Here is a 288,358-nt window from a genome sequence, read left to right as displayed (position 1 = left end):
TTACTTGAAAATGCCTTGTGAATTTCTTCAGAAAGATACTGAAAAATTATGGGTCTTACATCCTCTTTGTGAGAAGGCTCACTCTTATCCTTCTTTTGAACTGAGGAAGATGAAGATGAAGATGAAGATGCAGATGATGATGATGGTGATGGTGATGATGGGGACGGGGATGATAATAATGGCTGAGTCGACGAAGGTGAAACACTGGTCTCTGGCTCCTCAATCCTCTCTCTACTATCTCTGCTCTCGATGTGATACTCACGTCCACTCCTCAGGGCCATAACAGATTTGGCATGCTGCTGTGACTCAGCATGAAACAGGCCTTCGGTCATCTGGTCCTTGCCCTTCGGGTTCATGACAGCCTGGCTCGGCAATATACCCTCGGTTCTCCTACTGATACCCGCTTCTAACTGTCCCATTTGCGACTCTAGCTTCACAATGGACTGCGTATGTGAGCTCAAGATCTGGCTACACTTCTCGAAGGCATTCTAATTAGAGGTTTTCACTTCTTGGAATGCTTGGAGAAGTCTCTCCTCAAAAGATGTCTGTTGGGCATACTCCTGCGGAATCGGGGGAGTAAATGAAGGAGAAGACTGAGAATAACTCGGCCTCGGAAATGTCTGGGTAAATGATGGTGGCCGAGCTGGCTGAGAGGATGTAGGCATCTGAATGGAAGACTGTGGATTCTTCCATGAAAAATTGGGATGGTTACGCCAACCCGGATTATATGTAGATGAGAATGGGTTGTTCGGCGGTCTGACGTAACCCTGGGCTGCCTGAACTTGTTCTTGAACAAATTCAGGGTATTGAGCTGCCGAAGGGCACTCAGTGATCTCATGTGCCGGACTGGCACACAGAGTACACACCTTCTCGATGGTGGGTGGTTCTGAGAGAAGCTGGTCCAGCTTCTGAGCAATAATGTCTACCTTGCACTATAGTGCAGTAGATGGACCGATCTCAAGAACACCAGCTTTCTTCTGAATGCTGGGTGTGGCTCTATCTGAATGAGAGCTCGAAGCATGGTGGAGGGAATTCTCGACCAATGTATCAAACAACCTCCATGCTTCATCCTCGCTCTTCAACATGAATGTCCCCCCGCATGAAGAGTCGATCATCTGACGATTCCTGTCAGACAATCCATCGTAAAAACTCTGCACCAGCTGCCATCTCGGCACCTGATGATGGAGACACTTCTTGAGGAGATCCTTCATTCTCTCCCAGGTCTCATGAAAGTGCTCACCATCTAGCTCTGAGAAGCCAGTGATGGCTCTCCGATATTGGTTCGTGCGACCAATGGGGAAATACTTCCGAAGGAACTCCTGCTGTAACTGATCCCATGACCCTGTCTCTACAGAATCTAAGGACTTTAGCCAGTACTTGGCCTTGTCCTTCAATGAAAATAGGAATAAGGTCAACCTTAAAGCATCATCGTTGAAATTTTGTCTCTTCACAGTAGAACAAATCTCGAGGAATTCATCTAAGTGCCGGTAGGGATCCTCGTGACTAAGGCCATAAAAATTTGGGAGCATCTGGATAATGCTGGCCTTAATTTCATAATGATGCTCTCCTACATCGGGTCTCCGAATGCAGGATGCCTGGACATAATCTGTGGGATTGAAGTATTCCCTCAGAGGACGGGGAGGAACTGGAGGTGGAGCTGGAGGATCCATATCCGCCATTGTTGTCGAACTTCGAGGAGAATGTAAATCTCTCTCTGGGTTGTCAACAAATGGATGTAATGGGGTTCCTAGAGCTCGTCGCCCCTGCATATACTGGTACTAAGACCATATGTAAGCACACGACCTAAACCTAAAACTAAAACTAACACAGGTACTATAATGTTAATAACACAAATAAAGCAACTAATATGTAAATATGCTAAACTATCTTTGTCAGATTAATTAACTAAATAAATGAAATACCAAAGTAAAATACTAAAACCGAAAAATACAGGAAATCACAAACTAAGTTTTTCTAAAACCCACCTGTCTAATTGCTCCTTGCAGAATGAATATAAAGTGAATCCTAGAAAACAGTACGTGAATCCTATATTTACTAACTATGTTAATCCTATATTCACTTACTAATCCTACTAACTAGAAATTAAAAACAATTAACTAACTAGTTAAAACAGATTAATAAATCAAACTCTAAGAAATAAAATAAGAATTCGCCGTTCCCCAGCAACGGTGCCAAAATTTGGTTGATATTTTGGAAGTGGTATTTTTAAAACAATATTTTCAATAAAATCTTTGGAAAATCGTCAACCAAAAGTAAATAACCGACTTTCCACGAAGTAGTAAGTACGGGTCGAATCCACAAGGAACGGGAGTTACTCCAATATTTCTAAGAAATTTAATTTATTAATCAAGAAACACTAAGTACAAATACAATGCTAACACAATTACAAATTAACACTAAAAATAAAATAGAAAAGCAATTCAGTCTTCAGTTGCATGCCAAGGGTATTTCTGTCTTTTCACTGCTTCTCAATTTTCGCACTTGAACACGAATCCCTGGAAAATGGTTATGCTTTTCAACCTAAAAACACAGCAAAATACAAAGTTAGTAACTAATTTAATGAAACTAAAATAAAATATAAATTAAACCTAATGCTGAAGAATTTAAACAAATAAAACCTAATTACCAATAAAATAATAAAGAAAATATCAAATTAATTCTAAAATCAACTAACCTAAGTCTAACAATGCTGGATGATGCAGATGAAGCACTAAAAATGCAGAAACTGATGAAAACAAACCAAAATGCCTAAAAGAATGAAATTACCAATCTACCCCTAAACAATGCAAAATAGACTTCTGACAGGTCTTCGAAAATTGACTGTTTGACAAGGCAAACGAGGTCCGATTTTCCCGAAATTTGTTCTATTTTGTAACTAACAGATTCAAAAATCTGACAGTTTTTACATAATTAAAAAATTATATATGGAACTCCAGATATAAGCGTTTCAAAATTGGGAAAAATTAGGATATCGCAGTTCCCGAAATTTTAGAATCCGAAAAAGCGGTTTTCACAAAACGCTTAAAAATCAGACCAAACCAACTTAGATCAAGCTGAAATTTGGTCTGCAGTCTGTTAACATGCCAATAAAATGAATAGAAAAATAATATTTGCAAAACTCGAAATTTTTGCACATGAAATGACGACAGGGCAAAAATCGGGTTTTGATTTCAATGCACTATTCACTTTGTAAGTCTATTTTAAACACTAAAAATGCAATTTAACCCTAATGTAATCTAAATGACACTAATTGACAGTTTATATAGAGATGATGAATGCAATTATACTAAATGAATGGAGAAATAAATACAACATGCAATTTATGACTAACACTAAGTTATTCTAATTATCAAACGCAACTAATTTAATCAATGATGCAAACCTAGTTACAGAAATTAAAAGATGCAGTTAATACAAACTAACTACAACTTAAATACATGAACTACTAACCTCAAACATAATGAGAAAAGACACCTTAAATAAACACTAACTTCTAAAACCTAACTAAATCAATTAAGTGAATCACTAAACTAACTTATACTAAAGCTAATATAGATTAAAACTAAATGTAACTAAACCACTAAAGACCAAAGGGCTGCGGGTTTACGATAGAACTAGGACTATGTTCACGCCACACCTGGCTAGGTTGACTTGACTTGGCTTAGACTAGGGACACGACTCACCTAATTGGGTCAACTAGCTTGACTAAGTTAAATTGACTATCTTAGACACTGACTAATTTAGATACTTAAATTAATACCTAATTAATTAAAACTAACACTAATGACTCAACTACTTACACGCCTAATATATAAAACCCTAGTTAAGACTTTCCTAAACAATAATCCTAATTACCAACCTAAGGTTAATGCTATTACTAAAACAACTAAAGCCTAGTTTATACTAACTCACTATGGATGGTTAATGAAATAGGAAAGAGTAAATGCTCAAAGACAACTTTGGAAAGTTGATGAGTCCAAAAATCATCCAGCTCTAAATGCTTGTTTATACTTACCTTAAACCTCAATTTAAAAAGATAGAGGGTGGAAACCATCCAACTAGGGGCAGTTACACTTCTTTAATGTCTTGCACCACCTACTAAGGTAAGTAGACAATTTGAAATCATCTAATTCAAAATAGCCTCCACGGTTTTAGCTTACCAAAAATTGTTTACAAAACAAATAAGTACTTCTTTCAAAACTGTGGGCACCTTTTTAGAAACTATTGAAAGCTTACCTTTGACTTTCCCAAAACAATAGTGATTCTATCTTGAATATCCTCTCTTGAGCCCAATTTCGAAATTGCCAAAATAGAAATCAATGAATTTGGATAAATCACCTCTCTAAAAATCATTTTTTCTTTGTCTTTTTGGAGCAAGTAATCTACTATTTCAAATCAAATTTCCTAACACAACACCAAAAAACGTTTTCTATATGATAACTAATAAATGTAAACAATTAAATTAAATCACCTAAACTAAAACATTTACTAAAAATTTCACTAAAAAAAACGTCTAATACAGCCAAACTCTAATGCAATGCACCTAGACACACTAAAGACTTTCTAAATGCATGAAACACTTACTAAAAGCAGCCAAGAGCTCTAATGGAGCTCTAATGGCTGACACCCCTCCTTGGGGAAGATGACTTCTAAGATATTGAAATAAAAATATAGCAATTTAGGATAGCACAACCATGAAAATACATGAACTAAATTAAATTACAGCTACAACTAACAATCTAGACTAATGAAAATCTACACAAGTTATCTAATATGCTGGAAATCAAACTCACATAAAACAACAAATGATCTAATCGACTAGCCTAATGCATTAAACAAGGAAAATAAAAAATACTAAAGTCATATCTAACTTAACTAAACATGAATCAACAATTTAAACTATTGGAAACTAAACTATATAACAAACCTACAGCCGACTGAACAATATTATAAAACAAAAGATTAAACTCGACTTTTTCAATAGCAATCAAACAACAAAACACGAAAATATCAAAACAATATTTAGAAATATTCTAAAATGCTAAACTCGACCAAAACAACTTTACGAGACTGTTACTCGACAAAACAAACACAAACCATACGACTTACACAATGGAAGCACGCGCAGTTACTCAATTTCAATCCCAATCCCAACGACTAATTCCAAAACAAATCACATGAAATGTATAGAATCAATCTAACATATCCTTTCAACTAAGACAGATCTAAAGCATCAAAGAACAGATGAACAAACTCAGATTATACTTAGGAACCACAGAAAAATTGCAGAAACTAAATTTATTGAAACACAAAGATCGGCTAGAATTAATCAAGCAATGAATTTTTTTTTTTTAATTGAAACAATAAGCAATCAGTCCCAACGCCTAAATTAAATCAAAATGACACTTTTAAACTGGTTTTTCTGTAGAAACAACACAACAAACACGTTGGATATATAAAAAAATAAATCGGCTAGAATAACCTCTAGCCGATTTACACGTTTTGAATAAAAAATGATGGAAATCAATACCCGAACACAAAACAATGAAACAAAACCTAGATCTACCATGCTAGCCTATGCACGAATGCTATTCTAAGGTTGAAACAATAAAAATAAATAAAACACACAGAAAATAACAAAAGAAACCCAAGCACACATGATTTAGGCTTTAACTAGAAGAAAAGAGAGAAGAAGATCTACCTCAAGGGCGATCCGACGATCGTGGGGGAGAAGAGAAAGGACAATGGCCTTGGCTTGGCGTCCCGAACTGTTCGAGAATGCTGGAATATCACCAAAAGCAAGGTATCTTCAGTTGCAACACGTTGGAGATCCACCGAAGATGGAACGAGTGCCGATTCGCGATCGGAGGGCTCAAAAAACCGGATGGAGGTAGGGCCGGCTCATCTTGTTGGGGTGTTTCGCACTTCCAAGCAAGATTAATGGTCTCCACCTCTGCTACACCTGCAAAAACACAGCAAATGGTGATTAAACACAACAAGGATGCTAAAGAAACGAATAGAAATGAGAAGGGAGACGGAATAATGCTTGATTCCAAGCAAAAACCCAATCTTTGATGGAAAATGAGATGGAATGAAGGGTTGGAAGGGGGCTGGAGTTAGATTCACTGTAGGAGGCGCCAATCCTAATGCCAAAGACGTCTAGGGCTCTTCTAAAAAGTATATTTATACTTTTTGGTATTTTCAAAAACAAGGTTATAATGAAAATTTTTACCCTGCGCCACTTTTTGGGGGGTTTTCTGTAAACTTTTTCTAAATGAGTATGAATATGCATGTGGGTTGGATTTGGGATTTCTAAGGGTTGATTTAAGGTCTAAATAGCCTTATTGGGTCAGATATGGATCTGATCCACCTCGAAATTCATGCCCGAACACTGAAATAGGCATAACTCTCTCATTTTAACTCTGATTTCTCTGAAATTTGAACCACAACCCCTTACTATCAAAATGCATCTAAACATGGGTTTAAAACCTTAATCTCATTACAAAATGCATGAATAACTTGTTAACATGATGTGCATTTCATGCATCATCACTTAAAATGCCATTTTCTTTTTGAATTGGTCCTTGGGCTTGATTTTGAGAAGAGGACAATCTTTCTTGATATGTCCTGCCTTTTTGCAGTTAAAGCACTTGACTTTTTTGGGATTGGAAGAATCTGCTTTCTTTACCTTTCTTTCAAATTCTCCCTTTTTGATGAGTCTTCTGAATTGCCTAGTAATGAGGGCAATATCTTCATCTTTATCTTCTTCTGAATTTTTTGAGTCAGAAGTAGCCTTAAAAGCAAGAGATTTCTTCTTAGGCTCTTCTTCTTGTCTGTCTTGAATTTGGACCTCATATGCCATAAGGTTACCAACCAAATCTTCAAGAGTGAGAGTGTTAAGATCATTTGCTTCTTCAATAGCAATGGTTTTTCTCTCCCATTAAGCAGTTAAACAGCTTAGGATCTTTCTGACTAAATCCACTTGTGAATATTCTTTTCCAAGGGATTTCAGAGTGTTAGTTATATCGCTCATTCTTGTTACCATGTCCGATATAGATTCATTTTGCTTCATTTTAAACAATTCAAATTTATGAACCAAAGAGGCAATTTTGGATTCCTTTACCTTTGATGTACCTTCGTGAGTCACGAGAAGAGTATGCCATATTTCATTTGTTGTAGAGCATTGAGAAATGCGATTGAACTCTACCTTGTCAATGGCACAATATAATGCATTCATCGCCTTGGCATTCAGTGAAGCGATTTTCTTTTCTTCATCGGTCTATTGGCTGAAATCAGTTGATGGAGTTTGGTATTTTTCTGAAACAACTCTCCAAATATCGAGATCCATGGATTGCAAGAATATTGTCATTCTCACTTTCCAGTATCCATAGTTTGTTCCGTCGAAGAGAGGAGGACAAACAGAGGAGCTTCCTTCTTTGTGCTGAGATGTTGTAGTTGCCATGCTAGATGATAGTCAAATAAAAAATAATAGCAAACCTACTCTGATACCAATTGAAAGTGCAGTAGGATCGAGGCAACAAGCACTAGAGGGGGGGTGAATAGTGCTTTTAAAAATTGTCTGCGGAATATTAATGAATTTCGCAATTTGAAAAGCAAACACGCAAAGAACACAGATCTTATCCTGGTTCGGTCTTTCTCGACCTACATCCAGTCCCCAAGCAAAACCCGGTTGAGATTTCCACTATCAACCTTGTGTAACTACAAGATCATACAGACCAAATCCGGTCCCACTTCCAGTAACACACCTACTGAAAGCAAATAACTCCTTTAAACCAAGGAGTCCTTCCTTTTACAAAAAATAAGTAACAACTTATAATACAACCTATGAGCCTTTCTTTTGAATGCAAATGAGTTGCAATTGGCTTTTGAGGTTGTTAAAATACTCTACTCATGAATTCACTATCTCTCAAAGGAATTTGAGTGAAAAGCTGAAGTGAAAAATATCATGTGAGTGAGAAAATGAATATGAGTGAAAAGAAAAGAGTAAATGATTCAAATTGATTAAATTGAAGTTATTTTGAGTGTAAAATGCACTCATATTTATAGTTGAAAGTTTCCATATGTTGAGGGTATGAAAGGGTGTCAAAATAGTCTATTTTGAATGATCATAATGTTTGAAAAACGAAGACATGCCTTTTTTGAAGTTTCAGGAAAAATGGCAAAATTAGTCGACTGAAACAGTAGTTAGTCGAATAATAGTTAGTTATTAGTAGACTGACAGTTATCGTCGGTCGACTGATCTGTTTATCGAGCTGTTTGAAAATCTAAACTTTTAAAACTTAGTCGACTAGAGATAAAATTAGTCTACTGATAATATCATCAGTAGGCTGAAAAACCTTTCAGTCGACTGCTGCTAAAATCTTCTGAAAATTATATATTTTGTCCGGTCGACTGATAAAAGCATTAGTCGAGTGCTGCTAAATTATCAGAAAACACATGTTTTGTCCAGTCGACTGATAAAACCATTAGTCGACTGTTGCTAATTTTCTAGAAAACAGACATTCTGTCCAGTCGACTGATAAAACCTTCGGTCGACTAATTTGACAAAAATGACTTTTTAGAAAATATGGCGCGAAAGGATTAGTCGACTGGTGAGTCTATTGGTCGACTAATAAACATGAAAATTTAAGAAAAGAGTTTTCTAAAAAGATTTTCATGATGGGTTCTTTTAGAAAAGTTTTTCTAAAGACTTTTTAGGTGAAATACAACCTAAATATGCACTCTAAGTAAGGCTTTTACAAGAATCTAAGACTTTTAATGAATTTAACATTTGCACAATAGTCTTCAAAGATTCTTCATCGAATTCTTCAATGTCTTCATTGCCTTAGCTGAAATGCAGTTGATTTCACTTGCTCATCATCAAAACCTTGTACTTGAAGTATCATGTATGGCTTTATTGTCGTAACACTATTGACTACCCAGATTGGTTAGCCAATATTCTTGTCGTTCTAAAGAAAAGCGGCAAAGTGAGAAATTGCATAGACTTCAGAGACCTAAATAAAGCAACTCCGAAAGATGATTATCCACTTCCAAGCATTGATCTTCTAATCGACAGCACGACAAGACATGCCATGTTCTCTTTTATGGATGGATATTCTGGCTACAATCAGATTAAGTTGGCCACCCGTGACCAATCAAAAACTTTCTTTACTACACCTTGGGGCACTTTTTGTTATACCGTTATGCCATTTGGGCTCAAGAATGCGGGAGCAACATATCAACGGGAAATGGTTGTCATCTTTCACGACCAGATGCGCAAAATCATGGATGTGTATGTTGATGATATCCTCGTGAAATGTAAAGAGGAAGAAGATCACCTCGAAGCCCTTGATCAAGTTTTCAAGCGACTCATTCTTTATAAATTAAGGCTTAACCCCCAAAAGTGTGTTTTTGGAGTCGAATCAGACAAATTGTTGGGTTTTCTGGTTAGTAAAAAGGGAATTGAAGTTGACCTAGCCAAAGCAAAGGCTATCATTGATATGCCACCCCCGACAAATCTCAAAGAATTGTGTAGCCTTTAGGGACGCATGTAATCAATTTGACGATTTATTTCCAACTTGGCAATGAGATGTGAACCTTTTAATCACTTGCTCAGAAAAGGAGTGAAGTTCAAATGGAGACCAGAATGTCAGCAATCTTTCAATCGTATCAAGAAATATCTTCTCAATCCTCCTATCTTGAAACCGCCAAAATTGGAAAAACCTCTTTTGCTATATATCTCAGTCAATCAAGTCGCATGCAGCGGATTTTTGGCACAGTACAAAGAAGGCAACTTGATAGAACACGCCATTTATTATGTGAGTAAGACTTTCATAGACTATGAAAAGAAATACTTGAAAGTGCACTAGGATCTAGGCAACGAGCACTAGAGGGGGGGTGAATAGTGCTTTTAAAAATTTGTCTGCGGAATATATAATGATTTTGTAAATCTCAAAGCAAACACACAAAGAACACAAGATTTTATCCTGGTTCGGTCTAACCCGACCTACATCCAGTCCACAAGCAAAACCCATTTGAGATTTTCACTATCAACCTTGTAAACTACAAGATCACACAGACCATAACTGGTCCCACTTTCAGTAACAACCCTACTGAAAGCAAACAACTCCTTTACACCAAGAGTCCTTCTTTTTACAGAAAATAAGCAACAACTTACAAAACAACCTATGAGCCTTCCTTTTGAATGCAAATGAGATGCTATTGGCTTTTGAGGTTGTTGAAATACTCTACTCACGAATTCACTATCTCTCAAAGTGATTTGAGTGAAAAAGTGAAGTGAAAATATCACGTGAGTGAGAAAACAAATACTTGAATGAATAGGAGTGAAAAGCAATAAGTAAATGATTCAAATCGATTGAATTCTTGTTGTTTTTTAGTGTACAATGCACTCATATTTATAGTTAAAGTTTTCCATACGTTGAGGGTATGAAAGGGTATCAAAACTGTCCATTTCGAACGATCAAAACGTTTGAAAAATAAAGACACACCTTTTTGAAGTTTCAGGAAAATGGCAAAATTAGTCGATTGAAACATCAGTTAGTCGACTAATAGTTAATTATTAGTAGACTGACCGTTATCGTCGGTCGACTGATCTGTTAATCGAGCCATTTGAAAATCTGAACTTTTGAAACTTAGTCCACTTGAGAAAAGTTAGTCGACTGATAATATCATCAGTAGACTGAAAAACCTTTTAGTCGACTGCTGCTAAAATCTTTTGAAAAACAAACATTCTGTTCGGTCGACTGATAAAAAACATTAGTCGACTACTGCTAAATTTTCAGAAAACACATATTCTGTTCAATCGACTGATAAAACCATTAGTCGATTGCTGCTAATTTTCTAGAAAACAGACATTCTGTCCAGTCGACTGATAAAAACTTCGGTCGACTAATTTGACAAAAATGACTTTTTAGAAAATATGGCGCGAAAGGATTAGTCGACTGGTAAGTCTATTGGTCGACTAATAAACATGAAAATTTAAGAAAAAAGTTTTCTAAAAGGATTTTCATGAGGGTTCTTTTTAGAAAAGTTTTTCTAAATACTTTTAAGGTGAAATGCAACCTAAATATGCACTCTAAGTAAGGCTCTTACAAGAATCTAAGACTTTTAATGAAATAAACATTTGCACACTAGTCTTCAAAGATTCTTCATCGAATTCTTCAATTTCTTCATAGCCTTAGCTAAAATGCAGGTGATTTCACTTGCTCATCATCAAAACCTTGTACTTGAAGTATCATGTATGGCTTCATTGTCGTAACAATCTCCCCCTTTTTGATGATGACAAACTTAATCAAAGATGAAGCATTTAGATGCATAGATGGAGATTTTACTCCCCCTATCAATATGCTGTAAAACATTAAAAGTTAGCACATTTAAAGCACATATATCACATATTGATTGGTTTGTATTTCCATACATCATTTTTTCATGCATTTAGAAATACATTCATTCAAAGCTTTCTTTTTCTCTTAATTTTGCATTTCTCATACAAGATCTCCTGCTAATTGCTATCATCTTTTTCTCCCCCTTTGTCAAAATCAAAAAGAGTAAGGGCAGAAATAGCATAAGCAAAATAGAGATACAAGCTTAAAATATTACAACCCATAAAGTATGAAAGTTCAAACAACAAAAAATAGAGTTACCAAAAACGATGACGGCTTCCAAATGATTTCCGGCAGAAGTAGAGCGCTGTCCGGCGATGTGAAACAGAACTAGAGGAGGATACAATGGCTGACGGCGAGTGAGAAGTCGGCCACAAGGGGATTCCGGCAATGCACTGTCACACAAGAGGGTTCCGGCGTGTTTTGAAGATGCGCCAGTTACTGCAAGAGGATTTCGGCGTTTCAAGATCACGACCAGAAGATTTCGGCGTCTCCTTGTTACGGTAAGGAAATCCCAGCAAAAATGGGATCGAACGACACTCCGAGGGTTTTTCGGAAGAAAGAGAGAGAAAGAGGTTTTTCGTTTTTAAGGGTTTCGTTTTAAGAAAAATGAAAAGATACGAAAACGAAGTGAAACAATGCTTATTTTAAAAAGAACGGGTGTTTTAAAAATCCAAGGGGTATCGGGTCCCTTCATTTAAATTTTTTTTTTTTAAATTCTAGTCGACTAAATCTTTATCGGTCGACTAAATCTTTATCGGTCGACTAAGAATGTGCGACTCATTCTAAAAATATCATCGGTCGACTAGAAATATATCGGTCGACTAATATGGTGCGATACATTCCAAAATTTAAAACACCAGTCGACTAGAATTTTATCGGTCGACTAATATAGTGCAATTTTGAGATTTTGTTCAAAAAACAACATTTTTATAAATCCAAAAACGAGCAAATACCTAGTTCTCTTCTAATTCTCATAAAATCTTCATTTTTAAGAGGTTTAGTGAAGATATCAGCATGTTGTTCTTTAGTGGAAATAAAATTTAATGAAATATCTCATTTTAACACATGATCTCTTAAAAAATGATGTCTCACTTCAATATGCTTAGTTCTTGAGTGCTGAATAGGATTTTTCGAAAGATTTATAGCACTAGTGTTATCACAATAAATAGTTGTTGTGGAGTAATTCAAACCGAAATCTTTTAAGGTTTGTTTCATCCATAGTACTTGTGAACATGCTAAACTAGCCGCTATATATTCTGCTTCAGTAGTTGAGAGTGATACTGAATTTTGCTTTTTACTAAACCAAGAGACTAACGAATTTCCTAAGAAATGACAAGTTCCACTAGTACTCTTGCGATCAGATTTACTTCCTGCAAAATCTGCATCACTATATGAAACCAAATCAAAGGAAGATGATTTTGGGTAAAACAAACCGAAATCTGAAGTATCTTTCAAATAACGAAGAATTTGTTTTACTACAGTTAAATGAGATTCCTTTGGATTAGCTTGAAATCTTGCACACATACAAACACTAAACATAATATCAGGTCGACTAGCAGTTAAGTATAATAGTGATCCGATCATACCTCTGTAGAGCTTAGTATCTACACTTTTACCATTTTCCTCTTTATCAAGATAAGTAGTTGTACTCATTGTTGAGAAACTCGGTTTTGATGTCACATAATATGATACACTGTCTTATTTAATTTTGTATGATATGATAATATGTTCTTTTGAAATAATGTTATATTATGACTAAATATGTTTTGCCTTAAATCTAACGAGTATTTGATGCAAGGATATCTCACCCAATAAGGTTGGAGACTTCCTGTTCAAGTACAACTATGGTGCAATCATACTCCTTGAAGAAAAAGCTTGATGAGCCATGCCTTCCTAAAGTTCAAATGAAGAAATCGGCTACCTCAAGTTGAAGATTTTTTTCTTCTTTAGAGTCATATGTAACAGAACCTTCAGGAACTTGCATATTGCATATTACATACTCATTCATACATACTATATCACAAAAGTATACGATAGTTTCAAAAAGGTTCTTTTTTTTTGAAAACCAATAATTGTACCTTCTTACAACCTTTTATGAAAAAGATATTTTGTCATATAATAATTGTACCTTCTTACAACCTTTTATGAAAAAGACATTTTGTCATTATACCTTACACTATATACAAGACAACATAAAATCGGCTACAAAAGAAAAACAAATAAAATATGTTTTTGAAAAGACTTAAGATATCTTCTTTAAAATATTTCTTAATACAAGAAGAAGACAAAAACATAAATCGGCTACACAAAAGAAAAACAAATAAAATATGTTTTTGAAAAGACTTAAGATATCTTCTTTAAAATATTTCTTAATACAAGAAGAAGACAAAAACATAAATCGGCTACACAAAAGAAAAACAAATAAAATATGTTTTTGAAAAGACTTAAGATATCTTCTTTAAAATATTTCTTAATACAAGAAGAAGACAAAAACATAAATCGGCTACACAAAAGAAAAACAAATAAAATATGTTTTTAAAGGACTCTAGTTACTTTTTCTCATAACTATAGAATGTCGACTTACTTGAAGTCATCATTCTCTTTACAAAGCATTAAATACCTTCTGTAACAAATCCCTTCTAAATATCCTTCCCAAAGAATGTCGACCTTCTTTTTGGATCCTCATTCTCTCTGGAGACTTTAAAATACACTACATAAAGAACATACTTGACATGACTATGTACAAATAAATATCTCAAAGCACTCATAGTACTTACACTCATTTAAAGTAAAGAAGTACTAATGTACCTCAAATCATTAATTAGAATAAAAACAAAACTACAACCCAACGTTCAAATGTACTATTGTAAGAAATATACTTTTTACATAAAATATGTATTACCTAAAACACTACAACGACTAGTGTACCCTCTATCTTACTCTTCTGAAAAAAGGCATTCTCGATCTTCTCTAAAAGACATTTTTGAAAAGACATAACATTTCATATTTCAAAAAGTTACAATTCCAAAATGTAACGACTACTTTTTATAAGCTATATAAACACACACACATAAACTATTCAAACAAGAGGAATGAAATAGACGTGTGAGCTTACAAAGAGAAAATTTTTCTATTCGTGATTTGAAAAGAGAGCCTTGAAAAAGAAAGAGAAAAAGAAAAAGAAAGAAAAGAGAAAAAGTCAAGTCCAGCTCTTTTGACAAAGAGTATCCTCTGAGTGACAAACAGAACATTCTTAGAATCCTTCATTCGTGCATTCATATCATTCTGAAGGTTCTATAGGAAGTATTGTAACTCTGTTTATTCACTGTACTCCTTTGTTCAAAGAAGTAGACCTCTGTGAAAGAGGGTGTTGCCCTTCTCTGTTGAGAGAAGAAGACCTCTTGGGAAGAGGGTGTTGCCCTTCTCTGTTGAGAGAAGAAGACCTCTTGGGAAGAGGGTGTTGTACTATTTATCCGGTAACTCGGATGTTATAGTGAAATCTCAAGTGGTTTGCTTGGGGACTGGATGTAGGTCTGGATATTGACCGAACCAGTATAACTTCTGTGTTTTATGTGTTGTGCCTTATTGCTTAATTATTTTATTTTATCGATCATTATCATATTTCACTATTCACCCCCCCTCTAGTGGAATTTCACTCATAGGATTCCTTATTGATTTCGATGAGTCCATCCCAAATCTCTTGAGAAGTTCTTTTGTATAGTTAGCCTGATTGATGAAGATTCCTTCTTCAGTTTGCTTTATTTGAAGTCCAAGGAAGTAGTTTAATTCGCCCATCAAGCTCATTTCAAACTCTTCCTGCATAGCTTTAGCAAATTCTTTACAGAGAGAATCATTAGTAGAACCAAATATTATGTCATCAACATAAATTTGCACAATAAGAATATCTGAATTAAGATTTTTAATAAATAAAGTGGAGTCTACCCGACCAATGGAAAAACCAGATTGTTCTAGAAAATTTTGTAGTCTTTCATACCACGCTCTTGGTGCTTGTTTGAGTCCATACAAAGCTCTTTTCAATTTGTAGACTTTTTCTGGATATTTCTCATTTTCAAAGCCTGGAGGTTGCTCTACATAAACTTCTTCATTGATGTGTCCATTTAAGAATGCACTCTTAACATCAATTTGATATAACTTGAAGTTCATGTAACTAGCAAAAGCAAGCATCATTCGAATTGACTCTAATCGAGCCACTGGTGCATAGGTTTCATCAAAATCTATGTCTTCTTCTTGATTATAGCCTTGTGCCACTAGCCTTGCTTTGTTACGAATGACTTCACCATTTTCATCCAGCTTATTTCGGAAGACCCATCTTGTTCTAATTACCGGATGATCCTTTGGTCTATCAACTAGATCCCAAACATCATTCCTAGTAAATTGGTTAAGTTCTTCAGACATGGCCAAAAGCCAAAATTCATCAACACAAGCCTCATTGATATTCTTTGGTTCTAATTTAGATATGAAAGCAACATTTGCAATATATTTTTCTAACTGCCTTCTAGTTTGGACACCACTCTTTATTTCACCAATAACTTGTTCATGTGGATGATTAGGAACTTCTTTCCAAACCGGTTGAAGAGGAATATTTCCTTGAGAAGTACTCTCTATCAAGGGTTCTTCATGAAGTATTACTTCTTCTTCTTCGCTTAGAGGTATAACCTTCTCACAATTCTCATCAAATGCAACATGTAAAGATTCTTCAATACAAGATGTTCTTTTATTGAAAATACGATATGCTTTACTTCTAGAAGAATATCCAAGAAATATTGATTCATCTGATTTTGAATCAAACTTATCAAGATTATCTTTGGTATTTAACAAGAAACATTTACTACCAAAAATTTTGAAATATGAGATCTTTGGTATACGATCATAATACAATTCAAAACATGTTTTATGTAAAATTGGTCGAATAAGAACATGATTTAAGACAAAACATGATGTATTAATTGCTTCAGCCCAAAAGTATTTTTGTAATTTTTTATCTTGAAGCATGGTTCTAGCACATTCTTGCAAAGTTCTATTCTTTCTTTCAACAACTCCATTTTGTGGAGCCGCTCTAGGAAAAGCAAAGTTGTGAGATATACCATGTAAATCACAAAACTTTAGAAAAGATTCATTTTCAAATTCACCACCATGATCACTACGAATTTTAATAATAGATGTAGATTTTTCATTTGTAATTTTTCTACAAAGTTTAGAAAATTCTGAAAAAGCATCATTTTTGCTTTTTAGAAAAATCACCCATGTAAACCGAGAATAATCATCTACTATAACAAAAGCATACTTGCTACCATTTAAACTTTGAATTCTAGATGGTCCAAATAGATCTAAATGTAAAATTTCAAGAGGGCGTTTTGTTGAAACTATATCTTTTGCTTTAAAAGAACTCTTGATTTGTTTACCCCTTTGACAAGCATCACATAAGTGATCCTTTTTATATGGTATTCTAGGTAGGCCTCTTACAAGATCATTCTTGGATAACTTTGAAATAATTTTAAAGTTAACATGTCCAAGTCTCTTGTGCCATAACCATTGAATTTCATTTGAAACAATAAGACATTTTTCATTAAAAGAGGGTAATTCATCTAGATATAGTTCATACACATTGTTTCTTCTTTTACCTATAAAATGATCTTTTTAGATTGAAAATCAGAAATTAAGCATAAATCATTTTCAAAAGACACATGAAAACCTTTATCACATAATTGACTAATAGATATTAAATTATGCATTAAACATCTACTAAAAGAACATTTTCTATCAAGGAAAATTTTGGATTACCAATATTACCAATACCTATCACTTTTCCCTTGTTATTGTCACCAAAGGTGACGGTTCCTCCATTCTTATTTTGGAGGGTAGAAAATAACTCTGGCCTTCCAGTCATATGTTTGGAACAGCCGCTGTCCAATATCCATTTGCTCCTTATGTTGTGTACTGAATCTTCTTGTGCTACAAAACACATGTTGGCGACTTCTTCATTTGATTCTTCATCGGAAGAGGAGTCACTATCATCCCAACATGCTTGAAATGCCTTTTTCTTCTTGAATTTGTCCTTCGGCTTGATTTTGAGAAGAGGATAATCTTTCTTGATATGTCCTACCTTTTTGCAGTTAAAGCACTTTACTTCATTTGGAATGGAAGAATCTACTTTCTTTACCTTTCTTTGAAATCTTCCCATTTTGATGAATCTTCTGAATTGCCTTGTGATGAGGGCAATATCTTCATCTTCATATTCTTCTGAATTTTCTGAGTCAGAAGTAGCCTTAAAAGCAAGAGATTTCTTCTTAGGCTCTTCTTCTTGTCTGTCTTGAAGTTGGACCTCATACGCCATTAGGTTACCAACTAAGTCTTCAAGAATGAGAGTATTGAGATCATTTGCTTCTTCAATAGCAGTGGTTTTTCTCTCCCATTTAGCAGTTAAACACCTTAGAATCTTTCTGACTAAATCCACTTGTGAATATTCTTTTCCAAGGGATTTCAAGGTGTTAGTTATATCGGTCATTCTAGTTACCATGTCCGATATAGATTCATTTTGCTTCATTTTGAACAATTCAAATTTATGAACTAAAGAAGCAATTTTAGATACCTTTACCTTTGACGTACCTTCGTGAGTTACTAGAAGAGTATGTCAAATTTCATTTGCTGTAGAGCATTGAGAGATGCGATTGAATTCTACCTTGTCAACGCCATAATATAATGCATTCATGGCTTTGGCATTCAGTGAAGCAGTCTTCTTTTCATCATCGGTCCATCGACTGAAATCAGTTGATGGAGTTTGTTACTTTTCTGAAACCACACTCCAAATATCTAGATCCATGGATTGTAAGAATATTATCATTCTTACTTTCCAGTAACCATAGTTTGTTCCGTCAAAGAGAGGAGGACGAACAGAGGAGCTTCCTTCTTTGTGCTGAGAAGTTGTAGTTGCCATGCTAGATGATGGTCAAATCAAAGTAATAGCAAATCTGTACTCTGATACCAAATGAAAGTGCACTAGGATCTAGGGAACGAGCACTAGAGGGGGGGTGAATAGTGCTTTTAAAAATTTGTCTGCGGAATATATAAAGATTTTGCAAATCTCAAAGCAAACACACAAAGAACATAAGATTTTATCCCGCTTGAGATTTTCACTATCAACCTTGTAAACTACAAGATCACACAGACCATAACTGGTCCCACTTTCAGTAACAACCCTACTGAAAGCAAACAACTCCTTTACACCAAGGCGTCCTTCTTTTTACAGAAAATAAGTAACAACTTACAAAACAACCTATGAGCCTTCCTTTTGAATGCAAATGAGATGCTATTGGCTTTTAAGGTTGTTGAAATACTCTACTCACGAATTCACTATCTCTTAAAGTGACTTGAGTGAAAAACTGAAGTGAAAATATCACATGAGTGAGAAAACAAATACTTGAATGAATAGGAGTGAAAAGCAAGAAGTAAATGATTCAAATCGATTGAATTCTTGTTGTTTTTTAGTGTACAATGAACTCATATTTATAGTTAAAGTTTTCCATACATTGAGGGTATGAAAGGGTATCAAAACTGTCCATTTTGAATGATCAAAACGTTTAAAAAATGAAAAGACACGCCTTTTTGAAGTTTCAGGAAAACGACAAAATTAGTCGACTGAAACATCAGTTAGTCGACTAATAGTTACTTATTAGTAGACTGACCGTTATCGTCGGTCGACTGATCTGTTAATCGAGCCGTTTGAAAATCTGAACTTTTGAAACTTAGTCGACTTGAGAAAAGTTAGTCGACTGATAATATCATCAGTAGACTGAAAAACCTTTTAGTCGACTGCTGCTAAAATCTTCTGAAAAACAAACATTCTGTTCGGTCGACTGATAAAAAGCATTAGTCGACTGCTGCTACATTTTCAGAAAACACATGTTCTGTTCAGTCGACTGATAAAACCATTAGTCGACTGCTGCTAATTTTCCAGAAAACAGACATTCTGTCCAGTCGACTGATAAAAACTTCGGTCGACTAATTTGATAAAATTGACTTTTTAGAAAATATGGCACAAAAGGATTAGTCGACTGGTAAGTCTATTGGTCGACTAATAAACATGAAAATTTAAGAAAAGAGTTTTCTAAAAAGATTTTCATGAGAGTTCTTTTTAGAAAAGTTTTTCTAAAGACTTTTAAGGTGAAATGCAACCTAAATATGCACTCTAAGTAAGGCTCTTACAAGAATCTAAGACTTTTAATGAAATAAACATTTGCACACTAGTCTTCAAAGATTCTTCATCGAATTCTTCAATTTCTTCATAGCCCTAGCTGAAATGCAGTTGATTCCACTTGTTCATCATCAAAACCTTGTACTTGAAGTATCATGTATGGCTTCATTGTCGTAACAATACTCTCAAATAGAGAAGACCTGCTTAGCCCTGGTATGGATGTGTCAGAAGCTAAAACACTACTTGCTGGCATCTGAAGTCAAAATCCTGTCTAAACTCAATCCTCTCAAGTACATTTTGGAGCAATCTTTTCTCAATGGACGAGTCGCCAAATGGCAAGTCTTACTGATGCAATATGACTTAGAATATGTCTCCCATCAATTAATTAAAGGGCACGCAATCGCAGATCAATTGGCAGATTTTCCTCTAGCAGAAGAGGTGAAAGTTGAAGATGAATTCCCGGATGAGCAAATTTGCAATATCCAGCAATCTCCAATCTAGAATTTATTTTTCGATGGTTCCAAGAATATGGCTGGAATAGGCATTGGAATCTTATTAATCACTCCTGAGAAGGAGATGATTCCATTTTCTCTCAAGTTAGATTTTCAATGCACCCACAATATGGCTGAGTATGAAGCCCTGATTCAAGGTCTAAAGATTCTACTAGACTTCAATGCTAAGAGAGTGCATGCCTATGGCGACTCATTACTCGTTGTCAATCACGTCCGAGCCGAATGGCAAGTGAAAGATCAGAAGCTATTTCCTTATCAGAAAATTGTTTTAGCTCTTGTTAGCTAGTTCGAAGAATTTCAGCTCTTCTATATCAAGAGATATTTCAATCAAGTGGTTGATATCCTAGCCAGTTTAGGCTCCATTAGGGCATTCAAGAATGGAGAATCTTGTCGCTCTTTTGAAATTGGCAGACTTGACCAACCTGCCTTCCTTCCAACAGAACAAATACACCAAGCTCAGCAAAAGAAGAAGCCTTGGTATTACAATATCAAGAACTTCATAGAAACCAGTGAATTTCCTCCAGAACTCTCAAAGAAAGAGCAGCGAGCAATCCAGCGTATGTCTACTTGATATTTCATTCTGGCCAATGTCCTCTATCGTCGTGGATTCAGTTCAGAATATTCCAGATGCTTAGATGAAGACGAAGCCAAAGAAGTTGTGCGAGAAGCACACGAAGGCATTTGTGGTGGCCACGTCGGCTACCAAACTCTTGTCAAGCAAATCATCAGAGCAGGCTATTATTGGAAAACTATGCAGCAAGACTGCTATCATTTTGTGAATAAGTGTGTTCAATGTCAGATACACCCATTCATGCTCCAGCAACATATTTGTAATCTGTTGTCTCTCCATGGTCGTTCTCTATGTGGGCATTCGATGTCGTTGGTCCCATCACTCCTTCTTCAAATGGCCATAAATACATTCTTGCCGCAACAAAATATTTCACCAAGTGGGTAGAAGCTATCACTCTTTGCACTGTAGAAGGACGACACACGGTCTCTTTTATTCACAAGAGCATCCTTTGCCATTTCGGAATCCCGCATGACATCGTGTCAGATAATGACAGTCATTTTAAGAATGAAAAGATGAAGACATTATGCTCAAAGTTCAAAATCTATCATCATTTCTCTGCTCCCTACTATCCTCAAAGAAATGGTCAGGCAGAAGCTACCAACAAGATCTTAATCTGTATCTTGGAGCAAACAGTGGAAACATGCCGTGATTGACATGAGAAGATACACGACGCACTATGGGCCTACCGGACCACCATTCACACTCCAACAAATGCTACTCCATCAGAATTGGTCTATGGAACAGAAGTAGTATTGCCTCTACATGTTCAGAAGCCCACTTTGAAATTTGCATAACTTCTAGAGCTACCTCTCGATCAATACCAGCAGCAACGACTGGTACAACTAGACTTGCTTGATGAGAGAAGACTAAAAGCAACAGAACACGCTCAATCCTATCGCCAGAGAATAGCCAGGCAGTACGCGAAGTCTGTCATCGAAAGGAGATTCAAAGTCAATGATCTAGTACTTCGATCCACATCTTATCTCAAGCATCATTCTGGCGGCAAATGGTTGCCAAATTGGGAAGATCCCTATGTTGTCAAAGAAGCATTACCCCGCAACTCATATCGGATCATCAATGCCGATGGGGTAGAATTACCAGATCCCATTAATGCTCGACACTTGAAAAAGTTCTATACTTGAAGCATCTATTCTTCCCTTGTAATCTTCTTATTCTCTTCAATAAGGATCAAACTTTCTTTTCCCAGTTACATTGGGGCATTTTAAAATTTTTGTTCTGTGTGTAGGCAGGATAAACAAATCTCTTATTTTACACACTTGTGTATTCATGAGCATCAATTTGTATTCATCTGCATTCAACTGCATTAATAACAGTCTGGTCAGTATTGAGATTTCAACAAACAGTCCCATCACAATTCCTAAATTGTTATTCAAAATTGAAAAACAACCATTAATACTGAACCAAAATCCAGTGCTCGAACTACTATTATTTCAAAATCCAGTGCTCGAATTGGTATTATTTCAAAATCCAGTGCTCAAACTGGTACTATTTTTAAAATCCAACTTTTAAGTCGGTCTTTGAAAAACCGAGTTCCGACTCTGGTTTTCATTCAAATTATTTTTCCTTTGAAAATCTGAGTTTCGACTCGGGTTTGTTGATCCGAGTTACGACTCGTGATCTCTTTACCTTATTCAAGCTCTGACTCGAGCCATTTTCTCCTATGTTGATCCAAGTTATTTCGACCCTCAAGGTCAGTCAATTTCTCAAATTTGATATTTTGCCCACCAATTCCCAATTTAAATCTTTGGATCATTTAATTCTTCAATTTCGACCCTCGGGTCATTCAATTCTTCAATTTCGACCCACGGGTCATTCAATGCTTCAATTTCGACCCTCGGGTCAGTCAATTCTCCAATTTTGACCTCTAGGTCACCCAATTTCCAATTTTCCAAATTCAATTTCTAATTTTGACCTTTGGGTCACTCAATTCTCAATTTAGACCTTCGGATCACACAATTTCGACCTTTTGGTCAACCAATTCTCAATTTCGACCATCAGGTCATCCAATTTCGACCTCCGGGTCACCCAATTTCCAACAATTAATTTCTCAATTTCCAATTTTGACCATTAGGTCAATCAATCCCAATATCCAATTTCAATCATTTTCTCTCGCGAGAGACCCTTTTTATAGGGAGAGTTCGAGGGAGCTCGCTCTTTTCGCATTCTATCCAATTCGTTCACTTAGCCCGTTTTTAGGGAGAGTTTGAAGGGAGTCGTGTCTTCGTGAACCGTTTGCAAAACAATTTCCAATTTCACACAAGGAACCCTTTTATAGGGAGAGGCTCGATGAAGACTCGCTTTTCTTGAGGACCCCCCAATTTTCCTACTAGGCCATTTTCGTCATGGAGAACCCTCTTTTTAGGGAGAGTGTGATGGACTCGTTCCTTTCATAACCCAATTTTCCGACCTCACTATTATCAGCCCTCTTTCCATAAGAGATGCCTAATATTAGGGAGCTTTGACGAAAGCTTAATTTCTCTTCGAAAGTTCATTTTGCAAACAACTTCTCTTCAGGGAAGAGAGGAGTATTTTCAATTTTCCATTCAGGTAAGGGCTAAGCCCGAGTCTCTCTTTTTGGAAAAAAAGAGAGGAGAATTTTCGTCACGGATGTGTTGAGCCGGACCTCAAATGCTCTCTTTCACCAAGGATTTCGAGAACATTTTGTCAATTTATCAATTAATTAACTATAGATTTCAAAATTTTATTGCACAAATTTTTACCTAAGTTTACCTTTAGCATTACTTCCAAAAGAGTGAAGCTTTTGCGAAAAGAGATTCAAAATTCAAATTCTTCCTATCGGCCAACCAAAAAGATGAAGGATAAATCCTCGATATGGCCAAAAAAGAAGATTCAACGTTATTGCAAAGCCATAGATGATTGATATTGATCGCAGTTATGACACATCTCTAAAGATTATTCTTGTAAAATGAGGCAGTGGAAATATCTTGAGCGTTAGAAAAAGAGAGCATTCACCCAAGCCCTGTCTCCTAAAAATCACCCAAGCTACAATTAAATATCCACAAAAGGGATCTCTCAATTGTCGTCAAGATGAAGGCGAATTAAGCGAGTAGACCCTGGGGCAAAAGAAGATTTGAAACATCTCCAAGATGACAGAGTTTGTGACGGATCCTTCCAGGGAAAGTCCAAAGCACTGTCGAGATGAAGGCAGATGCGATGAATTTCCCGACAATCCCTAAAAGATATTTAATTTTAGCTACTATCCAAAGATCTCCAACCAATAAGCCAATATCATCAACATGACCCTTGAGACAAAGAAGGATCGAAACATCTCCAAGTTGAAGGAGTTTGTGACGTACCCTTCCAAAAGAGAGAAAGAGAGGAAAAAGAAAGAAAGAAAAGTCAGGACATCTCCAAAATAAAGGAGAAGGTAACTGAAACCCAAGAAAGCCAAAAGAGTGCAAAAAGATTATCATGAGAAAAGCTCCCAGGATATCAAATTGCCCAATTTATCAAGAATCTTCTTTAAATTTGTGAAATTATGTTATCAATACTCTTTCATCAATTGCTTTCATAAATATTAAATTCTCTTTCTTGTTCATATCAAGGAAATTGATAGCTTCCTTGAAGAAGGTCAATCACAAGCAATTTGGATGCTAAATCTTGATTCTACGAAGTGAATCTTGTTTGGAGGTAATACTTCAGGTAGAAAAGGAGAAATATCTTTGCAACAATATGCGTCATCTTCAAATATTTTGGATCAACAACAAAATTCTCAACATTTTGACAATATGTTATCGTCGCAAAATTTTTTCCGTCTTCCCTTCCTTGCGGAAGAGAGAGGGAAATGGTTTTGCGATTCAAACTTGACTGGATTTTGGAAAACGGTTTTGAAATACTCGCCTCTATTTTGAAAATTGCAGGAAAATCCATGGGATGGGGCTCGACCTGTCGGTACGAGGTTCGATCGTTCCTGCCGCCTTTAACAGGGGTAATCAACCAAGGACCAAAACTATGCTTGACTTAGCTAAATCATCGAAGTTATGTTCTATCCTAAATACACAGAGAATTCAGGCATGTGCTATGAGATTTGGTAAAATATAAGTTGGAAAACTATGATGTATGCTTAGAAAATATTTGGAGTTTGAAAAGCATTTCTCAGGAAAAGATGGAAATCAGTCTCTCAGGAAAACTCAGACGAAGAAGGTTTGAAATCTCGAGAAAGTTTATAAAGCATGGGAAAATCTTGAAGAAGAGAGAATCTCGAGAAAAGTTTGAGAAAGTTTATAAAGACTTAGAAAACTGAGAATCTCAGGACAATTTTGAGAAAAATTAGAAAGATTTGGAAAACCATGAGGAAATAAGAATCTTAGGAAAACTGTAGGAATTCTTGAGAAAATATGAACATTTGAAAAAAAGGAAAACACTTGTTGGGAAAACTCAGACTTTGAGAATTTTCTTAAGAAAAGGATAGAAAATTTATAGGAAAGGTTCATTGGAGAATGAAACTTAGAACTTGGGAAATTGAAATCCTGAAAACATTGTCCTTGAAATCTCTGAAAATCGATTTCTGATTCTTGAGAAATATGAAAATTCCTTTTGAAAATGGATCTTAAGAAAATAACTTTTTAAGGAAAATCATAGAAAAACTTTGATTTGGAAAATCCAACTTCGAATATCATCATAGTTTCTTGAGAAAATCGATTCCATGAAGTGAAAATCTTTTGAGAAAATCATGAGAAAAACAAATGATGCAGATGATGTGAATGAATGAATGCACTTTTGAAAAGATTTCTGAAAATTTTATTAGAAAAATGTGGATTAAGCCAAAGTAAATCCTTCATATATTCTGACTGTGGCCATGAATATATTCAGGGTTTATTTGAATTAATTCACAATATTTTGAAAACGTTGGAAATATGAGGTGCATTTTCAAGATAGCCTAAGAGTGTAGGCTCAATGTGACTGGTAGAGAGATGATGGATCTGGGTCTCGTCCATATTCCGACTAGGGCCGTAAATATGGACTCCACCAAGTTCATCAACTCTCCAATAGTTGGTGCGCGTGCCATTCGTGTTCATCCACGGTGAATTTTGAAAATTTGAGATATATGCATCATAGAATCAGGATATTACTGAAATCAAACTAATCTAAGTAGTAAAAGTAAATATTATTCCAAATTGAATTATTACATCTCTGACATAAAGCAAAATGAATAAAAGAAGCACATAATTAAAATGGTCAGCATAATCCGGGTTTTTCCTGCAAAAATGAGTCAGCACAAAGAATGGATATACAAAATACACAAGGAAATAGATATATACACGAACAGTGGAGATATATACATATATATGTATGTATCTGTATATATGGATATATATATATATATATATATATATATATATATATATATATATATATATATATATATATATAAACACTTTCCTATAATCGAAAATATATGTGATGAGCAAATTGGCATCAACAAGGCTAGTAATAATAATCACAAAATCTAATGCCAGCCCATTCAGTTACCACGATGATGTGATCATAGTAACAGTCTAAACGGCCAAAAAAAAAAGTGGGTTAGAGAGAAACGAGAACCCAATTGTAGCTCATCTGGTTGTAGTGATTTTAAATTTTTATCAAGGATTGGGTTTGCTTCTCATCTAGCATCATCACATTGGTTCACAGCAAGGGCTATGGATGTTGAAACAGAGCTGAAGTTAAGAGATGTGTGAAACCATGGTTTTCTCAACAACATATGAGAACATATTAAAATTTGTCAAATACTTTACAGATACGTATCAACAAAGATCCGACATAGGTGCAGAAACAGTCCGAACATGCTATTAAAACCCAATTTTGGTTTTACCAAAAATGTCTGTTATTCAAACAAACACACCATTGATGGTCTTTTAGCACCAGGTGGCTGGGGACCTATAATTTCCAGACTTGACGTTTCATAGAATAAGCATCCTAATTTTGAAGTCTGGCTGGACTATTGACCAACAGCCTGCGATAATATGGACAATTTGTGTGTCCTCGGGTTAATACCCCACCATAAAAAGGGTAATAACCGAATACATGTCACCTCGACGGAGGAATTCCCTTCAGAAATTACATATTCAGCCGATCAAAGTTTAAGCATAAAATCATGTCAAAATACCCTGTGCAATTAGGTGAGAGAAGAGAACTGGGACTAATGATATCAAAATAAGATGCAGAAGAAAATTTTACTCAGGCTCACCTGCATAACTATCACTGCCTAAGTTTTAAGATAACAGGTGCTTAAAGGAATAGTTGTGGGGAAAGGGATTGACAGGAAGGCAAGACGCCTACCATGGAGCAGCCCAGGCTGCAGCTGTGAGTAAATCTAGCTAACAGAAATAATTCAGGTAGCATGCTACCAATGTTCAGTGATAAGACCTACTATCAATTACAAAGTACACAGATAGTCGATGGAATAAGAAAGTGAGATGGAGAGTAGAGGGACAATCTATGACTGGAGAATACAAAATGCAATGCAGCCATTGGGAGGCTTATTACCTGCAGCCATTTGGGGTGGATGGGAATTTTTCTGCGATACATGACAATGGATTGATAGTATACATTTCAAACAGAAATAGAGGAATAGCATGAACACTGCTTTTCTACAACTAACTAGATACCCATTCAAGAATGAATTTCTGATAACGGCTTAAACAATGCTAACATATATAGAAATCAACAATGATCATGGTAAAAACTAAATAAAAAAAACATGCTGCTGAATTAGGCAATATCGTCATTGATTGCAAAAGCAGGGAGGAAAACAAAGACAGTCTTTCTGAAGTATGCTATGCAATGTGAGATGATATGGAGGATAGTTTTGAAAAACGTTGGATCGAAGCAGTACAGGAGACTCATGGTGTTGGAGCAACCCAATAAAGACGATATGGAAAGGATGGTGATTGGGTTAAAAAAAAAAAATCCGTTCTTCATAAGGATCGAAGGTGCCATTGTGAAGCACGGTCAATCTTTGACAGGTGAAGCAACCATGAACATGAATCACATTACCCTAGAGAAGATGGATTCATTAATGCATACGATGAACATGCTAATTGATTCATAAACATGAAAGAGGAGCAGAGGTTTCTCACCTAATCACCGGATTGAACACTTTCTTTGTAAGCTGGGGTGGGTCCCTATCTTCCACAAGATCGGGAGAGGCCCGGGAGTGGAGAAAAGGGGGAATGCCCTCCTCGACTGTCTCTGATGGCTGGACTGAAGGTGGGTGATCTTCACGCCAGAGGGAGGAGTCGCCGACTGGATCCCTTGCTGACTTTGCAACGGGAGGCCTTTCAGATGTTACTTCTTGAAGCCTCACAGGTTTTTGCTGAAGTTCTTTGGCCCTTGGCCAGTCTCTTTCGCTGGATGTTGGGCTGAAGGAGGTGAGAGCAACAACCGTTGTGAACAGGAGAGAGAGCCGAGGTTGGGGGAAATTCTCGATGATCTTCCTGGGCCTTCCCCCTTTCTTTTAATAGCCGATCCTCCAGAACTCCACCTTTTTCTCCCCTTTTGCCGATATCGATCACTTTTGAAACTGACTTTTAAGAGTTTGAAATCCTTTTGAGAAAGGGGTTCGCCGTTTTAAAAAGGGGGCGACTCCTATTCTTCAGCCGATATTTGAAGCTTAGGTGAAAGTGGGGTCTTGGGGTAGGGTTTCACGGTGGCTCTATCTTTGGGGCTGAAAAGTAATAAAAATAAAGTAAAAAAAATGAACTTTGTTTTGGTGGTGCCACCTCAGCTGAATTTGAAAACTTTTTGAGAAAACAAAAATTTTGCTTTTCTTGGCAAGAAGCCTTGTCAATTGGGTGCAGAGGATCCCTTTCTTGTTGGTTGTTGTTTCGTTTGGCATAGGGGATCTACAAGGTAATGTAAAGCTATGATTCTATTATACTTACGTTCAATCTTATTAAATCAAAATCCTGTTTCCAGTTTGTTAGCTGGAGTACCCGTAAGATGAATGTCCATTTAATGTTTTATTTTCAGCATAATAGAAGTTTTTTTTTTTTTTTTTTTTGTCGAGCATCATATCTGCAGCCCATCTACTGTTACATTGCCTCTTTCCTCTTTGACATTTCATTTTTCTTTTTTCTGGTTTTTCTGCATCTCATGTCAGCTTCATCATTTCACGTTTTTCCATTTTTTTTTTCTCTGCATCTTATGTTAGCATAATTTAGTTTTCTGCATCCAATCCACGGGTTTTCAGCACTACAAAGATTGTTGAGATGGCGCATTACAATATGAATCATATCAAGCTTGTTTGGTCAAACATTTGGTATGTGTTTGGTGATTTCTTTGTGAATATTTGTTGTTCAGAAAATCTTTCTATTGTAATTTTGCTATGGATGCCTTGCGGCAACTGGCAATGGAAAGCCTTTGGTTATAACCCAGAATGGTGCAAGTGGAGTCTTTGCTGGAAGCACAAATCTTGGCTATCAGCAAGCTGTAAATGCTGTTGCTGATATAATTGATTGCTCTGTTCAAATGACAAAAGATGGTGTGCTCATTTGCTTGAGCAATGTGGATCTTATGGTTGGTACAAAAGCAGTGAGTTCATTCATGTCGCATGCCAAAAAAGGTTCCAGAGATTCAAGAGAACAATGGCATTTTCTCTTTTGATCTCACATGGGATGAGATTCAAAGCTTGTTACCTGAGTTGACTAGCCCAATTGAATCACAGACAGGGTTAAAGAGAAACCCAGTGTATAAGAACCAAGGGAAGTTTATGACACTAGCGGATTTTCTTGCTTTTGCAAAGACGAAGTCAGTTTTTGGTGCCTTGATTGACATTCAGAATGCCTTTTACCTTGCATCCAAGGGATTTAGCATAACAAATGCAGTTATCAGTGCCTTACACAATGCGAGTTATGACAAACAAACTACTCAAAAAGTCTTCATACAATCAGATGATAGCGCAGTCCTTTACAAATTTAAGAGGGAAACAAGTTATAGCAAAGTATACAAAATTGATAGGGCAATTAACGATGCTAGTGCACATGTCATAGATGATATCAAGCAATTTGCAGATGTAGTTAATGTTGTTAGGTCCTCTACAATGACAACCTCAGGGTTCTTCCTCACAAGTTTTACCGATGTTGTAAAAAAAATGCACTCAAAGAACATCTTTGTTTTTGTCTCTGTGCATATTTCATTTCCCTGCATGGTCAATTTGCTGTTTTTTTTTTTTCTTAAACACAGTGTATATGTTCTACTGTTATACATCTATTGTCTTTTTGACTCTTCCCCATCAATCCCCTTTATAGGTGTGTCATCCATGTGTTCCTCACCCCCTGTCATTACTCCCTTTTGTAATTGCTTTAGTTAAGAAACAATGTATAGAGGGAAAGTTTTGTTTATAAAATAAATGGGCAAGGATTCGTCCAGCAATGCGTGCACGAGTTTGAAGATTTGTATTTTTGAAAGGAGGGCAGTGAGGTGCTTCTGGAAGAAGAATTTGTTCAAAACTCTTTCATCATTCATTTCAATAGTGTTGAAAAGAGTGTCTGAAGATGGAATTTCAAGAATTTCTCCAAGCAATTTCGAATCAAACTCGATTTCAACATCACGAACAAGAGAAGACAAAACTCCAGTTTCATGATTCATTTGTAAATTCGTGTAAAACAAGTGAATAAGAAAAGGATAGTGAAGGGTATTTGCACAAGCATCAAAAAGATGTGAAATACCAGGAAATAATTCTCTTATTTTGTAACGAGAAAACAAGTGAAATAGAACATTTCGGCCTGGTAAAATAGGTAGTGCAAAAATTGATCCAAAAGTGTCATAGAGAAGAGGGTTGCGAAGTAATCTTAGTGAAAAACCATGTCTTGAAGTAGGTGTAGGAGGAGGAGTACCTAAACCTTTTGCAGATACAGACTTCGTGCGAGGCATGGTTACCAAAATGTCGGCTTCCAAACAACGTCCGGCAAAGGGAAAAAGCTTTCCGGCGTTCAAAAACAAAGGACGATGCAGTGGCTGACGGTGAGGAGAGGTCGGCCAAAAGGGGATTCCGGTAATGCACTGTCCGGAGTGTTTTGAAGATGCGCCAGTCGCTGCAAGAGGATTCCGGCGTTTGAAGATCACGGCCAGAAGATTCCGGCGTCTCCCTGTTACGGTAAGAAACTCCCAGCGATGATGGAGTCGAACGGTACTCCGAGGGTTTTTCGGAATAGAGAGAGAGAGAGAGAGGCAAAAGAGAAAGAGGGGTTTTCGGTTTAAGGGTTTCGTTAAAAAAAAAATGAAAAGGTGCGAGAATGAAACGATGCCTTCTTTTAAAAAAAAACGGGTTTTTAAAAACAAATCCAAGGGGTGTCGGGTCCCTTCATTTAAGATTTAAAAATTTTAGTCGACTAAAACTTTATTGGTCGACTAATAATGCGACTAATTCTAAAACTATCATCAGTCGACTAGAAATATATCGGTCGACTAATATGATGCGATACATTCCAAAATATAAAACATCAGTCGACTAGAATTTTATCGGTCGACTAATATAGTGCGATTTTGAGATTTTGTTCAAAAAATCAACATTTTTATAAATCCAAAAACGAGCAAATACCTAGTTCTCTCCTAATTCTCATAAAATCTTCATTTTTAAGAGGTTTAGTGAAGATATCGGCATGTTGTTCTTTAGTGGAAATAAAATTTAACGAAATATCTCCTTTTAACACATGATCTCTTAAAAAATGATGTCTAACTTCAATATGCTTAGTTCTTGAGTGCTGAATAGGATTTTTCGAAAGATTTATAGCACTAGTGTTGTCACAATAAATAGTTGTGGAGTAGTTTAAACCAAAATCTTTTAAGGTCTGTTTCATCCAAAGTACTCGTGAACATGCTAAACTAGCCGCTATATATTCAGCTTCAGTTGTTGAGAGTGATACTGAATTTTGCTTTTTACTAAACCAAGAGACTAAGGAATTTCCCAAGAAATGACAAGTTCCACTAGTACTCTTGCGATCAGATTTACTTCCTGCAAAATCTGTATCACTATATGAAACTAAATCAAAGGAAGATGATTTTGGGTAAAACAAACCGAAATCTGAAGTATCTTTCAAATATCGAAGAATTTGTTTTACTGCAGTTAAATGAGATTCCTTTGGATTAGCTTGAAATCTTGCACACATACAAACACTAAACATAATATCAGGTCGGCTAGCAGTTAAGTATAATAGAGATCCGATCATACCTCTGTAGAGCTTAGTATCTACACTTTTACCATTTTCATCTTTATCAAGAGAAGTAGTTGTACTCATAGGATTCCTTCTTGATTTCGATGAGTCCATCCCAAATCTCTTGAGAAGTTCTTTTGTATACTTACCCTGATTGATGAAGATTCCTTCTTCAGTTTGCTTTATTTGAAGTCCAAGGAAGTAGTTTAATTCGCCCATCAAGCTCATTTCAAACTCTTCCTGCATAGCTTTAGCAAATTCTATCACTTTTCCCTTGTTATTGTCACCAAAGGTGACGGTTCCTCCATCCTTATTTTGGAGGGTGGAAAATAACTCCGGCCTTCCAGTCATATGTTTGGAACAGCCGTTGTCCAATATCCATTTGCTCCTTATGTTGTGTACCTACAACAAAATCAGAAAACAGAGCATTTGACCCCTTTCTATTTTTGGGTCCATGAGAGTTAGTCTTAGGAACCCATATCCATTTGGATTTTGGTTTCCTTTGATAGTAAATATTCTTTCTATAATCATTTCTAGAATAATCATTTCTAGATGCATTTCTATTAGAACTAGAAAATTTAGTTTTATGAACAAAAGGTTGAGAATAATGTCTTTGATTTTTCACCACATAGTTTGGTATATTTTGAGTATCAAAGAAGCTATTTCCCAATCTGGTTTTATTAACCGAGCATCTTTGAGAACCAAGAAGCTTTTCTAGATTCTCTTGACCATTTGTGAATTTGGTCACTATAGAAAGAAGATCATTTGACTTTTCTTTAAGACTAGATATTTCCTTTTGTAAGAGATTGGTTCTAACCCCAATTTCTTTTATCTCAAGTGCTTGGCAAGAATTTTCCTTCTTGAGATCTTCTATTTTTTGAAGTAACACTTTATTTTGAGAGTCAAGAGTTAAGTTTTCAGTTTTTAACTCTTTATTTTTAGAACTAAGACTCTTAAATTTACCATATAAATCATTAAATGCTTCAAATAACTCATCATAGTCAAATTGACTTACCGAATTCTCTTGTGCTACAAAACACATGTTGGCGACTTCTTCTTTTGATTCTTCATCGGAGGAGGAGTCACTATCATCCCAACAGGCTTGAAATGCCTTTTTCTTCTTGAATTGGTCCTTGGGCTTGAATTTGAGAAGAGGACAATCTTTCTTGATATGTCCTGCCTTTTTGTAGTTAAAGCACTTTACTTCATTGGGAATGGAAGAATCTACTTTCTTTGTCTTTCTTTGAAATCTTCCCTTTTTGATGAATCTTCTGAATTGCCTTGTGATGAGGGCAATATCTTCATCTTCTTCAGAATCTTCTGAGTCAGAAGTAGCCTTAAAAGCAAGAGATTTCTTTTTAGGCTCTTCTTCTTGTCTGTCTTGAAGTTGGACCTCATATGCCATTAGGTTACCAACTAAGTCTTCAAGAGTGAGAGTATTGAGATCATTTGCTTCTTCAATAGCAGTGGTTTTTCTCTCACATTCAGGAGTTAAACACCTTAGAATCTTTCTGACTAAATCCACTTGTGAATATTCTTTTCCAAGAGATTTCAAAGTGTTAGTTATATCGGTCATTCTAGTTACCATGTCCGATATAGATTCCTTTACCTTTGACGTAACTTCGTGTGTTACGAGAAGAGTATGCCAGATTTCATTAGCTGTAGAGCATTGAGAGATGCGATTGAACTCTACCTTATCAACGCCACAATATAATGCATTCATGGCTTTGGCATTCAGTGAAGCAGTCTTCTTTTCTTCATCGGTCCATCGGCTGAAATCAGTTGATGGAGTTTGGTACTTTTCTGAAACAACTCTCCAGATATCGAGATCCATGGATTGCAGGAATATTGTCATTCTTACTTTCCAGTATCCATAGTTTGTTCCATCGAAGAGAGGAGGACGAACATAGGAGCTTCCTTCTTTGTGCTGAGATGTTGTAGTTGCCATGCTAGATGATGGTCAAATCAAAGTAATAGCAAACCTTGCTTTGATACCAAATGAAAGTGCACTAGGATCGAGGCAATGAGCACTAGAGGGTGGGTGAATAGTGCTTTTAAAACTTTTCTGTGGAATATTGAATGATTTTGCAAATCTCAAAGTAAACACACAAAGAACACAAGATTTTATCCTGGTTCGGTCAAACCCGACCTACATCCAGTCCCCAAGCAAAACCCGCTTGAGATTTTCCACTATCAACCTTGTAAACTACAAGATCACACAGACGATAACCGGTCCCACTTTCAGTAACAATCCCACTGAAAGCAAACAACTCCTTTACACCAAGGAGTCCTTCTTTTTACACAAAAGAAATAACAACTTACAATACAGCCTATGAGCCTTCCTTTTGAATGCAAATGAGATGCAATTGACTTTTGAGGTTGTTGAAACACTCTACTCACGAATTCACTATCTCTCAAAGTGATTTGAGTGAAAAACTGAAGTGAAAATATCACGTGAGTGAGAAAATCAATACTTGACTGAATAAGAGTGAAAAGCAAGATTCAAATCGATTGAATTGTTCTTTTTGAGTGTAAAATACACTCATATTTATAGTTAAAAGATTCCATACGTTGAGAGTATGAAAGGGTGTCAAAACGGTCCATTTCGAACGATCAAAACGTTTGAAAAATGAGAAGACACGCCTTTTTGAAGTTTCAGGAAAATGGCAAAATTAGTCGACTGAAACATCAGTTAGTTGACTAATAGTTAGTTATTAGTAGACTGACAGTTATCGTCGGTCGACTGATCTGTTAATCGAGCCATTTGAAAATCTAAACTTTTGAAACTTAGTCGACTTGAGAAAAGTTAGTCGACTGATAATATCATCAGTAGACTGAAAAACCTTTTAGTCGACTGCTGCTAAAAACTTCTGAAAAACAAACATTCTGTTCGGTCGACTGATAAAAAGCATTAGTCGACTGCTGCTAATTTTTTTCAGAAAACACATGTTCTGTTCAGTCGATTGAAAAACCATTAGTCGACTGCTGCTAATTTTCCAGAAAACAGACATTCTGTCCAGTCGACTGATAAAACCTTCGGTCGACTAATTTGACAAGAATGACTTTTTAGAAAATATGGCGCGAAAGGATTAGTCGACTGATAAGTCTATTGGTCGACTAATAAACATGAAAATTTAATAAAATAGTTTTCTAAAAAGATTTTCAAAAGAGTTTCTTTTAGAAAAGTTTTTCTAAAGACTTTTAAGATGAAATGCAACCTAAATATGCACTCTAAGTAAGGCTCTTACAAGAATCTAAGACTTTTAATGAATTAAACATTTGCACACTAGTCTTCAAGGATTCTTCACTGAATTCTTCAATTTCTTCATAGCCTTAGCTGAAATGCAGTTGATTCCACTTGCTCATCATCAAAACCTTGTACTTGAAGTATCATGTATGGCTTCATTGTCGTAACACCACCTACAATTTGCTGCTCGGAAGGACATGGATTCATAATGCAAATGTAGTACCTTCCACCTTGCATCAATGCGTAAAATGGTCCAAAGGTGGAATGATTACAACAGTGCTCGGAGAGGACCCAGAAGAAAGACTCCCACAGCCTATGATTCCTCGACCATCATTCACTGCAGATATTCCTAGCATCAGAGAGAATGAAGAAATCAGTCGCGGAGAAAGTCAGGAAATACTCCAGGCAACATCAGAATTATCCCTGCACACTGTAGCCATGATCCGATGGAGAGGTCCCAAGTTCTTCAAGATTGGAGGTAGTGTCAGCTACGACACTGTCAAAGATCATCCATTGTTTCTGCAATTCATGAAAGCAAGAAAGGGATTTGATTTACTTCTGAAGCATGGTTATCAACCCTTTAAAGGACTGGGCAAAAATGAAGATGGTCGTGTCGAGCCAACGATCCAAAAGCATCGTCCCCACAGGGCAGGATTAGGGTTTTCCGGTGGGAGCTCACCAAAGAAGACTGTTTTTGTTAAAGGGGCACATTGAGAATCATTGTTGCATTTCCTTTCTATTCCTTTCAAAATAAATGTCTCAATGTCTTTTATCAAAGTCAAATCAATAAAATGTCAAGTTTCTTTGTCTATCTGGATGCCATCTGTCTTTTTTATCTCTATATCCTCATTTTATAACTCAATGTCATTTTATGCATAGTTCTTTTTAAATGATTGTTTGTCGTATGATGGACGATTTTTCCTGAATCCCATTTCTTATCCAAAATTTCAGAAATGTCTTCCCGAGCAATCAAGAAACTCGTTCTCAATCCAAAAATTTTCCAGAAGTCAGCAGCAATTCACCGAGTCAAAGCAAGAACAGGAGATAGCAAGGTTGCAAAGCAGTTAGATGATTATGCAGAATTTGATCCGTCTCTTCAGGAATTACCAGAGTTCACCTCAGTTCAGAAGCAAGATGAACCATCTGCTCTAGTACAAGATCCTACTGAAGATGTCAATATCGGCTCAGAGGAAGATCCCAAGATTCTCAAGATCGGTACCAGTCTAAGTCCAGAAGAGAAAGAAAGGCTTACAAATTTTCTCAAGCAACATGAAGAAGTGTTCGCATGGACATATGAAGATATGCCGGGTTTAGACCCAAAATTGGTCGAACATCGCCTCATTTTGAAGCCAGATGTAAAGCCAGTTAAGCAAAAGCTGAGAAAAATTGATCCCAGAATAGAACAACAAGTCAAAGAAGGACTTAAAGACTTGCTCAAAGCAGGATTTTTCCGACCTATTGACTATCCAAATTGGTTAGCCAATATCGTCGTTGTCCCAAAAAAAGTGGCAAAGTCAGGATTTGCATAGACTTCAGAGACCTCAACAAGGCAACTCCGAAGGATGACTATCCACTGCCAAGCATTGATCTTCTGATTGACAGCACAGCAGGACATGCCATGTTGTCCTTCATGGATGGATATTTCGGTTACAACCAGATTAAGTTGGCCGCCCGCGATCAGTCAAAAACTTTCTTCACTACGCCTTGGGGCACTTTCTGCTATACAGTTATGCCTTTTGGGCTCAAGAATGCTGGAGCAACATATCAACGGGCAATGGCCGTTATCTTTCATGATCAGATGCGCAAAATCATGGATGCGTATGTTGACGATATCCTCGTGAAATCTAAAGAAGAAGAAGATCACCTCGAAGCTCTGGACCAAGTGTTTAAGCGACTCATTCTTTACAAGTTAAGGTTTAACCTGCAAAAATGTGTCTTTGGAGTCGAATTAGGCAAACTGTTGGGTTTTCTGGTTAGCAAAAAGGGAATTGAAGTTGACCCAACCAAAGCAAAGGCTGTCATTGATATGCCACCCCCGAAAAATCTCAAAAAATTACATAGCCATCAGGGACGCATGCAATCAATTCGGCGGTTTATTTCGACCTTGGCAATGAGATGTGAGCCCTTCAACCACTTACTCAGAAAAGGAGTAAAGTTCAAATGGGGACCAGAATGTCAGCAATCGTTCGATTGAATCAAAAAGTATCTTCTCAATCCTTCTATCTTGAAGCCACCAGAATTAGGAAAACCTCTTCTATTATACATCTCAGTCAATCAAGTTGCATGCGGCGGATTCTTGGCGCAGTACAAAGAAGGCAGCTTGATAGAGCACGCCATTTATTATGTGAGTAAGACTTTTATAGACTATGAAAAAAAATACTCTCAAATAGAGAAGACCTGCCTAGCTCTGGTATGGATGTGTCAGAAGCTAAGACACTACCTGCTGGCATCTGAAGTCAAAATTTTGTCCAAACTCAATCCTCTAAAGTACATTTTAGAGCAACCTTTCCTCAACGGACGAGTCACAAAATGGCAAGTCTTACTGATGCAGTATGACTTAGAATATGTCTCGCAGCAATCAATAAAAGGCCAAGCAATTGCAGATCAATTGGCGGATTTTCCTCTGGCAGAAGAAGTGAAAGCTGAAGATGACTTCCCTGATGAGCAAATTTGCAATATCCAACAATCTCCAGTCTGGAATTTATTTTTCGATGGTTCTAAGAACATGGCCGAAATAGGCATCAGAATCCTATTAATCACTTCAGAGAAAGAAATGATTCCATTTTCTCTCAAGTTAGACTTTCAATGTACTCATAATATGGCTGAGTATGAAGCCCTGATTCAAGGTCTAAAGATTCTACTAGACTTCGAGGTTAAGAGAGTGCATGCCTATGGTGACTCATTACTCGTTGTCAATCAAGTCCGAGCCGAATGGCAAGTGAAAGATCAGAAGTTATTCCCCTATCAGAAAATTGTTTCAGCTCTTGTCAGCAAGTTTGAAGAATTTTAGTTATTCCATATCAAGAGAGATTTTAATCAAGTGGCTGATAGTCTAGCCAGTTTAGGCTCCATTATGGCATTCAGAAATGAAGAATCTTGTCGCTCTTTTGAAATTGGCAGACTTGACCAACCTGCTTTCATTCCAGCGGAACAAGTAAACCAGGCTAAGCAAAGGAAAAAGCCTTGGTATTACAACATCAAAACTTTCATAGAAACCGGCGAATTTCCCCCAGAACTCTCGAAGAAAGAGCAACAAGCAATCCAGCGTATGTCTACTTGATACTTCATTTTGGCCAATGTCCAGTATCGTCAAGGATTCAGTTCAGAGTATTCCAGATGCTTAGACGAAGACGAAGCCAAAGAAGTTGTGCGAGAAGCACATGAAGGCATTTGTGGTGGCCATGTCGGCTACCAAACCCTTGTCAAGCAGATCATTAGAGCAGGTTACTATTGGAAGACTATGCAACAAGATTGCTATCATTATGTGAAGAAATGTGTGCAATGCCAAATACATGCACCTTCTATTCATGCTCTCGCAACATATCTGCAATCTGTTGTCTCTCCATGGCCGTTCTCTATGTGGGCCTTCGATGTCGTAGGTCCCATCACTCCTTCAGCTTCAAATGGCCATAAATACTTCCTTACCGCAACAGAATATTTCACCAAGTGGGTAGAAGCTATCACTCTTCGCACAGTAGAAGGCCGACACGTGGTCTCTTTTATTCACAAGAGCATCCTTTGCCGTTTCGGCATTCCGCATGACATTGTATCAGATAATGGCAGTCATTTCAAGAATTAAAGAATGAAGACATTCTGCTCAAAGTTCAAGATTTATCATCATTTCTCTGCCCCATATTATCCTCAAGAGAATGGTCAGGCAGAGGCCACCAACAAAATCTTAATTCGTATCTTAGAGCGAACTGTGGAAACAGGTCGTGATTGGCATGAGAAGATCCATGATGCACTATGGGCCTATCGGACCAGTACTCGCACTTCAACGAATGCTACTCCATCAGAACTGGTCTATGGAACAAAAGTAATATTGTCACTACATGTTCAGAAGCCCGCTTTGAAATTTGCGTCACTCCTGCATTTACCTCTTGATCAATATCAGCAGCAGCGACTGGTACAGTTAGACTTGCTCGATGAGAGAAGGCTGAAAGCAGCAGAACATGCTCAATCCTATCGCCAGAGAGTAGCCAGGCAGTATGTGAAGTTTGTCATCGAAAGAAGATTCAAAGTCAATGAGTTAGTGCTTCGATCCACAACCTATCTCAAGCATCATCCTGGCGGTAAATGGTCGCCAAATTGGGAAGGCCCATATGTCGTCAAAGAAGCATTACCCCGCAACTCATATCGGCTCATCAATGCCGATGGGGTAGAATTACTAGATCCTATTAATGCTCGACATTTGAAAAAGTTTTATACTTGAAAAATTTATTCTCCTCTTGTAATCCTCCCATTTTCTTCAAATAATAATCAGACTTTCTTTTCCCAGTTACACTGAGGCATTTTTAAAAATTTTTCCTGTATGCAGGCAGGATAAACAAATTCCTCATTTTACGCACTTGTGCATTCATGTGCATCAATTTGCATTCATTTACATCCAATTGCATTAACATTAATTTGGTCAGTATTGGTATTTCAACAAACCGTCCTATCACAATTCCTAATGATCCAAAATTGAAAGGTGATCACCAATACTGAACCAAAACCCAGCACTCGAACTGGTATTATTTCAAAATCCAAGGTTCAAACTGGTACATTTTCAAAATCCCAACTTTTTGGAAAACCGAGTTCCGACTCGGGTTTTTATTCAAATCATTTCCTTTGTTGATCCGGGTTCCGACTCGAGATCTCTCTATTCATTCAAGCTCAGATTCGAGCTTGTCATTTTCTTTTGTTGATTCGAGTTCCGACTCGAGATCTCTTTATTCATTCAAGTTCAGATTCGAGCTCTTTATTGTCATTTGTTGATCCGGGTTCCGACTCGAGATCTCTTTATCTTATTCGAGCTCTGATTTGAGCTCTTCATTCTCCTTTGTTGATCCGAGTTCCGACTCGTGATCTCTTTATCTTATCCAAGCTCTAATTCAAGCACTTCAGTTTTCTTTTGTTGATCCGAGTTCCTACTCATGATCTCATTACCTGACTCGAGCTCTTCATTTTCTTCTGTTGATCCGGGTTCCGACTCGTGATCTCTATATTTTATTTGAGCTCTGACTCAAACTCGTCATTCTCCTTTGATTGATCCAAGTCATTTCAATCATCAGGGTCTGTCAATTGCTCAAGTTTGATATTTTGCCCTCCAAATTTCAATTTAAATCTTTGAATTAGGCAATTCTTCAATGCCGACCTCTGGATCACCCAATTCCCAATTCTCAATTTCAATTACCAATTTTCAAATTTTCGACCTTCGGGTCAATCAATTTTTAAATTTTCGACCTTCGGGTCAATCAATTTTCAAATTTTCGACCTTCGGGTCAATCAATTTTCAAATTTTCAACCTTCGGGTCAATCAATTTCCAATTTTGACCTTCGGGTCACTCAATTTCCAATTTTCAACCTTCGGGTCACTCAATTTCCAAAGTTTCGACCTTCGGGTCACCCAATTTCCAAATTTCGACCTTCAGGTCACTCAATTCACAATTTTGACCTTTTGATCAACCAATTCTCATTTTCGACAGTCAGGTCATCCAATTTCGACCTTAGGGTCATTCAATTTCCCAACAACCAATTTTTCAATTTTCAATTTTCAATTTCGACCTTTGGGGTCAATCAATCTCAATATCCAATTTCAATCAGTTTCTCTTGTGAGAGACCCTTTTTAGGGAGAGTTCGAGAGAGCTAGTTCTTTTCGCATGCTATCCAATTTGTTCACTTAGCCCCTTTTCAGGGAGAGTTTGAAGGGACTCGCGTCTGCGTGAATCGTTTGCAAAACAATTTCCAATTTCACACAAGGAACTCTTTTAAAGGGAGGGGCTCGACGGAGACTCGCTTTTCTTGTAACCCTCCAATTTCATACTAGGCCATTTCCGTCATGAAGGACCCTCTTGTCAGGGAGAGTGTGATGGACTTCTTTCATGACCCAAATTTTCTGACCTCACTATTATGGGCCCCCTTTCCATAAGAGAAGCCTAATATTAGGGAGCATTGACGAAAGCTCAATTTCTCTTCGAAAGTTCATTTTGCAAACACCTCCTCTTCAGGGAAGAGAGGAGTATTTCCCATTTCCCATTCAGGTAAGGGCTAAGCCTGAGTCTCTCTTTTTGGGGAAAAATGAAATTCCACTAGAGGGGGGGTGAATAGTGAAATACGATGAATATTGACATAATAAAAAATAAGGCAATAAGGCACAACACAATAAACACAGGATTTATACTGGTTCGGTCAAAACCCTGACCTACATCCAGTCCCCAAGCAAACCACTTGAGCTTTCCACTATAACATCCGAGTCACCGGATAAATAGTACAACACCCTCTTCCTCAGAGGTCTTCTTCTCTCAACAGAGAAGGGGCACACCCTCTTCCACAGAGGTCTTCTTCTCTCAACAGAGAAGGACAACACCCTCTTACACAGAGGTCTTCTTCTCTCAACAGAGAAGGGCAACACCCTCTTTCTCAGAGGTCTACTTCTTTCAACAAAGAAGGAATACAGTGAATAACAGAAAGTTACAATATTCCCTATAGAACCTTCAGAATGATATGAATGCACGAATGAAGGATTCTTAGAATGTTCTGTTCTTTTCACTCAGATGATACTCTTTGTCAAAGAGTTATTCTTGACTTTTTCTCTTTCTTTTCTCTTTCTTTTTCTAGGCTCTCTTTCAAATATCGAATAGGAATTTTTCTCATTGTAAGCTCACATATCCATTCTCTGTCTTGAATAGTTCATTTGAGTGTGTTTATATAGCTTTAAAAAAGTAGTCGTTACTTTTTGAAATCGTAGCCTTTTTGAGATGTAAATGTCATGTCATTTCAAAAAACATCTTTAGAGAAATTCGAGAAAGTCTTCTTTCCATAAAAGTAAAATATAGGGTACACTAGTCGTTGTAATATTTTAGGTAATATATATTTTATGTAAAAGGTCCATTTCTTACAATAGTACATTGAACGTTGGATTGTAGGCTGTCATGTAGTTTTGTCTTTATCCTAATTAATGATTTGTGGTACATAAGTACTTCTTTACTTAAAATGAGTGTAAGTACAATAAATGCTTTGAAATATTTATTTGTACATAGTCATATCAAGAGTTTTCTTTATGATGTGTTTTTCAAAGTCTACAGAGAGAATGAAGACTACAAGTAAGTCGACATTCTTGAGAAGGATATTAGCAAGGATTTCTTACAGGAGGTATTTAATGCTATACAAAGAGAATGATGACTTCAAGTAAGTCGACATTCTATGGGTTTGTAAAAAGGTAACTAGAGTCTTTTCAAAACATATTATATTTGTTTTCTTTATGTAGCCGATTTAATGTTTTGTCTTTTTCCTATATTTGAAATCATTTCTTTAAAGAAGGTAACTAGAGTCTTTTCAAAACATATTATATTTGTTTTCTTTGTGTAGCCGATTTCATGTTTTGTCTTTTTCCTATATTTGAAATTATTTCTTTAAAGAAGGTAACTAGAGTCTTTTCAAAACATATTATATTTGTTTTCTTTGTGTAGCCGATTTCATGTTTTGTCTTTTTCCTACTTTTAAAATCATTACTTTTTAAGTTGTCTTGTAAATGATATAAGGTACAATTATTACATTTTGAAATCATGTCAAAATACCTTTTTCATAAAGGGTTGTAAGAAGGTACAATTATTTTTTTTAAAAAGGAGCTTTTTGAAACTATCGTATACTTTTATGAAATAACTTTTATGAATGAGTATGTAGTATGCAATATGCATGCTTCTGAACGTTCTGTTACATATGACTCTAAAGAAGAAAAAAACTTCAACTTGAGGTAGTCGATCTCTTTAGATGGTCTTTAGGAGTGCATGGCTCAACAAGCTTTTTCTTCAAGGAGTATGATTGCACCATAGTTGTACTTGAACAGAAGGTCTCCATCCTTTTTGAGTGAGATATCTTTGCATCAAATACTCGTTAGATATATGGCAAAGCATATCCAGTCATAATATAACATTTTTCAAGGAGACATATTATCATATTATATGAAATCAAATAAGACAGTGTATCATATTATGTGACATCAAAACAGAGTTTTTCAACATTCTCCCCCTTTTTGATGATGACAAAATATGCTCCCCCTGTCAAAAAGACATTATGCATAGAAAGAATACTTATCATAAAAATATTGAAAAATGTTAAATACGAGTATTTTTCTCCAATAATGGAGACAAGTTTTCTCCCCCTTTGTCATAGACAAAAAGGAAGGGATCAAAGTAAGAGAGTTATTACAGACCAAAATTAATTAAAGTTATTACAGTAAAAAAGATAAATTATTACAGTCCAAAAACAAATGAGTTTATTCCGAAGGTGGAGAGGATTGAAGTGAAGAGTTGGCTTGATCCGGCTGGAGGGTCTGTAGAGTCTGCTGCAACGAGGCTTGATTGCAAAGTATGTGATCCTGAGAACGCTGGACATCCATCAGTGCAGAAAAGTAATCAAAGTTGGATGTTGGATCTTCTTCATCAGAGCTGGGAGGGTGGAGGGACCTTAGATTGAAGGAAGTAGCATTGAGGACCTGAGAGGGATAGAGGATAGCTTCATTTTGAAGGGGTACTTTGAAGTATTTTAAAATGGGAGTTATAAAACACTTGAAAAGAAGAGGCTTGAATTTTTGATAGCGAATAAAAAGTGCGAAAAGAATGTCGGACCAATTTATCTGAGTAGAACAAAAAATTGCATAGATGAGGAGAGAGATTTTTCTTGGCACTAATCCCTTGCGTGGAGGCTTGGGATAGATATTGTGGAGAAGAATCTGGGCAAGTAGTTGAGCATGAGGTTGGAGATTCCTCATGTGTAATACCCAAAATTTTCAATGATTTATAAATTCTGAAGAAAATTCAAGTTTTAATTTTTATTTATTCTGAATGTGAATTATAGTATTAAAACCCTTATTTTTATGGTTAGTATTGTTCAAAGTAAAGATCTGAATATATATTTAAAATCCTGACAAAATTTTGTTGAGGCTTGTTCGAAAATCAGAATTTAGGGACATTCTAGTCATTAATCAAATTGTAAAAGGGTAGCTTAGTAATTTGCCAATTCAGTGGCATTTTTCGGTAAAATACCCAACTATATAAGGTCAAAATAGTAATTTTTCTTTTAAGGATATTTTCAGGGAATTAATAAAATTGTCAGGGACGAAAATGGTAATTTACCATTTTCAATGGCAGGCTATGTAAATTATTGAACTACTGAAGGACAATCAAGTAATTCTAAATTCCCTTATGGCAGTTCTAAAAGATGGGATTTGAATTAGGGTATGAAAGGTATAAAAAAAATAGCAATCAAATAAAATATAATATTTTATATTAAAATATTCAAGAGACCATGGTTTTGGAAAACCACTGGCCCAAAACCAAGGGCAACCATGGTTTTTCCAAAACCATGAGCTGACAAGTGTCACCTCACAATGAGGAGGTGACACCCATCCCTTTTCTCTCTCTGACACATGTCAAAAAAATGAATAAAATATTAAAAAAATGACAAGTGTCAAAATAAATTAATATTTTAATTAAATTAGGTGACAAATGTCACCAAAATGGGCCCCACAAGGGGGGGCGACCTCCCTTCTCTCTCCTATAAATACCCCTCACCCCCTCTCTCTCTACCCAAGTCCAAGACTCCTTCTCTCTCTAAGATCTCTCTCTCTCTCCTACTTTCTCTCTCTACCTTTGAATTTCTCTCTCTAGATTTTAGTTTAAAAACTCTGTAGAATCTCAGATTTTTTCTGAGAAACCTATTCTATCCCTTTTCCTCTTCCCTTAAGCGAAGTTCGTTCTTCTGCAAGAAGCTTTGTCAGATCAGAAACAGCCTCGGAAGCGCTGCCTACAGGAGTTCTGCTAAACTTAGCAGAAAGGTCGGATTTGGATAGCGGAAGCGCTGCTCAAATCAACTAAACAAGGTTAGTATTTAGAAACCCTCTTCTAAATTTGAATTTATACTTTCTGAGCTTCCCTATTCTCTTTCTGAACCCCAACTCTATTTCTTTTGGATTTAAATTTTGGCAATTTTGCCAAAATTTAATCCAACCCAGCCTTTACATAGAGGAAGCTCTGTTCAAATTTTTCTAAATATTTTTAAGTATTCCGAACTACTTTAGCAGTAGTTCTGGCAAAATTTTAAAAAAGACTTTTGAAAAATTGAGTTTTTATAACCGAAGTTCTGTCAAAATGATTTAAAGATTTTTGAAAAAAGTAGAATTAGTATAGCAGTAATTCTGACTAAATTTTTAAATAATTTCTGAAAAAGATTAATTATTTTAATTAGAATTCTGGCAAAAGTTTTTCAGATAGTTTAGAAATTTTCAGTTTATTTAGTAGAAGTTATATCAAAATTTTTATAACTATTTCAGAAAAAAATCGATTTTTATAAAGGAAATTCTGTTAAAATTTTCAAAAATCCTTTTAAATATTTAAATCAATTTTTTTGAAAAACCTTTATAAAAATATTTGTGACGCAAAGTCATGTTCGAATTCTTACAACTCGAATTCAAGTTCAAACCCTTTTTCGAACATTTGAGTTATTACAGAGGAAACTCTGTGAAAATTCTTATAAAAGTTTTAAAGTCAATTACAAATAAATTTTTAGATTTTTAATAATTTCTTCAAAAGATACTTCTTTAAAATATAGGGCAAATACTACTCAAAATTTGATATAAAAATATTAACTAATATAATGAATTCTATCAGATTAAATCAAAGCACGAGCGCTTTATCCTGTTCTCCTTAAGTTCTATCAAAATCCAAGTAAGTTATTCTATCAAAATCTTATAATTTTTTATTAGACATGCTTTTGATTCATGTTTTTAATTCATGCATGATTATCTAAATTTGATTCTTGATCAAATGCATATTTTAATATCCGCATGAATAAATATTTGTTTTGAATGACAAGATTTTCAATCTTATGATTTGAATAAAATTTGGATGGATACTATGATCAAAACTTTGATTTTGATAAAAGAATTTTGTATAGCATGTTGATTTTTGAAAGATTTTATTGTTGCGGGAGTCATGTCTATACAAACTTAATTCTCGCATTCATAGGCGAATGCTCGTTGTGATAGAGCAAAATTCTGGATGGGCTGGATACATATGAACCGTGTTTATTTGAAAGGAATGATTTGGCTATTGAGCCTAGTTTTTGAAAAGATGAAAAGTCCTATAAAAGAATCCTTCAAGCCCATCTAGGTTTAGCCTACCCTGGAAGGGGTAGTGGTACAACCAGGAGTGACATTGTGAAGATGATGATTGTTGGGAGCGATAGATTCCCTGGACCTCCTGTCACTCGGGTTGAGGAGGTCGAGACAACGGGTCTCAAGGCTGCCGCATGCCAGTGGATGCATCCAACTCTCCTTGTTTGCTCGCCATTGCTGAGAATCTTCCCGGTCGTTGACCCGGCATGGGAGCCCGTTTCACTCAGGTATCCGGGTAATCCACAATAGAATAATATACCCCCAGAATACTTAGTTTGAGATCGGAGTACTCTCCACCGTACCAGGAGGGCGTTAATATCGAACAATGACCTTTTTCTTTCACAGAATTTGATCTGAGATTATGCATTGTTGATATAACAGATAATCATGTTTTAAATTGTTTTAAATTGTTTTTAATTGCATAATTATTCTTAAATGAATGCATTTCGATTTATAAATTATTGAAATCATGCTTAATATTTGAATTGTATGGTTTTGATTAATGACTTACTTGGCTATCATAAGTCTAACCCCGTTTTATGGGAATTTCAGGTTCAGATATGGAATAGGAAATCTTACAATGGATGTTGGACAAGTGTGGCATTGAAGAATCCAGATTCCCATGATCCTGAGATTAATTTAGGATTTATTTTAAATTTAATCCTAAATGTTTTCATTTTTGAACCTTGTGAAAAGACTATGTATATAATGTTGATATAAATTATTGTTGTTTTTGTTGTTAATTGGAATGTGACGTGCCTGAGGTTTAGGAAACCGAAAATCAAAAGTTATTTCTGCTGTTTAAAAAAAAAAAACTGCATTTTTAAAGGTTTTAAAACCCCGGGGCGTTACAGTTGGTATCAGAGCAGAGTTTTGGGAAATCTGGTTCGAGATCCACCTTGTTCATACATTACACTGTAAGTATGTACTTTAGATTTTTATTTTATTATTATTGTTAAATCATTATTCTTCTTATAGATGACTCCTCAAGATCTGGTCAATATCATTAAAGAACTTGTCAAGGATGTTCAAAAGCTAAAAGAATCACAGACAGTACAAAAATGGGTGGTGGATAATTTAGAAAATCAAGTTCGAAGTCTCACAAAAGAAAAAGAAAACTTAGAAAAATGTCATAGGTGTTTACAGACCCATTTATCACAACCTTGCCCACTGGAATTGGAAGAATGTTTATTTTGTGGAGAAGTTGGGCATATAGAAAAAGAATGCCAAGTGAAGATGGGTTGCATTAAAAGACAACAAGCCGCTGAAAACCTACCAGATCAACAATCCCGTGTGGTTATTCTTGCTCCTCCTCCTCCATTGGAACCTATTGTCATTTCATCCGACTCACCCATAGTACCTGCTCCTGCACCCACTTTAAGTCCTTTGGACTTTGTATTTTCAGTCCAACCCCCTGATCCTATATATACCCCAAGAGAACCTATGAATGATCTTAGCTTATATTTAGGAAATCCAGATAAACAAGTTTATAATATAGATCCAAATGTTGCAGGACCTTCTCATCCACCAGGGCAGATTAGGAACAAGAGGAATTATTTGGGAAAATTCCTCAAGCTTTCATAGGATATCTTTTGTTAACTTTTGTTAAATATGTAAATTCTTGTAAATATGGGTTTTGATGTATATATATGTTCATATGAATAAATGTTCTTTCTACTTTAATCTAAGTCTGATTATTATTTATCAAGGATGCCTCGTCAAGCATCAAAGAAGCAATCCAAGGAGCATAATGGCCAACAAGAATTCATTATGGAAACATTAAATAATTTGGCAGCTGTTATAAGAGATCAGAATCAGAATAGGCAAGACCCAGCTACCTCTTCAAAATCCTGTCAAAGCCATAATGAAGTTTCTTATGAGAAGTTTCTCAAATTAGATCCACCTAAATTCTCAGGAAAGATGGATCCAGAAGCTGCAGAGGTTTGGATCCAAGAAATAGAAAAGATTTTTCGTGTTCTAACCGTACCTAAAGATCGTAAGGTCAATTATGCAGCATACAAATTAAAGGGAGATGCAGAAAGATGGTGGGCATCCACCTTAGAAATTAAATTTAGCAATGGATCCGTTACTTGGGAGCAATTTGTTGAAGTTTTCTATGCTGCATATTTCCCCAAGCATGAAAGAAGCCGTAAGATGAGGGAATTCCTTGAATTACTACAAGGAGGACTCTCTTTATCTGAATACATTACTAAATTCAGAAATTTAGAGAAGTATTGCCCAAATGTCTATAATACGGAAGACGAGAGGGCAATGAAATTTACTAGAGGATTGAAACCAGTTCTACGAACCAAAGTCCTCAGTAGTAGGCCAGAAACTTTAGACAAGGCGGTGGAAATAGCTACATTGATACAAGAAGATTGGGAAGAAATACAGAAGAATCAATCTGGCAGAACGGTTTCTCAATTCAGAGGCCAAAGGAGTTGGCCTAAAAGAAATTTTGAAGGAAGAAGGTTCATCCCTCCAGCAAAAAGGCCACGACAGCAGTTTCAAGTCAATCAACCACAACTACCAGCTACACAACTACCAGCTAGATCGTGTCAGAATTGCTATCGATCCCATCCAGGACAACCCTGCCCCCGAACAACTGGTGGTTGTTTATATTGTGGTAAGTCTGGCCATTTCATTAAAGACTGCTATAAAAAGGAAATGGATGATCATGCTCGAGGCCTTATTAGACCTCACGCTCAGCAACAACCCCAGTATCCGTACCAGCAACAACAACAACATCAGCAACAACAACAACCACAACAACAACAACGACCGCAGAATAAAAAAGTACCAGGTCACGTTTATGCCACCAATGTTGATCAACTACCTAAGGGTGACCTGATTCAAGGTACTTTATCTATAGCTGGACATGCTGCTTTTACTCTATTTGATTGCGGTTCAACTCATTCTTTTATTTCCAAGAAGTTTACTACTTTACTTAATATGCCTATCAAGTCTTTGAACTGTGCTCTGGAAATAGTCAACCCAGTAGGATGTAAATCTTTTTGTGGGTTATACTTGTCAAATCTAGAAGTATATATTGAAGGACAAAATTTACCTGCTGACCCAATTCTATTAGACATGTCAGATTTTGATATTATATTGGGTATGGATTGGCTACATCAACATCATGCAAGAATATTTTGTCAGGAAGGAAAAATTATTTTTTCTCAACCAGGTATTCCTAAGGTAGAATTTAGATTATCCAATTCTACTCCTAAAAATCGAGTTATTTCTTCTTTAAAGGCCCAGAAATATTTGAGGAATGGATGTACGGCCTTTCTAGTCAGCATTACTCTTGCCAGGCCAGCAGAAACTTCTCTTGAAAGTCTGGATATTGTTCGTGAATTTTTAAATGTTTTTCCTGATGAATTACCAGGACCTCCTCCACATAGAGAGATAGAATTCGGTATTGAGTTAATGCCAGGAACTGCACCAATTTCTAAAGCTCCTTATAGGATGGCTCCAGCAGAACTCACTGAATTAAAAAAACAATTATTGGAATTAATGGAGCTGGGATTTATTAGACCAAGTATGTCTCCCTGGGGTGCACCAGTATTATTTGTAAAGAAGAAAGATGGGTCATTAAGATTATGTATAGATTACAGACTTCTTAATCAAGTTACCATAAAGAATAAATATCCGTTGCCACGAATTGAAGATTTATTTGATCAATTACAGAAGGCTAAGGTATTTTCAAAGATTGATCTTAGGTCTGGATATCATCAACCTAGAATCAAGGAAGAAGACATTTCTAAGACAGCCTTTCAGACAAGGTATGGACACTATGAATTCACTGTCATGTCTTTCGGACTTACAAATGCACCAGCAGCCTTTATGGATCTTATGAACCGTGTGTTCAAACCATTTGTAGATACATTTATGATTATTTTTATTGATGATATTCTAATTTATTCTGAAAATAAGGAACAACACCAGGAACATTTAAGGATTATTTTGGATACTTTGAGGAAAAATTAGTTATATGCCAAATTTTCTAAGTGCAAATTTTGGCTGAAAAAAGTTATGTTTTTGGGTCATGTAATTTCTAAAGATGGAATCTCAGTAGATCCTGCTAAAGTGGAAGCAGTATTAGAATGGAAACAACCTAAGAATATTACAGATATTCGAAGTTTTCTTGGACTTGCTGGATACTACCGAAGATTCATTCAAGATTTCTCCCGTATAGCATCACCAATGACTAGACTTCTGAAGAAGGGTGTTAAATTTGATTGGGACATTAAATGTGAAGAAAGTTTCCAAATTTTGAAAGAAAAGCTCACTACATCTCCAGTGCTTACTTTACCCTCGGGACATGGTGGATTTGAGGTATATGCAGATGCTTCTGGTACTGGTCTAGGTTGTGTATTGATGCAACACAGAAAAGTTATTGCTTATGCATCAAGACAGTTGAAAAATCATGAGAAGAATTATCCAACCCATGACTTAGAACTTGCGGCAGTTGTTTTTGCACTAAAGATCTGGAGACATTATTTATATGAAGAACAATTTGAAGTATTCAGTGATCACAAGAGCCTCAAATATTTGTTCTCGCAGAAAGAATTGAATATGAGACAGCAACGTTGGCTAGAATTTATTAAAGACTATGAGTTCACACTTTCTTATCATCCTGGAAAGGCGAATATTGTAGCTGATGCTCTTAGTCGCAAAACTAGAGACACTTTGGCAAGTCTCATAGACAAAGAATGAAAACTTATTGAAGATTTCATTAATTGGAAACCCTTTGCAACTGATACAGGAAGGATTTTATTATCAAACTTAATTGTTCGACCAGAAATCCTCATCCGAATTATTTCTGAACAAAGTAAGGATTCTCAACATGAAGAATTTTTAGCTCGAGCCCAACAGAAAGATGATGTTTCTTTTCGACTTAAAGAAGATGGGAGTATTTTGATGAATGATCGAATATGGGTACCAAATAACCCTGAATTGAGAAATGAAATCCTTGAAGAAGCCCATAAAAGCAAGTATACTATCCACCCAGGAAGTACAAAGATGTTCAAAGATTTGCAAAGAAAGTACTAGTGGACTGGTATGAAGAGAGATGTGGCAAATTATGTTTCAAAGTGTTTGATTTGCCAACAAGTTAAGGCAGAACATCAGAAGCCAGGTAGAATGATGCAACAAATTGAAATTCCACAATGGAAATGGGAAGAAATTACTATGGATTTCATAGTGGGTTTACCAAAAACTCGAAAACAGCATGATGCAATTTGGGTTATTATTGACCGATTAACTAAATCAGCTCACTTTCTACCTATTCGTATAAGTCAATCTTTGGAAAGTCTGGCAGATTTATACATTCAAGAGATTGTAAGACTACATGGAATACCATTTTCAATTATCTCTGATCGTGATCCCAGGTTTACTTCTCGATTCTGGAATCAACTTCAGCAGGCTTTGGGAACAAAATTAAAGTTCAGTTCTGCATTTCATCCCCAAACTGATGGACAATCAGAGCGTACTATTCAAACTCTGGAAGATATGTTACGCGCCTGTATGCTAGAATGGAAAGGAGATTGGGATATTCATATTATGCTAGCTGAGTTTGCTTATAATAATAGTTATCATGCCAGTATTGGAATGGCGCCATACGAAGCTTTATATGGAAGACCTTGTCGATCGCCACTCTATTGAAATGAAATTGGTGAACAAAAGTTAGATTCACCAATGATACTACAACATTACACTCAGCAAGTAAATTTGATCCGAGACAGACTACGCGCTGCCCAGAGTCGACAAAAAGGATATGCTGATCAAAGACGGAAAGAACTCGCTTTTGAAGTTGATGATATGGTCTTCGTCAAAGTATCTCCAACCAAAAGTGTGTTCAGATTTGGAAAGAAGGGAAAGTTAAGTCCTAGATTTGTAGGACCTTTTAAGATTCTAGAACGAATCGGTGAAACTGCTTATAGAATCAAATTGCCTCCTCAGTATGCACAGATTCATAATGTATTTCATGTTTCAATGCTGCGAAAATACGTTTATGATCCATCTCATATTATCCAGCATCAAGATATAGCAATTCGAGAAGACATGACTGTTGAGGAAAAGCCTATAGAAATTATGGATAGAAGGGATCAAATTTTGAGATCAAAGACTATTCCTCTAGTTAAAGTCAGATGGCAGCATCACGGAATTGAAGAATGTACTTGGGAACCTGAAAATAGCATCAGAGAGAAGTATCCAGAATTGTTTGTTTAAATTGTACATAAATTTCGAGGACGAAATTTTTTCTTTTAGGGGGGTAGAATGTAATACCCAAAATTTTTAATGATTTATAAATTCTGAAGAAAATTCAAGTTTTAATTTTTATTCATTCTGAATGTGAATTATAGTATTAAAACCCTTATTTTTATGGTTATTATTGTTCAAAGTAAAGATCTGAATATATATTTAAAATCCTGACAAAATTTTGTTGAGGCTTGTTCGAAAATCAGAATTCAGGGACATTCTAGTCATTAATCAAATTGTAAAAGGGTAGCTTAGTAATTTGCCAATTCAGTGGCATTTTTCGGTAAAATACCCAACTATATAAGGTCAAAATAGTAAATTTTCTTTTAGGGATATTTTCAGGGAATTAATAAAATTGTCAGGGACGAAAATGGTAATTTACCATTTTCAATGGCAGGCTATGTAAATTATTGAACTACTGAAGGACAATCAAGTAATTCTAAATTCCCTTATGGCAGTTCTGAAAGATGGGATTTGAATTAGGGTATAAAAGGTATAAAAAAAATAGCAATCAAATAAAATATAATATTTTATATTAAAATATTCAAGAGACCATGGTTTTGGAAAACCACTAGCCCAAAACCAAGGGCAGCCATGGTTTTTCCAAAACCATGAGCTGACAAGTGTCACCTCACAATGAGGAGGTGACACCCATCCCTTTTCTCTCTCTGACACATGTCAAAAAAATGAATAAAATATTAAAAAAATGACAAGTGTCAAAATAAATTAATATTTTAATTAAATTAGGTGACAAATGTCACCAAAATGGGCCCCACAGGGGGGGGCGACCTCCCTTCTCTCTCCTATAAATACCCCTCACCCCCTCTCTCTCTACCCAAGTCCAAGACTCCTTCTCTCTCTAAGATCTCTCTCTCTCCTACTTTCTCTCTCTACCTTTGAATTTCTCTCTCTAGATTTTAGTTTAAAAACTTCGTAGAATCTCAGATTTTTTTCTGAGAAACCTATTCTATCCCTTTTCCTCTTCCCTTAAGCGAAGTTCGTTCTTCTGCAAGAAGCTTCGTCAGATCAGAAACAGCCTCGGAAGCGCTGCCTGCAGGAGTTCTACTAAACTTAGCAGAAAGGTCGGATTTGGATAGCGGAAGCGCTGCTCAAATCAACTAAACAAGGTTAGTATTTAGAAACCCTCTTCTAAATTTGAATTTATACTTTCTGAGCTTCCCTATTCTCTTTCTGAACCCCAACTCTATTTCTTTTGGATTTAAATTTTGGCAATTTTGCCAAAATTTAATCCAACCCAGCCTTTACATAGAGGAAGCTCTGTTCAAATTTTTCTAAATATTTTTAAGTATTCCGAACTACTTTAGCAGTAGTTCTGGCAAAATTTTAAAAAAGACTTTTGAAAAATTGAGTTTTTATAACCGAAGTTCTGTCAAAATGATTTAAAGATTTTTGAAAAAAGTAGAATTAGTATAGCAGTAATTCTGACTAAATTTTTAAATAATTTCTGAAAAAGATTAATTATTTTAATTAGAATTCTGGCAAAAGTTTTTCAGATAGTTTAGAAATTTTCAGTTTATTTAGTAGAAGTTATATCAAAATTTTTATAACTATTTCAGAAAAAAATCGATTTTTATAAAGGAAATTCTGTTAAAATTTTCAAAAATCCTTTTAAATATTTAAATCAATTTTTTTGAAAAACCTTTATAAAAATATTTGTGACGCAAAGTCATGTTCGAATTCTTACAACTCGAATTCAAGTTCAAACCCTTTTTCGAACATTTGAGTTATTACAGAGGAAACTCTGTGAAAATTCTTATAAAAGTTTTAAAGTCAATTACAAATAAATTTTTAGATTTTTAATAATTTCTTCAAAAGATACTTCTTTAAAATATAGGGCAAATACTACTCAAAATTTGATATAAAAATATTAACTAATATAATGAATTCTATCAGATTAAATCAAAGCACGAGCGCTTTATCCTGTTCTCCTTAAGTTCTATCAAAATCCAAGTAAGTTATTCTATCAAAATCTTATAATTTTATATTAGACATGCTTTTGATTCATGTTTTTAATTCATGCATGATTATCTAAATTTGATTCTTGATCAAATGCATATTTTAATATCCGCATGAATAAATATTTGTTTTGAATGACAAGATTTTCAATCTTATGATTTGAATAAAATTTGGATGGACACTATGATCAAAACTTTGATTTTGATAAAAGAATTTTGTATAGCATGTTGATTTTCGAAAGATTTTATTGTTGCGAGAGTCATGTCTATACAAACTTAATTCTCGCCTTCATAGGCGAATGCTCGTTGTGATAGAGCAAAATTCTGGATGGGCTGGATACAAATGAACCATGTTTATTTGAAAGGAATGATTTGGCTATTGAGCCTAGTTTTTGAAAAGATGAAAAGTCCTATAAAAGAATCCTTCAAGCCCATCTAGGTTTAGCCTACCCTGGAAGGGGTAGTGGTACAACCAGGAGTGACATTGTGAAGATGATGATTGTTGGGAGCGATAGATTCCCTGGACCTCCTGTCACTCGGGTTGAGGAGGTCGAGACAATGGGTCTCAAGGCTGCCGCATGCCAGTGGATGCATCCAACTCTCCTTGTTTGCTCGCCATTGCTGAGAATCTTCCCGGTCGTTGACCGCTCGCATGGGAGCCCGTTTCACTCAGGTATCCGGGTAATCCACAATAGAATAATATACCCCCGGAATACTTAGTTTGAGATCGGAGTACTCTCCACCGTACCAGGAGGGCGTTAATATCGAAACAATGACCTTTTTCTTTCACAGAATTTGATATGAGATTATGCATTGTTGATATAACACATAATCATGTTTTAAATTGTTTTTAATTGCTTTATTTTTAATTGCATAATTATTCTTAAATGAATGCATTTCGATTTATAAATTATTGAAATCATGCTTAATATTTGAATTGTATGGTTTTGATTAATGACTTACTTGGCTATCATAAGTCTAACCTCGTTTTATGGGAATTTCAGGTTCAGATATGGAATAGGAAATCTTACAATGGATGTTGGACAAGTGTGGCATCGAAGAATCCAGATTCCCAAGATTCTGAGATTAATTTAAGATTTATTTTAAATTTAATCCTAAATGTTTTCATTTTTGAACCTTGTGAAAAGACTATGTATATAATGTTGATATAAATTATTGTTGTTTTTGTTGTTAATTGGAATGTGACGTGCCTGAGGTTTAGGAAACCGAAAATCAAAAGTTATTTCCGCTGTTTATAAAAAAAAAATCTGCATTTTTAAAGGTTTTAAAACCCTGGGGCGTTACATCATGTGCCAGGGAAGGTGTTTGCAGTTGGTACAGAGAAGAATTTTTCGAAGTACCGACCGGTCGAGTGGTACTATGTTGTCTAGGTTTATGCCGGTGGAAGGAAGGTTTAGAATTCTGCCTAATGAGGAAGCATTAAAGAACATCAAGCGTCTGCGTACTTTGGTGGTGATGGTAGTTTGCTCATGATCAGAGGAAAAATTTGTGTAGAAGAGTCTGACGAGTTCGGGATAGTAGGCAACTTGGGATGAAGATCCTAGTAAGTGTTTAAGTTCGGGAAGAGATCTTTCTAGGCCAAATAATGCGAAGTCGTCGTAGTGAACCAATTTCCCTGCATGAATTGGTCGTGAGCAAAGTGAGTTGTAGTGATGAAATAGATCGGGATACCTTAGATCGGCGGCAGTGATTACATTGTTTGAGGAGGAAGCCATGGCAAGAGCTTAGGAAGAACGAGCAAGAGAGAAATAAAACTTGGAAAGAGTTTGTAAGAAAATAGAGATATTCGTAGGGAATGAGATATGAATCAATCTAATAAATAGAAGAAGAAAAATAATGGTGATAAGAAATGAATGACATTGGAAGTGAAGGATTTTTAGATTTTAGCTAAAAGAGGAAATGTGTGAGTTGTAAAATAAGAAGCTTGTGAATGATAAATCAAATCAATTTTGGAAGATAGTGTATTATATTAGTATATATGTTTAGAAGGACATAGTTTCAAAATGATTTTTCTATATATCTATCAAATTTACTATGGACGAGTTTATTGAATAGTGAGAAGTGTCATGAATTGAGTATGGAGTGACATATTAAACTTAATGATTCAAGAGTTTTTAAAGATTTTCGTGAAGATCATGTAAGAAAAGTTATAAAGTGAATAATGGCCTAATAAGAACAAACAACTTTTCAAAGAATTTACTTTATGTGAAAGCTTTCCAAATGCGTGAAGGATGAATTTGGAATAGGACAAACAGGAATGTATGAGGGAATGCAATAATTTCTTATTTAAGAAGTGTATATTTTGGTATACGTAAAAAGAGTGTGAATAGATATAAAGAATGGTGATACAGATATGTAGAGAAATGAGAGTTGTCATAAAGGCCAACAATCACTTGATGTTAAATAGGAGATGACATAAAGTGGAGTCATGATAGATAAGAAATTAAGTTTTGCTTAAGGACAAGTTTTTGATGATTCTCGATTGAAGAGAGATATAAAATATATGAGAGAGTCATGATCACGGATGGAAAGGTACTACGTATAATGTAGAGAGACAGAGAGAGAGATAAAAAGGTGATGCAAATCGTACTTATGAGTGGAGTACAAGTTTTTGAAAAGAGAATTTTACAACACTTTTTCGTAAAAGATGTAAAGCATGAAGAGATGATAATAGATTGTTCTTAAGCTATGATATAATAGATGATATAGTAAAAATTATACGTAAAACATAACAACTAGATCTTTAGAAGAAGGTAAAAAGAACTAAAAAGATAATCATTCGATTTTGACTAAAATTTGAAAAGCAAGATTTCTCATAAAATAATATGTTATCATGTTGAAGGTGAACCAACTTATCGTAAGAGAAGTTTTCACAAGAGGATAAAAATAATAAAGGAGTTATGAGATGAGTGATGTGAACAATGTCATGATAACTTTTACTTTAATATAATTAGTTCTTATGGATATGAGTGAAAGGAGTCATTATGGATGTGTACTTGAAAGATGACAAGTTGAAAGACATAAAGAATGTGTCTTATAAGAGTTTAGAGTATACGTGAATATGGAAACCTAGTTTGACTAACAAAAAATCGATAAGAAGAAAAACCTTTTAAAATAAGATTTTAACATAACTTATAAGAAGTATTAATTTTAATAACTGTGATTAATTCATAAGTCACTTAGTTTGCATATTCCTAGTTCTCTTCTAATTCGTGTAAAGTCTTCATGTTTCAATGGTTTAGTGAATATGTCTGCTAACTGTTGATTAGTGGGGATGAATTCGAGTTTAATTATGTTGTTTAAGACTTGTTCTCTTAAGAAGTGGTGTCTTATTTGAATGTGCTTAGTTCGTGAGTGTAAAATAGGATTCTTAGATAAGTTTATAGCACTAGTATTATCACAGAAAAATAGTTGTATTTTCAAAATTTAAACCAAAATCTTTTAAGGTTTGTTTCATCCAGATAACTTGTGTACAAGCTAGGCTAGCAGCAATGTATTCAGCTTCAGTAGTTGATAAGGATACACAGTTTTGTTTCTTACTGAACCATGATACTAGTGAGTGCCCTAGCATATGACATGTTCCACTTGTGCTTTTTCTGTCAGATTTACTTCCAGCAAAGTCAGCATAGCTGTAAGAGATTAGATCAAATGTAGAGGATTTTGAATAGAATAATCCAAAATCAACTGTGTTTTTTAAATATCTCGTTATTCTTTTTACAGCTTTAAGATGTGATTCTTTTGGATTTGACTGAAATCTAGCACACAAGCAAACACTGAACATAATATCTGGATGGCTAGCAGTTAAATATAGTAGTGATCCTATCATACCTCGATATACCTTTGTATCCACAAACTTACCATCTTCATCTTTGTCCAAAACAGTAGTAGTGCTCATAGGAGTGGTTTTTGAAGCAGTTGAGTTCATGTTGAACCTCTTCAGAAGTTCACGAGCATACTTAGATAGATTGATGAAAACTCCATCCTTGTATTGCTTAATATGCAGTCCAAGAAAGTAGTTGAGTTCTCCCATCATACTCATTTCGAATTCCTTCTGCATGGACTTAGAAAATTCTTCACAGAAAGTGTTGTTAGTAGATCCAAAGATGATATCGTCTACATATATTTGAACAATTAGGGTATGATTATTCACTATTTTCACAAATAATGTCGAGTCTGCTTTGCCTACAGAAAAACTAGTTTTTAATAGAAAGGTTTTGAGTCTGTCATACCAAGCACGAGGTGCTTGTTTTAAGCCATATAAAGCACGTTTTAGTTTGAAAACATGATCTGGATATTGTTCATTTTCAAATCCTGGAGGTTGTTTTACATAAACTTTTTCATTTATAAAACCATTTAAAAAGGCACTTTTAACATCCATTTGATATAATTTGAAATCCATATAGCTTGCATATGCTAAAAACATTCTAATAGATTCAAGTCTAGCAACAGGAGCAAATGTTTCATCAAAATCAATACCTTCCTCCTGGTTGTATCCTTGAGCTACTAGTCTGGCCTTGTTTCTTATAACATTACCTGTTTCATCTAGCTTGTTTCTGAAGATACATCTTGTCCCAATGATCGGATGATCCTTTGGTCTTGGTACAAGATCCCAAACTTCATTCCTTTGGAATTGATTCAGTTCTTCAGTCATGGCTAGCATCCAGAACTCATCAATGATGGCTTCATCAATCTTCTTTGGTTCAAGTTGAGAAATGAATGTCATATTTGCAATCCGTTCTAGCTGAGCTCTAGTCTGAACCCCCTTTGTCAGGTCTCCCAAAATCTGCTTTTGAGGATGATCTTTGATATCGAAAAATGTTCTTTGATGATCATCTTCATTAGACTTAGCTGTGTTATCTAAAAATAAATCTGTACTTTCAACATCATCATCGTTAGTTTGCTTATGAACAGATTGATCAATAGATTCACAGAAACTAACATGCATAGATTCTTCAATAGAATTAGAACTCTTATTGAAAACCCTGTATGCTTTACTATGACTTGAATATCCTAAAAATATGCCTTCAATAGATTTAGCATCAAATTTATCTAGGCTATCTTTTGTGTTTAGGATAAAGCATTTACATCCAAAGACTTTGAAATAGTCTACTCTTGGAGTCCTGTCATAGAATAATTCATAGGGAGTTTTATTTAATTAGGGTCTAATGAGAACTCTATTTGTTATGTAGCATGCAGTATTAACAGCTTCTGCCCAAAAAGATTTAGCAAGATTATTGTGTTGGAGCATAGTTCTAGCAGATTCCTGAAGGGTTCTATTCTTTCTTTCTACTACACCATTTTGAGGTGCAGCTCTAGGAAAGGCAAAGTTATGAGAAATACCATGCAAGTTAAAAAAATTTACAAAAAGTTCATTTTCAAATTCTCCTCCATGGTCACTACAGATTTTAACAATAGAACAAGATTTTTCATTTTGTAATTTTTTACATAAAATTTCAAATTGACAAAACGTATCACTTTTGTTTTTCAAAAATATTACCCAAGTAAATCTTGAGTAGTCATCTACAATGACAAAAGCGTATTTATTGTGATTATGACTAGTTACTCTAGAAGGACCAAAGAGATCCAGGTGGAGAAGCTCTAGAGGTCTTTTGCTTGAAATGATAATTTTTTATTTAAAAGATGATTTAGACAGTTTTCCTAATTGACATGCATCACAAAAATAATCTTTTTTAAAAGATATTTTGGGTAACCCACGTACTAACTTATCTTTAGCTAATTTAGACATGTATTTAGAATTGACATGACCCATTCTCATGTGCCATAGATGTTGAGAGTCATTATTAGCTATGAGGCAATGTTCTGTGATGTTTTCTAGGTATAGTTCATATATATTATTTTTTCTTATACCTTTTAAGATAATATTTTTGTTGGTGTCTGCTATAAGACAAGCATTATGATTAAAGCTAATATTATAACCTGTATCACACATTTGACTAATACTTAGAAGGTTATGTTTTAAGCCTTTAACCAGGAGAACGTCTTTGATAAGAGGTTTATCTATATTTCCAATATTACCAATACCTATTATCAAACCTTTGTTGTTATCACCAAAGGTGACGGTTCCTCCTTCTTTTTTATAAAGAACAACAAAGAGGTCTGAATGTCCAGTCATGTGTTTTGAACATCCACTGTCTAGAATCCATCTGTTCTTCTTGTTTGGAGCCTGCAAATCATTAAGTAAAATTTCTTTTTGGTACCCAATCGGGTCCCTTTTTGTTAGACCTTGGAACCCATATCCATTTGGATTTGGGTTTGTCTACAACCTTAGAGGAGTTCAAGAAGTTAAAATTATAATACTCCTTTTTAGGTTTAGAAGAACTTTTCACAAACTTGGTCTTTTGATTCATACAAGAAGGCTTGTTGAAATGAGAGTAGCCAATACCATTTTTGTAAAAAGACACTTTTGGAGAAGATAGGAGTTTATCCAAGTTTTCTTTTCCTTTAGTAAACTTGAAAACCGTTTTCATAAGGTTCTCAGTTTTACTTTTTAATTCTGAAATTTTTACTTGCAGATTTTTAGTCTTGGAGCTGGTAGAAGAGATTTCAGAAGTAATAAGAAGATTTTTCTTTTGTAACTCAGAATTTTCAATACTGAGTTTTTCATTTTTCAAAATGAGCTCTAGATTCTCAGATTTCAAATGTTTATTTTTGAGAATCGTTCTCCTTGATTCTTCAAAAAGTTCCTGAAAAGCATTTTGAAGTTCTTCAAAGGAGAAATCAAGAGATTCACTTACAGAGCTTTCTGCCATGAAGCACATGTTGGCGGTTTCTGCTTCATCATCATTTGACTCTTTACTGGTGGATGGTTCTAAATCATCCCATTGAGCATGCAGAGCCTTTTTCTTGAAGAACCTTTTCTTTGGTTCCTTAGTCTTGAATTTTTTTTTGAGAAGAGGACAGTCACATCTCAGGTGACCTGGCTTATTACACTGGTAGCACATAGAATCTTCTTTTGGGTCTTTTCTTTCTTTGTGCTTATTTGGAAGCCGGTTCCTTCTCATAAAGCGCTAGAATTTCTGGTGAGTAGCGCAATCGCAGTTTTTTTTTCTGAGTCCTCATCCTCAGAAAGGGCTGGGAAGGCTAGAGTTTTCTTCAAAGGTTGTTCCTCTTCCCTTCTTTCCTTCATATGGACTTCATAGGCCATAAGATTGCCTATTAAATCATCCAGGGTAAGTTTGGACAAATCTTGAGCTTCTTCAATAGCAGTAGTCTTTTTCTCCCAATCGGTTGTGAGAGATCTCAATATTTTCTTCACCTTTTCTGTCTGAGAGTGGGTTACACCCAGAGATTTCAGATCGTTGGTGATGTTGGTGAATCTGGTGAACATCACTGTGATGGGTTCATCTTTGTTCATTTTGAACAACTCATATTTTCTGACAAGAGATGAGATTTTGGCTTCTTTCACTTTGTTGGTTCCTTCATGAATAACCTCCAAAGAATGCCAAATATCATATGCAGATTCACATATAGATATTCTATTGAATTCATTCTGATCGATGGCACAATATAAGGCATTCATAGCCTTTGCATATAGGTTTGCCATTCTTTTTTCTTCATCAGACCATAAGTTATAGTCTGCGGAAGGAGATGTGTATGAATGCTCAACAATTTTCCATACAACAAAATCTATGGATTTGAGAAATATAGCCATTCTGCACTTCCACTATCCATAGTTGGAGCCGTTGAAGAAAGGAGGACGAGATGCGTGTTGACGTTCAATATCATGAGCATAAGAGGTAGATGCCATATGTGCTAGAAGACTTGTTATGTCGAAACCAGCAAACCTGCTCTGATACCAAATGAAATTCCACTAGAGGGGGGGTGAATAGTGAAATACGATGAATATTGATATAATAAAAAATAAGGCAATAAGGCACAACACAATAAACACAGGATTTATACTGGTTCGGTCAAAACCCTGACCTACATCCAGTCCCCAAGCAAACCACTTGAGCTTTCCACTATAACATCCGAGTCACCGGATAAATAGTACAACACCCTCTTCCTCAGAGGTCTTCTTCTCTCAACAGAGAAGAGGCACACCCTCTTCCACAGAGGTCTTCTTCTCTCAACAGAGAAGGACAACACCCTCTTACACAGAGGTCTTCTTCTCTCAACAGAGAAGGGCAACACCTTCTTTCTCAGAGGTCTACTTCTTTCAACAAAGAAGGAATACAGTGAATAACAGAAAGTTACAATACTCCCTATAGAACCTTCAGAATGATATGAATGCACGAATGAAGGATTCTTAGAATGTTCTGTTCTTTTCACTCAGATGATACTCTTTGTCAAAGAGTTATTCTTGACTTTTTCTCTTTCTTTTCTCTTTCTTTTCTCTTTCTTTTTCTAGGCTCTCTTTCAAATATCGAATAGGAATTTTTCTCGTTGTAAGCTCACATATCCATTCTCTGTCTTGAATAGTTCATTTGAGTGTGTTTATATAGCTTTAAAAAAGTAGTCGTTACTTTTTGAAATCGTAGCCTTTTTGAGATGTAAATGTCATGTCATTTCAAAAAACATCTTTAGAGAAATTCGAGAAAGTCTTCTTTCCATAAAAGTAAAATATAGGGTACACTAGTCATTGTAATATTTTAGGTAATATATATTTTATATAAAAAGTCCATTTCTTACAATAGTACATTGAACGTTGGATTGTAGGCTGTCATGTAGTTTTGTCTTTATCCTAATTAATGATTTGTGGTACATAAGTACTTCTTTACTTAAAATGAGTGTAAGTACAATAAATGCTTTGAAATATTTATTTGTACATAGTCATATCAAGAGTTTTCTTTATGATGTGTTTTTCAAAGTCTACAAAGAGAATGAAGACTACAAGTAAGTCGACATTCTTGAGAAGGATATTAACAAGGATTTCTTACAGGAGGTATTTAATGCTATACAAAGAGAATGATGACTTCAAGTAAGTCGACATTCTATGGGTTTGTAAAAAGGTAACTAGAGTCTTTTCAAAACATATTATATTTGTTTTCTTTGTGTAGCCAATTTCATGTTTTGTCTTTTTCCTATATTTGAAATCATTTCTTTAAAGAAGGTAACTAGAGTCTTTTCAAAACATATTATATTTGTTTTCTTTGTGTAGCCGATTTCATGTTTTGTCTTTTTCCTACTTTTAAAATCATTACTTTTCAAGTTGTCTTGTAAATGATATAAGGTACAATTATTACATTTTGAAATCATGTCAAAATACCTTTTTCATAAAGGGTTGTAAGAAGGTACAATTATTTTTTTCAAAAAGGAGCTTTTTGAAACTATCGTATACTTTTATGAAATTGTTTTTATGAATGAGTATGTAGTATGCAATATGCATGCTTCTGAACGTTCTGTTACATATGACTCTAAAGAAGAAAAAAACTTCAACTTGAGGTAGTCGATCTCTTTAGATGGTCTTTAGGAGTGCATGGCTCAACAAGCTTTTTCTTCAAGGAGTATGATTGCACCATAGTTGTACTTGAACAGGAGGTCTCCATCCTTTTTGAGTGAGATATCCTTGCATCAAATACTCGTTAGATATATGGCAAAGCATATCCAGTCATAATATAACATTTTTCAAGAAGACATATTATCATATTATATGAAATCAAATAAGACAGTGTATCATATTATGTGACATCAAAACAGAGTTTCTCAACAAAAAAGAGAGGAGAATTTTTGTCATGGATGTGTTGAGCCGGACCTCAAATGCTCACTTTTACCAAAGATTTCAAGAAAATTTTGTCGATTTGTCAATCAATTATTTGTTGATTTCAAAAACTTTATTATACAAATCTTTACCTCAATCTACCTTCAGCATTACTCCCAAGAGAGTGAAGTTTTTGCGAGAAGAGATTCAAACTTCAAATTCTTTCTATTGGCCAACCAAAAGGATAAAGGATAAATCCTCGATATGGCTAGAAAAGAAGATTCAATGTTATTGAAAAGCCATAGATGATTGATATTGATCGCAGTCAATGGAATATTTTAAAGATTATTCTTGTAAAACAAGGCAGTGGAAATATCCTGAGCGCTAGAAAAATAGAGCATTTACCCAAGCCCTGTCTCCTCAAGCTGCAATTAAATATTCGCAAAAGGGATCGCTCACCTGTCGTCAAGATGAAGGCGAATTATGCGAGTAGACCCCCGGGGCCAAAGAAGATTTGAAACATCTCCAAGATGACGGAGTTTGTGACGGATCCTGCCAAGGAAAGTCCAAAGCACTGTCGAGATAAAGACAAATGCAATGAACCTCCCGACAATCCCCAAAAGATATTTAATTTCAGCTATCATCCAAAGATCTCCCAGCCCATGAGCCAATATCGTCAAAGAAGGATCGAAACATCTCCAAGTTGAAGGAGTTTGTGACGTACCCTTCCCAAAAGAGAGCAAGAGAGGAAAAAGAGAGAGAAAAAGTCAGAACATCTCCAAAATAAAGGAGAATGTAGCAAAAACCCAAAGAGAGCCAAAAGAGTGCAGCAAGATTATCATGAGAGAAGCTCCCAGGATATCAAACTGCCAAATTTATCAAGAATCCTCTTTAAATTTGTGAAATTCTATTATCAATATTCTTTCATCAACTGCTTTCATAATATCAAATTCTCTTTCTTATTCATATCAAGGAAATTGATAACCTCCTGGAAGAAGGTCAATCGCAAGCAATTTGGACGCCAAATCTTGATTCTACGAAGTGAATCTCGTTTGGAGATAATGCTTCAGATAGAAAGGAAGGAATATCTTTGCAACAATGAGCATCATTTTCAAATACTTTGAATCAACAACAAAATTCTCAACATTTTGATAATATTTTCTAGCTATCCTGACGTGAAGTGAGAGCTTGATATCCATCTTTGATACATCCTGACGCCAATTTTAAATCCCTCTTAAGGACTTGATTCTTTCCCTTCTTTGAGAGCATGAGCTCTCAGATTTGCACACTTCCCTGTGTCCCCACTGTCCAACCATAGACAGTCCCATTTCGGTTCGAGGTCGAACCACCAATCATTTCTCGCAAAAGGCCAATTTCAAACGCTATTTTAGTCTCAGCAATGAGACGCCCAAGATCAACCCCTTTTCAAGCTTTAGGGACCCCATTTTCCTTTCTTTTGCAAAACCCCTGTCGGATTTACTGTGCAAAATCCGAAGGTTCCATCATACCATCCATTGTCCGCCCGATCAGGTTAAGGATATAATCCTGAGCCTCATTCAAAGAGGTATTTCATTGTCCGCCCGATCAGGATAAGGGTACAAAACCTGAGCCTCATCCAAAGAGGTATTCCATTTTCTGCCCGATCAGGTTAAGGGTACAAACCTGGGTCTCATTTTGATGAGATATTCCATCCCCCAATCAGGCCGAAGGTTAAACCTGAGCCTCTTCCCAAGCAAAGCATCTCCTGTCCCATCCAGGTTAAGGGCATAAAACCTGAATTTCATTCTCACAGAGCGAATCATTTCTCTTCATTCTCCATTTCATATCTATCATGTTCACCGGGCTAATTTCCTCATACCCAGTTAGATCCTTCTAACTGGGGCATTTTTTTTATATATAGCCCAAATTTGGTGTGTTTTCTTTGCCACTAAGCTCGACCATAAGCCGGCTTAGTAGCAAAGAGGGGCATCTATAAACACCCCAATTTTTCACTCACCTTCTTGACATCGCCCTCAATCGGCACATTTCAGTTCTCCGGAATCAATGAAGGGCAAAATGGTCATTTTCTGAGATTGAACCTTGCAGAAAGTCCTAAATTTCATTCTTGAGCCTCAAAATTTATATATTTAGGTTCAGAGACATCTTTAAATTGCAAAATTTCAAAATCCTTTTTCTGGACAAAAAGCTAGAATTTCCAAGTTCGAACTCAGAGTGACATTTCATAGAATATGTCTTTATATAGCATTGCATCATTTCACTGCACAGCATGTCATTTTGAGTTCCAGAACTCGTAATTTTCAAAATTGTCAATCCAGATTTGATTTTTAAACTTTTCAAAATCGATTTTTAAAACCCTGGGTTTTCAAAATTGCCAATCTTTTCCATTTTACCCCCACGACTTTGAATTACAAAAATTTTCTAAAAAAAAAAACAATCTGGATATTTGGATATTGATTTTAAAGATTTTATCTCAAAGCTTTTTGCAAAAAGGATTTTAAATCTCTTTACAAAGTTTTTTTACATTTTTCCATATTTTGCTCTAAAAAAAAAAAACAATTTTTCCAAATTCTTGAAAATAAACAAAGTTTTGTCTCGTGTTATAAAAATTTCCAAAAAAAAGAAAAAAAGAAGAAGTTTATTTCTTCTGTCGTTATTTTCAAATAAATGGAGCGGGATTCACCCGGAGATCGCACCAATTTGCAAAATTTTCTTTTTAATTCCTCAATATTTATTTATCTTAGTTAGTGGGCCCACACACACGTGGCACCCCAATTGAAAATAAAAGACTTGCAAAAACAAAACAAAACTTTATTTTCAAAAGGATTTTAAAAGTGGATTGAGGTGGCATTTCCATAAAAGCCTCTCATTTATTTCATTATTCATTTTTTATTTTATTACTTTATTTATTTTATTTCTTTTATTTCTTCTATTGATTTGCTTACTTAAAATTGTAAAAGAAAACGGCCCAAACGGCGCCACAGCCATATTTTAAAAAAAAAAATCATTTTACCCAAAACTTAGGTAAATGAAACATATTTTTTTGAAAAAAAAGGACGGAGGCGCCCTTTTGAAAGCGGCTACCTTTAAAGCTACAATTTAAAAAAAAAAATTCAAGGAAGGTAACAGATTTCCAAAGGGGAAAGGAAGCTGGATCTTTGGAAAGAGAAGGAAAATCTTTAAAAAGGGGGGGTCTGGGCCGATTGAAAAAAAAATCGTGATTTTCTTGTCTTCTTGGGTTTTCGCAGGAGGTTTCTTTCCAGCAGCAGAGGAAGCAACAGGTTTTGGTGGTTTTTCCTTCAGCCCATCTTCAGCCGCAGCCCAGCCAAGTCTTCATCTTCTTCAGCCCACCTGCAAAAGGAGACATCATTCAGCAAGACGTCCATTCCTGCACCTTCTTTCAGCCCACCAACAGGCTGCCATCATCCTTCAGCCGCAGGGCATCTCCAGCAGCTCCCGCACATTCCCCACCCACTTCAGCCCAGCCACAAATCACACAGCAGCAGGAGATCCGACGGATTCATCTTTCCCTTCAGCCCCTCAGCAGAAGCCACACGGTTGCTGCTTCTGCTTTGAGTCTAGCAGTAGAGGGCCCAACACAAAAGGGGTCTGCGTTTTCTCTGAGAAGGCTGTGATTTCCTTGGAGAAGGCCCATCTTTGACGGTTGTTTCCCTCTCCATTAGCAACCTCTATTGAACCAAGGTAAAGATCAATACTCTCTCTCTCTCTTCAATCTTGCTAACGGTTTTCTTGCTTGTATTCCTCGTCCTCTGTTTTTTTTTATCTCCACTCAATTACTTCCAACATTGATTGCTACCCACTTTGGATTTTGATGGAAATAGCAATGTGTGGTATTTCATTCTTGGTGCCCCATCTGTAGTTTGTATCTCTCTAGTCATTATCTGTGGTGGTGGCCTTTGTTTTTTTTTTTTTTATTCACAGAGTGTTGACGTGTGGGTAAAGCCTTAGGTGGTCCAATGTAAGGGTGGTAGTTCCAGTTTGGTCAAGAGAGCACTGATTTTTCTTTTATCTTGGGTGAGTGATCATTTTTGGTATCTTTACTTCAAGTAAATGGATCATCTCCCCTTGTTTCTGTGCTGCATGATCTGCACAATAGATTATGATACTGCTAAGCACTGGCCAGGGTCATGTCCTTCCTGTTGCATTTCATAGAGGTATTCCATAATTTGCCATCTCATACACTCGAATGATCTGTGATCATTGCTGTCCAGATTGTATCTTTTTCCTCAATCCCAATGAAAATTTTGCAAGCAGAAACTGGCTCACCATTCTTGAAATATATGTCGATCAGAGTACTTCCCACAAATACTCGATTTAAATCCTTTCTTCACTATATGGACATATAGTGGCTTTCCAAAATTCAATGTCGTCGAACTCTCAGTTGCAGCAACAACAACAGCAAATGTATACTCATCTGGATCTTCTGCAGGCTTGTGCTAAAAATTGACAAAACAAGCACATTGCTTTCTCTGTATCAGGTCTCTGGGCATATGCTTCTAACATGAAATTCCATGTAACCAGATCCGATTCTGCAATGATGGTGAAAATACAATAAGCAGCTTCAGGGTCCTCAATGTTGTAGTACATGTCAAGCAAGGAATTCTGCAGTAAAATGTCTGGGAATGAGATGGTTTTAATTATTTGGGCTTGTACAGTTTCACCCATTAGCCTATCCTCCAATCTGCTGCAGGCATTCAAAACAACGACGAATCGTGAATTGGTTTATCCTAAAATCAGTCAGTAGCATGTTGCAGGTTGATCCGAGTCATGAATAGATTATATACCATGGTGGATTATCCTTTTAACCTGTATATCACTCAACCTGATCATGAATAGATTATATACCTTACCATTGATTGCATTTTCATCCACAACCTAGATGTGCTCATTTAGAATTGTGGAAGACTGCAGCTTTATACTCATCACCACAGTCCATCAAAGTGCTATGGCTTTTATACCATTTCATGTTTTTCTTAGGTGTCATAATCTATCTCCGCTCTATTGTTTGTATGTTTACCTCATACTTCTCTATACACCTATCTAATGCTGTTAGCATTTGAGCATTTGCCCTTTAAAACCCAGCTGCAGTAATGATAGATATGAGGCTCCAACTTGTGGAAATAAAGCTTAGCAAATAAATCATTTTCTGTTCGTTTGGTTTGCTGTGACTTGTGGTCACAATATGATATTCAAATTTCTTTTATTCGAGCATTGTAATGTCTTTAAGATCTAGATGTTATTTATTGCCATTCATCTAATTCCTTGGATTAGTTTAGATCATTTCTGTATATACATCAAAATTTGATCATGTATATTGCTAGTGTAGCAATACATGCATTTAACCCATCCTCTTCTTCTGCAAATGTGCAGTCTTGACAATCGGCTATGTTCATGAACGAATATATCCATATCCGTTCATGATCTATATGCCATCTTTGGCATGCTTTGTTATTGGTATATGGGGAAGCTCCATACCCATTTTTATTGAAAAATACATTATAATTTGGGAAAAACGGCTGTGTGAAATCACCTACAGAAACTGTATATACCTGTATTTTCTGATTTTACCCATTATATGGAATTTTCTTTTTTTTTGTATATTTTCTTATTATAGGTATATATATATCGATATGTATGTATATTTACCTATATGTATACGTATACATGTATATATATATATATATATATATATGTATATATGTATATATATACATATATATATACTTATATATATATATCCCTTCATGTGCACCTGTTATCATATATATTTTTTTTTCTTTTACTTTTTTGTGAATATATCTTCATTACCATATATCATTTATCATAAATTCAAATATTTCTATGTCTACATATATATCTTCGTTGTATATAGTATATATACCCATTTTCTTGGTTATCTTGTACTAATTCTCATTTTGCAGGAAAAGCTGGAGGATGCTGATTCTTTTTCATTATGTATTTTTATTTCATTTATTTTGACTCACGTCAGAGATGTAATAATCAAATTTGGAATAATATTTACTTTTACTGCTTAGATTAGGCTGCATCTCATATAGTTTGATTTCAGTAATATCCTGATTCTATGATGCATATATCTCAATTTTCCAAATTCACCATGGATGAACACGAATGGCACGTGCACAAACTCTTAGAGAGTTGATGAAATCGGTGGAGTCCATATTTACGGCCCTAGTCGGAATATGGACGAGACCCAGATCCATCATCTCTCTACCAGTCACATTGAGCCTACACTCTTAGGCTATCTTGAAAATGCACCTCATATTTCCAATGTTTTCAAAATATTGTGAATTAACTCAAATAAACCCTGAATATATTCATGGCCACAGTCAGAATATGTGAAGGATTTACTTTGACTTAATCCACATTTTTCCAACAATTTTTTCAAAAATCTTTGCAAACTGCATTCATTCATTCAAATCATCTGCATCATTTGTTTTCTCATGATTTTCTCAAGAAATTTTCACTTCATGGAATCGATTTCTCAAGAAACCATGATGATATTCGAAGTTGGATTTTTCAAATCAAAGTTTTTCCTGTGATTTTCCCTGAAAATATCATTTTCTTAAGATTCATTTTCAAAGGAATTTCTCATTTTCTCAAGAATCCAAGTTGATTTTCAGATATTTCAAAAAACCAGATTCTCAGGATTTCAATTTCCTAAGTTTTGAATTTCTTTCTCCAAAGAGTTTTCCTACAAAATTTTCTATCATTTTCCTAAGAAAATTCTCAAAATCTGAGTTTTCCTGATAAGTGTTTTTCTTTTCAAATGATCATCTTTTCTCAAGAATTCCTTCAGTTTTCCTGAGATTCTCATTTCTTCATGGTTTTCCAAGTCTTTCTAAACTTTCTCAAAAAATTTCTGAGATTCTCATTTCTTCATGGTTTTCTAAGTCTTTATAAACTTTCTCAAGATTTTCTCGAGATTCTCACTTCTTCAAGATTTTCCAACTCTTTATAAACTTTCTCGAGATTTCAAACCTTCTTCGTCTGAGTTTTCCTGAGAGATTGATTTCCATCTTTTCCTGAGAAATGCTTTTCAACTCCAAATGTTTTCTAATCATACATCATATTTTCCAATTTACATTTTCCAAAATTCTCATAGCACATGCCTGAATTCTCTGTGCATTTAGGATAGAATACAATTTCAATGATTTTATTAAGTTAAGCACAATTTTGGTCCTTGGTTCGATTACCCTTGTTAAAGGCGGCAGGAACGGTCGAGCCCCATCCCATGGATTTTCCCGCAATTTTCAAAACGGAGGCGAGTATTTCAAAAACCATTTCCAAAATCCGGTCAAGTTTGAATTGCGAAAGCATTTCCTCTCTCTTCTGCAAGGAAGGGAAGACGGGAAAATTTTTTGCGACGATAATAAAAGGTACTGCATTCGCATTATGGATCCATGTCCTTCTGAGCTAGTAGATTATAGGTGGGTGGCATATTGACCACATGGAAAAGCACTGAATGTGCCAAATAGTTGATGAATACTTCCAAGAATACCTTGCCCTTAGCCGCTTGACCATGATTGTCAAATCCATATATGGTGATAGGATCTGGAATCTATTCTTCTTCCTTAATGCCTAATGCCTTCACTGTCATTTCAGGACATATATTGAGGCTGCTGCTTCCATCAACTAGCACATGGGGTACTGTCATTCCTCTTACTCGAACGACAATGTACAAGGCATTGTTATGAAAGGAGTGAGGCTTTGGAAGGTCCTCATCCGAGAAAGTGATCGGTGCGTTCGTCATGACTGCATTCACAATTTGTGCAATGTCTTCAGGTGTGGTACTGGGTTTGACTTTAATTTTTCTTAGCAAATCATCCAGTATTTGTTGATGCTTGCAAGAACTCTTGGCTAAGTCCAAAATTAAAACATTGGACAAAGCAGTCAAAGGCTTTTGACTTTCCGTTTCCGGCATAGGCTTGATGAACTGATTAAGGAAATCAGGAATTCCTATTAATTTGGGGGATGATTTTGTGGGTTCTTCAGACACTTTCATCCTGCCAAATATTGATATTAGGTCTATCTTCTTGGTGGCTGGTGCTGCTTGTCGTAACACCAAAACCTGATGCTGAACTTGGAGATCTTGAATGAAACATGGTTTGATGTGCTCATGAGTTAGGAATAGTTGTTCAGGTATCATTGTTGTGGTGTGTGGAGGTGTGATCATCGCAAAAATTTTCCTCTCTAGTGGTTTCTCTCTCTTCCTTCTCTTTTTCTTTTCTAACCTAAATTTCCTCCTTTTTGAAGGGAGAGAAATAAAAGAGAGAAAAGAAAGAGAGAAGAGAAGAGAAAAGAAGGGAAAAGAGAGAAGATGAACTCTTTTGCGGGGTCTCACTTGACCTTGATTTGAAAATATTTAGCAAATAACTTACCTCCGTTTTGAAAATTTTGCGGGAAAATGGAGAGACGAGATTCGCTCGTCGGTACGAGGTTCGACCGTTCCTGACGCCTTTACCAGAAGTAATCGAACCAAGGATCGAATTTATGCCTTTTGCTTTGCCTAAATATTATCTAAGAATTTATCCTAAATCTAAATGCACAAAGAATCATGCTTGTGCAATGCAAGGATGTATGCTCTTTTTGAAAAGGTATTTTGAAAATTTCCAAGTATTCTGAGATGATCTTGATAATGGAGTGAAGAAAAATGATTGCATCTAACTTAGAACTTGAGATAGATCAGAGAAGCTCTAAGTCTTTTAAAGTAATTTAGAATTGGGAAAATAAATCTTTGAATTTTGAAAAGAATGATTGAAAGATGAGTGAAAAGGAAAAAGGAAAGAAATTCCAAAGTCAGGAAATAGACTTTGAACTTAGATTTAGGAGAAGAGATAAAACTTGTAATGAAATTTGAATCTAAATGATGACTTTGAATGATATTTAGAAATAAAGTGAATTTAGGGAGTTCAGATGAGATCTGAAAATGGAATTGAATTTGAAATTTAGAATTGGGAATGAAATTGGATCTTAAGATGGATTTGGATCTGAAATCTGATATCCAAAGTAGAATTGGGTTCTGGATCCTAGAATGAATTTGGATCTGAAGTCTGAGATCCAAAGTAGAATTGGGTTCTGGATCCTAGAATGAATTTGGATCTGAAGTCTGAGATCCAAAGTAGAATTTGATTCTGGACCCTAAAATGGATTTGGATCTGAAGTCTGAGATCCAAGATGGAAGTTTGAGTTCTAGATTCTAAAGTGGAATTTGGATCTGAAGTCTAAGATCCAATGTGAAGTTGGATGAAGTTTGAGATCCAAAGTAGAATTGAGTTCTGGATCCTAGGATGGGATTGGATCTGAAGTTTGAGATCCGATATGAATGTTGAATCTTGGATCCTAAAGGAGAATTGGAGTTGTTAAATTTAGAAGATGAATTAAGAACTTTCAAGTTTAAATTGAACTTGGAAAATGAAATTTAGAATTTTGAATATACAAATGAATTTCAAAGTCAAATTGGACTTTGAATTTGGGGCTTGAATTTTTAGAAAATGAATCAAGAATCTCAAAGTTAAATTGAACTTTGAGTTTGATTGGAGTTTTGAATAAAAGAAATGAATTTGGAATTTCAGAGTCAAATTGAACTTTGAAATCTGATTTGAATTTGAATATAAAATGAATTTGAAATCTCAAAGTTTAAATTGAACTTTGAGATTGAAAAATGAAATAGAATTTGAAAAATGAAAGGATGAATTGAATTTCACAAGAATTGAAGATTGATTGAAGAAGATATTTACATCACTTGGAATTTTTTTGAAAAAGGGAATATGATGCAGTTCTATCCTAAATGATGAATGAATTTAAAGAATTTTGAAATTTGATTTTGAAAATCATATTTCATTCTTTACATGAATTGAAATAAGATTGAAATTATAATACATCCTTAACTATGGTCATTGAATGTATTATATAATAATTTATATTTAAATTCAGGTGAAGAATAGAACATATTTTGTGTTTTTATAGAGTTTAAAATGAAATTAACTCTCAATATACCCTGACTATTGCCATTGGTATATATATTGAATTAATTTTAAGTTAAACCCTGATAAAAGATGAAACATTTGAAAATATGATGATTTTTGAAAAGGATCCAGTGTTATTTCATAAAAGATAAAAATACTAAGTCTTGTTTACATCCTGACCATGGCCATCGATGTAAATCATCAACTTAGGATTAATTACCTCTTACGAAATGGTGCATGTGTCATTCGTGTTTCACCATTGTGAGAATTTGAGAAATAAAGGCCAAAATGCATGAAAACAAGCAATTTATGATGTTTACAATGCTCATTCATTCTATCAAAGACAGAAAATGTAAATTCTCATTTAAGATCTAACTATTACAATATGTAAAATTGAATTTACAACTCCAAATAATGAAATTTTCCACATATTTCCTGCAAAACATTTAGTTAGCACAATGTAAAAGAAGTTTTATGGACAGAAATTTTACAGAATATCATGGTGAATGTAAATGATGAAAGGATTTATACATATACCCATGTGTTATGCACGTGAGGACGCCTGTATGAGTTAATACATGTGTTCAAAGAACACACATAATCAAACCTATGTGAGACTAATCACAAGTGAACAATAAGGATGCTGATGCACCATGTGGGCATCGGGGGAAGGACCATCATGACTGGAGAACTATGTTATGTATGAGACAGATGGAGGATGGAATGAGGGTTGTACAATAGGTGATGTATAGAGGTGGACAGCCACCGCAGTGCTGGCACCTGCTGTAGATGCCAAGATAAAGCCACAACAGTATTTTGTTGAGGATATGTGAGAGCTACAACAACATTGGGCCATTGCTGTAGATACCAAAAGAAGAAGCACACCAGTGCATTGGTACCGGTGTAGGCACATGATAGTTACAGTATATCTACAAGTGTTGGAGGTAAAAAAAAACCGGGAATTCACCATTAAATCATCTATTGTTAACTCAGATCTATTAATCACACACACACTACTAGGATGCTAACGCGCATTATCTATCAGTGCATACATTAATTGCTCACACACTAACACAACCTATACTAATTCACATATTAACTAACTCTTTACATGGACTAACTGACCCTCTGATCCCAACAAGCAAAATATATCAATTCACGCACCGATGCTGACTTGCCCGATGCCAACACACTGCTAACACAAAGTTACAGACACATTTATGTTAACAAAAACTGACCTACACGCTCTACCAACAAAATCTTAATGCTATATTTCAAGCCCTGCTAATTCTAGATATGTACCCAATGGACTTTCACACAGCAGTGATTTACAGTAGAGTTTTACTGTAAGATCGTGACAAATTCACAGTTTACAGTGAGATTACACTATGAGCATTTAAATGTGAAAGGGCCTTAACTAAAATGGGAAAATTACATAGTAAGCATATGTAACTACAACCTGGAATCCAATTTAGGATGGTTTGAATCAAACGACAATGCAATGACATATTATGAGTGTTGAAACCTAATATTAAGTGAATATGAAAATTCCAGTCAATCAATACTATTTAGTTGGAGAGTAACTATTTGCTGGAAATCAGTGATGAAAATTTCAGTTTGATCAATAACACTCAGTTCTTATTTTCTAAGATTCTCAATAGTATTTAATTAATAAAAAAAAGGAAGAAAACTACAGTAATGAAATTCAAAAGAGCATAACGAAATTTGGTTAAAGGAAAACAATAAGGCTTAAATACAAAGCTTAGATGTAAAATACAGTAAATAGCCACTGCAATACTTAGCATAAATGTGAAGATATTCAATAATAGCTGTAAAATATACCTTACTGGAGAATGGTAACACCGATTATAAAATTTACTTCCCTAATTAATGCGAGGTATGAACAGGTACAGGGGAGGAGCATGCGCTGGGTGAGTACAAGAGTTTTGCACAGTGTTTGAAGAGAGATCTATGAATGCTAGACCCCTGACATTGGATAAAGGTCTTGGACGAGGTACTGATAGGGTGTTGTTATTCAATCATAGATAGTTTAGGCTCCTTAGTTCTACTAAACCAAATTCTTAAGAGATCTGGAGTTTTACAGCTTTTGTAATTTTCCAACATGGGCTGGAATGGGTCCTGAAACCGTATTACTTTGCAGCAACATAGATTGTAGTTTAGCAAGGTGACCTTTAGTTCTGGATCTCTGTGATCCGAAGCCTTGCTAACTAAATTTTTCATTGGGCTAACAAGCATAACAAGGAATTTTATTGACGGAAACTAAGGTTGAAAGAAATTGCCCTGACTCATTAGGATGGACGATTCAGCATAAGGTCACGACAAGGCCCAAGTTGCGATCCAATGCAATAGTTTGGGGAAGAGAGAACAAAAGAAGGTTCAAGAAGTATGTAATTATGGGTTTTTGAACTCTGACAAAGAAGAGAACTATGTATACTCTTCGATTGGAAGCTTCAAATGTAACCATTTAACCACTCCACCAACAGAATAACATCTGAAAAGATGGTATGCTCATAGAATCCAAACAAATGTTTAATAAATGAAACACCTTAACAGCAACATTGCAGCACGAGATCAATCTGCTATACTAACCATTCTTGATGGGCATAATGTAATGGCCTATCATCAAATCCTTTAAACTGGTTCCAATTAAGATGAAATTTCAAAGGGTGTGAATATCACCAAACAGACTCAAGTGGAGGTGTTCCAGACCTGCGCCCTGAACCAAACTATGCTGAAGAGCATAAATGAGCTTTCGAGGGGTTCAATTTTCTTATTATACGACCTTACTAATAAGGTCATACCATCTTCTTCAATCCTCAAAAAGGGAAGCATCAATCAGAATCTTCCCATCGAACCTGCTAGTCATTCTATTGTCAAGATCCATTAAGCACAGAACATATGCTCTTCCCAAATACGCACAAAAAAGCCCCCATGTGTTTATGATCAATCACAGGGAAACCAAGGATACTAATTTGACTATGAGCACACAGAGAAAACCAGAGTAGTTGTAAATCTGATGCGATGATAATATGATAAATGAAAGTGCACTAGGATCGAGGCAACGAGCACTAGAGGGGGGGTGAATAGTGCTTTTAAAACTTTCTACGGAATATTGAATGATTTTGCAAATCTCAAAGCAAACACACAAAGAACACAAGATTTTATCCTGGTTCGGTCAAACCCGACCTACATCCAGTCCCCAAGCAAAACCCGCTTGAGATTTTCCACTATCAACCTTGTAAACTACAAGATCACACAGACCATAACCGGTCCCACTTTCAGTAACAACCCAACTGAAAGCAAACAACTCCTTTACACCAAGGAGTCCTTCTTTTTACAGAAAAGAAATAAGAACTTATAATACAACCTATGAGCCTTCCTTTTGAATGCAAATGAGATGCAATTGGCTTTTGAGGTTGTTGAAACACTATACTCACGAATTCACTATCTCTCAAAGTGATTTCAGTGAAAAAGTGAAGTGAAAATATCACGTGAGTGAGAAAACAAATACTTGAATGGATAGGAGTGAAAAGCAAGATTCAAATCGATTGAATTGTTGTTTTTCAGTGTAAAATGCACTCATATTTATAGTTAAAAGATTCCATACGTTGAGAGTATGAAAGGGTGTCAAAACGGTCCATTTTGAACGATCAAAATGTTTGAAAAATGAAAAGACACGCCTTTTTTGAAGTTTCAGGAAAACGGCAAAATTAGTTGACTGAAACATCAGTTAGTCGACTAATAGTTAGTTATTAGTAGACTGATAGTTATCGTCGGTCGACTGATCTGTTAATCGAGCCGTTTGAAAATCTGAACTTTTGAAACTTAGTCGACTTAAGAAAAGTTAGTCGACTGATAATATCATCAGTAGACTGAAAAACCTTTTAGTCGACTGCTGCTAAAAACTTCTGAAAAACAAACATTCTGTTCGGTCGACTGATAAAAAGCATTAGTCGACTGCTGCTAAATTTTCAGAAAACACATGTTCTGTTCAGTCGACTGAAAAATCATTAGTCGACTGCTGCTAATTTTCCAAAAAACAGACATTCTGTCCAGTCGACTGATAAAACCTTCGGTCGACTAATTTGACAAGAATGACTTTTTAGAAAATATGGCACGAAAGGATTAGTCGACTGATAAGTCTATTGGTCGACTAATAAACATGAAAAATTAAGAAAAGAGTTTTCTAAAAAGATTTTCAAAAGAGTTTCTTTTAGAAAAGTTTTTCTAAAGACTTTTAAGGTGAAATGCAACCTAAATATGCACTCTAAGTAAGGCTCTTACAAGAATCTAAGACTTTTAATGAATTAAACATTTGCACACTAGTCTTCAAGGATTCTTCACTAAATTCTTCAATTTCTTCATAGCCTTAGCTGAAATGCAGTAGATTCTACTTGCTCATCATCAAAACCTTGTACTTGAAGTATCATGTATGGCTTCATTGTCGTAACAATCTCCCCCTTTTTTATGATGACAAACTTAATCAAAGATGAAGCATTTAGATGCATAGATGGAGATTTTACTCCCCCTATCAATATGCTGCAAAACATTAAAAGTTAGCACATTTAAAGCACATATATAACATATTGATTGGTTTGCATTTCCATTCATCATTTCTTCATGCATTTAGAAATACATTCATTCAAAGCTTTCTTTTTCTCTTAATTTTGCATTTCTCATGCAAGATCTCCTGTAATGTAATTGCTATCATATTTTTCTCAAGATCTCCTTGCAATTTAAAAGTAATGCTATCTTTATCTTTTTCTCCCCCTTTGTCAGAATAAAAAAGAGTAAGGGCAAAAATAGCATAAGCAGAAATAGAGATAAGTTTAAAATATTACAACCCATAAAGTATGTTTTTCAAAGATCAAAGATCAGAAAAGAGAGTTTAGCAAATCCTTACTGGCAGTTACATCCTTCTGAATTGAAGCAAGTTGTTGAGTCAGTTGTTGAAGATGTGACTCATTCTAAAAAATCATTAGTCAAGTAGAAATATATCGGTCGACTAATATGGTGCAATATATTCCAAAATTTAAAACATCAGTCGACTAGAATTTTATTGGCCGACTAATATAGTGCGATTTTGAGATTTTATTCAAAAATCAGCATTTTTATAAATCCAAAAACGAGCAAATACCTAGTTCTCTCCTAATTCTCATAAAATCTTCATTTTTAAGAGGTTTAGTGAAGATATCGGCATGTTGTTCTTTAGTGGAAATAAAATTTAACGAAATATCTCCTTTTAACACATGATCTCTTAAAAAATGATGTCTAACTTCAATATGCTTAGTTCTTGAGTGCTGAATAGGATTTTTCGAAAGATTTATAGCGCTAGTGTTATCACAATAAATAGTTGTTGTGGAGTAGTTCAAACCAAAATCATTTAAGGTCTGTTTCATCAAAAGTACTTGTGAACATGCTAAACTAGCCGCTATATATTCAGCTTCAGTTGTTGAGAGTGATACTGAATTTTGCTTTTTACTAAACCAAGAGACTAAGGAATTTCCCAAGAAATGACAAGTTCCACTAGTACTCTTGCGATCAGATTTACTTCCTGCAAAATCTGCATCACTATATGAAACTAAATCAAAGGAAGATGATTTTGGGTAAAACAAACTGAAATCTAAAGTATCTTTCAAATAACGAAGAATTTGTTTTACTGCAGTTAAATGAGATTCCTTTGGATTAGCTTGAAATCTTGCACACATACAAACACTAAACATAATATCAGGTCGACTAGCAGTTAAGTATAATAGAGATCCGATCATACCTCTGTAGAGCTTAGTATCTACACTTTTACCATTTTCATCTTTATGAAGAGAAGTAGTTGTACTCATAGGATTCCTTCTTGATTTCGATGAGTCCATCCCAAATCTCTTGAGAAGTTCTTTTGTATACTTAGCCTAATTGATGAAGATTCCTTCTTCAGTTTGCTTTATTTGAAGTCCAAGGAAGTAGTTTAATTCGCCCATCAAGCTCATTTCAAACTCTTCCTGCATAACCTTAGCAAATTCTTTACAAAGAGAATCATTAGTAGAACCAAATATTATGTCATCAACATAAATTTGCACAATAAGAATATCTGAATTAAGATTTTTAATAAATAAAGTGGAGTCTACCCGACCAATGGAAAAACCAGATTGTTCTAGAAAATTCCGTAGTCTTTCATACCACGCTCTTGGTGCTTGTTTGAGTCCATACAGAGCTCTTTTCAATTTGTAGACCTTTTCTGGATATTTCTCATTTTCAAAGCCTGGAGGTTGCTCTTACATAAACTTCTTCATTGATGTGTCCATTTAAAAATGCACTCTTAACATCAATTTGATATAACTTGAAGTTCATGTAACTAGCAAAAGCAAGCATCATACGAATTGACTCTAATCGAGCCACTGGTGCATAGGTTTCATCAAAATCTATGCCTTCTTGATTATAGCCTTGTGCCACAAGCCTTGCTTTGTTACGAATGACTTCACCATTTTCATCCAGCTTATTTCGGAAGACCCATCTTGTTCCAATTACTGGATGATCCTTTGGTCTATCAACTAGATCCCAAACATCATTCCTAGTAAATTGGTTAAGTTCTTCAGACATGGCTAAAAGCCAAAATTCATCATCACATGCCTCATTGATATTCTTTGGTTCTAATTTAGATATGAAAGCAACATTTGCAATATATTTTTCTAACTGCCTTCTAGTTTGGACACCACTCTTTATTTCACCAATAACTTGTTCATGTGGATGATTAGGAACTTCTTTCCAAACCGGTTGAAGAGGAATATTTTCTTGAGAAGTACTCTCTATCAAGGGTTCTTCTTGAAGTGTTGCTTCTTCTTCTTCGCTTAGAGGAATAACCTGCTCACAATTCTCATCAAATGCAACATGTAAAAATTCTTCAATACAAGATGTTCTTTTATTGAAAATACGATATGCTTTACTTCTAGAAGAATATCCAAGAAATATTTATTCATCTGATTTTGAATCAAACTTATCAAGATTATCTTTGGTATTTAACAAGAAACATTTACTACCAAAAATTTTGAAATATGAGATCTTTGGTATACGATCATAATACAATTCAAAACATGTTTTATGTAAAATTGGTCGAATAAGAACACGATTTAAGACATAACATGTTGTATTAATTGCTTCAGCCCAAAAATATTTTGGTAAATTTTTATCTTGAAGCATGGTTCTAGCACATTCTTGCAAAGTTCTATTCTTTCTTTCAACAACTCCATTTTGTGGAGCCGCTCTAGGAAAAGCAAAGTTGTGAGATATACCATGTAAATCACAAAACTTTAGAAAAGATTCATTTTCAAATTCACCACCATGATCACTACGAATTTTAATAATAGATGTAGATTTTTCATTCGTAATTCTTCTACAAAGTTTAGAAAATTCTGAAAAAGCATCATTTTTGCTTTTTAGAAAAATCACCCATGTAAATCGAGATTAATCATCTACTATAACAAAAGCATACTTGCTACCATTCAAACTTTGAATTCTAGATGGTCCAAATAGATCTAAATGCAAAAGTTCAAGAGGACGTTTTGTTGAAACTATATCTTTTGCTTTAAAAGAACTCTTGATTTGTTTACCCCTTTGACAAGCATCACATAAGTGATCCTTTTTATATGGTATTCTAGGTAGGCCTCTTACAAGATCATTCTTGGATAATTTTGAAATAATTTTAAAATTAACATGTCCAAGTCTCTTGTGCCATAACCATTGAATTTCATTTGAAACAATAAGACATTTTTCATTAAAAGAGGGTAATTCATCTAGATATAGTTCATACACATTGTTTCTTCTTTTACCTTTAAAAATGATCTTTTTAGATTGAAAATCAGAAATTAAGCATAAATTATTTTCAAAAGAAACATGAAAACCTTTATCACATAATTGACTAATAGATATTAAATTATGCTTTAAACCATCCACTAAAAGAACATTTTCTATCAAGGGAAATTTTGGATTACCAATATTACCAATACCTATCACTTTTCCCTTGTTATTGTCACCAAAGGTGACGGTTCCTCCATCCTTATTTTGGAGGGTGGAAAATAACTCCGGCCTTCTAGTCATATGTTTGGAACAGCCGCTGTCCAATATCCATTTGCTCCTTATGTTGTGTACCTACATCAAAATCAGAAAACAAAGCATTTGACCCCTTTCTATTTTCGGGTCCATGAGAGTTAGTCTTAGGAACCCATATCCATTTGGATTTTGGTTTCCTTTGATAATAAGTATTCTTTCTATAAAAGGATTTAGAATAAACATGTCTAGAACAATCATATCTAGATGCATTTCTATTAGAACTAGAAAGTTTAGTTCTATGAACAAAAGATTGAGAATAATGTCTTTGATTTTTCACCACAAGGTTTGGTCTATTTTGAGTATCAATGAAGCTATATCCCAATCCGGTTTTATTTACCGAGCATCTTTGAGAACCAAGAAGTTTTTCTAGATTCTCTTGACCATTTGTAAATTTGGTCACTATGGAAAGAAGATCATTTGACTTTTCTTTAAGACTAAATATTTCTTTTTGTAAGAGATTGGTACTAACTCCAATTTCTTTTATCTCAATTGCCTGGCAAGAATTTTCCTTCTTGAGATCTTCTATTTCTTGAAGTAACACTTTATTTTGAGAGTCAAGAGTTAAATTTTCAGTTTTTAACTCTTTATTTTTAGAACTAAGACTCTTAAATTTAGCAAACAAATCATTAAATGCTTCAAATAAATCATCATAGTCAATTTGACTTACCGATTCTTCTTGTGCTACAAAACACATGTTGGCGACTTCTTCATTTGATTCTTCATCGGAAGAGGAGTCACTATCATCCCAACAGGCTTGAAATGCCTTTTTCTTCTTGAATTGGTCCTTGGGCTTGAATTTTAGAAGAAGATAATCTTTCTTGATATATCCTGCCTTTTTGCAGTTAAAGCACTTTACTTCATTGGGAATGGAAGAATCTGCTTTCTTTGCCTTTCTTTGAAATTTTCCCTTTTTGATGAATCTTTTGAATTGCCTTGTGATGAGGGCAATATCTTCATCTTCATCTTCTTCAGAATCTTCTGAGTCAGAAGTAGCCTTAAAAGCAAGAGATTTCTTTTTAGGCTCTTCTTCTTGTCTGTCTTGAAGTTGGACCTCATATGCCATTAGGTTACCAACTAAGTCTTCAAGAGAGAGAGTATTGAGATCATTTGCTTCTTCAATAGCAGTGGTTTTTCTCTCCCATTCAGGAGTTAAACACCTTAGAATTTTTCTGACTAAATCCACTTGTGAATATTCTTTTCCAAGGGATTTCAAAGTGTTAGTTATATCGGTCATTCTAGTTACCATGTCCGATATAGATTCATTTTGCTTCATTTTGAACAATTCAAATTTATGAACTAAAGAAGCAATTTTAGATTCCTTTACCTTTGACGTACCTTCGTGTGTTACGAGAAGAGTATGCCAGATTTCATTAGCTGTAGAGCATTGAGATATGCGATTGAATTCTACCTTATCAACGCCACAATATAATGCATTCATGGCTTTGGCATTCAGTGAAGCAGTCTTCTTTTCTTCATCGGTCCATCGGCTGAAATCAGTTGATGGAGTTTGGTACTTTTCTTAAACAACTCTCCAGATATCGAGATCCATGGATTGTAGGAATATTGTCATTCTTACTTTCCAGTATCCATAGTTTGTTCCATCGAAGAGAGGAGGACGAACAGAGGAGCTACCTTCTTTGTGCTGAGATGTTGTAGTTGCCATGCTAGATGATGGTCAAATCAAAGTAATAGCAAACTTGTGCTCTGATACCAAATGAAAGTGCACTAGGATCGAGGCAACGAGCACTAGAGAGGGGGTGAATAGTGCTTTTAAAACTTTCTGCGGAATATTGAATGATTTTGCAAATCTCAAAGCAAACACACAAAGAACACAAGATTTTATCCTGGTTCGGTCAAACCCGACCTACATCCAGTCCCCAAGCAAAACCCGCTTGAGATTTTCCACTATCAACCTTGTAAACTACAAGATCACACAGACCATAACCGGTCCCACTTTCAGTAACAACCCAACTGAAAGCAAACAACTCCTTTACACCAAGGAGTCCTTCTTTTTACAGAAAAGAAATAAGAACTTACAATACAACCTATGAGCCTTCCTTTTGAATGAAAATGAGATGCAATTGGCTTTTGAGGTTGTTGAAACACTCTACTCACGAATTCACTATCTCTCAAAGTGATTTGAGTGAAAAACTGAAGTGAAAATATCACGTGAGTGAGAAAACAAATACTTGAATGGATAGGAGTGAAAAGCAAGATTCAAATCGATTCAATTGTTGTTTTTGAGTGTAAAATGCACTCATATTTATAGTTAAAAGATTCCATACGTTGAGAGTATGAAAGGGTGTCAAAACGGTCCATTTCGAACGATCAAAATGTTTGAAAAATGAAAAGACACGCCTTTTTTGAAGTTTAAGGAAAACGGCAAAATTAGTTGACTGAAACATCAGTTAGTCAACTAATAGTTAGTTATTAGTAGACTGACAGTTATCGTCGGTCGACTGATCTGTTAATCGAGCCGTTTGAAAATCTGAACTTTTGAAACTTAGTCGACTTAAGAAAAGTTAGTCGACTGATAATATCATCAGTAGACTGAAAAACCTTTTAGTCGACTGCTGCTAAAAACTTCTGAAAAACAAACATTCTGTTCGGTCGACTGATAAAAAGCATTAGTCGACTGCTGCTAAATTTTCAGAAAACACATGTTCTGTTCAGTCGACTGAAAAATCATTAGTCGACTGCTGCTAATTTTCCAGAAAACAGACATTCTGTCCAGTCGACTGATAAAACCTTCGGTCGACTAATTTGACAAGAATGACTTTTTAGAAAATATGGCGCGAAAGGATTAGTCGACTGATAAGTCTATTGGTCGACTAACAAACATGAAAAATTAAGAAAAGAGTTTTCTAAAAAGATTTTCAAAAGAGTTTCTTTTAGAAAAGTTTTTCTAAAGACTTTTAAGGTGAAATGCAACCTAAATATGCACTCTAAGTAAGGCTCTTACAAGAATCTAAGACTTTTAATGAATTAAACATTTGCACACTAGTCTTCAAGGATTCTTCACTGAATTCTTCAATTTCTTCATAGCCTTAGCTGAAATGCAGTTGATTCTACTTGCTCATCATCAAAACCTTGTACTTGAAGTATCATGTATGGCTTCATTGTCGTAACAATAAAGACAGACTAAATTCTTTCCACCATGAAGAAGTATGATGATCTAAAGCATGGAGCAAATAAAAGAAGCAAGATATTGTAGATGATCATGATACTGTTAAACAAAGAAATTAGTGAGTGGGATCAATCGATGAAACAAAAGATTGGTAATGCCAGGCAAGAGTGAATAATTCTAATAACATAACATAAATGACTAAATCCATTAGTAAACATGAAACCAAATGAATAGAATGCAATAATGAACAAGAGTTCATACTGACCTCTTCTCCTTTTGCAGGAAATTTGAGACTTGATGATCACTTTAAAATCAATATACGTTGAGGTAGAACCATCAAATGATCAAACTCTTTTTTTTTTTCGATATGCCTTTTGTTATGATATATCTCAGCGCGATGCTGACCCACTCATCAAGGCTCTCCTAGCGTAGGGGATTTACAGGAATAAACAACAAATTTAGAGATTCTAGGAATGGAAAGACACAGGCTCATGCTACAGCAAGGTCGCGTGCTATGATGACGATTCAAGGGATAAAAAGATGAACAGATGTAGGGGATGATATAACATTGTATAAATGTAATGGATGATCAGAGAAAAAAATATAATGCCGATGAAAATGCGAATTTAATAAGAAGGAGGTGGAAATGAAAGGTTAATAAAAGTAACTACAATGAACAAAAGGGAGAAACGGGAGATCTAATAAAACAAGAACTCAAATAAAAAAAATAGAATGAAAGAAGATACTGATCAGAACCGCCATATGTAGATTGATGATGGCACAAATCAATGCCCAGAATGAGATGTCGTTGGGTATTATCGAAGCAAAATACAACAGAAATAAAAATAATAATAATAAAAAAACAACAACAAACTCAACAGTATTAAGGTAAGGATTCGAATGTATATAGCTAATCACGACTAATAGGAAAGCAAAACATAGAATCAAAAATCGAAATCCAAGTCGTTTCAAACAACAAAATACCCAAAAAGTGAAAATATGTTCGAATATGAAATTCCATTACTGTAGCACAAAGCAGTATTAGGATTGCTATAGGCAAGCGAATACTATCCATGGTGCATTAATGGGGGCCAAAACATGAAGAACTAAAAGAAAAACAAAGGAGAGGAATGCTTACTGGATTGTTAATCGAAGCAGGACAGGATTTCCGCTACTGTGATGGAAGCTTCTTTAATCGGCCAGAAGGGGAGAAAGGAGAAAGCAAATATTTAGGAGAAGAAGAAGGAGAAGGGGAATCGAGAGGGATGGACTCGGGTGGTGCTGGATGAAAAAAAAAAAGGATCCTGAAGACCGATGGAGTGCCTGTTTATATAGGGAAAGGAGGAAGGATCGAGAGGGTGGAGGTTAGGGATCGATGGTTGAGGCGAGAGAGAGGATGATCGAAGGGTGGTGATGGGCGATCCTCTGATAGGGAAGAGGCACATGGAGGGATCCTCCCCTCCCTTTCCTGCGGTTCTTCTCGCAACGAGAAACCGTTGGGGAATTTTTCCACAAGAGATTCACGAGGCTTTTAAAATTTTTAAAAGCGTGGTTCTTTTCAAAAAGGTTTTTTCAAAAGGAGGTTCTCAGCAAAATATTTTCAAAAACAAAGATTTTCTAAACTACTTTCTTTTGTATTTTCCTTTTTTCATTTCTATATATATATATTGTTCTTTTCTTGGTATTTTATGTATTTTTGAAATAAATTACTAAAACTATAAAAAAAATGAAGGATTTTAAACTATTTTTGCAAAATTTAAAATATTTATAAAAGAAGTGTTTTCTGATAATTTGGGTTTGATCTTTTGAACATTTCTTCAGAAAATTGATTTTTGATCCAGTTTTGAGAAAATATTCGAGTTTTAAACCTCGAATCGAGGAATATAACATGATGGATCCAAACTGATACCAGATGAACTTGTCTGAGCTTTTCAAAAGTTATTTTGGTAATTTTGAGAATTTGGTTTAAAACTTGGACAACGAAGCTCAGATTTGGATGTTTTATTTAGATTCGGATCTAAAATTGGGTCAGATGTATAAAAATGAACATAAATTATGAGAAATAACTGGAATTTAAAATTTAAAATTGTCTTGATTACTCAAAAAATGGGGTCAGGGGCAGAAAGGGAATATTTACAATATTTTGAAAAATTTGGAGTGTTCACAGATGCCCCTCTTTGCTACTAAGCCGGTTGAAAGCCGAGCTTAGTGGCAAAGAAACACTCCAAATTTTGAAAAATGCCGCAGTTAGCCAACCTGAACCGGGTGTGGAAGAATTACTTCAAAAACATGGCTTTTCAGGCTTAAAGCCTTATCTTGAATGGTCCTGGGGGGATGAAATCCTCAAAAATGATATGACTGACCAATAGAAATAAGGAAATCGTGGTGGGACTTTGGGTAAAGATCCCCAAATGGCGGAAGGTAAGAATTTTGATCAAGTCTCATGGGTGAGACAAGATCAGCCTTCCAGAATGACTAAGGTTTAGCCCTTAACCTGGATGGGACGAAGATGTATCAAGACAATTTGGATGGGGAAAGGAATATAAGCGGACCTCGATGGGACATTTTTGAGGGAAATGCCTCATGAGATGAAATTCAAGCATGATCCTTTCCTGGATGGACATACAAAGCATGGATTCCTTTGTGGGGAAAGCCATGATGGGACGGGAGGATTGCCTCGTCGAAACGAGGCTCAGGTTTAACCCAAACCTGAACGGAAGGTACCTCGTGGAACGAGGTTCAGGCTTAACCCTTATCCTGAAAGGGGCAACCATACAGAATCCTCGAATGAGGAAGCCGTGATGGGACAACAAATGCATTGCAAACGCGAGATTCAGGTTTAACCCTCGACCTGAGTGGGGGGAAATCGCACGAAATTCTCAAATGAAGAAACCGTGAAAGGACTACAAAGGATATCTAGTCGAAAATGAGACTCAGGTTTAACCCTAACCTCAACGGAAAGATACCTCATGGAACGAAGCTCAGGCTTAACCCTTAACCTGAAAGGGTTAACTATACGGAATCCTTGGATGAAGAAACCATGATGAGACCTTCAGAATTTGGACGAACAAATCCAGAAGGGGTTTGCTAGAAGAGAAAAATAAGAGATTCTCTAAAGCTTGAAAAGGAGATGATCTGGGGCGTCTCATTGCTGAAACTAAATCAGCTTTCTAAAAATAGACGACCGCTCGCATAAGGTTTTTGGGCTATACCTCAAGGAGCGAGGTAACAGGTTTAATCCTTAGCCTGAATGGATACAGGATCCTCGAAGAGCGGGGAAACTGTGATGGGACCTCTAGACTTTGCACAACAAGTCCGAGAGGGGTTTTGCAAAAGGATGAAAAATGGGGGTCCCTAAAGCTTGAAAAGGGGTTGATCTTGGGTGCCTCATTGCTGAGACTGGAAATAGCTTTTGACAATAACAGACCTTTTGCAAAAAGTTCAGGTTTAACCCTTATTCTGAGCGAGAACTGTCCATGGTGGGACAATGGGGAACACAGGGAAGTATGCGAATCTGAGAGCGCTCAGATTAGACGGAAGGAAAGGACTTTTTCATCCTAAGGAGGGATGACGTCAGGATACTTGGCAATTTTGGGCATCAATCAGAATCTTCCCATCGAACCTGCTAGTCATTCTATTGTCAAGATCCATTACGCACAGAACATATGCCCTTCCCAAATACGCACACAAAAGCCCCCATGTGTTTATGATCAATCACAGGGAAACCAAGGATACTAATTTGACTATGAGCACACAGAGAAAACCAGAGTAGTTGTAAATCTGATGCGATGATAATATGATAAAGACAGACTAAATTCTTTCCACCATTAAGAAGTATGATGATCTAAAGCATGGAGCAAATAAAAGAAGCAAGATATTGCAGATGATCATGATACTATTAAACAAAGAAATTAGTGAGTGGGATCAATCAATGAAACAAAAGATTGGTAATGCCAGGCAAGAGTGAATAATTCTAATAACATAACATAAATGACTAAATCCATTAGTAAACATGAAACCAAATGAATAGAATGCAGTAATGAACAAGAGTTCATACTGACCTCTTCTCCTTTTGCAGGAAATTTGAGACTTGATGATCACTTTAAAATCAATATACGTTGAGGTAGAACCATCAAATGATCAAACTCTTTTTTTTTTTTCGATATGCCTTTTGTTATGATATATCTCAGCGCGATGCTGACCCACTCATCAAGGCTCTCCTAGCGTAAGGGATTTACAGGAATAAACAACAAATTTAGAGATTCTAGGAATGGAAAGACACAAGCTCATGCTACAGCAAGGTCGCGTGCTATGATGACGATTCAAGGGAAAAAAAGATGAACAGATGTAGGGGATGATATAACATTGTATAAATGTAATGGATGATCAGAGAAAAAAATATAATGCCGATGAAAATGCGAATTTAAAAAGGAGGTGGAAATGAAAGGTTAATAAAAGTAACTACAATGAACAAAAGGGAGAAACGGGAGATCTAATAAAACAAGAACTCAAATAAAAAAAAATAGAATGAAAGAAGATACTGATCAGAACCGCCATATGTAGATTGATGATGGCACAAATCAATGCCCAGAATGAGATGTCGTTGGGTATTATCGAAGCAAAATACAGCAGAAATAAAAATAATAATAATAATAAAAAAAAAACAAACTCAACACTATCAAGGTAAGGATTCGAATGTATATAGCTAATCATGACTAATAGGAAAGCAAAACATAGAATCAAAAATCGAAATCCAAGTCGTTTCAAACAGCAAAATACCCAAAAAGTGAAAATATGTTGGAATATGAAATTCCATTACTGTAGCACAAAGCAGTATTAGGATTGCTATAGGCAAGCGAATACTATCCATGGTGCGTTAATGGGGGCCAAAACATGAAGAACTAAAAGAAAAACAAAGGAGAGGAATGCTTACTGGATTGTTAATCGAAGCAGGACAGGATTTCCGCTACTGTGATGGAAGCTTCTTTAATCGGCCAGAAGGGGAGAAAGGAGAAAGCAAATATTTAGGAGAAGAAGAAGGAGAAGGGGAATCGAGAGGGATGGACTCGGGTGGTGCTGGATGAAAAAAAAAATGGATCCTGAAGACCGATGGAGTGCCTGTTTATAAAGGAAAAGGAGGAAGGATCGAGAGGGTGGAGGTTAGGGATCGATGGTTGAGGCGAGAGAGAGGATGATCGAAGGGTGGTGATGGGCGATCCTCTGATAGGGAAGAGGCACATGGAGGGATCCTCCCCTCCCTTTCCTGCGGTTCTTCTCGCAACGAGAAACCGTTGGGGAATTTTTCCACAAGAGATTCACGAGGCTTTTAAAATTTTTAAAAGCGTGGCTCTTTTCAAAAAGGTTTTTTCAAAAGGAGGTTCTTAGCAAAATATTTTCAAAAACAAAGATTTTCTAAACTACTTTCTTTTGTATTTTCCTTTTTTCATTTCTATATATATATATATTTTGTTCTTTTCTTTGTATTTTATGTATTTTTTTGTATTTTTGAAATAAATTACTAAAACTATAAAAAAAATGAAGGATTTTAAACTATTTTTGCAAAATTTAAAATATTTATAAAAGAAGGGTTTTCTGATAATTTGGGTTTGATCTTTTGAACATTTCTTCAGAAAATTGATTTTTGATCCAGTTTTGAGAAAATATTCGAGTTTTAAACCTCGAATCGAGGAATATAACATGATGGATCAAAACGGATACCAGATGAACTTGTCTGAGCTTTTCAAAAGTTATTTTGGTAATTTTGAGAATTTGGTTCAAAACTTGGACAACGAAGCTCAGATTTGGATGTTTTATTTAGATTCGGATCTAAAATTGGGTCAGATGTATAAAAATGAACATAAATTTTGAGAAATAACTGGAATTTAAAATTTAAAACTGTCTTGATTACTCAAAAAATGGGGTCAGGGGTAGAAAGGGAATATTTACAATATTTTGAAAAATTTGGAGTGTTCACAGATGCCCCTCTTTGCTACTAAGCCGGTTGAAAGCCGAGCTTAGTGGCAAAGAAACACTCCAAATTTTGAAAAATGCCCCAGTTAGCCAACCTGAACCGGGTGTGGAAGAATTACTTCAAAAACATGGCTTTTCAGGCTTAAAGCCTTATCTTGAATGGTCCTGGGGGATGAAATTCTCAAAAATGATATGACTGACCAATAGAAATAAGGAAATCGTGGTGGGACTTTGGGTAAAGATCCCCAAATGGCGGAAGGTAAGAATTTTGATCAAGTCTCATGGGTGAGACAAGATCAGCCTTCCAGAATGACTAAGGTTTAGCCCTTAACCTGGATGGGACGAAGATGTATCAAGACAATTTGGATGGGGAAAGGAATATAAGCGGACCTCGATGGGACATTTTTGAGGGAAATGCCTCATGAGATGAAATTCAAGCATGATCCTTTCCTGGATGGACATACAAAGCATGGATTCCTTTGTGGGGAAAGCCATGATGAGACGAGAGGATTGCCTCGTCGAAACGAGGCATAGGTTTAACCCAAACCTGAACGGAAGGTACCTCGTGGAACGAGGTTCAGGCTTAACCCTTATCCTGAAAGGGGCAACCATACAGAATCCTCGAATGAGGAAGCCATGATGGGACAACAAATGCATTGCAAACGCGAGATTCAGGTTTAACCCTCGACCTGAGTGGGGGGAAATCACACGAAATTCTCAAATGAAGAAACCGTGAAAGGACTACAAAGGATATCTAGTCGAAAATGAGACTCAGGTTTAACCCTAACCTGAACGAAAAGATACCTCATGGAACGAGGCTCAGGCTTAACCCTTAACCTGAAAGGGTTAACCATACAGAATCCTTGGATGAAGAAACCATGATGGGACCTTCAGAATTTGGACGAACAAATCCAGAAGGGGTTTGCGAGAAGAGAAAAATAAGAGATTCCCTAAAGCTTGAAAAGGGGATGATCTGGGGCGTCTCATTGCTGAAACTAAATCATCTTTCTAAAAACAGACGACCTCTCGCAGAAGGTTTTTGGGCTATACCTCGAGGAGCGAGGTAACAGGTTTAATCCTTAGCCTGATTGGATACAGGATCCTCGAAGAGCGAGGAAACTGTGATGGGACCTCTAGACTTTGCACAACAAGTCCGAGAGGGGTTTTGCAAAAGGATGAAAAATGGGGGTCCCTAAAGCTTGAAAAGGGGTTGATCTTAGGCGCCTCATTGCTGAGACTGAAAATAGCTTTTGACAATAACAGACCTTTTGCAAAAAGTTCAGGTTTAACCCTTATTCTGAGCGAGAACTGTCCATGGTGGGACAGTGGGGAACACAGGGAAGTGTGCGAATCTGAGAGCGCTCAGATTAGACGGAAGGAAAGGACTTTTTAGTCCTAAGGAGGGATGACGTTAGGATACGTCAAAACGAACATCAAGTTCACACTTCATTTTGGAACAATGAGAAAATATTGCCAATAAGATGTCAAAATTGTAGTTGATTCAGCATGATTGAATTGTGTATGAAAAATATCACCTCTTTCTACCTAGAGTATTAGCTTCAATTGAGCTAACTCTATAGAATCAAGAGTCAAATTCAAAGTTTGTTGCTGTTGAGCTTCTTTAAGGAAGATATCAATTTTCTTGATATGAAAAGAGAGGGAATATTCTTAGCTTCATAAAAGCAATTGAGTGAATCTGATATCCTGGGCATTTCCCATGATGATCTTTTTGCACTCTCTTGAGTTGTGGAGCTTTCTTGGGTTTTTACATCATCCTTCATTTTGGAGATGTCCTGACTTTTCTCTCTTTTTCGAAAAAGGGTACGTCACAAACTCCTTCATCTTGGAGATGTTCCGATCCTTCTTTTTCTTTCTCAGGAATGGATGATGATTCATGCATATTTTTACAAATTCACCATGGTTTACACAAATGGCACATGCACCAGCTTCTATGAAGTTTATAAAATTGGTGGAATTTGTATTTATGGCCATAGTCAAAATACGAATGATACTTAGATTTATGATCTTCACATTAGCCACATTCAGCCTACACTCTTAGGCTAACTTCAAAAATGCACTGCATTTCTCAAAAATACAAAAAATTATTTCTCAATTCTTCAAATCCATATTCATCCATTTCATGCATTTGCCAATTCAAAGAATTTCATTTTCTCAAAATTTTCTAAGTCATAGGGAGAAATCGATTTTCTCAGAATATGAAAATCTTAAAGTATGTTTCAAGTGTTTCTCAAAATTCAAAATTTCAAGTTATATTTTCAAGTTCAAAGTTGGAATTCAGAAAAACCAAGTTCTCTCAGAATTGATTTTCATAAAATCTCAAGATTTCCCTAGAAATCGATTTTTACTTTTCTCAGAAATATTTTCCAAGTCCTAATTCACGATTTCCCATGTGATATCATTTCCAAGATTTACATTTTCTTAGTATTTCTAAGTATTTCAAAGCAAACATCATGTTTTTCAAAATGTGCATTTTCTGAAAATTCATAGCACATGCCTGATTCTATGTGCATTTAGAAATTAGAATATGATTTAGACAAGTTGAATAGAGTAGAGCGTAAGATTGATCCTTGGTTCAATTACCCCTGTTAAAGGTGGCAGGAACGGTTGAACCTCGTACCGACAGGCGAGTCCCATTCTACGGAATTTTCCCGCATTTTAAAAACGGAGGCTAGTTATTTTCAAAAACTATTTCAAAGGTCAGTTTGATTTGCAAAAGTAAAATTTTGCGATGAAAACAGGTTTGGCGACCGTGATGGGAACTGTCTTTGCCTGATCAATTTAATGCTCTACTTAGTTCAAATTGTCAAAATCGATTTCCATGGAATGTCAGCTTTGCTTTATGATATCATGTGAACCTAGGAGCCTAGACTTGAACCCAGCTGACATGGAATGCATATAGACTAGGTATGGTTTGGTAGGACCATATTGAGGAGAATTATTCATGCTCACATAGACTTAGGCCTAATACAACACTCCTCAATTTAGGAATTGTATGAAAACAATGTTTGCTTCTTCAAATATTTCAAAATTCTATCTCTTTAGGACTTAGAGCCTTCTGTTTGATTACATGTGCTCATGTTTTTCAAAAACCACCCCACCTATATTGTCCCGGTCTTCACGTTGCTGGGCTCTCTTCCAGAACCATAGTTCAGGACAGAGCCTCACAACTGGGCCACCTATTTGGGTGAAAACCCCCCTGCCACGTACCAAGGGCCATAGTCCAACGTATATCGGCAGGTGCTCAAGGATGTTGGAAAACTTGAACCTAAAACCGGAGAAATTGATTTTATGCCACGTACATCGAGCCTTGGCTTGAGTATATAGGCATAACTGGATTGGATACAGTTGATCTGAACCTTAGAGTTAGGATTAAGGTCCTACAACCATTTCAAAATTTGTGCATCTAGAGTCAGCTTTTAGGGAATGCTGTATGTGCATACTTGTTTGTGCAGAATGTGATTGAATATGTTATAGTCATATTTTCTAAAAATACTGGACGATTTTTCAAAATTCCCCAGTCCATGTCCATGTACTGTCCATGTTTTAAATCCTGGACGATTTTAAAAACACTTCATTTTATAAAGTACTTCCGTATATTTCATTAAACCCTGGACGATTTTCATAAAATTCCTCCATTTTCTTCAAAACTCCAGGTGATTTCCCATCTTTCCTGTCTTTTGGATCTCGAATTTCCTGCTTTATTTTTATCCTGCCTGCATTTTTCTCAAAATTCCTGTATTTTTCTCAAATCTTATTCCAATTTCCATGTCTTCCAGTCCGATAGCATCCAGTCAACTTGATTCAGTCTTCCCTGAGGGTCACATCTCCTACGAGGTGCGACAACGTCTTCCCGAACATCGAGTCCTCAGCACCGGATCCTTCTTTCCCCGGTGGTATTATTCATGGTTCAAGAACTTCTCTCGTATGTTTCCGGACCATCTAGACGAGTGTGGATTGGAACTGGCATCCGCAGTGGGAAAGCAGACAGTCAACGGCAACTTGATCCATGCACTAGCAGAGCGGTGGAATCCGAGCACTTCTACCTTCTGGTTCCCATGGGGCGAGATGACAGTGCTGATGGATGAATTTTCAGAGATCATGGGATTGCCCGAGCCAGCCGGTCAGCCTGGAGATCCATTGGAGAAACAGTTTCTGATTAATGTTAAGGGTCTGGACCCTAAGGATTCCTTAGCTCGCATGACAGGATGCAAGTCTTGGCCATTGATAGAGGAGGATGGGAACGAATATATGGATCTGCTCGAAATCTACAGACAGTATGGGACATTTGTGGAAGTCAGCTCATTGTCCAGGACAGCTCGAGAGAGAATTCAGCATGCGATGGTTCTGTGCACGGTGGGATTGGCTTTCTTTCCCGACGGACGAAATTACATGGATATCAGAATAGTTCAGCTTCTAAGGAGATGGGGAAGTCGACAGACCAGCCGCCTCTCAATAGCCATGGCCGCACTCGCCTTTCTATACCGAGGGTTGACTCGTTTCGCACTCGGAGAGTCGATCCTAGTCGAAGGATGCACCTATGCCTTGCAGTCTTGGTTCCTCCGGCATGTGCCAGTCCGAGCCAGTTCCTTCAGATACAATGGTGAAAAGCTTCTTCCAGTTGTGCGATACCGGTTCTTGATCGACAACCTACAGGAGGAAGAGGTCGTATGGGACTACTTTGATCGCCAGGAATCACCTCCCAGATATACTTATGCATACGGCAAGTGATTCAGGCTACTGGGCTCGTTTTTCTGCGCATACTATCATCCAGAGCGGTGTGTCAGGCAGTTCTCTCAGAGGCAGAAGCGCGTAGAGATTCGTCCACTAGCCGGGGTTCTGCCAGAATTCGATCTCACATCAGATCAGTGGTCCGGAGCATACCATTCTGCCAGACATGGCTGGGATTCTTTTGTCAGTCTTACTATTTTTCCTGGTCCTCGTGTATCTTCTGATTATCTGGAGTGGTGGAAAATTGTCTGTCCCCCTCCCCTTTGTCAAGTGTATTATTGATAAAATCATGTTTTTCCTCTCAATAAAAATTCCTTTATTTTACATTGGTTTGACGACCTCGCCTAGGTAACAAGGCATATTTTCAGTTCTTTATCTTGCAAAGAATAGCAACGCAATTGTCGTAATCCCAGCGACGACTCAATCCCTAGTAATGGGATATTATTTCAATTGTCTACCAAAATTCTCAACAAATATTTTCCTCCAAACCAAATTTCCTTCAGAAGCCTAACCATCAATTTTGCCCTGCAGAGAGCATCAGTAATATCCAAGAGAACATTTGTGATACCCGATGGTTGATACAAGATCCAGAAAGAAAGCCGCATCAGTTGATGGCGTCGCGTACTCAGTAGCTTCAGAAGAAGAGATGGAATCACCTCGATCAATCCAGAGTCAGGGTCAGCAGGCGGATGATGGTATCGATCCCCAAATGTACGTCATGTTCAAAAAGATGATGACCAAGATGCTGGCAGAGCAAGCTGAGGCCAGTACTGAGCAAATTCAGACCAAACAGAAAGATAAGGGTCATGCCGTCAAGAATGTGAAGATCAGTAAAAAGCAGAATCGTCATGAGAAAATGTCTCATGAGTCAGAATCAGCAGATGATACTGACAAAGAGTATGAAAACAAGCAAGAATTCAAAAGGTTGACTCAAGGGCAGGGGTCGGCCTACAAATCCAAGAATCAGTCTGTTGACGACCCTACGTAGTCACAACTCAAAGATGTGATTAAAATAGTTAAGGATCTTCAAACTCGTGACAAGGGCAAAAGAGTCTTTACAAGTGAAGACTTCTATGATGGACTGGATGGGGATGATGATCTTGATAATCTCCCCAAGAAATTTATCAAGTTTGATGGTTCGGGTGACCCAAAAGCACATCTCGCCCTATTCTTCGCAGAATGTTCCAGGTTCAAGAGGAACAATCGTGCCTTATTTCTCAGCTTCCCTCGCAGTTTGGAAGGTGTCGCAGCAAAGTGGTACTCAGAGCACATTAATCCGATAGAACTGAAAGAATTCGACAAAGTGGTCAATTTATTTATTAAGCGCTTTCTATTCAATGCTAAAGCACTCCCGACTCTCAGTCATCTCTGCAGTCTGAGGCAGAAGGAAAACGAGAAGGCCAGGGATTTCATTCATAGATGGAGATCCGCTTGCAATAAGATGTGCGAGCCAATAGCAGAAAGACACGCACTATCTTTGATCCTGAGCAACTTCTCGCAACCCCTGAGGGGACTAATTTCTACATCTCCATCGAAGAGCTTCATAGAACTAACAGAATGAGCCGAATGGCTCGAGTTGAGTATGGAGAACGGGTCTTATGAAGGTTTTATGTTTACAAAGAATAACAGTCAACAAGAATCAAAGAAGAAAGCCCATTTTACCTACTCTGCCAGTAACAGCAAGAATCAGAACAAAGGAAATGGAAAAAATCATAGTTATGCTTCAGGAGGGTCAAATCCCAACAAAAGTGATCAGAAAGGCAAGTCGATTATTCAATATGATAAGCAGCCACAGCAAACCCTCGAACAAAGATCAAGACCACAAGAAAAGCCGAAGCGGGAAGGATGGAGTTATAACCGCAAGTTTACCCCTCTAGACCAGTCCCTCGAGACAGTATTAGAATATATGCTCGGCAGTGATATGATTAAGCTTCCAAGGGTAGCTGACCCGCCAGTGGTTATGGGAAAAATGAAGGACAAATTCTGCAAGTTCCACCGAACTGTGGGACATGATACCGAGAACTGTTTCGTTCTCAAAAACATCATACAAGATTATATTGACAAAAATCTGTTAGTAGAAGGGGCTGAAGATGAGAAAATGGAGATTCTAAAACAGCCTTTCTTGCAGCACTCAACAGCAATGATATTTGATCATCCCTTTCAGCCACAAGATCATATCCGACCATGCCCTAGCAGTGATATCAAGGTGCAGCATCAGGTATTAGTGTTATATAAGGCCCAGTCCGGTTCTCAAAAGATGGACCTCGTTTCAGCATTCAGTAAGCTGAAAGTTTCGAGAGAACCCGCTGGAGTATCTCCACAGGTAGCCAAAAGAATGCCATGGTTACCCAAGAGCCTTGTCAAATCTACTTCGGAAAAAGGGAGAAAACCGGAAGAAAAGGTCGACACGGTGCAAAGACCAATCATTGCCCTCTCTAATATCCCTATCCTTGAGTTGGCACGTGCCTCTCCTAAGCATCAGCAAGTCCTGGACGATTTACTGCGAAAGATCAAGGTCAAGCCAGACACCACACCTGAAGACATGACTCAGATCGTTAATCCGGCCATGACCAATGCTCCCATAACCTTCTCAGATGAGGATCTGCCAAAACCTCACGCATTTCATAACAATGCCTTATACATTGTGGTGCGAACCCGGGGAATGACTGTACCCCACGTGCTTGTAGATGGAGGCAGTAGCCTTAACATTTGTCCTGAAATGACTGCCAAGGCTCTGGGTATAAAAGAAGAAGAGTATACACCGGATCCGATCACCATTTATGGGTTTGATAATCATGGACAGACAGCAAAGGGAAAGATCTTCTTGGAAATATTTATCAACTACTCTGTTCATACAGTGCTTTTCCATGTCGTTAACGTGCGCCAACGTATAATCTTCTACTGGGAAGAACATGGATTCATAATGCCAACGCCGTGCCATCCACTCTGCATTAGTGCATCAAGTGGTCTAAAGGTGGCATGATAACTACTGTTTTGGGGGAAGATCCTGAAGAGAGGCTACCTCAACCTATGATCCCTAGGCCAACTTATACTGCTGATATCCCTAGCATTAGGGAAAGTGAAGAAATTGTTCTCAGTGAAAGCCTTGAAATGCTAAAGTTAGGAGCAACATCAGAGACAAATCACACAGCAGCGATGGTCCAATGGCAAGGACCACATTTCTTTAAGATTGGGGGTCGTCTCGATTATAGTACTTTCAAGGACCATCCTCTTTTCCCGCAGTTTGTTAGGACCAAGAAAGGATTTGACCTGTTACTGAAGCATGGTTATCAGCCTTTCAAAGGATTGGGCAAGAACGGAGATGGTCGGCTAGAGCCAGTGATCCCTGACCATCATCTGCGCAGGGCAGGACTAGGATTCATGGGCAAAAGATCCCACAAAAATACTGTCTTCATTAAAGGGATCCATTAAAAATTTTCTACCATCTGTCTTTTCTATTTCATTCATTTGATTTTTGCAGTTTGTAGGGACAATGTCCCATTTCAGTTCATTTTAAATGTCCTTATTTCATTTCAAGTCTTCAATAAAGTTATCAATTTTCTCGTCTATCTGGATGTCATCTTTCTCTTATTCCTCTGTAATTTGTCTTCAAAATTCATTTGTTTTTATCTTTTTTATTCCCATGCAATTTATGTCATAGTAAAGGAGCTTTCTCTAAAAGCTATTCCTTTTCAAAATTTCAGAATGTCTTCTCAACCGATAAAAAGGTTAGTCATTAATCCTTCAATCCTATCGAAACCGGCAAAGATATATCGGGTCCGAGCAAGAGCAGGGCACAGTAAGGTCACAAAGCAGTCAGAAGAAATGGCAGAATTCGATTCGTCGCTTCTAGAGTTGTCAGAATTTGCAGCGATTCACAAACAAGATGAACCATCGACCCTAGTCCAGGATCCGACTGAGGACATCAATATTGGTTCAGAAGATAGTCCGAAAATTCTCAAGATCGGCACCAGCCTAAGTACAAATGAGAAGGAAAGGCTCATTGACTTTCTCAAGCAGCACCAAGAAGTATTCGCATGGACTTATGAAGATATGCCCGGTTTAGATCCTAAATGGGTGGAACATCGACTCGTTCTGAAGCCTGATGTGAAACCTATTAAACAGAAGTTAAGGAAAATGGATCCTCGAATCGAGCAACAGGTCAAGGAAGGACTTGAGGACTTGCTTAAAGCAGGATTCATTCGAGCAATAGATTATCCGGACTGGTTGGCGAATATCGTTGCAGTTCCCAAGAAAAATGGCAAAGTGCGAATTTGTATCGACTTTCGCGATCTCAATAAAGCTACTCTGAAGGATGACTATCCCCTACCAAATATTGACCTCCTAGTTGATAGCACGGCTGGGCATGCCATGTTTTCCTTCATGGACGGATACTACGGATATAATCAGATCAAGTTAGCCGCTCGTGACCAATCCAAAACATCCTTCACTACGCCATGGGGCACTTTCTGTTATACAATCATGCCGTTTGGGCTCAAAAATGCTGGGGCAACCTATCAGCGTGCAATGGCTGCCATTTTCCATGATCAGATGCACAAGACCATGGATGCATATGTTGATGACATCTTGGTCAAATCCAAGGAGGAAGAAGACCATATCGATGCCTTAAGTCAAGTCTTCAAGCGGCTTATTCTTTATAAGCTAAGACTCAACCCTCAGAAGTGTGTCTTCGAAGTTGAATCAGGCAAATTGCTAGGCTTCTTGGTCAGCAAAAAGGGGATAGAAATGGATCCCGCTAAAGCAAAGGCCATCATTAACATGCCACCTCCAACTACTCTTAAGGAATTGCGTAGTCTTCAGGGACATATGCAATCAATTCGGAGATTCATATCCAACCTTGCCATGAGATGTGAACCTTTCAATCATCTACTCAGAAAAGGAGTGAAATTTGAATGGGGACCAGAGTGTCAGCAATCGTTTGAGCGTATCAAGAAATATCTTCTTAATCCGCCCGTTCTAAAGCCACCAGAATTGGGAAAGCCTCTCTTGCTATACGTTTCAGTTAACCAAGCCGCTTGTGGCAGATTCTTGGCATAATATGAAGAAGGCAGTTTGGTTGAACATGCCATTTACTATGTATGCAAGACTTTCATTGACTACGAGAAGAAATATTCTCAAATAGAGAAGACATGCCTAGCACTGGTATGGATGTGTCAGAAGCTGAGACATTACTTGTTAGCATCAGAAGTCAAGATTCTCTCAAAACTTAATCCTCTCAAGTATATTCTCGAACAACCATTTCTTAGTGGACGGATTGCTAAGTGGCAAGTCCTGTTAATGCAGTATGATCTGGGGTATGTTTCTCAGCAATCTATCAAAGGTCAAGCAATTGCAGACCAATTGGCAGATTTTCCTTTAGCAGAAGATGTTAGAATCGAGGATAGCTTTCCCGATGAGCAGATCTGTAATGTTCAACAATCCCCAGTTTGGAATCTGTTTTTCGACGGATCCAAGAACATGGCCGGCATAGGAGTCGGAATCTTGCTGATCACACCAGAGAAAGAGATGATCCCCTTTTCTCTGAAACTGGATTTTCAATGTACCCATAATATGGCTGAGTATGAAGCTTTAATACAAGGTATGAGAATTTTGCAAGACTTCAATGTTCAGAGGGTACACGCTTTCGGCGATTCATTGCTGGTCGTCAGCCAAGTCAAAGCTGAATGGCAGGTAAAAGATCAGAAGTTGCTCCCTTACCAAAAGATAGTTTTATCCCTTATCAACAATTTCGATGAATTTCAGCTTTTCCATATCAAAAGAGAGTTTAATCAAATAGTTGATGGTTTGGCCAGCCTGGGCTCCATTATGTCTTTCAGAAATGGAGAATCCTGTCGCTCCTTTGAAATTGGTAGACTTGACCAACCTGCCTTCGTTCCGGTAATGCAAGTCAACCAGGCGGAACAGAAAAAGAAGCCTTGGTATCAAGATATCAAAAACTTTATTGAAACTAGTGAGCTTCCACCAGAACTATCAAAGAAGGAGCAAAAAGCAATTCAGCATATGTCCGCCCGCTATTTTATCCTTGCCAATGTTCTTTATCGTCGTGGGTTCAGTTCTGAGTATTCCAAGTGCTTAGACGAAGAAGAAGCTAAAGAAATCATACGAGAAGCGCATGAAGGTATTTGCGGTGGTCATGTCGGCTACCAAACCCTTCTTAAACAAATCATTCGGGCAGGATACTATTGGAGAATCATGCAGCAAGACTGCTATCATTTTGTGAAGAAGTGCGTTCAGTGTCAGATACACGCACCTTCCATTCATGCGCCAGCCACGTACTTGCAATCAGTCGTGTCTCCATGGCCATTTTCTATGTGGGCCTTCGACGTCGTAGGACCCATCTCTCCTTCAGCTTCTAATGGTCATAAATATTTCCTTGCCGCAACAGAGTATTTCACCAAATGGGTTGAAGTCATCACTCTGCGTACAGTGGAAGGTCGAGTTCATTCATAAGAACATTCTTTGTCGTTTCGGTATACCACACGACATCGTGTCAGATAATGGTACTCATTTCAAGAATGAGAGAATGAAGATCTTTTGTTTAAAATTCAGAATTCATCATCATTTTTCAGCTCCTTATTATCCACAAGGAAATGGTCAGGCAGAAGCAACCAACAAAAGTTTGATTCGCATCTTGGAAAGAACCATTGAGACGGGTCGTGATTGGCACGAGAAAATTCATGATGCACTTTGGGCATAGCGAACTACCATTTGAACCCCAACCAATGCGACTCCTTCAGAACTTGTTTATGGGACTGAGGTGGTGTTACCTCTTCATGTTCAGAAACCCGCCCTTAAGTTCGCATCTCTTTTAGAGCTACCACTCGATCAGTATCAGCAACAGAGATTGGTACAGTTAGATTTACTCGATGAAAAAAGACTTAAAGCAGCAGAACACGCTCAGTCTTATCGTCAGAGGATAGCAAGGCAATATGCCAAGTCAGTCATCGAAAGGAGATTCCAAGTTAATGACTTGGTCCTTAGATCAACGGCTCATCTCAAGCATCGTCCACGTGGCAAATGGTCACCAAACTGGGAAGGTCCCTACGTGGTGAAAGAAGCGTTGCCCCGTAATTCATATCGTCTGATTAATGCAGACGGGGTAGAACTATCCGACCCCATTAATGCTTGACATCTGAAGAAATTCTATACCTAGAAAATCTCTATTCTATCTTTTGTATTCTTCAAAAATTCTCCTCAATAAATGATCAATTATTCTTTGGACAAAATACCCCTCTTCCCCAGAATATACTGGGGCATTCTTGGTAAAGTTGCCTTTTATCCAAAACAATTTGTGTGCAGGCAGGATCTAATAAATCTCTCATTTTGCACGCATGTGCACTCAGTTGCATCCATTTGCATTTGCACGCATTCATCTGCGTCAATTTACATTGAATTTCCCATTCAGGATAAGGGATAAATCCTGAGACCCCGGCAAGTCGTCCAAGTCATCGCCAATTGATGACCCTTCAAAACCCAGTGCTTATACTGGTAATCTTTTAAAAACCAGTGCTCGTACTAGTAATCTTTTGAAAACCCAGTGCTCGTATCGGTAATCTTCTAAAATTCAGTGCTCATACTGATAACCTTTTAAAATCCAGTGCTCGTACTGGTAACCTTTTAAAGTCCAGTGCTCGTACTGGTATCCTTTGAAAACCCAGTGCTCGTACCGGTAATCTTTTAAAATTCAGTGCTCATACTGATAACCTTTTAAAATCCAGTGCTCGTACTGGTAACCTTTTAAAGTTCAGTGCTCGTACTGGTATCCTTTAAAAATCCAGTGCTCGTACTGGTAATCTTTTAAAATACAGTGCTCATAATGGTAGTCTTTTAAAATTCAGTGCTCGTACTGATAACTTTTTAATATCCAGTGCTCGTACTGGTAGCCTTTTAAAGTCCAATGCTCGTACTGGTATCCTTTAAAAATCCAGTGCTCGTACTGGTAATCTTTTAAAATACAGTGCTCGTATTGGTACTTTGTCAAAGTTCGGTCTTCATACTGGTCGCAACATAACTCTCACATTGAGGTTCAGGCTCAATCTTTAGACCTGCGAACCAAACAATTTGTATCAGACTCTTGGGTCGTTCCATTCTGTTAATCTGACATTCGGGTTGCCGATTTTGTCAAGACCTCTAGTCATTCGTGTTATCAAGCAGTTCTTTGAGTTATCAAAAGCTATCAAAATCAATCACCAAGTATCTCTCTTGCGAGGGACCCTTTTTCCAGGGAGAGTTCGAGGGAGCTCGTTTCTTTTCGCATGTCTTTATTGTTCGTTCGTTGAACCCCTTTTTCTAGGGAGAGTTTGAAGGGACTCGTGATTCACGAACAGTTTACAAAATAATCTTTGTTGTAACACAAGGAACCCTTTTTCTAGGGAGAGTTTCGACGGAAGCTCGTCCTCCTTGTAACCTTAAATGTCTTTTATTAGGCCACTCCCGTCGTCGAGGACCCTTTTTCCAGGGAGAGTGTGATGGACTCGTTCCTCTATGATATCCTTTCAATCTCTGTTAGCGGCCCCTTTCCATAAGAGAAGCCTAGAAATAGGGAGTTTTGACGAAAACTCTATTTCTCTTCGAAAGTTCGTTTTGCAAACACCTCCTCTTCAGGGAAGAGAGGAGTATCTTTTGTTACCCGTTCAGGTAAGGCTCAAGCCTGAGTCTCTCCTTTGGGGAAAGGAGAGGAGAATCTAGCCACAGATGTGTCATATAGATCTCAAATGATTTCCTTCACCAAGGATTCCAAGAATATTTTGCCAATTTGCCATAAAAAAAAATAGTTGTTGATTTCAAAATCTTTATCGCATAAAATTGTACCTCAGAATACCTTCAGTATTACTTCCAAAGTGACAAAACTTTTGCGAAAAAGGATTCAAAATTCAAAATCTTTCTATTGGCCAACCAAAAGGATGAAGAATAAATCCGCGATATGGCCAGCAAAGAAAATTCAATGTTGTTACAAAGCCATGAATGATTGATATTGATCGCAGTCAATGGCGCATTTTTAAAGACCATTCTTAGAAAATAAAAGCAATTGAAATATCCTAGGTGACACAAACAAAAAAATCCATACCATCTCTACATCTCCTCCATCACCTAAGCTGCAATTAAATATCTGCAAAAGGGATCTCTCAACTGTCGTCAAGATGAAGGCGAATTAGACGAGTCGACCCCCGGGGCCAAAGAAGATTTGGATCATCTCCAAGATGACGGAGTTTGTGACGGATCCTTCAAGGGAAAGTCCAGATCACCGTCGAGATGAAGGCGAGTGTGATGGATCTACCGACAAACCCTAAAAGATATTTAATTTCCGCTATCATCAAGAGACTTCCAACCAAAGAGTTAATAACCGTCAATATAATCCCTGAGAGAAGAAGGATCAGAACATCTCTGAGATGAAGGAGTTTGTGACGTACCCTTCCAAAAAAAAAGAAGAAGAGAGAGACAAGTCAGGACATCTCCAAAATGAAGGATGATGTAATTCCCGAAAAATCCAAGAGAGCTCCAATTCTGTCAAAAAGAGAGTGCAGAAAGATCATCATGAGAAGAGAATCCCAGGATATCAGACTGCCGAATCTATCAAGAATCTTCTTTAATTTTGCGAAATTCTTTTATCAATATTCTTTCACCAATAGCTCTTGTAATATCAAGAATGTATTCTTTTCTGCCCATATCAAGGAAATTAATAGCTTCCTTGAGAGAAAGTCAATGGCAATGATATTCGAATTCGAATCTTGATTCTACGAAGTTAAGTCCAGTCAGAGGTAATACTTCAAGTAGACAAGAGGGAATATTATTCATATATATATGTGCTTATCATTCTTGAATCAATTATAATATATATATATTTTTATCTTATTAGCAATCTTTTAAGTTATCCTGACATGAAGTGAGAACTTGACGTTTATTTTGATGTATCCAGGCGTTGTTGTTATCCCTTTTAGGATCGGATGATGGGAGTTATCCAAGATCCTTCCCTTCTTGTTTTGATCTGAGTGCCTGGGCTCTCAGATTCGCACACTTCCCTGTGCTCCCCACTGTCCCACCATAGACAGTTCCCGTTCAGGTTAAGGGTTAAACCTGAATTTTCTGCAAAAGGTCATCTGTCTTAAAAGCCATTCAGTCTTAGCAATGAGACGTCCAAGATCAATCCCTTTTCAAGCTTTAGGGAACCCCCTTTCTTCCTTTTGCAAACCCCTCTCGGATTTATTGTGCAGAATTCGAAGGTCCCATCATGGTTTCCTCATTCGAGGATTCCATATATCGTCCCCTTTCAGGTTAAGGGTTAAGCCTGAGTCTCGTTTTTCCATGAGGTATCGTCCCCTTTCAGGTCAAGGGGTTAAACCTGAGCCTCATTCTGATGAGGTATTTCATTTATCATCCCCTTTCAGGTTAAGGGTTAAGCCTGAGCTTCGTTCCATACGAGGTAATTCCTGTCCCATCCAGGTTAAGGGCAAAACCTGAATCTCACTTCTTTTTGAAATAAAATTTTCTCATTATTCTTCATTTCATATCTATCATCATCATTTGAACTAATTCTTTCATACCCAGTCAGATTCATCTAACTGGGGCATTTTTATAGTCCAAATTTGGTGTGTTTTCTTTGCCACTAAGCTCGGCTTTCAACCGGCTTAGCAGCAAAGAGGGGCATCTGTAAACACCCCAAATTTTTACCTTCATCCAGTGTTTGTCCATTTCATAAGTCATTACAGATCATTGCATGTCATTGCACGTATTCTGCATAGCATTGTATGACATCCCATCTCATTTTCGAGATCCAACACTCCTGTTTTCAAAACATTCAATCCAGATTTGAATTTTAAAGCTTTATTTCAAAATCAATTTCAAAACCTGGGTTTTTATTCAATACTTTGTCATTTTTCAACCCCAGGACTTTATATTTCGAAATATTTTCTCAAGGAAACAATCTGGATTCATTTCAAATTCAAATTTTAATCGATTTCAATTCACAGATGAGACCCATTGAGGTGGTATCGCTTCTGAATTCCTCTATTCATCAATTTTTTGAAATTTTCAGTCCGATCAGGACTCTGTCTCAGAGTCCTAATCCAGTCAAGAGTCTGTTTTTAAGTCTGTTTTACTTCCATTTTCAGTCTTTTTCGATTATTTTCAAAATTTAGGTCATTTTACATAGTCCAGTTAGTTCAGGATTCTATTTTAGAGTTCGGTTGAGTTAGGAGTCTAACCCTGACTGTGTTTTCTAACTTATTTCATCATTTCTTGATAAAATCTTTTGAAAATTCTTTCATTTGGCTTTTAAAATCTAAAATCTCAGAGTCCTAAGAGTTCAGGACTCTAACCCGGAGTTCTAGTTCGCTTGAGACCCTATTTTCAAAGATCTTGAATTTCAAATGTCAATGTTAACCCTTTTTCAAAGCCATTTTCAATGTTTATTTCAAAAATGTTCAAAATTCGATGTGGGCCCGCTCAGTTGGCACCATATCCAGAGGAATTCTAACTCAGTTAGAACCTTATGCCATTTCAAAAATCCTAACTTTAAGATTACTTTTGAAGATCCTTTTGAAAACTCCTTCAATTTCAAGTTTTAAAATCGTTTTTTTTGAAAAACTCAAGTAGGGCCCACTCGGGGTGGTGCCATATTCGAGTCAGTCAGGGCTAGACTAGGGTTAGTTGATGTCTTGGTTAGTGTTAGAGGTTTAGAAGAGTCAAAACCATTTTGAAAAACTCATTTTTGAAAGTTAGTTTTTAAAACTAGTATTTTTATAGGTTTTTAAAGGAGTTTTAAAAACCCAATGTGAGAAAATGCCAAGTGGCACCACATTTGGGGATTTTTTAGGATTAGCTAGGGGTTAATTAGGCATTATTTATGATAATTTAGACTAGGGGTAGTTAGGTAACTCCACTCCAAAATCGCCCCCCCCCTTTAGAAGTCCAAAAATTTCAAAATTGCTAATTTTTAAAACCTAAAAAATGGTTATAAAAGGCCCCCATAGGGGGGACGATTTTTCCAGCCACCTTGGGAGCAAATCTTGGAGCTTCTCTCTCCTCTCCATCCCTTCCTCCATTGCTGCAACTCCAAGGTATGAACTTCTTCACTTTTCTTATTTTATTTAATGCTTTTTTAATGCTTTAAACCTAGATTTAGGCTTGGACACCCCTCCTTATGGAAGATCAACCATGGCTTGGACACCCCTCCTTCTGTAAAATTTCATAAATTTCCATGGAGATTTGACCCCTGGTTCAGGTCTTCGACTGAGACTGGTTGGTGAATTAGGTCAAAAATAGTATATTTTTAGGGTTTAATGCAATTTTCGGATTAATTTAATGTCAAAAAATTATTTTTATAATTCCAATTCGACATTAGGGCTATAACAAGTGCAGGTACTAATTTTTATGGATTTTGGAATCCATTTGATGGCTGAATCAAGCAAATTGCAAAACCGGGTTCCTGAAAGATCCAAAAACACTGCAAAAATCACAAAATTTGTGATATTATTGGATTTTTGTGTATAAGCAGATGGTTTTAGGGTTTTATTATGTTCATAAGCATCTTAGGATACTTTAGGTTTAATTTTGTGCTCATTTGATTTCATTTAGTGCATAAAACCTAAGTTTTTACCAAAATCTCTTTCTAAAAACCCTGATTTCAAGGCCATAGTCTTGCTATCGGGGGCAATTTGGTCATTTGACCTAAATTTCGAAATCCCTAACCCTAATTTTCATATTTTTAAGCATGTCATATCATATTTAGCTTAGTTTATTCCATTCAAATTTCAAAACTTGCATTTTATCAAAATATCTTTCTAAAAACCCTAATTTCAAGGCCATAGTCTTGTTATTAGGGGTATTTTGGTTATTTTGACCCCAATTTCGAAATTTCATATTTTACCTTTATTATTTCTTCATACTTTATCATTTTGATTTAAGGGAATCATGGCAAAAAGGCTTATATCTAGTAAAATCCAACAATTTCCTGATATTGTTGGATAAATCTAGAAAAGCCAACATATATTCATTAACCAAGTTTTCTAGTTTTGCAGGTACATTGAAGACTTTATTTTTCATGTATTTAAATTTCAATAGTGATGTAAACTAAATTAAACTTTGGAATAAGAATTTACATTTCCTGCTTAGCTTAGGTTGCATTGCATATAGTTATTTTTTTTATAATTTTAATGTGTGATGGATGATGATTCATGCATATTTTTACAAATTCACCATGGTCTACACGAATGGTACATGCACCAGCTTCTATGAAGTTTATAAACTTGGTGGAATTTGTATTTATGGCCATAGTCAGAATACGAATGATACTTAGATTTATGATCTTCACATTAGCTACATTCAGCCTACACTCTTAGGCTAACTTCAGAAATGCACTGCATTTCTCAAAAATACAAAAAAGTATTTCTCAATTCTTCAAATCCATATTCATCCATTTCATGCATTTGCCAATTCAAATTTCAATTCAAAGAATTTTATTTTCTCAAAATTTTCTAAGTCATAGGGAGAAATCGATTTTCTCAGAATATGAAAATCTTAAAGTATGTTTCAAGTGTTTCTCAAAATTCAAAATTCAAAATTTCAAGTTATATTTTCAAGTTCAAAGTTAGAATTCAGAAAAACCAAGTTCTCTCAGAATTGATTTTCATAAAATCTCAAGATTTCCCTAGAAATCGATTTTTACTTTTCTCAGAAATATTTTCCAAGTCCTAATTCACGATTTTCCATGTGATATCATTTCCAAGATTTACATTTTCTTAGTATTTCTAAGTATTTCAAAGCAAACATCATGTTTTTCAAAATGTGCATTTTCTGAAAATTCATAGCACATGCCTGATTCTATGTGCATTTAGAAATTAGAATATGATTTAGACAAGTTGAATAGAGTAGAGCGTAAGATTGATCCTTGGTTCAATTACCCCTGTTAAAGGTGGCAGGAACGGTTGAACCTCGTACCGACAGGCGAGTCCCATTCTACAGAATTTTCCCGCATTTTAAAAACGGAGGCGAGTTATTTTGAAAAACTATTTCAAAGGTCAGTTTGATTTGCAAAAGTAAAATTTTGCGATGAAAACAAATACTAAAGGTAGTTTGAGGTAATTCCTTATATGATGAAAATTTTAAGATCAACTCCCTATCTCTAGGCTTCTCTTACGGAAAGGCGGCCGAAAAATCAAAGTTGAGAAAGTATCGCAGAGGAACGAGTCCATTATACTCTCCCTAGAAGAGGGTCCTCTGCGAAGGGGTTGGCCAAAGATGAGAAAAATGGGGGCCACAACAAGAAACGAGCTTCCGTCGAAGCTCTCCTTAGTAAAAAGGGGTTCTTTTGTGTAAAGTTGGGTTGTTGTTTTGCAAACTGTTCGCGAAGAAAACGAGTCCCTTCAAACTCTCCCTGGAAAAGGGTTCTTGCGAACGAAAGATGGTTGCATGCGAAAGGAACGAGCTCCCTCGAACTCTCCCTGAAGAGGGTCCTTCACAAGAGAAAAATGATTGATTTTTTATAACATGATGACCCGAAGGTCAAAATTGAGAATTTAGAGCTTGAATGATGATGATTGGTTAGTACGAAGACTAAACCTGGAGAGCTAACTGATCAGTCACCCAAACAACTAGCACGAGCGCTAGATGTACCAGCACAATCACTGGATTTCGAAAAGTGCCCCAGTACGAGCGCTGGGTTTTTAGAAAGGAGAGTTGAAAATGAGACCGACATTCGAAGATACCTGAGATTTAAGCGAGAATGATTGCCAGTGTTTTCAGGATTATCCCTTATCCTGAAAAGGAAAGTTCAAGGAGAACTTCGATCCAAATGCGAGCATTAGATTGACAGGGAGATTCAAGTCGGAACTTTTGAGAAAATAAGGATATACAAAAGCGAAAATCCAAGTCGGAACTCGGTTTTTCAAATATAAGAAATGAGTGAGAATTGAGTTTGAAAACTCGAATTCTTGACACCACGATTTGTCCAATACGAGCATTGGATTCAAAAAGGAAGTTCAAGTCGGAACTTAAAGCTTCAAAAAAAAAATAAGAATATACAAAAAGAAAAATCCGAGTCGGAACCCGGTTTTCAAATATAAGAAATGAGTGAGAATCGAGTTTGGAAACTTGAATTCTCGACACAACGATTCATCCAATACGAGCATTGGAAAAAAGGAAGTTCAAGTCGGAACTTGAGACTTCAGAAAAAAAATAAGAATATACAAAAAGGAAAATCCGAGTCGGAACTCGGTTTTCAAATATAAGAAATGAGTGAGAATCGAGTTTGGAAACTCGAATTCTCGACACAACGATTCGTCCAATACGAGCATTGGATTCAAAAGGAAGTTCAAGTCGGAACTTGAGACTTCAGAAAAAAATAAGAATATACAAAAAGGAAAATCCGAGTCGGAACCCGGTTTTCAAATATAAGAAATGAGTGAGAATCAAGTTTGGAAACTCGAATTCTCGACACAACGATTTGTCCAATATGAGCATTGGATTCAAAAAGAAGTTCAAGTCGGAAATTGAGACTTCAGAAAAAAATAAGAATATACAAAAAGGAAAATCCGAGTCAGAACCCGGTTTTCAAATATAAGAAATGAGTGAGAATCGAGTTTGGAAACTAGAATTCTCGACACAACGATTTGTCCAACACGAGCATTGGATTCAAAAGGAAGTTCAAATCGGAACTTGAGATTTCAGAAAAAAATAAGAATATACAAAAAGGAAAATCCGAGTCGGAACCCGGTTTTCAAATATAAGAAAAATGTGAGAATCGAGTTTGGAAACTCGAATTCTCGACACAACGATTTGTCCAACACGAGCATTGGATTCAAAAGGAAGTTCAAGTCGGAACTTGAGACTTCAGAAGAAAATAAGAATATACAAAAAGGAAAATCCGAGTCGGAACCCGATTTTCAAATATAAGAAATGAGTGAGAATCGAGTTTGGAAACTCGAATTCTCGACACAAGGATTTGTCCAACACGAGCATTGGATTCAAAAGGAAGTTCAAGTCGGAACTTGAGACTTCAGAAAAAAATGAAGAATATACAAAAAGGAAAATCCGAGTCGGAACCCGGTTTTCAAATATAAGAAATGAGTGAGAATCGAGTTTGGAAACTCGAATTCTCAACACAATGATTTGTGCAACACGAGCATTGGATTCAAAAGGAAGTTCAAGTCGGAACTTGAGACTTAAAAAAAAAATAAAAATACACAAAGAAAATCTGAGTCGGAACCCGGTTTTAAGAAAATAATGATAGAATGGAAAACGAAATCCTGAGTCAGAACTCAGATGGGAAGGAAATGATTCCAACCCGGGAGTCAGAACTTGAAGGATTGACAAAAGCATGTATAGATTTCGACGATGAAGATGAGAGATTCATTCAAGATCCTTGACCCAAGGTGGCCTAAGATCCCAATCTATTTATGACAGCTTCAGGATTTTCCCTTATCCTGAAGGAGTATAGAATAAAATTTGATGTGAATTAAGGAATTTATGACAAATAATTCAGGTTTATCCCTTAACCTGAGAGGGAAAAAAATAAAATTTTTAAACATGGGGAAGAATTTAAAGAAATTTATTGAAAATTTACTTTGAAAAGAATTCTCACGGGTAGCACCGGTGTTCCTACGAGGGGCATCAGGATTATCCCTTGTCTTGAATGGGAAAAATGGAAATTGATATAAATTTAGAAAATAAAAATTAATAAAATTGGTATTTGCAAAAGAATTCTCATAGGTAGCATTATTGCTCCTACGAGGGGTCTCAGAATTATCCCTTATCCTGAATGAAAATACCTCAGACAACGAGGGTCAGGTTCTTCTTTTTTTTTTTTCCTTAACCTGAGGGGAAAATGAATAAAAGAATACCTCATGGGAAAGAGGCATCAGGTTTATCCCTTAACCTGAAAGGGTTAAAAAGAAAAAGATCAATAAAATAAAACTGATAAAACTTGATAAAATTCGACAAAATTGATAAGCTTAATAATAAATTGATAAAAACTTTATTAAATTAGAAAATGAAATGAATGCAATTAATAAAGATAACAAGATTAATCGAAAAATTGATAAAATTTTTAGAAAAAGATTCGTCTGATCCTGTCTGCATTATGATGAAGGAAAATAAGTATAGATCAAAAATAAAATGCCCCAGTATTAGGGGGGAGGATGTGAGAATTTAACAAAAGATTATTGCTTTATTGAAAGACTTTTGAAGAGTACAAAAAGGCTATGATGAACCATTAAGTGTAAAATCTTTTCAAATGTAAAGCATTAATAGGATCCGGTAGTTCCACTCCATCTGCGTTGATCAGGCGATAGGAATTGTGAGGCATCGCTTCCTTAACCACATAAGGGCCTTCCCAATTGGGTGACCACTTGCCCTTCGGTCGATGCTTGAGATGAGCTGTCGATCTGAGCACAAGATCATTGACTCGAAATCTTCTCTCAATAACTAACTTGGCGTAATGTCGAGCTATCCTTTGTCGATAGGCCTGAGCGTGCTCTGCTGCCTTGAGCCTTTTCTCATCTAATAGATCAAGCTGTACCAACCTCTGCTGCTGATACTGATTAAGCAGAAATTCGATGAGCGACGCGAACTTGAGAGCGGGCTTCTAAACATGGAGAGGTAATACTACCTCGGTTCCGTAGACAAGCTCTGAAGGAGTAGCATTGGTTGGGGTCCGAATGGTGGTTCGGTATACCCAAAGTGCATCATGCATCTTCTCGTGCCAATCGTGGCCCGTTTCCACAGTTCTTTCTAGAATGCGGATCAAAATCTTGTTGGTGGCCTCTGCCTGGCCATTTCCTTGAGGATAATAAGGAGCTGAGAAGTGGTGGTGAATCCTGAACTTTAAGCAGAAAGTTTTCATCTTCTCATTCTTGAAATGGCTGCCATTGTCTGACACAATATCATGTGGGACGTCGAAGCGACAAAGAAGATTCTTATGGATAAACGAAACCACATGTCGGCCTTCTACCGTTCGCAGAGTTACGACTTCGACCCATTTGGTGAAGTATTCTGTAGCCGCGAGGAAGTATCGGTGGCCATTAGAAGCCGAAGGAGAGATTGGGCCAACCACGTCGAAGGCCCACATCGAAAAGGGCCAAGGAGAGACCACGGATTGCAAGTAAGCGGCTGGCGCATGAATGGAAGGTGCGTGCATCTGACATTTGACGCACTTCCTTACAAATTGATGGCAATCCTGCTGCATGGTTTTCCAGTAATACCCTGCCCGAATGATTTGCTTGACTAGTGTTTGGTAGCCGACGTGACCACCACAAATTCTTCTTGTGCCTCTCGAACAACCTCCATGGCTTCATCTTTATCTAAGCATCTGGCATACTCAGAACTGAATCCACGACAATAAAGATTATTGGCGAGAATGAAATAACGGGCCCACATGCGTTGGATCGCACGTTGCTCCCTTTTTGGCATTTCTAGTGGAAATTCACCGGTTTTGATGAAGTTCTTGATGTCTTGGTACCAAGGCTTCTCTTTCTGAGCGGCTTGGTTCACTTGCTCAACTGGAATGTAGGCAGGTTGATCAAGTCTGCCGATCTCAAAGGAGCGACATGATTCACTGTCCTTAAACGACAGGATCGAGCCTAAGCAGGCTAGGCCATATGCTATGTGATTGTATTCCCTCTTGACATGATTGAGCTGAAATTTTTCAAAGTTGCCTATGAGAGCTAAGGCGATCTTTTGATAGGAAATTAATTTTGAATCCTTGTCTTGCCATTCAGCGTTAACTTGGCTTATAACAAGCAATGAGTTGCCAAAGGCATGTACTCTCTTGACACCAAAGTCTTGCAAAATATTGAGGCCTTGTATTAGAGCTTCATACTTAGCCATATTATGAGTACATTGGAAGTCGAGCTTGAGAGAGTAAGGGAGCATCTCCTTTTTAGGAGTGATTAGCAAAATCCCAACCCCTATACCGGACATGTTCTAGGCTCCATCAAAGAATAGAGTCCAGATTAGGGATTCCTGGACACTGCAAATGCGATCATCAGGGAAATCATCTTCCGCTTTGATCTCTTTTGTCAATGGAAAATCTGCCAACTGATCTGCGATGGACTGTCCCTTGACTGACTTCTGAGAAACATATTCTAAATCGTACTGCATCAGGAGGACTTGCCATTTTGCAATCCGTCCAGTAAGGAAAGGCTGCTCAAGGATGTACTTGAGAGGGTTAAGTCTTGATAGAATTTTAATTTCTGATGCCAACAGATAATGTCTAAGCTTTTGACACATCCATACTAAGGCTAGACATGTCTTCTCCATCTGAGAGTATCTTTTCTCATAATCGATGAAGGTCTTGATGATGTAGTAGATGGCATGTTCTATCCGGCTGCCTTCCTTGTACTGTGCAAGAAATCCGCCACAAGCATTGTGGTTGACGGAAATATATAAAAGAAGTGGCTTTCCAAGTTTTGGTGGCTTCAGAACTGGTGGATTGTGAAGATACTGTTTGATGCGCTCAAATCAGAGCTGACATTCTGATCCCCACTCAAATTTCACTTCTTTTCTCAACAAGTGATTGAAGGGTTCGCATCTCATGGACAAATTGGAGATAAAACGCCGAATAGACTGAATGCGACCCTAAGGGCTTCGCAGCTCTTTGAGATTGGTGGGAGGCGACATATCAATGATCGCATTTGCCTTGGCAGGATCTACCTCTATGCCTTTCTTGCTGATTATATAGCCAAGTAGTTTGCCTGACTCCACTCCAAAGACGCATTTCTGTGGATTGAGTCTCAGTTTGTAGAGAATAAGTCTTTCAAAGACTTGGCAGAGAGCATCAAGAATTTGTGTACCCCAGGATGAGATATAGGAATCAAAATTTCATTGATTTAAGTAACTTTGATATTTACAGATGATTAAAGGAAAGAAAGAAACTAGGGCGGATCTTTTGCCCCTACAAGAAAGAAAAAGAAAGCAGAAAACACTGGCATTGTCTTCATTGTGCTCCTTTGATGAAAGTGGTCTTCCTGCCGGACGATTGACCCGCGAAACCCAAGCTTGTACCTTCAATATGTCGAGCGGGGACGATTGGCTCTAGAATGCCGTCCTCATTGCTGCCCAGGCCCCTGAAGGGCTGATAACCGTGCTTGATCAGGAGATCAAATCCTCTCTTTGTTTTTTAGAACTGAGGAAAAAGAGGGTGATCCCGAAAGGAAGTGCAGTCGAGGCCCCCACCTAGCTTGAAGAAGTGAGGTCCCTGCCACTGGGTTATTGTCGTTACGCTTTCTGTTGGCTGAACTTCTTTCAATTTTAACATATCCAGACTTTCACTTAGATTGATTTCATTGACTTCCCTGATGCTCGGGATGTCGGCAGTGAAAGTAGAATAGGGAATCATCGGCTGCGGGAGTCGCTCTTCCGGATCCTCTCCTAGGACCGTAGTGATCATGCCTCCCTTCGACCATTTGATACACTGGTGAAGGGTTGAAGGAACAACATTGGTATTGTGGATCCAAGTGCGTCCAAGCAATAGATTGTATGTGGGCGGCACATTGACCACATGAAAGAGGACTGTGTGCATTGAATAATTGATGAAAATTTCGAGAAATATCTTCCACTTGGCCATTTGCCCGTGGTTGTCAAAATCGTAGATCCTTATGGGATCTGGGGTATACTCCTCTTCTTTTAGTCCCAAAGCCTTGGCTGTCATCTCAGGACAGATATTGAGGTTGCTACCTCCATCGACGACCACATGAGGGACTATCATGCCCCTGGTTCGCACCACTATGTAGAGAGCGTTATTGTGAAATGAAAGAGGCTTTGGCAGATCCTTATCAGAAAATGTGATAGGTGCGTTCGTCATGGCCTGATTGACGATCTGAGCCATATCTTGCGGAGTGGTGCTAGGCTTGACTTTGATTTTTCTGAGAAGATCTTCTAGCACTTGGTGATGCTCGGGCGAGGCATGGGTCAGGTCAAGGATGGAAATATTGGATAGAGCGGTGATTGGCTTCTGAATTGACCTTGAAGCCTCTTCTTTCTTTGGAGCCGCCTTGATAAAGCGCTTCAGGATCCTGGGAATTATCTTGGCAAATTCTGCCGCTGCTTTCGCTGGTTTATTGTTGCTGGAGAATGCAGTAATATCCACCCTCTTGGCGGAAGACTGCGCTTGGCGAAGGACCAGGACCTAATGTTGATCCTGAATGTCCTGACTAGAACACAGCTGGATACTGCCCTAAAAAGAAAATGCTTGTTCTGTGATGACCGAAACTGAATGCTTTGGAAATGGCTTGGACAAAATTTCCGGCAGTTCTTCCTCATCCTCGATCAATAAATTTTTGTCAATGCAGTCTTGGATGATGTTCTTAAGAACAAAGCAATGCTCGGTATCATGTCCAACAGTCTGGTGGAACTTGCAAAACTTGTGAGTCCATTTTCCCATAGCAACGGGAGGATCTGCCACCTTGGGGAGTTTGATCATTCTCTTAGACATCATATATTCCAAGATGTCTTCGCGGGATTGTTCCAGAGCTGTGAACTCTCGGTCATAACTCCAACCCTCGTGTTTCGGCTTTTCTGACTGTTTTGCTTCTAGCTGCGGTGCTGACTGAACAGGCTGTGTTTTAACAAATTTTTCCTTCTGGGCTACTGAATTCGTCCTTTCGGTCCTGGAATATCTGACATTCTTGTTACGATTTTTCTTGTTCTTCTTGCTGTTAGAACTACCGCTGCCCTGATCTAAAAATTCTGTAGCATAGGCGACGTGCACCTTTTTCTTCTGATCAGGATTCCCTCTGACAAAAGGATATCCTTCGTACAGACCATTGTCCAAACCAGTCTCGAGCCATTCGGCTCTCTCAATTTGCTTGATGAATGATTTAGCGGGTGATGTTGAAATGAGGTTCCTCAGGGGCTGGGAAAAGTTGTTTAAAATAATCTGTAGGGCGTGCTCCTCTGGGATGGGAACTTTCATTCTGTTACAGGTGCTTCTCCACCTGTGGATGAATTCACTGGCTTTCTCATTTTCATTCTGCTTCAGATTGTACAAATGATTGAGGGTTGGTGAGGCTTCAATATTGAACATGAAGCACTCAATGAACAAGTTAACAACTTTATCGAACTCTCGTAGTTCGATAGGATTAATGTGGTCTGCATACCACATGGCTGCTACACCCTCTAGGCTACGAGGAAAGCAAATGAATAATGCCCGATTATCTTTTCTGAAACGGCCGCACTCAGCGTAGAAAGTGGCCAAATGAGCCTCAGGGTTGCTTGTTTCGTCAAACTTAAGGAACTTGCGAGGGAGATTTTCCAGATTGTCATCCCCATCTAGTCCATGGTAAAAATATTCACCAGCGTAGGTCTGCTTGCCCTTGCTTTTGGCCTGGATATCTTTGATGGCCCGATTTATTTCTTTCATCTGCTCTTGCATAGGATCATTAGCCGAAATGGGCTTGTTTATTGATTCGGGCTCTGCAGCAGTCTTTACAGGCAGAGGATTCTGATGATGAACAAACTGTTCTTCCTCTTCTGATTCCTTTTCAACTGACCTTGTTTCTTCAGAAGTGGTGTCAGGCTGAACTTTTATTCTGATTGACTTCTTTACAACCTTCTTCTTTGGCTTGCTTTTTGGAGCAACCTCCTTCTGACTGGCCTCAGCCTGTTCTGACATCATTCTGGTCATCATTCTTTTGAATAGGTTGTACATGGCACGGTCTATGTCATCGGTTTGATTCTGATTCTGCCCCCTGATTGACTTAGGAGAGCTGACTGCTTCGACTTCGCTGTCGCTGTGTTGAGGGGCAGTTTCCTTTCCAGCTCTGGTTTGCACCATCTTGCCAATGCCAGTGATTTCTGTAGAGGTAAAGGAAGGGTTAGAGCTCGGAGGAATTTTTTTGAAAAATGCGACTCTTTGAGAAAAATGATAGGAAAGAAGGATTTGATAGACAATTTAGACCAGTTATCCCATCACCAGGGATCGGGTCATCACAAATTTTACGATAATTGTGTTACCATTTTGCAGCAACAAAAATGCGCCTTATGATCTATGCGAGGTCGTCCATCATGATGAGAGATAATCGAAGAAAGAATATAAGAAAGAGGTCTCATCACTGGGGATGAGGTCGTCACGAGGATCGTGACCATATAAAACGAATTAAAATTTTGGCCATAAAGAGCTTTTTATCAGAACAAAAAGTTACATTTTTATTAATGACAAAATTTAAATACAAAGAGAAGGTGCGCAGACAGTTTGCCACCATTCTCGATATTCCAATGATACATTAGGACCAAGAAACATAGACAAAGGAATGAAGGAGTCCCAAGTGTATTTGGTGACGTGGTATGCCCCAGACCACTGATCCGACTGCAGATCGAACTCTGGCATGTGGCCCATTGGGAAGCGAGTGTTGACACGAACCTGCCGCTGCGAAAACTGTCTAAGACACCTCTCTGGCTGTTAGTCGACACAGAAGAAAGGGCCAAGCAATTTGTATCGCTTGCTACGAGCATAAGTGTAGCGAGGAACTGATTCTCATCTGTCAAAATAGTCCCAGAGGATCTCTTCTTGGTGCAGACTCTCGATTAATGCTCGACACTGAATGACGGACTTCGGCTTCTTTCCATTGAACCTGAAGGTACTGGCTTTTGACGACACATGTCGCAGGAACCACGATTGTAAGGCATATGTGCATCCTTCCACCAAGATGGTCTCTCCGAGGGCGAAACGAGCTAAGCCTCTGTAGAGAAAGGCTAGAGCTGCCATAGATACTGAAAGCTGACGGGTCTGCTTGCTTCCCCATCTTCAAAAGAGTTGGGCGACTTTGACATCGATGAAATTATGACCATCCTGAAAGAACGCTAGTCGCACTGTGCATAGGACCATGGCATGCTGGATTCTTTCTTTCGCTGCTCGAGACAAGGTATCAACTTCTTCGTAGGCCCCATACTTGCGATAGAGTCCAAACAGGTCGATGAACTGACTCCCGTTGATCTCTGTGAGAGGCCAGGATCTGCTCCCTGTAGCTCTGGCCAATGCTTCTCGAACATCTATCCCGTTGACATTGGTCAAGAACTGTTGCTCGACCGGATCGTCTGGCTGACCCGCTGGTTCTGGCAATCCCATGATGTCGCTGAACTCATCCATTAGCAGAGTCATCTCTACCCATGGAAACCAGAATGTGCAGGTACGTGGATTCCAACGTTCTGCCATAGCTTAAATCAGATTGTCATTGATGGTTTGCTTGCCAACTGCCGATGCCATCTCCAATCCACAATCATCCAAGTGGTCCGGGAACATACGCGAGAAGGTGGCGAACCAGGAATAATACCACCGAGGGAAGAAAAAATGAGATTGGATAACTCGATGATCCGGGGTTCCATCCCTTATTTGATAGAAGACATGATCCCTGGGAAAGATAGCATCGGGAGATTCAGACGCCATTGGAATGATACTGAGGCAAAAGAGGAAGACGAAAGAAGAGGATAGACACAAATCCTAGAAATTTTGGAAAGAACAAGGGACATGGAAAAAGACTTTCCAGGGCTTTTAAGAAAAATTTTGACACAAAAAGAGAAAAGAATGTAGGTAAAGGAAAAATATGCACCTGGGGTTTTTGAAAAATAGAGGGAAATTTTGAATAGTACACCCAGGGTTTTGAAGAAGGTTTGATATATACAGGAGAATACAAGAAAATATTACACAATCATAACTGCACAAACAGGGATGCACACACAGCACTCCCTAAAGGCTCACTCTAAATGCAATATTTTGAAATAGCTTGTAGGACCTTAACCCTAACTCTATGGTTCAGATCATCTGATTCCAATCAAGGTATGCCGATATACTCAAGTCGAGGCTCGAAGTACGTGGCATATAAGATATCTCTCCGGTTCTAAGGTAAAGGCTTCCCAACATCCTTGAGCACCTACCGATATACCTCGGACTATGGCCCTTAAGTACGTGGTAGGGGGGCGCGAACCCAAATAAGTGGTTCAGTTGTGAGGCTCTCTCCCGAACTATGGTTCAGTGAAACAGCCCAGCAACGTGAAGACCAGGACAATATAGGTAGGAATGTTTTCAAAATATGATCAACATGCAATAAAATCAGAAGATTCTAATGCAAGTCCTAAAGAGATAGAATTTAAATGAAAAGAAGCAGACACTTGCATACATTGTTTGCATTCAACCCCTAAAATTGAGGAGAGTTGTATTTAAGACCTAAGTCTAATGTGAATATGGAATAATCTCCTCAATATGGTCCTATCAAACCATACTTAGATCCTATATGCAAAATAATGTCAGCTTAGGACAAAATCTAGGCTCCTAAAGTTTGCATGGAAATTAAGCTGACATATAAGAATAAAGACTTAGAAAATATTAAGGCAAAGCAAAAGGAACAAATTCGACTGGGCGAAGACGATGTCCCATCTCGATCGTCAAAACTGTGATCATCGCAAAAATTTTCCTCTTTGGTGGTTTCTCTCTCTTCCTTCTCTTTTTCTTTTCTAACCTCTATTTCCTCCTTTTTGAAGGGAGAGAAATAAAAGAGAGAAAAGAAAGAGAGAAGAGAAGAGAAAAGAAGGGAAAAGAGAGAAGAGGAACTCTTTTGCGGGGTCTCACTTGACCTTGATTTGAAAATATTTAGCAAATAACTCGCCTCCGTTTTGAAAATTTTGCGGGAAAATGGAGAGACGAGATTCTCTCGTCGGTACGAGGTTCGACCGTTCCTGGCGCCTTTACCAGGGGTAATCGAACCAAGGATCGAATCTATGCCTTTTGCTTTGCCTAAATATTATCTAAGAGTTTATCCTAAATCTAAATGCACAAAGAATCATGCTTGTGCAATGCAAAGATGTATGTTCTTTTTGAAAAGGTATTTTGAAAATTTCCAAGTATTCTGAGACGATCTTGATAATGGAGTGAAGAAATGATTGCATCTAACTTAGAACTTGAGATAGATCAGAGAAGCTCTAAGTCTTTTAAAGTAATTTAGAATTGGGAAAATAAATCTTTGAATTTTGAAAAGAATGATTGGAATATGAGTGAAAAGAAAAAAGGAAAGAAATTCCAAAGTCAGGAAATAGACTTTGAACTTAGATTTAGGAGAAGAGATAAAACTTATAATAAATTTGAATCTAAATGATGACTTTGAATGGTATTTAGAAATAAAGTGAATTTAGGGAGTTCAGATGAGATCTGAAAATGGAATTGAATTTGAAATTTAGAATTGGGAATTGAATTGGATCTTAAGATGGATTTGGATCTGAAATCTGAGATCCAAAGTAGAATTGGGTTCTGGATCCTAGGATGAATTTGGATCTGAAGTCTGAGATCCAAAGTAGAATTTGATTCTGGACCCTAAAATGGATTTGGATCTGAAGTCTGAGATCCAAGATGAAAGTTTGAGTTCTGGATCCTAAAGTGGAATTTGGATCTGAAGTCTAAGATCCAATGTGAAGTTGGATGAAGTCTGAGATCCAAAGTAGAATTGAGTTCTGGATCCTAGGATGGGATTGGATCTGAAGTCTGAGATCCGATATGAATGTTGAATCTTGGATCCTAAAGGAGAATTGGAGTTGTTAAATTTAGAAGATGAATTAAGAACTTCCAAGTTTAAATTGAACTTGGAAAATGAAATTTAGAATTTTGAATATACAAATGAATTTCAAAGTCAAATTGGACTTTGAATTTGGGGCTAGAATTTTTAGAAAATGAATCAAGAATCTCAAAGTTAAATTGAACTTTGAGTTTCATTGGAGTTTTGAATAAAAAAAATGAATTTGGAATTTCAGAGTCAAATTGAACTTTGAAATCTGATTTGAATTTGAATATAAAATGAATTTGAAATCTCAAAGTTTAAATTGAACTTTGAGATTGAAATATGAAATAGAATTTGAAAAATGAAAAGATGAATTGAATTTCACAAGAATTGAAGATTGATTGAAGAAGATATTTACATCACTTGGAATTTTTTTGAAAAAGGGAATATGATGCAGTTCTATCCTAAATGATGAATGAATTTAAAGAATTTTGAAATTTGATTTTGAAAATCATATTTCATTCTTTACATGAATTGAAATAAGATTGAAAATATAATACATCCTTGACTATGTTCATTGAATGTATTATATAATAATCTATATTTAAATTCAGGTGAAGAATAGAACATATTTTGTGTTTTTATAGAGTTTAAAATGAAATTAACTCTCAATATACCCTGAATATGGCCATTGGTATATATATTGAATTAATTTTAAGTTAAACCCTGATAAAAGATGAAACATTTGAAAATATGATGATTTTTGAAAAGGATCCAGTGGGGATCTAGTGTTATTTCATAAAAGATAAAAATACTAAGTCTTGTTTATATCCTGACTATGACCATTGATGTAAATCATCAACTTAGGATTAATTACCTCTTACGAAATGGTGCATGTGTCATTCGTGTTTCACCATTGTGAGAATTTGAGAAATAAAGGCAAAAATGCATGAAAACAAGCAATTTATGATGTTTATAATGCTCATTCATTCTATCTAAGACAGGAAATGTAAATTCTCATTTAAGATCTAACTATTACAATATGTAAAATTGAATTTACAACTCCAAATAATGAAATTTTCCACATATTTCCTACAAAACATTTAGTTAGCACAATGTAAAAGAAGTTTTATGGACGGAAATTTTACAGAATATCATGGTGAATGTAAATGATGAAAGGATTTATACATATACCCATGTGTTTTGCACGTGAGGACGCCTGTATGAGTTAATACATGTGTTCAAAGAACACACATAATCAAACCTATGTGAGACTAATCACAAGTGAACAATAAGGATGCTGATGCACCATGTGGGCATCGGGGGAAGGACCATCATGACTGGGGAACTATGTTATTTATGAGACAGATGGAGGATGGAATGAGGGTTGTACAATAGGTGATGTATAGAGAAGGTGGACAGCCACCGCAGTGCTGGCACCTGCTGTAGATGCCAAGATAAAGCCACAACAGTATTTTGTTGAGGATATGTGAGAGCTACAGCAACATTGGGCCATTGCTGTAGATACCAAAAGAAGAAGCACACCAGTGCATTGGTACCGGTGTAGGCACATGATAGTTACAGTATATCTACAAGTGTTGGAGGTAAAAAAAAAACGGGAATTCACCATTAAATCATCTATTGTTAACTCAGATCTATTAATCACACACACTACTAGGATGCTAACGCGCATTATCTATCAGTGCATACATTAATTGCTCACACACTAACACAACCTATACTAATTCACATATTAACTAACTCTTTACATGGACTAACTGACCCTCTGATCCCAACAAGCAAAATATATCAATTCACGCACCGATGCTGACTTGCCCGATGCCAACACACTGCTAACACAAAGTTACAGACACATTTATGTTAACAAAAACTAACCTACACGCTCTACCAACAAAATCTTAATGCTATATTTCAAGCCCTGCTAATTCTAGATATGTACCCAATGGACTTTCACACAGCAGTGATTTACAGTAGAGTTTTAATGTAAAATCGTGACAAATTCACAGTTTACAGTGAGATTACACTATGAGCATTTAAATGTGAAAGGGCCTTAACTAAAATGGGAAAATTACATAGTAAGCATATGTAACTATGTAACGCCCCAAATTTCAAACTTGCGAACTTTTTCAGAAAAATAGGCAAGAGACTACAAATATCTCTTTCCTTCAGAGTTGTTTTATGAAATCAGCGGAAGATTTTGCTTTTGATAAATCATAAGGCAAGCTGACAACTTTGGGCACGTTAGCTATAAGAACTAAAACTCACAAGATTCAGATATCCCAAGGAAAATCCGATACAAACCCATAGCGTCCAGGACGCGAGCTAAGAGCAGGAAGAAGAAGTCTTGAAGCCATCTTGCAATCGCGCCATCGCCCGTAGTGTACCTAATCATCACATGTACCCATAGAATGGGTTAGTTTCGCGAAAAACTAATAGGTGCACAAGAGAGACTACAAGGAACTGAATTAAGTACATTCAATTCATTAGGCTACGCAGTTTAAAGAAGATATGCAGTTAAACAGGTAAGCAATACAAGCAGGTGAATACTGCAAACACGTAAGTAGTACAAGCAAATAAGGCGTGTGAGCGAGTAAGTAGTGCAAATGCGTAAGTAGTGCAAACAGTAAGCAGTGCAACTGACCAACGCAGCATACGATCCATTTGATCGTAAGCTGTGAACTACTACGCAACAAGCTTGTCCTCGTTCCTAGAACGAGGTCTCTGCATCTAATCACCATCAGGACATTGTTTGTCGCTCACTACTTCTAATAAACGCATTGTCCTGAACGACCTTAATCTATCCTCATCTCTCAAAGTCTTACGCGGCTAACCGTCACCGGTTATGATGCACTAAGGTGTCATACCTTCTCAGAGAAGCTCACCCTTCCGTAGAAAGTCCAAAACATGATCACTAACTCAAATCACTAACGATCTGATTCTCACATCTGAGTCATGCACGTAATTATGATAAAACAGAAAGCCGAAACTATGAATTCATAGTTGGCAATCACAAACAATCTCAGAAGGTCGTCACAACTCACCATAACTTTTTATGGTAAGCAAAAACACAAGATCCACATCGGATCATTTGGTTCGAGAGATATACGACCGGACAAGGAATTACCGCCCTAGAGGGTATACCTGATCTTGGACCCTACACTTCCTCACAGGAGTTCACCGTCTTTGCGGCTACCCGTTCGTGGACAGTGTACATCCTCACAGAGATCTCCCACTCTAGCCGGGTCACCTGATCTGGGAAAAGTGTAACCTCACAGCGAAACCTTTGGGAGATCAGTCCCTAACAAATGTCATATCCAATGAAAATCATTGCGATACACGCATCCACACAAATGACCACTCTCAGGGTCGATAGCCACTAATACAAACAACAAGATCAACGCCCGGATCACCTGGTCTGGGAAAAGTGTAACCTCATAAGGAATTCCGCCCTAGATGGTATACCTGGTCTTGGACCATACACTTCCTCACAGGAGTTCACCGTCTTTGCGGCTACCCGTTCGTGGACAGTGTACATCCTCACAGAGAATCTACCACTCTAGTCGGGTACCTGGTCTTGATCATACACACCCTCGCAGATAATCCTTTGGAGATCAGGTCCTCGAGAGACGCCCTACTAAGTGATACATGCATCATTAATCGACTGCTCTGAACCATTGACCGCCTCGGGGTCAGTAGCCACAATATGGGCACAAGTATGCATATCAGCAATATGCATCGTATCACTTCACATAGAAGCATATAATCCTACGCATTGCGTTATTGCCACAAGGAATATTGCAATCCTCAAATAGGACCTCAAAGCATGTGTAAACGACACATGAGAACGCGCAGATATGGCAATTCAGTTGATTGTATGGGCGAAGGGTAACTAACTTTACCCGTCAGCCGAACAAAACAACTGAATAAGACAAGCACTTATAACAATGCTCGTAAAACATATAATTACCATAAAATGGCTCAGTCCATGAACAAGTAATTAAATTAATCGTAAGGCATAAACCATTACATCCCAAGCCATTCATAAGCAATCATACGACAACAATTATATCACAATATGTAAGCAGCTTATAAGACAAGCGGCCACATCAATCTTAGTTGCCACCAGTTCGTAGATTACGAGCTGTATGCAATCACATCAATCATAAGAGATGCAAGCCAACAAGTGTTACGCTACAATAAGCACCAAACAGTTCGACCAAGGGATAAAGCAAGTCACATGCTAATATGTAGCAACTGGTATAATGCTATTATTATAAGCATTTAACTAGTATGAGAAACTCCTTATTACTCCGCAAAGAACTGCATAAGCAGTTTAACCAACTAGAGTAACGCTTTGACAGGCGTGCACAGTTCAACGAGTAGCATACTGAACTATCGAGCAAGCAAGCAAATTAGTAGTGCAAGCGAAGCAGTAGTGCAAGTGAATCAGTAGTGCAAGCGAATCAGTAGTGCAAGTGAATCTCACGACCCATGACCAGTGTGAACAGACCTTATGTTTTGATAATTACTGGCCTGCGGGTACGTGCAAGCAAAACATAGAAACAACTGAGACTAATTCGGACGTCTGTTATTCTATGTATTTTCGATAACCCGAATAGCTAGTTGAGTTCGCTCCAAAGGGGACGGCATTAGCCGAGAGAGGATTCTCCAGAGGCTGAAAAGCAGTGCCACGGATGCATCCAACTTTTGCAGAAGTGTTGAGCTAACTTGTGTAGCCCCTATCCCCTAACTCCAATGACTGTGGAGGCCGGATCTTTGCCCGTGGGGTGGTTGTTAACAACCTATCCATTGGAGTTTTTGTACTGATCTGTCCTCTCCCTTGACAGACAACCAGAAGTGAATAAGTGCATTAGGGGTTGCTTAACTAACGACCCATTCTATGTTGTGGTATTTAAACCACTCGAGCATCTTGCCTGTGAAGGGGAATGTGAGGCCATTTATGTGATTACAACATTTTGCATTTAGCGTTGTTCGAGGTCGCACGACCGTCTCATCCGATCATCGCAGTACTAGACGTGTCGTGCACGACTACAAGTACTCTAGGATGAAGGGGGTATAGCTCCTCAATAGAAGCCTCAACAGGAGTGTTTCACAAAGATGTACAGTTTATCAACTTTACTCTATCTTTTGAAACAGCAGTACCTTGTGCCAACATGATGCATGCGATTATCTCGAATCACATCCGCTATCGGGGTATCTACATGTCTCGCATGACTCGATACCGGCCTCGATAGACGGGATACGGGTCTCTCAACAGAATACCCGCTAAGAAGTTCGCTTGAACCACCAATTCGGGATCACCCGAGATATGCCAAAAAGGCGAGCAGAACCAGCCAGTCACATCCATCCAAATGCTTCGATTTGGAGCAGTCTTTGATGTTTTTGCGCAGCTCCCTGAAACCTCAAGTTGACTCTGCAGAACTGCGCACACGAAGAGCCAGGATCCTTGCGAGGTATCCCTCTCCTTAAACGGAGGTGTATCGCCAGCTCCCAACTGGACTCTTGTCGCAAGAGTGAGTGACAGATGTCTCTTGCATCCTCCACGAGGATGCCTTTAAGGCATACGCAAAGAGCAAGAACCTGCACGTCATCTGCAAAAGCAATGCAATACCAATGCATATGCAAAAGCAAGAGCCTAGGCGCAACGGCAAAGTAAAGGCGGTAAGCAGAAGTGCAACGTAAACCCTCGCACAACGCGCGACGGCAAGTAAAGACTGTAAGCAGGAGTGCATCGCAGAACCTTTGCATGATGCGAAATGACAAAGTAAAGGAACTGTAAACAGGAGTGCAACACAAAACCTGTGCGCGATGCGCAACGGCAAAGTAAAGGACAAGGATCGCGAAACCGCGTCCTTGAGTTAAATGTGTACTCGTATAAATATATATGCATATATATTTATTTAATTGTCCTTTTTAATTAATTGAACTCAATTCAATTTTCCAAGTCTTCTGTGCAATCTTCCCCTACCTTTGGGAGTTGCAAGCTTGCTGTCGTCCGCGGATGTACGTGATTGGCGGCTCAGGTCGCGGAGCGTGAGCAGGATCCGTCGTACGAGCTGCAAAAGTAACGATCTTAGCAAGCTAATAGTAAAATAGAAAGTCAAGGGCACAATCACCGTCCTGACGTAAAGGAAACAGAGGCAAGGCATCGTGCACATGCGTACCTGCTATAATCGCAAGAAGCAGGGGCAGGGCCACGAGCCTCTGCTGACATGCTGTCAGCAACCAACGGGGAGGCAGGGGGTCGCACCCTTGCCCGAAGAAGACAACGAGGGAGGCTTCGCCCTGCCAGCCAAGAGAGCAAGGAAGCGAGGCCCCTCCCTGCAAGCGACTAAGAGGGAAGCAGGAGGCCGCACCTTGCCTTTCAACAACAAACGGAGGCCCGCCCGATGCCAATGAAAAGCGAGGCGAGGGGGTTTTCCCTGGCCTGCCGAAAAACAGCGAAGGCAGGGGCGATGCCCCTGCCTAACGAGAAAAGAGGCACAGGGAGGGCTCGACCCCTCCCTTGCTGTAACAACGAGCTGGGAGGGGGTCGAGCCCCTCCCCTGTCAAAATAAAGAGCAGGGAGGGGGCTCAGCCCCTCTCCTGCCGAAACAAAAAGCACGGAGGGGGCTCAGCCTCTCCCCTACCGTATCACGAAGTAGGGAGGGGGCTCAGCCCCTCCCCTGCCTAAAAGGGAGGGGAGAGGAGGGGCTCGGCCCCTCCCCTGCCATGACAGAGGGGACAGAGAGGAGGGGGCCGAGCCCCTCCCTTGCCTTGACAGAGGGCATATAGAGGAGGGGGCCGAGCCCCTCCTCTACCGTAACAGGAGGCAGGGAGAAGGGGCTCGGTCCCTCCCCTGCCGTGACAGAGGGAGCAGAGAGGAGGGGGCCGAGCCCCTCCTCTGCCGTAACAGGAGGTAGGGAGGAGGGGCTTGACCCCTCCCCTGCCGTGACAGGGAGCAAGGAGGGGGCTCAGCCCCTCCCCTGCCTAAAGGAAATGTAGGGAGGGGCTCGACCCCACCCATGCAACAAAAGAGCATCGGGAGGGGAACCGGCCCCTCCCTTACCAAGCACGACACAGGGAGGGGCTCCGCCCCTCCCTCGCTAAAAAAAGCCGCAGGGCGGGCTTTGCCCCTCCCCTGCGATCTAGGGCAGCAGGGAGGCAGCTCGGCCACCCTCCCTGCGCAACGGAGAGGTGAGGGAGAAAGAGAAGGGAGAAGAGGCGGAAAGAAGGCGAGGGTACATACCTGGAGGACGCCGGAGGGAGTCGCCAGGGGTGGTGGCCGACGACGGATGGAGAGAGATAGCGAGAGAGGAAGAAGGGGGGCAGGGGTTATCTTTGAAACCCCTGCCTCACTGTGTTAAAAACACGGGAGGCGGTGCCTCCATTCGGGTCCGGGTCGGGTCCGAGTCCGGATCCGACCCAAATCCAAACTTAAATTTTTTTTTTCAATTTATTACAAACTACAACCTGGAATCCAATTTAGGATGGTTTGAATCAAACGACAATGCAATGACACATTATGAGTGCTGAAACCTAATATTAAGTGAATATGAAAATTCCAGTCAATCAATAATATTTAGTTGGAGAGTCACTATTTGCTGGAAATCAATGATGAAAATTTCAGTTTGATCAATAACACTCAGTTCTTATTTTCTAAGATTCTCAATAGTATTTAATTAATAAAAAAAAGGAAGAAAACTACAGTAATGAAATTCAAAAGAGCATAACGAAATTTGGTTAAAGGAAAACAATAAGGCTTAAATACAAAGCTTAGATGTAAAATACAGTAAATAGCCACTGCAATACTTAGCATAAATGTGAAGATATTCAATGATAGCTGTAAAATATACCTTATTGGAGAATGGTAACACTGATTATCAAATTTACTTCCCTAATTAATGCGAGATATGAACAGGTACAGGGGAGGAGCATGCGCTGGGTGAGTACAAGAGTTTTGCACAGTGTTTGAAGAGAGATCTATGAATGCTAGACCCCTGACATTGGATAAAGGTCCTGGATGAGGTACTGATAGACTGTTTTTATTCAATCACAGATAGTTTAGGCTCCTTAGTTCTACTAAACCAAATTCTTAAGAGATTTGGAGTTTTACAGCTTTTGTATATTTCCAACATGGGCTGGCATGGGTCCTGAAACCGTATTACTTTGTAGCAACATAGATTGTAGTTTAGCAAGGTGACCTTTAGTTCTGGATCTCTGTGATCCGAAGCCTTGCTAACTAAATTTTTCATTGGGCTAACAAGCATAACAAGGAATTTTACTGACGGAAACTAAGGTTGAAAGAAATTGCCCTGACTCATTAGGATGGCCGATTCAGCACAAGGTCACGATAAGGCCCAAGTTGCGATCCAATGCAATAGTTTGGGGAAGAGAGAACAGAAGAAGGTTCAAGAAGTATGTAATTATGGGTTTTTGAACTCTGACAAAGAAGAGAACTACGTATACTCTTCGATTGGAAGCTTCAAATGTAACCATTTAACCACTCCACCAACAGAATAACATCTGAAAAGATGGTTTGCTCATAGAATCCAAACAGATGTTTAATAAATGAAACACCTTAACAGCAACATTGCAGCACGAGATCAATCTGCTATACTAACCATTCTTAATGGGCATAATGTAATGGCCTATCATCATATCCTTTAAACTGGTTCCAATTAAGATGAAATTTCAAAGGGTGTGAATAACACCAAACAGACTCAAGTGGAGGTGTTCCAGACATGCGCCCTGAACCAAACTATGCTGAAGAGCATAAATGAGCTTTCAAGGGGTTCAATTTTTTTATTATACGACCTTACTAATAAGGTCATACCATCTTCTTCAATCCTCAAAAAGGGAAGCATAAATCAAAATCTTCCCATCGAACCTGCTAGTCATTCTATTGTCAAGATTGTAAACACCCCAAATTTTCCACATCCATTCTCAAACAACCCTCCTCGTGTAGTGCCAACCCTGTTAGATCAGTGTAGGAGTCAAACCGTGAGTTAGTTTCAAAAAATTACCATTTTACCCATTTTCATTAAGAAAATTACCATTTTACCCTTAGGTCATCCCGAACCCCAGTCAGTCGAAGTCAATTAAGCTCATTGGTTAGTTCAGAACATTTAGAATATCAGTCATTTCAAATTCATTTGAGCTCACAGTGATCATTCCTGCCAAAATGGGATCATTTCTTCAGAAATGAGCTCATTTCTTGCTCAAATCCAAACCAATTGTCTCTAAGTCAGTCATTCATAGTCAGTCATACTCCCCAGAGTCTAACTTGAGCTCATCAGAAGTTAAAGCACTCCAGTTTCAGTTCAAAACCATTTTCAAGTGTCCAGGAGCCCATTTTAGTCCATTTCAGCTCTTTCAGCTGAAATTGAGCTGAGTTCAACCAATTGAGCTAGTGTTTGAGCTTCGATTTTAGTTCATGTCAGTATTATTGACCTTTTTTTAGCTCAAAGCCAGCTCAAGTTCGTAATTCACTTCACTTCAGTGACCATTCTGAACCATTTCTCTAAAAATGGCAGCTTTTCTTGAAATTTAGCCGAAAAGGTCAGTTGTGTCAGTGTCTGGTCAGCTCACTTGAGTTATGAAATTCTAAAACCCAGCTCAATCCAGCTCATTTCAGTTTGATTCAGCTCAAACCCTAATTTTCAGTGTCACTCTAACCAAGTAGAGTTCAAAAACCATTTCTTCAATCATTTTGCAAATTTTATCAGTTTTTATACTTTTTAAACTGGTACAACTGTCAATCGGGGTTTAAAATCCAAAATTCTGCATTCAGGGTCTGCATTTCGCATGTCATTTCTCATCATTTCATATCACTTCTCAGCATTTCATGACATTTCATGACATTTCATCACATTTCATTTCATTTTCGAAGTCCAGAACTCCAATTTTATAAATTTCAATCCAGATTGAGTTTTAAAAGTGTTCAGAAATCAATTTCAAACCTCGGGTTTCCAAAATTGACATTTTTACCCCCAAAAGTCTAAATTTGGAAATATTTTCTCGAGAGAAATAATCTGAAGTTATTTCAAACTCAAATTTTTACATTCTACATTAGATTTGCTTCGCAACGGGGTATTGAACTTCAAAATCTGAGCTCGTTTCAAAAACTGCTAAAAATAGCTTGTTTCGTCTAGAAATAAATTGGGAAGCATTTTCTCGAGAAAAACAATCTGGATTTCTTTCAAAATTATATTTTTAAATTCTACATTGGATTTGCTTCGCAACGAGGTATTGAACTTTAAAATCCGAGCTCATTTCAAAAACTGCCAAAAATAGCTCGTTTCATCTGGAAACTTTCTAAAAAGACTATTTTACCCCTCTAATCGTCAAAATGAATTTCAAAATCAAAATTTGGACCCGCTCTGAGATGGCCCATCCATTTGCATTCTCTTGTCTTAATTTATAAGAAAAGAAAAAAAAATTATCTTTTTCTTTATTTTTTGTTGTTTGTTTTATTTTATTTTATTTATTTATTTTTATTATTTTATTCTTCCTAATGTGGGACCCACAAGGTGGTCACCCAAACCTCCATCCCCCTCTCCTTTCCTTCCTTTCCTTTTTCTTTTTTTCTTTCTCTTTCCCTTTCTTCTTCCTTTCTTTCCTTTTCTTTTTCTTCTTTCTTTCCTTCTTCCCTTTCTTCCTTCCTTCCTTTCCCTCTTGCCCAGCCATTCACGTAGAGGTTTCTTGCCCTCTCATTCTCTCCTCATTAAACCCTAAGTATTGAATTAATTAGAGCCTAAGTTGGGAAAAACCAAAAAGAAAAAGAAGGAAAGAAAAGAGGCTACACGGCTGCCTCTTTTCTCACTCACCTCTTCCCATCTCTCTCTCTCTCTCTCTCTCTTTTGGCCCCCATTGCTGCAGCATTTCTCCAACTCCCCTTGTAGCATCAACTGTTTGCACCAGCCTCATCATCATCTCCAGCTTCAAATGCAACAGCCACCTCCTCCCTTGGCCACAACTTCCTCCAAGCAAGGTATATACAAACTGCAGCCTCTTCATCAACATCGAAGCAACTTCGGCCAACCCTCCATTGGTGCAGCATCCCTACCCAAGCCAAGGTAAGATCCCTCATATGAAAATTCTTCTTTATATGCTATATATTTGTTTTCATTTTTTTTTTAATATATGTATTTCATAGGTTTGCTATTGAAAGAGAAGAATCCGTCCAATCAATGGACCGGATCTTCCCTTCTCGTAGCCACAAAAATAAGAATGAATATGATTCATGCCCCCTGAGTTTTTCATGTTTTCTTCCAGGTTTAAATGCATTTTACGTTCTGTGTATTGGAGTTAATTTCATTTTTTGTTTATTTCTTGTTATTTAATTCAGTTCATAATGGTAGTTTACCATGTTTTGTCTTAGGCATCTAGTTTAATCATAATTTCATGCAGAAATTATCTTTTATAAATTCCAAAAATTTTACTGTAGTTATGTTATTTTGTCTTCGACATTATGCCAAAACTTTGATTCGATTCGGGTTTTGGAACCCATCCAAATTTGTAAAACCCTAAATCGAGTTTTCTGTCTTTTTGAACTTCCAGTTTGCGCTTTAGCAGACAAGAACCTCCGGTACCACCCTTGTGGGAGATTCGAATTGCTCTACAAAAATCACAGTGGATTCATGATTGAATCTACTAATTATCTGGAAATTTTTAGGTCTTTACAGTTAGTTTTGCTTTCTATAAAAAATCAGATTTCTGAGACCTCTGGGAAATTATCGATTTTCTTTCGTTAGGGTATAGACAGACCCTAATGCACCGAGTCCATCCAATCTGTAACCCGTCTGCAAAAACTTTCAACATGAAAGTTGTTCCTAACATAATTTCCTGTCATTTTCCAAAATATGGGAATTTTTGAATCTGTTTCATTATTTTTTCGGATTTTCCTCTTTTGTCTAACAGATTCCAATGTCCAGAAATCTCAGAGATTTAGGTCTCTAATAACAGTATGGACATTTCCAAACCATAACCCAAATCCCAATGGTGTCAAAATATCAAATCTTTATCTGTTTGTCAGGAACATTTTTCCCATAATTTCAGTCTTTTTTCCATCTGTCTTCCATTTTTCACATGTTTTCTACCGAAACCTGTCTGTTTCCCCTAAATCCTAGAGTCGCCGGATTCCGATCCGACTTGCCGGAGTGACACAACTCCGACCATAGGTCAAAACCAAAAAGTGTAAAATAAACAAATCCTTGCCTTACTTTCCTCTATCACCTCATAAAATTTGGGAAATTTTTATGGAAGTTTGATATCCTAAATTCCCTTTAGAATCAACATTTTAGGCAAAAATCACAAAATTTAGGGTTTTTACTTGAATTTTCCATATTTAAAATTACAAAAAAAATAGATTTTCGAGCTCCATTCTATTTTTAGGGATATTTTAGGTATCCATGCCAAATTTGGCTTAATTCCAAGTTCATTTGCTCCATGTGTTAGTTTATCTTTAAGTTCAAAAGCGAAAATCAAGTTAAATTCGATATTTTATGATATTTTCGCCATTTTAAGGTTTTTATCATGTACATGATCATGTATAATCATATTAGGATTAATTTCAATGTCATTTTCATTTCATATTTTTCAATTTTACAAAATTTATTTCAGAAAACCCTAGTTTCAAGGCCATAGTCTTGTTATCGGTGGTATTTTGGTCATTTTGACCTAAATTTCGAAATTTCAATTTCTAATTCTCCAAAATTTCATGCATATCATCATATTTTATCATATTATGTTTGATTTATTTCATTTTATTTTCAAAATTCCAAAATTTATAAAAATTCTTTTAGAAAACCCTGATTTCAAGGTCATTAGGGGTATTTTTGTCATTTTGACCCCAATTTCGAATTTTCAAGTTTATTTTCGAAATTTATTCATTATTTACCATGTTTATATCAAAAGGGGTATGATTTTGGGTTTATATCTGAATAATATCCGATAATTTCCCATATTTTCGGATAAATGCAGAAAAACCTACATTTTTGTGCTAACCTTGTTTTCTAGTTTTGCAGGAACATTCAAGAAGAAGATTTAGCTTTTATTTCTTTTATTTCAATTCAATGTAAAAATTAATTTAATATTTGGAATAAGAGTTACTTTTCTGCTTAGAATAGGGCTGCATTGCATATAGTTTAATTTCTGCAAAATTCCAATATCTGATGTATGATCTATGTGCATTTTTCCAAATTCACTATGGTTGACACGAATGGCACATGCACAAGCTCTTATGGAGTTTATAAACTCGATGAAATTTGTATTTATGGCCATAATTAGAATACGAAGAAAACCAAGATTTATGATCTTCGTATTAGCCACATTCAGCCTACACTCTTAGGCTAACTTAAAAAATGCACTACATTTCTCAAAGTTTTAAAAGGATTTCCCAATTCCTCAATGAAATTCCCTTTTCAATATCATATTCATTCATTCATATCATTCAAATTGCATTATTTTCAAATTCATTTTCCAATTTAAATTTCAAAAAATTCAGTTTTCTCAAAAATTTCCAAGTCTTTCTCAGGATCTGATTTTCTCAAAATCCTAAGTTTTCAAATTACATTTCAAAGCATTTCCCAAGTTCAAATCAAGATTTTCCTATGCTTTAAAATTCTCAAATTTCAAAATCCCAAGTTTTTAGAAATCGATTTTCTCAAATTTTCTAGTTTTCCTGAGAATTCATTTTTCATTTTAAAAGTCATTTTCTAATAAATTTCTTAGATTTTCTCAGAATTCTCAAATCCATTTCCTCAGAAAAGCAATTCCAAATTTCAAAATCAATTTTCTAAAGTTCAAATTTTCTTGAGAAATCACTTTCCAATGCAAATTTCTGATTTCCAATGAAATTCAATGATTTTCTCAAGAATTCAATTTTCAAGTACTTTTCCAATCAATTTTCAAGCATATTTCAATTTTCCAAAGCAAACATCATATTTTCTCAAACTTGCATTATTTTCAAAATTTCATAGCACAAGCCTGATTCTTTGTGCATTCTAGGAAAAATAAAGTATAATTTAGCTATTTGAGTCGAGTTAAAGCACATAATTGGTCCTTGGTTCAATTACCCCTGGTAAAAGCGCCAGGAACGGTTAAACCTCGTACCGACAGGCGGATCCCATTCCACGGAATTTTCCCGCAAATTTTCAAAACGGAGGCGAGTTAATTTTCAAAAACCATTTTCAAAACTTTGGTCGAGTTTGACTCGCAAAATTTATTTCTCTCTCGCAAGGGAGGGGAAAAATTTTGCGATGATAACAGGTTTGGCGACCGTGATGGGACCTGTCTTCGCCTGATCAATTATGTGCTTTAACTTAGCTCATTTATCAAAATAATTTTCTATGGAATGTCAACTTTAATTCCAAATATCATGTGAACCTAGGAGCCTAGACTTGAACCCAGCTGACATGGATTGCATGTAGACTAGGCATGGTTTGGTAGGACCATATTGAGGAGAATTATGCATGCTCACTTAGACTTAGGTCTGAAATACAATACTCCTCAATCTAGGACTTGTATGAAAACAATGTTTGCTTCTTCAAAAGTTTTCAAAATTCTATCTCTTTAGGACTTAGAGCCCTCTGTTTGCCTGCATGTGATCATATTTCAAAAACCACCCCACCTATGTCTACCCGGTCTTCACATTGCTGGGCTCTCTTCCAGAACCATAGTTCGGGACAGAGCCTCACAACTGGGTCACTTATTTGGGCTAACCCCCCCCCCCCCCCTGCCACGTACCAAGGGCCATAGTCCAACGTATATCGGCAGGCGCTCAAGGATGTTGGGAAAACACAAGCTTAGACCCGAAGATGAAATTTTATGCCACGTACATCGAACCTCGGCTCAAGTATATCGGCATAGCATGATTGGACACAGTTGATCTGAGCCTAGAGTCAGGAATAGGGTCCTAAAGCTGTTTCAAAATCAATGCATTTAGAGTCAGCTTCTTAGGGATTGTTGTATCTGCATAATTGTTTGTAATTGAATGTATGATATTCATTTTCGCCTTATTTTCTCATATTTTTCCAAAATACCAAACAATTTTCCAAAATACCTCATTTTTCATCTTTTATAAAATATCTTCTTTTTCTCAAAAACCCTGGCCGATTTTTTTAAATTATCCACCTTTTCTTCAAAACTCCAAGTTATTTTCCATTCTTTCGTTCCTCTGGACTTCGAATTTTCAGCATTTCACTTTATCCTGCCTGCAATTTTCAAAATTCTTGTATTTTTTTCAAAGTCTAATTCCAATCTTTCTATCTTTCAGTCTAATGGCATTCAGTCAGTTCGACTCTGTCTTTCCTGAGGGTCACATCTCCTACAAGGTGCAACAAAGTCTTCCCGAGCATCAAGCTCTTAGCACCGGACCCTTCTTCCCCCGGTGGTACTATATTTGGTTCAAAAACTTCTTCTGTATGTTTCTGGACCATTTCAGTGACTGTGGGTTAGAACTGGCATCTGTAGTGGGAAAATTGACAGTCAACGACAATCTGATCCATGCACTGGCATAGCGGTGGAATCCGCGCACTTGCACATTTTGGTTCCCATGGGGCGAGATGACCCTGTTGATAGACAAATTTTTAGAGATCATGGGACTGCCCAAGCCAGCAGGTCAGCCTGGAGATCCATTAGAGCAACATTTTTTTATCAATGTAAAGGGTCTTGACCACAAAGATGCCGTAGCTCGCATGACAGAGCGCAAGTCTTGGCCACTGATTGAAGAAAATGGGAATGAGTACGTGAGTCTGATCGAGATCTACCGGCAGTATGGAAAATTTGCAGAAGTCAGCTCGTTGTCCAGGACAGCTCGAAAGAGAATTCAGCATGCGATGGTTTTGTGTACTGTGAGACTTGCTTTCTTTCCAAGATGGACAGAATTATGTGTATGTCAGAATAGTTCAGCTTTTGAGAAGATGGGGAAGTCGACAGACCAGCCGTCTCTCGATAGCCATGGTCGCGCTTGCTTTTCTATATAGAGGATTGACCCGGTTACACTTGGAGAGTCCATCTTAGTCAAGGGATGTACCTATGCTCTTCAGTCTTGGTTCCTTCAGCATGTGCCGACCAGAGCCAGTTCGTTCAGATACAATGGCAAGGAACTTCTTCCAGTTGCGCGGTACCGATTCATGATCGACTATCTACAGGAAGAAGAAGTGGTGTGGGACTATTTTGATCGAGAATTATCGCCTCCCAGATACACCTATGCATATGGCAAGAGATTCAAGTTGCTTGGTCCATTCTTTTGTGCTTACTATCATCCGGAGCGGTGTGTTCGACAGTTTTCTCAGAGACAGAAGCACATAGAGATGCGGTTGCTATCAGGAGTCGTGCCAGAGTTCGACTTTACATCAGCACAGTGGTCCGGAACATACCATTCTGCCAGATATGACTGGGATTCTTTCATCATTCTCACTCTTTTCCCCAGTCCTCGTGTCTCTACTGATCATTAAGAGTGGTGGCAGACTATCTATATGCTCCCTCTTTCTCAAGTCCACTATTGATGCAATCATATTTTTTCTTTAATAAAAAAAAAAATCCTTCAACTTTCATTCTACCATGGTTTGATGACCTCGCCTAGGTGACAAGGCATATTTGCAGTTGTTTGTTCTCCTCTCAAAAAATGGCAACATAATTGTCGTGACTCCAGCGGCGACCCAATCCCTAGTAATGGGATGTTCTTTCAATTATCTACCAAATTCTCATCAAATATTCTTCTTATATTCATTTCTATCCTGAATCTTCATCATCAAAATTTAATTATCCATCTCATTCTGTAGAGAGCATCAGTATTCCCAAGTGGTTCAGATCAGATCAAGCAAGAAGACACCACTATATCAGAGCATCAGTGATTTTAGAAGCAAGCAAGAAGAAATGGATTCTCCAAGAACTGTTGGAAGACAGAGTCTAAATGATAGGGATGACATTGATCCTGCTGCATATCAGATGTTCAAGAAAATGATGATTAGGATGATGTCTGAGCAAGCTGAAGACAGTCTCAGAAAAGCTCCCATTAAAGAGAAGACATCTGTCTCCTTCTCTCAGAATATCACTGGCAAGGGCAACAAGTGATTCGGCACGTGCCTGCCCAATATTTTATTCTCGCTGATGTCCTCTATCATCGTGGATTCAGTTCTGAATATGCCAGATGCCTAGATGAAGATGAAGCCAAAGAAGTCGTGCGGGAGGTACACGAAGACATTTGCGGTGATCACATCGGCTACCAAACTCTTATCAAGCAAATCATCCGAGCAGGATATTACTGGAGAACTATGCAACAAGATTGCTATCGTTTTGTGAAGAAGTGTGTTCAATGTCAAATGCATGCACCTTCTATTCATGCGTCAGCGACATACTTGTAATCCGTCGTCTCACCATGGCCATTTTCCATGTGGGCTTTTGATGTCGTAGGCCATATTACTCCTTCTGCTTCAAATGGCCACAAATATTTTCTTGCCGCAACAGAATATTTTACTAAATTGGTAGAAGCAGTCACTCTACGCACAGTAGAAGGTCGACATGTGGTCTTATTCATCCACAAGAATATCCTATGTCGTTTTGGCATACCACATGATATTGTGTCAGATAATGGCAGTCATTTTAAGAATGAAAGAATGAGGACTTTCTGTTTGAAGTTCAAAATCCATCATCATTTCTCTGCTCCTTATTATCCTCAAGGAAATGACCAAGCAGAGGCCACCAATAAGATTTTGATTCGAATCCTGGAGCGAACTTTGGAAACAGGTCGTGACTGACATTCATGAAGATTCATGATGCATTGTGGGCGTATCGAACCACCATTCGAACTCCAACTAATGCTACTCCGTCAGAAATTGTCTACGGAACCGAAGTAGTATTGCCTCTACATGTTCAGAAACCTGCTCTGAAATTTGCATCACTTCTCGAATTACCTCTTGATCAGTATCAGCAACAGCGGCTAGTACCGCTTGATTTGCTAGATGAAAGAAGACTCAGAGCAGCAGAGCACGCTCAATCATATCGTCAGAGGATAGCCAGACAATATGCAAAATCCATCATTGAAAGAAAATTTCGAGTCAATGATCTAGTGCTCAGATCAACGACTTATATCAAGCACCGCCCAGGTGGCAAGTGGTCACCAAATTGGGAAGGTCCCTATGTTGTCAAAGAGGCATTACCTCGTAATTCGTATCGGCTCATCAATGCCGACGGAGTGGAATTACCAGATCCCATCAATGCTCGACATTTGAAAAAATTCTATACTTAAATTATTCTTTGTAATTCCTCAAATTTTCTTCAAATAATGATCAGATTCTCTTTTCTCAGTTATACTGGGGCATTTTTAAAATTTTGTTTTTTTTATCTACAAATATCCTATATGCAGGCAGGATAAACAAATCTCTCACTTTGCACGCATGTGCACTCATTTATATCATTTTCATATTTGCATACATCTGCATTCATTGGCATGCATTTGCATCAAGTTTGTTACCCATTCAGGATAAGGGATAATCCTGAGACCCCGACAATCATTCTCGTTACAATTCCCAAATATTTTAATAGCATAGGTCTCTTTCAAAAATTCAAATTTCAATTTAAAAACAAGGTAGGTTTTCAAAATCCAGTGCTCGAACTGGTACATTTTCAAAATCCAGTGCTCGAACTGGTACATTTTCAAAATCCAATGTCTATGTTGACATATTTTCAAAACCCGGTATTCATGCTGGTGTTCTTTCAAAGTTGAGCACTCGTGGTTAGTGTCTCCCTGGTTGGTCGTATCACTCAACCTCTCGGGTTCAGTCTTTGTGTTGATCATTCATCAAAGTTCAAATTTCAATTACCAGTTTCGGCCCTTGGGCCATCCAATTTCCAATTTCCAATTTCGGCCTTCGGGCCATCCAATTACCGATTTCGTCCCTCAGGCCACCCAATTTCCAAGATTCCAATTTCGACCTTCAGGTGAATCAATTTCCAAATTTCCAATTTTGATCTTCGGGTCAATCAATTTCCCAATTTCCAATTTTCAAATTCCAAATTTCTAATTTCGACCTTTGAGTCAACCAATTTCAATTTCGACCTTTGGGTCAATCAATTCCAATTTCGACCTTCGGGTCAATCAATTTTCAATTTCCAAATTCCAAATTCCAAATTCCAAATTTCAAATTTCCAATTTCCAATTTCCAATTTCCAATTTCCAATTTCCAATTTCCAATTTCCAATTTCCAATTTCCAATTTCCAATTTCAAATTTCAAATATCAAATTTCAAATTTCAAAGTTTCAAAATTTCAAATTTCCAATTTTGACCTTTTGGTCATCCAATACAAATTTCAATCATTTCCTCTTGCGAGAGACCCATTTTACAAGGAGAGTTTGAGGGAGTTCAATCTTTTCGCATGCTATCCTTTGTTCACTTAGCCCCTTTTCAGGGAGAGTTTGAAGGGACTCGTGTCTTTGTGAACCGTTTGCAAAACAAAATTCCAATTTCATACAAGGAACCCTTAGTTCAGGGAGAGCTTCGACGGAAGTTTGCTTTCCTTGTGATCACAATTTCATACTAGGCCATTTCATCATGAAGGACCCTCTTTTCAGGGAGAGTGTGATGGACTCGTTCCTTCATAACCAATTCATCGACCTCACCATTACCGGCCCCCTTTTCATAAGAGAAGCCTAATGTTAGGAAGTTTTGACGAAAGCTTAATTTCTCTTCGAAAGTTCATTTTGCAAACACCTCGTCTTCAGGGAAGAGAGGAGTAATTCCTATTTCCAATTTCTGAATCTTCTCCTTTGGGGAAAGGAGAAGAAAATTTATGTCATGGATGCGTTGCGTTGTGCTTCAAATGCTCACTCTCACCAAGGATTTCAAGAAAATTTTGCCAATTTGTCATTAAATATTTGTTGATTTCAAAATCTTTATTGCACAAAAACATTACCTCAGAATACCTTCAGTATTACTTCCAAAAGGACAAAGCTTTCGTGAAAAAGGATTCAAAATTCAGAGTCTTTCTATTGGCCAACCAAAAGGATGAAGAATAAACCCTCGATATGGCCAGCAAAGGAAATTCAATATTGTTGCAAAGCCATAAGTGATCGGTATTGATCGCAGTCAATGGCACATTTTTAAAGATCATTCTTGGAAAATAAAGCAGTCGAAATATCCTGGGTGATACAGAAAAATCCATTCAATCCCTGTATCTCCTCAATCACCTAAAGCTGCAATTAAATATCTGCAAAAGGGATCTCTCAACTGTAGTCAAGATAAAGGCGAATTAGGCGAGTAGACCCCCGGGGCCAAAGAAGATTTAGATCATCTCCAAGATGAAGAAGTTTGTGATGGATCCTTCTAGGGAAAGTTCAGAGCACCGTCAAGATGAAGGCGACTGCGATGAGCCTCCCGACAAACCCTAAAGGATATTTAATTTCCGCTATCATCAAGAGATTTCCAACCAATGAGCCAATAACCATCGATATAATCCTTGAGAGAAAAAGAAGGATCGGAACATCTCTGAGATAAAGGAGTTTGTGACGTACCCTTCCAAAAAAAAGAGAGAGAGAAAAGTTAGGACATCTCCAAAATGAAGGATGATGTAATAAAATCCCCCAAAACCTAAGAGAGCTCTAATTCTGCCAAAAAAGAAAAAAAAAGTGGGCAGAAAGATCATTATGAGAAAAGAATCCCAGGATATCAGACTGCCGAATCTGTCAAGAATATTCTTTAAAATTTGTGAAATTCTATTATCAATATTCCTTCACCAATTGCTTTCACAATATCAAGAATACTCTCTTTTCTATTCATATCAAGGAAATTGATAGCCTCCTTGAAAGAAAGTCAATTGCAAGAAATTTGAATTCGAATCTTGATTTTACGAACTTAAGCCCAGTCAAAGGAAATACATCAGGTAGAAAAGAGAGAATATTTTCAAAACAATGTGCATCATTTTAAATTATTTTGAATCAACAATTATCCCTTTTGTTGGTATAATTTGAGCGCATGGGCTCTCAGATTCGCACACTTCCCTGTGTCCCCACTGTCCCACCATAGACAGTCCAATTTCGGCTTGAGGTTAAGCCACCAATCATTTTCTCGCAAAAGGTCACCAATTTCAAAAGTTATTTAGTCTCAGCAATGAGGCGCCCAAAATCAAACCCCTTTTCAAGCTTTAGGGACCCGAATTTCATCCTTTTGCAACACCCCTATCGGATTCATTGTGCAGAAATCCGAAGGTTCCATCATGGTTTCTTCCTTCGAGGATTCCATTCATTTTTTGCCCAATCAGAATAAGGGTACAAACCTGAGCCTCCTTTGATGAGGTATTTCATTTTTCGCCCAATCAGGATAAGGGTACAAACCTGAGCCTCCTTTGATGAGATATTTCATTTTCCGCCCAATCAGGATAAGGGTACAAACCTGAGCCTCCTTTGATGAGGTATTTCATTTTCCGCCCAATCAGGATAAGGGTACAAACCTGAGCCTCCTTTGATGAGGTATTTCATTTTCCGCCCAATCAAGATAAGGGTACAAACCTGAGCCTCCTTTGATAAGGTATTTCATTTTCTTCCCACAGGATAAGGGTACAAACCTGAGCCTCCTTTGATGAGGTATTTCATTTTTTTTTCCGGTCAGGTTAAGGGTCAAACCTGAGCTTCGTTTCTACACGAGGTATTTTCCGTCCCATCCAAGTTAAGGGCAAAACCTGAATCTTACTTCTTTTGAAGTAAATTTTTCCACTCTATTCTCCATTTCATATCTACCATTTTCATCAGGGCAAATCTCTTCATACCCAGTCAGATCCTTCTAACTGGGGCATTTTTATAGCCAAAATTTGGTGTGTTTTTCTTTGCCACTAAGCTCGTCTTCAAGCCGGCTTAGTAGCAAAGAGGGGCATCTGTAAACACCCCAAATTTTCCACATCCCTTCTCAAACAACCCTCCTCGTGCAGTGCCAACCCTGTTAGGTCAGTGTAGGAGTCAAACCCTGAGTTAGTTTTAAAAAATTACCATTTTACCCATTTTCATTAGGAAAATTACCATTTTACCCCTAGGTCATCCCGAACCCCAGTCAGTCGGAGTCAATTAAGCTCATTAGTTAGTTCAGAACATTTAGAATATCAGTCATTTCAAATTCATTTGAGCTCATAGTGAGAAAGTCATTTTCATTTCTGATCATTCCTACCAAAATGGGATCATTTCTTCAGAAATGAGCTCATTTCTTGCTCAAATCCAAACCAATTGTCTCTAAGTCAGTCATTCATAGTCAGTCATACTCCCCAGAGTCTAACTTGAGCTCATCAGAAGTTCAAGCACTCTAGTTTCAGTTCAAAACCATTTCCAAGTGTCTAGGTGCCCATTTTAGTCCATTTCAGCTCTTTCAGCTGAAATTGAGCTGAGTTCAGCCAATTGAGCTAGTGTTTGAGCTTTGATTTTAGTTTATGTCAGTATTATTGACCTTTTTTTAGATCAAAGCCATCTCAATTTCGTAATTCACTTCACTTCAGTGACCATTCCGAACCATTTCTCTAAAAATGGCAGCTTTTCTTGAAAATTTAGCCGGAAAGGTCACTTGTGTCAGTGTCTGGTCAGTTCACTTGAGTTCTGAAACTCTAAAACCCAGCTCATTTCAGTTTGATTCAGCTTAAACCCTAATTTTCAGTGTCACTCTAACCCAGTAGAGTTCAAAAACCATTTCTTCAATCATTTTGCAAATTTTATCAGTTTTTATACTTTTTAAACTGGTACAACTGTCAATCGGGGTTTAAAATCCAAAATTCTGCATTCAGGGTCTGCATTTCGCATGTCATTTCTCATCATTTCATATCGTTTCTCGGCATTTCATGACATTTCATCACATTTCATTTCATTTTCGAATTCCAGAACTCCAGTTTTATAAATTTCAATCCAGATTGAGTTTTAAAAGTGTTCAGAAATCAATTTCAAACCTCGGGTTTCCAAAATTGACATTTTTACCCTCAAAAGTCTAAATTTGGAAATATTTTCTCAAGAGAAATAATCTGGATTTATTTCAAACTCAAATTTTTACATTCTACATTGGATTTGCTTCGCAACGGGGTATTGAACTTCAAAATCCAAGCTCGTTTCAAAAACTGCCAAAAATAACTCATTTCGTCTGGAAATAAATTGGGAAGCATTTTCTCGAGAAAAACAATCTAGATTTCTTTCAAAATTATATTTTTAAATTCTACATTGGATTTGCTTCGCAACGAGGTATTGAACTTTAAAATCCGAGCTTGTTTCAAAAACTGCCAAAAATAGCTCGTTTCATCTGGAAACTTTTTGAAAAGACTAATTTACCCCTCTAATCGTCAAAATGAATTTCAAAATCAAAATTTGGACCCGCTCTGAGATGGCCCATCCATTTGCATTCTCTTGTTTTAATTTATAAGAAAAAAAAATTATCTTTTTCTTTATTTTTTGTTGTTTGTTTTATTTTATTTTATTTATTTTATTTATTATTTTATTCTTCCTAAGGTGGGACCCACAAGGTGGTCACCCAAACCTCCAGCCTCCTCTCCTTTCCTTCCTTTCCTTTTTCTTTTTTTCTTTCTCTTTCCCTTTCTTCTTCCTTTCTTTCCTTTTCTTTTTCTTCTTTCTTTCCTTCTTCCCTATCTTCCTTCCTTCCTTTCCCTCTTGCCCAGCCATTCACGTAGAGGTTTTTTGCCCTCTCATTCTCTCCTCATTAAACCCTAAGTATTGAATTAATTAGAGGCTAAGTTGGGAAAAAACAAAAAGAAAAAGAAGGAAAGAAAAGAGGCTACACGGCTGCCTCTTTTCTCACTCACCTCTTCCCATCTCTCTCTCTCTCTCTTGGCCCCCATTGCTGTAACGCCCCGGGGTTTTAAAACCTTTAAAAATGCAGATTTTTTTTTTTTTAAACAGCGGAAATAATTTTTGATTTTCGGTTTCCTAAACCTCAGGCACGTCACATTCCAATTAACAACAAAAACAACAATAATTTATATCAACATTATATACATAGTCTTTTCACAAGGTTCAAAAATGAAAACATTTAGGATTAAATTTAAAATAAATCCTAAATTAATCTCAGGATCTTGGGAATCTGGATTCTTCGATGCCACACTTGTCCAACATCCATTGTAAGATTTCCTATTCCATATTTGAACCTGAAATCCCCATAAAACGGGGTTAGACTTATGATAGCCAAGTAAGTCATTAATCAAAACCATACAATTCAAATATTAAGCATGATTTCAGTAATTTACAAATCAAAATGCATTCATTCAAGAATAATTATGCAATTAAAAATAAGGCAATTAAAAACAATTTAAAACATGATTATGTATTATATCAACAATGCATAATTTCAGATCAAATTCTATGAAAGAAAAAGGTCATTGTTTCGATATTAACGCCCTCCTGGTACGGTAGAGAGTACTCCGATCTCAAACTAAGTATTCCGGGGGTATATTATTCTATTGTGGATTACCCGGATACCTGAGTGAAACGGGCTCCCATGCGAGCGGTCAACGACCGGGAAGATTCTCAGCAATGGCGAGCAAACAAGGAGAGTTGGATGCATCCACTGGCATGCGGCAGCCTTGAGACCCGTTGTCTCGACCTCCTCAACCCGAGTGACAGGAGGTCCAGGGAATCTATCGCTCCCAACAATCATCATCTTTACAAATGTCACTCCTGGTTGTACCACTACCCCTTCCAGGGTAGGCTAAACCTAGATGGGCTTGAAGGATTCTTTTATAGGACTTTTCATCTTTTCAAAAACTAGGCTCAATAACCAAATCATTCCTTTCAAATAAACACGGTTCATATGTATCCAACCCATCCAGAATTTTGCTCTATCACAACGAGCATTCGCCTATGAAGGCGAGAATTAAGTTTGTATAGACATGACTCCCGCAACAATAAAATCTTTCGAAAATCAACATGCTATACAAAATTCTTTTATCAAAATCAAAGTTTTGATCATAGTATCCATCCAAATTTTATTCAAATCATAAGATTGAAAATCTTGTCATTCAAAACAAATATTTATTCATGCGAATATTAAAATATACATTTGATTAAGAATCAAATTTAGATAATCATGCATGAATTAAAAACATGAATCAAAAGCATGTCTAATATAAAATTATAAGATTTTGATAGAATAACTTACTTGGATTTTGATAGAACTTAAGGAGAACAGGATAAAGCGCTCGTGCTTTGATTTAATCTGATAGAATTAATTATATTAGTTAATATTTTTATATCGAATTTCGAGTAGTATTTGCCCTATATTTTAAAGAAGTATCTTTTGAAGAAATTATTAAAAATCTAAAAATTTATTTGTAATTGACTTTAAAACTTTTATAAGAATTTTCACAGAGTTTCCTCTGTAATAACTCAAATGTTCGAAAAAGGGTTTGAACTTGAATTCGAGTTGTAAGAATTCGAACATGACTTTGCGTCACAAATATTTTTATAAAGGTTTTTCAAAAAAATTGATTTAAATATTTAAAAGGATTTTTGAAAATTTTAACAGAATTTCCTTTATAAAAATCAGTTTTTTTTCTGAAATAGTTATAAAAATTTTAATATAACTTCTACTAAATAAACTGAAAATTTCTAAACTATCTGAAAAACTTTTGCCAGAATTCTAATTAAAATAATTAATCCTTTTCAGAAATTATTTAAAAATTTGGTCAGAATTACTGCTATACTAACTACTTTTTTCAAAAATCTTTAAATCATTTTGACAGAACTTCGGTTATAAAAACTCAAATTTTCAAAAGTCTTTTATAAAATTTTGCCAGAACTACTGCTAAAGTAGTTCGGAATACTTAAAAATATTTAGAAAAATTTGAACAGAGCTTCCCCTATGTAAAGGCTGGGTTGGATTAAATTTTGGCAAAATTGCCAAAATTTAAATCCAAAAGAAATAGAGTTGGGGTTCAGAAAGAGAATAGGGAAGCTCAGAAAGTATAAATTCAAATTTAGAAGAGGGTTTCTAAATACTAACCTTGTTTAGTTGATTTGAGCAGCGCTTCCGCTATCCAAATCCGACCTTTCTGCTAAGTTTAGTAGAACTCCTGCAGGCAGCGCTTCCGAGGCTGTTTCTGATCTGACGAAGCTTCTTGCAGAAGAACGAACTTCGCTTAAGGGAAGAGGAAAAGGGATAGAATAGGTTTCTCAGAAAAAAATCTGAGATTCTACGGAGTTTTTAAACTAAAATCTAGAGAGAGAAATTCAAAGGTAGAGAGAGAAAGTAGGAGAGAGAGAGATCTTAGAGAGAGAAGGAGTCTTGGACTTGGGTAGAGAGAGAGGGGGTGAGGGGTATTTATAGGAGAGAGAAGGGAGGTCGCCCCCCCCTTGTGGGGCCCACTTTGGTGACATTTGTCACCAAAGTAATTAAAAAATTAATTTTTTTAATGACACTTGTCATTCTTCTGACAAGTGTCAAAGAGAGAGAGGGGCTTAGTGTCACCTCCTCACTGAGGAGTGACACTTGTCCTCCCATGGTTTTGGAAAATCATGGCCTGTCCATGGTTTTGGGCCAGTGGTTTTTCTAAAACCATGGTCTGAGATTAAAATATTATAAATTAATATATTTTATTCAATTTGCTACTTTTTAATACCCAAGTTAACCTTGGCTCAATTCCATCTTTCAGAAATGCCATAAGGGAATTTAGAATTACTTGAGTGTCCTTCTGTAGTTCAATAAATTACATAGCCTGCCATTGAGAATGGTAAATTACCATTTTCGTCCCTGACAATTTTATTAATTCCCTGAAAATATCCTAAAAGAAAGATTACTATTTTGACCTTATATAGTTGGGTATTTTACCGAAAAATGCCACTGAATTGGCAAATTACTAAGCTACCCTTTGACAATTTGATTAATGACTAGAATGTCCCTGAATTCTGATTTTTGAACAAGCCTCAACAAATTTTATCAGGATTTTAAATATATATTCAGATCTTTACTTTGAACAATACTAACCATAAAAATAAGGTTTTTAACACTATAATTCACATTCAGAATAAATAAAAATTAAAACTTGAATTTTCTTCAGAATTTATAAATCATTAAAAATTTTGGGTATTACATTCTACCCCCTTAAAAGAAAAAATTTCGTCCTCAAAATTTATGTACAATTTAAACAAACAATTCTGGATACTTCTCTCTGGTGCTGTTTTCAGGTTCCCAAGTACATTCTTCAATTCCGTGATGCTGCCATCTGACTTTAACTAGAGGAATAGTCTTTGTTCTCAAAATTTGATCTCTTCTATCCATAATTTCTATAGGCTTTTCCTCAACAGTCATGTCTTCTCGAATTGCTATATCTTGATGCTGGATAATATGAGATGGATCATAAACATATTTTCGCAGCATTGAAACATGAAATACATTATGAATCTGTGCATACTGAGGAGGCAATTCGATTCTATAAGCAGTTTCACCGATTCGTTCTAGAATCTTAAAAGGTCCTACAAATCTAGGACTTAACTTTCCCTTCTTTCCAAATCTGAACACACTTTTGGTTGGAGATACTTTGACGAAGACCATATCATCAACTTCAAAAGCGAGTTCTTTCCGTCTTTGATCAGCATATCCTTTTTGTCGACTCTGGGCAGCGCGTAGTCTGTCTCGGATCAAATTTACTTGCTGAGTATAATGTTGTAGTATCATTGGTGACTCTAACTTTCGTTCACCAATTTCATTCCAATAGAGTGGCGATCGACAAGGTCTTCCATATAAAGCTTCGTATGGCGCCATTCCAATACTGGTATGATAACTATTATTATAAGCGAATTCAGCTAGCATAATATGAATATCCCAATCTCCTTTCCATTCTAGCATACAGGCGCGTAACATATCTTCCAAAGTTTGAATAGTACGCTCTGATTGTCCATCAGTTTGGGGATGAAATGCAGAACTGAACTTTAACTTTGTTCCCAAAGCCTGCTGAAGTTGGTTCCAGAATCGAGAAGTAAACCTGGGATCACGATCAGAGATAATTGAAAATGGTATTCCATGTAATCTTACAATCTCTTGAATGTATAAATCTGCCAGACTTTCCAAAGATTGACTTATACGAATAGGTAGAAAGTGAGCTGATTTAGTTAATCGGTCAATAATAACCCAAATTGCATTATGCTGTTTTCGAGTTTTTGGTAAACCCACTATGAAATCCATAGTAATTTCTTCCCATTTCCATTGTGGAATTTCAATTTGTTGCATCATTCCACCTGGCTTCTGATGTTCTGCCTTAACTTGTTGGCAAATCAAACACTTTGAAACATAATTTGCCACATCTCTCTTCATACCAGTCCACCAGTACTTTCTTTGCAAATCTTTGAACATCTTTGTACTTCCTGGGTGGATAGTATACTTGCTTTTATGGGCTTCTTCAAGGATTTCATTTCTCAATTCAGGGTTATTTGGTACCCATATTCGATCATTCATCAAAATACTCCCATCTTCTTTAAGTCGAAAAGAAACATCATCTTCCTGTTGGGCTCTGGCTAAAAATTCTTCTTGTTGAGAATCCTTACTTTGTTCAGAAATAATTCGGATGAGGATTTCTGGTCAAACAATTAAGTTTGATAATAAAATTCTTCCTGTATCAGTTGTAAAGGGTTTCCAATTAATGAAATCTTCAATAAGTTTTCATTCTTTGTCTATGAGACTTGTCAAAGTGTCTCTACTTTTGCGACTAAGAGCATCAGCTACAATATTCGCCTTTCCAGGATGATAAGAAAGTGTGAACTCATAGTCTTTAATAAATTCTAGCCAACGCCGCTGTCTCATATTCAATTCTTTCTACGAGAACAAATATTTGAGGCTCTTGTGATCACTGAATACTTCAAATTGTTCTCCATATAAATAATGTCTCCAGATCTTTAGTGCAAAAATAACTGCCGCAAGTTCTAAGTCATGGGTTGGATAATTCTTCTCATGATTTTTCAACTGTCTTGATGCATAAGCAATAACTTTTCCGTGTTGCATCAATACACAACCTAGACCAGTATCAGAAGCATCTGCATGTACCTCAAATCCACCATGTCCCGAGGGTAAAGTAAGCACTGGAGATGTAGTGAGCTTTTCTTTCAAAATTTGGAAACTTTCTTCACATTTAATGTCCCAATCAAATTTAACACCCTTCTTCAGAAGTCTAGTCATTGGTGATGCTATACGGGAAAAATCTTGAATGAATCTTCGGTAGTATCCAGCAAGTCCAAGAAAACTTCGAATATCTGTAATATTCTTAGGTTGTTTCTATTCTAATATTGCTTCCACTTTAGCAGGATCCACTGAGATTCCATCTTTCGAAATTACATGACCCAAAAACATAACTTTTTCCAGCCAAAATTCGCACTTAGAAAATTTGGCATATAACTGATTTTTCGTCAAAGTATCCAAAATAATCCTTAAATGTTCCTGGTGTTGTTCCTTATTTTCAGAATAAATTAAAATATCATCAATAAAAATAATCACAAATGTATCTACAAACGGTCTGAACACACGGTTCATAAGATCCATAAAGGCTGCTGGTGCATTTGTAAGTCCAAAAGGCATGACAGTGAATTCATAGTGTCCATACCTTGTCCGAAAGGCTGTCTTAGAAATGTCTTCTTCCTTGATTCTAAGTTGATGATATCCAGACCTAAGATCAATCTTTGAAAATACCTTAGCCTTCTGTAATTGATCAAATAAATCTTCAATTCGTGGCAACGGATATTTATTCTTTATGGTAACTTGATTAAGAAGTCTGTAATCTATACATAATCTTAATGACCCATCTTTCTTCTTTACAAATAATACTGGGAGACATACTTGGTCTAATAAATCCCAGCTCCATTAATTCCAATAATTGCTTTTTTAATTCTGTGAGTTCTGCTGGAGCCATCCTATAAGGAGCTTTAGAAATTGGTGCAGTTCCTGGCATTAACTCAATACCGAATTCTATCTCTCTATGTGGAGGAGGTCCTGGTAATTCATCAGGAAAAACATCTGAAAATTCACGAACAATATCCAGACTTTCAAGAGAAATTTCTGCTGGCCTGGCAAGAGTAATGCTGACTAGAAAGGCCGTACATCCATTCCTCAAATATTTCTGGGCCTTTAAAGAAGAAATAACTCGATTTTTAGGAGTAGAATTGGATAATCTAAATTCTACCTTAGGAATACCTGGTTGAGAAAAAGTAACTTTTCCTTCCTGACAAAATATTCTTGCATGATGTTGATGTAGCCAATCCATACCCAATATAATATCAAAATCTGACATGTCTAATAGAATTGGGTCAGCAGGTAAATTCTGTCCTTCAATATATACTTCTAGATTTGGCAAGTATAACCCACAAAAAGATTTACATCCTACTGGGTTGACCACTTCCAGAGCACAGTTCAAAGACTTGATAGGCATATTAAGTAAAGTAGTAAACTTCTTGGAAATAAAAGAATGAGTTGAACCGCAATCAAATAGAGTAAAAGCAGCATGTCCAGCTATAGATAAAGTACCTTGAATCAGGTCACCCTTAGGTAGTTGATCAATATTGGCGGCATAAACGCGACCTGGTACTTTTTTATTCTGCGGTCGTTGTTGTTGTTGCTGTTGTTGTTGATGTTGCTGGTACGAATACTGGGGTTGTTGTTGAGGGCGAGGTCTAATAAGGCCTCGAGCATGTTCATCCATTTCCTTTTTATAGCAGTCTTTAATAAAATGGCCTGACTTACCACAATATAAACAACCACCAGTTGTTCGGGGGTAGGGTTGTCCTGGATGGGATCGATAGCAATTCTGACACGATCTAGCTGGTAGTTGTGTAGCTGGTAGTTGTGGTTGATTGACTTGAAACTGCTGTCGTGGCCTCTTTGCTGGAGGGATGAACCTTCTTCCTTCAAAATTTCTTTTAGGCCAACTCTTTTGGCCTCTGAATTGAGAAACCGTTCTGCCAGATTGATTCTTCTGTATTTCTTCCTAATCTTCTTGTATCAATGTAGCTATTTCCACCGCCTTGTCTAAAGTTTTTGGCCTACTAGTGAGGACTTTGGTTCGTAGAACTGGTTTCAATCCTCTAGTAAATTTCATTGCCCTCTCGTCTTCCGTATTATAGACATTTGGGCAATACTTCTCTAAATTTCTGAATTTAGTAATGTATTCAGATAAAGAGAGTCCTCCTTGTAGTAATTCAAGAAATTCCCTCATCTTACGGCTTCTTTCATGCTTGGAGAAATATGCAGCATAGAAAACTTCAACAAATTGCTCCCAAGTAACGGATCCATTGCTAAATTTAATTTCTAAGGTGGATGCCCACCATCTTTTTGCATCTCCCTTTAATCTGTATGCTACATAGTTGGCCTTACGATCTTCAGGTACGGTCAGAACACGAAAAATCTTTTCTATTTCTCGGATCCAAACTTCTGCAGCTTCTGGATCCATCTTTCCTGAGAATGTTGGTGGATCTAATTTGAGAAACTTCTCATAAGATACTTCATTATGGTTTTGATAGGATTTTGAAGATGTAGCTGAGTCTTGCCTATTCTGATTCTGATCTCTTATAACAGCTGCCAAATTATTTAATGTTTCCATAATGAATTCTTGTTGACCATTCTGCTCCTTGGGTTGCTTCTTTGATGCTTGACGAGGCATCCTTGATAAATAATGATCAGACTTAGATTAAAGTAGAAAGAACATTTATTCATATGAACATATATATACATCAAAACCCATATTTACAAGAATTTACATATTTAACAAAAGTTAACAAAAGATATCCTATGAAAGCTTGAGGAATTTTCCCAAATAATTCCTCTTGTTCCTAATCTGCCCTGGTGGATGAGAAGGTCCTGCAACATTTGGATCTATATTATAAATTTGTTTATCTGGATTTCCTAAATATAAGCTAAGATCATCCGTAGGTTCTCTTGGGGTATATATAGGATCAGGAGGTTGGAGTGAAAATACAAAGTCCAAAGGAGTTAAAGTGGGTGCAGAAGCAGGTACTATGGGTGAGTCAGATGAAATGACAATAGGTTCCATTGGAGGAGGAGGAGCAAGAATAACCACACGAGATTGTTGATCTGGTAGGTTTTCAGCGGCTTGCTGTCTTTTAATGCAACCCGTCTTCACTTGGCATTCTTTTTCTATATGCCCAACTTCTCCACAAAATAAACATTCTTCCAATTCCAGTGGGCAAGGTTGTGATAAATGGGTCTGTAAACACCTATGACATTTTTCTAAGTTTTCTTTTTCTTTTGTGAGACTTAGAACTTGATTTTCTAAATTATCCACCACCCGTTTTTGTACTGTCTGTGATTCTTCTAGCTTTTGAACATCCTTGACAAGTTCTTTAATGATATTGACCAGATCTTGAGGAGTCATCTATAAGAAGAATAATGATTTAACAATAATAATAAAATAAAAATCTAAAGTACATACTTACAGTGTAATGTATGAACAAGGTGGATCTCGAACCAGATTTCCCAAAACTCTGCTCTGATACCAACTGTAAAGCCCCGGGGTTTTAAAACCTTTAAAAATGCAGATTTTTTTTTTTTTTTTTAAACAGCGGAAATAATTTTTGATTTTCGGTTTCCTAAACCTCAGGCACGTCATATTCCAATTAACAACAAAAACAACAATAATTTATATCAACATTATATACATAGTCTTTTCACAAGGTTCAAAAATGAAAACATTTAGGATTAAATTTAAAATAAATCCTAAATTAATCTCAGGATCTTGGGAATCTGGATTCTTCGATGCCACACTTGTCCAACATCCATTGTAAGATTTTCTATTCCATATTTGAACCTGAAATCCCCATAAAACGGGGTTAGACTTATGATAGCCAAGTAAGTCATTAATCAAAACCATACAATTCAAATATTAAGCATGATTTCAGTAATTTACAAATCAAAATGCATTCATTCAAGAATAATTATGCAATTAAAAACAAGGCAATTAAAAACAATTTAAAACATGATTATGTATTATATCAACAATGCATAATTTCAGATCAAATTCTGTGAAAGAAAAAGGTCATTGTTTCGATATTAACGCCCTCCTGGTACGGTAGAGAGTACTCCGATCTCAAACTAAGTATTCCGGGGGTATATTATTCTATTGTGGATTACCCGGATACCTGAGTGAAACGGGCTCCCATGCGAGCGGTCAACGACCGGGAAGATTCTCAGCAATGGCGAGCAAACAAGGAGAGTTGGATGCATCCACTGGCATGCGGCAGCCTTGAGACCCGTTGTCTCGACCTCCTCAACCCGAGTGACAGGAGGTCCAGGGAATCTATCGCTCCCAACATTCATCATCTTCACAAATGTCACTCCTGGTTGTACCACTACCCCTTCCAGGGTAGGCTAAACCTAGATGGGCTTGAAGGATTCTTTTATAGGACTTTTCATCTTTTCAAAAACTAGGCTCAATAGCCAAATCATTCCTTTCAAATAAACACGGTTCATATGTATCCAACCCATCCAGAATTTTGCTCTATCACAACGAGCATTCGCCTATGAAGGCGAGAATTAAGTTTGTATAGACATGACTCCTGCAACAATAAAATCTTTCGAAAATCAACATGCTATACAAAATTCTTTTATCAAAATCAAAGTTTTGATCATAGTATCCATCCAAATTTTATTCAAATCATAAGATTGAAAATCTTGTTATTCAAAACAAATATTTATTCATGCAAATATTAAAATATGCATTTGATCAAGAATCAAATTTAGATAATCATGCATGAATTAAAAACATGAATCAAAAGCATGTCTAATATAAAATTATAAGATTTTGATAGAATAACTTACTTGGATTTTGATAGAACTTAAGGAGAACAGGATAAAGCGCTCGTGCTTTGATTTAATCTGATAGAATTCATTATATTAGTTAATATTTTTATATCGAATTTCGAGTAGTATTTGCCCTATATTTTAAAGAAGTATCTTTTGAAGAAATTATTAAAAATCTAAAAATTTATTTGTAATTGACTTTAAAACTTTTATAAGAATTTTCACAAAGTTTCCACTGTAATAACTCAAATGTTCGAAAAAGGGTTTGAACTTGAATTCGAGTTGTAAGAATTCGAACATGACTTTGCGTCACAAATATTTTTATAAAGGTTTTTCAAAAAAATTGATTTAAATATTTAAAAGGATTTTTGAAAATTTTAACAGAATTTCCTTTATAAAAATCGTTTTTTTTTTTCTGAAATAGTTATAAAAATTTTAATATAACTTCTACTAAATAAACTGAAAATTTCTAAACTATCTGAAAAACTTTTGCCAGAATTCTAAATAAAATAATTAATCTTTTTCAGAAATTATATAAAAATTTGGTCAGAATTACTGCTATACTAACTCTACTTTTTTCAAAAATCTTTAAATCATTTTGACAGAACTTCGGTTATAAAAACTCAAATTTTCAAAAGTCTTTTATAAAATTTTGCCAGAACTACTGCTAAAGTAGTTCGGAATACTTAAAAATATTTAGAAAAATTTGAACAGAGCTTCCCCTATGTAAAGGCTGGGTTGGATTAAATTTTGGCAAAATCGCCAAAATTTAAATCCAAAAGAAATAGAGTTGGGGTTCAGAAAGAGAATAGGGAAGCTCAGAAAGTATAAATTCAAATTTAGAAGAGGGTTTCTAAATACTAACCTTGTTTAGTTGATTTGAGCAGCGCTTCCGCTATCCAAATCCGACCTTTCTGCTAAGTTTAGCAGAACTCCTGCAGGCAGCGCTTCTGAGGATGTTTCTGATCTGACGAAGCTTCTTGCAGAAGAACGAACTTCGCTTAAGGCAAGAGGAAAAGGGATAGAATAGGTTTCTCAGAAAAAAATCTGAGATTCTACGGAGTTTTTAAACTAAAATCTAGAGAGAGAAATTCAAAGGTAGAGAGAGAAAGTAGGAGAGAGAGAGATCTTAGAGAGAGAAGGAGTCTTGGACTTGGGTAGAGAGAGAGGGGGTGAGGGGTATTTATAGGAGAGAGAAGGGAGGTCGCCCCCCCCCTTGTGGGGCCCACTTTGGTGACATTTGTCACCAAAGTAATTAAAAAATTAATTTTTTTAATGACACTTGTCATTCTTCTGACAAGTGTCAAAGAGAGAGAGGGGCTTAGTGTCACCTCCTCACTGAGGAGTGACACTTGTCCTCCCATGGTTTTGGAAAACCATGGCCTGTCCATGGTTTTGGGCCAGTGGTTTTTCTAAAACCATGGTCTGAGATTAAAATATTATAAATTAATATATTTTATTCAATTTGCTACTTTTTAATACCCAAGTTAACCTTGGCTCAATTCCATCTTTCAGAAATGCCATAAGGGAATTTAGAATTACTTGAGTGTCCTTCTGTAGTTCAATAAATTACATAGCCTGCCATTGAGAATGGTAAATTACCATTTTCGTCCCTGACAATTTTATTAATTCCCTGAAAATATCCTAAAAGAAAGATTACTATTTTGACCTTATATAGTTGGGTATTTTACCGAAAAATGCCACTGAATTGGCAAATTACTAAGCTACCCTTTGACAATTTGATTAATGACTAGAATGTCCCTGAATTCTTATTTTTGAACAAGCCTCAACAAAATTTTATCAGGATTTTAAATACATATTCAGATCTTTACTTTGAACAATACTAACCATAAAAATAAGGTTTTTAACACTATAATTCACATTCAGAATAAATAAAAATTAAAACTTGAATTTTCTTCAGAATTTATAAATCATTAAAAATTTTGGGTATTACAATTGCTGCAGCATTTCTGCAGCTCCCCTTGTAGCATCAACTGTTTGCACCAGCCTCATCATCATCTCCAGCTTCAAATGCAATAGCCACCTCCTCCCTTGGCCACGACTTCCTCCAAGCAAGGTATATACAAACTGCAGCCTCTTCATCAACATCGAAGCAACTCCAGCCAACCCTCCATTGGTGCAGCATCCCTACCCAAGCCAAGGTAAGATCCCTCATATGAAAATTCTTCATTATATGCTATATATTTGTTTTCGTTTTTTTTTAATATATGTATTTCATAGGTTTGCTATTGAAATAGAAGAATCCGTCCAATCAATGGACCGGATCTTCCCTTCTCGTAGCCACAAAAATAAGAATAAATATGATTCATGCCCCCTGAGTTTTTCATGTTTTCTTCCAGGTTTAAATGCATTTTACGTTCTGTATATTGCAGTTAATTTCATTTTTCGTTTATTTCTTGTTATTTAATTCAGTTCATAATGGTAGTTTACCATGTTTCGTCTTAGGCATCTAGTTTAATCATAATTTCATGCAGAAATTATCTTTTATAAATTCTAAAAATTTTACTGTAGTTATGTTATTTTGTCTTTGACATTATGCCAAAAATTTGATTCGATTCGGGTTTTGGAACCCATCCAAATTTGTAAAACCCTAAATCAAGTTTTTTGTCTTTTGAACTTCCAGTTTGCGCTGTAGCAGACAAGAACCTCCGGTACCACCCTTGTGGGAGATTCGGATTGATCTACAAAAATCACAGTGGATTCATGATTGAATCTACTAATGATCTGGAAATTTTTAAGTTTTTCCAGTTAGTTTTGCTTTCTGTAAAAAATCGAATTTCTCAGACCTTTGGGAAAATATCGATTTTCTTTCGTTAGGGTATGGACAGACCCTAATGCACTGAGTCCATCCAATCTGTAACCCGTCTGCAAAAACTTTGAACATGAAAGTTGTTCCTAACAGAATTTCCTGTCATTTACCAAAATTTGGAAATTTTTTAATCTGTTTCATTATTTTGCCTGGATTTTCTTTTTCTGTCTAACAGATTCCAATGTCCAAAAATCTCAGAGATTTAGGTCTCTGATAACAGTATGAACTTTTCCAAACCATAACTCGAATCCCAATGGTGTCAAAAGATCAAATCTTTCTCTGTTTGTCAGAAACATTTTTCCACAATTTCAGCCTTTTTCCCATCTATCTTCCATTTTTCCCATGTTTTCTACCGAAACCTGTCTGTTTTCCCTAAATCCTAGAGTCGCCGGATTCCGATCCGACTTGCCGGAGTGACACAACTCCGAACATAGGTCAAAACCAGAAAGTGTAAAATGTAAAAATCATTGCCCTACTGTCCTTTGTCACCTCATAAAATTTGGGAAATTTTTATGGAAGTTTGATATCCTAAATCCCCTTTAGAATCAACATTTTAGGCAAAAATCACAAAATTTAGGTTTTTTACTTGAATTTCCATATTTAAAAATACAAAAAAATTAGATTATCGAGCTCCATTCTGTTTTTAGGGATATTTTAGGTATCCATGCCAAATTTGGCTTAATTCCAAGTTCATTTGCTCCATGTGTTAGTTTATCTTTAAATTCAAAAGCGAAAATCAAGCGAAAATCAAGTTAAATTCGATATTTTATGATATTTTCGCCATTTTAGGGTTTTTATCATGTACATGAGCATGTATATTAGGATTAATTTCAATGTCATTTTCATTTCATATTTTTCAATTTTACAAAATTTAATTCAGAAAACCCTGGTTTCAAGGCCATAGTTTTGTTATCGGGGGTATTTTGGTCATTTTGACCTAAATTTCGAAATTTCAATTTCTAATTCTCCAAAATTCCATGCATATCATCATATTTTATCATATTATGTTTGATTTATTTCATTTGATTTTCAAAATTCCAAAATTTACAAAAATTCTTACAGAAAACCCTGATTTTAAGGCCATTAGGGGTATTTTTGTCATTTTGACCTCAATTTTGAATTTTCAAGTTTATTTTCGAAATTTATTCATTATTTACCATGTTTATATCAAAGGGGGTATGATTTTGGGTTTATATCTGAATAATATCCGATAATTTCCCATATTTTTGGATAAATGCAGAAAAACCTACATTTTTGTGCTAACCTTGTTTTCTAGTTTTGCAGGAACATTTAAGAAGAAGATTTAGCTTTTATTTCTTTTATTTCAATTCAATGTAAAAATCAATGTAATATTTTAAATAAGAGTTACTTTTCTGCTTAGAATAGGGCTGCATTGCATATAGTTTAATTTCTGCAAAATTCCAATATCTGATGTGTGATCTATGTGCATTTTTCCAAATTCACTATGGTTGACACGAATGGCACGTGCACAAGCTCTTATGGAGTTTATAAACTCGGTGGGATTCGTATTTATGTCCATAGTCAGAATACGAAGAAAACCAAGATTTATGATCTTCGTATTAGCCACATTCAGCCTACACTCTTAGGCTAACTTAAAAAATGCACTACATTTCTCAAAGTTTTAAAAGGATTTCCCAATTCATCAATGAAATTCCCTTTTCAATATCATATTCATTCATTCATATCATTCAAATTGCATTATTTTCAAATTCATTTTCCAATTTCAATTTCAAAAAATTCAGTTTTCTCAAAAATTTCCAAGTCTTTCTCAGGATCTGATTTTCTCAAAATCCTAAGTTTTCAAATGACATTTCAAAGCATTTCCCAAGTTCAAATCAAGATTTTCCTATGCTTTAAAATTCTTAAATTTCAAAATCCCAAGTTTTTAGAAATCAATTTTCTCAAATTTTCTAGTTTTCCTCAGAATTCATTTTTCATTTTAAAAGTCATTTCCAATGAATTTCTTAGATTTTCTCAGAATTCTCAAATCCATTTCCTCAGAAAAGCAATTCCAAATTTCAAAATCAATTTTCTAAAGTTCAAAGTTTCTTGAGAAATCACTTTCCAATGCAAATTTCTGATTTCCAATGAAATTCAATGATTTTCTCAAGAATTCAATTTTCAAGTACTTTTCCAATCAATTTTCAAGCATATTTCAATTTTCCAAAGCAAACATCATATTTTCTCAAACTTGCATTATTTTCAAAATTTCATAGCACAAGCCTGATTCTTTCTGCATTCTAGGAAAAATAGAGCATAATTTAGCTATTTGAGTCGAGTTAAAGCACATAATTGGTCCTTGGTTCAATTACCCCTGGTAAAGGTGCCAGAAACGATTGAACCTCGTACCGACAAGTGGATCCCATTCCACGGAATTTTTCTCGCAAATTTTCAAAACGGAGGCGAGTTAATTTTCAAAAACCATTTTCAAAACTTTGGTCGAGTTTGACTCGCGAAATTCGTTTCTCTCTCGCAAGGGAGGGGAAAAAATTTGCGATGATAACAAAGATTCATTAAGCATAGAACATATGCTCTTCCCAAATACGCACACAAAAGCCCCCATGTGTTTATGATCAATCACAGGGAAACCAAGGATACTAATTTGACTATGAGCACACAGAGAAAACCAGAGTAGTTGTAAATCTGATGCGATGATAATATGATAAAGACAGACTAAATTCTTTCCACCATGAAGAAGTATGATGATCTAAAGCATGGAGCAAATAAAAGAAGCAAGATATTGCAGATGATCATGATAATGTTAAACAAAGAAATTAGTGAGTGGGATCAATCGATGAAACAAAAGATTGGTAATGCCAGGCAAGAGTGAATAATTCTAATAACATAAATGACTAAATCCATTAGTAAACATGAAACCAAATTTATAGAATGCAGTAATGAACAAGAGTTCATACTGACCTCTTCTCCTTTTGCAGGAAATTTGAGACTTGATGATCACTTTAAAATCAATATACGTTGAGGTAGAACCATCAAATGATCAAACTCTTTTTTTTTTTTTCGATATGCCTTTTGTTATGATATATCTCAGCGCGATGCTGACCCACTCATCAAGGCTCTCCTAGCGTAAGGGATTTACAGGAATAAACAACAAATTTAGAGATTCTAGAAATGGAAAGACACAGGCTCATGCTACAGCAAGGTCACGTGCTATGATGACGATTCAAGGGATAAAAAGATGAACAGATGTAGGGGATGATATAACATTGTATAAATGTAATGGATGATCAGAGAAAAAAATATAATGCCGATGAAAATGCGAATTTAATAAGAAGGAGGTGGAAATGAAAGGTTAATAAAAGTAACTACAATGAACAAAAGGGAGAAACGAGAGATCTAATAAAACAAGAACTCAAATAAAAAAAAATAGAATGAAAGAAGATACTGATCAGAACCGCCATATGTAGATTGATGATGGCACAAATCAATGCCCAGAATGAGATGTCGTTGGGTATTATCGAAGCAAAATACAATAGAAATAAAAATAATAATAATAAAAAAAAAAAACAAACTCAACACTATCAAGGTAAGGATTCGAATGTATATAGCTAATCACGACTAATAGGAAAGCAAAACATAGAATCAAAAATCGAAATCCAAGTCGTTTCAAACAGCAAAATACCCAAAAACTGAAAATATGTTGGAATATGAAATTCCATTACTGTAGCACAAAGCAGTATTAGGATTGTTATAGGCAACCGAATACTATCCATGGTGCGTTAATGGGGGCCAAAACATGAAGAACTAAAAGAAAAACAAAGGAAAGGAATGCTTACTGGATTGTTAATCGAAGCAGGAGAGGATTTCCGCTACTGTGATGGAAGCTTCTTTAATCGGCCAAAAGGGGAGAAAGGAGAAAGCAAATAGGAAGGAGAAGAAGAAGGAGAAGGGGAATCGAGAGGGATGGACTCGGGTGGTGCTGGATGAAAAAAAAATGGATCCTGAAGACCGATGGAGTGCCTGTTTATATAGGGAAAGGAGGAAGGATCGAGAGGGTGGAGGTTAGGGATCGATGGTTGAGGCGAGAGAGAGGATGATCGAAGGGTGGTGATGGGCGATCCTCTGATATGGAAGAGGCACATGGAGGGATCCTCCCCTCCCTTTCCTGTGGTTCTTCTCGCAACGAGAAACCGTTGGAGAATTTTTCCACAACAGATTCAGGAGGCTTTTAAAATTTTCAAAAGCGTGGCTCTTTTCAAAAAGGTTTTTTCAAAAGGAGGTTCTTAGCAAAATATTTTCAAAAACAAAGATTTTCTAAACTACTTTCTTTTGTATTTCCCTTTTTCCATTTCTATATATATATATTTTTTGTTCTTTTATTGGTATTTTATGTATTTTTTCGTATTTTTGAAAAAAACTACTAAAACTATAAAAAAATGAAGGATTTTAAACTATTTTTGCAAAATTTAAAATATTTATAAAAGAAGGGTTTTCTGATAATTTGGGTTTGATCTTTTGAACATTTCTTCAGAAAATGGATTTTTGATCCAAGTTTTGAGAAAATATTCGAGTTTTAAACCTCGAATCGAGGAATATAACACGATGTATCCAAACGGATACCGGATGAACTTGTCTGAGCTTTTCAAAAGTTATTTTGGTAATTTTGAGAATTTGGTTCAAAAATTGGACAACGAAGCTCAGATTTGGATGTTTTATTTGGATCCGGATCTGAAATTGGGTCAGATGTATAAAAATGAACATAAATTCTGAGAAATAACTGGAATTTAAAATTTAAAACTGTCTTGATTACTCAAAAAATGGGGTCAGGGGCAGAAAGGGAATATTTACAATATTTTGAAAATTTTGGGGTGTTCACAAGAGGAAAGGGTTGATTTAGAATGTCCATTTTCTATTCTTCTTCTCCTTCCACCAACAGATTTTTGTCAATAAGATCCTGCACAATGTTCTTGAGAACGAAACAGTTCTCAGTGTTGTGTCCCACTGTCTTGTGGAAGTTGCAAAATTGGTCTTTCCATTTTCCCATAGGCCCAGGGGGATCGGCCAGTCTAGGCAACTTGACCATTTCCTTCGTCAGCATGTACTCGAGCACATCTTCGAGTGATTGATCGAGGGGAGTGAATTTTCTGTCGTAGCTCCATCCTTCATGTTTAACCTTTTCACGCAGTTTCGGCCCTTGATCTTGCTGAGGAGGCTTGCTGTATTGAGAAGTAGGCTTTCCTTTCTGATCACCTTTATTGTTAGAATTTTCTGCACCGTAGCAGTAATCTTTCTTCTGCCATTTGTAATGATTGTTGTTACTATTGTTGTTGGCAGAGTAGGTGAAGTGAGTTTTCTTCTTCTATTCACCTTGAGGGTTATTCTTGAAAAATGTGAAGCCTTCGTAGACTCTATTCTCCACACTCAGCTCGAGCAATTCAGCTCTTTTAGTCAGCTCAATGAAGGTGCGGGATGGTGCGGTGGAGATCAATCCTCTCAGCGGTTGAGAAAAGTTGTTGAGGTTTAGGGATAAAGCATGTCTTTCTGATATAGGATCCCTCATTTTGTTGCATGCTGAACTCCATCTATGAATAAAGTCCCTTGCTTTTTCATTTTCGTTCTGCCTTAGATTGCAGAGATGGCTTAATGTCGGGAGTGCCTCCATGTTGAACAGAAAGCGTTCAATAAACAAATTCACCACTTAATCGAACTCCTTGAGCTCGATGGGATTGATATGCTCAGCATACCATTTGGCTGCAACTCCTTCCAAGTTGCGGGGGAAACATAGAAACAATGCTCTGTTGTCTCTCTTGAATCTTGAGCACTCTGCGAAGAATGTGGCGAGATGAGCTTTCGGGTCGCCAAAACCATCGAACTTGATGAATTTTTGGGGAAGGTTTTCGAGATCATCATCCCCTTCTAGGCCATCATAGAAGTCTTCGCTAGTGAAGACTTTCTTGCCCTTATCGCGGGCTTGCAGATCTTTAACAACTCTGGCCATTTCCCTGAACTGTGTCTGCAGGGGCTCTTCTGCGACCTGACTCTTTGGTTTGCGGTTCCTCCTTTGTTCTCGGCCATGTTTTTGAACTGTCGGAGGCACCTCATATTCTTCATTGGTGTCTTCCGCTGATTCGGATTCATCTGAATTTCCTCTGGCTGAACCTGCTTCTTGGAAGTCTTCTTATCCATGTGACCATGGAACTTCTGTCTAAACTGATTCTTCCTTGCACTGGTCCCGGCCTGTTCGCTCATCATCTTGTTCATCATTTTCTGGAACATGGCGTACATCTGTGGATCTATGCCATTGTCCTCTTGTTGCTGATCTTGACTTCTGGGGGGATCCATTTCTCTTTCTGAGGCTGAGGAGTGCTGGAGTGATGTGATTCTTCTTCCTGATCTTGTTCGAACCATCAAATACTGCGGATGCTCTCTGCAGAGCAAAGACTTGATTAGATTCTGAAGGAATTGGCTTTTGGAAGAAATATTTGCTGGGAATATGGTAGACAATTTGAAAGAGGATATCCCATTACTAGGGATTGAGTCGTCGCGGGGATCGCGACAATTGCGTTGTCCTTCTTTGGAAGAGAAGTAAACAAGGAAAATGTGCCTTGTTACCTATGCGAGGTCATCAAACCATAGTAGAAAGATAGAAAATTTTATTGAAATGAGAAAAATATGATTTTATTGATCTTGACAAAGAGGTGGAAGACAAACAATTTGCCACCATTCATGATAGTTGATAGACACTTTAGGACCAGGAAAGAATTTAAGAGAAATAAAGGAATCCCAGCCGTAGCGGGCAGAATGATATGCCCCGGACCATTGTGCGGAAGTGAGATCGAATTCTGCCATAGCTCCTTATAGCAATTGAGCTTCAACGTACTATTGTCTCTGGGAGAACTGCCTAACACACCGCTCCGGTTTGTTAGTAAGTGCAGAAGAATGGTCCAAACAATTTGAACCGCTTGCCATAAGCATATGAGTATCTGGGAGGAGACAGTTGTCGATCAAAGTAGTCCCAGACGATATCATCTTCTTGAATGCTGTCAATCATGGACCGGTCCTGTGCTACTGGAAGGAGTTCTTGACCATTGTATCTGAAAGAGTTTGCTCGGGTTGGAATATGTTGGAAGAACCAAGATTGAAGTGCGTAAATGCATCCTTAAACTAAGATGGATTCTCCATGTGAGAAACGAGTCAGACCTCGATACAGGAAAGCGAGTGCTGCCATGGCTATGGAGAGACGGTTGGTCTGTCCACTTCCCCATCTTTGCATAAGCTAGATTATTCTGATGTCTATGTAGTTTTGTCTATCTGCGAAGAGGGCTAATCCTACAATGCATAAAACCATTTCATTTTGAATCCTTTCTCTAGCTGTCCTTGATAGTGAGCTTTCTTCGATGAAGGTCCCGTATTGATGATATAACTCAAGCAGGTTGACATATTCATTTCCATCCATTTGAATCAGGGGCCAAGATCGGCGACCTGTCATACGAGCTAAAGAATCTCATGGATCCAAACCCTTGACATTAATCAGAAATTGATGCTCTAACGGATCTCCTGGTTGACCGGCTGGTTCTGGTAACCCCATAATTTCTGAAAATTCATCCATTAAAATGGTCATCTCTCCCCACGGGAACCAGAAAGTGCATGTTCATGGATTCCATTGGATCAGGTTGTCATTGATGGTCTACTTTCCTACTGCTGATGCCACTTCTAATCCGCACTCGCTCAAATGGTCCGGGAACATGTGAGAAAAGCTTTTGAGCCAAGAATAATACCATCGGGGAATGAAAGTTCTGGTGCTAAGGGATCGATGTTCAGGACGACCTTGTCGCACCTCGTAGGAGATGTGACCTTCAGGAAAGATAGGATCGACTTGACTGGATGCCATCGGACTGAAAACAAAGAAAGACTCAGAATGATATTTGCAGATAGGAAAATATAGGAAATTTTTGAAAAATTTGCAGGCAGGATATAAAATGCAGCTGGAAATTCGAGATCCAGTAGAACGGTAGAATGGAAAATCACCTGGAGTTTTGAAAGAAATAGGATATTTTGAAAAGTCATCCAGGGTTTGAAAAATAAAGGAAAAGGTAAGAAATATGGATATTTGAAAAAAAATATTTTGGGAAAAAGGTGAGAGGAATAAAGGTAACATACAAACAATCACATCCTGCACAAACATTTATGCACATTCAGCACTCCCTAAAAGGCTGACTCTAGATGTATAATTTTGAAAACAACTGTAGGACTCTAATCCTAACTCTAGGTTCAGATCATCTTTGTCCAATCCAGTTATGCCGATATACCCAAACCGAAATCCGAGGTACGTGGCATATAATTTCAACTACGGTTATAAGGTAAAATTTTCCAACATCCTTGAGCGCCTACCGATATACTTCGGATTGTGGCCCGCGGTACGTGGTAGGGGGGTGTTAACCCAAATAAGTGGCCCAGTTGTGAGGCTCTGTCCCGAACTAGGGTTCTAGAAGAGAGCCCAGCAACGTGAAGACCGGGTAATGATAGGTAAGGGCGGTTTAAAAAATGTTCACATGCAAGAAATAGAGGGCTCTAAATCCTACAGAGATAGATTTTGAAAATCTTTGAAGAAGCATACATTGTTTGCATTCAGATCCTAAATTGAGGAGAGTTGTATTTAGACCTAAGTCTATGTGAGCATGAAAATATCTCCTCAATATAGTCCTACCAAACCATGCCTAAGTTATATGCAGTCAATGTCAGCTAGGTCAGAATCTAGGCTCCTAGGTTCGCATGATATCAGAAAGCAAAAGAGCTGACATTTTGAGAACACAGTTTTGATAATTGAACTAAGTTAAGCACACTTTTGATCAGACAAGGACAGGTCCCATCTCGGTCGCCAAACCTGTTATCATCGCAAAATTTTCCCCTTCCCTTCCCTTGCGGGAGAGAGAGGAAAATGCTTTCGTGATTCAAACTTGACCAGAGTTTTGGAAAATTGTTTTGAAATACTCGCCTCTGTTTTTTAAAATAGCGGGAAAATCCATGGGATGGGGCTCGACCTGTCGGTACGAGGTTTGACCGTTCCTGCCGCCTTTAACAGGGGTAATCGAACCAAGGACCAAAAATGTGCTTGACTTAGTTAAATCATCGAAATTGTGTTCTATCCTAAATGCATAGAGATTTCAGGCATGTGCTATGAGATTTTGTAAAATGTAAGTTGGAAAAATATGATGTATGCTTCGAAAACATTTGGAGTTGGAAAAGTCTTTCTCAGTCAAAAGATGAAAATCAATCTCTCAGGAAACTCAGATGAAAATATTTGGAAATCACTAGAAAGTTTATGAGGATGTGAGAAAATCCTGAGAAAATGGAGAGAATTCTCGAGAAAAGAGGAACGTTTGAAAAGGAAAATCTTTGGCAAGAAAACTCTAACTTTGAAAATTTTCTTTGGAAAACGATTGAAATTCATTGGAAAATTCTTTGAAGAAGGAAAATCAAAACTTAGGAAATTGAAATCCTGAGAGTATTGTCTTTGAAATATTTGAAAATCGATTTTTGATTCTTGAGAAAGATGAGAAATTCCTTTTGAAAATGAACCTTAAAAAAATAACATTTTCAGGGAAAATCATGGGAAAACTTGATTTGGAAAATCCAACTTTGAAAATTTTTAGAGTTTCTTGAGGAATCGATTTCCATGGAGTGAATTTTTCTCGAGAAAATCATGAGAAAAGCAGATGATGCCATGATGTAGATGATTTGAATATATGAATGCACTTTGGAAAAGATATTCGGAAAGATTTTCTGAGAAATTTGTTGGAAAATTGTGTATTAAGCCAAAGTAAATTCTTCACATATTCTAACTATGGCCATGAATATGTTCAGAGTTTAATTGAGTTAATTCACAATATTTTGAAAAATTGGAAATATGATGTGCAATTTTGAAGATAGCCTAAGAGTGTAGGCTCTATGTGATTAGTAGAAAGATGCTGAATCTGGGTTTCATCCGTATTCAGACTAGGGTAATAAATATGGACTCCACCAAGTTCATCAACTCTCTAAGAGTTGGTGCACGTGTCATTCGTGTTCATCCACAATGATTTTGAAATAAAATGCATGATTCATAGAATCAGGATATTGTAGAAACTCAAACTATATGAGATGCATCTTAATCTAAGCAGAAAAATAAATATTATTCCAAAGTTTACATTTGATTGTTACATTGCTGACAAAAAGTAAAAAAATATAACTAAATGTTTGATAGTTCCAAAAGAAGCCATATCTCTCAGATTTTTGTGCAAAATGAGAATTAGTACAAGGAATGGATATACAAGATACCCAAGGAAATGGGTATATATAGAACATGTACAACGAAGATATATATATGTATATATCTAAATGCTCAAATCTGTGCTAAGTGACATGTGATAATGGAGGTGTATTTACAGGAGAAAATATCTACATAAATGCTCATATATGAAAGCAAGTGTACATGAAGTGATCCACATATATATATATATATATGTGTATATATATATATATATATAATGAGAAAATATACATAGTAATTGAAATTCCATATATATATATATATAGGTATGTGTACATATAATGATAAAATATACATAGTAATTGAAATTCCATATGTAATGGGTAAATGCATAGATCAGAAAATACAGGGTATATATAGTTTCTGTACATGATTTCGCAAAGCCATAATTCTCAAATTATAAACTATTTCTCAGTAAAATTTGGTATGAAGATTCCCTGTATATCAATAAAAAAGCATGCCAAAGATGGTTCAGAAATCATGAAGGGATATTGACATATCCATCCATGAATATGGCTCATTATCAAGACTGCACACCTGCAGAAAAGGGAATGGGTATGGATACAAAGGTGCTACTGTAAGTGGTGGCTGTGGAATAGGGCTAAATGAATTTCCAACTGTAAAATGAATCTCTGTAAACTGTGTTGAGATGACTAACAAACTAGAGTCATTTTATCCTATTGAAAGCTCCAGCACATATGTGCCTTGCTGTAAAAGAAATAACAGGTTTATTTTATAAACAGGACTTTCCCTTTATACATTGTTTCTTAACTAAAGCAATTACAAAAGGGAGTAATGACAGGGGGTGAGGAACACATGAATGACACACCTATAGAGGGGAATGATGGGGAAGAGTAAAAAAGACAATAGATGTATAACAGTAGAACATATACACTGTGTTTAAGAAAAAAAAAAACAGCTAATTGAACATGCAGAGAAATGAAATATGCACAGAGACAAAAACATAGATGTTCTTTGAGTGCATTTTTTTTTACAACATCGGTAAAACTTGTGAGGAAGAACCCTGAGGTTGTCATTGTAGAGGACCTAACAACATTAACTGCATCTGCAAACTGCTTGATATCATCTATGACAGATGCACTAGCATCGTTAATTGCCCTATCAATTTTGTATACTTTGCTATAACTTGTTTCCCTCTTAAATTTGTAAAGGACAGCACTATCATCTAATTGTATGAAGACTTTTTGAGTAGTTTGTTTGTCATAACTCGCATTGTGTAAGGCACTGATAACTGCATTTGTTATGCTAAATCCCTTGGATGCAAGGTAAAAGGCATTCTGAATGTCAATCAAGATAACAGAATCTGACTTTGTCTTTGCAAAAGCAAGAAAATCAGCTAAGTGTCATAAACTTTCCTTGGTTCTTATAGGCTGGGTTTTTCTTTAACCCTGTTTGTGATTCAATTGGGCTAGTCAACTCAGGTGACAAGCTTTGAATCTCATCCCATGTGAGATCAAAAGAGAAAATGTCATTGTTCTCTTGAATCTCTGGGACCTTTTTTGGCACGCGACATGAATGAACTCACTGCTTCTGTACCAACCATAAGATCCACATTGCTCAAGCAAATGAGCACACCATCTTTTGTCATTTGAACAGAGCAATCAATTATATCAGCAACAACATCTATAACTTGCTGATAGGCAAGATCTGTGCTTCCAGCAAAGACTCCACTTGCACCATTATGCGTTATAACCAAAGGCTTTCCATTGCCAGCTGCCGCAAGGCATCCATAGCAAAATTACAATAGAAAGATTTTCAGAACAACCAATATTCACAAAGAAAACACCAAACACATGCCAAATGTTTGACCAAACAAGCTTGATATGATTCATATTGTAATGCGCCATCTCAACAATCTTTGTAATGCTGAAAACCCGTGGATTGGATGCAGAAAACTAAATTATGCTAACATAAGATGCAGAAAATGGGAAATGTCAAAAGATGACATAAGATGCAGAGAAAAAAAAAACAGAAAAACATGAAATGATGAAGCTGACATGAGATGCAGAAAAACCAGAAAAAAGAAAAATGAAATGTCAAAGAGGAAAGAGGCAATGTAACAGTAGATGGGCTGCAGATATGATGCTCGACAAAAAAAAAAACTTCTATTATGCTGAAAATAAAACATTAAATGGATATTCATCTTATGGGTACTCCAGCTAACAAACTGCAAACAGGATTTTGATTTAATAAAATTGAACGTAAGTATGATAGAATCATAGCTTTACATTACCTTATAGATCCCCTATGCCAAACAAAACAGCAACTAGCAAGAAAGGGATCCTCTGCACCCAAATGACCTGTAGACAGCAGAAAAGGAGTCGCTTCTCTGCTGCTGGGCTGAAGGAAATGGGCAACAGCTTTGCAGATCTTCTGCCTCAAATGAACCTTGTATACAATAGGAGTCGTTCTCTGCTGCTGGGCTGAAGGAAGATGGGCAGCAACCTACCAGATTTTTGCGATCTGGACGGAAGACATGAAGTCCCAAAGGTGAAAGGCTCCACGGCAGAGCAACTTCTGCAATAAGAAAAAAAATCTAGAAAATAATCGGTCCTCCTTTTCTTTCCATCTAACCTCTTTTTAAAGGTTTCGAGACCCTTTTCAAAATCGCAGCTTTCCTTCTGCGGGTCCGTTATCGTTTTTGAAAATTTTGAAACTGAAAATTTATTTGGTTTTAAAAATCCATCATTTTTAAAAGGGGACGAATCTTGTGATTTTTAAAATTTTGGTTCATTTACCTAAAGTTTAGGTAAAATGAGCATTTTAGGCAGGTTTGGTCGTGGCGCCGTTTACGGTTGCTTTTTAAAAACAAAAAAAAAGAATAGTGAACGAAAAATATAAATGGGAGTTTTTTTTTTAGGGAAACGCCACCTCAGTCAACTTTTAAAATCCTTTTGGAAATAAAGTTTTATTTTGTTTGGCAAATGTTTTATTTTCAAGTGGGGCGCCACATGTGTGTGGGCCCAGTAACTATTATATAACATTAAAAAAAAATTACGAAGAGAAATTTACAAAATTGATGCCATCTCCGGGTGGACCCCGCTTGAAATTAAGAGACATACCTGAGAGTCTGAGTGTGATGCTATTTCAAGGCGGGTCCCACACATTTCTTTGAAAATAAAAAGCAAAAGCAGAAGAAATAACTTGTTTTTGGAATTTTTATAATACGAGATAAAACTTTGTTTGTTTTTCAAGAATTTGGAAAAAAAAGAATGGTTTTTCAAGGAAAAAATATGGATAAAGGAAATACAGAAATTTTGTAAAGAGATTTAAAGTCTTTTTGCAAAAAAAGTTTTTTGAGATAAAATCTTCTAAATATAAAATCAATATCCAAATATCCAGATTGTTTTCCTGAGAAAAACTTTTGAAATTCAGAATCCTGGGGGTAAAATGGGAAGAATTGGCAATTTTGAAGACCTAGGGTTTTGAAATCAATTTTGAAAAATTTAAAACTCAAATCTGGATTGACAATTTTGAAAATCAGGAGTTCTGGATCTCAAAATGACATGTTGTGCAATGAAATGCTCATGCAATGCTATGCAAAGACATGTTTCAAGAAATACTACTCTGAATCAGAAATGGGAAATTCTAGCTTTTTGCCAAGAGTAAAATTTTAAAAGTTTGCAGTTTGAAGGTATTTCTGAGCCTAAATATAGAAATTTTGAGACTTAGGACTAAAATTTTGGATTTTCTACAAGGTCTAAACTCAAAAAATGACCATTTTGCCCTTTATTGATTCCGGAGAACTGATATGTGATGATTAAGGGCGATGTCAGGGAGGTGAGTGAAAATTTGGGGTGTTTATAGTAACTAAGTAATAATTGAACCCAGTAAGGTAACTGAAGTAAGGTCCACAAGTCAGCTGTTTGGTTAGACTTTAAGTGTTTCTGATTACTCCTTCGGGTATGCGAAGGAAACCTCGCATTCTATGAGACAGGCACTCAACGTCCGTTATTCAATTATAGTGTGGTAACCGGGGAAGCTACAAACCGAGTCAACCACATGCGAGCAGCACACGGCTAGGAGAAAACACTCGCATAGGTAAGGATTGCAATCCATATTACTGTAGTAGTGGGGTCCTAAGAAGGCAACCTCGACCTCCCTGACTCTGAGTGACTAGAGTCCAAAGGACGCTACAGCTTCTGTCAAAACACGTGTCGTAGTAACGACAAGTCACTCAGGGTTGTACCATCCACCATCTCCCAAGGTGAACCATTTTGTGAATGGGGCGAAGTAGGTTTATCTTTCTTAGGCTCATGTTCATTCATATCTCACAACGAGGAATTTGCCTCATGGTCCCCGCAGGGTACGCAAAATGAGGACTTGGCCTGCCCATTCACGTGCTCAGCCTCATGCGGCCAACGGAGCACACTGCTCGTGAAAGCAGTCTCAACACCATATTATTTATTTCTGTTTAGTGTATATCACACAAGACTCCATTACAACACAAGGGCCATCACCCAAGGACTCCAACTGAGCCCACAACAAGTCATTTTTTGTTATTCATACCTTATGTTGTTCGATCTTTTTATTCTTTATATTTCTTGAAGTAAGCGCACGTGGTGATCTTACCAATGCCTCAAGCGATGTACCTCCTCAGGGTACGCACTACTCAGTAACAGTGTCAGGATGTGCTAAGTGCAAAGTGTAAGAGTAATATAAGCTTTCTATCATTTTGCATAATAAAATAATCAGAGGCATTATACAATTCTATCTCTGGAAGACAATTAAGTATGTAAGCAGGTAGGCAGTTTCATGTACGTGGTATTTCATCAATTCGCATTCTCAAAGGTTTAAAATAGAATTTATCTAAAGTCCCATCTTATGGGAATAACATTTGCATTCTCGAGGGTTTGAAATTGAACTTAACCAATCCTCTCATCTAATGGGAATAACATTGGTTTTCCCAAGGTGGATCGTCGCTCTTGCAGGGAAGGTGCAATTGCGACCCAAAAGATCATTATACGAGATTCAACACACTTATGTGTTTATAGCGAAATCTGGGATATTTCGTCTTATCGGAATAGCATTATCTATTTTCACGGTATGGGTGCCGCGCCGTTGGACCCGAAACCAAGATATTTAAACACACTTGTGATATACAATGACGTAGTCTCTAAGTACATGAATTAACAATAACAATCAATGCATACCTTTCTGGTATGCCAAAAAGTAGACTAAAGCATAAGGGTTTTCCTTACGAACACGACACACACATACGTGTCGAAGGCGATTCTGAAGTAACCCATCTGATGGGGATTACATTAGCATTACCACAGTTCGGGGTGCCGCGCCTGCGGAGCCTAAACAACCGTAAGGCCACAATACTATAAAACTTAATATTGGTCAGGAGTGAAAAGGTCATTAAAAGAAATACTTGGACAGGACACCGGAGTGTCGCATGTTTACTCGGTCACACTGAGACGATCATTATGTGTTTTCAATATATATGTATATATATATTTATATTCACACTTATTAACACACTCAAGGTTCCATATACCTATACTTAGGTACACGTATACACTTACACATTTATACTTAAAAGTGTATATATATGTAAATATATATGTGTATGAAACAATGCAAACCAAGGCATGCACTCATGCCAAAACCCTAACCGAAATGCACGGGGGATGCGGGGCAAGGCAAAAGCTATCTTGAACCTACTATGGTTTGGTTCTAAGTAGGTGCGGACTGGTTCTTATGGGGTAGAGTGTTAACAGCCACACTAATGGCATAACGGCTGCAAGTGTGCCAATACGAAGTTCCACACGCTTGCTGCCAACAGGCTCTAACTAATATGATAGTCTGGTCCTATGGACCAAACTGTCGTTCCTACCATCAAGGTCTGGTCCAACTCATGGGTTGGACCATACCTGTTAAGAGGTTCGGTTGGGGCTGATTCAAGCCCCGACAAGGGCAACCGGTTAACATAGTGCAAGGGTACTAAGGTCGACCGAAGTGTTTGGTCCATAGGACCAGACCGCTATCACGACATGCTAAGGTTTGAACCCTTCGGTTCAGACCAAAGCTCAAAGGGGCTTCTGCTGAAAGAGGGGCCTCGACGGCGTCCAGCACTAAGCGGCTGGCACCCAGCTCCAGCTAAGTGGAGTCACGGCTAGCACTGGGTGCTAGCAGGGCTGCCAAGGGTTCAGGTCTGAACCTCGGTTCAGACCTGCACCCACAAGCTAAAACAAAAAGCGAAGGGTGCACAGCACCCGTGCAGTGTGCACCCAACTCCAGCCAATGGGAATGGCTGGACTAGTTCACGCCGCACAGCCGGTCCGGACCAGACTATGGTGCTGGTCTGAACCTCTGGTTCAAACCGGCACCTAGTCAGGTCTAAACCCAAAAAAAAAAACGAAACAAGATACATAAAGAAAAAAACATATTGCATGAAACATAGGCTGGGCTCACGGGCCAACCGAAAAGCGCCAACCCCTAACTCGGTTCAGCGTGAATGGCTGATGGGTCTGGTCCATAGGACCAGACTGCGCCAACCCCAAAACCGAGGGCATGAGCCTATTGCTCGCATTCGAACAGAAGGAAGGAGCTGGGCGCCTGCCATGGGCCGGCCCCAACTCGCAACATAACCCAACAAAAAAAAAGAAACAACAAGGTAATGAAAGGTACATTTTTCTATCTATATCTTTTTTTAATTATTATTATATTTCAGAAACCACAGTTTTCCCCTAGCAGAAAGGGGGCTGGCGCACCTTATGTTTCAGACCACCCGCGGATGTAGCACCAGTCCCATTATTTGGGACTGGGTTGCACCCATAGCACCGAACGAACCCATTTGGGTGTTGCCGGCTGAATTGCTCCCACGGTACTGGCAGGTACCCAATGCATGAACCACAAAGCTGGGTGCATGGTGGACGAGCCTAGCTCGGTCCAACACACCCCAAAAACTCAAACTCATCCAGCACAAGGAAGTAAAAGCCATTACAAGATCGAAGTTTCAGCAAAAACAAAGAACAAAAGAAGAACAAAAAAAGGATATATTGTGCATCGAAAATCAAAACATGGAATCATGCAACCAAGTGAGAAGAACATGGAGAAATGGTGAAAGTCTTTATACATGAACCAATATGAACAATAATCCAAATAAAAACCTTGGAAAGAAATTTATCACTCTAATCCGCCGAAGGGGCACACACGCATAGGTACATTGCAACCTTGGCTTCATGCTAGACAATAAGAGCATTAGGAAGTGTATCTTCACCTTAGTTGCTAGAAAGAGATGCAAAAGAAATGAGTTGCAGCTACTCCACGCCAAGGAGGTTCCCACGGTTTGAAGGAACGAGACAAGAGGAGAAGAAAGAGGTTTGGGAGAGAGAAGAGAAGAGAGAAAGTAGGTTAGGAAAAATTGCCCACTAGAGAGGGGGCCCATTTTTTCTAAAGTTTTTATAGAGGCTTGAAAAAGGGTTGGACGGCTGGGATTTAATCCACCCAAGATGGAGGGCTGGGGAGCTCCACGCCCCCCCAACCACCAATGCTTGTTGATCTTTCAAAAAGGTTTTAGAAAACTTTCAAAAATGCCACTTTTAAAAAGCCATAACACTTAAACAATTTACAAAGAGGCGCCCTTGGCTGCCACCCAACGTGTTGAATAGGTTTTATGAGTTTTAAACTTTTTAAAAACCTTTCAAATTTGCCATGTGGCGCCAGCCCCATGGCTTCCTTTTTGAAATGATGCCCCTCATGATGCAGCCTAGGCTTCATCATGAGGGTGTTGGAAAAGATACATGGCCAATGAAGGCCTTCTTTAAAACCCATGCAAAAATTATTTCAAAGAAACCATCCAGCTGGTCAATCCTTGACCAGATGGTCAACCATGGCCATGGACGTCCACTATAGGGGTCGTCCATGGGTTTTGGATCCACTAAATGCTCCGGATCCAAATCCAAAAACCGCATATTGTATATATCTTAAAATCATGCTTATTTAATACATTAAAATGCGAATTTAATTCCAACAAATTGTTTTGTTCTCTACATAACCTTAATTGAAGTAGAATGGTCAATGCCTCTTAAGGAAATTACCTCTCGTTGGCTAGAATTAAGCGTTTTAAGATTTAGGTCCAATCGTAAATCAAAACTCGTAATTCACATGCACTGACAAGGTTTCTTTGTCGTTCGGATCTCAAATTCGGGGTGAAATATCACAACCCTATTCCAAACGTACCCTAGAAGTTTTGGAAGTTAATTCGCTCTAGATTTCCCGACATTACTCTTTTTACCTAAAATTACGCGATTTTACAAAATAAGCAAATTTTCAAAAATTGCCAAAACATCAGAATTCATCGATTTTCACAATATTATGCAATATACATCAAAAATTAAAATCGTGGATCTTACATCCTCCCCTCCTTAAAAAGGATTTTGTCTGCGAAATCACTCTTAGGAGGTTACAAAAAGTTCTGGATATGTCTCTCTCATACTCGCTTCTGGTTCCCATGTGCATTCTTCAATGCCATGGTGCTGCCAACGTACCTTCACTAACGGAATAGTCTTGGTACGCAAAACTTGATCTCGTCGATCGACAATCTCGATAGGCTGTTCTGACAAAATCAGATCTTTCTGCACGTCCACATCCTCATAACGAATGACATGCGATGGGTCAGGAATATACTTCGTGAGCATCGACACATGAAAAACATTGTGAATGTGAGCATATTGTGGAAGCAACTCGACACAATATGCCACTTCACCAATCCTCGCCACGATCTCACACGGTCCAACACACCTCGGACTCAACTTTCCTTTCTTTCCAAAACGAAACACGCTCTTCGTCGGCGAAACTCTGATAAAAATCATGTCACCAACTTCAAAAGACAATTCGTAATGTCTCTTATTGGCATAACTCTTCTGTCTATCTTGCGCTACCTTCAAACACTCATGTATCTTCTGCACTTGCTGCGTGTAGTGCTGAAGAACAATCGGCGATTCGTTTGATCTATCGCTGATATCCTCCCAATAAGATGGTGACCGACAAGGTCTCCCATACAATGCTTCATACGGGGTCATCCCGATACTAGCGTGGTAACTATTATTATACGCAAACTCAACCAAACATAGGTGTGAATCCCATTCACCCATCCAGTCAAGCATACAAGCTCGCAACATATCTTCCAACGTTTGAATCATTTACTTGGACTGTCCATCTATCTGAGGATGAAAGGCTATGCTAAACTTCAACTTCATCCCCAAAGCAGATTGCAACTGACCCCAGAGTCGCAAAGTAAATCAGGGATCACGATCGGAGATGATAGATCTCGGCACACCATGAAGTCGAACGATCTCTCTGATGTACAAATTAGCTAAACTCTCAAGCGACTGACTGATCCTGATCGACAAGAAATGGGCAGACTTGGTGAGTCTGTCCATGACTACCCATATCGTATCGTGTTTACGCCTAGTCAGTGGCAAACCTACCACAAAATCCATCGTGACATTCTCCCACTTCCATTGAGGAATCTCAATCCTCTGCAAGGTACCACCAGGACGCTGGTGTTCTGCTTTGACTTGCTGGCAAATCAAACACCTTGCAACATAAGCCGCTATCTCGCGCTTCATGCCATGCCACCAATACTTCTGCTGCAAATCCTTAAACATCTTCATTCCGCCAGGATGAATCGTGTATCTCGACATGTGAGCTTCGTCAAGAATTTCTCTCTTCAGCTCAGGGTTACTCGGTACCCAAAGGCGATCTCTTATACGAATACTGCCATCTTCAGACACCCTAAAAGAAGAATCTGCTTGCTCAGCCAAGACTAGAAACTTGTCATACTGGTCCTCAAGCTTCTGAGCCTCTATGATCTTCGGCAAAAACTTGGATCGAATGGTCAGACCAGACAATCTGATCGAACCACCACCAACAGAAAAAGGTTTCCAGGCTACGAAATCCTTAATAAGCTTCTGGCTCCACATATGACTAGCCAGAACACCATTCGCTTTGCGGCTAAGCGCATCCGCCACAACATTCGCCTTACCATGATGATAAGACAACATGAAATCGTAGTCCTTGATGAACTCAAGCCAATGTCATTGCCTCATGTTCAGCTCCTTCTGAGAGAACAAATACTTGAGGCTCTGTGATCATCGCAAAATTTTTCCTCCCTCTTGTGGTTTCTCTCTCTTCCTTCTCTTTTTTCTTTTTTAACCTCTATTTCCTCCTTTTTTTGAAGGGAGAGAAATAAAAGAAAGAAAAGAAGAAGAGAAAAGAAAGAAAGAAAGAAAGAAGAGGAACTCTTTTGCGGGGTTTTACTTGACCTTGATTTGAAAATATTTAGCAAATAACTCACCTCCGTTTTGAAATATATTGCGGGAAAACGGAGAGACGAGATTCGCTCATCGGTACGAGGTTTGACCGTTCCTGGCGCCTTTACCAGGGGTAATCGAACCAAGGATCGAATTTTATGCCTTTTGCTTTGCCTAAATATCATCTAAGAACTTTATCCTAAAGATCTAAATGCACAAAGAATCATGCTTGTGCAATGCAGGGATGTATGCTCTTTTTGAAAGATGTTTTGAAAATTTCCAAGTATTCTGAGATGAACTTGATAATGGAGTGAAGAAATGGTTTTCTTTGAATGATAAGATCTAACTTAGAACTTGAGATAGATCAGAGAAGTTCTAGATCTTTGAAGTAATTTAGAGTTGGGAGAATAAATCTTGATTTTGAGAAAGAATGAATTGAAGCTTTGAAATGAGAGGAAATAAAGTTTCAAAGTCAGAAATGGACTTTGAACTTAGATTTAGGAGAAGAGATAAAATTGAAAATGGAATTGAATTCAGGATTTGTAATCAGGATGGATTTGAGAAATCCAAATGGTATTTGAAAATAGAAATGGAATTGGTTTTGAGATCTGGAAATGAAATAGATTTGGATTTGAAAGTTGGATTTGAGAATAGAATTTGATTTGAAATCTGAAATTCAAATCCGAAATTTGGATCTTAAGATGGATTTAGATCTGAAATCTAAGATCCAAAGTAGAATTGGATTGTGGATCCTAAAAATGGATTTGGATCTGAAGTCTGAGATCCAAGAGGAAATTGAGTTCTGGATCCCAAGATGGGTCTTGGATCTTAAAATGGGTTTAGGATCTGAAATTTGAGATCCTAGATAGAGTTGGACTCTGGATCCTAAGAGGGATTTTGGATCTGAAGTCTAAGATCCAAAGTAGAATTGGGTTTTGGATCTTAAAGTGGAGTTGGATCTGAAGTCTGAGATCCAAAATAGAGTTGGATTCTGGATCCTAAAGTGGAATTGGATCTGAAGTCTGAGATCCAAGGTGAAATTGGATTCTGGATCCTAAAGGAAATTTTGGATCTAAAGTCTGAGATCCAAGGTGAAATTGGATTCTATATCCTAGAATGGAGTGGATCTGAATTTGAATTTGGATTTTTAGAAAAATGAATCAAGAATTTCAAAATTGAACTTTGAATTTTGATTTTCGAATATAAAACGAATCTGGAATTTTTAAAGTCAACTTGGACTTTGAAATCTGATTTAAAATGAATTTGGAATTTCAAAGTCAAATTGAACTTTGAAATCTGTTTGAATTGAATATAAAAATAAATTTGGAATTTCAAAGTCAAATTGAACTTTGAAATCTGATTTGAATTGGAGTTTTTTTAATATAAAATGAATTTGAAATCTCAAAGTTAAATTGAACTTTTGAGATTGAAAAATGAAATAGAATTGAAAATAAAAAGATGAATTGGATTTTACAAGAATTGAAGATTGATTGAAGAAGATATTTACATCACTTGGAGTTTTGAAAAAGGAATTTTTGAAAATATGATGCAGTTCTATCCTAATTGATGAATGAATTTTAAATTTTGAAATTGGATTTTGAAAATCGTATTTCATTCTTTACATGAATTGAAATAAGATTGAAAATATAATACATTCTTGACTATGGTCATTGAATGTATTATATAATAATGCATATTTAAATTCAGGTGAAGAATAAAACATATTTTTGTGCTTTTATAGAGTTTAAAATGAAATTAACTCTCAATATACCCTGACTATGGCCATTGGTATATATATTGAGTTAATTTTTAAGTTAAACCCTAATAAAAGAAAAAATATTTGAAAATATGATGATTTTTGAAAAGGATCCAGTGTGGATCCAATGTTATTTTATAAAAGATAAAAATCCTAAGTTTTGTTTACATCCTGACTATGGCCATTGATGTAAATCATCAACTTAAGATTAATTTACCTCTTACGAAATGGTGCACGTGTCATTCGTATTTCACCATTGTGAGACTTTGGGGAATAAAGGCAAAAGTATGAAAATAAGCAACTTATGATATTTACAATGCTCATTCATTCTATCTAAAAGCTGGAAATGTAGATTTCTCATTCATACTTAATTTATTATAACTTTGAATTGTAAATATCAGAAATTTCTAGTCCAAGAGAAACTTTTTATATCCTCTTGAAAAAGAGAGTTAGCACAAGATATTGAATACTTAATAAACATATGTTATATTTAAGAATTTGACATATATCTATGTAGGCAATGTACATATATGAAAAATACATATATATATATATATATATATATATATATAGAGAGAGAGAGAGAGAGAGATGCGTACATATATATATATATATATATATATATATCCAAGCATGATATTTATATGTATATATATATATGCTCACATTCAATATGTGTGACATAAATGAATGATATTTACTATGTTGAATGTGAAGGGATTGTGTAAGTGCAGTTTGCAGGTGGAAGATGACAGTGAGTAGATGAGGTGGTGGTGAAGATATGAATGTTGGATAAAAATGGAGTGCCTTGGAATGCTTGTGGAAGGGGTCAATGTCAGAATAGTGTTTGTGACTATAATGGATATGGTGGGAGTTGAGTAAAAAGGGAAATGGGTATAATATACAGTGGCAGAGAAGATATAGAAAAGTAGTGCTGCAAGTAGGACTATAACAGACGAAGTGAGGCAGATGGTGACAAATGGGTATGAAAATGAGAGTGGGATGGGTAATACGGAAGCTGAAATGTGCTGACAGCAAGTATATAAGAAGCTGAAAAGGTGGGTTGGACAATGAAGTAGTGTTGTGATGGGCTGAAAGTAAGTGACAAGGTGTTGCTGGTTGCAAAGAGGCAGGTGGATGTCAACAGGAAAATACAGCGAATGCAGGTTTTGAAAGGGTGCTGTGGATGACAAAATAACATATGGCTGTGATGAGTTGCAGAAGAAGGGCGCAACAAGATGCTGCTGTAGGGTCGGATGATAGCGGTAATGTGAGGATGCTATACCGGAGCTGTGAGATAATAATGCTTGTGGGTGCAACTGGTGGCCATGAAGAGGGGTGGGCGATAGGTTAGTGGTTGCATCATATGATGCACATAACACAGATGACACAAAAGAGGAATATGCTGGAAGTGGAGAAGTGTGATGGTGTTATAAGGTGCACAGGTGATTTTGTGTTGTGGATAGTGATGGAAGAATTGCAAGGTTGATGGTGGTGTTATAAAAGTGCAAGGTGGTGCAGCGAAGTGAAGTGCATGAAGATAGTGAGTGTGCAACAGTGAAATGGGTTGTAAATTACAGCAAAACTGTTGCTGTGTGAAGGGTTTTGTGCAGATTATGTGTGACGGTGGATGCAACAGTATGATTTGTAGGTGGTGGTGTGGCTGCAGAGGGCTGAATGGGTGATGGCTGGAGATAAATGCAGTAGTGGTGAAACTGCAGCTGCCTTCACAATGTTAAGAAAGCCATGATAGGACGTGATGGTGATGTGTTACAGGCTTACAGCAATCTCAAACTGTTGTGGATGCTTGTGAAAAGTGTAGTGGCTATGGTGGAATTGAGGCTGGAAGTACAGGTGAAAAGGGTATAGCAAGTTGGAGGTTGGGCTGTTACACAGAGCTGTGAGGATGTAGTATGGACTGTGGGAATGCAGCAAATGAAAAAAAAAAAAAAAAGGTTGAATGACCATGGTATGGGATAAAGGCACCACACGTGATGTGCTTAAGTGCGCGGGAAGGTAATATTGAAGATTCCAATGTGGCGGAATATCATGCTACAGTGAGTAGAGGATGGTGGAATGAAGTGCAACTAAGTATATATTATCGTAGGTATGGGATATATGTAGCTGAAGTAGAGTAAAAAAAAAAAATCAAGTGGGGAAGGGCGCATTGCTTCAAAAATTTATGTCAGTTGACCTCTTCTAGGCCATGCCCAAAGGATATAGAAGGTGCCAAAGATGTCAAAAAATACTTTCTCTTTCTTCTTATCAGATCCTCTCATTACATCTAGAGTGAAGCTGCTTCTTGACAACCTTGGTCCCTCATTAGAGGCCACAGATGGAGGAACAAATGCCTTGGATAGATTTTCTAGCATGGTGAGGCTCTCCCTTGTCGATACTGCAGCAGATAAAGTGATCTTCATGCATTTAGACTCTTGCAAAGACTTGCAGTCAAATGCTTCTTGGATAAAAGAATGCATCCTATCCTTATCTGTCAGCGGAACTCTTTTGCAGAGCTTTCAAAATCCATTTTCAATTTCCTAACCAACAGCCTATATGCTTCCAAATTTGATTTCTTCTCTATTGCCAAGGAAATAAAACGATCCTCACACATCCTGCGCTCCTTCAAATGCTTCTTGTGAATTTGACAATACGCCAATGAGGAGGTTTCTAACTTATGGGCATGGCATATCAATTCTCTGTAGAAACTGGATGCCTTATTCTCAGAGATATGATTAAGCCTTGAGCACAACAAACATGGAATTTGCAAACAAAAAATAGATGAACTCGCAATTTTTGTTATCACATAGGAGAGCAAGACATTGACAAATAACAGAAGCATCAACAACCACCCCTTTATTGCATATGCTAACACAAAATGAACCTATGGAAATCTTCTTACAATCTTACAGGTGTCTCTTTGGTTGCCATGGTTACAGGAATTTAAAGAGCCTATCAGAGTCAACTATCTACTCGAGTATAGGAAAAATAAAAAAAAATAAAAAAAAAGAGAAAAGGATAAAATCCTGAATATCCAACGCAAAGAAGTGAAAAGATTGTAGACCCCTTTTGCAAAACTGAAAGGGCTTCAGCATATAAGCTCTAGAATTGCCTCAATTATTGTCAAGGGAGTCTCCATCATTTTGTATGGGCATGAAATCCTCTACTCCCTGCAGAAGTTTTGCAAGTCACCTACCAAGATCGTAGTAGGGCCTTGGATTGTGGTAGGGCTCTGGATTGTTCACCATGAGCTCTCAATTGAGATTCACTGTGAATAAAGCCCTGTTCATAGTGAATCTAGCAGGACTTATGCATGAGGGATGTTGATATACATATTTCTTTGCAACAACAAGCCTTTTCATCAGCTTTTATCAGGAATTTGAATAGATTAGCGATGACACTGAGGCAATCCAACGTGATATGATATACAGTAAAAATACGATGCTGCTATAATGAAATTAAACTATGAGGTTATGTGAAACAGAGAAGGGAAATAGAAATAAAAACAATAAAAAAAAATTTAAAAATTAAAATGAACAGGAGATAATCGTGATACTCTCATCAAATTATCGATTGATCACACAACATGGGATACGATCAACCCAAGACGAGAGGGATGATGCAGGGAATGAACAACGCCACCCGATGAAAGATAAAATTTCAGAAAAAAAAAGGAGGAAAGAAACGAAATCCATTACGAACTAAAGATGATATATCATGAAAAATGTAAATCGCAATAGAGAATGAACAGAAATGCATTAAACAAATGCATGTGAATAGTATATCAGAGATTGAATAGGAAATCAGCAGAAAGATAAAAGAAATCATCACTAAAATTTAATTGATAACTGCATATAAAAGAAAATGTAGGAATATATTTATTCCTGTGATTTTTTTTTTACATTATGCAGGTCGATTCTGCTATATACAGATCGACACTGCAAATTATGTACTTAATGAATAGAGATAGAAAAACAAAAGAAATAAGTAATACAAAAATTTGAAATGAATATATTTCAGAGATGAAGTTTTTTATAAAGAATCAAAGAAAAAGGGGATAACACTTACCTTGACTTCTGAGGTCGACCTTCTTCAATCAATGGGGGATAAATCCAGAGAAATACAGAAAAGAAGGAGGAGAGGGGAAGAAAAGAGGATATGAGGGAACTCAGATGGGAGGGAAAGAGGAAGGCAGAGCGCAATAAAGAAGGAGAGAAAAAGGGTGTTGGGGTGAGGACGGATGAGGCCTGAGCCAGGAGGGGTGAAGACGGATCCCCCTTGCCCCTTTGTTCTTCTTCTTTACAGATGAGGTAGAAGGTTCGTGAACGAGAATCATTGGAGATGGAGGGTCCTTGAACGGGAGAGATGGTGATAGAGGATGCGCGGGAGGATGACCGTGTAAACATCCCAAATTTTCACTCACCTTCTTGACATCGCCCTCAATCATCATATTTCAGTTCTTCAGAAGCAATGAAGGGCAAAATGGTCATTTTTCTGAGATTGAACCTTACAGAAAGTCCGAAATTTCATTCTTGAGCCTCAAAATTTCCATATTTAGGTTCAGAGACATCTTCAATTGGCAAAATTTCAAAATCCTTTTTCTGGACAAAAAGCTAAAATTTCCAAGTCCGAGCTCAGAGTGACATTTCATAGAACATGTCTTTGCATAGCATTGCGTCATTTCACTGCACAACATGTCATTTTGAGAACCAGAACTCCTGATTTTCAAAATTTTCAATCCAGATTTGATTTTTAAACTTTTTCAAATTGATTTTTAAAACCCTGGGTATTTAAAATTACCAATTTTTCCCATTTTAGCCCCAGGACTTTGAATTACAAAAGTTTTCTCAAGAAAAACAATCTGGATATTTGGATATTGATTTTAAATATTTTATCTCAAAACTTTTTGCAAAAAGATTTTAAATCTCTTTACAAAATTTTTTACATTTATTTTATCCATATTTTTGCCCTGAAACACCAAATTTTCTAAATTCTTGAAAACCAATAATGTTTTATCTCGTATTTTCAAATAAATGGAGCGAGACTTGCCTTTGAACTAGCATCATACTCAGACTCCCAGGTAAGTTTCTTATTCTCAAGCGGGACCCACCCGGAGATCGCACCAATTTGCAATTTTTTCTTTTTAATTTCTCAGTATTATTTATTTATTTATTTATTTTAGTTAGTCGGCCCACACACATGTGGAATCCCAATTGAAAATAAAAGACTTGAAAAAAACAAAATAAAACTTTATTTTCAAAAGGGTTTTAAAAGTGGATTGAGGTGGCATTTCCATAAAAGCCTCTCATTTATTTCAACATTCATTTTTTTTATTGAATTGTTTAAATAAATTTTCTTTTTAAGAAGGATGCAGCCTTAAATGGCACAGCCGAATTTCCTTAAAGAAATAAATGTAATTTTACCTAAAACCTAGGTAAATGAAACAAAAAATTTGAAAATCATAAGGTGCGTCCCCCTTAAAACAGTTATTTCAAAAAATTTCAAAAAGGAGGTAACAAACCTCATGAATGGGGGTTGCGTTTTCTTTTTTTGAAAGGGTATTCAATTTCTTTAAAGGGGGGGGGGGGGCATGGATCGATGAAAGGGGAGGAAGAATTTTGATTTGTGGTTTTCTATTTTATTTTGCAGAAGAGGATATTCAACGTGGAGCTCTCCTCCACTTCCAACAACAACGTTTTCACCTTCTTCATTCCAGTCACAGCAGGAAGCCCAGCCAGCCAGCGCCTACCTTCTTCATTCCAGCCACAATAGGACCTCCATCAACGTTTTCCCCTTCTTCAATCCAGCCACAGCAGGAAGCCTAGCAAGCCAGCGCCTACCTTCCTCATTCCAGCCACAACATGACCTCCATCAACGTTTTCCCCTTCTTCATTCCAGCCACAGCAGGAAGCCCAGCCAGCCAGTGCCTACCTTCCCATTTTCAGTCCACAAGCTGTAGGGGATCCCCAATCCAGCAGAGAACCCAACGTGTTCTCCATTTCATTCAGCCCAACTACATCATCATTTGATTTAGGTGATCATGTTTTGTTTAAGCTTAATGCTACAATTTCTGTTTTATGAAGCTATGGGCTGGAATATCACCATTTGATTTAGGTGATCATGTTTTGTTTAAGCTTAATGCTAAATTTCTATTTTATGAAGCTATGGATGGATATCACCATCTGAGTTACAATATCAAGATCATACTTTGTTGTTAAAATTTCTGTTTGATGAGACTGTGTCTGAAACATCATTTGAAATCAGTGGTTTTCCTTCAAAAACCGTGACAAATAGGTTAGAAATCATTGATAATCAGTCCTTTTGACTGTGTGATCTTGGTGTTCATTTTCAATGAAAATGAACATTTGATTTTCAACCTATTCCTGTTTGCCAACTATTTCTGAATGTCTTGGCAATTGGCTGTGTGAATGGTTTATGAAAATCATTTCCTGTAATTGGTTTTGTGAATGTCTCCTTATTCTAAATCCGTTTGCGGATTGTTTTTCCAAGAGATATCTCTTTCCTTCAAAATGGTGTTTTTCCTCGTGGTTGACAACCTCACCTAGGTAACAAGGCACATTTTCCGTTGTGATTTCTCTTACAAAGAATGACAACACAATTGTCGTGATTTCAGCGTTGACTCCATCCCTAGTAATGGGATATTCTTCCAATTGTTTACCATATTGTCAATAATCATTTTCCTCCCAATCGAAAATTCCCTCAGAGTCTAATTAAGACTTTATCCTGCAGAGAGCATCCACAACATTTGATGGTTCGAACAAGGTCAGGAAGAAGAACCACATCACCACAGTACTCCTCAGCCTCAGAAGAAGAGATGGGCTCCCCACGACCCGTCAGAAGTCAAGAACAGCATCAAGATGATGATGGCATAGATCCTCAGATGTACGTGATGTTTCAGAAAATGATGAAGAGGATGATGAGTGAGCAGGCTGGAACCAACTCAGACAAAAATCCATTCAGTCAGAAAATTAGAGATCGTGTGGCCAAGAAATCAACCAAGGAGCATGTTCAAGATACTTCGGACGAAGAAGAATCAGCAGATGATACCGAGGAAGAATGCAAGATCATTCATGGAGCAACTCGCAAACCAAAGGGCCAAGCAATAGAAAAACCGCTTCAAGCACAGTTAAAAAAAATGGCCAAGATAGTCAAAGATCTACAGGTTCGGGATAAAGGCAAGAAAGTCTTCACTAGCGAGGACTTCTATGATGGCCTAGAAGGAGACGAAGATCTGGAAAATCTGCCTCGTAAATTTATCAAATTCGATGGTTCTGGCAACCCAAAAGCCCATCTCGCCACATTTTTTGTTGAGTGCTCAAGGTTCAAGAGAGATAACAGAGCACTATTTCTATGTTTTCCCCGTAGCCTGGAAGGAGTCGCGGCCAAATGGTACGCGGAACATATCAATCCTATAGAGCTGAAAGAGTTCAACAAAGTTGTGAATTTGTTCGTTGAACGATTCTTGTTCAATACTGAAGCGCTACCAACGCTAAATCACCTCTGTAATCTGAAGCAGGGAGATAGTGAAAAAGCCAGGGACTTCATTCGCAGCTGGAGAGAGACCTGCAATAAAATGAGGGATCCTATATCAGAAAGGCATGCTTTATCGCTGATCCTTAATAATTTTTTGCAACCTCTGAGAGGATTAATATCTACCTCACCCTCTAAGTCTTTCATTGAACGAGCAGAATGACTCGAGATGGGAATAGAGAACGGGGTCTATGAAGGCATTACCATTGCAAGAAACAGTCAAGATGCCAAAAAGAAGGCTCACTTCACTTTTGCGGCTAAGTCTTTCAATAATAGCAAAGACAACAAGAATGATCATGGCAACAGTTTGGAGAGAATCAAAAGGCAAAAAGGGAAGGACATCAACAGTGATAAACATCAACAGTCAAGATGCGTTAAGCAGGACTTCAAATACTCTCTTTCACCAAAGATTTCAAGAACATGTTGTCAATTTGTCAATCAAATTATTTGTTGATTTCAGAATTTTTATTGCATAAATATTTACCTCATTTCACCTTCAGCATTACTCCTAAGAGAGTGAAGCTTTTGCGAAAAAAAGATTCAAACTTCAAATTTTTTTTGTTGGCCAACCAAAAGGATGAAGGATAAATTCTCAATATGGCCAGAAAAGAAAATTCAATGTTATTGAAAAGCCATAGATGATTGATATTGATCGCAGTCAATGGCATAATTTTAAAGACCATTCTTATGAAAATGAGGCAGTGGAAATATCTTGAGCGTTAGAAAAGAAAGAATTCATCCAAGCCCTGTCTTCTCAAAATCATCTAAGTTGCAATTAAATATTCGCAAAAGGGATCTCTCACTTGTCGTCAAGATGAAGGCGAATTAAGCGAGTAGACCTTCAAGGCCAAAGAAGATTTGAAACATCTTCAAGATGACGGAGTTTGTGACAGATCCTTCCAGGGAAAGTTCAAAGCACTGTCGAGATGAAGGCAGATGCGATGAACCTCCCGACAATCCCCAAAAGATATTTAATTTCCGCTATCATCCAAAGATCTCTAACCCAAGAAGCCAATATCGTCAAAGAAGGATCGAAACATCTCCAAGTTGAAGGAGTTTGTGACGTACCCTTCCCAAAAGAGAGCAAGAGAGGAAAAAGAAAGAGAGAAAAAGTCAAAACATCTCCAAAATGAAGGAGAATGTTACCAAAACCCAAAAGAGCCCAAAAGAGTGCAGAAAGATTATCATGAGAGAAGCTCCCAGGATATCAAACTGCCAAAATTCGCCAAGAATTTCTTTAAATTTGCGCAATTCTATTATCAATATCCTTTCGTCAATTGCTTTCATAATATCAAATTCTCTTTCTTGTTCATATCAAGGAAATTGATAACCTCCTGGAAGAAGGTCAATCGCAAGCAATTTGGATGCTAAATCTTGATTCTACGAAGTGAATATCGTTTGGAGGTAATGCTTTAGGTAAAAAAAAAAAAGAATATCTTTGCAACAATGTGCATCATTTTTTAAATACTTTGAATCAACAACAAAATTCTCAACATTTTGACAATATTTTCTAGCTATCCTGTCATGAAGTGAGAGCTTGATGTTCGTTTTTTATACATCCTGACACCAATTTTAAATCCCTCTTAAGGACTCGATTCCTTCCCTTCTTTGAGAGCGAGCTCTCAAATTTGCACACTTCCCTATGTCCCCACTATCCAATCATAGACAGTCCCATTTTGGTTCGAGGACGAACCACCAATCATTTCTCGCAAAAGGCAATTTCAAAGGCTGATTTTAGTCTTAAGCAATGAGACACCCCAAATCAACCCCTTTTTCAAGCTTTAGGGACCCCTGTTGGATTTATTGTGCAAAATCCGAAGGTTCCATCATACCAATTCATTTTCCACCCGATTAGGATAAGGGTACAAACCTGAGCCTCCTCTGATGAGGTATTTCATTTTCCACCCGATCAGGATAAGGGTACAAACCTGAGCCTCATTCAAAGAGGTATTTCATTTTCCACCCGATCAGGATAAGGGTATAAATCTGAGCCTCATTCAAAGAGGTATTCCATTTTCCACCCGATCAGTTTAAGGGTACAAACCTAAATCTCATTTTAATGAGATATTTTCATTCCCCAATCAGGTCGAAGATTAAAAACTAAGCTTCGTTCCATACGAGGTATTTCTGTCCCATCCAGGTTAAGGGCATAAACCTGAATTTCATTCTCACAGAGTGAGTCTTTCCTTTTTATTCTTCATTTCATATCTATCATCTTCACCGGGCTAATTTCTTCATACCTATTCAGATCCTTCTAACTGGGGCATTTTTTTATATATAGCCCAAATTTGGAGTGTTTTTCTTTGCCACTAAGATCGACCATAAGCCAGCTTAGTAGCAAAGAGGGGCATCTGTAAACACCCCAATTTTTCACTCACCTTCTTGACATCGCCCTCAATCATCATATTTCAGTTCTTCAGAAGCAATGAAGGGCAAAATGGTCATTTTTCGAGATTGAACCTTGCAGAAAGTCCAAAATTTCATTCTTGAGCCTCAAAATTTCCATATTTAGGTTCAGAGACATCTTTAAATGGCAAAATTTCAAAATCCTTTTTCTGGACAAAAAGCTAAAATTTCCAAGTCCGAGCTTAGAGTGACATTTCATAGAACATGTCTTTGCATAGCATTGCGTCATTTCACTGCACAGCATGTCATTTTGAGATCCAGAACTCCTGATTTTCAAAATTGTCAATCTAGATTTGATTTTTAAACTTTTTCAAATTGATTTTTAAAACCCTGGGTATTTAAAATTACCAATTTTTCCCATTTTACCCCGAGAACTTTGAATTACAAAAGTTTTTCTCAAGAAAAACAATCTGGATATTTGGATATTGATTTTAAAGATTTTATCTCAAAACTGTTTGCAAAAAGTTTTTAAATCTCTTTACAAAATTTTTTACATTTATTTTATCCATATTTTTGCCCTGAAAAACCAATTTTTCTAAATTCTTGAAAACAAATAATGTTTTATCTCGTATTTTAAAATAAATGGAGCGGGACTTGCCTTTGAACTAGCATCATACTCAGACTCCCAGGTAAGTTTCTTATTCTCAAGCGGGACCCACCCGGAGATCGCACCAATTTGCAAATTTTTCTTTTTAATTTCTCAGTATTATTTATTTATTTATTTATTTTAGTTAGTGGGCCCACACACATGTGGCACCCCAATTGAAAATAAAAGACTTGAAAAAAAAACAAACTAAAACTTTATTTTCAAAAGGGTTTTAAAAGTGGATTGAGGTGGCATTTCCATAAAAGCCTCTCATTTATTTCAACATTCATTTTTTTTATTGAATTGTTTAAATAAATTTTCTTTTTAAGAAGGATGCAGCCTTAAATGGCACTGCCGAATTTCCTTAAAGAAATAAATGTAATTTTATCTAAAACCTAGGTAAATGAAACAAAAAATTTGAAAATCATAAGGTGCGCCCCCCTTAAAATGGTTATTTCAAAAATTTTCAAAAAGGAGGTAACGAACCTCATGAATGGGGGCTGTGATTTCTTTTTTTGAAAGGGTATTCAATTTCTTTAAAGAGCGGAGGGCATGGATTGATGAAAGGGGAGGAGGAATTTTGATTTGTGGTTTTCTTTTTTATTTTGCAGAAGAGGATATTCAACGTGGAGCTCTCCTCCACTTCCAACAACAACGTTTTCCCCTTCTTCATTCCAGTCACAGCAGGAAGCCCAGCCATCCAGTGCCTACCTTCTTCATTCCAGCCACAACAGGACCTCCATCAACGTTTTCCCCTTCTTCATTCCAGCCACAGCAAGAAGCCCAGCCAACCAGCGCCTACCTTCTTCATTCCAGCCACAACAGGACCTCCATCAACGTTTTCCCCTTCTTCATTCCAGCCACAGCAGGAAGCCCAGCCAGCCAGTGCCTACCTTCCCATTTTCAGTCCACAAGCTGCAGGGGATCCCCAATCCAGCAGAGAACCCAACGTGTTCTCCATTTCATTCAGCCCAACTACATCACCATTTGATTTAGGTGATCATGTTTTGTTTAAGCTTAATGCTACAATTTCTGTTTTATGAAGCTATGGGCTGGAATATCACCATTTGATTTAGGTGATCATGTTTTGTTTATGCTTAATGCTAAATTTCTGTTTTATGAAGCTATGGCTGGATATCACCATCTGAGTTACAATATCATGCTTTTTTTTAGCTTAATTGCTAAATTCCTGTTTGATGAAGCTGTCTGAATTATAAGATCATACTTTGTTGTTAAAAATTCTGTTTGATGAGACTGTGTCTGAAACATCATTTGAAATCAGTGGTTTTCCTTCAAAAACCTTGAGAAATAGGTTAGAAATCATTGATAATCAGTACTTTTGACTGTGTGATCTTGGTGTTCATTTTCAATGAAAATGAACATTTGATTTTCAACATATTCCTGTTTGCCAACTATTTCTGAATGTCTTGGGAATTGGCTATGTGAATGGTTTATGAAAATCATTTCCTGTAATTGGTTTTGTGAATGGCTGGGTGAAAACTAACTATTTTGGGCTGTGTGAATGGCTCATGAAGATCATTTCCTGCAATTGGCTGTGTGAATGGTTTATGAAAATCATTTCCTGCAATTGGTTTTGTGAATGGCTGTGTGAAAATCAACTATTTTGGCTGTGCGAATGGCTTATGAAAATCATTTCGTGCAATTGGTTGTGTGAATGGCTTATGAAAATCATTTCCTGCAATTAGATGTGTGAATGGCTCATGAAAATCATTTCCAGCAATTGGCTGTGTGAATGGGCTGTGTGAAAATAAATTATTTTAGCTGACAAGGTTGTAAGGATCACTAAATACTTTGAAAAAGTCATTCGCCATGAAGGGCCTTCAACTGGTTACTATGGCTACATAGATGGTTCTGCATTTGCTGTCAAGGTAATGAAGGATGCATTGTCAAAAGTTAAAATGTTCATTGCAGAGATTGAGATTCTATTAAGGATCCATCACAAGAACTTGATTTCTTTAACCAGGTATTGTGAAGAAGGTAACAACCTGATCCTTGTATATGGCCAATGGAGATTTCTCTATGTTACTGTCAAACAAATCAAACATGAGCAGAGTCTTGACCTGGAATCGATGATTTCAAATAGCACTATGTGTAGCAATAGGTTTGGAATATCTACCTGGTTGCAAACCAATAGTCATTCACAAGGATGTTAAGTTCACACCATCTTCACCTCTCCACTAAGTTTTTCACAGTCTTATCATAATATTCTTGAAAACAACTCATTGCTCCCACAGTGCATTTCCTGCATATATCCATTTTCTGCTGCAAGTGTAAAGTCTTGATAATTAACCATATTCATGAACGGATATATCCATATCTGTTCATGATCCCTATGCCAACTTTTGTATGCTTTGTCACTGATATATAGGGAAGCTCCATACCCAGTTTCACTGAGAAATATGCTATAATTTGAGAATTACAGCTTTGTGAAATCCCCTACAGAAAATGTATATACCTGTATTTTCTGATTTTACCCATTATATGGATTTTCCATTAATATGTATATTTTCTCATTACATGTATATATATATCTATATATATGTATATCTATTGTATATATTCCTATATGTATACATATATATGTATATATATATATATGTTATATACATATATATATATATATATACATATATATATACTTGTATATATATATATATATCCCTTCATGTGCACTTATTTTCATATATGAGCATCCATGTATCTAATTTCTCATATAAATACACCTCCATTGTTACATATCATTTAGCACCAATTTTAGCAATTTTGATATATATATACATATCTTCTTTGTATATATTATATATAAATATGTCCATTTCCTTGGTTATCTTGTACTAATTCCCATTTTGCAGGAAAATCTAGAAGATGCTGATTCCTTGGCTCCATTTTATTTTTTTTTTACTTTATGTTAGCAATGTAACAATCAAATGTAAACCTTGGAATAATATTTACTTTTACTACTTAGATTAGCCAGCATCTCATATAATTTGATTTCAGTAATATCCTGATTCTATGATGCATATATCTCAATTTTTCAAAATTCACCGTGGATGAACACGAATGGCATGTGCACCAACTCTTAGAGAGTTGATGAACTCGGTGGAATCCATATTTATGGCCCTAGTCGGAATATGGACGAGACCTAGATCCTTCATCTTTCTACCAGTCACATTGAGCCTACAGTCTTAGGCTATTTTAAAATTGCACATCATATTTCCAATTTTTCAAAATATGGTGAATTAACTCAAGTAAACTCTAAACATATTCATGGCCACAGTCAAAATATGTGAAGGATTTACTTTGGCTTAATCCACATTTTTCCAACAAATTTTTCAGAAATCTTTTCAAACTGCATTCATTCATTCATTCAAATCATCTGCATTATTTGTTTTTCTTATGATTTTCTCAAGAAACTCACTTCATGGAATCGATTTCTCAAGAAATTATGATGATATTCGGAGTTGGATTTTCCAAATCAAAGTTTTCCTGTGATTTTCCTTGAAAATATTATTTTCTTAAGATACTTTCAAAAGGAATTTCTCATCTTTCTCAAGAATCAAAGTTGATTTTCAGACATTTCAAAGACAAGATTCTCAAGAATTCAATTTCCTAAGTTTTGAATTTCCTTCTCCAATGAGTTTTCCTACAAAAATTTTTATCATTTTTCTAAGAAAATTCTCAAAATCCGAGTTTTCCTGATAAGTGTTCTTCTTTTCAAATGTTCATCTTTTCTCAAGAATTCCTTCCATTTTTCCCGAAATTCTCATCTCTTCATGGTTTTCCAAGTCTTTATAAACTTTCTCAAAATTTTCCTAAGATTCTCATTTCTTCATGGTTTTCCAAGTCTTTATAAACTTTCTCAAAATTTTCCTAAGATTCTCATTTCTTCAAGACTTTCCAAATCTTTATAAACTTTCTCGAGATTTCAAACCTTCTTCGTCTAAGTTTCCTGAGAGATTGATTTTCATCTTTTTCCTGAGAAATAATTTTTAACTCCAAATGTTTTCTAAGCATACATCATACTTTCCAATTTACATTTTCCAAAAATCTCATAGCACATGCCTGAATTCTATGTGCATTTAGGATAAAACACAATTTCGATGATTTTACTGAGTCAAGCACAATTTTGGTCCTTGGTTCGATTACCTCTGTTAAAGGCGGCAGGAACGGTAGAACCTCGTACCGAAAGGTCGAGCCCCATCCCATGGATTTTCCCGCTATTTTCAAAACGGAGGTGAGTATTTCAAAACATTTTCCAAAATCCGGTCAAGTTTGAATCGTGAAAGCATTTCTCTCTCTCTTCCGCAAGGAAGGGAAGACGTGAAAAATTTTGCGACGATAACAAGCCGTTGCTACTTTCCTCAATTTGCAAAGAAGGGGCTTCTTTTCAGAAATTTTCTAAAAAATGGTTTTTGGATTTTCAAAAAGTGGTCTTAAGAGAGGGTTTTTAACAAGACGTTTAAAAAGGAGGGTAGATTGCTTAGTTTCTGAAATTTTTGGATTTTTTTATTTTCTTATTTTTTTGTTCTTTTCTTAAATATATATATATATATTATATATATATATTTTTTTGTACTTTTTGAAGACAAAATTCTAAAAACTAAGGATTTTGACTACTGTTTTACAAGATTTCAAAAATATTTACAAAAGCAGAGCTTTTTTGAAAAGTCAGGTTTATTTTGGGGAAATTTCTGCAGAAGAATGGGTTTGGACCCAAGTTTTGAGAAAATCTTCAAGTTTTTGAAACTCGAATCAAGAAATACAACGTGATGTATCCAAACGGAGGTCGGATGGACTGTCCGAGCTATTTAAAACTATTTTTGGTATTTTATGTAATTTTAATTTAAAATTTGGACAATGAGACTCAGGTTTGGATCTGGACAATGAATCCAGATCCGAAATCAATTTAAACATATAAAATGAATTTAATTTCAGTAAAGCCTGAGAAAATGAACTGGAATTTAGATTTAAAATGACTCATTTGTTCAAAGATGAATTTAGGGTCAAAAAGGGAATATTTAAAAGATTTTGAAAATTTTGGGGTGTTCACAGATGGCCCTCTTTGCTACTAAGCCGGTCGAAAGCCGAGCTTAGTGGCAAAGATAACACTCCAAATTTAGAAAATGCCCCAGTCAGCAGATCTGAACTGGGTGTGGAAGAATTTATTTTGAAAGACATGGTTTCAGGCTTAATACCTTATTCTGAATGGCTTGAGGGGAGACGAAATCCTCGAAAATGATATGACTGAATAGATAGAAAAGAGGAAATCGTGATGGGAATTTGAGTGAAGATCCCGAAATGATGAAAGATAAGAATTTTGATCAAGTCTCATGGGTGAGACAAGATCAACTTTTCAGAATGACCCAGGTTTAGCCCTTAACCTAGATGGGACGAATATATCTCAAAAATAACCTGAATGGGGAAAGGAATATGTGAGAACCTTGATGGGACATTTTTGGAAAATGCCTCGTGAGATGAAGCTCAAGTAGGATCCTATCCTGGATGGATATACAAAGCACGGATTCCTCGATGGGAAGAACCAAGATGGCACTGGAGGAAAACACCTCGTCGAAAATGAGGGAAAACTCGTTGGAACGAGATTCAGGTTTAACCGAAACTTGAAAAAGGAAGATACCTCGATGGGCGAGGTTCAAGCTTGACCCTTAACCTAAAGGGAACAACCATACAGAATCCTCGAGTGAAGAGACCATGATGGGACATTCGGAGTTTGGACGAACAAATCCGAAAGAGGTTTGCTAAAGGAGGAAGAAAATGGGTTTCCTAAAGCTTTGAAAGAGGAATGGTCTTGGGCGTCTCATTGCTGAGACTGAAAATAGCTTTTGAATTTAATGACCTCTTGCAGAAAATACAGGTTTTGACCTTTAACCTGAGTGGGAAAAACCATACGGATTTCTCGAAACCGTGATGGGACAGGAGAGATACTTCAACTGAATGGGGTAACTCTTCTGGAAGATATAAACAACGCTAGGTTGCACCAAAATGGATATTGAATATTTATTTCATTCTTGGAATATCTAAAAAATTTTGCCAATAAGATAAATTTATAGTTGACTTCAATGCTTGAAAATGTGCACATGTGTGCAAAGATATTCCCTCTTTTACCCAGAGTATTTTCTCCAATGAGGTTAACTCCTCGGTTTTTAAGAGTCAAATTCAAAATTTCAGCGCTGATGATTTTCTTCAAGGAAGCTATCCATTTCCTTGATATAAGAAGAGAAGAAATATTCTCAATTTCAAAAAAAACAAGTAGTGAAGAGATATTGATAAAAGACATTTTGCATAAGAAAAGATGACTTCTGGCAATTTCGGCAGTTTGATATCTGGGTGTTTTCTCATGATGATCTTTTTGCACTCTTTTTGAGTCATTGAATTTTCTCGGGCTTTTACATCATCCTTCATTTTGGAGATGTCCTGACTTTTCTCTCTTTTTTCAGGGAAGGGTATGTCACAAACTCCTTCATCTTGGAGATGTTCTGATCCTTCATTTATCTCAGAGATTACATTGAGGATATTGGCTCAAAAAGGTCTTTAGAGGATAACAGAAATCAAATATTATTTAGGGTTTGTCGGTAGGTTCATCACACTCGCCTTCATCTCGACGGTGATCTGAACTTTCCCTGGAAGGATCCTTCACAAACTCCTTCATCTCGGTAGATGATCTAAATCTTCTTTGGCCCCGGGGATCTACTCGCCTATTCGCCTTCATCTTAACGACAATTGAGAGATTCCTTTTGCAGATATTTGATTGCAACTTTAAAATGGATAAGGAGATATGTATTGAGTGGATTCTTTTTTATCGCTCAGGATATTTCCACTGCCTAATTGCCAGAAAGTCATTTTAAAACATGCGTCATAACTATGATCAATATCAATTCACTTTCGGCTTTTCAATGTCATCGAATATTTATTTCACTAATCATACCAAGGATATTTCTTTCATCCTTTTAGTTGATCAATAGGAAAAAGATTTGAATTTTACCTCTTTTTCGCAAAAAGTTTCACCTTTTATGAAGAAAATACTAGAGGTAAATCTGAGGTAATTCTTTTGTGCAGTAAGAAAATTGGAATCAACAAATACTTTTAGCAAATTGGCAAATTTTTCATGAATTCTTTGTGAAATAATCACTCAATATAGATTTTGGTATGACCTTTAGTTGCAATCTATGATTTTGGACATTCCGACCAGTAAAACTGGAACCTTTCATTTAACGACCAACGAAGGAGTTGGAACATTTCATTTAACGACCAGCGAAGTAGCTGGGACCTTTCATTTAACGACCAACGAAGTAGCTGGAACCTTTCATTTAACGACCAGCGAAGTAGCTGGGACATTTCATTTAACGACCAGCGAAGTAGCTGGGACCTTTCATTTAGCGACCAATGAAGGAGTTGGAACCTTTCATTTAGCGACCAACGAAGGAGTTGGAACATTTCGTTTAACGACCAGCGAAGTATCTGGGACCTTTCATTTAACGACCAACGAAGTAGCTGGAACCTTTCATTTAACGACAAGCGAAGTAGCTGAGACATTTCATTTAACGACCAGCGAAGTAGCTGGGACCTTTCATTTAACGACCAGCGAAGTAGCTGGGACATTTCATTTAACGACCAGCGAAGTAGCTGGGACCTTTCATTTAACGACCAACGAAGGAGTTGGAACATTTCGTTTAACGACCAGCGAAGTAGCTGGGACCTTTCATTTAACGACCAACGAAGTAGCTGGAACCTTTTATTTAACGACCAGCGAAGTAGCTGGGACATTTCATTTAACGACCAGCGAAGTAGCTGGGACCTTTCATTTAACGACCAACGAAGGAGTTGGAACATTTCATTTAACGACCAGCGAAGTAGCTGGGACATTTCATTTAATGACCAACGAAGTATGCTGGGACATTTCACTTAATCATTTAACGACCAACGAAGTAGTTGGGACTTTTCATTTAATGACCTGGTTTAAGATTGAGACTTTTAAAAGACAACCAGTACGAGGACTGAGTTTTGTGACTGAACTTGATCTTTAGATTTGAAAATTTAGCAAAATAAACAGTGCGAACACTAGGTTTTCCAAGTGAGAGTCGGGAAGGAGACCAGCATTTTTAAGATATTTAGAGATCGAAGCAGGAATGATTGCCGTGGTTTCAGGATTATCCCTTATCCTGAAGGGGAAATAGAAGATTTTATGAAGAGATAACCTGAGACTTGAATTTAGAAGGGATATGACAATTTTTAGAATTTGTGATCTATGATTTAGATGGACCAAGTATGCGGTCCAATTTTCAGGATTAAACGCTTATCCTGAACGGGGAAAAGAAAGAATAAAAATTTGAGAAGACAGAAGGAGATAGAACTTTGGTAAAAGATTTGACAAAAATGGAGGAAATTTGAGGAAATTGATTTATTTTGTAAAAGAATTCTCACAGGTAGCATTGTTGCTCCTATGAGTGTTTTCAGGATTATCTTTTATCCTGAATGGGAAAAAGAATAGAATTTAAAGAGAAATTGATATAAATTTAGAAATCAATAAAGATCGATAAAACTTGTATTTGCAAAAAGAATTCTCATAGGTAGCATTGTTGCCCCTACAAGAGGTCTCAGGATTATCCCTTATCCTGAATGGGAAAAAGAATTTTAAGGAATTTAAATAAAGAGAAATTGATATAAATTTAGAAAATCAATGAAGATTTACGAAACTTGTATTTACAAAAGAATCCTCATAGGTACCGTTATTGCTCCTATGAGGGGTCTCAGGATTTTCCCTTATCCTGAATGGGAACACCTCGAACAACGAGGGTCAGGTTTATCCCTTAACCTGAGGGGGTACACCTCGGACAACGAGGGTCAGGTTTTTCCCTTAACCTGAAAGGGTACAAAGAATTCATAAAATTTAATTGAATCTGAGGAAATATTGATAAACTTGATAAAACTTGATAAAATTGATATAAACTTGATAAAATAAAAATGAATGAAACAGATAAAGATACCAAAATTAACTGAAGATTTATAAGATTTGAGAAAAAGGGAGTTTTTCTGATCTTGCCTGCATATGGGATTTTGAAAGAAAAATGTTTATTTAAAAGATAAATGAGAAATCATTTTGGGGGAAGAAAATCCACCATAAGAAGAATGATCAGCGCGAGATCTGACCCTTTAAATCAAACATGAGGGATCATCATGAGGGTCAATTTTTGAAGGCAATGGTTTGAAAACCTATTTTGAAGAAGAAGATCAACAATAAATCTCATTTCTAAAAATAATAGTTTAAAACTGATAATAAGATCAATACTGTAAGACCCGCAATTTTTCAGATAACTCTGAATAAATTCCTGAGGCATTCTTCAGTGAAAAATAGCATTTTTACCGTAAAGCGAATCGAACCGATTCCTGCGACCCAGATATACTTAAGATATTCGTATCTTCACGAATATATGCTCAAACGCTCTGGAGGTCATAACTTCCTATCTGAACAAAATCAAAGGATTCCTGCGAGCCAACTTTCTTAGTGGCATCAATACGAAGATAATGGCGTACTTAGAATTTTTCGGAAAAAAATCGCCGAAAACCCGAAATTCTTGCGGGACCCACGAAAATATTGGTGGGACCCACTGAAATATTTCTCAGAAAATATTCTAGAATATTCTAGAATGTTCCAGCACCTTCCAGCATCTTCCAGAGCCTTCCAGCATGTTCCAGCACCTTCCATGGAAGGGATTCTCAGAAAGCCCAAGGGCAAAATGGAAATTCTGAAACTTGGGGCTCAAGTTTCAGAATCTATAAATAGAGGAGCCCCTCTCCTCTGAAAAATCGTCTAGCCCTCTCTCTCTCCTCCTTTTCCAAACCTCCCCTACCTAGCCTAGCCCACCTGAGCCCACCTGACCTGGTCTGAGCCTGCCTGACTTAGCGTGAGCCTGCCTGACCTAGTCCTAACCCACCTGACCTAGGTCTGAACCCACCTGACCTAGCTCAAACCCAGTTGACTTGACTTGAACCTAGTTGGGTTTGAAGTCAAAGTCAAAGTCCTTTTTGGTCCAGTTTTTGGTTTGGATTTCTGAACCCAGACTTAGCCTACTTGAGCTGAGTTCGAACCTGCCGAACCCAGTTGACTTGGATCGAACCCTGTTTGGTTCAAACCACTTAGGTTGAGTAGCTTGACCTGCTCTACCTCTTTCTCAACTAAGTCAGCTTCATCTGACTTAGTCTGACCTCTCGAAGGAAGGCTCGAAGCCAAAGAAGCAACCCGGAGCCGTTTCTTCCACGATTTGAAGTAAGTTCGCTTCATTAAACCATCTCTCTCAAGTATTTGATTGTTTGTATATAGCATATACTTTCTGAAGTAGTATCTTGCTTTAGTTCTTGGTTGAGCCCTCTAGGACACTTCGGTGTTCACGCGCTCGCCTCGTAACTATCGTCGGATATATATGTTCGAATACGCAGTATATGCGTTCTTCAAAATAGTATCTCACCCTAGTTCTTGGTTGAGCCCTCTAGGACACTTCGGTGTTCACTCGCTCGCCTCGTAACTATCGTTGGATACAGATCTAGGTGTATATCTGCTGATACTGCCGACGCGTCTTATATCGCACAGGCCATGTAATTTACCTTTGCCGTCGCGTCGTATGATGCCAAGGCTCCCTGCTTTCTGTACTTCCGATTACTGCACTTCCGATTACGCATTTACTTACACCGTCGCGTCGAACGATGCCAAGGCTCCTGCTTTCTGCAATGTATTTACTTACTCCGTCGCGTCGAACGATGCCAAGGCTTCTGCTTTGTTATATATGTAGAATATTTCGTTCAGTTACACACCCTGAACAATAGTATATGCATTTCCTTTACGCCGCCGCTGTATAAAGCACAGGCTTCTGCTTATATTACATATATGGCGCGTAAGTGAGCGTTCAAACGGAGATCAACTCCAGAATCGCCCATGCGATTCCCTTACCGCTCCTCGTACAAGATTCTGCTTGACGAATGAAGCCCCTATTCGAAAGGCTTCGCCTTTTTGGCAAAATGCTCTTTACGTAAAGACTAAATCAATTACGTATGGCCTAGCTATGGCCCAAGGTTCCTGCAACCTTGATGGATGCAAAGTACGCACAACGGTGCGCATCCATTTCCCGAGTTAAGCGTAGCGATTTCCCACCAAAGAGGGGAGATGCCGCTGAAATGGATAAAAGAAACGCACGCTTTCTCCGTAAAAGAGAGGAAGTGCTGCTGAAATTCCTGAAGGAGCTAAGAATGGCTCAGAAAGAATGTAGCAGAAGTGCTACCCAGTTATGGAACGCCTTCTACGATGTAGAAAGGTTCGTCGCACCACTGCCGGTAGAGCAGAGAAGGTGTTGACAGAATGGTTGGCAGAAGAGCTGCCAGAACCAGTTAAGTGGCACAATGATGTCCTTTGTTGGAACGATGTCAGAATGACTCGTCTCCCTGACACCTGTAAGGGCATCATACTTGTAAGAGCCTTTGCGCCAAAGTAGTGGTAGTGCCTTGACAAGGTCCTGAGCTCGTTGCGTAAAGATACGCCGAGTAGCCGATCCGTAGAGATCGAGTCATGTGCATGCTCATTAAGAATTATCAGACAACCAGACTCGTAAGGGCCGCTGAGCCGGAGTGTGTTGTTTCCACCGAAAGAGGTGAAGTGCTCGTCAAGGCCGAAGTGCCGAGAGCAGAGTTAAGCATGCATATGAATAAAACCTTTGTTCCACGGTGAAAACCGTGTGGTTGATTGGGGTCGGGTACATACTTCTCAAAGGCTGCCCTATAGGCATGCAATGTTCGTCAAGTAATTGTAAGACCGGCAGGCCCCTTTCAGAATTTCTCACCGAGGAAGACGGTGATGGCGCAGCCTTGAGTGACATATATTTCACCCGAACCTGATAGAGTTCATTGATGGCCTTCGTCACTCAGAGGTATGGAGGTCGTGGTTATCCTTAAATATCTAAGGATTGAACCCAACTACTGCAGTAGCAGAATGCATTCGGATACCTAGTAAGGATCTCTTCCGGTATGTTGTACCGTCCTACTAGGGGGATGGGGTCAACAGGCCTCTGGGGTATCTAAAATACATAGAATAATCAACCCCCAGATCGTCGCGTTGTCGCCCAGATATGAGTCCCCTAAGCCCAGGGGGAGGTGCAATTATCGAAACAAAGCATTAGCTTAGGTACAGCGCTACTTTGAATGTATGAGTGGATGATGTTGTTGAGTCAGTCCTGCATAACCTTTGTGAAGGTGTCATGGTCGGTATACTACTGGACCGATTGGGAAAGAACCCCATTGATATCCGTACGACTAAGTGAAGCTCGGAGAGCTGTCCTTAGATTCGTAGGATACGGATGTGCCAAGCATAAAGGCTTGAGCTAGACATCCATTCGTGACTCTGAGGTAGTCAAGGCTAAGTCGTAGAGACTTGAGAGGTTATTCTAACTCACAGCCCTGAAGAGGCTTATGCGAAGTCATGACGACTTGCGTGGATGTTCAACTCATAGCCCTAATGAGGCTTGTGCGATATACGCTAAGTCATGGAGGCTTGAGCGTCGTATTACGAACTGCGACCCTGAGTGGTCTATGCATTTACTTGAGTTGAATAGATAGGTATTTGCCTACTTACCAGACCATCAGTGGTTCTGACCCCGTTTAATGGGGATTTCAGGTGTTGAACCTGCGTGGCGATATGCGGAGCAAGGCGGCATCAAGTTCCAGGGTTTCTCTAGACAGAGTTGTACTGCTTCCTTTTTATTGAACCTTCACTGCTTTTCTAAGCAGTAGTGTTGTAATAAACATGTGCTTTCGATAAAATGGAACACTTTGGTGGTCAATGAGTTGCTTGGCCACATACCTACAACGTGCTCGGAGTTTTCTAAAACCGACGACTCATTATCGTCTTATTCCGCTGCTAAAAACTTTTCTAAGTTCCGCTGCAAAGAAAAAAAAAAAAGAAATCCATGAAAATTTTAACTTAGCTTTATTTTGGAAATCCGGGGCGTTACAAATACAAGGGTTTATCTTTGAATATAATGTTTTTAAAACCAATCTTGGAAAATAAGACCAACACAGGGGTTGATCTTTTGAATATAATGATTTGAAATTAACACAAAGGTTGATCTTTGAATATTTCAAAACCCATTTTGAAAGATTAGACCAACACAAAAGATTTGAAATCCATTTTGGAAGATAAGACCAACACAAGGGTTGATCTTTGAATATAAAGATTTGAAATCCATTTTGGAAGATAAAACCAACCCAAGGGTTGATCTATAAAGATTTGAAATTCATTTTGGAAGATAAGACCAACACAGGGGTTGATCTTTGAATGATTCAAAACCCATTTTGAAGGATTAAGACCAACACAAGGGTTGATCTTTGGATATAAAGATTTGAAATCCATTTTGGAAGATAAGACCAACACAAGGGTTGATATTTGGATATAAAGATTTGAAATCCATTTTGGAAGATAAGACCAACACAGGGGTTGATCTTTGAATATAATGTTTTGAAACCGATCTTGGAAGATAGGATCAACATGAGTTCTGAATTTTCAATGCAATGGTTCAAAAACTTATTTTTGAAGATATGATCAACACGAGGGTTGATCTTTGACAAAGATTGGACCAAAGAATATTTGAACTCTTTGGTCATAACGAAGACTTTCAAAATTTCATGATTTTTGAAAAGCCCTCATAGGTAATATCATTTCTCTCACGAATGATGTCAGGATTGTCTCGCATTCTGAAAAGAACAGGAATTTAAATGCCCCCAGTATGGCAAAGGGAAAATAAGCATTGAATATAAAAGATATAAAGGAAATTGACATTTCATTTGATAAGCAAAGGTTTGATAACAACAGAATATTTACAAGAACTTAAAAAGGAAAAGACTCATAGAAGATTGGGCCGACTAGCCCCTACAAGACAACTGACAAAAAGAGACGAAAGCAAACAAAAAAACTTTGGCTTTATTAATTCTTCGAGTGGTCCGGGAATGGTTCTGTCAGGACTGCTGGCTGCTTTTCTTCCTCGTCCTCTATCAGCTCACTTCTGTCGATGCAATCTTGTATCATGTGCTTGAGGACGAAACAATGCTCTGTGTTCTGCCCCATTGCCCTATGGTATTTGCAAAATTGGTCCCTGAATTTTCCCAACATTACGGGAGGATCCGCGATTTTTATGGAGTTTGATCATCCCGTGCTTCAAAAGGTAATTGATAATTACTTCTAAACTCTCAGATAACAGAGTGAAGACTCAATCTTTCTCCCATTTGATGTATTTGGGCTTCTCTTGGAGATCACCCTTTTGCTGAAGGCCAATTGGAAGCGGTTTATCATTGTTTTTAAAGGATTTCTCCTTCTGCCCCTTGTTCTGATCTATTCTTGGGCCGCTGCCACTGTTGTTCTTGTTTCCTTTGTTGTTGCTGCCAAGATTATTGCAGGAGGCATCAACTGAATGAGTGAACTACGCCTTCTTTTTCTGGTCTTGGACATTCTTGACCAGAGGCATGCCTTCGTAAAGTCCGTTTTATATTCCTGCTTCGAGCCATTCAGCTTGCTCAATCAACTTGATGAAGGATTTCGCCGAGGAAGTGGCGATGAGGCTTCTTATGGGCTGAGAGAAATTGTTGAGGATCACCTGCAATGCGTGCTCCTCTGGAATGGGTACATTCATCTTATTACAGGTGCTTCTCCACCTGTGAATGAAATCACCTGCTCTTTCAGTCTCTCCTTGCTTCAGGTTGTAAAGATGATTTAATGTAGGTGAGGCTTCAGTGTTGAATAAGAAGCGCTCGATGAACATATTTACTACCTTATCGAACTCTCGTAGTTCGATAGGATTTACGTGGTCAGCATACCATCTGGCTGCTACACCCTCCAGACTGCGGGGAAAGCAAATGAATAGAGCCTTGTTGTCTTTCCTAAAACGGCTGCACTCTACATAAAATGTGGCTAGATGGGCTTTAGGTCGCCAGTTATATCAAACTTGAGAAATTTATGAGGAAGGTTCTCCAGGTTATCGTCCCCATCTAGACCATCGTAAAAATCTTCGCCAGTGTAAGTCTGCTTGCCTTTACCCTTGGCTTGAATGTCCTTAATTGCTCGGTTCATCTCCCTCATCTGCTTGCTCATCAGGTCCTCTGCTGGAGCCCCAGACTTGGGCTTGTTGACGGATTTGGGCTCTTCCGCAGCTATCTTTACGGACTGTCTTGGAGGATTCTGTTTGTAGACAATCTGCTCTTCCTCTTCCGACTCTTCCTCGACTGACTCTGATTCTTCAGAAGTCGTGTGGGGCTGTACCTTCTTTCTGATGATTCTGACCTGCTTCTAAACAGGCTTCTTCCTCAGCTTGCTTTTAGGAACTGTCTCTTTCAGTTTGGCCTCGGCTTGCTCCGACATCATCCTCGCCATCATCTTTTCGAACATATTGATGTCTTCTTTTAAATCGTTGTAATTTTGAAAAGATTTTTATATGAAAAACATGTGAAAACCAGACATTGAATAATAAAAACCGGGTCGAACTCATAGAACGAGAATATTTCGTATTCAAGCACACATTTCTAAACTATTCTTTATTGCCAAATTATTGAAATGTAAAATTGTTTAAGAAAAGTAAAAACAACTAACTATTACAACAAATGAATACCCTTCGCAGAGGGCGTAAAGTGCAATATTTACAAACCCAATTAAATTCCTAATTCTAAACTAAAAAGTAAAAAGAAGCTTCATTCTTCGTACTTCGTGTCACGTAATCGCTTCTGCTCCAGTCCTGTGCTATCCTGCACAATTCAAATGAACACGAGCAGTACAAGAGATCGAAATAGAAATTGTACTAAACAGCTTATTTAAATGCTAAAAATATTATGACTAAGCACTTTTACAAACTAAATTTAAAATCAAAACTAACTAACAACTAACTCAATTAACTAACAAGACAGTAAACTAACTATGAAAACAAAACAAGAAATCAATGAAGGAAACATGAATTAACTGTGATAAAAGAACAAGAATTCAAGAATTTGAAAAACAACATTAACTCCAAGAATTAAAGAAAACAGGAAATTTAATGCATAAAAAAAAACTAACTGTAATGTAAAAACATGAATTTAAAGAATGAAACAAACAGAAAATTAGAATGAAAACAAGTGGAAAATTCAGTATTACAAAAACAGAATTGAAAATCACATTGAAAAAGAAAATGAACATCACATTGAAACAGAAAATGAAAACAGGAATTATGGAACACTGTAAAACCAGAAATTTAAAAACTGCAAAAACAGGAAATAGAAATGAACATCTACTGTATTTACGATATTATGATGAAAATGTAAAACAAAACACACAATTACTGAATTAAAACAAACTGAAAATCGAATCAACGGGAAAATTCAGTAAACTACAAACAGGAAAACGGATTGAAAAGGTAATCAGCATCCGACTTATCGATTCTTTTCTTTTTCGTTTTTAGTTTTTCTGTTTTTTTCTTTTTTTCATTTTAGTTTTACAGAAATAGCAATAACATGAATTAGAAACTGAAGAAGAAGAAGAAGCTGAAGAAGAGGAAAAATCGGAATAAGAAAAAGAATAAGAAGAAGAAAATCTGAAGATGCAAATTGGAATCGGAAGAAAAATAGGAGGAAGATCTGAAGAAGAAGAAGAAGAAGATTTGAAAAAAAAAAAAGAAGAAGAATTGGAAGAAGAAGATGCTGAAGATTGGAGGAAGAACAAAGAAGAAGAAGAAGAAGAAATTTACTTACCGTAAATCACACCTGGAGTATTCCCGCCTGTCACACGGTATTCACCTGGAGGAAATCGGGAAGATGTTGGCGGCCTCCACCTTGTGCGTTGCTGCCGACTGAAGAAGCACCACCAAACTGAAGAAGAAGATAAGGAGGAAGAAGGGAAAGGCAATGGAAAAGAAAGAAAAAAGAGAGGGAAGGAGAAATCTGGTGGAAAAAGGGGAAAAGAGAGTAAACAAAAGGGAAAGAGGAATTGGGTTTGGCGCACAGTGTGAAGACGCCTCCTTTTTCGTTTTTCTGGGTTTTAAAAACAAGCAAACCGGTTTTGAACCGGTTTGCTGTTTGTTTGTTTTTATTTTAACAGAATCCAAACCGGCTGGAACCAGTTTAATTATTATTTTTTCAATTTTTAGAAATGCAAACCGGTTCAAGCCGGTTTGTGTTATTATTATTTTTTTTTTCAGTTTTTTCAACAATTGCAAACTGGTTTGAACCGGTTTGATTTATTATTTTTTTTCTTTTTAAAAAAAAAATCTAAAAAAAACTATTTAAAAGTTTTTATTTGCTAAAAACTCAAAACCTCATTTGATTATTATTATTATTATTTTTTTTTCTAAAAAATATAACTATTCTAATATTTTTTTTTTCTTTTCCATAAAGAAAACCAAAATGATTTAACTAACTTGCAAAAATGAAACTATGTTTCTCTATTTTCTTTATTTTTTTAATTTTTTATTAACAACTAAAACTACTACGTAAATACAAACATTAAAATATGTACTAAAATGCAAAATAAAGCTACTTTTTCAAGCATTTTCTAATTTTCAATCATTTTAGCTCATTTACTCAAAAACTAACATAAAATTGGGTTTTTGAAACATTATTTTATAAAATCATGCATATTTTAATGTTAATTAACCCTGAATTATATGCATGATCAAATACCCCCATGCTTATGTTTTGCTAGTCCTCGAGCAAACTAGAAAAATGCAAGAAATCAAACTATCACCTAACTCACTTTCGTAGGAATCATGGTTGCATTTAGCTCATGCAACAAGCCATTTCAACCTCTGGGTTACCCCAGTGGACGAGTAAGGTCTCGTGAGGGTTTGCAGTGATGCTACCTACAAACATCTCTATCATGTATGCATAATATTACACATCCTCATAAGCAATAGGTAATTAAAGACTTTATTTTCACAAATATTTCCTGTTATTTCAAAATCAAAATATAATTAGAATCCTTTATATACCACCATAGAAAAGAATTTCTTTCACTTTTCTAAATATCACAATTATTTATGTTTTATTCTTGGAAAATCCAATAAAAACATATTATTATTTACTTATCCTCACTCATATGTTTTCTACACAGGTTTTCTCAATCACACTTCTAAGCACTGAACTTTTCTCTCTTTTTTAGCTCTTTTCTCTCTCTTTTTTTTTTCTTTTCACGCTTTTTCTTTTTGTGCACTTATTTTTCTCTTATAGCTTGCGTGTGGTCTGCTTTTATGCCTTGTGCAATGTCAATATCTTCTATACTTTTTCAATACATACCAAAAGATATCAACTAAGACATAAAAGTGACTTCATTCACCTTTATAACATGAGAGTCAAACATTTCAACTTGTATCTGTTCTCAGTTACTTAGGATCACAAAGTTTTCCACTCTCCTTTTCGAAAATAGAATTAAAAGTTTCAACTTACATCTAAGTTCCATCTACCAAGGATTGTGGAATTATCCAAACAACCTAACACATGGTATTTTTTTCTTTTGAGCTCATTTTTTTACGCTTTTGTTCATTTGCTTAGTTTTTCAAAAATAGAACTGTGCATATTCATATTTATGATTTAAAATAAATTCTAACATGTATCTATCATCATTTCTTCGAAATCCGCATAAACAACCATAATTTTTAGATCTATGTCAGAAAAAAAATTTGTGGGGCTTAAAAATCCTCTAAAAACATTAGATTTGAAATAGCATTCATATAAGTTCAAACTCTTTCTTTAAAAATCTACTTTTCATGAGAGATGTGTAAACATGTGCAAGAACGTAAACAGAAATATCAAGGTGTGCAAACTACACCCTCCCCCATGCTTGAATGACACTGTCCCAGTGGCACTCCCCCATGCTTATATGAAACTACGTGAATGCACATGAGAGAAAATAAATGAGGGAAAAGAGTAGAATGACCTGACATGAATTAAAAATATACGTTCTATGAATGTAATGAATGCAATGTATACATGACAAAACACAAAACTCATGAATGAAACAAAAAGAACATGAAAAACTCATGAAGAAGTAAAAACAAAATAAAATCTATAAATTCTAAGCAAATCTAATAATATACAAGATATGGGTTGCCTCCCATAAAGCGCTAAGTTTCACGTCCCCAGCCAGACGGATCCCTGGAAAAACCTTCATCATCCATGAGATCAATGGACATGAAGTCAGACTCAATCGGGCTCTATAAAGAAAAGAGTGTCATCTGTGACACTACGCACTGTGTTTCCATCCCGTCTACCTCTAACTGTAGTATCAAAACTCTCTCGACGTGAAGAACAGAGATTAGTCTCATCTGAGAGACTGGTCAAGAAATGAGAGTCTAGGACCGACCGACTATCAATGAATGCAACTTCAGACAAGTGATGAATATGATCTGGCTTGACTTGGTCAAGCACCTTCTGCATTTGCACCTCTTGTTTACTAAAAACAATCGGTGATCCTACAGGCTGAGAAAATGGGGCTTTATATGATGATAATGCATGCTGTGGGTCAGACCCCTTCTGTTGAGGTATCATGGAGATCGACTCGTCAGTAGAAATGATATGAGGTTCATGAATCGATTCCTGAGTGGAGTGACATGCCTTCCCATACTGAAGGGATGTAACAGATTTGACTTGCTCATGATGTGAATCGGTGGGTTGCAAGTCAAATGACATGGAATCCTCTCCCTTTGAGACAACAGACTGACTATGAAGGTTCCCCTGGCTTTGCCTAGTGAAAGTCTCAACCAACTATCCCATTTGAGTCTCTAGCTTGGCTATTGACTGCGTATGGGAGCTCAAAAGTTGTAATATCCTATCTTGGAAGGATTGACTAGGTGAATGCTCATGAGAATGGGGTTGAGTATAAAGAGGTTGGGCTGGGGGATGAACCTGTGGAAAAATGGGATGAGAGTAACCTTGTGAAGGGTTACTGTGTCTGGGAGGGCTGATGGGATGGGGAAATAAACTGGTTTCGCCAACCTGGGTTATATGAGGATGTAAATGAATAGGGCATGGTTTTAGCGAAACCTTGGGCAGCATTCACCTGCTCTTGAACGAATTCAGGATATAATGGCGCTGCCAGACAATCTGAAACACAAGGTGCAGGGCTAGCACATAGCTCGCACACTCTTTCTACTCGACTTCTCAAAGAATTGGCGAGGAATTGATCTAACTTCCTAGTCAACTGGTCAACCTTGGTACGCAATTCTAATTCGGACCCTACTTCAGAAATCCCTATTTTCCTAGGACCACTATGTAGTCCTATCGAGCCGTGAAGACAAAGCATGATGCATCGTGTTTTCACTCAAGGTCTCGAATAGAGACCATGCCTCGTCCTCACTCTTGAGCATAAAAGTGCCCCCACAAGACGAATCAACCATTTGACGATGCTTCTCAGTAAGTCCGTCATAAAAATACTGCACCAACTGCCAACGAGGCACCTGGTGATGGGGACACTTGCGGAGAAGATCTTTCAATCTCTCCCAAGACTCGTGAAACTGTTCTCCCTCAATTTGAGAAAAACTGGTTATAGCTTTACGAAACTGGTTCGTCTTACCAATTGGGAAATATTTTTTTAAAAATTCTCTTTGTATTCCTTCCCAAGTAGTAATACGAACCGTCTCAAGAGATTTTAGCCAGTGCTTGGCTTTATCTTTGAGAGAGAACGAAAACAAAGTCAACCGCATAGCATCATCTCCAAAGTTATTGATTCGCACAGTCCAGCAAATCTCAAGAAATTCGTCGAGATGACGATATGGGTCTTTATTGCTAATGCCATAAAACGAGGGTAACATTTGAATCACACTGGCCTTAATCTCAAAATGGCTCGCTCCTACATCAGGTCTCGTGATGCAGGAGGTGGGAGTATACGTATTTGGCATGAAGTACTCCCTCAAAGGACGGATCAATTAATGATCGTCAGCCATTGCGTACACCTTTGAGTAGACCGGTGTAGCACACGTCCTAACTTTGGGTTTTCTACCTAACTAACGCACTAAGCGGCCAAACCACGCAAACCACAAAGCGAGTAAACTAAAAACAACAAAAACTAAACAAACACCACGCAATTACACAAAACAGAGATTATGCATTAAAAATATGAAATCTATGTGTACGGTACCAATCGTACACAGTCACCTCTAAGGGGGTCCTAGTAGGTGGGCTGTGTAGAAAAGTAAGCTTGTCTCTAAGATATGCACATACGTGGTTCTAAACCTAAATGCAATACAAACACTAGGCAATAAAATGAATACTAATATTACGCCGTTCCCCGGCAATGGCACCAAAAATTTGATGTCTTCTTTTAAATCGTTGTAATTTTGAAAAGATTTTTATATGAAAAACATGTGAAAACCAGACATCAAATAATAAAAACCGGTTCTCACTAGTGGATGAGACCGGGTCGAACTCAGGGAACGAGAATATTTCATATTCAAGCACACATTTCTAAACTATTCTTTATTGCCGAATTATTGAAATGTAAAAATGTTTAAGAAAAGTAAAAACAACTAACTATTACAACAAATGAATACCCTTCGCAGAGGGCGTAAAGTGCAATATTTACAAACCCAATTAAATTCCTAATTCTAAACTAAAATGTAAAAAGAAGCTTCATTCTTCGTACTTCGTGTCACGTAATCGCTTCTGCTCCAGTCCTGTGCTATCCTGCACAATTCAAATGAACATGAGCAGTACAAGAGATCGAAATAGAAATTGTACTAAACAGCTTATTTAAATGCTAAAAATATTATGACTAAGCACTTTTACAAACTAAATTTAAAATCAAAACTAACTAACAACTGACTCAATTAACTAACAAGACAGTAAACTAACTATGAAAACAAAACAAGAAATCAATGAAGGAAACATGAATTAACTGTGATAAAAGAACAAGAATTCAAGAATTTGAAAAACAACATTAACTCCAAGAATTAAAGAAAACAGGAAATTTAATGCATAAAAAAAACTAACTGTAATGTAAAAACATGAATTTAAAGAATGAAACAAACAGAAAATTAGAATGAAAACAAGTGGAAAATTCAGTATTACAAAAACAGAATTGAAAATCACATTGAAAAAGAAAATGAACATCACATTGAAACAGAAAATGAAAACAGGAATTATGGAACACTGTAAAACCAGAAATTTAAAAACTGCAAAAACAGGAAATAGAAATGAACATCAACTGTATTTACGATATTATGATGAAAATGTAAAACAAAACACACAAATACTGAATTAAAACAAACTGAAAATCGAATCAACGGGAAAATTCAGTAAACTACAAACAGAAAAACGAATTGAAAAGGTAATCAGCATCCGACCTATCGATTCTTTTCTTTTTCGTTTTTAGTTTTTCTGTTTTTTTCTTTTTTTCATTTTAGTTTTACAGAAATAGCAATAACATGAATTAGAAACTGAAGAAGAAGAAGAAGCTGAAGAAGAGGAAAAATCAGAATAAGAAAAAGAATAAGAAGAAGAAAATCTGAAGATGCAAATTGGAATCGGAAGAAGAATAGGAGGAAGATCTGAAAAAGAAGAAGAAGATTTGAAAAAAAAAAAAAGAAGAATTGGAAGAAGAAGATGCTGAAGATCGGAGGAAGAACAAAGAAGAAGAAGAAGAAGAAATTTACTTACCGTAAATCACACCTGGAGTATTCCCGCCTGTCACACGGTATTCACCTGGAGGAAATCGGAAGATGTTGGCGGCCTCCACCTTGTGCGCTGCTGCCGACTGAAGAAGCACCACCAGACTGAAGAAGAGGATAAGGAGGAAGAAGGGAAAGGCAAGGGAAAAGAAAGAAAAAAGAGAGGGAAGGAGAAATCTGGTGGAAAAAGGGGAAAAGAGAGTAAACAGAGGGGAAAGAGGAATTGGGTTTGGCGCACAGTGTGAAGACGCCCCCTTTTTCATTTTTCTGGGTTTTAAAAACAAGCAAACCGGTTTTGAACCGGTTTGCTGTTTGTTTGTTTTTATTTTAACAGAATCCAAACCGGCTGGAACCAGTTTAATTATTATTTTTTCAATTTTTAGAAATGCAAACCGGTTCAAGCCGGTTTGTGTTATTATTATTTTTTTTTTCAGTTTTTTCAACAATTGCAAACAGGTTTGAACCAGTTTGATTTATTATTTTTTTTCTTTTTAAAAAAAAATCTAAAAAAAACTATTTAAATGGGAACACCTCATAGGTACCGTTATTGCTCCTATGAGGGGTCTCAGGATTTTCCCTTATCCTGAATGGGAACACCTCGAACAACGAGGGTCAGGTTTATCCCTTAACCTGAGGGGGTACACCTCGGACAACGAGGGTCAGGTTTTTCCGTTAACCTGAAAGGGTACAAAGAATTCATAAAATTTAATTGAATCTGAGGAAATATTGATAAACTTGATAAAACTTGATAAAATTGATATAAACTTGATAAAATAAAAATGAATGAAACAGATAAAGATACCAAAATTAACTAAAGATTTATAAGATTTGAGAAAAAGGGAGTTTTTCTGATCTTGCCTGCATATGGGATTTTGAAAGAAAAATGTTTATTTAAAAGATAAATGAGAAATCATTTTGGGGGAAGAAAATCCACCATAAGAAGAATGATCAGCGCGAGATCTGACCCTTTAAATCAAACATGAGGGATCATCATGAGGGTCAATTTTTGAAGGCAATGGTTTGAAAACCTATTTTGAAGAAGAAGATCAACAATAAATCTCATTTCTAAAAATAACAGTTTAAAACTGATAATAAGATCAATACAAGGGTTGATCTTTGAATATAATGTTTTTAAAACCAATCTTGGAAAATAAGACCAACACAGGGGTTGATCTTTTGAATATAATGATTTGAAATTAACACAAAGGTTGATCTTTGAATATTTCAAAACCCATTTTGAAAGATTAGACCAACACAAAAGATTTGAAATCCATTTTGGAAGATAAGACCAACACAAGGGTTGATCTTTGAATATAAAGATTTGAAATCCATTTTGGAAGATAAAACCAACCCAAGGGTTGATCTATAAAGATTTGAAATTCATTTTGGAAGATAAGACCAACACAGGGGTTGATCTTTGAATGATTCAAAACCCATTTTGAAGGATTAAGACCAACACAAGGGTTGATCTTTGGATATAAAGATTTGAAATCCATTTTGGAAGATAAGACCAACACAAGGGTTGATATTTGGATATAAAGATTTGAAATCCATTTTGGAAGATAAGACCAACACAGGGGTTGATCTTTGAATATAATGTTTTGAAACCGATCTTGGAAGATAGGATCAACATGAGTTCTGAATTTTCAATGCAATGGTTCAAAAACTTATTTTTGAAGATATGATCAACACGAGGGTTGATCTTTGACAAAGATTGGACCAAAGAATATTTGAACTCTTTGGTCATAACGAAGACTTTCAAAATTTCATGATTTTTGAAAAGCCCTCATAGGTAATATCATTTCTCTCACGAATGATGTCAGGATTGTCTCGCATTCTGAAAAGAACAGGAATTTAAATGCCCCAGTATGGCAAAGGGAAAATAAGCATTGAATATAAAAGATATAAAGGAAATTGACATTTCATTTGATAAGCAAAGGTTTGATAACAACAGAATATTTACAAGAACTTAAAAAGGAAAAGACTCATAGAAGATTGGGCCGACTAGCCCCTACAAGACAACTGACAAAAAGAGACGAAAGCAAACAAAAAAACTTTGGCTTTATTAATTCTTCGAGTGGTCCGGGAATGGTTCTGTCAGGACTGCTGGCTGCTTTTCTTCCTCGTCCTCTATCAGCTCACTTCTGTCGATGCAATCTTGTATCATGTGCTTGAGGACGAAACAATGCTCTGTGTTCTGCCCCATTGCCCTATGGTATTTGCAAAATTGGTCCCTGAATTTTCCCAACATTACGGGAGGATCCGCGATTTTTATGGAGTTTGATCATCCCGTGCTTCAAAAGGTAATTGATAATTACTTCTAAACTCTCAGATAACAGAGTGAAGACTCAATCTTTCTCCCATTTGATGTATTTGGGCTTCTCTTGGAGATCACCCTTTTGCTGAAGGCCAATTGGAAGCGGTTTATCATTGTTTTTAAAGGATTTCTCCTTCTGCCCCTTGTTCTGATCTATTCTTGGGCCGCTGCCACTGTTGTTCTTGTTTCCTTTGTTGTTGCTGCCAAGATTATTGCAGGAGGCATCAACTGAATGAGTGAACTACGCCTTCTTTTTCTGGTCTTGGACATTCTTGACCAGAGGCATGCCTTCGTAAAGTCCGTTTTATATTCCTGCTTCGAGCCATTCAGCTTGCTCAATCAACTTGATGAAGGATTTCGCCGAGGAAGTGGCGATGAGGCTTCTTATGGGCTGAGAGAAATTGTTGAGGATCACCTGCAATGCGTGCTCCTCTGGAATGGGTACATTCATCTTATTACAGGTGCTTCTCCACCTGTGAATGAAATCACCTGCTCTTTCAGTCTCTCCTTGCTTCAGGTTGTAAAGATGATTTAATGTAGGTGAGGCTTCAGTGTTGAATAAGAAGCGCTCGATGAACATATTTACTACCTTATCGAACTCTCGTAGTTCGATAGGATTTACGTGGTCAGCATACCATCTGGCTGCTACACCCTCCAGACTGCGGGGAAAGCAAATGAATAGAGCCTTGTTGTCTTTCCTAAAACGGCTGCACTCTACATAAAATGTGGCTAGATGGGCTTTAGGTCGCCAGTTATATCAAACTTGAGAAATTTACGAGGAAGGTTCTCCAGGTTATCGTCCCCATCTAGACCATCGTAAAAATCTTCGCCAGTGTAAGTCTGCTTGCCTTTACCCTTGGCTTGAATGTCCTTAATTGCTCGGTTCATCTCCCTCATCTGCTTGCTCATCAGGTCCTCTGCTGGAGCCCCAGACTTGGGCTTGTTGACGGATTTGGGCTCTTCCGCAGCTATCTTTACGGACTGTCTTGGAGGATTCTGTTTGTAGACAATCTGCTCTTCCTCTTCCGACTCTTCCTCGACTGACTCTGATTCTTCAGAAGTCGTGTGGGGCTGTACCTTCTTTCTGATGATTCTGACCTGCTTCTAAACAGGCTTCTTCCTCAGCTTGCTTTTAGGAACTGTCTCTTTCAGTTTGGCCTCGGCTTGCTCCGACATCATCCTCGCCATCATCTTTTCGAACATATTGATGTCTTCTTTTAAATCGTTGTAATTTTGAAAAGATTTTTATATGAAAAACATGTGAAAACCAGACATTGAATAATAAAAACCGGGTCGAACTCATAGAACGAGAATATTTCGTATTCAAGCACACATTTCTAAACTATTCTTTATTGCCAAATTATTGAAATGTAAAATTGTTTAAGAAAAGTAAAAACAACTAACTATTACAACAAATGAATACCCTTCGCAGAGGGCGTAAAGTGCAATATTTACAAACCCAATTAAATTCCTAATTCTAAACTAAAAAGTAAAAAGAAGCTTCATTCTTCGTACTTCGTGTCACGTAATCGCTTCTGCTCCAGTCCTGTGCTATCCTGCACAATTCAAATGAACACGAGCAGTACAAGAGATCGAAATAGAAATTGTACTAAACAGCTTATTTAAATGCTAAAAATATTATGACTAAGCACTTTTACAAACTAAATTTAAAATCAAAACTAACTAACAACTAACTCAATTAACTAACAAGACAGTAAACTAACTATGAAAACAAAACAAGAAATCAATGAAGGAAACATGAATTAACTGTGATAAAAGAACAAGAATTCAAGAATTTGAAAAACAACATTAACTCCAAGAATTAAAGAAAACAGGAAATTTAATGCATAAAAAAAAACTAACTGTAATGTAAAAACATGAATTTAAAGAATGAAACAAACAGAAAATTAGAATGAAAACAAGTGGAAAATTCAGTATTACAAAAACAGAATTGAAAATCACATTGAAAAAGAAAATGAACATCACATTGAAACAGAAAATGAAAACAGGAATTATGGAACACTGTAAAACCAGAAATTTAAAAACTGCAAAAACAGGAAATAGAAATGAACATCTACTGTATTTACGATATTATGATGAAAATGTAAAACAAAACACACAATTACTGAATTAAAACAAACTGAAAATCGAATCAACGGGAAAATTCAGTAAACTACAAACAGGAAAACGGATTGAAAAGGTAATCAGCATCCGACTTATCGATTCTTTTCTTTTTCGTTTTTAGTTTTTCTGTTTTTTTCTTTTTTTCATTTTAGTTTTACAGAAATAGCAATAACATGAATTAGAAACTGAAGAAGAAGAAGAAGCTGAAGAAGAGGAAAAATCGGAATAAGAAAAAGAATAAGAAGAAGAAAATCTGAAGATGCAAATTGGAATCGGAAGAAAAATAGGAGGAAGATCTGAAGAAGAAGAAGAAGAAGATTTGAAAAAAAAAAAAGAAGAAGAATTGGAAGAAGAAGATGCTGAAGATTGGAGGAAGAACAAAGAAGAAGAAGAAGAAGAAATTTACTTACCGTAAATCACACCTGGAGTATTCCCGCCTGTCACACGGTATTCACCTGGAGGAAATCGGGAAGATGTTGGCGGCCTCCACCTTGTGCGTTGCTGCCGACTGAAGAAGCACCACCAAACTGAAGAAGAAGATAAGGAGGAAGAAGGGAAAGGCAATGGAAAAGAAAGAAAAAAGAGAGGGAAGGAGAAATCTGGTGGAAAAAGGGGAAAAGAGAGTAAACAAAAGGGAAAGAGGAATTGGGTTTGGCGCACAGTGTGAAGACGCCTCCTTTTTCGTTTTTCTGGGTTTTAAAAACAAGCAAACCGGTTTTGAACCGGTTTGCTGTTTGTTTGTTTTTATTTTAACAGAATCCAAACCGGCTGGAACCAGTTTAATTATTATTTTTTCAATTTTTAGAAATGCAAACCGGTTCAAGCCGGTTTGTGTTATTATTATTTTTTTTTTCAGTTTTTTCAACAATTGCAAACTGGTTTGAACCGGTTTGATTTATTATTTTTTTTCTTTTTAAAAAAAAAATCTAAAAAAAACTATTTAAAAGTTTTTATTTGCTAAAAACTCAAAACCTCATTTGATTATTATTATTATTATTTTTTTTTCTAAAAAATATAACTATTCTAATATTTTTTTTTTCTTTTCCATAAAGAAAACCAAAATGATTTAACTAACTTGCAAAAATGAAACTATGTTTCTCTATTTTCTTTATTTTTTTAATTTTTTATTAACAACTAAAACTACTACGTAAATACAAACATTAAAATATGTACTAAAATGCAAAATAAAGCTACTTTTTCAAGCATTTTCTAATTTTCAATCATTTTAGCTCATTTACTCAAAAACTAACATAAAATTGGGTTTTTGAAACATTATTTTATAAAATCATGCATATTTTAATGTTAATTAACCCTGAATTATATGCATGATCAAATACCCCCATGCTTATGTTTTGCTAGTCCTCGAGCAAACTAGAAAAATGCAAGAAATCAAACTATCACCTAACTCACTTTCGTAGGAATCATGGTTGCATTTAGCTCATGCAACAAGCCATTTCAACCTCTGGGTTACCCCAGTGGACGAGTAAGGTCTCGTGAGGGTTTGCAGTGATGCTACCTACAAACATCTCTATCATGTATGCATAATATTACACATCCTCATAAGCAATAGGTAATTAAAGACTTTATTTTCACAAATATTTCCTGTTATTTCAAAATCAAAATATAATTAGAATCCTTTATATACCACCATAGAAAAGAATTTCTTTCACTTTTCTAAATATCACAATTATTTATGTTTTATTCTTGGAAAATCCAATAAAAACATATTATTATTTACTTATCCTCACTCATATGTTTTCTACACAGGTTTTCTCAATCACACTTCTAAGCACTGAACTTTTCTCTCTTTTTTAGCTCTTTTCTCTCTCTTTTTTTTTTCTTTTCACGCTTTTTCTTTTTGTGCACTTATTTTTCTCTTATAGCTTGCGTGTGGTCTGCTTTTATGCCTTGTGCAATGTCAATATCTTCTATACTTTTTCAATACATACCAAAAGATATCAACTAAGACATAAAAGTGACTTCATTCACCTTTATAACATGAGAGTCAAACATTTCAACTTGTATCTGTTCTCAGTTACTTAGGATCACAAAGTTTTCCACTCTCCTTTTCGAAAATAGAATTAAAAGTTTCAACTTACATCTAAGTTCCATCTACCAAGGATTGTGGAATTATCCAAACAACCTAACACATGGTATTTTTTTCTTTTGAGCTCATTTTTTTACGCTTTTGTTCATTTGCTTAGTTTTTCAAAAATAGAACTGTGCATATTCATATTTATGATTTAAAATAAATTCTAACATGTATCTATCATCATTTCTTCGAAATCCGCATAAACAACCATAATTTTTAGATCTATGTCAGAAAAAAAATTTGTGGGGCTTAAAAATCCTCTAAAAACATTAGATTTGAAATAGCATTCATATAAGTTCAAACTCTTTCTTTAAAAATCTACTTTTCATGAGAGATGTGTAAACATGTGCAAGAACGTAAACAGAAATATCAAGGTGTGCAAACTACACCCTCCCCCATGCTTGAATGACACTGTCCCAGTGGCACTCCCCCATGCTTATATGAAACTACGTGAATGCACATGAGAGAAAATAAATGAGGGAAAAGAGTAGAATGACCTGACATGAATTAAAAATATACGTTCTATGAATGTAATGAATGCAATGTATACATGACAAAACACAAAACTCATGAATGAAACAAAAAGAACATGAAAAACTCATGAAGAAGTAAAAACAAAATAAAATCTATAAATTCTAAGCAAATCTAATAATATACAAGATATGGGTTGCCTCCCATAAAGCGCTAAGTTTCACGTCCCCAGCCAGACGGATCCCTGGAAAAACCTTCATCATCCATGAGATCAATGGACATGAAGTCAGACTCAATCGGGCTCTATAAAGAAAAGAGTGTCATCTGTGACACTACGCACTGTGTTTCCATCCCGTCTACCTCTAACTGTAGTATCAAAACTCTCTCGACGTGAAGAACAGAGATTAGTCTCATCTGAGAGACTGGTCAAGAAATGAGAGTCTAGGACCGACCGACTATCAATGAATGCAACTTCAGACAAGTGATGAATATGATCTGGCTTGACTTGGTCAAGCACCTTCTGCATTTGCACCTCTTGTTTACTAAAAACAATCGGTGATCCTACAGGCTGAGAAAATGGGGCTTTATATGATGATAATGCATGCTGTGGGTCAGACCCCTTCTGTTGAGGTATCATGGAGATCGACTCGTCAGTAGAAATGATATGAGGTTCATGAATCGATTCCTGAGTGGAGTGACATGCCTTCCCATACTGAAGGGATGTAACAGATTTGACTTGCTCATGATGTGAATCGGTGGGTTGCAAGTCAAATGACATGGAATCCTCTCCCTTTGAGACAACAGACTGACTATGAAGGTTCCCCTGGCTTTGCCTAGTGAAAGTCTCAACCAACTATCCCATTTGAGTCTCTAGCTTGGCTATTGACTGCGTATGGGAGCTCAAAAGTTGTAATATCCTATCTTGGAAGGATTGACTAGGTGAATGCTCATGAGAATGGGGTTGAGTATAAAGAGGTTGGGCTGGGGGATGAACCTGTGGAAAAATGGGATGAGAGTAACCTTGTGAAGGGTTACTGTGTCTGGGAGGGCTGATGGGATGGGGAAATAAACTGGTTTCGCCAACCTGGGTTATATGAGGATGTAAATGAATAGGGCATGGTTTTAGCGAAACCTTGGGCAGCATTCACCTGCTCTTGAACGAATTCAGGATATAATGGCGCTGCCAGACAATCTGAAACACAAGGTGCAGGGCTAGCACATAGCTCGCACACTCTTTCTACTCGACTTCTCAAAGAATTGGCGAGGAATTGATCTAACTTCCTAGTCAACTGGTCAACCTTGGTACGCAATTCTAATTCGGACCCTACTTCAGAAATCCCTATTTTCCTAGGACCACTATGTAGTCCTATCGAGCCGTGAAGACAAAGCATGATGCATCGTGTTTTCACTCAAGGTCTCGAATAGAGACCATGCCTCGTCCTCACTCTTGAGCATAAAAGTGCCCCCACAAGACGAATCAACCATTTGACGATGCTTCTCAGTAAGTCCGTCATAAAAATACTGCACCAACTGCCAACGAGGCACCTGGTGATGGGGACACTTGCGGAGAAGATCTTTCAATCTCTCCCAAGACTCGTGAAACTGTTCTCCCTCAATTTGAGAAAAACTGGTTATAGCTTTACGAAACTGGTTCGTCTTACCAATTGGGAAATATTTTTTTAAAAATTCTCTTTGTATTCCTTCCCAAGTAGTAATACGAACCGTCTCAAGAGATTTTAGCCAGTGCTTGGCTTTATCTTTGAGAGAGAACGAAAACAAAGTCAACCGCATAGCATCATCTCCAAAGTTATTGATTCGCACAGTCCAGCAAATCTCAAGAAATTCGTCGAGATGACGATATGGGTCTTTATTGCTAATGCCATAAAACGAGGGTAACATTTGAATCACACTGGCCTTAATCTCAAAATGGCTCGCTCCTACATCAGGTCTCGTGATGCAGGAGGTGGGAGTATACGTATTTGGCATGAAGTACTCCCTCAAAGGACGGATCAATTAATGATCGTCAGCCATTGCGTACACCTTTGAGTAGACCGGTGTAGCACACGTCCTAACTTTGGGTTTTCTACCTAACTAACGCACTAAGCGGCCAAACCACGCAAACCACAAAGCGAGTAAACTAAAAACAACAAAAACTAAACAAACACCACGCAATTACACAAAACAGAGATTATGCATTAAAAATATGAAATCTATGTGTACGGTACCAATCGTACACAGTCACCTCTAAGGGGGTCCTAGTAGGTGGGCTGTGTAGAAAAGTAAGCTTGTCTCTAAGATATGCACATACGTGGTTCTAAACCTAAATGCAATACAAACACTAGGCAATAAAATGAATACTAATATTACGCCGTTCCCCGGCAATGGCACCAAAAATTTGATGTCTTCTTTTAAATCGTTGTAATTTTGAAAAGATTTTTATATGAAAAACATGTGAAAACCAGACATCAAATAATAAAAACCGGTTCTCACTAGTGGATGAGACCGGGTCGAACTCAGGGAACGAGAATATTTCATATTCAAGCACACATTTCTAAACTATTCTTTATTGCCGAATTATTGAAATGTAAAAATGTTTAAGAAAAGTAAAAACAACTAACTATTACAACAAATGAATACCCTTCGCAGAGGGCGTAAAGTGCAATATTTACAAACCCAATTAAATTCCTAATTCTAAACTAAAATGTAAAAAGAAGCTTCATTCTTCGTACTTCGTGTCACGTAATCGCTTCTGCTCCAGTCCTGTGCTATCCTGCACAATTCAAATGAACATGAGCAGTACAAGAGATCGAAATAGAAATTGTACTAAACAGCTTATTTAAATGCTAAAAATATTATGACTAAGCACTTTTACAAACTAAATTTAAAATCAAAACTAACTAACAACTGACTCAATTAACTAACAAGACAGTAAACTAACTATGAAAACAAAACAAGAAATCAATGAAGGAAACATGAATTAACTGTGATAAAAGAACAAGAATTCAAGAATTTGAAAAACAACATTAACTCCAAGAATTAAAGAAAACAGGAAATTTAATGCATAAAAAAAACTAACTGTAATGTAAAAACATGAATTTAAAGAATGAAACAAACAGAAAATTAGAATGAAAACAAGTGGAAAATTCAGTATTACAAAAACAGAATTGAAAATCACATTGAAAAAGAAAATGAACATCACATTGAAACAGAAAATGAAAACAGGAATTATGGAACACTGTAAAACCAGAAATTTAAAAACTGCAAAAACAGGAAATAGAAATGAACATCAACTGTATTTACGATATTATGATGAAAATGTAAAACAAAACACACAAATACTGAATTAAAACAAACTGAAAATCGAATCAACGGGAAAATTCAGTAAACTACAAACAGAAAAACGAATTGAAAAGGTAATCAGCATCCGACCTATCGATTCTTTTCTTTTTCGTTTTTAGTTTTTCTGTTTTTTTCTTTTTTTCATTTTAGTTTTACAGAAATAGCAATAACATGAATTAGAAACTGAAGAAGAAGAAGAAGCTGAAGAAGAGGAAAAATCAGAATAAGAAAAAGAATAAGAAGAAGAAAATCTGAAGATGCAAATTGGAATCGGAAGAAGAATAGGAGGAAGATCTGAAAAAGAAGAAGAAGATTTGAAAAAAAAAAAAAGAAGAATTGGAAGAAGAAGATGCTGAAGATTGGAGGAAGAACAAAGAAGAAGAAGAAGAAGAAATTTACTTACCGTAAATCACACCTGGAGTATTCCCGCCTGTCACACGGTATTCACCTGGAGGAAATCGGAAGATGTTGGCGGCCTCCACCTTGTGCGCTGCTGCCGACTGAAGAAGCACCACCAGACTGAAGAAGAGGATAAGGAGGAAGAAGGGAAAGGCAAGGGAAAAGAAAGAAAAAAGAGAGGGAAGGAGAAATCTGGTGGAAAAAGGGGAAAAGAGAGTAAACAGAGGGGAAAGAGGAATTGGGTTTGGCGCACAGTGTGAAGACGCCCCCTTTTTCATTTTTCTGGGTTTTAAAAACAAGCAAACCGGTTTTGAACCGGTTTGCTGTTTGTTTGTTTTTATTTTAACAGAATCCAAACCGGCTGGAACCAGTTTAATTATTATTTTTTCAATTTTTAGAAATGCAAACCGGTTCAAGCCGGTTTGTGTTATTATTATTTTTTTTTTCAGTTTTTTCAACAATTGCAAACAGGTTTGAACCAGTTTGATTTATTATTTTTTTTCTTTTTAAAAAAAAATCTAAAAAAAACTATTTAAATGGGAACACCTCATAGGTACCGTTATTGCTCCTATGAGGGGTCTCAGGATTTTCCCTTATCCTGAATGGGAACACCTCGAACAACGAGGGTCAGGTTTATCCCTTAACCTGAGGGGGTACACCTCGGACAACGAGGGTCAGGTTTTTCCGTTAACCTGAAAGGGTACAAAGAATTCATAAAATTTAATTGAATCTGAGGAAATATTGATAAACTTGATAAAACTTGATAAAATTGATATAAACTTGATAAAATAAAAATGAATGAAACAGATAAAGATACCAAAATTAACTAAAGATTTATAAGATTTGAGAAAAAGGGAGTTTTTCTGATCTTGCCTGCATATGGGATTTTGAAAGAAAAATGTTTATTTAAAAGATAAATGAGAAATCATTTTGGGGGAAGAAAATCCACCATAAGAAGAATGATCAGCGCGAGATCTGACCCTTTAAATCAAACATGAGGGATCATCATGAGGGTCAATTTTTGAAGGCAATGGTTTGAAAACCTATTTTGAAGAAGAAGATCAACAATAAATCTCATTTCTAAAAATAACAGTTTAAAACTGATAATAAGATCAATACAAGGGTTGATCTTTGAATATAATGTTTTTAAAACCAATCTTGGAAAATAAGACCAACACAGGGGTTGATCTTTTGAATATAATGATTTGAAATTAACACAAAGGTTGATCTTTGAATATTTCAAAACCCATTTTGAAAGATTAGACCAACACAAAAGATTTGAAATCCATTTTGGAAGATAAGACCAACACAAGGGTTGATCTTTGAATATAAAGATTTGAAATCCATTTTGGAAGATAAAACCAACCCAAGGGTTGATCTATAAAGATTTGAAATTCATTTTGGAAGATAAGACCAACACAGGGGTTGATCTTTGAATGATTCAAAACCCATTTTGAAGGATTAAGACCAACACAAGGGTTGATCTTTGGATATAAAGATTTGAAATCCATTTTGGAAGATAAGACCAACACAAGGGTTGATATTTGGATATAAAGATTTGAAATCCATTTTGGAAGATAAGACCAACACAGGGGTTGATCTTTGAATATAATGTTTTGAAACCGATCTTGGAAGATAGGATCAACATGAGTTCTGAATTTTCAATGCAATGGTTCAAAAACTTATTTTTGAAGATATGATCAACACGAGGGTTGATCTTTGACAAAGATTGGACCAAAGAATATTTGAACTCTTTGGTCATAACGAAGACTTTCAAAATTTCATGATTTTTGAAAAGCCCTCATAGGTAATATCATTTCTCTCACGAATGATGTCAGGATTGTCTCGCATTCTGAAAAGAACAGGAATTTAAATGCCCCAGTATGGCAAAGGGAAAATAAGCATTGAATATAAAAGATATAAAGGAAATTGACATTTCATTTGATAAGCAAAGGTTTGATAACAACAGAATATTTACAAGAACTTAAAAAGGAAAAGACTCATAGAAGATTGGGCCGACTAGCCCCTACAAGACAACTGACAAAAAGAGACGAAAGCAAACAAAAAAACTTTGGCTTTATTAATTCTTCGAGTGGTCCGGGAATGGTTCTGTCAGGACTGCTGGCTGCTTTTCTTCCTCGTCCTCTATCAGCTCACTTCTGTCGATGCAATCTTGTATCATGTGCTTGAGGACGAAACAGTGCTCTGTGTTCTGCCCCATTGCCCTATGGTATTTGCAAAATTGGTCCCTGAATTTTCCCAACATTACGGGAGGATCCGCGATTTTTATGGAGTTTGATCATCCCGTGCTTCAAAAGGTAATTGATAATTACTTCTAAACTCTCAGATAACAGAGTGAAGACTCAATCTTTCTCCCATTTGATGTATTTGGGCTTCTCTTGGAGATCACCCTTTTGCTGAAGGCCAATTGGAAGCGGTTTATCATTGTTTTTAAAGGATTTCTCCTTCTGCCCCTTGTTCTGATCTATTCTTGGGCCGCTGCCACTGTTGTTCTTGTTTCCTTTGTTGTTGCTGCCAAGATTATTGCAGGAGGCATCAACTGAATGAGTGAACTACGCCTTCTTCTTCTGGTCTTGGACATTCTTGACCAGAGGCATGCCTTCGTAAAGTCTGTTTTATATTCCTGCTTCGAGCCATTCAGCTTGCTCAATCAACTTGATGAAGGATTTCGCCGAGGAAGTGGTGATGAGGCTTCTTATGGGCTGAGAGAAATTGTTGAGGATCACCTGCAATGCGTGCTCCTCTGGAATGGGTACATTCATCTTATTACAGGTGCTTCTCAACCTGTGAATGAAATCACCTGCTCTTTCAGTCTCTCCTTGCTTCAGGTTGTAAAGATGATTTAATGTAGGTGAGGCTTCAGTGTTGAATAAGAAGCGCTCGATGAACATATTTACTACCTTATCGAACTCTCGTAGTTCGATAGGATTTACGTGGTCAGCATACCATCTGGCTGCTACACCCTCCAGACTGCGGGGAAAGCAAATGAATAGAGCCTTGTTGTCTTTCCTAAAACGGCTGCACTCTACATAAAATGTGGCTAGATGGGCTTTAGGTCGCCAGTTATATCAAACTTGAGAAATTTACGAGGAAGGTTCTCCAGGTTATCGTCCCCATCTAGACCATCGTAAAAATCTTCGCCAGTGTAAGTCTGCTTGCCTTTACCCTTGGCTTGAATGTCCTTAATTGCTCGGTTCATCTCCCTCATCTGCTTGCTCATCAGGTCCTCTGCTGGAGCCCCAGACTTGGGCTTGTTGACGGATTTGGGCTCTTCCGCAGCTATCTTTACGGACTGTCTTGGAGGATTCTGTTTGTAGACAATCTGCTCTTCCTCTTCCGACTCTTCCTCGACTGACTCTGATTCTTCAGAAGTCGTGTCGGGCTGTACCTTCTTTCTGATGATTCTGACCTGCTTCTAAACAGGCTTCTTCCTCAGCTTGCTTTTAGGAACTGTCTCTTTCAGTTTGGCCTCGGCTTGCTCCGACATCATCCTCGCCATCATCTTTTCGAACATATTGATGTCTTCTTTTAAATCGTTGTAATTTTGAAAAGATTTTTATATGAAAAACATGTGAAAACCAGACATTGAATAATAAAAACCGGGTCGAACTCATAGAACGAGAATATTTCGTATTCAAGCACACATTTCTAAACTATTCTTTATTGCCAAATTATTGAAATGTAAAATTGTTTAAGAAAAGTAAAAACAACTAACTATTACAACAAATGAATACCCTTCGCAGAGGGCGTAAAGTGCAATATTTACAAACCCAATTAAATTCCTAATTCTAAACTAAAAAGTAAAAAGAAGCTTCATTCTTCGTACTTCGTGTCACGTAATCGCTTCTGCTCCAGTCCTGTGCTATCCTGCACAATTCAAATGAACACGAGCAGTACAAGAGATCGAAATAGAAATTGTACTAAACAGCTTATTTAAATGCTAAAAATATTATGACTAAGCACTTTTACAAACTAAATTTAAAATCAAAACTAACTAACAACTAACTCAATTAACTAACAAGACAGTAAACTAACTATGAAAACAAAACAAGAAATCAATGAAGGAAACATGAATTAACTGTGATAAAAGAACAAGAATTCAAGAATTTGAAAAACAACATTAACTCCAAGAATTAAAGAAAACAGGAAATTTAATGCATAAAAAAAAACTAACTGTAATGTAAAAACATGAATTTAAAGAATGAAACAAACAGAAAATTAGAATGAAAACAAGTGGAAAATTCAGTATTACAAAAACAGAATTGAAAATCACATTGAAAAAGAAAATGAACATCACATTGAAACAGAAAATGAAAACAGGAATTATGGAACACTGTAAAACCAGAAATTTAAAAACTGCAAAAACAGGAAATAGAAATGAACATCTACTGTATTTACGATATTATGATGAAAATGTAAAACAAAACACACAATTACTGAATTAAAACAAACTGAAAATTGAATCAACGGGAAAATTCAGTAAACTACAAACAGGAAAACGGATTGAAAAGGTAATCAGCATCCGACTTATCGATTCTTTTCTTTTTCGTTTTTAGTTTTTCTGTTTTTTTCTTTTTTTCATTTTAGTTTTACAGAAATAGCAATAACATGAATTAGAAACTGAAGAAGAAGAAGAGGCTGAAGAAGAGGAAAAATCGGAATAAGAAAAAGAATAAGAAGAAGAAAATCTGAAGATGCAAATTGGAATCGGAAGAAAAATAGGAGGAAGATCTGAAGAAGAAGAAGAAGAAGATTTGAAAAGAAAAAAAGAAGAATTGGAAGAAGAAGATGCTGAAGATTGGAGGAAGAACAAAGAAGAAGAAGAAGAAGAAATTTACTTACCGTAAATCACACCTGGAGTATTCCCGCCTGTCACACGGTATTCACCTGGAGGAAATCGGGAAGATGTTTGCGGCCTCCACCTTGTGCGTTGCTGCCGACTGAAGAAGCACCACCAAACTGAAGAAGAAGATAAGGAGGAAGAAGGGAAAGGCAAGGGAAAAGAAAGAAAAAAGAGAGGGAAGGAGAAATCTGGTGGAAAAAGGGGAAAAGAGAGTAAACAAAAGGGAAAGAGGAATTGGGTTTGGCGCACAGTGTGAAGACGCCTCCTTTTTCGTTTTTCTGGGTTTTAAAAACAAGCAAACCGGTTTTGAACCGGTTTGCTGTTTGTTTGTTTTTATTTTAACAGAATCCAAACCGGCTGGAACCAGTTTAATTATTATTTTTTCAATTTTTAGAAATGCAAACCGGTTCAAGCCGGTTTGTGTTATTATTATTTTTTTTTTCAGTTTTTTCAACAATTGCAAACCGGTTTGAACCGGTTTGATTTATTATTTTTTTTCTTTTTAAAAAAAAATCTAAAAAAAACTATTTAAAAGTTTTTATTTGCTAAAAACTCAAAACCTCATTTGATTATTATTATTATTTTTTTTCTAAAAAATATAACTATTCTAATATTTTTTTTTCTTTTCTATAAAGAAAACCAAAATGATTTAACTAACTTGCAAAAATGAAACTATGTTTCTCTATTTTCTTTATTTTTTAAATTTTTTATTAACAACTAAAACTACTACGTAAATACAAACATTAAAATATGTACTAAAATGCAAAATAAAGCTACTTTTTCAAGCATTTTCTAATTTTCAATCATTTTAGCTCATTTACTCGAAAACTAACATAAAATTGGGTGTTTGAAACATTATTTTATAAAATCATGCATATTTTAATGTTAATTAACCCTGATTTATATGCATGATCACATATCATACATAGCAAGGTCGATGTCATCTTTCTTGTTCTGACCCTGTGCCCTGACTGATTTAGGAGAGCTCATCCCTTCCGCCTCACTGTCGCTGAGTTGAGGAACTGTTTCTTTTCCTGCTCTTGTCTCAACCATTTTCGAATATCAGCGCTTTCTGTAGAAGAAAGTGGAGGTTTTTAGACCAAAGAAACTTTTTGGGGAAGTTTTGACAAGAGGAAGGATTTAGGTTGAAATCTAAAAATTGTATCCCATTATTAGGGATCGAGTTGCCACAAAAATTGTGAAAATTGTGTTGTTTACTCAACGAGGGAAAGTAACCAACTAAAATATGAAAGAAAATACCATTTTGAAAGGGATATCTCTTGACAGAAAGAGATTTTTATGAAAATATAAACGAGAAAAATCAGAAGAAAATAAGAGAGAAAAAAATAATAAAAAAATTTGAGAATAAATGGTAAAGATTTTAAAATTTGAAGAACTTGCAGGCAGGATCAGAAGAATTTTTTAAGAAATTTAGAAGAAGAAAAGGGAAAATACACCTGGGTTTCAAAAACAAAAAGGAAAATTTAAATAATAATATATACCTAGGGTTTTGGAAAATATAAGGAAGATATAAAATATCACACAATCACAAATATATAAGCAAGGATGCACAAACAACATTCCCTAAGGCCGACTCTATATGCAATATTTGCAATGGCTGATAGGACCTTAATCCTAACTCTAAGATTTAGATCATCTGATTCCAATCAAGGTACGCCGATATACTCAAGCTGAAGCTCGAAGTACGTGGCATATTAAGATATCTTTTCGGTTCTAAGGTAATGGCTTCCCAACATCCTTGAGCACCTACCGATATACCTCGGACTATGGCCCTTAGGTACGTGGTAGGGGGCGCGAACCCAAATAAGTGGTCCAGTTGTGAGGCTCTCTCCCGAACTATGGTTCAGTGAGACAGCCCAACAACGTGAAGATCGGGACAATATAGGTAGGGATGTTTTCAAAATATGATCAACATGCAATAAAATCAGAAGGTTCTAATGCAAGTCCTAAAGAGATAGATTTAAATAAAGAGAAACATACACTTGCATACATTGTTTATATTCAATTCCTAAAATTGAGGAGAGTTGTATTTAAGACCTAAATCTAATTTGAACATGGAATAATCTCCTCAATATGGTCCTATCAAACCATACTTAGATCCTATATGCAATGATAATGTCAGCTTAGGACAGAGTCTAGGCTCCTAAGGTTTGCATGGAAATGTAGCTGACATATGTTAGAATAAAGACTTAGATTATATAAAAGCAAAGCAAAGGCATAATTCGACCAGACGGAGACGAGTCCCATCACGGTCGCCAAAACTGTGATCATCACAAAATTTTCCCTCCCTCTTGTGGTTTCTCTCTCTTCCTTCTCTTTTTCTTTTCTAACCTCTATTTCCTCCTTTTTTTGAAGGGAGAGAAATAAAAGAAAGAAAAGAAGAAGAGAAAAGAAAGAAAGAAAGAAAGAAGAGGAACTCTTTTGCGGGGTTTCACTTGACCTTGATTTGAAAATATTTAGCAAATAACTCGCCTCCGTTTTGAAATATATTGCGGGAAAAATGGAGAGACGAGATTCGCTCGTCGGAACGAGGTTCGACCGTTCCTGGCGCCTTTATCAGGGGTAATCGAACCAAGGATCGAATTCTATGCCTTTTGCTTTGCCTAAATATCATCTAAGAACTTTATCCTAAAGATCTAAATGCACAAAGAATCATGCTTGTGCAATGCAGGGATGTATGCTCTTTTTGAAAGATGTTTTGAAAATTTCCAAGTATTCTGAGATGAACTTGATAATGGAGTGAAGAAATGGTTTTCTTTGAATGATAAGATCTAACTTAGAACTTGAGATAGATCAGAGAAGTTCTAGATCTTTGAAGTAATTTAGAGTTGGGAGAATAAATCTGGATTTTGAGAAAGAATGATTTGAAGCTTTGAAATAAGAGGAAATGAAGTTTCAAAGTCAGAAATGGACTTTGAACTTAGATTTAGGATAAGAGATAAAATTGAAAATGGAATTGAATTCAGGATTTGTAATCAGGATGGATTTAAGAAATCCAAATGGTATTTGAAAATAGAAATGAAATTGGTTTTGAGATCTGGAAATGAAATAGATCTAGATTTGAAAGTTGGATTTGAGAATAGAATTTGATTTGAAATCTGGAATTCGAATCCGAAATTTGGATCTTAAGATGGATTTAGATCTGAAATCTAAGATCCAAAGTAGAATTGGATTGTGGATCCTAAAAATGGATTTGGATCTGAAGTCTGAGATCTAAGAGGGAATTGAGTTCTGGATCCTAAGATGGGTCTTGGATCTTAAAATGGGTTTAGGATCTGAAATCTAAGATCCTAGATAGAGTTGGTCTCTGAATCCTAAGAGGGATTTTGGATCTGAAGTCTAAGATCCAAAGTAGAATTGGGTTTTGGATCTTAAAGTGGAGTTGGATCTGAAGTCTGAGATCCAAAATAGAGTTGGATTATGGATCCTAAAGTGGAATTGGATCTGAAGTCTGAGATCCAAGGTGAAATTGGATTCTGGATCCTAAAGGAAATTTTGGATCTGAAGTCTGAGATCCAAGGTGAAATTGGATTCTGGATCCTAGAATGGAGTGGATCTGAATTTGAATTTGGATTTTTAGAAAAATGAATCAAGAATTTCAAAATTGAACTTTGAATTTTGATTTTCGAATATAAAACGAATCTGGAATTTTTAAAGTCAACTTGGACTTTGAAATCTGATTAAAATGAATTTGGAATTTCAAAGTCGAATTGAACTTTGAAATATGTTCTGAATTGAATATAAAAATAAATTTGGAATTTCAAAGTCAAATTGAACTTTGAAATCTGATTTGAATTGGAGTTTTTTGAATATAAAATGAATTTGAAATCTCAAAGTTAAATTGAACTTTTGAGATTGAAAAATGAATTAGAATTGAAAATGAAAAGATGAATTGGATTTTGCAAGAATTGAAGATTGATTAAAGAAGATATTTACATCACTTGGAGTTTTGAAAAAGGAATTTTTGAAAATATGGTGCAGTTCTATCCTAAATGATGAATGAATTTTAATTTTTGAAATTGGATTTTGAAAATCGTATTTCATTCTTTACATGAATTGAAATAAGATTGAAAATATAACACATTCTTGACTATGGTCATTGAATGTATTATATAATAATCCATATTTAAATTCAGGTGAAGAATAAAACATATTTTTGTGCTTTTATAGAGTTTAAAATAAAATTAACTCTCAATATACCCTGACTATGGCCATTGGTATATATATTGAGTTAATTTTTAAGTTAAACCCTAATAAAAGAAGAAATATTTGAAAATATGATGATTTTTTAATAAGGATCCAGTGTGGATCCAATGTTATTTTATAAAAGATAAAAATCCTAAGTTTTGTTTACATCCTGACTATGGCCATTGATGTAAATCATCAACTTAGGATTAATTTACCTCTTACGAAATGGTGCACATGTCATTCGTGTTTCACCATTGTGAGACTTTGAGGAATAAAGGCAAAAGTATGAAAATAAGCAATTTATGATATTTACAATGCTCATTCATTCTATCTAAAAGCTGGAAATGTAGATTTCTCATTCATACCTAATTTATTACAACTTTGAATTGTAAATATCAGAAATTTCTAGTCCAAGAGAAACTTTTTATATCCTCCTGAAAAAGAGAGTTAGCACAGAATATTGAATACTTAATAAACATATGTTATATTTAAGAATTTGACATATATCTATGTAGGCAATGTACATATATGAAAAATACATATATATATATATATATATATAGAGAGAGAGAGAGAGAGAGAGAGAGAGATATAGAGAGAGAGAGAGATACGTACATATATATATCCAAGCATGATATTTATATGTATATATATATGCTCACATTCAATATGTGTGACATAAATGAATGATATTTACTATGTTGAATGTGAATGGACTGTGTAAGTGCAGTTCGCAGGTGGAAGATGACAGTGAGTGGATGAGGTGGTGGTGAAGATATGAATGTTGGATAAAAATGGAGTGCCTTGGAATGCTTATGGAAGGGGTCAATGTCAAAACAGTGTTTGTGACTATAATGGATATGGTGGGAGTTGAGTAAAAAGGGAAATGGGTATAATATAAAGTGGCAGAGAAGATATAGGAAAGTAGTGTTGCAAGTAGGACTATAACAGACGAAGTGAGGCAGATGGTGACAGATAGGTATAAAAATGAGAGTGGGATGGGTAATAAGGAAGCTAAAATGTGCTGACAGCAAGTATATAAGAAGCTGAAAAGGTGGGTTGGACAATGAAGTAGCGCTGTGATGGGCTGAAAGTAAGTGACAGGGTGTTGCTGGTTGCAAAGAGGCAGGTGGATGTCAACAGGAAAATACAGCGAATGCAGGTTTTGAAAGGGTGTTGTGGATGACAAAATAGCATATGGCTGTGATGAGTTGCAGAAGAAGGGCGCAACAAGATGTTGTTGTAGGGTCGAATGATAGCGGTAATGTGAGGATGCTATACAGGAGCTGTGAGATAATAATGCTTGTGGGTGCAACTGGTGGCCATGAAGAGGGGTGGGCGATAGGTTAGTGGTTGCATCATATGATGCACATAACACAGATGACACAAAAGAGGAATATGCTGGAAGTGGAGAAGTGTGATGGTGTTATAAGGTGCACAGGTGATTTTGTGTTGTGGATAGTGATGGAAGAATTGCAAGGTTGATGGTGGTGTTATAAAAGTGCAAGGTGGTGCAGCAAAGTGAAGTGCATGAAGATAGTGAGTGTGCAACAGTGAAATGGGGTGTAAATTATAGCAAAACTACTACTGTGTGAAGGGATTTGTGCAGATTAGGTGTGACGGTGGATGCAGCAGTATGATTTGTAGGTGGTGGTGTGGCTGCAGAGGGCTGAATGGGTGATGGCTGGAGATAAATGCAGTAGTGGTGAAATTGCAGCTGCCTTCACAATGTTAAGAAAGCCATGATAGGACATGATGGTGATGTGTTACAGGCTTACAGCAATCTCAAACTGTTGTGGATGACTGTGAAAAGTGTAGTGGCTATAGTGGAATTGAGGCTGGAAGCACAGGTGAAAAGGGTATAGCAAGTTGGAGGTTGGGCTGTTACACAGGGCTGTGAGGATGTAGTGTGGACTGTGGGAATGCAGCAAATGAAAAAAAAAAAAGGGTTGAATGACCATGGTATGGGATAAAGGCACCACACGTGATGTGCTTAAGTGCGCAGGAAGGTAATATTGAAGATGCCAATGTGGCGGAATATCATGCTACAGTGAGTAGAGGATGGTGGAATGAAGTGCAACTAAGTATATATTGTCGTAGGTATGGGATATATGCAGCTGAAGTAGAGTAAAAAAAAAAAAATAAAGTGGGGAAGGGCGCATTGCTTCAGAAAATTTCTATCAGTTAACCTCTTCTAGGCCATGCCCAAAGGATATAGAAGGTGCCGAAGATGTCAGAAAATACTTTCTCTTGCTTCTTATCAGATCCTCTGGTTACATCTAGAGTGAAGCTGCTTCTTGACAACCCTGGTCCCTCATTAGAGGCCACAGATGGAGGAACAGACGTCTTGGATAGATTTTCTAGCATGGTGAGGCTCTCCCTTGTCGATACTGCAGCAGATAAAGTGATCTTCATGCATTCAGACTCTTGCAAAGACTTGCAGTCAAATGCTTCTTGGATAAAAGAATGCATCCTATCCTTATCTGACAGCGGAACTCTTTTGCAGAGCATTCAAAATCCATTTTCAATTTCCTAACCAACAGCCTATATGCTTCCAAATTTGATTTCTTCTCTGTTGCCAAGGAAATAAAACGATCCTCACACATCCTGCGCTCCTTCGAATGATTCTTGTGAATTTGACAATACGCCAATGAGGAGGTTTCTAACTTATGGGCATGGCATATCAATTCTCTGTAGAAACTGGATGCCTCATTCTCAGAGATATGATTAAGCCTTGAGCACAACAAACATGGAATTTGCAAACAAAAAATAGATGAACTCGCAATTTTTGTTATCACATAGGAGAGCCAGACATTGACAAATAAGAGAAGCATTAACAACCACCCCTTTATTGCATATGCTAACACAAAATGAACCTATGGAAATCTTCTTACAATCTTACAGGTGTCTCTTTGGTTGCCATGGTTACAGGAATTTAAAGAGCCTATCAGAGTCAACTATCTACTCGAGTATAGGAAAAAAAAAAAAGAAGAGAAAAGGATAAAATCCTGAATATCCAACGCAAAGAAGTGAAAAGATTGTAGACCCCTTTTGCAAAACTGAAAGGGCTTCAACATATAAGCTCTAGAATTGCCTCAATTATTGTCAAGGGAGTCTCCATGATTTTGTATGGGCATGAAATCCTCTACTCCCTGTGGAAGTTTTGCAAGTCACCTACCAAGATCGTAGTAGGGCCTTGGATTGTGGTAGGGCTCTAGATTGTTCACCATGACCTCTCAATTGAGATTCACTATGAACAAAGCCCTGTTCATAGTGAATCTGGCAGGACTTATACATGAGGGATGTTGATATACATATTTCTTTGCAACAACAAGCCTTTTCATCAGGTTTTATCAGGAATTTGAACAGATTAGCGATGACACTGAGGCAATCCAACGTGATATGATATACAGTAAAAATATGATGCTGCTATAATGAAATTAAACTATGAGGTTATGTGAAACAGAGAAGGGAAATAGAAATAAAAACAATAAAAAAAATTAAAAATTAAAATGAATAGGAGATAATCGTGATACTCTCATCAAATTATCGATTGATCACACAGCATGGGATACGATCAACCCAAGACGAGAGGGATGATGCAGGGAATGAACAACGCCACCCGATGAAAGATAAAATTTCAGAAAAAAAAGGAGGAAAGAAACGAAATCCATTATGAACTAAAGATGATATATCATGAAAAATGTAAATCGCAATAGAGAATGAACATAAATGCATTAAACAAATGCATGTGAATAGTATATCAGAGATTGAATAGGAAATCAACAGAAAGATAAAAGAAATCATCACTAAAATTGAATTGATAACTGCATATAAAAGAAAATGTAGGAATATATTTATTCCTGTGATTTTTTTTTTACATTATGCAGGTCAATTCTGCTATATACAGATCGACACTGCAAATTATGTACTTAATGAATAGAGATAGAAAAACAAAAGAAATAAGTAATACAAAAATTTGAAATGAATATATTTCAGAAATGAAGTTTTTTATAGAGAATCAAAGAAAAAGGGGATAACACTTACCTTGACTTCTGAGGTCGACCTTCTTCAATCAATGGGGGATAAATCCAAAGAAATGCAGAAAAGAAGGAGGAGAGGGGAAGAAAAGAGGATCTGAGGGAACTCAGATGGGAGGGAAAGAGGAAGGCAGAGCACAATAGGGAAGGAGAGAAAAAGGGTGTTGGGGTGAGGACGGATGAGGCCTGAGCCAGGAGGGGTGAAGATGGATCCCCCTTGCCCCTTTGTTCTTCTTCTTTATAGATGAAGGAGAAGGTTCGTGAACGAGAATCGTTGGAGATGGAGGGTCCTTGAACGGGAGAGATGGTGATGGAGGATGCGCGGGAGGATGGCCGTTGCTACTTTCCTCAATTTGCAAAGAAGGGGCTTCTTTTCAGAAATTTTCTAAAAAATGGTTTTTGGATTTTCAAAAAGTGGTCTTAAGAGAGGGTTTTTAACAAGAAGTTTAAAAAGGAGGGTAGATTGCCTAGTTTCAGAAATTTTTGGATTTTTATTTTTTTTTATTTTTTGTTCTTTTATTAAATATATATATATATTTTATATATATATATATATTATACTTTTTGAAGACAAAATTCTAAAAACTAAGGATTTTGACTACTTTTTTACAAAATTTCAAAAATATTTACAAAAGCAGAGCTTTTCTGAAAAGTCAGGTTTATTTTGGGGAAATTTCTTCAGAAGAATGGGTTTGGACCCAAGTTTTGAGAAAATATTTGAGTTTTTGAAACTCGAATCGAGAAATACAACATGATGGATCCAAACGGATGTCGGATGGACTGTTCAAGCTATTTAAAACTATTTTTGGTATTTTATGTAATTTTAATTTAAAATTTGGACAATGAGACTCAGGTTTGGATCTGGACAATGAATCCAGATCCGAAATCAATTTAAACATATAAAATGAATTTAATTTCAGTAAATCTTGAGAAAATGAACTGGAATTTAGATTTAAAATGACTCATTTGCTCAAAGATGAATTTAGGGTCAAAAGGGAATATTTAAAAGATTTTGAAAAATTTGGGGTGTTCACAGGCTCTTGTTGTCGGAAAAGACCTAGAACGATTCCCCATATAGGTAATGTTGTCACGATTTCAGAGCAAACACAACTGCTGCTAACTCCAAGTCGTGCGTCGGATAATTCCGCTCATGCGTCTTTAATTGTCTAGAGGCATAGGCAATCACTCAGCCATGCTGCATAAGCATGCAACCCAAACTGGTACCAGAGGCGTCTGTGTACACCACAAACCCACCTCTACCAGAGGGTAAAGCCAACACCGGCGAGGTCATCAGCTTCGACTTCAGCATCTGAAAACTCTCTTCACAAGCACTGTTCCACTTGAACCTGATACCTTTACGTAACAGCTTCATCAAAGGTAATGCGATCCTCGAAAAGTCTTGGATGAAACGTCGATAATAACCGGCCAATCCAAGAAAACTACGAATCTCAAACACATTCTAAGGTTGCTTCCAGCCCAGAACTGCTTCGGCTTTTGCTGGATCGACCGACACTCCGTCCTTCGATATCACATGCCCAAGAAACATGACGCGCTCGAGCCAAAACTCACACTTAGAGAACTTGGTGAACAACTGATGCTCACGAAGAGTACTCAAAACAATCTGCAGATGCTCTCGATGCTGCTTCAGGCTCTTCGAGTAGACCAAGATATCATCAATGAATACTATCACAAACGAGTTCACAAATAGATGAAAGATCCGGTTCATCAGATCCATGAACGCTGCTGGAGCATTTGTGAGGCCAAAAGGCATCACCACGAACTCGTATAACCCATATCTCGTCCTGAAAGTTGTCTTCGCAATGTCATCTTCTCAGATACAAAGCTGATGGTAACCCGATCTGATCATGCATATATTTCAGGGTTAATTAACATTAAAATATGCATGATTTTATAAAAAAATGTTTCAAAAACCCAATTTTATGTTAGTTTTCAGTAAATGAGCTAAAATGATTGCAAATTAGAAAATGCTTGAAAAAGTAGCTTTCTTTTGCATTTTAGTACATATTTTAATGTTTGTATTTACGTAGTAGTTTTAGTTGTTAATAAAAAATTTAAAAAAAAGAGAAACATAGCTTTATTTTGCAATTTAGTTAATAAAATCATTTTGGTTTTCTTTATAGAAAAGAAGAATTTTTTTTATTAAATATACATATTAGAATAGTTATATTTTTTAGAAAAAAAAGTCAAATGAGGTTTTTAGCAAATAAGTCTTTTTAAAACAGTTTTTTTAATTTTTGAAAATAAATAACAAACCGGTTCAAAACCGGTTTACATTTCTTTAAAAACCAAAAAAATGAAAAACAATGGGTCTTCACCCTGTACGCCTGAATCTCCCCTTTCCCCTCTTTTCCCTCTCTTCTCACTATTTTCCACCATCGCCGACCACTTCTTGACCTTCCTTCCCCTTCTCCCTCTTTCTCTATTGATATTCCAGCTGGTGGTGGTGGAAATCCTTCAGTGCGGCGATGGCGTGGGCGGTGGAGACCGCTTCTCTTCTAACCCCTCTGGTTCGGTAAGTTCAGTTTCTTCTTCTTCTTCTTCTTCTTTTTCAATCGTTCCTGTTTTTCTCTGGTTACGAAAAAAATATATATATAAATCGAGTTTGATTTCAGAATCATTTCCTCATTCCCGATCTTCTGCATCATTCATCGCATCTGCATCTTTAGATTTTTTATTTCATCTAATTTTTGTTTAGATCTAGAACCGGTATATGTTCTGATTTCTGTTTTGTTTCATCTGCATAGTAGCATTTGCATCATTTCATTTTCTGTATTGTCGATTTTTGCTAATTCTTTGTTTTTTTTTATTTCTATTTTTCTTTTCCTGCGTTGTTCATGTTCAGATTTACTTAATGTTTCTTGTTTCATATTATCAGAATTTCCTGTAATTTCTTGTTTGCTTTACTGTTTACGTTAGGTATAGTTTTTCATTTTTTTTTCTATTGCTAATTGTTCCTGTTTTTAATTTTTGTTTCTAATTTCTTGTTTCAATTTTTTTTTCCTATTTTCTTTTCTTTCATTCAAAATTTTGTTCGTTCATTTTTATATTTCCTGCTTTTGTTTGTTTAATTGATTTTCTGCTTTTTTTTTAGTTGTTTCCCTGTTTTGCTGTTCTGAATTTCTAGTTTTGCATTTTCTGATTTCCGTAATGTTTCTTTTGTTTGTTTTATAGTATTGCATTTCCTGCTTTCATTTGATTGCATTTCATGTTTTTATTTGATTGTATTTCCTGTTTGTTCAATACCGAAATCCTGTCTGTTTCATTCCTTGTAATTTCCTGTTTTGTACTTTCCTATTTTCAGCATAATTAGTTGCCTTGCTTCTGTAATTTTTTTGTTTGTTTTTCTTCTTTCTGAGATTCCTGTTTGATTCATTTCTGTAATAAATTCTTTGTAATTTCCTATTTTTCATCAATTCTTATTATCTTGGTTGTTTTCTTCTAAGTCATTTCATGTTTTGTTTTTATTCTTGTAACACTCATTTTCTAATTCCTTGTTTAGCATACATGTTATTTCTTCTATCTCTGGTACTGCTCGTGTTCATTTGATTTGTGCAGAATAGCAACCAGACATCAAATAATAAAAATCGGTTCTCACTAGTGGATGAGACCGGGTCAAACTCAGGGAACGAGAATATTTCGTATTCAAACACACAAATCTAAACTATTCTTTATTGTCGAATTATCAAATAGAAAATATACAAGAAAAGTAAAACAACTAACTAATACAACAAATGAATACCCTTCGCAGAGGGCATAAAATGCAATATTTACAAACCCACAGCCCCTGCCCTTGTTTCTTGCGCTTATAGCAGGTGTGCAAGGGCACGATGCCCCTGCCTTTGCTTTCTTTAGGTCAGGATGACGGCAGTGTCCCTGACCTTCTATTTTTGGTGGTAGCTTGCTAAGATAGTTACTTTTGCAGCTCGTGCGATGGATCCTGCTCGCGCTTCGCGACCCAAGCCGTCTACCGCTTACACTCGCAGACGCTAGCAAGCTTGCAACTCCCAAAGGTAGGGGAAGATTGCACAGAAGACTTGGACAATTGAATTAAGTTCAATTAACTAAAAAGGGACCATTAAATAAATAAATATATATATATAGAAATATATATATATATATATTTATACGAGTACACATTTAACTCAAGGACGCAGTTTCACAATCCTTGTCCTTTACTTTACCGTCGCACATCGCGCGAAGGTTCTGCGTTGCACTCCTGTTTACAGCCTTTACTTTGCCGTTGCGCATCGTGCACAGGTTTTGCGTTGCACTCCTGCTTACAGTTTTTACCTTGCCGTCGCACTTTGCGCTAGGCTCTTGCTTTTGCATATGTGTTGGTATTGCCTTGCTATTGCAGACGTGCAGGTCCTTGCTCTTTGCGTATGCCTTAAGGGCATCCTCGTGGAGGATGCAAGGGGCAATTACCACTCTCCCTCATGCAACAAGAGTTCAGTCAGGAGCGAGCAACACATCCTCGTCTAAGGAGAAGGATACCTTGCAAGGATCCTGGCTCTTCATGTGCGCAGTCCTGTAGAGTCGACTTGAGATTTTAGGGAGCTGCGCAAAAGCATCAAAGGCTGCTCCAAATCGAAGCATTGGAAAGATGTGACCGGCTGGTTCTTCTCGCCTTTTTGGCTTATCTCGAGTGATCCCGAATTGGGGGTTCGAGGAAACTTCTTAGCGGGTGTTCTGTTGAGAAACTTGTATCCCGTCTATCGAGGCCGGTATCGAGTCATGCGAGACATGTAGATACCCTGATAGCGAAGGTGATTCGAGATAATCACATGCATAATGTTGGCACAAGGTACTGATGTTTCAAAAGATAAAGTAAAGTTGATAAACTTTACATCTTTATGAAACACTCTTGTTGAGGCTTCTATTGAGGAGTTATACCCCCTTCATCCTAGAGTACTTGTAGTCGTGCACGACACGTCTAGTACTGCGATGATCGGATGAGACGGTCGTGCGACCTCGAACAGCGCTAAATGCAAAATGTTGTAATCACATAAATGGCCTCATATTCGCCTTCACAGACAAGATGCTCGAGTGGTTTAAAGACCACAGCATAAAATGGGTCGTTAGTTATGCAACCCCTAACGTACCTATTCACTTTTGTGTCTGTCAAGGGAGAGGACAGAGCGATACAAACTCCAATAGACAGGTTGTTAACAACCACCCTACGAGCAACGATCCGGCCTCCCCAGTCATTGGAGTTAGGGGAAAGGGGCTACATTAGTTAGCTCAACACTTCTGCAGAAGTTGGATGCGTCTGTGGCACAACCTCATTTGGGGAATCCTCTCTCGGCTAAAGCCGTCCCTTTGGAGCGAACTCAACTAGCTATTCGGGTTATTGAAATTACATAGAATAATAGACGCCCGAACTAGTCTCAGTTGGTTCTACGTTTTGCCTGCGCGTACCCGCAGGTTCGTAATTATCGAAACATAAAGTCTGCTCACACTGGTTGTTGAGTCGTGAGATTCGCTTGCACTACTGCTTCGCTTGTACTGCTGCTTCGCTTGTACTGCTGCTTCGCTTGCACTACTGATTCACTTGCACTACTGCTTCGCTTGCACTGTTGCTCCGCTTGCACTACTGATTCACTTGCACTACTGCTTCGCTTGCACTGTTGTTCCGCTTGCACTACTGCTTCACTTGCACTACTAATTCGCTTGCTTGCTTGATAGTTCAGTATGCTACTCGTTGAGTTGTGCACACCTGTCAAGGCGTTACTCTAGTTGGTTAAACTGCTTACGCAGTTCTTTGCGGAGTAATAAGAAGTTTCTCATACTAGTTAAATGCTTATAATAATAGCATTATGCCAGTTGCTACATATTAGCATGTGACTTACTTTATCCCTTAGTCGAACTGTTTGGTGCTTATGGTAGCGTAGCACTTGTTCACTTGCATCTCTTATGATTTATGTGATTGCATGTAACTCATAATCTACAAACTGGTGGCAATTAGGATTGATGTGGCCGCTTGTCTTATAAGCTGCTTGCATATTGTGATATAACTGTTGCCGTATGATTGCTTATGAATGGCTTGTGATGTAATGGTTTATGCTTTATGATTAGTTTAATTACTTGTTGATGGACTGAGCCATTTTATGGTAATTACATATTTTATGAGCAGTGTTATGAGTGCTTGTCTTATTCAGTTGTTTTGTTTGGCTGACGGGTAGAGTTAGTTACCCCTCGCCCATAGAATCAACTTGATTGTCATATCTGTGCGTTCTCATATGTTGTTTACACATGCTTTGAGGGCATGACAATATTCCTTGCGGCAACAATACAATATGTAGGATTATGTGCTTCTATGTGAAGTGATACAATGCATATTGCTGATATGCATGCTTGTGCCCATATTGTGGCTACCGACCCCGAGGCGGTCAATGGTTTAGAGCAGTCGATTAATGATGCATGTATCACTGAGTTGGGCGTCTATCGAGGACCTGATCTCCAAAGGATTATCTGCGAGGGCGTGTATGATCAAGATCAGGTGACCCGGCTAGAGTGGGAGATCTCTGTGAGGATGTACACTGTCCACGAACGGGTAGCCGCAAAGACGGTGAACTCTTGTGAGGAAGTGTAGGGTCCAAGATCAGGTATACCCTCTAGGGCGATAATTCCTTGTCCAGTCGTATATCTCTCGGATCGAACGATCTGACGTGGATCTTGTGTTTTTGCTTACCATAAAAAGTTATGGTGAGCTGTGATGATCTTCTGAGATTGTTTGTGATAGCCAACTATGAATTCATAGTTTTGGCTTTCTGTTTTAGCATGATTACATGCATGACTCAGGTGTGAGAATCAGATCGTTACCGATTTGAGTTAGTGTTTATGTTTTGGAACTTCTACGGAAGGGTGAGCTTTTCTCAGAAAGTATGATGCCTTAGTGAGTAATAACCGGTGATAGTTAGCCGCGTAAGACTTTGAGAGATGAGAATAAATTAAGGTTGTTCAGGACAAAAAGTTTGTTAGAAGTAGCGAGCGACAAACGATGTCCTGATGGTTATTAGATGCAGAGACCTCGTTCTTCGAACGAGAACAAGCTAGTTGCGTGGTGGTTCACAGCCTACGATCAATTGAATCGTATGCTGCATTTGTCACTTGCACTGCTTACTTGCTTTGAACTGCTTACTGTTTGCACTACTCACGCATTTGCACTGCTTACGCGCTTGCATTGCTGACTCGCTTGCACTACTTACTCGCTCGCACTACTTATTCGCTTGTACTACTTACGCGTTTGCACTATTCACCTGCTTGCATTGCTTACCTGTTTAACTGCATATCTGCTTTAAACTGATTAACCTACTGAATTAAATGTACTTAATTGAGTTTCTTGTAGTCTCTCCTGTGCACCTACTAGTTTTTCGCGAAACTAACCCATTCTATGGGTACAGGTGATGATTAGGTACTCTATGGGCGATGGCGCGATTGCAAGATGACTTCAAGACTTCTTCTTCCTGCTCTTAGTTTGTGTCCTGGATGCTATGGGTTTGTATCGGATTTTCCTTGGGATATCTGAATCTTGTGAGTTTTGGTTCTTTTAGCTAACGTGCCCAAAGTTGTCAGCTTGCCTTATGATTTATTAAAAGAAGAATCTTCCGCTGATTTCATAATCAAACTCTGAAGGAAAGATATATTTCTAGTCTCTTGCCTGTTTTTCTGAAAAGGTTCGCAAGTTTATAAGTTGTGAAATGTGACGTGCCGATGTTTAAAAACCGGAAGTCAAAACCATTTCCGCTGTTTTTAAAATATATATATATATATATATATATATATATATATATATATATTGCATTTTTAAAGGTTTTAAAACCACGGGGCGTTACAGTTGGTATCAGAGCGAAGTTTTGGGAAATCTGGTTCGAGATCCACCTTGTCCATACATTACACTGTAAGTATGTACTTTAGATTTTTATTTTATTATTATTGTTAAATCATTGTTTTTCTTATAGATGACTCCTCAAGATTTGGTCAATATCATTAAAGAACTTGTAAAGGATGTTCAATAGCTAGAAGAATCGCATACAGTACAAAAAAGGGTGGTGGATAATTTAGAAAATCAAGTTCGAAGTCTCACAAAAGAAAAAGAAAACTTAGAAAATTGTCATAGGTGTTTACAGACCCATTTATCACAACCTTGCCCACTGAAATTGGAAGAATGTTTATTCTGTGGAGAAGTTGGGCATACAACAACAACAACAACTACGCCTTCATCCCAAAACAATTGGGGTCGGCGATATGAACCAACAAAGAAAATCATTCTGGGTCTTCCACATGAATCCTTCTCCTCCATTCATTTCTATCCAATGCCATGTCCTCGGTGAGGTTCAAAGCATTCATATCCTTTCCTATCACCTCCATCCATGTCTTCCTAGGCCTACCCCGACCTCTTTTAACTAATATATTTCCCCATTTCTCCATCCTTCTAACTGGAGCATCATTAGGCCTTCGTCGAATATGTCCAAACCACCGTAATCAATTCTCTCTCATCTTATTTTCAATGGGTGCAACGCCTACCTTCTTACGTATCTCCTCATTCCAAATCTTATCTTTTATTGTATTTCCACACATCCATCTCAGCATACGCATCTCAGCTACACTCATTTTTTGAATATGATGTCTCTTGGCAGCCCAATATTTCGTACCATATAGTAAAGCGGGTCTAGTAGTCATCCTATAAAACTTTCTTTTCAACCGCAATGTCATTCTACGCTCGCACAACACTCCAGTTGCACTCTTCCATTTCATCCACCCAACCTTTATCCTATGATTTACATCTCCATCAATTTCTCCATACTTTTGAATGATAGATCCCAAATATTTGAAAAAATCATCCACCGATATTTCTTGCTCACCAAGCTTCACTACACTCCCATCTCTATTTCGTTGCTTACTAAATCGACATTCCATGTATTCTGTCTTACTCTTACTCAACTTAAAACCTCTTGCTTCCAATGTCTGTCTCCTTAATTCTAACTTAGCATTAACCCCAACTCTAGACTCATCAATCAAAACAATATCATCAGCAAACAACATACACCACGAAAAGGAAGTTGGGCATATAGAAAAAGAATGCCAAGTGAAGATGGGTTGTATTAAAAGACAACGAGCCGCTGAAAACCTACCAGATCAACAGTCCCATGTGGTTATTCTTGCTCCGCCTCCTCCAATGGAACCTATTGTCATTTCATCTGACTCACCCATAGTACCTGCTCCTGCACCCACTTTAACTCCTTTGGACTTTGTATTTTCAGTCCAACCCCCTCATCCTATATATACCCCAAGGGAACCTACGGATGACTTTAGCTTTTATTTAGGAAATCCATATAAACAAGTTTATAATATAGATCCAAATGTTGTAGGGTATTGTCATCCACGAGGGCGGATTAGGAACAAGAGGAATTATATGGAAAAATTCCTCAAGCTTTCATAGGGTATCTTTTGTTAACTTTTTGTTAAATATGTAAATTCTTGTAAATATGGGTTTTGATGTATATATATGTTCATATGAATAAATGTTCTTTCTACCTTAATCTAAGTGTGATCATTATTTATCAAGGATGCCTCGTCAAGCATCAAAGAAGCAATCCAAGGAGCAGAATGGTCAACAAGAATTCATTATGGAAACATTAAATAATTTAGAACCTGCTATAAGAGATCAGAATCAGAATAAGCAAGACTTAGCTACATCTTCAAAATCCTGTCAAAGCCATAATGAAGTCTCTTATGAGAAGTTTCTCAAATTAGATCCACCTACATTCTAAAGAAAGATGGATCCAAAAGCTGCAGAGGTTTGAATCCGAGAAATAGAAAAGATTTTTCGTGTTTTGACCGTACCTGAAGATCGTAAGGTGAACTATGCAGCATACAAATTAAAGGGAGATGCAGAAAGGTGGTGGACATCCACCTTAGAAATTAAATTTAGCAATGGATCTGTTACTTGGGAACAATTTATTGAAGTTTTCTATGCTGCATATTTCCCCAAGCATGAAAAAAACCGTAAGATGAGGGAATTCCTTGAACTACAACAAGGAGGACTCTCTTTATCTGAATACATTACTAAATTCAGAAATTTAGAGAAGTATTACCCAAATGTCTATAATACAGAAGATGAAAGGGCAATAAAATTTACTAGAGGATTGAAGCCAGTTCTACGAACCAATGTCCTCACTTGTAGGCCAGAAACCTTAGACAAGACAGTGAAAATAGCTACATTGATACAAGAAGATTGGGAAGAAATACACGAGAATCAATCTGGCAGAATGGTTTCTCAATTCAGAGGCCAAAGGAGTTGGCCTAAAAGAAATTTTGAAGGAAGAAGGTTCATCCCTCCAGCAAAGAGGCCACGACAGCAGTTTCAAGCCAATCAACCACAACTACCAGCTACACAACTACCAGCTAGATCGTGTCAGAATTGCTATCGATCCCATCGAGGACAACCCCGCCCCTGAACGACTGGTGGTTGTTTATATTGTGGTAAGTCAGGCCATTTTATTAAAGACTGCTATAAAAAGGAAATGGATGAACATGCTCGAGGCCTTATTAGACCTCGCCCTCAACAACAACCCCAGTATCCGTACCAGCAACAACAACAGCAACAACAACAACAACGGCCACAGAATAAAAAGATACCAGGTCGCGTTTATGCCACCAATGTTGATCAACTATCTAAGGGTGACCTGATTCAAGGTACTTTATCTATAGCTGGACATGCTGCTTTTACTCTATTTGATTGCGGTTCAACTCATTGTTTTATTTCCAAGAAGTTTACTACTTTACTTAATATGCCTATCAAGTTTGTGAACTGTGCTCTGGAAGTGGTCAACCCAGTAGGATGTAAATCTTTTTGTGGGTTAAACTTGCCGAATCTAGAAGTATATATTGAAGGACAGAATTTACCTGCCGACCCAATTCTATTAGACATGTCAGATTTTGATATTATATTGGGTATGGATTGGCTACATCAACATCATGTAAGAATATTTTGTCAGGATGAAAAAGTTATTTTTTCTCAACCAGGTATTCCTAAGGTAGAATTTAGATTATTCAATTCTACTCCTAAAAATCGAGTTATTTCTTCTTTAAAGGCTTAGAGATATTTGAGGAATGGATGTACGGCCTTTTTAGTCAGCATTATTCTTGCCAAGCTAGTAGAAATTTCCCTTGAAAGTCTGGATATTGTTCGTGAATTTTCAGATGTTTTTCCTGATGATGCTGCCCTCTTTCGGTTCAGCAGTGCCTCCCAAATTGGGCCCTGTTGTGTGTTGAGTGTGGTGCCCCATAGCGCCGGGTGACTAGTGAGCTAATGGGCCTAATCGGACCAGACCCGTGTTCAGCCCACTAGATCTTTCCCTCACTTGTTGAACTCTCTTTTCGAGTCCTTTAGCAGCGTTATTTGCAGCATTGGCGGGCCTACGGGCTGCAGCTTCTGGGACTATACGTGGATTAGGGCACATATTTCTAATTGCCTCGATAAAACCTATAGTTATCAACTTGTTACGTCATGGACGATGATAGCGATTTCCAAAGCAAGTGTATATATATATATATATATATATATATATATATATATATATATATATATATATATATATATATATATATATATATATATATATATATATGTATAATCGGAACATAACAAGTATAAGCGCATAGTAAGGGTGGCACACACTCGCATATACTCTCCACTTTTGCGAGAGAACGGTAGAAGATCATTGCATGAACAAGAGGCTAATCATGTTGTCAAATCATAACACCTTACACGAACTGATGCAAATATATAGTTAATCTTATCACACTTCGCTTGCACCTTGGCACGCCATCAATTACTCATCAAAGTGTATCATTATGTGCTTAAGTATCATAATGTACGATGAAGCATCTAATAGCACATGCACTGTTGCACATTCTGGCACAAGAGCAAGAATATGGATAAATGCCTTCCATCGGTGCATCATGCCTCTAACTTAGAAGAATAAAACAAATTGTTTAAGCGTCTCAGCATTTAATGAGTTTTTCCCTTTTCATATAATGAATGAATGAATGATTTCAAACTTGTTCATTTTGGACACGCGAATCACTTTAGCTCTCAACGCGTCCCGTTTTGTACAAAGGGACTAGAGGCACTTGGTATGGTTAGAATGATCTTATGAGACTTCGTGAATGTTGGAATACCTTGGTGAGCCTTGGGTGGGCGATGGCCCCACCTCGTGAGTCGAGCTCACTCATGATAGAGATATATGGTAACTATGCGGTCTACACATCTTGTAGAAATGCCTTACTTGGGCTAAATGTTTCTAACTGTCTGATCATGATGCTCATTGATTTGTATCTTCACATTGTTAGTTCTCGTACTTGTTGCACGATGCACATATATGCTCACTTACACCTATGCTTGGATTGGATATTCCTGACTGTTCCATTATGCTAGTTGTAGTTCTGCTTATTGTCTCATCGCAGTGGATGTAACCTTATATTGCTTCCCTGCATAATTCTTTTATTTACTTTGACTTACAAATCCTAAAAGCAAGCTATTATCTGTTATTTGTTCAGCTTTAGTTCGCTTACTCGCTTATGTTATACCGTAACAATCATGTTGAATGAATGATAATGTTATGTGTTGCATGATAGCTTTGCTTTTGATTTTCATAACTGGTATACTGTGATTGGTTGATTTCTCACCAGCTCGCAAGAGTACTAACCCCGTTTTATGGGGATACAGGTGGTTTGCTTCTAGGTGTGCGATGGAGCTCGATGTGCGGCGGAAGACATGAACCCACACTTCTAGAACCTCGAGATCTTGGCAATGTTTTTGTAAAGGGGATTGTTGTACTATTTGTGAAATTTGATAAATGAAAGATGTTTCATATCCTTGTTGTTCACCTTGTGATCCGCCCAAAGCTTCCACTTGTTTTTCCCTTTCGGTTTTTCCGCTTCGCACAATATATTTCAAAAAAAAAATTACCCTGAAAATCTAAAAGATTTTCCAAGTAGGGAATTCTGGGGCGTCAGAGTCTTGGTATCAGAGCAGTGTTTTAGAAGTGTGGTTCAAGTCTCTGCACGCATCAACCATCGCACTGTAAGTATGCTTAATTTAGTAGAATTGTATTTTTGTTGTTTAATTGCTTCTCTTGCACGTTGAGATTAAATTCTATGATATTTTGGGTGTCGTCCGATGCGAGACACAATTTCATGTTTAGGCCTTGTATTTTTGGCTTAAGGTATCAAATGTAGGAACCAAGGGGTTCGTTTACCCTTGTGGATATAGTTTCCCCAAGCTAATTCGAGTCGACTCCTACGAGAGTTGAAGTTCTTGACTAAGACCTAGGGAACTGCTTGCGTAGTTCGCTCTTCTCATTCCACATTATGTTGGTGGAGACGATTAAAGCATCATAGCGATTTTCGAAAACTTTTATCCTAATGGTGTCGAAGGTCATGTAGTTTGATAAGAATCGTCGGGTGAGGCTCTAAGTGAGTGTTTTCACTTTTCCAACTCCATTGGGGAAGTTTGTAACCCCGTCTTTGATGAAGGGTATCTTTCTAGTTGTGACCTTTTTGGACAGAACGCTAAAGCCTTGTCTGTGCCAGTTGAGCCTCTGTGTATCCCGTTCGAGGATACTGATGATCCCTAGTTGTTCTTGATGATGAGAATGTGAACGATGTTTTACCCTTATCATGTTGCTTTTGTGTTGCCGATGATGGCATTTGACTCCTGAGAGGGTCGTTGTTGGGGATAGCATAACACCGGATTTTTGGTTGATGTCGCTTTGGAGAGAGCGTTGTGGGAACTCTTGCTTTCCAACCCCTGTTGGGAGGATTGTGGTGTTGTGTTGGCTCAGGTGGTGATTCCTGGTAGTGCCAATTATGTTGTTGGAGTGGTGACACTTCAGCGATGCCGTTATGGTGGTGATTCCCTGACGATGCCATTAGGGTGGTGATTCCCTAATGATGCTACTGGAGTAGTGATTCTCCAGTAATGCCGCTAGGGTGGTGATTCTCTAGCGATGCCATTAGACTGTTGATTCTCTAATGAAGTTCGTTGGAGTGCAGACTCTTCAGCGATGCCATTAGAGTGGTGATTCTCTAATGAAGGTCGTTAGAGTGGTGATTCTTCAATGACACCGTTGAAGTGGTGTCTCTTCAACAATGCCGTCAGTGTGGTGATTCTCTGACGATGCCATTAGGATGGTGATGCTCTAATGATGCTGTTGGGGTGGTGATTCTCCAATAATGCTATTGGGGTGGTGATTCTCCAATAATGCCGTCAGGGTGGTGATTTTCTGACGATGCCATTTAGGTGGTGATGCTCTAATGATGCTGCTGGGGTGGTGATTCTCTAGTAATGCCGTCAGGGTGGTGATTCTCTAACGATGCCATTGGGGTGGTGATTCCCTAATAATGTTGTTGAAGTGGTGACTCTTCAACAATGTCGTTAGAGTGGTGATTCTCTAACGATGCCGCTAGGGTGGTGATTCCTTAACGATGTTATGATTAATGATTCTCTTTTTTGTTGTGTTAGTGTAGTGATTCTCTAACATTTGTCGTCAAGAATGGTGATTCTCTAGCGATAGTAGCCTTGTATGGTGTCGCTTGAGGTTGTTCGAGGAACATGTTTATATTACAGATTGTTGCACGATTGTGTTGCGATATGACTTTTGCTTAATTGTGTGTCGTGCACCGATAATTTTTGAAGATCGCTGCGATTATCGTTTAGCGAGCATGGTTGTCAGACCTATCGACTAATTATTATGTCTTTTTGTCATAATAGATGTGACGCCCCAAACCTCGACCTTGTAAAAACCTTAGTTTTTGAGCAAAAAAATTTTTTTTGAAAGGATATACAGAGTGAAACACAACTAGCGGAAGTAAAGGAAGAAAACAGGGGTGAAGCAAAGGCTGCAAGTCTGAGCGAGTCACAGTGAGAAAACCCAACCACAATAGACAAGTAAAGTATTTTTCATTTCCACAATAGTTACAATGATACAAAAACGAGATTGGGTACAAAAAGAGACAGTCTCACAAAAAGGAGAGGTACAACCCCTCAAACCCCCAAAACCAAAAGAAGACAGAATCTGCTGCAAAGTGTGGGTCTCAAGGCTTCTGCTGTGCGCTGTTGCATCGCGCTGCTTCTACTCGTCACCTGTATCTCCATAAAACGGGGTCAGTACTCTTGCGAGTTGCTGAGACAAACCATCCATACATTATCATTTTTAAGGAAAAGCAGAAAGTAAGCAACATGCTACAAGTGTGCTAAGTGCCAGACTATAAAAGTACAAGTGTGTGTCAGGAAGGTGCATGTGCCACAAGACTATAAAGCTACAAGTAAGTAACAGTGCAGCAACTAGAGTAACAAAGCAGAAACTGAACAACCAAAAATAGCAGCTAAAGTAACAGAGTAGAAACTAAACAACAGAAAGTAGCAGCTAAAGTAACAGAGTAGAAACCAACCAACATAGTGTAGCAACTGAACACAAGTGTATACTGCTCTAGAGTAACAACTACCGTAAGTCAGTCTGATTGGTTAGTCCTTATGTTCATCTTTTTACCTCCTTCAGGTACGTGAAGGAAAAACCCTCGAGTTCTGTGAGACATGCACGCGATGTCTGTTATTCAATTTCTAATGTGGTAACTGGGGATGCTACAGAATGAGAAAACCACCTGTGGGTGACACGCAGCCAGGAGAAACCTTTCGCAGGGGCAAAGGATTGCAATCTGTGCTACTGCAGTAGCAAAGGTCCCTGTAGAGGGCAACCTTGACCTCCCTAACTTCGAGTGACTGGAGGTCAGAGGGCACATCGGCTCCTCAAAAAAACAAGTCGTAGTAATGACACGTCACTCGGGGTTGTACCATTCACCCTCTCCCTGGGTGACCAAATTGTGAATGGGGTGCGGCAGGTTTATCTTATTTAGGCTCAAACTTCAAGTCCTACCTCCTCTCGAGGTAGTCGTGCATCGTGGTCCCCGTGGGGTACCCAAACAAGGACTTGGCCTGCCCATTCACGTGCTCAGCCTCACACGACCACCGCGAGCACAACGCCTGTGAAGACGATAATATACCATTTTATTTTATGCCTAGGGTGACACGAACACGTGAACACATTCTCACGAACCCGGGCCATTGCCCGTAGACTCCAACCGAGTCTCAGAACTTCAACAGGTCAAAGGTGTCGAACCCTATAATATTTTCAGTTCCTTCCAAGTGTATGTCATGTCGAGTGTAAAGCACGTCACTGGTGCAGCGCATATCCGTCGATATACGAATAGGAGCCAAACCAGAAGACACTCGACGCCTGAGCTAGTGACATATGTGTCAAAACGTGCCAACTTGCACGTGCGAAACAGGACAACCCACACAGGTATAATTTCACCCAAGTATCGTGCTGTGAGCAACGATACGTCGACAAGCAGGTAAGGTATCTCTAACTACAAGTTCTGAGCGGCATAAGGCTCAAAATACATATGTTGTAGTTACGGGGTATGCGAGGAGCGTCCCGAGCCTGGACTACGTATTTCTTTCAAATATGCATACAATTATCATAACGCGGCAAAACTCATGTAGTGAAGCCATTCGCAAAGGATCCTCGCGAACCCGACACTCACGATTGTCAAGAGATAGAATCCAACTTAATCCCCTACTTATGGGAACAACATTAGCATATCAAGATGAGCAACCACACTCTGCTTGCACAATTGGGGCACGAACAAGACTAAAAGCCTGAAAAGTCTGCAAAACCGGACAGACCCATGCGAGTGTGTGTCACGACACCGCTTGCAAGCTCAACCACACTGCTGCCCCTACGGGGATGTGGGGTACGAGCAACAGAAGCCTGAAGCAGCAACGTACGTTGCTAGCAAGCGACGCATTCCGCTATAAGGCTCGAACATCGCCTATCGACATGGAAGAGCAACGTCGCCACGAGGGAGTTCCCGTGGAACTCCATGGGGTCATGCCAACCTTGTTGATGCCCGCAAGGGGTCCGGACCCATTGCCAGATCCCACCAAGGGCTGCTCCACTGGCAACAAGGTGGTCGGGTGCCTTAGCACCCGGTGGCGATTTGGCACCAACGGGCCTAAGGCCCGGAGGGGCTGAACAAGTGGCTAGGCCACGGGGGCCTTGTCACCCTTGTCCACGCCCAGCTCAGGCCAAGAGGGGCTGACAACCATACGGCCACAGCCAGCATGTGCTGCCCCGGGTGTACCAACACCCGGCTAAGCCTAGAGCACCCAAAAAGGTGATAGGCTGGCCAAGGGCCCGAACGGCCGAAATAAGACCCCTAGCGAGGTCTGGTCCAATGGCGACCAGACCCAGCTAGGTCACAGGAAACCTCTGGTCTGAACCCAGTGGTTCGGACCAGGGTGCTGGGCTAAGCCCACCCCCCTTAGCTGAGGTGCGGCTAAGCCAAAGGGCCCACATAGGTGGGTCAACCTACGGGTCTGGCCTAGACCCTATTGGTCTAGGGCCAGCCGACTACAAAGAGGGCTAGGGCACATGGGGAGGTGTCTCATAGGCACCCCTGGTTTGGCCCAAAAGTGGGTCCAGACCCAGGGCACCTGCTAGGTGCGCAACAGCCAACAAAGGGCGCCAAGGGGAAAATGGTGGGGCGCCACCCCAAGGAGGAGGTCTGGACCACTGGGGTCCAGACCTAGCCTGACTACCCCAGCAACTGAGGTTGCTGGGTGTAGGCCAAGCCTGGTCTGACCCAGCCATGGGTCCAGACCAGGCCCACAAGGGGGCCAGCGCTCCACCAAGGGGCGCGCCCAGCACAAACCCGGGTGCTCTAAGCACCCAGCCTCAAGCTGCACGACAGCCACACAGGTAAAGGGGGGGGGGGGTCAGCCCTCTGCTACAGACCCTAGGTCTGTAGCACCTGGCCTAACCCAGCCCAGAGCCGAGCCGGCTCACACCAGCTCGGTGCGCCCACATGTGGGTGCGCCAAGAGGGTGGCCCGGGTGCCACGCGCACCCAACCCTCAGCTGCGCCTAGGCAGCAAGCAAGGGGGCAAAGAAAAAGGGGCCTACACAGACCCCTGGTTCGAGCCAAATGGTGGCTCGGACCAGGGTTGTGGCCCCTTGTGGTCATCGCAAAATTTTTCCTCTCTTATTGTGGTTTCTCTCTCTTCCTTCTCTTTTCCTTTTCTAACCTCTATTCTCCTCCTTTTGAAGGGAGAAGAATAAAAGAAAGAAAAGAAAGAGAGAAAAGAAAAGAAGAGAAAGAAAGAGAGAAGAGGAACTCTTTTGCGGGTTTTCACTTGACCTTTATTTGAAAATATTTAGAAAAATTACTCGCCTCCGTTTTGAAAATTTGCGGGAAAAAGATGGAGAGACGGGATTCACTCATCGGTACGAGGTTCGACCATTCCTGGCGCCTTTACCAGGGGTAATCGAACCAAGGATCGAATCTATGCCTTTTTCTTTGCCTAAATATAATCTAAGAATTTATCCTAAAAGATCTAAATGCACAAAGAATCACGCTTGTGCAATGCAATAATGTATGCTCTTTTTGAAAGATATTTTGAAAATCTCCAAGTTATTCTGAGATGAACTTGATAAGGGAGTGAAGAAAATGATTGAATCTAACTTAGAACTTGAGATAGATCAGAGCATTTCTAAGTCTTTGAAGTAAATCAGAGTTGAAAGAGTAAATCTTTGACTTAGAGAAAGAATGATTTAAAGCTTTGAAAATGAAAGGAGATGAAGTTTCAAAGTCAAAAGTGAACTTTGAATTTAATCATGGATTTAGGAGAAAAGATAAGATTTGAAAATGGAATTGATTTTAAGATTTGAAATTTGGAATGAATCTGGGAAATACCAACGATATAGAAATGAATTTAAGAAAATCTAAACATGATCTGTAAATGAATCTAGCTTTGAGATCTAGAATATAATTGGCTTTGAATTTGAAAAATAGAACTTGATTTGAAACATGGATTTCAAGATGGAATTTGAATCCAAAGTCTGAATGGGATCCGAGATTTGAGATGGATTTTGGATCTGAGATCCAAGACGGATTTGAATTCTGAATCCTAAAATGGGTTTGGATCTAAAGTCTGAGATCCAAAGTGGAGAATGGATTCCGGATCCTAAAACGGATTTGGATCTGAAGTCTGAGATCCAAGATGCAAGTTGAGTTTTGGATCCTAAGATGGATTTGGATCTGAAGTCTGAGATCCAAAGTGAAACTGGACTCTGGACCCTAAGATAGATTGTGGATCTGAAGTCTGAGATCCGATGTAGACTTGGGTTCTAGATCCTAAGATGGAATTGAATCTGTAATTTTGAGATCCAAGGTGAAATTGGATTCTGGATCCTATAAGGAAATTGGATCTGAAGTCTAAGATACAAAGTGAAATTGGAGTCTGGATCCTAAGGAGGAATTGGATCTGAAGTCTGAGATCCAATATGAGTGTTGAATCCTGGATCCTAAAATGGATTTGGAGTTAAATTCAGAAGATGAATCAAGAATCTCAAAGTTAAATTGAACTTTGATTTTGATTGGAGTTTTGAAGATAAAATGAATTTGGAATTTCAAAGTCAATTTGAACTTCAAAATCTGATTTGAATTTGAATAAAAAATGACTTTGGAATCTCAAAGTTAAATTGAACTTTGAGATTGAAAATGAAATTGAATTTGAAGATGAAAAAGGATGAATTGGTTTTTATAAGAATTGAAGATAGATTGAGGAAGATATTTACATCACTTGGAGTTTTTGAAGAAGGAATTTTGAAAATATGATGCAGTTCTATCTAAATGATGAATGAATTTAAATTTTTGAAATTGGATTTTGAAAAGCTATTCCATTCTTTAAATGAATTAAAATAAGATTGAAGATATAATACATCCTTGACTATGGTCATTGAATGTATTATATAATAATCTGATGATTTTTTGTGCTTTTATAGAATTTAAAATGAAATTAACTCTCAATATACCCTAACTATGGCCATTGGTATATATTTTGAGCCAATTTTAAGTTAAACTCTAATAAAAGAAAGAAATATTTGAAAATATGATGATTTTTGAAAAGTGGGATCCAGTGTGGATCAAGTGTTATTTCATAAAAGATAAAAACACTAAGTCTTGTTTACATCCCGACTATGGCCGTTGATGTAGATCATCAACTTAGGATTAATTACCTCTTACGAAATGGTGCACGTGCCATTCGTGTTTCACCATTGTGAGAATTTGAGAAATAAGGCGAAAATGTATGAAAACGAGTAATTCATGATATTTACAATGTTCATTCAATCTATCTAAAGCTGGAAGTGTAAATTCTCATTAAGTCCTAACTTATTACAACATATAAAATTGAATGTACAACTAAAAGTAATATACTCCCTGCAAAAATCTAAGTTAGTATAGATAAAGTAATTTACAAGAGACATCATATTGAATTTAAGGGACAATGGATGAAACAATCATGTCTATACTTTGTATTGATGGAGAACACAAGGTGAAATGCAAACTTCATGCTGGAATCATATATGGCATCTTTAAACATAATATCTTGAAATAATGATGAGCCTAAAATAGATTTTCTTGACTTCCAAATGCAAGTGTAATGGTTAAAGGAGACACCTAATATAGGAATTTATAGCTAATGGATGGTATATATTAGTGGTTATTATACAAAGTGGATGAATGATATGCTGTTTGGTATATATAGCAGGAAATATACAGATTGCAACTTGATGGTGGTCATGTGTTGTTGTATAATGCATAATGACAGGTGGGGTGATGAGTATTGATAGGTTTCATAAAAAGGCACAGAGACAAACAACCTCACAATTTTGTATCACTCGAGTAAAATGAAATATGGGAACAAAAAATGGACTTGGGCATATTTTCATTTATCAGATTTAAAGTAATGAAAATGCAGTTTCCTTTGCTAAAATAAATTTTATTTGTAGTAAGAATTTCTGGAAACATTAGACATGTAGAACCATAGGTAGCATCAGAAGCAAAGATTAAGAGATACACTCACATTTCGGAATAGCTATTGAAGAATAACATACATAACAAACAAAAAAAAAGAAAAATGTGAAGCAAAAAAGAAAAAAAAATGCAATTAGGCATATGTAATATTTCTACCTTGAATTTCAAATAAAAGTCTACCTTTAGAGACATTTGGATTGCCTGACTGAATACTGGAACATCATGTCCAGTGGGAGTTTTCATTTGTTGGTCATGCACTTTTCTAGTAATTTGCACATGTATTTCTCCAGTTTCATCTCCTTGAAGAGGAATCCATTTGTCAACTCAGATTTCCTTTCTATGTTCCCACAATGGATTTTGGCATATGGATCACTGATCCCACTTAAATCAGCAGCAACAATGTCTTTTGCTTCAATGAGAACAAGCTCAATCGAACCAGCCTCTGATGCATAGATTCTGTGAATCTCCAGAGTCTCTGATTTTTACTGTTTCAATCTGCAGTCTCAATTCCCCTGTGTTAACTTTTTCAAGAGGGATCCAAATATCCCTTGTTGACTTTCCAATGAGACCTTCCAAGTTTATTTGTGCGCTTCCAATGCTATCATCTCCAAATACATCAGAACTATAGCATTTTACCTGAAGATATTCACCACCCCCAATCTCATTAAACACAAACGACTGATTCCATATGGGATTTATGTCATGAGAAACTGTCTTTGTTTTGAAATGAGCCTGATATGCATCAACATAGTAAAAGATCAACTTCAAAATATAATAATAAATGCAAAGCACAAGTTGCTGCATTATCTTGAAATGAAGATCTTCATTAAGGTTAAAATCAAAGCAACCTTGCCATACTGTAGTTTGACATATGGATTACTCATTCCTAATGTACCCTTTGCTGCAAGATTCCGTCCCTCTAGTACAGTGACCTTCAGTTTCATACCTGTTACTGACAGGACCCTTAAGCCATCTATGGTATTTCCAGAATTGATTGGCGTGAAAGTGTCTAAATTACGGGAATCATCAGCAAAATGCCACTCTCTCAGCATAAGTTTTACAGTTACCACTTTCGAAATTTGAACACTCTATCATCCCTTTTGACCAATGTGCCCAAGCATCTTTAAATCTTTCGGGTTAAAGATGTGACGCCCCAAAACCCCGACCTTGTAAAAACCTTTGGTTTTTGAGCAAATTTTTTTTTTTTTTGAAAGGATTTAAAACGAATAGCGGAAGTACAAAGGGGTAAGCAAAGGCCGCAAGTCTGAGCGGGCCACAGTAAAAGATACAAACCACATATCCATTCCCATTACATATAATATCAGAGTTTTACAAAATGAGACTAAAAACACCCATACAACGAGTCTCTCCCAAAATGAGAGGAAAACTCCCCTCAAACCCCAAAACAAGACACGGACCAAGATCTGCAGCTAAGTGTGGGTCTCAAGTCTCCAACCGTACACCGTCGCATCGCCACTGCGCCTACTCATCACCTGTATCCCCATAAAACGGGGTCAGAACTCTTGCGAGTTGGTGAAGAACAACAACATTGTATATCCATTTTATCAAGAAAAGGCACATATCATGCAACAGGTAAAATGACAGATATATGTGCAAGTGTCAGGTAAGTGCTCGTGCTAGAAGACTGTAAAACTACAAGTAAGTAGCAGCGCAACAACTGAAACAGAGCAGCAACTAACCAATAAGGTACAACAGTCTAATAGAAGTGCAAGCAGTGCTAAAGTAAGCAAGTAACCAACTATTATACGTCAGTCTGTTTGGTTAGTCTTTATGTTCTTCTTTTTAACCTCCTTCGGGTACGCGAAGAAAAAACCCTCGAGTTCTGTGAGACATGCACCCGGCGTCTGTTATTAAATTTCTAGTGTGGTAACCGGGGATGCTACAGAACGAGAAAAACCACCTGCGGGCGACACGCAGCCAGGAGAAACCTTTCGCAGGGGTAAAGGATTGCAATCCGTACTACTGCAGTAGCAAAGGTCCCTGTGGAGGGCAACCTTGACCTCCCTAACTCCGAGTGACTGGAGGTCAGAGGGCACATCGGCTCCTCAAAAGAACAGGTCGTAGTAACGACACGTCACTCGGGGCTGTACCATTCACCCTCTCCCTGGGTGATCAAATTTGTGAATGGGGCGCGGCAGGATTATCTTGTTTAGGCTTATTCTTCAAGTCGTACCTCCCTTCGAGGTAGTTGTGCCTCGTGGTCCCCGCGGGGTACGCAAACGAGGACTTGGCCTGCCCATCCACGTGCTCAGCCTCTCACGGCCACCACGAGCACATCGCCTGTGAAGACGATATTATAACATGTTCATTTTTATGCCTAGGGTGACACAAGGTGTGAGTACACTCTCACAAACCCGGGCCACTGCCCGAAGACTCCAACCGAGTCCCAAACCTCAACAGGTCAAAAGTGTCATACCCTACAGTGCTTTCAGTTCTTTCCAGGAGTATGTCACATCGAGTACAAGACACACCTCTGGTGCGTCGTATATCCATTGATATAAGAATGTGAGCCAATACAAGAAGTACTCGACGGACCTGAACGAGTGACATACGTGTTAAGATGTGCCGCGTGCATAAACCACACATTATCACGATTTGGAACACATATTCATAGAGGCACAATTCTGAGCGATAACAGGCTCAATATATATATATATATATATATATATATATATATATATATATATATATATATATATATATATATATATATCAACACGTTCGTACGACAACCAGTGTCCAAAGCTTTAAGCATGAATTTCCCAAATACACATATTTTCGCCGCCCTACGTCGGCTACAACACTTAGCGAAACCATTCGCTTAGGGAAGACCGTAGTGTAGACACTGATGAGTGTCGAGAAAGGTTCTTAAAGTAACCCCATGTGTACGGGGATTACGTCAATACATCCGTGATGTGCCACCGCACTAGCAAAACTCAAAAAAAGTCAAAACGACGGTTTTCTGCTGAAAACGTCGAAAGACCCAATACTTGGGAAACGTAATAAGGTACATGGGCAGCGTACCGCTCGCCACACTATACCCCTTTCCAAACTCACCACGATGTGGCAGCGAAGGCTAAGGTGGTCATTCTGGACCACTGACGTGACGGCAAGGGTATGATGGCACAATGTGTGCCGAAATGCCAAAAGGCTAATCGTAGCCCACCAGGCCCTATAGGCAGTTCCGAACCATGCACCGTTAGTGCCAAGTGTACAAAACGGCTGTTTGGACATCATACACGTGCTACAAGGAGTCCATTAGTGACTCTCTATCGGTTTTGCCTTCATGCGTGCATTTTCGTGCTTTTTGAAATGGCGGCAAGTGGAAATCGCATATATAGGTAGTCTAGGCCTGTCGTCCCAAACTCATAGGGCTGTGACAGCCACCAACACGAGCTTCACTAAGCTCTACACGAGGCTACTGGGTGGGTGCAGCAGGTCACGCAACCACCTAGTGGTTGGATAAGCTTTGCGGGCGCCCTTAGCACCCGCCGCCACCATAAGGCTCCCACCGGGGTCGTTTGGGCAGCCTGGTCTGCTGGACCAGACCCGGACCTACCTTGGTCTGACCTATGTGTCAGACCCTAGGCTGCTAAGGCAGCAGCCTGCAATGGGCCGCGAGCAGCCTGCACCGTGGGGTGCAGCTGGGGTGCGGTTGGAAGGCGACGGCCAGCGACCAGCTGGTCTGGTCCACGTTGGACCAGACCCTGCCGGGTCTAGGAGGGAACCTCCTTGGCCAAGGGACAGCCAGCAGCAAGGCTGCGGCCTGCTGGCTGCTGGGGCGTGTCCCAACGAAAAGGGTGCTCCGGGTGTAAAGCACACCCGGTTACCCAAAACCATGGGCGTCTCGTGTGGCGCCCCTTCCCCATATGATTGGGGAAGTCCCAATAGGTGGGTCCGAACCCCGAAGTGGGTCAGACCACCCTGCCATACCAAACGCTGCAGAGGTTGCAGCGGGACACGGCGAGTCCCGATCGATCTCTCTCTTCTTTTTTTTTTTACATATATATAGTTATATAGTTATTTACATGGCCCAAAAATAGCCTGAAAGATGACCCGATTTGGGGTCCGTCCGCACCAAAATAGCAAAAACTTCAAACACGGAACTCGTAGATACGCATCTCAGCTTCGCACAGACACCAAGATCACTCAGATCCGACCATCGGTCTGGAAAAGGGCGCTGTGTTACCAGACAGTGTCTGGAACTTTCTGGACCACTGTCAAAACCCTGTCAGTCTGCTAAAACCTGACTTTTTGAAGGATTTACAAAACGAATCAGGGAAAATTTCTAACATCGAAGTCGTAGATAATCATTTTACCTTTCCGAAAAGTTATAACATGAAAGATTTCGACAAACGGTTTGAGAAATACCACCGGATTACCAGACGATGTTCAGGACTTCCTGTACACTGACAGAAATTCTGAACGTCTGCTAAAAACGAGGCTTTTTAGGGATGGTTGCAGACCGAAACAGTGAAAACTGTAAACATGTAAGTTTAAGAACATTGTTTTCCCTTTCCGAAAAATCCAAGATCGCTCCATTCGGACCAGTATCGAGTGAGATACGGTCTTTTGAGCAGAGGAGACTCCGGAGCTCCAGAACTCCGAAATCGCCTGAGGATAGTTCCATTGCGTGGAACGTCCGGTGTGTGTGTGTTTATCACAGCGATGTGTTGATCCCCCTAAGACGCACCCACACCCATACAAGTTTCATGTATTAAAAGAAAAGGAAAATCTCAGACCAACCTTAACAATTTTCTTCATGCATTTTTTTTTCAAAGGAAAATGGATTGTAAAGTGGAAGCTCTTCACCTTCGGGGTTTTCCGGCGTAGGGACGGAGATGGTTCCGGCGTGGTGGTGCTGGTGCCCTCACTTGCACTCTCTCAGCCACACTCACCTCACTCTCTACACTCTCTTCACTCTCACACTTGAGAGAGGAGGGGAAAATGGAAGGATGGAGGGAGAGAGTTGAGGAGGAGGAAGAGAGAAATGAATTTCTCTTTCCTCCCTCCCTTAAATAGCCACTCCAAGAGATGGAGGGCTGGGATTAGAGGGGAGGAGATGGAGGGCTCTCCTCCCACACGCCCCCCCTTCCTTTAGGTGCTATAAGGCTAGCCCAAGGGGATTTGACCCCCTTCATGATGGGCCTAGCTCAAGGGTGTACAACCCTTGAGCCTAGCCCACAACTACTCTCCCTAAATTAGGGAGAGTAGGTCTCCCCATAGACCACCTTTTGACCCTAAGGTCAAACCCCTTTTTAAAATCAAATCAACCCCTTTTTTTTTGTTTTTTTTTTTTTGACATGATGGGCTGGAGCTACCCCCCCCCCTAAGGGGCGCCCCCTCCAGCCCAATAGCCGTTGGGTTTTGGGCTACCACTTGTGGTAATGCCAAAACCCAACCCCAACTTTTGAAAATTCATGCTTTTCAAAAATGCTATTTAAATACCATTTTTTTTATTATTATTGTTTTATTATTATTATTATTTTTTTTTAAAAGTAGCATGGGCTGGGCTCATGCTCACGTGGGCCCCATGCTAACTACCTTTTCCAAATTCCAAATTAGGTCTTGGAGATTTTTGAAAAAAGTCTCTTCTAACTTTACAAAAATCAAATTTTAATATCTCATAAAACCTTAGTAAATTTTTCATTTAAAAGCTAGGTTTCAAACTTTTAAGAAATTTCATTTCAAACCTTACCCTTTTGAATTAAAACTTAAGTTTTAAGCTTATTTACTTAGGCTTTCCATTCGGACAAATTCACTCTCGTCGTGACTCGTATTTACCGATATACCCGTTTCGCCCTACTACCAGAAATATTTCCTAGTTTAGGGATATCGGACCTTAGTTCGCCAAGGTCGTCCTTAATTGCTTCGTAAATCGAATCTTACGCGATTAAGACTTCGTATTGCTATATTAGCACAATCACAAAAAATTCTTGCGACAAAGCAAGAGTAACAAATAATGAAGCACATGCCAATACATAATATCTCAGAAATATCGTGGTTCTTACAAAAGAACTGCAAGAGAATCATACCAAAGTGATCAGACATTCCCAGTAAAAGAGGTCAAAAGGTTCAACCTACGTTGTTGATGAGGAACACCACCTGCATATATTTTAGCCATTTGTACAATTTAAACATATTAAGAATCATGCAGAAAGAGAATATCACAATACAGAAATCTCAAGCAGTGAATAATGAAAAAGGGATGAGCAACTCCTACCTGATTAAAGTAACCTGACTTGTAGCTTGGTTACTTCCAAATCATACCATATTGGAGGTAATATGCCTTCTTCTTCTTCAGCATCGATTAAGTTCAACGGAAGATCCTCTTGCTGATGATAAGAAACTTAGCGATTGAGATTTAATTCGATCTCTGTTGATTGAACAAATCATAGCTAGATCATCCCAACTCAGCATCCTTTCAGTAAGATTCCAGAATTTTGAACCAATCCGTAAATATTACATCAATGGCTGTCCCTTGGAGAATTGCTCATTAGCAGCTTCATCACGAAGCTTCTGCGACTTATTAATTCAAGGTGAGTAAAATTATATATTCACCCTACTAAAAGTGAAGTAGCCAAACCATAGTGAGATCAGTCTCTAGTAGACCAACAACGTGATTCATATTTGGGATTACGTGTATTGATATATATTGCAGAATGGAGATATACAAAGGATAAAAAAAAAAAAAAACATGATGATATGGAATGTGCGGAGATGCAAAAATACCCAAGAAGGGAATAAAAATCATGCAGATATGATGTGATGGTCTATATAAAACAGAAAATCGAGTTCAATTAGAAATCTTGCGGCAAGGCAGTACGAAAATCAAAAGTAATTGCTAATATAAACAGGAACTCCAGAGGTAGATAAACAGAGAATGATGTAGAAAATAGTGATGCTAAATCACATTTGATGAACCCGGAAACCACAACGATGCTGCAACAACAATAAAAACTATCAAACAGAAAAATGGAGATTGCATAAGATGGGGAAAACGAGAATAAGGTATACTATATTCACAGATAATAACGGAAAGGCAATGCCTCAAACGAAACGACAATAATGAATCAGGGATGTTGGGCCTAATGCTAATAGGAACTCAAAATGATTTTAAAACAGGAGCTACAATCTACACAATATGCTGGAGAAGAATGAAGGGGTACCAAGTCGTAAAGGGAGTAAAAAAAAATGCTAAATCAATTAATATTACCTTAACATAAAGAAATTTTAAAAAGGAAGGAACAAAGCAAGTGTTGGAGTCAAATTACTCCCTTAATGTAGCAACAACAGGTTGGTCGACCCTGCTGTACGCAGATCGATCCCACCTTCAATGCATTTTGGTAAAACAAAGGTGAAGAAAATCGAAATCTGAATGGTAAAGATAAAATTTCTATAAACAAGATCAAGATAAAAGGGGAAGGAAAACTGAAATATAGTAAATCGACGACGAGGATGAGTAATACGAAGGAAAAGGTAAAATGGGCCACTTACCTCTGGTTGCTTTTACTGAAACTGAGAAATCTTTCGATCTATCAGAGGAGAGACATCAGAAAGAAAGTAATAGGAAAGGAGGGAAGAAGAAGAGAAAGAAGGGGAATGTACAAGAAAAGGGAGGGGTGAAGATGATCAATGAGAAATCAGAAGATGGTGTGGTGAAGACGGATGGGGAATAAAGAAGAAAGAGGAAACGAGGAGGTGAAACGTGATGCTGAAGATGGAGGAAGGTGCGGGGTGAAGAAGCGGTGGATTGAGAGGAGAAGGTGCGGTGGTAGGGTGAAAACGGGTGAGGTCCAGGGTCTTCCCTTTGCCGATTTTAAAGAAGGTGGAGAAGAATCTAGAACGGTGCTTCCGTTGCGGATGGATGGAGGAGAGAAATAGGGGTTTGTTGAAGATCAACGGTGGTCGAGGAGGTCGCACATGGGGGGGTTGGCCATGGAGGGTTCGGTGGAAGCTCCTGCAGCTGATGGGTGGCTGAGGCTTCGAGAGTGTCTCCGAGAGAGGAGAGATCGATGGAGGCGGCTGAGAGAGAGAAACAAACTCGAGAAAAAGCTTGAAAGGGTCCCCCCCCCTCAAAAACCCTAACTCGACTATTTAGTTTTGCATTTTCCAAAAGAGGTCTTCTTATAAAAAGATTTTTCAAAAACGGGTTTCTAAAAACCATTTTGCAATTTTCTTTATTTATTTTTGATTTTTTTTGTTCTTTTCTGAGTATTTTTATTTTTTTGTATTTTGGGAAATACAAAATCCTAAAATGTACGGCAAAACAAGGATTTAAACTAATTTTTTTGTATTTTTGAGAAATATTTACAAAAAGATGGTTTTTAAGGCTATTTTGAGGAAATTTCTTTAGAAAATGGGTTCGGACCCAAGTTTTGAGAAAATGTTTGAGTTTTTGAAGCTCAAATTGAGAAATACATGTGATGGATCCAAACGGATGTCGAATGGACTGTCTGAGCTATTTAAAGACTATTTTTGGTATTTTCTATAATTTAAATTTAAAATTTGAACAAGGAGATTTAGATTTGGATCTGGACAATGGATCTAGATCCGAAATCAATTTAAGCATATGAAATGAATTTAATTTTAATAAAACTAGAGAAATGAACTAGAATTTAGATTTAAAATGACTTATTTACTCAAAAAATGAATTTAGGGGCAAAAAGGGAATTTTTAAAAGATTTTGAAAAATTTGGGGTGTTCACAGATGCCCCTCTTTGCTACTAAGCCGGTTGAAAGCCGAGCTTAGTGGCAAAGAAAACACTCCAAATTTAAAAAAAAATGCCCCAGTGAGCCGATCTGAACTGGGTGTGGAAGAATTTGATTTAAAAGGCATGGTTCTTCAGATTTAAAATTTTATCCTTGAATGGTTTGGGGAAGACGAAATCCTCAGAGATGATATGACTGAATAATAGAGATGAGGAAATTGTGATGGGACTTTGGGTGAAGGTCCCGCAATGATGAAAGATAAGAATTTTGATCAAGTCTCATGGGTGAGACAAAATCAGCTTTTTCAGAGTGACTCAGGTTTAGCCCTTAACCTGGATGGGATGAATATATCTCAATATAACCTGAATGGGGAAGGGAATATATGATGACCTTGATGGGACATTTATGAGAGAATGCCTCGCGAGATAAAGCTCAAAATAGGATCTTGTTCTTGGATGGATATATGAAGCATGGATTCTTCGATGGGAAGAACCATGATGGGACTGGAGGAAGACACCTCGTCGAAACGAGGGAAACTCGTTGAAACGAGATTCAGGTTTAACCGAAACCTGAGAAGGAAGATACCTCGAAGGGCGAGGTTCAGGCTTAACCCTTAACCTGAAAGGGACGACCATACGGAATCCTTGAATGAAGAGACCATGATGGGACCTTCGGAGTTTGGACGAACAAATCCGAAAGGGGTTTTGCGAAAGGAGAAAGGAAATGGGGTTCCCTAAAGCTTGAAAAAAAGGGATGAACTTGGGCATCTCATTGCTGAGACTGAATCCAACTTTTGAATTTAATGACCTCTCGCAGGAAGTACAGGTTTTGACCCTTAACCTGAGTGGGAACAACCATACGGATTTCTCGAAACCGTGATGGGACAGGAGAGATACTTCAACTGAATGGGGTAACTCTTCCGGAAAATGTGAGAAATGGAAAGTAAGGAGATGTGAGACAAAATGAAGGATGAATAAGGTAACAGGAGGTGAATCTTTCGACGGGGTGAAAGATGAATAAGGCGAACTTTTTATCAAGAAGATGAATCTATTGACAAGGCAAAAAGATAGAAGAAGACAAATCCTTTGGACAGGAGAAGGTGAGAGCGAGAATATGAAGATGGCGATGAAGATGGCAATCCTTTTAGCAAGGAGAAGGTAAAATATGAAGATATGAAGATGGCAATAGTAAGAAAAAGGCAAAATGTGAAATAAGAAGGCAATCATTTTAACAAGGAGAAGGCAAGATATGAAATATGAAGGAGGCAATCCTTTTGACAAGGAGAATGTAAGATGTGAAATATGAAGAAGGCAATCCTTTTAACAAGGAGAATGTAAGATGTGAAATATGAAGAAGGTAATCCTTTTAACAAGGAGAATGTAAGATGTGAAATATGAAGAAGGTAATCCTTTTAACAAGGAGAATGTAAGATGTGAAATATGAAGAAGGTAATCCTTTTAACAAGGAGAATGTAAGATGTGAAATATGAAGAAGGTAATCCTTTTAACAAGGAGAATGTAAGATGTGAAATATGAAGAAGGCAATCCTTTTAACAAGGAGAATGTAAAATGTAAGATATGAAGAAGGCAATCTTTTTGGTAAGGAGAAGGCAAAATGTAAGATATGAAAAAGGCAATCCTTTTAACAAGGAGAAGGCAAGTCTCTCGACAAAGCAAAAGACGAGGAAGGTGATCATTTAATCAAGGAGAAGGCGAGTCTCTCGACAGAGCGAAAGACGGAGAAGGCAATCCTTTTATCAAGGAGAAGGCGAGTCTCTCGACAAAGCGAAAGACGGAGAAGGCAATCCTTTCATCAAGGAGAAGGCGAGTCTTTCGACAAAGTGAAAGACGGAGAAGGTGAGTCTCTCGACAAAGCGAAAGACGGGGAAGGCAATCCTTTTATCAAGGAGAAGGCAAGTCTCTCGACAAAGCGAAGGACGGGGAAGGCAATCCTTTCATCAAGGAGAAGGCAAGTCTCTCGACAAAGCGAAAGACGGGGAAGGCAATCCTTTTTAGAAAAGGAGAAGGCGAGTCTCTCGACAAAGCGAAAGACGGGGAAGGCAATCCTTTTATCAAGGAGAAGGCAAGTCTCTCGACAAAGCGAAAGACGAGGAACGCAATCCTTTTATCAAGGAGAAGGCGAGTCTTTCGACAAAGCGAAAGCTGGAGAAGGCAATCCTTTTATCAAGGAGAAGGCGAGTCTTTCGACAAAGCGAAAGACGGAGAAGACAATCCTTTTATCAAGGAGAAGGCGAGTCTTTCGACAAAGCGAAAGACGAAGAAGGCAATCCTTTTATCAAGGAGAAGGCAAGTCTCTCGACAAAGCGAAAGACGGAGAATGTAAACAACTCCAGGTGGTATCAAAAATGGATATCGAATATTTATTTCATTCTTAGAATATCTAGAAAATTTTGCCAATGGGATAAATTTATAGTTGACTTCAACGCTTAAAAATGTGCACGTATGTGCGAAAGATATTCCCTCTTTTACCTAGAGTATTTCCTCCAACGAGGTTAACTCTTTGGTTTTAAGAGTCAAATTCAAAATTTTAGCGCTGATGACTTTCTTCAAGGAAGCTATCCATTTCCCTGATATGAGAAGAGAAGAAAATATTCTCAATTTCATAAAAGCAAGTAGTGAAAAGATATTGATAAAAGAATTTCGCATGAGAAAAGACGACTTCTGGCAATTTAGGCAGTTTGATATCTGAGTGTTTTCTCATGATGATCTTCTTGCACTCTTTTTGAGTCATTGGGCTTTTTCGGGCTTTTTACATCATCCTTCATTTGGATGTGTCCTGACTTTTTTCTCTTTTTCAGGGAAGGGTACGTCACAAACTCCTTCATCTCGAAGATACTCCGATCCTTCATTTTCTCAGGGATTATATATGATATTGGCTCAAAGGTCTTTAGATGATAGCTGAAATCAAATATCATTTAGGGTTTGTCGGTAGGTCCATCCCATCCGCCTTCATCTCGACGGTGATTCGAACTTTCCCTGGAAGGATCCGTCATAAACTCCGTCATCTTGGAGATGCTTCAAATCTTCTTTGTCCCCGGGGGTCTACTCGCTTAATTCGCGTTCATCTTGACGACAATTGAGAGATCCCTTTGGCAGATATTTGATTACAACTTTAAACTGAATAAGGAGATATGGATTAAGTGGATTCTTTTATAGCTCAGGATATTTCCACTGTCTAATTGCCAAAAAGTCATTTTAAAACATACGTCATAACTATGATCAATATCAATTCGCTTCTAGCTTTTCAATGTCATTGAATATTTATTTCACTAATTATACCGAGGATATTTTCTTCATCCTTTTGGTTGATCAACAGAAAAAAGATTTGAATTTTACCTCTTTTTCGCAAAGAGTTTCACCTTTTATGAAGAAAATACTAGAGGTAATCCGAGGTAATTCTTTTGTGCAGTAAGATTTATTTGGAATCAACAAATATTTTTAGCAGGTTGGCAAAGTTTTCATGACTTCTATGTGAAATATTTACTCAATATAGATTTTGATGCGACCTTTAGTTGTAATTTATGATTTTGGACTTTCTGACCAGTAAACTGGGATCTCTCATTTAGCGACCAGCGAAGGAGCTGGAACCTTTCATTTAATGACCAGTAAAACTGGGACCTTTCATTTAACGACCAACGAAGTAGCTGGAACTTTTCATTTAACGATCAGTGAAAAATGGGACATTTCATTTAACGACCAACGAAGGAGTTGGAACATTTCATTTAACGACCAGCGAAGTAGCTGGGACATTTCATTTAGCGACCAACGAAGTAGCTGGGACATTTCATTTAGCGACCAGCGAAGTAGCTGGGACATTTTATTTAGCGACCAGCGAAGTAGCTGGGACATTTCATTTAATCATTTAACGACCAACGAAGTAGCTGGGACATTTCATTTAATCATTTAATGACCAGCGAAGTAGCTGGGACATTTCATTTAATCATTTAGCGACCAGCGAAGTAACTGGGACATTTTATTTAATCATTTAACGACCAGCGAAGTAGCTGGGACATTTCATTTAATCATTTAATGACCAGCGAAGTAGCTGGGACATTTTATTTAATCATTTAACGACCAGCGAAGTAGCTGGGACATTTCATTTAATCATTTAACGACCAACGAAGTAGCTGGGACATTTCATTTAATCGACCTGATTTAAGATCGAGACTTTTGAAAGACAACCAGTACGAGGACTGAACTTGATCTTTAGATTTAAAAACTTTAGCAAAATAACCAATGTGAACACTAGGTTTTCCCACTGAGAGTCGGGAAGGAGATCGGCCTATTTAAGATATTTAGAGATCGAGGTAAGATGAATGGCCGGGGTTTCAGGATTATCCTTTATATAGACATTTGATGAGAATTTTAGAAAGGAAAGATTCAGGTTTACTCCTTGACCTGAAAGGGAAAAGAATATACATTTGATGAGAATTTAGGAAAAGAATGATTCAGGTTTATCCCTTAACCTGAAGGGGAAATAGAAGATTTTATGAAGAGATAACCTGAGACTTGAATTTATAAGGGATATGACAAGATTTAGAATTTATGATCTATGATTTAGATGGACCAGGTATGTGATGGGGAATATAAAAAGAATAAGTTTTGAGAAGACAAAAGGAAAAAAATGTAGAATATTTGAGGAAATTGATTTATTTTTGTAAAAAGAATTCTAACAGGTAGCATGGTTGCCCCTATGAGTGATCTCAGGATTATCCCTTATCCTAAATGGGAAAAAGAATAGAACTTTAAAGAAAAATTGATATAAATTTAGAAATCAATAAAGATCGATAAAACTTGTATTTGCAAAAAGAATTCTCGTAGGTAGCATTGTTGCCCCTACGAGAGGTCTCAGGATTATCCCTTATCCTGAATGTGAAAAAGAATTTTAAGGAATTTAAATAAATAGAAATTGATATAAATTTAGAAAATCAATGAAGGTTTACAAAACTTGTATTTACAAAAGAATCCTCATAGGTAGCCTTATTGCTCCTACGAGGGGTCTCAGAATTATCCCTTACCTGAATGGGAAAAAGAATAGAATTTAAAGAGATTTAATAAAGGGAGATTGATATAAATCTAGAAAATCAATAAAGATTGGAAAAACTTGTATTTATAAAAGAATCCTCATAGGTAGCGTTATTGCTCCTACGAGGGGTCTCAGGATTTTCCCTTATTCTGAATGGGAGCACCTCGGACAACGAGGGTCAGGTTTATCCCTTAACCTGAAAGGGGAACACCTCGGACAACGAGGGTCAGGTTTATCCCTTAACCTGAAAGGGCAGCACCTCGGACAACGAGGGTCAGGTTTATCCCTTAACCTGAGGGGGAAAATAAGAATAAAGGAAATACCTCATGGGAAAGAGGCATCAGGTTTATCCCTTAACCTGAAAGGGTACACCTCGGACAACGAGGGTCAGGTTTATCCCTTAACCTGAAAGGGTAGCACCTCGGACAACGAGGGTCAGGTTTATCCCTTAACCTGAAAGGGTACACCTCGGACAACGAGGGTCAGGTTTATCTCTTAACCTGAAAGGGTAGCACCTCGGACAACGAGGGTCAGGTTTATCCCTTAACCTGAGGGGGAAAATAAGAATAAAGGAAATACCTCATGGGAAAGAGGCATCAGGTTTATCCCTTAACCTGAAAGGGTACACCTCGGACAACGAGGGTCAGGTTTATCCCTTAACCTGAAAGGGTAAAAGAATGGATAAAATTTAATAGAATTGAGAAAAAATTGATAAAACTTGATAAAATTGATATAAACTTGATAAAAATAAAATGAATGAAGAAGATTTCCAAATTAACTGAAAATTTTATAAGATTTAAGAGAAAAAGGAGTTTTTCTGACCCTGCCTGCATATGGGATCTTGAAAATATTTATTTAAAAGATAAGTGAGAAATCATTTTTGGGAAGAAAATCTACTGCAAGAAGAATGATCACTGCGAGGTCTGATCCTTTAAAAAGGGAATCATCATGAGAGATCATCATGAGGTTTGATTTCGAGGATAGTGATTTAAAAAACCTAATTTTGAAAGAGAAAACAAAACACGAGGTGATGATTTTGAAGACAAATGATTTTCAAAACCAAAAAAAAAGGAAAAATCAACATGTTAATTTATTTAAAAGGGATTTAGATCAAAACATTTGAATCTTTTGAAGACTTTAAAAGAAATTTTATCATTTTGAAAATCCTCATAGGCAATATCATTTCTCTCATGATGAAGGAAAACAAATTTTGAAAATAGATGACGAGGATTTAAAATTTTTGAAAAATAGCAGGCAGGATCAAAAAGTTTTTGAAGAAATCAGAAAGAAAAGGCAATACACCTGGGGTTTTAAAAGAGGAAATTTTGAATAATATATACCCAGGGTTTTGGAAAATATAAGGAAGAAAAATATCATACAATCACAGATATACAAGCAAGGATGCACAAATAGCACTCCCTAAAGCTGACTCTATATGCAATATTTGAAATGGCAAATAGGATCTTAATCCTAACTCTAAGATTTAGATCATCTGATTTCAATCAAGGTAAGCCGATATACTCAAGCCGAAGCTCGAAGTGCGTGGCAAAAAATATCTCTCTGGTTCTAAGGTAAAGGCTTCCCAACATCCTTGAGCACCTACCGATATACCTCGGACTATGGCCCTTAGGTACGTGGTAGGGGGACGCAAACCCAAATAAGTGGTCCAGTTGTAAGGCTCTCTCCCGAACTATGGTTCAGTGAGACAGCCCAGCAACGTGAAGACCAGGACAATATAGGTAGGGATGTTTTCAAAATATGATCAACATACAGAAAAAAAACCAGAAGGCTCTAATGCAAGTCCTAAAGAGATAGATTAAAATGAAAGGAAGCTTACACTTGCATACATTGTTTGCATTCAATCCCTAGAATTGAGGAGAGTTGTATTTAAGACCTAAGTCTAATATGAACATAGATATAATCTCCTCAATATGGTCCTACCAAACCATACTTAGATCCTATATGCAAATAATGTCAGCTTTAGGACAGAGTCTAGGCTCCTAAGTTTTGCATGGAAAATATAGCTGACATATGTTAGAATAAAGACTTAGATTATATAAAAGCAAAGCAAAGGCATAGATTCAACCGGACGAAGACGATGTCCCATCACGGTCACCAAAACTGTGGTCATCGCAAAATTTTTCCTCTCTTGTTGTGGTTTCTCTCTCTTCCTTCTCTTTTCCTTTTCTAACCTCTATTCTCCTCCTTTTGAAGGGAGAAGAATAAAAGAAAGAAAAGAAAGAGAGAAAAGAAAAGAAGAGAAAGAAAGAGAGAAGAGGAACTCTTTTGCGGGTTTTCACTTGACCTTTATTTGGAAATATTTAGAAAAATTACTCGCCTCCGTTTTGAAAATTTGCGGGAAAAAGATGGAGAGACGGGACTCGCTCGTCGGTACGAGGTTCGACTGTTCCTGGCGCCTTTACCAGGGGTAATCGAACCAAGGATCGAATCTATGCCTTTTGCTTTGCCTAAATATAATCTAAGAATTTATCCTAAAAGATCTAAATGCACAAAGAATCACGCTTGTGCAATGCAATAATGTATGCTCTTTTTGAAAGATATTTTGAAAATCTCCAAGTTATTCTGAGATGAACTTGATAAGGGAGTGAAGAAAATGATTGAATCTAACTTAGAACTTGAGATAGATCAGAGCATTTCTAAGTCTTTGAAGTAAATCAGAGTTGAAAGAGTAAATCTTTGACTTAGAGAAAGAATGATTTAAAGCTTTGAAAATGAAAGGAGATGAAGTTTCAAAGTCAAAAGTGAACTTTGAATTTAATCATGGATTTAGGAGAAAAGATAAGATTTGAAAATGGAATTGATTTTAAGATTTGAAATTTGGAATGAATCTGGGAAATACCAACGATATAGAAATGAATTTAAGAAAATCTAAACATGATCTGTAAATGAATCTAGCTTTGAGATCTGGAATATAATTGGCTTTGAATTTGAAAAATAGAACTTGATTTGAAACATGGATTTCAAGATGGAATTTGAATCCAAAGTCTGGATGGGATCCGAGATTTGAGATGGATTTTGGATCTGAGATCCAAGACGGATTTGAATTCTGAATCCTAAAATGGGTTTGGATCTGAAGTCTGAGATCCAAAGTGGAGAATGGATTCCGGATCCTAAAACGGATTTGGATCTGAAGTCTGAGATCCAAGTTGGAAGTTGAGTTTTGGATCCTAAGATGGATTTGGATCTAAAGTCTGAGATCCAAAGTGAAACTGGACTCTGGACCCTAAGATAGATTGTGGATCTGAAGTCTGAGATCCGATGTAGACTTGGGTTCTGGATCCTAAGATGGAATTGAATCTGTAATTTTGAGATCCAAGGTGAAATTGGATTCTGGATCCTATAAGGAAATTGGATTTGAAGTCTAAGATCCAAAGTGAAATTGGAGTCTGGATCCTAAGGAGGAATTGGATCTGAAGTCTGAGATCCAATATGAGTGTTGAATCCTGGATCCTAAAATGGATTTGGAGTTAAATTCAGAAGATGAATCAAGAATCTCAAAGTTAAATTGAACTTTGATTTTGATTGGAGTTTTGAAGATAAAATGAATTTGGAATTTCAAAGTCAATTTGAACTTCAAAATCTGATTTGAATTTGAATAAAAAATGACTTTGGAATCTCAAAGTTAAATTGAACTTTGAGATTGAAAATGAAATTGAATTTGAAGATGAAAAAGGATGAATTGGTTTTTATAAGAATTGAAGATAGATTGAGGAAGATATTTACATCACTTGGAGTTTTTGAAGAAGGAATTTTGAAAATATGATGCAGTTCTATCTAAATGATGAATGAATTTAAATTTTTGAAATTGGATTTTGAAAAGCTATTCCATTCTTTAAATGAATTAAAATAAGATTGAAGATATAATACATCCTTGACTATGGTCATTGAATGTATTATATAATAATCTGATGATTTTTTGTGCTTTTATAGAATTTAAAATGAAATTAACTCTCAATATACCCTGACTATGGCCATTGGTATATATTTTGAGCCAATTTTAAGTTAAACTCTAATAAAAGAAAGAAATATTTGAAAATATGATGATTTTTTAAAAGAGGGATCCAGTGTGGATCAAGTGTTATTTCATAAAAGATAAAAACACTAAGTCTTGTTTACATCCCGACTATGGCCGTTGATGTAGATCATCAACTTAGGATTAATTACCTCTTACGAAATGGTGCACGTGCCATTCGTGTTTCACCATTGTGAGAATTTGAGAAATAAGGCGAAAATGTATGAAAACGAGTAATTCATGATATTTACAATGTTCATTCAATCTATCTAAAGCTGGAAGTGTAAATTCTCATTAAGTCCTAACTTATTACAACATATAAAATTGAATGTACAACTACAAGTAATATACTCCCTGCAAAAATCTAAGTTAGTATAGATAAAGTAATTTACAAGAGACATCATATTGAATTTAAGGGACAATGGATGAAACAATCATGTCTATACTTTGTATTGATGGAGAACACAAGGTGAAATGCAAACTTCATGCTGGAATCATATATGGCATCTTTAAACATAATATCTTGAAATAATGATGAGCCTAAAATAGATTTTCTTGACTTCCAAATGCAAGTGTAATGGTTAAAGGAGACACCTAATATAGGAATTTATAGCTAATGGATGGTATATATTAGTGGTTATTATACAAAGTGGATGAATGATATGCTGTTTGGTATATATAGCAGGAAATATACAGATTGCAACTTGATGGTGGTCATTTGTTGTTGTATAATGCATAATGACAGGTGGGGTGATGAGTATTGATAGGTTTCATAAAAAGGCACAGAGACAAACAACCTCACAATTTTGTATCACTCGAGTAAAATGAAATATGGGAACAAAAAATGGACTTGGGCATATTTTCATTTATCAGATTTAAAGTAATGAAAATGCAGTTTCCTTTGCTAAAATAAATTTTATTTGTAGTAAGAATTTCTGGAAACATTAGACATGTAGAACCATAGGTAGCATCAGAAGCAAAGATTAAGAGATACACTCACATTTCGGAATAGCTATTGAAGAATAACATACATAACAAACAAAAAAAAAGAAAAATGTGAAGCAGAAAAGAAAAAAAAATGCAATTAGGCATATGTAATATTTCTACCTTGAATTTCAAATAAAAGTCTACCTTTAGAGACATTTGGATTGCCTGACTGAATACTGGAACATCATGTCCAGTGGGAGTTTTCATTTGTTGGTCATGCACTTTTCTAGTAATTTGCACATGTATTTCTCCAGTTTCATCTCCTTGAAGAGGAATCCATTTGTCAACTCAGATTTCCTTTCTATGTTCCCACAATGGATTTTGGCATATGGATCACTGATCCCACTTAAATCAGCAGCAACAATGTCTTTTGCTTCAATGAGAACAAGCTCAATCGAACCAGCCTCTGATGCATAGATTCTGTGAATCTCCAGAGTCTCTGATTTTTACTGTTTCAATCTGCAGTCTCAATTCCCCTGTGTTAACTTTTTCAAGAGGGATCCAAATATCCCTTGTTGACTTTCCAATGAGACCTTCCAAGTTTATTTGTGCGCTTCCAATGCTATCATCTCCAAATACATCAGAACTATAGCATTTTACCTGAAGATATTCACCACCCCCAATCTCATTAAACACAAACGACTGATTCCATATGGGATTTATGTCATGAGAAACTGTCTTTGTTTTGAAATGAGCCTGATATGCATCAACATAGTAAAAGATCAACTTCAAAATATAATAATAAATGCAAAGCACAAGTTGCTGCATTATCTTGAAATGAAGATCTTCATTAAGGTTAAAATCAAAGCAACCTTGCCATACTGTAGTTTGACATATGGATTACTCATTCCTAATGTACCCTTTGCTGCAAGATTCCGTCCCTCTAGTACAGTGACCTTCAGTTTCATACCTGTTACTGACAGGACCCTTAAGCCATCTATGGTATTTCCAGAATTGATTGGCGTGAAAGTGTCTAAATTACGGGAATCATCAGCAAAATGCCACTCTCTCAGCATAAGTTTTACAGTTACCACTTTCGAAATTTGAACACTCTATCATCCCTTTTGACCAATGTGCCCAAGCATCTTTAAATCTTTCGGGTTAAAGAACTGCAAGAGAATCATACCAAAGTGATCAGACATTCCCAGTAAAAGAGGTCAAAAGGTTCAACCTACGTTGTTGATGAGGAACACCACCTGCATATATTTTAGCCATTTGTACAATTTGAACAGTAAATTACCTGAGTGAACCGACTGGAACTTACCGACTGAAAGTTGAATACATAAGCACCCAGATGTAAAGCAATGGCTTTGATAAAAAATGCTGAAATAATTAACATCATGAAACGGGGACATATCACTTGACATAGGAAGGATGGGATATTAGCAGTGGCTGAAGGTGTTTGCATCAAGGATAATTATTCACGCAGGTTATCTTAATTACAACATTAAACATATTAAGAATCATGCAGAAAGAGAATATCACAATACAGAAATCTCAAGCAGTGAATAATGAAAAAGGGATGAGCAACTCCTACCTGATTACAGTAACCTGACTTGTAGCTTGGTTACTTCCAAATCATACCATATTGGAGGTAATATGCCTTCTTCTTCTTCAGCATCGATTAAGTTCAACGGAAGATCCTCTTGCTGATGATAAGAAACTTAGCGATTGAGATTTAATTCGATCTCTGTTGATTGAACAAATCATAGCTAGATCATCCCAACTCAGCATCCTTTCAGTAAGATTCCAGAATTTTGAACCAATCCGTAAATATTACATCAATGGTTGTCCCTTGGAGAATTGCTCATTAGCACCTTCATCACGAAGCTTCTGTGACTTATTAATTCAAGGTGAGTAAAATTATATATTCACCCTGCTAAAAGTGAAGTAGCCAAACCATAGTGAGATCAGTCTCTAGTAGACCAACAACGTGATTCATATTTGGGATTACCTGTATTGATATATATTGCAGAATGGAGATATACAAAGGATAAAAAAAAAAAAAAACATGATGATATGGAATGTGCGGAGATGCAAAAATACCCAAGAAGGGAATAAAAATCATGCAGATATGATGTGATGGTCTATATAAAACAGAAAATCGAGTTCAATTAGAAATCTTGCGGCAAGGCAGTACGAAAATCAAAAGTAATTGCTAATATAAACAGGAACTCCAGAGGTAGATAAACAGAGAATGATGTAGAAAATAGTGATGCTAAATCACATTTGATGAACCCGGAAACCACAACGATGCTGCAACAACAATAAAAACTATCAAACAGAAAAATGGAGATTGCATAAGATGGGGAAAACGAGAATAAGGTATACTATATTCACAGATAATAACGGAAAGGCAATGCCTCAAACGAAACGACAATAATGAATCAGGGATGTTGGGCCTAATGCTAACAGGAACTCAAAATGATTTTAAAACAGGAGCTACAATCTACACAATATGCTGGAGAAGAATGAAGGGGTACCAAGCCGTAAAGGGAGTAAAAAAAATGCTAAATCAATTAATATTACCTTAACATAAAGAAATTTTAAAAAGGAAGGAACAAAGCAAGTGTTGGAGTCAAATTACTCCCTTAATGTAGCAACAACAGGTGGGTCGACCCTGCTGTACGCAGATCGATCCCACCTTCAATGCATTTTGGTAAAACAAAGGTGAAGAACATCGAAATCTGAATGGTAAAGATAAAATTTCTATAAACAAGATCAAGATAAAAGGGGAAGGAAAACTGAAATACGGTAAATCGACGACGAGGATGAGTAATACGAAGGAAAAGGTAAAATGGGCCACTTACCTCTGGTTGCTTTTACTGAAACTGAGAAATCTTCCGATCTATCAGAGGAGAGACGTCAGGAAGAAAGTAATAGGAAAGGAGGGAAGAAGAAGAGAAAGAAGGGGAATGTACAAGAAAAGGGAGGGGTGAAGATGATCGATGAGAAATCAGAAGATGGTGTGGTGAAGACGGATGGGGAATAAGGAAGAAAGAGGAAACGAGGAGGTGAAACGTGATGCTGAAGATGGAGGAAGGTGCGGGGTTGAAGAAGCGGTGGATTGAGAGGAGAAGGTGAGGTGGTAGGGTGAAAACGGGTGAGGTCCAGGGTCTTCCCTTTGCCGATTTTAAAGAAGGTGGAGAAGAATCCAGAACGGTGCTTCCGTTGCGGATGGATGGAGGAGAGAAAGAGGGGTTTGTTGAAGATCAACGGTGGTCGAGGAGGTCGCACATGGGGGGGTTGGCCATGGAGGGTTCGGTGGAAGCTCCTGCAGCTGATGGGTGGCTGAGGCTTCGAGAGTGTCTCCGAGAGAGGAGAGATCGATGGAGGCGGCTGAGAGAGAGAAACAAACTCGAGAAAAAGCTTGAAAGGGTCCCCCCCCCTCAAAAACCCTAACTCGACTATTTAGTTTTGCATTTTCCAAAAGAGGTCTTCTTATAAAAAGATTTTTCAAAAACGGGTTTCTAAAAACCATTTTGCAATTTTCTTTATTTATTTTTGATTTTTTTTGTTCTTTTCTGAGTATTTTTATTTTTTTGTATTTTGGGAAATACAAAATCCTAAAATGTACGGCAAAACAAGGATTTAAACTAATTTTTTTGTATTTTTGAGAAATATTTACAAAAAGATGGTTTTTAAGGCTATTTTGAGGAAATTTCTTTAGAAAATGGGTTCGGACCCAAGTTTTGAAAAAATGTTTGAGTTTTTGAAGCTCAAATTGAGAAATACATGTGATGGATCCAAACGGATGTCGAATGGACTGTCCGAGCTATTTAAAGACTATTTTTGGTATTTTCTATAATTTAAATTTAAAATTTGAACAAGGAGATTTAGATTTGGATCTGAACAATGGATCCAGATCCGAAATCAATTTAAGCATATGAAATGAATTTAATTTTAATAAAACTAGAGAAATGAACTAGAATTTAGATTTAAAATGACTTATTTACTCAAAAAATGAATTTAGGGGCAAAAAGGAAAATTTTAAAAGATTTTGAAAAATTTGGGGTGTTCACACCCCTGACCAAGCAGGTTAGGCCCATACCAAAACTCCCGGGTGCTAAGGCACCCGGGTGGTGCATTTGGGTCAACAAAAGGGATGTGGCTCTCCAACGGTGGGCTCACCTCATAGGTGAGTCCACTCTGGGTGGGTCTGGGCCCAAGGTGGCTCAGACCACCCTGCCAGCCGGTGGGCTGTAGCAGTCCAACTGGGACTGCTGCACGCCCCAGCCATGGCTGGCGCACGGCTAAAGAAAGGGGAACCCGGACTGACCGACCTTGGGTCAGTCCAGGAGCCAGTTGCAAGGCCTGCAACGGACCCAGCCAGGCCATCAAGGGACCTAGGCTGGCCATGGAAGGCTCAACCCAGCGTCCCACCAAGAACAAGCCCCAAAGGGCATTCAATCCATTAACGAAAAACAAAACGAACTAAAAAAAAATTTAAAACTTAAATGAACAAGCATGAAAAGGGGAGCTCACCTTGCTGTGCAAAGTTGGCCCAGCTGGAACCGCAGCTTGAAGAAGGGAGTAGAGAGAGAGAGAGAGTTGGAGAAGAGAGGAAGAAGAGAGAGGGTGTCGACCCTCTCTCTCTTCCCTTCCCTTGTTTAAAAAGGGAGAAGGAGAGATGGACGGTGGGGAGGGAAGGAGGGGAGATGAGAGGTTTCCCCCTCCCACGCCCCAGCCTCTTCTAGAGCCTAGGGGGGGGGGGGTCAAGGGTGGCCCCAACCACTCCCCTTAATTTAAGGGGAGTGGTTGGCCTTGACGTTTCAAGGTCAAGGTCAAACCTCTCCAAAAAAAGAAATCGCCCCCCTTTTTTTTAAATTATTTTTTTTTGAAATGAGTAGGGGCGCCCATCCTACTCCCCCAAATCGTGGGCTGAGCCCACCCACTACCCAAAATCCCTTTTTAAGACCCCAAGTTAGCTATTTTTGAAACTTTTCAAAAATGCCTATGAAAGGTGAGTTTTTTTGAAATTATGTTTTTCATAAACCTTTAAAATGACATGGGCTAAGGTGGAGCCCATGCCAAACCTTTTCTAAATGTCAAAACCCACCCCATGTAAAAGTGTTTTCAAAAAGCCCACTTCTAGGTTTTTACGAATTTGCAATTTACTTCATTTTTTTTTTAAAACTCAATACAATGAGTATTTAAATGGGCTTTTTTAAACTAATTCAAAAACTAAAATTTTAAATTACTTTTTGTGAATTAAGCTTTAAATTTTTATAAAGTATATTTAATTTCCCAATTACGGCGAAATTGGGCCTCGGTATGACTCATAATTACCGATATACCCCTTATTAGCCAAATACTTGAAATAACGTGATATTTTCCTTGTTTAGGCTCCAAAATTGGAGCGAACCCATATGAATACAATATAAATATAATCCACAAGTGTTGAGGTTCGATTCGCCGCGGTTTGCCATGAATCACCTCGTAGAGCGAATCTACGCGATTCAGAACCTCAAAAAGCGATAATTGCCAATTTTACGAGCAATGCTCGTGCCGAAACAAGAATTTCCCAATCATGAAATATATATATCATTTAAAATACTTCAGAAAAATAGTGGGGCTTACAATAGATGATTTGGAAGACCAGATACAACGATATTATGGGCACTGTGAGCAACCTTGCGGAGGTTGTGCAACAGCAAGTGGTTGCGATGCAACAGATGGGTGCGAACTTTCAACACGTAGCCCAAGGTGGGCAGAACATAAGTACGGTTACCTATAAGTGTTTCATGGAATTAGATCCTCCTTCTTTTGAGGGTAAGACAAACCCTGAAGTTGCGGAGTCATGGATACATGAGATAGAAATTATTTTTCGCGTTTTGGATGTCCCAGAGGAACTGAAAGTGAACTTTGGTACCTATCATTTGAAAGACCACGCTGAGAAGTGGTGGGACACGATCTCATCGGTTAAATTCAAAGACAAGAATGTTACGTGGGATGAATTTGTTGAAGTTTTTAACTCGACATATTTTCCTAAGCATGAACAAAGTAAGAAGATACAAGAATTCCTAGACCTGCAATAGGGGACGACGACCCTGTCTGATTATATCACGAAGTTTCGTTGTTTGGAGTGGTATTGTCTGAATGTTTACGTTGCGAAAAAGGAATGAGCAATGAAGTTCGCTCGTGGTTTGAGGCCTACTCTGAGAACCAAAGTGTTCACTAGCGGGCCAAAGTCGCTCAAAGAGGCTATTGAGGTAGCTACTCTATTGGAAGAAAACCAAGCCAAGCAACAAACCAAGGTTTTTGTGATTGCGAGTGAGAAGAAACCAAGTAAGAAGTACTCGCTACCTACTAGAAAGAGAAAGCGTCAGGAAGGACATCAGAATCGCCAGCAAAGGCAATCCCAGCGACCGAATGCTCAACAAGTGTGTCGACGATGCGATGAAGATCATCCTTTTGAAGCTTGCCCTCTCTATGATGGCAAGTGTTTCAAGTGTGGACAACCAGAGCATATTGCCAAGTTTTATCCAAGAAAGTTTACGAGAGACTTAGTTGTTGCTGATTAGGCACCGTCAGATGTGATCTGACCATTTTATCGTTGTTTGATGTTTTGTGATTTCGCGAACAAAATCCTTTTTAAGGAGGGTAGGATGTAAGACCCGTGAATTTTTTTGAGGAATTCACTGTTTGCATAAAATTGAGGTGTATACTTTCGTATGTTTATGGGGTTGTAACACGTAATTAGATATAATTTGATTATGCTTTGTATTTTGGTTCATAATGAGTAAGACCCGAAATTGCATAAGTACAGTATATGAGCTAGAAGAGCCCAATTCTGAATGAATTAACTTCTGAAAATTTAAGGGTAAGTGCATAATATATGTATTTAGTTTGTCCTTGAATTTGGGACCTATACGACGAAAAAACACTATCAGTGCATGTGAATTACTGGAGTTGCTTATCGATAGTACATGAGTCGTAACGAGTGCATTTCTCGCAAACGATGGGAAATTTCTCTAAGGAGCTTTGAACATTTCATGTCAATCAAGAAGTTAAAAATGAATATATGATGGGTTGAAGTCAAATTTTATTTTTAAATCATTAAATGAAAATTTGTTTTTATTATTTAATTATCGTTTTGGATCTGGATCGACCAGAGGTGGCCCAAACCCATATGGCGCCCCTCTAGAGGACTTTTGAGGCCATGAGGACCAGCTAGTCAATGGTTGACCAGCTGGGTGGTGGCATCCTTGTAAAAGAATGCTTTGCTTGAAAAGGGAGGGCCACGATTGGCCATGCCCTTGGTTCAAGGTCTCATGATGAGGCTTAAAGCTTCATCATGAGGGGCGTCTTTCCAAGAGAGGAAGGCATGGGGCTGCGCCCCATGGCCTTTTGGTAAGTGTTTCAAACCTTTTCAAATTTGCAAGCAACGATTGGTTGTAAGGGGCGGTAGCCTTGGGGCTCCCCTTGTAAATTTCTTAAGATTTAAATGCTTTTACAAACCCTTCTCAAGTGGCATTTTTGAAAACCTTTTTGAAATTTTTGAAGAGAGGATTTTGGTTGGTGGAGTGGGCGGCTATGGGGGGCGTGGAGCACCCCAATCCTCCATCTTTCCCCAATGCATCCTAGCCATCCATGATGTTAACCCTACCTTTTTAAGCTTTGAGTGGAAAGAGAGAGAAAGCATTTTGGGCGATTTTTCCTCTCTCTCTCTCTCTTTCCTTCATTCCCTCTCCTTCTCCTCTCCTTTTCCAAACCGTGGGATGTGTGAGAGTGGGTGCCAAGCACCATTCTCGTTGAAGCTCTCAAGCCTCTTGTCTGAAGCTTTCATTTACGACATTTTTGAAAGCCTTCGAGGGTGAGCCACTACTTTCACTTTTACTTGGTTGGTATTTTCGTATGGAAAGCTCCCATGTTTCTCTTGTTTTTTTTTTAGTTCTACTTACTGTTTTTCCCTTCAAGTTTTTGCAAGTGAGGAATAGCATGAACCCATGTTGTATTTCTGAATTTTCAATGTTTTTCGTCTCTTCTTCTTCTTTCGGCTGCGTGTTTCGTGGCATCCCATGGTTCTGCCCGACTATGGCAATAAATTTGGGTTTCTACGGGGTTTCGGTTGGCAAGGAGGCTGTGGACCAGCCCTATGCCAAGCAGCCTTACCCAGTCGAGCCAACCCTCTTGGGTTTGGGTGTTGCTGGCCTGGGCTAGTCGGGTTGAGCCATGGTGGAATGCACCATCTAGTTTCCCCTTTTCAGCTTATTTGTTTTCTGTATCGTTTGGCCATGGACGCCATGGGCCATTTGTTTTTATTTCGGTTTGGCTAGACCAGTCCAGACTGCTGGACATGTCTCGCAGCAGGTAACCCCCAGGCCGACCACCATCAAGTCAGCCTGAGCATTTCCCTTTTCTTTCTCTCTATGGTCTGGAACGGCCCATAGCAGCGCCCCTATTTAGATGGTTTTGGGTTCGGCTTCCCTTTGGTCTAACACGATCTTGACTGAATCTGGTCCAGATTTGTGGGAGGCCCTTGGCCGAATCAGGTTCGGTTAAGGGCACCTCTGCCTTTCAGCCCAATGGCTGACGCCGGTGGGCCTGCTGTAACCGAGTTGTAGCAGGTGAGCTGCTACCGGGTGCAGGCGCGTGGGCCTGCACCTCTCTTTTCGGTGGTAGTTGAGCCACATGTGAGGTCTGGACATTCGGTTCAGACCTTGCTCAGATCTGAGCATGCCCATTTGTGGGTCTGGACCAGTCGGTCGAGACCTGGGTTTACTTGGTGGCCGCGACCCATGCATGTAGACTATCCCTTGACCAAGCTCTTTTGGTCCAGGTGGTTAAGCACCTGCAACAAGCTGCTTGCTGTCGCCTTGCAGTTTAAGATGCTGCCCTCTTTCGGTTTATCAGTGCCGCCCAAATTAGGCCCTGCTGTGTGTTGAGTTTGGTGCCCCATGGCTCCGGGTGACTAGTGAGCTGACGGGCCTAATCGGGCCAGACCCGTGTTCAGCCCACTATGTGGCGCCCCAGAATTCCCGACTTGAGAAGTAAAAATCCTATGGATTTTTAGGGTAAACTTTTTTTTTTTTGAAAACAGGTGCGCAAATACGGAAGAAACCAAAACAAGGAGAAACATGCGGCGAACTCTAGGCGGGGCCGCAGGGGTGAAACAACAGTTAATTGAAACAACATTATTAAATATAGTTACAAACTATTACAACCAATCCCTTATACAAAAACCAAAACTGCCAAGATCCAAAAAGAGTCCAGAAGTGTGGGTTCAGGGTCCGCTGCAGCACATTGAGCTTCATCGCACGCCTAAGTAAAACACCTGTATCCCCATAAAACGGGGTCAGTACTCTTTCGAGCTGGTGAGACAAACCAAACACAATATACCATATGTGTGGAAAACGAAACAGAGCAATCATGCACACATAGCATTCTCATATATATGCAATAATGGAACAAGTGTAGCAGGGCAAGTACGAGAACGTGACAAATCTACGCATGGAGCAGTAAGAGAATCTAACTAGCATGAGTGAATGCAACAAGGCAGACATGAGCAATTAACCATGACCATACATTTCATATCCACTAGCAAGGTATGCATCAAGGAACATAAAATTTTTAATGTAATAATAAAAAAGACTGTGATGTGCAACAGATGTGTCATCGTGAATCATGCACAATACAA

The sequence above is a fragment of the Nuphar pumila genome, chromosome 7 (genome assembly GCF_984573655.1).
Source record: "Nuphar pumila chromosome 7, dmNupPumi1.hap1.1, whole genome shotgun sequence".
Lineage (NCBI taxonomy): Eukaryota > Viridiplantae > Streptophyta > Magnoliopsida > Nymphaeales > Nymphaeaceae > Nuphar > Nuphar pumila.
This window is presented reverse-complemented; position numbering follows the sequence as displayed.